The following is a 288,358-nucleotide window of genomic DNA, read 5'->3' on the forward strand; positions in this document are numbered from 1 at the left end:
ACATGAAGCACTAATCATCCTCAGTACCACTACCCCCCCCCCAAAAAAAAAACTGATGGGAAAAACTTGAAACTTAACAAAGTAAAATTTTACTGGAACTATGTTAAAAGAGTTTCATGCACAATATTTAGACATTTTAAACTTAAATATCAATGAATTTTGGGGCTGGGGATGTGGCTCAAGCGGTAACTCGCTTGCCTGGCATGCGCGGGGCGCTGGGTTCCATACTCAGCACTACATAAAAATAAAATAAAGATGTTGTGTCCACCGAAAACTAAAAAATATTTTAAAAAAACAATGAATTTTTTAGTAAGTTCATTCATTTACGATCAATTTTCATAGGACAGTACATAAGGAAAGTTTGTTCTGATAGAAAACAAATCCCAGTTTCCTTGATTACAGTTTTATATTGGAAACCAATTAGGTCTTAAGAAAACCCACTTAATCCAAAATCCTTTCATGGATTTTACAAATTAGACCTATTAAACATTTTGAGAGCATTTAAATTTTATGCTGAATAAAACAATTGTATATAAATAATTTAGTAGGATTCACTAAAGTCTTAATTTATCCAACAAAGTGAAGTACATTCAGTTCTATCCTCTAGGTTTCATAAAGCACTATGTATAGTGGAAAAAAACTAGACACTCAAGAGGCCCAGGTTCCAGTGCATGACTGTTGCATAACCTTTAAGTTGTCATTTAGGCATTGGTTTCACTTGCAAAATGAAAAATCTTTCCATCTCAAAAGAACTCCCTCAAAGGAGGGGGAAAGTGCTTTGAAAATGATAAAGCAGCAATTTCTTGGCATGATATTTGTTACCATTTATTACTCAACTGCTTTCCTAGCAATGGAAAGAACATTAACCAGATCTCTCCACCACAAAATGAGGTGATCACATCCCAACACTCCCAAGGATGTCATCATCAGGCCAGACCAGTAATCTCCTCAGTATTAGGTTGTGCCAAAGTATCCAAATGTTCTGCACCTTCATTGGTTTGGGAGCCACAGCTCTGCAGCTCTTACTTGACCTGTAGTGTAGCTGTAGTACAACTCTTCTAATTTTATGCATTTCTAGCATCTCTAGTCAGCCATGTGGTTCAGGGTTTCTTTTTAAACTGATTAAATGACTATAATAAATTTATCCTAAATTATCCTCCACTTCCCCTTTTGGATATATTAGAGTTTTTGATTGGATGGTCCTTATTTTTACTTCACCTTAGGTTTTCAGCTAAACTGTCTTCACATATTTAATCATCTCTATTAAAATCTGGTGCAAATATTACCACCTGTTTTTCTCTCCTGCTTGCCACGTTTTCTTTTTCTTCTTCTTTTTTAAGTATATTTAGCTGATCATATTTCTAAAACTTAACCCCTTCTGCTAAAACTTATTAGTCACTTGGCAGTTTCACCATATTTATCAACTCTATTTTTCTCTCAATAAATATATTTATCTTCCAGTGTCCACTGGAAAACATTAGGTACTTGGGATATGAAACCTGACCTCTACCTTTCCACTTGATCATTTAATATTTGTACCTCTAAACATATGTACTTACGCATCTACTATTCTTGAAACAAATCTTTTGACGTTGAGAGTAACCTTCTCTACATTATATTTCTCTCAACTTCTTATGCATTTCCATGCTGCTATTAAAAATAATTTCCTAGAAACTTGGTTATATGATTAAGGATTAGTATGTGGGATAGAGACATTTGCTTCTAAAAATGAAATTGTACCATTTGAGGTAAGTACCAAAATATTTGTGGATATAATCTCTGTTACATATAATCTTTGTTTTGAAACAGTATGAGGGTGGGGACAGATTGACCATGGTGTTAGGCCTTATTGATAAGTATATTGATAGTTCATTATACTTGTTTAATATTCTCCATGACAGAAATGCAAAAAGCTTGTTTTTTCATTTGCTATAGTCTGGGTTATGTTCATAAGATCTAATATAACATTTAATTTTGCCATTTAAGTGGTGTAATAACAAAAAAATAAATAAATGGTGCAACAAAATTTGATACCAAAATTCAAAATTATGTTGAGCTTGTTGTTGCACCCCTGTAATCCCAGTGGCTCAGGAAACTAAGGTGGGAGGATTACAAATTCAAAGCCAGCCTCAGCAACTTATCAAGGCCACAAGACCCTGTTTCAAAATAAAAACTAAAAAGAGCTAGAGACTGAGTGTCCCTAGGTTCAATTCCTGGTACTGAACCCCGAAAAAATTAAAAATTATGTTACTATATTATATATATTAATTATAGCTACAATTTATTATTTACTTCATACTTGGCTACTAGGCACTGTTCAGGTGAGTTACATAAATTATCTGGTTTATTCTTCACAACAAGTATATCAGGTAGTAATCACTAAACACTCAGGTTAAGAAACTTGCCCAAACATCATCAGGATGAAAATAAACATTTTCAATAATGATTATTGGTTCCTAATGTGAAGAAAATAAATATAAAAATTCAAAACAATGCTCACATCCATATTGATGTACTTCATTTTCAAATTAAAGCTATTAAATAGACTTGGCCAAAAACAAATTTGAAATCGGTTTACATTTACCTAGTTAAGTCAATACTTGATGGACTTACAAATTTTATTTGCACTCACAATAAAATCAAGTATAATACTAGCTGACTGTGCAGTCACAATTTACAGCACAATTTGGAGGAAGGCAGATATCCAGTTTAAAGGCAGCAGGTTTTTAAGGCAGTGGGTTCAGCCCCCTTAAAATGATAAATAGTCATGTGCAATCATGGGAAATCTGGCCCTACAGATGATAATGATCAATCTCCTACATATATTAGGAAATTGAATAGTAAATATAAATAAACCAATTTAGCAATTATAACTTTTAAGAAGTTTCATACTTCTGTGCATTTTAATGCAGCAGTTCCTTAAAAACATCAATTTTTTTTAAAAGTGGAATTAGATTTCTAAAATTAAAAAAATACATGCATTCTTATAAGTGATTACTACTGGCTTTAACTCTAAAATATTTAAACTCCAGAAAATAAAACTTAAGAATGCCTATTTAAGGGCAAAACATGTTTTTCAGTTCATTAAACCTGCTGGCTTTTAAAAAGGGTTTCTTTGGCATGAAAGGAAAACAGGAGACATACAAACTTTGCAGTTGTAAACGAACAAATGAGGGTACACACTTTCTGAAATACAAATCTCACTAAATAAGAGTGTTTACTAAAAAACCCTACATGTCAAGGGAACTAGAAAAGTTTATAAATGTTTCTAAGAAATTTCAAATCAATTCACTATGTAACAAATCCAGTAACAAATATCTTTATACAATCTTTAAAAGCCAGGTCTGAATCCATATGGTTAAGTTATTTACCAAATTGTACCTAATCTCAGCAAACTGTTAAGAAAATTGATAAATATTCATACAGCAATTAGGTGTTCATGAAATAATAACTAAAGCTTATTTTTCAGTTTTATAAAAACCTCACAATTATAATTAGACTGAAAACTCATTATAACCCCTGCATTGTATAAATTATTAAGTTTTGGCACATCCATGGTCTTTATTTCTAGTCTTTCTCTCATGAAGATTATAACACTGAGTTGCTACCAACAGGGGTTTTGATCTCCTAATAAGATGTGCTAAACCAGGCCTTCTTTGGCCAGGTATTTACCACCCCCACTCCTCCTGCCTTTTGACTAATTACAAATTACCAGATGACCAGCTAGGGTTAGGGTAATACTTTGCTTAACCTGGTTTGCTCAGAAACAAAAACACAGCCTTTGGCCTCATGACCATGAGTGATTTTTCACAATTTAAAAGTGTAAATGTTACAAACCTCCATGTTCCAAGTAGACCACTGGTGAAATATAAAGATCAATTTCATTTAGAAATGAAATGATTTTTAAATTCATCTAAAATGAGAAACTGTTAGGCCTAACTACAAATCATGCTTTAAGGCTAAAAGGATAGGAGAGTCTCATCAGAAACCAATTTTTGACACTTGAATCTGTGCATCTCTGCACCTTAAAGTTCTAAGAACAAAACTGAAAGAGCTGCATTTCTCAGAAAACCACATCATCCGTGGGCAGTGTGTTCTTTTGCCCAGAGGCAATTTGTGATCTTTTTATTTCATATTTTAATAAATTAGAAAGTGTAAAATATGCTTTTCTGTTATTACTTACATATTATCTAAAGCTATGCTGACCAATACAGTTGCCACTGACCACATGTGACTAATTTCAATTAATAAAATTAAAAATTCAGTACTTCATTCACAGTAGTCACAACTAAGGGCTCAGTAGCTATTTGTGACTAGTGGCTACCATACTGAAGAGTGCAAGGAGCATTTCCATCTTCAGAGAACTGATCTGAAAAAAGTGCAGCTGCTCTATATGCTCATGAGATTCTTTTTTAACCCCTATTTTTAAGTTTATTGAACATCACTATACCTCTGGCTACAGGTTAAACCTAATCTGAGTCAAGGTATAAACCAACTGCATCAATTGGTGTTTAAGAGTGAATATTTATAAAGTATTTTGAGTTCACATAAGACCCAAGTAAATCATGAATTAGATATTTTCACATTACCATAAAGAATAAATGAATATTTGTCATGCACAATAAAAATGTAGGAGTCATATGACGAAAACAGATCATCTAATCCTACTGACATCCAAAAATCTTGAAATTATGAAAGCATGCATAACTACTAATTTAAAGTTTCCGCAAGAATAGGGCAAAAAGCCCTTTTCTACCTCAGTGCTCTATTAAAATAGTGCTCTATTTTACCTTTGTGTCTTAGCAAAAGGGAAAAATATTACTAACACAAGGAGGCACTATACAAAAAATAGTAAACTAAAATAAAAATTCTCAGAAATAAACTGCTATGGAATAAATAACTTTCAGTTTAATGCACGCAAAAAACTCTCATGTGTACTGATATCTGACATATGAACTGAGTACTTTTAGAAAAATCAAGTTCATGTTACTTTCAAATTTACTTTGTAGGAAAACAAAGTAGAACAAACACAACTGTTTATTACTGCTTCCAAATAACTCTTGGATGGGAGGCAGGAAGTGGGAACATTATAGATTGCTTCTTGTTTCTCTGAGTAAAAGCAAAAAACAAACCAAAAAAAAAAAAAATCACAAATGCACACAGCTGTATCTTAAAGAAAAATGCAAACACAACTTAACCATACTTTATTTGACTGCATCTTATTTAGACAGCTTGCACATTTCAAATCCCATTAAATCTCTCTCTCCAAAAGAATATGGGACAATAAGAGAAAATTATGCAGCAATATCCAGTCATCAAACAGCAGTCCAATATTTTGAGATACACGTGATATTTTATAGATACTCAACTCATATCTGACGTCAATATAATTTATGGTTATGTTTTTACAAACCTGAAAGCCCTGTAACATTATAGCACTCATTTTAATGATGTCATGGTGCACTGAAAAATAACTCTGATGCGCTACTAATTTGATTTTATCTACGCTCCTCCAAAGTGATGAACTTCATGATTTTTTAGACACCATAATAAATATACACATCCAGTCTTATACATGTCAGCCAACATCATAACACAGGGCAAGGTAAAGTTGAAACGTGACAAACAAACTCCTTTACATAGATTTGTCGAGCAAGGGGGGAGGGTAATTTGGAGAAGAGAGAGGCAGAAAATATCAAAACCAATTTTTTAATAGTACTTTTTTCTTATTTTGCTGGCTTCAACTTCAAAAACTACTGTCTGGTTTCTGATCTGTGGACTTCTCTAGAGTAAGTAGCTTCATCCCAAGGTAAGGGAAATAATAGCCCACATACCAAAAATGATAGTATACCCGTTAGCTTCTTTAACACTAACATATATAGCTTCATGGTAGCATGTATAAAAATGTTCAGCAGTACCAACTGCTAAACCAGTGTCAGTGGATAAAGTACAGTCAGTCTTAAAGAGGCAGCACCCCATTAAAAGAAAGTTGCACCAATTTTGCTCAGTTTTAGCCAAGTGAACCCACTCTATCAATTATAAATGGAACTGTTTCAAGCTGATATGAGAAAAATGTAAGTCTGTTATCAAAGTAAGTGAATGTTTGATGCTATTTCAACTGGAAGAGAGACTTTTAATTTTGGTGCTGGATTATCATGCTAGAGATTAAAATTTTAGGTGAACAATTTTTGCACACCTAATTAAAGACATAAGGTACACTGATATTAAACATACACCAGCTGAACAATATGGCATCCATTTCACTTTTTAGTCACATGGTTAAGGTCATGTTTACAAATGCCCAAGCAATCAATTTAGTTAATTCAGCAATTCTGGGGTTAAAGGTCAGTAGTTAGGGTTTCCTTAACATTCTGGCAAAAACATTAAAAAATGGTTGAACTGATAATTAGCATGTATCTACTTTACAACTGTCCCCATTATTTGAGTCAATCAAATGTACGTTCAACAACAATCATTACCTAAGAACCAAATATAAGGCTATGAAATATAACTTGATGACACATGTAACACTGTTTCAGCTAGTTTCCTTCTTATTAACAAATAATAACAGATGCATCGATATGACTGGCATTCTCCTAAATGCTAGAGCCCAAATGAAGTTTGATCAAAAACAGATTCAAACTGGTCAGCTGAAAAGCTGAATACTATGGTGGTGATATTTGTTGATAGAACCAATATTCTGCCCATTAACATTAAGCTTTTAAATAAAATGTAAAATGGAAATGTTTTCTTTAAAATAAGGAATTATAAATGATCCCACCAGGAGGAACTTTAGTTTTCATCAAATATAAATTGTTTATTTTAAAAGTCCTTGTAAATCATGTTCACTTTGAAAACACTATACTGAGCAAAGAGCAGCTTTCCTTAAAAAAAAAAAAAAAAAGCAACAAACTTTCCTGAAAAGGGGCCTTTACCAACTGTTAATGGAGGTAGGGTTTTAAAAATACAGTAATTATACTCATAAAATATTCAAACCAAATCCTAGAGCAGAAGTATATCCAAATGAAAATGACAACATAGATTCCTACAAAAGAGTTTTCACAGAGAATGAATCTTTTTTTTCTTATGGGTACCTAGGTTTTCCAGTTAAATAAATTATCCATCACAGACTTACCGACTCAACTGAAAGCAATTAACTTGAAAATTCGTTACATTGCACTGATTAGCCAAAACACAATATAATTAATAAACATGGTAGCTGTTCAGAAAACCCAAAGAACTCATTAAAAAAAGATTTTCATTTCTCCCTTTTGTGTGTTTCTGGAGGAACAAAGCAAAGCTCCCCCGACAATCTGCTCAGACAAGTGAAAAGAAAATAAAAGCAGCTTAAAATGGATACAATGCACCTTGAAATTTATTTCCAAGATGAAGAATCAAAAGTGAAGCATTTTAAGAAACAAAAGCAACGTGAATCCAAGTTAAGTGGGAAAAAAATTCCAGCTACTTTATAAAAGCTGTTCTTCACAGCTTAGCAATAATTTTGATTAAATAAAATCACACCAATTTACATTAATTTTCTGTTCTTTTCCAAAAATTCCCTCTCCAAAAAAACAAAGCAAAACAAAACAAAAAAGTGCATCCAAAACCCAGCAATTCCCTGCTCTCTCAACTTTTCTCATCCCTTTTGAGCCATTCCTCTAAGGTTTTCCAAATAGATTTCAACCTTTTACTGTAAAGAAAGAAGGGACTTCTAAAGTAAACCACTCTGTCACTCACCTGGAAAAAGTATCCAAATTATAAAAATCTGAAATAATTTATTATCAAATTTAGAATTTAAATAAAAACAAAGTTTTCTTGTAAAAGCCTTAAAGAAAAGGAAAAGACAGCATGCATTCAAAACCTAGAGATGAAGACAAATATACTTATCTACACAGGCACTGGCAGACAAAATTTAATTGTTATCTTTACTTATTGTAAAACAATACCCCATCCTACATTTTTTTTCATTCACTAATCACTGAGGTACCAATATTCAAGAATGGAAAATTTAATATTGAAAAAATAAAACCTAAAATTGAAGATTTTCCCTCACCCCTTTCAGAAAACTATGGCAGGTTTTGTGTGAAATGTTAGTATACTTAGAGACTTTTACAATCTACATTGGCTTTTTTAAGGAACAAAAATCATGTTCCATTTACTGGTTCTGTGATAAAATGATCACTATGCAAATAACATTGTCAGCAGACTCTGAAAATGAACAAATCTTGGCTATCAACTGGCACATCTTGTTGGTACCAAAAGAACTCTTGAAGTTTAAAACAATCTCTTTTAATTCAGAACAAATGCGCCATGCCAAAGTGCAACAAATATTGTGCGACACTCAATGAGACACTGACAGGTAAGAGCTGCATGGAAATTACTAAATCCACCTGCAAAGCAATTCTGTACAAATTGCATTGCATGCAAATGTCGATTCTGTGTTGTTGGAAGTTGTTCCTTGATGTCAATTTCTCAACGCAGCCACAGTTTAAGTCGCAGTGCATCAACTCCATTTAAATAGTATCTGAACAGCCTCTTATCTCGAACAAAACCAAGATTTTCATAAAGTTTCAAAGCAGACTTATTTGTTATTTCTGTTTCCAAAACAACCTTTAAAGAAATGAGAGAATTAAGTTAAAATCTCATAATTTGGAAAACTTAAAAGATATAATCAGATTAAATATTTAAAAAATATATACTTTTAAATTGATTTAAAAACCAATGGTGAAAACAATATTAATGATACACAGAAAAAAGTCATCAAAATGTTAACAGTAATTATCTTTGAGTCAAGGAGGGGATGAATCCCTGGGGCTTATTTTCTGTTCCACTGATTTTTGTGACATTTGAAATCTTTTAAAATGAGAATACATCTCTTAAACTAAAACAAGGATGAACTATTTCCCTATAGAGAAAAATTTAGGTGACAAAAGATGAAGGGGAAAAGAAAGAAAAATCATCAAAGGTTTAAAAAGTAAACCAGTACTTAAAACTATTCAGCTTGACCTCTTGTTCCTCTATTTTCATTACATGTCATCATTCATCCTGGTAACAACTACCACATTTATCTAGAGTCTAGACCAGAGTCTGCAAACTACAGACTTTGAGCCAAATGTGCCTGCTGCTGGGTTCTGTAAATAAAGTTTTACTGGAATATAGCCATACCCAGTTGTTTACATGCCTATGACTGCTTTCTTGGCACAGGGCAGAGCTGAGCAGTTGCCACACAAAGCTATGGTCCACAAAGCCTATAAATATTTAGTACCTGGCCTTTTGCAGAGAAAGTCTGATAATTCAGATCAGTGATACTCAAACTTTAGGGTAGGTTAAAATAGATATCATTACATAAATAAACATAATTCTATTTGCCTTTTCTATTGATTCTCACCTACCTCACTGAAGAATTATCAATACAGTGAGCTATAGTTACTATTATGGTGTCATAACACTTAGGTATTTATAGAGTGGAAAGAAAAAATGGCAAAGTACAATAAAACAAAGGTCCAAGTAAAGCATATGAAGCTATTCCTGTGCTATCTCAAACTATCAGGGCAAGAATTAAAATAACAGATGTAAATAGAGAAAAGGCAGTACCCTTTGACTTATCATATCCAAAACTGAATTCATGGCCTGATCTTTCTCTATAATTCTATATCTCTGTAAATAGGATTTCCATAACACTATACCAAAGCTTCAGATCTGAAACTCAGGATCATCTTTGAAACTTTACTCTCCACCCACCTACAAACATCCAGTGAATACTGTCAATTCCCTCAAAAACTATTGTCTCAAATTGGTTCTCTTTCCATTCCCACTCATACCACTCTAGTCCAAGCTCCCATCAAATCTTATTGTAATTTTAAGAGTTCCCTAACTCAAGAGGTCTCCCACCATCTACAAGTAGTGATGTTCTTAACACCCTACTTATAATAATTTACTGACTCTTTTATCCTCAAGATGAAGTCCACAATCTAAAAATAATCTAGAATCCTAAAATTTACATTAAAATATGGCCTCAATGTTTCCAACTTTGCTTTAAGTTTCTCTCTTACTGTTTTTATGTTCAACACTGAATTTTCAGTCTCTGGAACCTACCATGAAAAGACTATTCCTTCTATCCCCATTGTTTTGGGCCTTGGCCTTCCCTTTCAGATTAGAGGGAATATTCATTTCCTTTTATACTAATCCTACAACCACTGGACTGCTCCAATGAAACATTCAATACATGTGTCATCTTTCCTAGATGGTGAGCCTAATGGGCAGGGACAATGCAAACCATCTTCACACCTGTTTCCTCTGCACCATACTGTCTACCACACTGAAATCTCTTAAATATTTGTTAATAAAATATTTCCTTAGCATCTTTCATTGTATGATATACATTACATGAATATTACAAAAAAGGTATTGCCATGCTTTTAAATGATCAGAGAATATAAAGCAAAAGCATCTTCTGAAAGCAATTACCAATGCAATTAACCCATAAAAGCAAATAGCATGCTAAATCCAAACCTTTGAAAGATTTTTAAAAAGCAAGTAATTGACAGTTCAGGATCAAGTGAAAATATTCCTAGGAAGACTTTTATACAGCAAATAAATTAAAGAATTAAAATTCAATTTCTCTCTGCTCTTAAACACACACACAACACACACACAATTCAATTTCTAGTCTAGTAATGTATGTCATGCTACAATTTGAAACATTCCTGTCTGATTAATGCAAGTTTTCGGTTTTGAACAATTCTGTTGGGTAATTCCTGGAATTCTGTTATTAGGTCAGCACCTAATTACAGCTAACATGTTAAATCAAGGCCATGTATATGAGAACCACTAAAGCTGTAACAATGTAAAATTTGTAATTGACTTCATAAAAATAAAAAGAATTATGTCATTTTATTTTTACAGCAAACCTATGAAGAACATATGGCTACCTCTATTTTACAGATGAATGAAACTTAAGACAAGCAGTAGAGTAAGGACAAACCAGAGTCCAAATATGAACCAGAGCTTAGTAGTAACCAATCTTCTGTACTTTCCCCAATTGTTTCCCAGAATAAAATAAAGCAGCAAAAAGGAGATCAAACCTACATAGGACAGGATAAAGGGGATCTAAGTCCACCTTCGTTAATATTCAGCCATCTAAAAATATTCAGAACACATCAAAGGCTCACTATAGCTACACAAACACAATTGAGGTGTGGTTAGGAATTTAATTCTGGTTTATCATCATCTTGACAGATTAATAAAATAAAGCCCAATTACACAGAAAAAAATTACATAAACGGCTACTCTAATTAAAATGTAAAGATTCCCTTAGCACACTCACATTTTCTAAATAAAGATACCATATATTATTTGACACAACTGAAAATGCTAGGAAAAGATAACTACTTTTAAATACTTAACTACTTAAATTTTTATGTTAAAAGAAAATTTGGGTTTACACTGGAAATTTACTTAAAGCTTCTCTTACTCTTCAACATGGAAGTATTACATAAGAAACCAAAGGATAATTGAGGATTTTTTTGATCATAAAGAAACATGACAAAGTTGAATCCTATTTAACAGAGAAAAGGAGTTACTATGATATTCCACTGATTCTCTCAGCAACAACCATTATCAGGGCAAGCCAAATCTCTATGATTTAGATCAGTATTTTTCAATATTCTAAGCTGGAAGATTCTAGAGAGCAGGCATGTCCACTGGCATACTGTATGTCAACTAGCAGACCTTCCACTGGTATTTGTTGAACAACTAATTATTGCTCATAACAACATCCTACTATGATCAGAATTACCATCATATTGCAAAGTGATGGTAGAAAAAGTTAAATGATTTTCTTATAATCACACAGATGCTAAGTGGCCAGTTCTTTAATTAGGCCAAACTATTTATGCCAAATCCTTTTTGTGTATGTGTGTGGGGTGGGGGGAGGGGGGTAGCAGAGATTGAACTCAGGGGCACTCAGCCACTGAGCCATATCCCCAGATCTATTTTGTATTTTATTTAGAGACAGGGTCTGAGTTGCTTAGCACCTTGCTTTGAACTCGAAATCCTCCTGCCTTCCAAGCAGCTGGGATTACAGGTGTGTGCCACTGTGCCCAGCCAAATCCTTACATTTTAATAACTCCATTTTATTCTATTATTTACCCAGCAGACTATATAACCAAGCCAAAAATACATTTCTAATGAAATAAAAATGTTAAACATTATAAACATATAATTATTAAACACATTTAAAAATGTAATGATAAATATATAATTAAAGTGCTAAGAAGTCAGTTACAATATCAGGGTGAAAAAAAAAAGAATGATTGGATCTTCCTACCTTTACATGTATTTATTCTAACCAAAAAATAACTTAATCTAGTTTAGTCATTATTGCTAATATACTTTATTCTTTTAATAGTATAAAATACAGTAGACCATTACACATCTAGAATTTACCGAAATAAGCATTAGGAAAAAAGCAAATTAAGCTGTAGGGGAAGTCTTGGGTTTAAAAGCAAATTGTAAACAATATACAATAAGTTACAGAGATATTATTTACACAAAAGAGAAACTACCTATTAAAACTAAACATGTGCATTTTAAGAAATGGCAATACCAAAATGTATATGCTAGAAAGGTAGGCAGTAGATTTTTTATATTTTCCAAGTTTTCTGTACTAAACATTACAGAAAAGGGAGAAATGCACAAGGCCTCAGGTTCAATCCTAAGTACAGGGCAGGGAAAGGACATGATTTTCAACCAAAAACATTTTAAGGTTATATACTACACATTTAAGTTCCATTAAGAAATTCTAGGGGCTGGAGTTTCGGCTCAGAGGTAGAGCACTTGCCTAGCATTTGTGACGCACTGGGTTCAATTCTCAGCACCACATATAAATAAATAAAGGTCCATCAACAAATATTAAAATATTTTTTAAAAAGAAATTCTGATTCTATTGTACTATGATCATATTTCCTTCTGGATATTAATATAATAATCATATCTTGAATCTTAAAAAAAATTTTTTTTCCAAGGATAGCTATAGTTTAAAACAGTAAAAGTCCTGTTAACTAGACTGATCAATTACATGTACATATACTAATTTATTTCAGAAAAAATACAAAAAATAGTTACCATGAAGATATACTATAATTAGGTTTACAGATTTTACTTATAAAATCATATTTTAGGAACTCACTCAAGTAATCTGTATTTATCTTACCCTTTAATGTGAAACACAAACCTGATACTTGACTTAGCTGCTATACATATGGCAGCCAGAGCATAGGGGTGTAATCAAATTCAAGCTAAAGGAGATCAGCATATGGATACTGCACTTTTTAGTCATGAAACAACAAATCCACTTTTTTTTTAATTTTTTTTTTTTTAGTTATAGATAGACACAATATTTTTATTTTGTTTATTTATTTTTATATGGCACTGAGGATCAAACCCAGTGCCTCACATCTGCAAGGAAAGTGCTCTGCCACTGAGCCACAACCTTAGCCCTATTTATTTCTTTTTTATGATGCTATAATTTTTTTGGTTGGTATGCCAAATGTAAAGAAGTGAAAAATAGCTCTGCTGTTTTAACATGTTTAATTTTGATATAAAATGTTGGCATAATCACAGTAAGGCAAAGTGAAGATATCTACTGAGCCAAAATAAAGTAGAATTATTATTTGGGCAACCACATGATCTATATTTCAACTCTATTTACTAACTTTTGCTTTTTAAATTCTGAAATTAAAATGGCTAGTAGACAATATAAAGTCACATATTCAGTAAAGAGAAAATATAAATTGATAGGATGTGCATTTATCTGTTAATAGGTCCACAGAGTTAAAAATATCTTTGTTAAGAATATTAGAAACAGCAGCACAATCTAAGTTACAGAAAATGTAATTTAAGGGCTAGGGATGCAGCTCAGTGGTAGAACTACATGCATGCAGCCCTGGGTTTAAGAAAGAGAGAAAGAGAAGGGGGTGGGAAGAGGTGGGGGGGGGGGGAAGGAAAGAGGGAAATGAGAGAAAAGGAAGTAATTTAAAATTCTTAGGGCTGGAAGTGTAGTTCAATAGTGGAGAGCCTGCTTTGCATACTCAAGGCCCTGGGTTGAATCCCAGGCATCATAATAACAAAAACAAAGATAGGTTTTCAGATAAGCTATTATTTCTTGACCCTTTAAAAGAAAGGAAGCTTGGCCTAATTTAATGAAAGTAAAATCACATGTTTAATGTTTGATAACTGGTCACTATATTCTTAGAGAATTAAAATTTCAAATTTTTCCTCAAAACAATAAAGAGCAATTTCTTTTCTTTTCTTTTTTTTTTTTTTTTTTGGCACTAGGGATTGAACCCAGGAACATTTTACCACTAAGTCACATTCCCAGCCCCTTTTATTTTTTATTCTGAGACAAGGGTCTCACTAAATTGCTGAGGGTCTAAGTTGCTAAGGCTGGCCTCAAATTTGCAATCCTCCTTACCTCAGCCTCCTGAGTCACTCTGATTAAAGGCATGAGCCACTGCACCTAGCACATTTTATTTATTTATTTTTTAACCAAAACATATTTTAACAACTTGGCTAATTCTGCAGAAGCCTTTTGCTTTTTAAATGTTAGGCATTGTATACAAAAAAAAAATAAGGCAATTGCTGTTCTTAGAAAGCTTCCATAAAGTTAAAAAAAAAAAAAAAAGACAAGTTAACAACTCATATAAGCCAAAATTCAAATGTGCTCCTTAAAATAGAGGTATAAACACTATGCTAGCAACACAGAACTAATGACTCAACAAATATTTATGAACCGTTTACTCTATCACAAATGCAACCTAAGTACTTAGAATATAGCAATAACATGATAAGGCATCTCTGTCCCTCAATGGTTAAGGCACAGACACTCAAAGTGAATGTAGGTGCAGAAAGTATTTAAAAAAAAAAAAAAAGTCAAGAAAAACACAGAAGGTGCAACTGATCTGTTCAAAAAATTAAGAAAAACTAGGTACTACTGTTGGTATTAAATTGGGTCTTAAAAGACTGAGAAATATTTTAATAAGCAGGAAAAAAAACCAAGAAGCTACTGGATCTAGAAGATACATCAATGAAAAAGCAGTTTTACAATAGTGGAAGGGCAGAAAACAAACCAAATGGATAAAATGATAAGGAAACAAAAGCAACATACACTATACTATCAAAAATTAAAAGTGAAAAAGTGTTGCTGTTCTGGTTTAAAACTAAAGGAAAGGGGAGTGAAAGCATAAACAAGAGCTCTGTCCCTTCATACAGTAAATTATCTGAGCAATGTGGGACACAGATAAGCAATTAAAAAAAAATCAAGGAAAAGTTCTCTAATCTTGAAGCAAAGATACTCAATTGCAAGAATAAATCATGTAAGATGAAAAAGTTCATGGAGAGACCATTGCCATGAACATTAAACCTAACATTAAGCAATATTCATTGCTTTAAAAGGAAGAAAAATGAACCAGCATTAGATTTTCAGGCCCACAATGAAAAGACTGTTCTTTCCTAAAGCATATCACTAACTTAGGATTTAACCTTGAGACTAAACATTAGCATCAAATTCTCTGTATCATACCTTAGAACTTTCAAAGAAAAGCCAATACTATATTAATATAAATGTGATCAATTAAGGTAAAGTACACAGCCTCAGGGTAATTCATAAAAGGCTTAACCATAGAAACAGAATACTCCCTGCCTCTAACCTTCCCACCAGAAATGACTCAAATATATTTAACAGAAGATCAAAACAGTCTATCAAACCCAAAGAATTCTCCAAACTGCTAAGTAACGTTTTATAAAGCCTGACTTTTCTTCTTGATGAGCTAAGCTAGCATGGCAGTGGTCCACACATAGAGACCTACATTCATGAACTCATCCAGTTCAATTACCTCCTGCAAATTTAGTTACCAGCCATGTAAATGGCTTGGATTTCTGATATTTTACTTTTGGATACTGAAAGCTATCATAAATGATGTGAGTTCCTTCACCAATCAAGAGTTATCCATTAAGAGTAAAATGAAATATCTTTAAATCCTAAAATGACTTCACTGTGCTACCCAATGTCTATAGGCCATATATCATATAACCATTATTTAGTGTGATTAGAAGTATAGACTAAGGTGAACCAGGAGCTTGAAAATACTCTGCAGTAAATCTCTGTTTTAACATGAAAACACATTGAGATGGTGTTAAATAAAAACAATTATTACTGCACAAGAATAATTTCATTTGTACAAAAAAGTTACACACTTACATAAAGGTATACCTAGAAAATGGAAGGATGCTTATTAGCTATAGGTGGAAAGAAGGATAAAGAATTAAAGAGGGGCTGGGTTTGCGGTTCAGTGGTAGAGCACTTGCCTCACACTTGTGAGGCACTGGGTTCAATCCTCAGCACCACATAAAAAGTAAATAAATCAAATAAAGGTATTTCTACAAATAAAAAAACTTAAAAAAAAAAAAAAAAGAATTAAAAGAGTGTTGCTAGGCATGGTAGCGCATGTCTGTAATCCCAGTGATTGGGAGGCTGAGATAGGAGTATGACTGGCTCAAAACCAGCCTCAGCAACCTCTCAAGGCTCTAAGTAACCTAGCAAGGCCCAGTCTCAAAATAAAAAGAAAAGGCTGGCTCAGTAGTTAAACACCCCTGGGTTTTTTTTTTTTGGTACAAAAAAAAAAAAAAAGAGAGAAAAGTGTGAAGATGGTGGATGGTGATTTTGTAAACAAAATACATAATTAATATCTATATAAATTTTAGACCTAAAAAAAAACCTTGCTTTTTTAAAAAAAAGTCACGAAAACGAATTATTTATAATCTGTTGAAAAAATTATCTAATTTCATGTACTTTGAGAACTTTCTAAGGCACATTTGCGGCCCCGCCCCGGACAACTGTCTTGAGAAGTACAATACAACTTTTCTCCTCTTTGATTACCACTGTCATAGTAAAGACATCTGTACTTCTCTAGTTTGAGTTTGTTCCCTTCCACACTGTACAACAGTAAATGTTAACATCCCAATCATCACTGATGTTTACTGAGTACACACGTAAAGCACAATGTTGTAAGATATTAACAAATTATATCTGCCATTAGGCCTTAAAAATAAGTTGAAAAGAGAAGATTCCCTTAAATTAATATACAGAAGGTTTTACACTTAAAAAGTCATTCCCTGACACCCTTATCATTTATGCTTAATGCTTAGAGATTTTTTTCAAGTGTGAAATATCCTTAACATGGACTGATACTTTTCCCATAGTTTAAAAAGAAAAAGATATTAGACACTAATACTAAGGTGAATTCTTAAACAAATTAAAATTGGGTTTGTAGTAAGACCTACCTTAAATGACTTAACTGATAAAAAAAGTTATAAAAACCAGTTATTTACCAAAAATGTCTAAGATTTCACCTTTACATTTTGAAGATTTTTTAGCTCCATTATCTTAAAATTTATTCTATGTCACAATTTATGTTTTTAAATAGAATGTAATTCTCGCTGCATTTGTGTAATAAGCTTCCAAGTGAAATGTTACTTTTATTATAGAATATTTATAAAATACTCAGTATAATACTGCCTAGGATAAAGGCATTAAACATTAAGAAAAACTTACCTCATCACAGTCTCCTTCAACCATGGCATATATAGCTTTCTTAACCAAGTTAGTACCTAGAATATAGATCTGAGCATTAATGAAGGAAAAATATTATTAATTTATTAAAGAACCTAACTTGTCATATTCATAATAAGCACAGATATGTAAAATGTTAGGCTCTATCATGAATGCAGATATGCTGACCGCCTCAAATTAAATGCGAAAAAATAATTTAGATATAAGCTGAGAGGAACCAAAGGGAATTTAGACACAAACAATTTAAGGTTCCTCTTGAAAGAATTATCTCCTGATACATTCTTTTTTCTAAGATGTAATTATTTGCCCCAAGCAGGAGTTTGTTTTATTGTTTGAAGGTAGGAAGAAAGGAAAAAGAGATGGCCAGAGCAACCATGATGTGATATGGCCAGAGCAATCCATGACTACCATGTGCTAGCCAGAACTTACTGTGCGACCTGAGCAAGGCACAAGGCAGCTTCACAGGAACTGCTGTGCCCACACCAGGCCAAGACACTCAGTCCCTACAAATCTTACAGTGACCCTAGGTGCAACTAAGTTTGGCATTCTTAATGATGTCAGTGGTGTTGTCTATAAATGTCTAGCAAATGTATCCTACTTTGGATCAGAAATACCTAACACACTGAAAGAAAACACTTCCAAATGATTTAAAGACAAATTTCAGTTTAAAAACCTCTTAGTTTTCAAATCATGCATACTAGTATGTATTCATTTCATGGGACACACAAATCGTATCTGAAGGCCAGAATGTAACCCTAAAGTTTCTGCCCTATGAACTAGCCAAACAACTCCCTATCATTTTTCACAAGTCCTATCAGCTCTTTTCAATCCACTGAAAATTAAACTTGGTCTACAAAACAAGTCTAATTAAAAAATTTTAATGGAAACTACAATATTATTAAAAAAAAAAAAAAAGTCAGTTAAACCTAATATATTGGCAGGCACAGTGGCACATGCCTATAGTCACGGCTATTTGGGAAGCTGAAGCAGGATCTTTTGAGCCCAGGAATTCAAGGCCAGCTAGGCAACATAGTGAGACTCTGTCTCAAAAAAAGAACAAACAAACAAAAACACCTTAACATTAAGTAAACCTATTTATGATAATTTCTCATGACATCAAATACTATATGAAATAGTCTCATGTTAAGACAATAATGTTCATTTACTATTTCAAAAAGCTGCAAGTAACAAAATTGCTAATAATTAAATATTGGTACAGATATCAAGTATTATTTCATGAATACTTGCTTAAGTACATCCCACAATTTGGCAAGATTTAGACAAATGTTTGCTTACCTAAGCTTCCAATCTTCCATCATGGGGGAAAAAAAAAAAAGCCAGTAGACACTAGAACTAGAACAGTGTTTTTTTTTCTCCTCTCTTTTGTACTGTCTTTTGTACTGTAGATTGAACCCAGGGACCCAATGTGCTGTACCTCCAGACTTATTTATTTACTTATTTATTTTTGAGACAGGTTCTAAGTTTTTGAGGCTGGCCTTGAAACTGCCTCAGCCTCTAGAGACATGGAGATTATAGGAGTGAGCCACTAGCCCAGCATGGTTCTTAAGTAGGCTTACTTCAGTCACTGGGGGAAGCTTTACTCCTACCTGACAGGATAAACAGGATTCCAGGGAAAAAGGCCAAAACACTTGCTTTTAAATCACCCAGGTGGTTTTAACCACCATTATAAACCATGAGCATAAGATTAATTAAACATGCTGGGAAAGGTAGACCCCAAAGAGGTGAATTTGGAACTAGTAAGAAATAATCAATTCTCCTTTCCTGGGCCTCCCTTAAGTTGAAATGTTTGACAACTAGCACAAAGTAACAATAACAATTATTTCATACTTTTGGCTTGATTCAGATCCACGTAACCCCCCAAGGATGAACAGTTTCTTCAGGGATAGGATAATGCTATTAAAAACTGCAGCATCTCTTGTACTTAATATAATCTTGTACTTAATATAATTTTTTTGTTAAAAAAAAAAAAATCTCTAGCCAGGTCTAATTGTGCATACTTGTAATCCCAGAGGCTTGGGAGGCTGAGATAGGAGGATGGTGAGTTCAAAGCCCGCCTCGGAAAAAGTGAGGCATAAGCAACTCAGTGAGACCCTGTCTCTAAATAAAAAACAAAATGGAGCTGGGGATGTAGCTCATTGGTTGAGTGCTCCTTAGTTCAATCCCCAGTACCCCCCAAATAATAATAATTCTCTAGCAGGGAAGAGTGGTGCACATCTTTAATCCGAGCTATTTGGAATTCCTGAGGCAGGAAGATTGATTGCAAGTTCAAGGTTGGCCTGAACAACTTAGTAAGAACCTGTCTCAAAATAAAATTAAATAAATAAAAGAGGCTGGAGATACAGATCAGTGATAGAGCACCACTGGGTTCAATCCCCATTACTACCCCCAAAAGAAATCTCTAAAATCATTAACAAGAAAAGAAATTCATTTTAAGGGCTTTCTGAATATATTACTTTAAAATAAAAACAACTTTTAATTTTCTTCCTTTACCTTCATTTCTATATTTTTACATTTAAATCTTTTGTTTTAAAACACAAAAAAATGAAAATAACTTAAGTCACCCTTTTATTGAAATAATATTTATCTTACCAATGCCATTTCTCCTGTATTTGGAATCCACAGCTAACATGGCTATATAACCTCTGCGGAACATCTTTTTGTGCATATCCAACTTGCAAACGATGGCACCTACACACTCCTCCCCTACCATGGCCTTAAAAATAAACAAACAGTTATGAAGAATACATTGCTAAAAGGTACTGCACAATTACCCAGGGAAAACAGCAACCAACCATTGGTCAGCATTTTTGAAAGAGGAAGAGATAATGACAGCAACCACAAAAGTTTCAGAAATCTGAATCCCAAAACTCCTTCAAATGTTCCAGTTTTTAAAAGTCTCTCAATATTTTTAGAACATGAATTTCTCATGCTTATTAAAGCCTGGAGGAAAAAGATTTTTCACAAAGTAAACAATCAAGTACTTTATAAGATTATATGTGAGGAACTTAAAATTACAATTACATGCAATAAAGACCTACTTAAGTTTTGGGAAGGGGGAACAGGTGAGCAAAGTTTTTTAAAGAAAAAATGTATTCATAAGTATAAGATGAAACATTATACAATTTTCCCATCAGCAGAATATTATAAGTTTTTATAATAAAGTTTTAATGAACAATATTACATAACATTTATACCTGAATGATAAGATTTTGATCAAGAAAAAAGTATATAAATTTTCAGGAAAAGGATTATTATTTGTAAAATATTGCTTAGATTCGAGATTTTGTTATTGAAGTATTCCAAAGACTAAGTAAATGATGGTCTTAATTTTAGAAAACTCCTGATTACGGGTCATTGTCATAAAGCTCTCTATAGCTCAAAATCAGAGATTTACATTAATGAATATGATTAATTATTTTGTCAGTTTCTATTTTGTCAGCTTCTCAAAGTGTTAGAGGCTACATGTTAAATAAATGCTAATAATCCCCCATTTTCATTAACATTTCCAGTGTCATCACTGCAAACATATTTTAAAAATCCCAAAACTGATTAAAAAAAAAGTTCTAATATTATATTCTGATGAATATAAAACAGGGTAATATCTCTGTTTAATAATGTGTCAGCAAGCAGTACTTCTTTTCGGTAAATTACCTTGGCAGAAGAAACAAATTCAACAACAAAAATAGGTTGGGTTAAAAGTTAATAACAAAGCTCAATTTATACCTAAGACATATTTTAACTTTATTTGTCGTAACATTTTTTTAGCCTGTCATTCTATAAATTTAATAATTTATTCTATAAATTGATTAAAGGCTCACTCTTTTTTTTTTTTAATAAACTGTGGAGAAATCTTTTTTAGGCAAGATAATTCTAATCCATTTCACACAAACCTAAAATAGGTCAGAAAAATCCCTTTGAAGGGATATTAAATTCAACAACCCACACTAGTTCATTTCTGTTTTATCACACACTCCAAAATTATATTGGGTCAATAAACCTCTAAAATTATTTCCATTTTTTTTTTTCATTTACAATAAATCAATGTGCTTTAATTCTTTTGAAAATTAAATGTTCTTTTGGCATTAAGGCCTGAAATACACACAAAAGTTATTTGATCAAACAAGTCTCTGACTTTTCTTTTTGGTGCTAGGGATTGAACTCAGGGCCCCTATATGCCATCTACTACTGAGCTACATGCTCAGCCACTGACAGCATTTTTTTTTCCCCCTTTTCTTTTTGGTGCTAGAGATTGAACCCAGCATGCTACCACTGAGCTATACCCCCACAGTCCTCATGACAGCATTTTCTGAATAACTCACTTCAAACACAAATATTCACATGTAAACTCATCAGATCAAATGGTACTTTAAAAGGGCTAGAAAAAAATTGTGACCTGACCTCATAAACTAAGCTCATGTGATATGAAAAAAGTCTATATTAATCTCTGACACAAAAATAAAGGACAGCTATACCTTAAAGACATTAAAGCCATTCAATCAAGAAAAAATTAAAATCACTGACTACAACTAAACAATACTTTCAAATTAAACAGGAATTTCGAACATATCTTTGTTCTTTGCTCAAGAAAGTAAAAAGCAAACAATACTATATTATTTCATTCTTAGACAAGATTGAATATTTTCCTATTTAAGAATCTAGAGAAGCAAAAACCAAGTTGTACATTTCATCTAAAAATAAAAGCCCAATGTATGATACACTATTAATAAAAAAGTTGCTAGTAAAGATAGATACTGCATTCTTCCATGATAAATTGTTGATAAATATACATTTACAACAATCACTAAACTGCTTTATGATATTTTCAAATAAAAAGCTTCTGCACATACTTTTAAGACTCATGCTATTAAAATGTGTTTTTTCAAGTACTGGAATTCAAAAATCACTGGCAAGATTTAACTCTATAAGGACAAAGGTTTGTCAGTCGATAAAATTATGAAAAACATAAATTGTGTGAAACAGAGATTACAAAATTCCAGAACACTACAAATAGAAAACTGAAGGAAGCCAGAAAGTTAAATTTAGAACAAATAAACGGAAGTACTATATTACACTGTTAGTAGTAAATTTAAGAACTTCTAAAAGGTATCAACAACCAAAATACCATGAACACTAACAGGTAAAATACAGAGTAACTGACAGTGCCTCACATTTGTACTCTTGTATTTTTACATCTGTTACGTTATTTGAAAAAAAATTATAAGAAACTTGTCATTCTTGTTAGCCAATCAAGTATTAGCAATTCTGTATGGTTCAACCCCATATATTCCATTTGACCCATTTACAGGTTACCCATGGAAATCATGAACATTTGGAGGTTTCTAATCTTTTGAGAACAATATTTTTAAGGACAACTATCCCTTAATGAAGACAACTTTGTGACATAATGAATTGTACAAAATGAGTCAAGGGTATGCCATTTTTCCAGGTTCTTGTTACCATAATGAGAGGCCAGACACCTAGGTTCTACCTTTACCTTTCTGATACTAAATATCTGGATAATTAAACATTAAGTCACTCAGATCTTTATTTTTTCATGAAAAGTGGAAAAAATTAAAAGTTGGGCCATAATTCTCTCTCTAGGATCCTTACAGAAATAACTTAAAATAAACACTTGCATTTTTTAAAAAAGCAGTTCTTATGGGAAATTCAAATTTAAAACATGCCAACATAAATTCCAGTCTTAAGTGGGCCTCTGTTATTTAACTACTGTTTTATTATTCAATACATCCAGATTTGTGCTTGCACTAGTGAATCTTATAGGACAACCACTTGTGCATCTCAATTTCCAGGTATTCAGAATTTAATATAAACTTTGGCTATTAAAGGCTAAAGTACAAATTAGCTGGTGAATTAAGAGGGGTCTATATAAAATCAAGACTAAAGTTTACTAATATCACATTTACCAGAGTCTAAAATGGCAGCCAAGTTGGGAGGCCTACATACTATCAGGACTCAAAGTTGACTAAATATCTTAAATGCACAACCAGTTTCTGGAACTGACAAGAAAAACATCTATTTCAATTTAATATGTGACTCAAATATATACTACTGTGGGTTAACTTACAATTAAGTCAATTTAAATATTTAGCAAATATAATAGCATCTGATATGACATTTGTAATAGTGTTGTAAATCATCTTCCCATGTTCACCAACACAGACATGTCTTAGACCTTTGATACAATGCTAACAAACCTAAAAGAGAAATTTTCTACATCATAAAATAGTACCTACAGCTTAAACAAATGTATTAAATTGAAGTTTAAGCAAAATTAATGCAGAAAATAACAAAACAACCATTATCTACAATACCCAGATTATATTTTCAGATTACCACCAAACTATAGAATCAAAAAGACTTTCAAAGTATTGTCAAAACATAATGCATGAACTATTAAGTATAACCAAGCAAATGTTAGAACAATAAATAGTAATGGTAGCATTTAGCTTCACATGTAATAAAATGTTCCTTAAAAGCATGTCACCATTCACATAATTCAATGGAAATAATATGTTATGTACAGCGATACAAAACATCCTGATCTGCAGTCAACATTTGTGTTAAAAGTTTCACACAGACTGAAATTGGGTCAATATTACTATAAAGAAATTACTGGTACTGCCAATAGTATGTAAGTTGAAAAAAATTATTCAGCTTATTCAATAGTCTTTTGGACTTACATGTAAATAAAAAACTTTTGTCAACACACCCTACACAAGACATATCTCTGACCAATTTCTTTTTTTTTAAAAAAAGACTAGTAACAAATTCATAGGTAAGTTTCCACAAAAGAATATTTTGCTCAAGTTTCAGGAGTCTTTCAGTCACCAGAGTGTTAGTGGCACCCTCTAGAAAAAGCAGACTGGCTACAACTCTTAATTGTCCTGTTGGAGTAAAAGGAAACAATCTCCATAATTACTGAACACACTTGTAAGATTTAATTCTCCAATGTAGCCACAGAAAGTTTACTGACAATCATGTTCACCAAAACATGTTTATGAATACACTCTTCCCTGATTATGCTGTAATCGAGATTAATAAGGCCTGTATCCGAACAGAACCAAGTTCAAATTAAATGACTGAAAAGTGCTCTGAGGATGAGGGAAAGTAATTAAAGATGGTTAAACATGACTCTAAGCTAATGTAAAGAGGACACAAGACTCCCCCACCCCCACCCCAGTGAAACATGCATCATAAGGCTTGCTGCACTTTCATCAGTATCAAGTTAACCCAAATCATTGAGTCTTACCTTCAGAACAGTTTCATTAAATAACTAGGAATGTGTACACACATTTTACATCATGTAACATACATCTGAAAAGCACAAGGATACCTCCACGGCCACATTCTCAGCCCTCAAGCTCCCTGTCCTGCGTGGCCTGGATCTCAGTTGGGCTCACCCTCTTTTCATTCCATCCACTTACCAAGAAGCACAGCTGTGGCCAGTTGTGGATAAAATATCTATACGTATAAATGGAGTAGGGTTCAGACAGATCTTTGGTGATCAGTCTCATGATATCGGGCATTTGTAGCTCGGATTCATATCGGACATATCGTATCGTCCGATCCTCGCCAGGCTCGACCTCCCGGCCCGAGGGACTTCTTAAACTGCAACCAGCGGTCAGGGACGAAGACAGCAGCCGCACCTGCTCGTCTTCCTCCTCCTCCGTGCCCTCGGCCAGTCCATTGCGGGCCGCCGCGGGGTCGCTCGCAGCCGCTGCCTCTGCCAGGCTGGGGAGCGCAGTTCTTGCATTATTGGGGAGGGAGTGAAGGGGTCTCTCGCCCGAGTGTACCCCGGCTCCCTTTGTTGCAGTCGCTTTGGGGCCCCCGTCGGGGTTGGCCGTGCTCGTGGCGGCCTCGGTTGCACTCAGGACCTTGCTCTTGAGGGAAGCGGCCGCCCGGAGGTGTCGCAGTTCGGGGCTGATCAATCCGTTGAGCTGCTGCTGCTCCTGCGGCGGCTCCGGGCAGCGGAGGCACGGATGCCTCTTGGCCGCCGCCGTCGCCTCACCGCCCGCCCGGCTCCTGCCAACGCCTTCATGCTCCTCGTCGTCCTCCTCGTCCTCGCTGCAGCAGGCGAGGGCAGCCCCCGCCGGGAAGGGGCAACGGGGCTCCGCCGCCGCCGGGGCCGGAGGTGCTGGTGGTGGGAGGAGGCTGCTAGGCCCAGGCGGTACCTCCGCCATCCTAGGAGCGACAGAGACCGAGAGAGGAGGCCATGAGACACGACCGACGAGCGCCGAACAGAGGGGGCAGCGGGCGGGGAGCGGCGGACGAGGGGGGAACAAAGGCAGAAATCGTCCCTCACGGAGCTGCCCCCCAATTCCGTGCCGACCCCCCCAGCTCGTCAGCGCCGCCCAGCTGCTCAGCCGGCCACCGTCCCGGTCCACCCGGGCCCATCCGCCGGCCCTGTCACCCGCGGCACCTCCCCTCCCTCTCCCTGCCGCTCACCCGGCACTGGTCCCCGCCGCCGGTGCCGCCACTCCTCTTCCTCAGCCACCGCCGCCGCCTCCTTCCCCGCCGCGGCCGCCTCCACCGCCGCCAAGGATCTCACCCAGCCGCCGTCGCCGTAAAGCGCCTCGGCTGTTACCCCGGGTAAAGTTTCCTGGGCCTGGCTTTACGACACTTCCCTGCCTGCCGGCTGCCGGAGCCAAGGGAAAGGGGCGTGGAGGGAGGTGACCTGTGGAGGGGCGGGGCCGAAGGTGTCTCCCGCGGGGTTTGCGGGAGGCCGAGTGCTGATGGATGGGACTGTGGGCGGGGAAGTTATCCAGGGCTTTGGAGTCACCGGCTCCCAACCCCCTCTCCTGTTTTGGGACTCCTCGGCGGTGCGAGCTGCTGCTCCGCGGCGGGGAGGAAAGGGGAGGGGCGGGCCCGGGAGGCATTGCCCGCTCTAGTCGGTTGCACCCACCGAGCTACTGTGAATCCTCCCAGCTCGGGGCCTGTGGACCTGGCCCCTCCCAAGTCACCTAAAAGTGCTTTTCGCAGCTGCACAACGTGTAACTTTTGCCCTGATCAGGGGCATGAGGAAGTGAGAAGCGGTTAAAAATGGAGCGAATCAGGGAATCAACTTGAAAAAGAGGGGAAATTTAAAGCTTTGAGTTGTGAAAATATGAGGATGGCTGTAGAAACCTGAGCATTTACAATGTGAATGAGCTTCTTTATCCCTTTGAGACGAGAAAACAGGTAGTCCTCTTCCTTTCCCACTTCCTTCGCTCCCTTCTCCCCACCCCCACCCCGCCCCGCCCCCGCCTCCGCTGAAGAAAACTGGAGGTAAAGGGGACTAACTGGTATTGGGCTATTGCAAACACGCCTGGGGAAGGAGTGACAGATAGTGAGCGAAAGAGAGTGAAAACGGCCTAGAAGCACGTTCCTGGTTTTTGACAAGAACTCTGATAGGTTATGAAGCACCGGTAGAGAGGTGTCTTGATCCTTCCAAGGGGTGCAGAAGGCATAGAACAGCAGCACACACTTGAGTGTGTGGATTGGCTCTTTCTGTTCTTGTCCACAATTGATGATTTTCTGCAAGTCTAAGCTGAAAGGCTAGCACACTATGTAACTTGCCTACACACTGTGCAAATACATTTTTTTAAAAAACTATATTGTAGAACTGGTCAGGGGTGCTCAAGGTGGACGTTTCAGGCATATAATTCAATGACTGAACGTATTTTTTACTTTCTGCCATAATCTAAACTCTGTAAAAAGCAGGATACACTGTAGCATGTATGTTAGATACAAGTATTACAGTTCTTGTCACGATGTTAAAGAAAAATATCACCTTTCACTGAGAGATTCAAGGTATAAGTATAATAATAATAGTAAATTTTGTTACAATGTGCTAGGCACTGTACTGTCTGGTAGGTATTTATTAACTCATTTAACAGATTTGTGTCCTGAAGAAATATTGACAGTTGTGTACAAATAGTGTTATAGAAGTTTGTTGATTTCAACCTCATCTTTAAAGGAAAAAATAATTCCAAACTAAGAAAGTGTCTGTATATACAAGAATGACTGAACTTACAATGCATAAATACTGTAGGATGTTACTGTTAGTTATGCTCTTGTTTAAAAAGATTGAAATATGTGTAGGTACTCTTTCCATTACTATGACTGCTTTGTAAATTACTGCCATAATTTAGCAGTATAAAATAACTACTTATTATGCTTACATATTCTATGACTCGGGAAATAGCTTTTCTCTGCTTCATTATGATATGACCTCAGTGGAAGAGTCAAAGGTCAAGAAACTAGAATCATCTGTGATTTTTCACTCTAAGGCTGATGATGATTGAGGCTGAAGGTCTCCAGTTTTATCCTTGTAGTCCTCTCCATGTGGTCTTTTAGCATGAATTGGTTTGGGCTTCTTTAAAGCCTCTTGATTGGGTTCCTGGAACAAGTATCCCAAGAGAGAAAACCAGGCAGAAGCATTTCACCTTTTCTTGCCTACCCTTAGAAGTCCTGGAATGTCATTTCTGTTGCATTGTATTTATACAGGCAGTAACAAAGTTGCATCCAAATTCAAGGGAAAGGGAAATAAACCCTATCTCTTGATGGGAAGAGACAAGTTTCCCAAAGGCAAGGTAGGAACAGAAACATTGCTGTGGTCATTTGTTTGTTTGGGTGGGTGGGTTTTGTTGTTGTTGTTGTTGTTGTTTTGTTTTTGGAAAATACAACTTCCCACAAGCACTTACATTCAAAGACCTCCTAAATACTTAAGGGGGGGGGGATATACAAGATGTATAATAAATATGTGTGATTCCATTTGTTTCTTGTTTTATAGAAAACTATATCCCCAAATCTGCATACATTGTTTAAAGATATATTTTTCAAAAATACATAGATTTTAAGTTTGTTCAGCCAAACAATGATTTGTTCAAATCATGGCTGAAAAACTGACCCCAATGTCCTCATTCTCAAGAAAAAATGTTTAAGGGTAATTTACTTTGAATAATGTCTCTCAGTTATTCACTTTGGATTATAAACCCCTCCTAAAATACATGTGATTCCACTGGAATGAAAGAGTGGCAGCTAGTTTCCTTTCCATATTGGAACTTGACCACTGAGCTTGCCCACTTGGCCACTGACTGGATATTGTCTCAGTTAATTTCAGAAGGCTGAGAATTGTAAATATTTCTTTTAGGTCAGCGACTTAAGTGTCACTCAGTTTGTGTTCCCATAACAAACACATAAAGGGGGACTTTTCTTAAGCCTTTTGGCACTCTTATTTAGTAATTCAGGATGCCTAGAATGATGAAATAAATTCTGGTCCCCTTGATAATCAATAAGCTAGTGAATTTTTTGGAATCTTAAGTTCTAGTGGCTTATTTTTATATCCTGGTATCAAAATCCTAATGATGGCCTTATTAATCAGATGACCTCTCTAAGAAATCTCTTTATACTATGAAATTCTTCCTACTCATGTTTACTTGATATGATGATAAAATTAGTTTAGTCATAGAAATAGAATTAGTTCACTCTGATGCATGAGGTTTATTTGCCTAGTATAAGACTAAAAAGTCAGCTACCTCCATGAACAGTGACATCATATGAAAAGAAATGTTCTCAGAACAGGGCAAGTATAATCAGTGATCCTCTTCTCTCTGGGTAATTGAAATTTTCATGCTTTATAATAATACAAAGGTCACTTGTTTTTACTATTGTTTTTGTTCTCTTTTGAACAACAAAAGGATACATCTTTATTTTTTAAAGAAGAAATTTATGACTAAAGCCCCATAGCAGTTTCAAAACAAAGTCCTAAAGTAACTTCCTGAAATTAACTTGGAAATAGAAAAATTCCTAATTCTTTCTAACAAAAAGACATTTGTGCCAGATGTGGTGGCACATGCCTGTAATCCCAGCAGCTCAGGAGGCTGAGACAGGAGGATGCAGAGTTCAAAGCCAGCCTCACAATTTAACAAGGCCCTAAGTCTCTAAAAAAAGGGGGGGGGGGGAAGGGCGGTGCACAATGGCTGGGGATGTGGCTCAGTGGTTAAGTACCCCTGGGCTCAATGCTTGGTACAAAAAAAAAAAAAAAAAAAAGACATTTTTCTTTTATTGGCTAGATTTAGAGAGGAAACCTAGCTACATATGTATCTATAAGGTAACTGGAAAAGAAGACATTAATAATGAAAAGATATTTTAATTCTCAGCAGGATGATATTAAATGCCATTATATGACATTCAAAAATGTCATATAATGGCATTTAAACTACATATAATTTATGAATAAATATTTGTCATTTTATTTTACATGTCATTTGGTTCTTAATCCTACTAATCCTATCTATTTTACATAAATCCCTGAATGTGTGTGTCCTTAACTTTGTTTCATTTTAGATAAAAGGCATACATCAAATTTGAGGGCTATAGAATTTAATCAAAGGAGGAGTATTAGTATATTGTTTTACTACCTGTAATCCTGAAACACTCTACGATTCCTAGGTATTTTAATTAACAATTTGGTTCTTCCTTAGGATTTGAAGGATGACAGTTTGTTATTAATCCTGTCTCCCTTTTAGAACGGTGGTTGGCAGTTCCAATTGTAGGCACAGATTTTGTTTGTAGAACTGAGGTCTTACCGGAGAATGAAGAACCAGAGAGGGTTATGGTTAAATGGTTCCCATTTCCATTACTTTCAACCCCGTACTAACTTTTCATATGAACTTTTCATACTAATTGCCTGAAGACATGGAAAGGTTGTTCTCATACACTTGGGGGCTGCTGAGAAGTGTTGTCGAGAATCATCTGTTCCTTCAATATTAAAGCTATTGCGAATTCTTGGTCTCCACTTTAGCTTTGCCCTCAGCTATCAGTACTCTAGAATTGCTTTACCTGTCTCCTAGGCCAGCTTCATCAAACAGCACCTATCCTCTACCACAACTTGCTTCTTACTTCCTTAGCATTAACTCTGCTGGCATTTCACTGAGAGAAGAGAACTGTTCCATCAGTGCACACCCCCACTTTCCTCTCCAGGCCTATAAATTAATTCATATCTGAATTTATCCTTGCCTCCTTCCCCCTAGTCTTAGAGGGTTATAGATGGCCCACCCAGTTCCTCCCAACTAATGCCTCTCTCTAGCTGTGAGCTTCATGCCATCTCTTTCAGCATTTTGGATGGTCTGTCTCATCATTTCTTTCTCCTGAATTTCCCGTGTTACTCTTGCTAGCTACTGCTTTGGAGTTTGAAAAATGTTCCCCATTGGAGACTTTTCCTATTACCATCCTGTCCCTATACTTTCTATCATGAATTGCTGGTCTGTGATAACAAGCCACTGTCTCCACCATGTGCAGATTAATTCTTCATCCAGTGGATTAGCTTCTTGCTTAACCCTTTCTCTAATACCACTATGTCAAGAGACACCTGTTAAGACCCAAAGGGTTGGGCTGGGGATGTGGCTCAAGCGGTAGTGCACTCACCTGGCTTGCATGCAGCCTGGGTTCTATCCTCAGCACCACATACAAACAAAGATGTTGTGTCCGCCGAAAACTAAAATATAAATATTAAACAATTCTCCAAAAAAAAAAAAAAAAAGACCCAAAGGGTAGACATTAGACTCTTTAGTTCTCTAGTTACTTTATTACTCTGTGGCATTTATTCTTGCCTTTCTATCTATAAACTCTTCCCTTGGTGTGTTAATCAGCTTTCTATATTTCCTGCTATTTACAACTTTCAGTTAATGATTATTGTATATATGAATGAACAAACTTGGAACTGAACTGCTTGCTGTTCCCAAAATATAGCCAAAATGATTTCTAGCCTCTGTGTCTATACTCAAAAAATTAATCTCTCCCCACCCTGAGTGTTTTGGACTTCTGTGACTGAACTTATTCACAGCATTTCTTTGCTTGTCTGTGGCTTCTACAACAGAATTCTTAAGGATAGGAATTATGTAATATTCTTCTTTCTACTGCTATATGCATAATATAATGGCATGAATAAAGGATTGACCTGGCTCTACACCCTTTCAGAATATAAATCTCTCTCTTAGTGTAAATACCTTTAACCAGGTTTAATTATATAGGACTCCTCTTATCACTTCTCTTATTGAATGCTTGGGGCATAAGATAATGTTGCTTAACATAATCACTTATAGATGCATTTTTATTATTAAAATGAATGCTTGGGGGCAAAATGCTTAATGACAGCACAACAGTTTATGTTTATATGGTTGACTGAATTATTTTGGCTTTAGGTTACCCTAACATGCATGAAATGTTTCAGTGAAGGTATATTTTTTTATCATAGTGGGGACTTGAGTCTGTGAAACCAATCCAGAAAAGATAAGTGATTCTGTCAACTGTTCAAATGTTGTGTTAAAACACAAATTATTTGAAATAAAATACTTCCTTCATCACTTTTTTTTTCTGCATGAGAAAATATAGAAACAAGACATTAAAGCTAGGTTTAGAAAGGACAAAAAGCCTAAGGCTAATAATAGTACAGTGTGCTCATTGGGGGTGGGGAGGACTGGATTCCTAAAATATTTTGATTTGTTACTCATTTTGATACATATAAGAAACTGTCAAACCTAAAATGCAACCATAGTGAGGAAACAGAGGGATATGATAACCAAGATATTTGTAAAGTTATATTTATACACAGTAATAGAGATCTCTATGTAATGTATAAACATGCAGCTGCTTCTCAGAATTCCCATAGGAGCAACCTTTGAAGTTCAGGGAGTGGCTGAGGGCTCCTTTGATCTTCTCAGTCTTTTTTGCACTTTAGGGAGTTTTGAAGGAGGGTAATTTTGCTTATCAGTGAGACCTATTGTTAAGCAAAAGAAAAAGCAACTTCCTAGCTTTATTGAGATAGGTAGTGCAGGTGAAGGGCTTTTCTGGGACTGAACTGCCACTTTCCAGAAGTAATTAGATGGTGCAGCCCCTTTGCATCTTGCCTAATCCACTTCCAGTAGCTTTCCCATTGGCTAATTGCTGCTGGTCTGTCCTTCAGTTTTAAAACATTCTTTGAAACAATTGCTTACATAAAAAGAAATTCATCTTATAAAGATCTTTAAAACTTTGGGGGGTATTTTAATGAAAATAATACGTGCTTATTCAGATAAATACTGAAAACTGTAAGGAGGAAAAGTTTTTTATACATGATGATGATCCTCAGATGATCCTCACAGTATACATTTTGATACATTTCCTTTCAATCTTTGTATTATGTAAGCATCTGAGAGAGACCAGCTTATTTTACATTTGCAATTTGTATACTTCAAGAACAATGTCATGTGAATATTTTTCTCATGTCTTTAAAAATTATTTATAAACATTTTATGAATAATTTATTTACTCCCCCTATGGTTGGATAGAGATATTTTATTTTTTAGAAACAGCCAGGGTCTTAGAATGGAGTTTTTCCCCCACAGAGGGCTTGAAAAATTAATTTGAAAACCTCTTAAAAATTATATATATATATATATCTATATATATATCTCTCTCTATATATATATATCTATATACACACACACACACACACACACACACACACACATACATACATACTAAGGAAAGGATTTAATTTAGGACTTTATGCTAGGTTAATGCTCACAGTATCCCCAGGACCACCACCATAGCTACATGTTTATCATCTTTATTTTAGTATTCACTAACATCAATGGGGGTACCTCTTTAGAGCTTTAGGGAGGTCAGACATTATCAAGTTATCTCAATTATTCATCCACTTATTTGTTCATTCCATGAGCATCTGTTACTCTCCGCTAGGCATTAGAACCAAGGCAAACAGGACCACTTCACCCTTGTTGTCATAGAGCCTACAATGTAGACAGGGAGAAGAGTAATTAAGCCAGCAGTTTCTATAACATCCAGAAAAAGACTACAGTAGGGAAAGTGGTGACTAGTAGGAGTGCACACAGCAAGGGCACCTAAGGTTTGCCAACACAGCAACATTTAGTCAGAGATTTGGAGGGTAATGCAGGAATTTGTTAGACAAAAGAGAATGGGTGGGTCTGTTTTAACAAGAGAACACCTGAGGTGAAGCCTGGTGAAAAGTAGAATGCCTAGTAGGCAAGTGAGGCAACAGTAGAGAAACCTAGAGAAGTGGAGAAGCGGAAACCAATCACCACTGGCCTTCTCAGCTACCAGAAGGTTTTAGAATTTAGTATGAGGTGCACTAGGAATCTGTTGAAGATTTCTCTTTGAAAAATCTCACTCATACTGCACTCTGGAAAACAGACTGGGATTGACAGTGTGTGTGTGGTGGGGGGAGATAAGAGAGACAGAGGTTATTGCAAAACTTTAAGCAGTAAAACCAGCTCTTCAGCTGCAACCTTGCTGAGGAAATCCTACAGGAGATGCCGGAGGTGAATTCTGTAACCATTCTTCATTCCAGTCAGTCATTTATTATATTTAGCTTCTGGTCCTATTCAACCAACCTAGCATGTATTAAGAACATTAATAAATGGTTTTTGCTTTGTTTGCTCTTTTCTATGTCTGGAGAAGGAATCCATCATCTGACACTATTTTCCTGTTTCTCCAAAGAATAAAGTATGAGCAGGAAAAGTATCCATCCTAAGAAACTTCCTCACTCTTTTTTAATGGTACAGAGGTCCCCAGCTTTCCTAAATTCATTCAATGAGATGCCTAATACTGAGCTAGTTGCCAACATCTTAGTTTTCTTTAGAAAAGTTTTCTAAGCTTGCACAGCCCACAAAATTCCTGATGTGTATAAAAAGTGGAAATATCTCAATTCTAGCAGTATAAGGAACATGGGGGTCTCCCCCATTAAAACACTAATGCATCTTGGACCTAAAAACATGGAAATATAGACGAATGAAAAAAAACGACTGTAGAGCCACCAATAAATAACTGTTAATATTTTGAAGCATTCCATTTTAACCCTTTTTTTTTTTAAGAGAGAGTGAGAGAGGGGGGAGAGAGAGAATTTTTTTAATATTTATTTTTTAGTTCTCGGAGGACACAACATCTTTGTTTGTATGTGGTGCTGAGGATCGAACCTGGGCCACACGCATGCCAGGCGAGCGCGCTACCACTTGAGCCACATCCCCAGCCCTTAACCTTTCTTTTTACTTTTGCAGTGTTGGGTATCAACCCAGGGCTTCACACATGCTAGGAAAGCACTCTGTCACTGACCTGCATCCCCAGTCCTCTATTTTAGTCTGTGTACAGTTCCAGGAGGATTGCTCTCAGGTTCCTGTGATACACCTTCCCACACATACAAATATAAATTTATATACTTGATTTTTCTAAACTCAACATCATAAATTCATCATAGAAAAAGTGCATGCTCGGGCTGGGGATGTGGCTCAAGCGGTAGCGCGCTCGCCTGGCATGCGTGCGGCCCGGGTTCGATCCTCAGCACCACATACCAACAAAGATGTTGTGTCTGCCGAGAACTAAAAAATAAATATTAAAAAAAATCTCTCTCTCTCTCTCTCCTCTCTCACTCTCTCTTTAAAAAAAAAGTGCATGCTCTTTTAAATATTACAATAAAAATGTTAAGCAATGCAACAGATTTCAATCTAATGCAATACAGGACAATGCTTATGGTGGCACGAATGTTTGCACTATAAACTGCTGTGATAAGCAGTTTGAGCATAAAATTTTGGGGGTGCTTAGGATTGTGCCCTTAGAATAATTCTTAGAAGCAAACCTAATGATTCTTTTTTAAGGCTCTTAATACATATTGCTCGATTTGATTTACAAAAAGTGATGTGCCCAGTTTATATTTTCACTAGCAATATAAGAGTACCTGTTTTAATTAGGCAACATTAAAAACTCAGTTAATTTGATACTCAAGGGAAAAAATAAAATATTAAAGAACGTCAGTGTTGTTTTTATATGCCCATAGTAACTAAGTAAGCAAAAAGGAGAAACTAACTATAGGGACATCAAGGCAGACCTACACTCATAGACTAATTGACTGCATCTTCTATAATTTGGTAATATAGGAAGTTAGTGTAAGGGTTTTAGAATTCCTTTAAATTATTTGAAAATTGTCTTTGTGTTTCTATTTCTGCTCGACTGCTTTTTCTTAACTTTAGGCCACAGTATTTCATAAATGAGGTTAGAGATTTGAAAGGATACAGTATATTACAAACCATAGCAGTATTAACATTAGTTTATGATCTGTGTAATTTGGGTATATGCCTTTGAAGTTCATTTTGTAGCAAATTAATTTTAGATGGGAAAAGTTAAAGGCTGAATATTAAATCAATAAAAATTATAATGACTTAACTAGAGAAAACACAAGAGGGCAATCTTGCACAGCAATAAAATATCTTTGCATAGGATAAGAAATAAGTTCACATTTTTAGTCAACTATGATTTTTTTTCAATAGAAGACATTTAAGGTCTTGTGATATATATTGTCTTTTTTTTTTTTTAGAAACTCTGTCTTTATTTTTTTTTTTTCAAAGAGGGAGTGAGAGAGGAGAGAGAGAGAGAATTTTTTTAATATTTATTTTTTAGTTCTCGGCAGACACAACATCTTTGTTGGTATGTGGTGCTGAGTATCGAACCCGGGCCGCACGCATGCCAGGCGAGCGCGCTACCGCTTGAGCCACATCCCCAGCCCTATATTGTCTTTTTATTAACTGTTTTATAAAAGTTAATTTTATAAAGTAATTTTTGCAAGGAAATTTAGAGTTGACATCCATACAACAAATTTTGCACGCATTTGAGTTGTACTTTTTTTTTTTTGAAAGAAGTAAATCTATTTTTCATTAGCTACTATATATATTTTCTGGTTTCAATTTGTAGAAAAGCAAGGAAATATAAGATCTGATATATGATACACCTAAAAATATTTTTTCCAAATATTTTTTCCTAGTAGACTTACTATATTTTTCAAAATAAAAACAGCTTCATTCTTTTTCTAATTAAGAACATATGATCCCTTAAACCTCAGTGAATGAGACTATTTTTTTAAAAAAATTAGTGAATTGCTAAAGGAAGAGCACTGTCTACTGATTAGATCATGGTAGACAAATGATATTTTAGTTATTTTATTTCCTTACACTTATATAGAACTGTAATTGTACTTAGTTCACTAGAAAACCAATGGCATAAAGAAAAAGGAGGTTTAAGACAATTGCACACACTTTGCATGTACAAATTCTCCCAGACCTTGATTTCATCCATAAAACAAATGCAGAGCTAGTTTTCATACAATCGCATCCCCGCTGTCCTCCCCCAACTCAAATTATTTCTGTGCCAAACTGCATAGAAGGAAAAAAAAATGAAGTAGAGTAGGTGTTTTTCTTAGCACACTAATGAATGGAAAGAAGCCCTAAGAGTTCTGTGACGAAGTACCTGATACTAAGAAAAGCAATATAGCATAGTAGTTAGTTGTTTGGAATTTGAATTCTCAGTCTCTACCATATACTAACTAACTGTGGGACTTTTGGCAAGTTTCTTCTCTGTGCCTTATTTTCCTGATGTGTGTAATGCAGTAATAATGGAATCCACCTCGTAAAGATTGTCATGAGACTTCAATAAATATATAAGGGCTTAGGGCAGTGTCTGGTACAAAATAAGCATTACTGGTATTTGCTCTTATGCAAGGGAACCTAAGAAAATCACTAAAGGAAATAGAATGCATATATCATAATACCAAATATAGACAAATATCCTTTTGGACATGCAGAAGAGGCTAAATAGAAGGTTCTAAAAGAATATAGATTCAGATTATAACCATTTTTTAAGCAATACACTCAATTAATGGTTTCCCCAAGTTCCCAGGGAGAAAAAATGGGAAATTAGCAACAGCAAATTAATAAATTTTAACAGAGTTTTGCTCATGTTCACTGTGTAGAAAACCATACCTGTTTCTCCTTTTATGAGGAATCTTCAGTTATTCCAAAGAACTTTTGTTTAATCCTCTAAAAACTCTTTTTTAAAGAGTCCTCAAAGTTCAGTACTGTTACTGACAGGATGCAAACTGGCGGGTATTATTTGAACAGTGGAGTTAGAATATGACTTTTCCAAAAGGGCAAATGATAGAGGAAGTTTCTTTAACAAGACATATAACTTATTTCTTTCTTTCTTTTTTTTTTTTTTTTAGAGAATTTTTAACATTTATTTTTTTTTAGTTCTCGGCGGACACAACATCTTTGTTGGTATGTGGTGCTGAGGATCGAACCCGGGCCGCATGCATGCCAGGCAAGCGCGCTACTGCTTGAGCCACATCCCCAGCCCCTATAACTTATTTCTGACATATGCAATATGACTTGCAGGGGAGGATAGTCATTCATGTCATGTTCATAGTCACAAAATAGTCTCTTTTTGGGAAAGAAAATCCCTGATATTGGAAACCCAGGGCACACAAGCTTTATTCCTACCACTGTCATTGCAAAGGGTTCTCCATCATTCTGTTTGTTCTTTGGATGAGTTTCTCATTCCCATTATCATGGATTCTAAATTGCTTAAAAAAATCTGAGAGAAAAGATGAATGAGTTATTAAGAAACTATTAACTACATTGTGGGCTGGGGGTATAGCTTGGTAGTAGAATACTTGCTGAGTATGTACAAGGCTCCAGGTTTAATTTCTGGCACTGGAAAAAAATAATAGAAAGGTTAAAAACTATTAACTGTATTGTACATTTTCTTTGCATTAGTCCATGAATATTGTATTTTCCACTTAGGAATGATAATAGCAAGTTAAGCGCTTGTGAACATTTCTACTGAGATCATTTTAGAATATCAATAAAAATGTCTTATTGTTGTGGCACTTGAACAATCCTAAGTTCTGTTGGGGGCCTGAGAACAGCCCAAGGTGTTGGAAGACTTTTGCTAGAGCAGTCTGTCTGGTTGACTTTATTATAATGTAATTTTATCTTTGTGTCAGTTGTTTTACTGCTGTGATTAAAAAACTTGACAAGAACAATTTCAGGGGAGGAAAAGTTTATTTGGGGGCGCACAGTTTCAGAGGTCTCAGTCCATAGATGGCGGGACTCCATTCCTTGGGGCTTGAGGCGAGGCTGAATATCAGGGAAGAAGAGTGTGGTGGAGGAAAGCAGCTCAAGACATCACACCAGGAAGCAGAGAGGACTTCACTCACCAGACACAAAATATGTACCCAAATGCATATCCCCAGTGCTCACCTCCAACATCCACACCCCATCTGCCTTCAGTTACCACTCAGTTAATCCCTCTGAGGTGATCAATTCACTGTTAGGGCTCTCATAATCTAATCATTTTACTTCTGAATATTCTTGCATTGTCTCACACATGAGCTTTTGGGAGAAAAGTTTAAACCATAACACTTGGTGAATTACCTAAAATCTACAGTTTCAACTTTCCTCATTTTGGCATTTAATTTCCAGGCCTGATCTAAGTGGATCACACTAACCAAATTTACAAAAGACTCATATCTATCTATCTATCTATCTATCTATCTATCTATCTATCCATCCATCCCATGATCTCTTCAAAAGACAAACAATCCCTATTCTCACTGAGCTTGAGGGAGAGAAGCAATTACTTGTGCTACTATTACTAACTCAAGTAAAAAAGAGTTCTGGGAGGTATAGAGCAAGTGATTGGGCATGACCATTTGTAGATTATGAAAAACTATTTTTTAAAAGTTTATAATTTGGCCTTTTGTTTAGTTAAACATGTGTTTTCATACTGTAATAATTCTCTGTTTCTATCTCTATAATGGATTTGTCCATTCTACAATCTTTTATAATTCGATTATCAGGTTTTTAATTATTGGGTATAATCTACTTATCAGGTTCTCCAACTTCAAATTACATCTTTAACTTTCACTTTTTTCTACACTTATACAAAACCACTTCCAATTGTTGACATTTTTTCTTAAATAAACTTATCTACATATCACGGTATATATAAGGAGCTCTTTCAGCCTAGAATAGTTCTGTCTTTTCACTATGTGTTAATACTGATAGTCAAGGTTTTTGAATTTGTGGGTTCCTAGTACCCTCTACAAACTCATGGCAAAAACAAAATAGACCATTAGGAAGTTAACGTATGCTCTCTTCAAAGGTCTGTGCCTTTAGAATAAATAGCTCCCCATCAGCGGTATACAAGTTTATAGCAACATTATTCATAATAGCCAAGAAGTAGAAACACCCCAAATGTCCACGAACAGATAAATGGATAAACAAAATGTGATATGTACATGCAATGGAATATTATTCAAGTTCTGATACAAGCTACAACATGAATGAACCTTGAAGATAAAGGTTAAGTGAAAATAAGCCAGAGACAAAAAGGCAAACATATGATTTTACTTACATGAGGTACTAAAGCATAAGAAACAAAATTAAGAATCAATAAATGGGATGGTATCAAACTAAAAAGCTTCTTCATAGCCAAGGAAACAATCAAGAATGTGAAGAAAGATCCTACAGAATTGGAGAAAATCTTTGCTACTGAACTTCAGGTACAGCATTAATCTCCAGGATATATAAAGAACTAAAAGTACTTAACACCAAAAACAAACAAACAAAAACAAAACCCTACAAATAACTGAATAAATAAATGGGCAAAGGAACTGAACAGACACTTCACAGAAGAAGAAATATAATCAATCAACAAACATATGAAAAATGTTCAACATCACTAGCAATTAAGAGAAATGCAAATTAAAACTATACTGAGATTTTGTCTCACTCCAGTCAGAATGGCAAGAATTCAAATAACAATAAATGTTGGCAAGTATGTGCAGGGAACAAGCACATTCATACATCGCTGGTGGGACTGCAAATTGGTGCAACCACTCTGGAAAGCAGTACAGAGATTCCTCAGAAAACTTGAAATAGAACCACCATTTAACCCATTTATCCCACTCTTTGGTATATACCCAAATGACTTAAAATCTTTATTCTACAGTGATGCAGCCACATCGATGTTTATAGCAGCTGAATTTATAATAGCTAAGCTACAGAACCAGTCTAGGTGCCCTTCAGCAGATGAATGAATAAAGAAACTGTGGTACATATATACAATGGAATAGTATTCACCCATAAAGAAGAATGAAATTATGGCATTTGTTAGTAAATGGATGGAACTGGAGACTATCGTGCTAAATGAAATAAGCCAATCTCAAAAAAATCAAAGGATGAATGTTCTCTCTGATATGTATTTGCTGACTCACAATAAGCACTGGGAAAGAAGCAATGGAAGTTCACCAGATTGAACAGGGGGGAGTGGAGGCAAAAGAGGGGGTATCAGAATGGGAAAGACAGTAGAATGATCAGACATAAGATTCCTATGTTCATATATGAATACATGACCAGTGTAACTCCACATCATGTCCCACCACAAAAATGGGAAGCTATACTCCATGTATGATATGTCAAAATATGTTCTACAGTCACCTATAACTAAAATGAATAAAAAAATTTTTAAAGAAAGCTATTTCAAGTCATACCTACAAGGTGATATTTATTGTCCTTAATATGGAAGAGGCTCTTAAAATTCAACATTTGCCTAACTGGCCATCCTGACTCCAGAGTTCAGAGATCTATGGCAGGATAATTCCCAAGACATCTGATGGACATTGTGGACTGAAAGTTTCTACCTCGGTTCCATTGGTAATTGTGTGATTTTAATCTAGAAATATTTGACTCCACATTATTGGTTACTATTAGTAAAAAATAATCAGTTCCAACTTCCATGACATTATTCTTTTGGTTGAAGGGTTGTGTAGTTCTGTGTTGAGGAGAATTGCAAGGCTCCATGTGAGCTCTATAACTAAGTCACTTAGCCCTATCTGTCAAGGACATGTATACGAAGGGGCGCCATATTTTGGTTATCCTGTCCTAAAGCATTTTTATAGTTTCTTCTAGCTCTAAAAATCTAATTCTGTACATAAACATAACAATATGTTAGTGATATATTATTAATTAAAATGATAATTATATGTAAGTTTTAGTACTTAGATATTTTAACATAGAAAAGGTCTTGGAAAGATGTTCATTGAATTTTTACATGATAATTTGTGACATATGATCAAACTTGGATTTTTATTTAGTAGTTGAAAAGTGGTGGGCTAGGGATGTGGCTCAAGCGGTAGCCCGGGTTCGATCCTCAGCCCCACATACAAACAAAGATGTTGTGTCTGCCAGTAACTAAAAAATAAATATTAAAAATTCTCTCTCTCTCTCTAAAACAAAAAAAAATTGTATATAAAAAAAGAAAAGGGTAACTTGTTATTTTTGTCTTTGTTTTCTAATTTTTCTTCAGTGGTCATGTAGTGCTTTTGTGATAAAATTGTGAAAGTTCTTTTGAATGTTTGATCCTAAAACAGGTATTTAAATACACTTGCATATTACAAAGTTCAACAGGTATGAAGTGTTCCCTTCTAATCTGTAGTTTTCTTTCCACTGTTTCAGTTACCAAGTCAATGCACAGTCTGAAAATATTAAATAGAAAATTCCAGAAATAACTTACAAATTTTAAACTACTCACCATGCTGAATAGCATGATAAAGTCTCTCATACTCCCTCTCTGTCTGGTCTAGGACTTGGATCATCCCTGTGTCCAGTGTATCCACACTATATATGCTACTTGTTCCTTAATCATTTAGTAGCCATCTCAGTTACCAGAACGACTGTCCTTGTATCACAGTGCTTGTGTTCAAGTGACCCTAATTTTACTTAATAGTAGCTCCGAAGCACTAGAGCAATAATGCTGGCAATATGCCAAAGAGAAAACACAAATACTTTCTTTAAGTTAAAGGTGAAAGTTCTTGACTTAATGAGGGAAAGAAAACAGGTATGATGAGATTGCTAAAATCTGCTGCAAGAATGAATTGTCTATCCATGAAATTGTAAAGAAACAGAAGAAATTCATGCTAGTTTCATGTTACACCTCAAACTGCAAAAGAAATGGCCACAGTATGTCTTAAGTACCTAGTTAAGATGGAAAAAGTATTAAATTTGCTGGGGGGAAGATGAACAGAAATGTGTTCCAATTGTTCTATTTTAAAATGAGTCGTTAATCTCTTAATCTCTTACTGTGCTAATTTATAAATTAAACTTTATCTTAGGTATATATACTTAGAAAAATCAGTATCCCTCTGCAGATAGGGGGGGACTACTGTAAAAATTAACTTCAAGTTAATTAAGTCATGTTAGATGGATCATTTAATGTCATTAGCAGAATGAATCTAATTAATATCACAACTAATATTTTATTACCTTCTTTTCAAAAAATTTTATTAAATTTTAAAATAAAAAATATTTATGAATGTATATCTGGTAAAACTTCCAAAAGCATAAATTATTAAATAATTAAAAGTTTTCTTTCTCTAATCTAAGATTATCAGTCTTCCTCTAAAAGTTAAATGCAATTATTAGTTTTCACATATCATTACAAACAATTATATGATATATAAGCATGTGTATAATGTAAATTATGTTATACATTCTTCACCATAGAAGAGGTGAAATCCATGTTTTGTTACATAATGATGTTTTTTTTTGTTTGTTTGTTTGTTTTTTTATATTTATTTTTTAGTTCTCGGCGGCGGACACAACATCTTTGTTGGTATGTGGTGCTGAGGCTCGAACCCGGGCCGCACGCATGCCAGGCGAGCGCGCTACCGCTTGAGCCACATCCCCAGCCCAATAATGATGTTCTTGAGGTAGGTTAATTTGTAAAGGTAAGAGGTTCATTAGGACAGCTTAGTTTTGAGGATTCATGGGCAAGATGCTTGTACTGGCTCTGCTCTGGTGAGAACCTCCTGGGCAATTTTGTCACAACAGCAGTTGTGTGTGGGGGAGGGAGAGGTCGCAGGGTTCCAAGCAAGAATGACTGGGGTTGTATAGTCCCTTCCCAGGACACTTCCCCAATTATCTAAATATCTCCCACTAGGCTGTACCTCTTAAAGTTTGACCACCTCTACCACTACTCTGAGGAACAAACCTCTAACACATGAACCATTGGGAGATACAAATAACACCCAAATCATAAGAGTGCCTGTGTCTAACGACTCCCTTTGTATAAGGATACAGTCATATTAGATTTGAACCAACTCTAATGACCTTATCGTAACTTGATCATCTGCAAAGACCCTATTTTCAAATAAATACATGTTGTGGGTTAAGACTTGAACATTATCTTTTGAAGGGATACAATTCAACCCATAACAATGGTGCAGATTATTTCAGAAGAGCATCGGTAGGCATCATAAAAGAGAAGAAGACAGTAAAAGACTTGTCAGTAGAATGTACATGGCATATTGAGAAAGCATCAAGCGCTTTGTCCAATTCTGCAAGAGTGTGTTGCAAATGAGAAGTGATGGGAGTCTTGTGCCCACCCAGCTGCTCTCCAAGGAATAAGCAGCCACTGAAGTATTCAATCAAGGAGGACTTAGTACTATCATTGATGTCTTGAGGAGACTACTCTGCAGCCATTTGGAGGATGGACTGGATAGGGAAACCAGTGGAGGCAGAAAGACCAGAGAGAACTATTGTGACTGTTCTAAAGAGGTCAGACAGAAAACCTTGAACTTCTAGATACCATGGATTAAGGGCATCTGCACTCATCCTCAGGCCGTCTACAACCTGTGTAGGAAAAGGCTGCTTGCTTATGATTTCCAAATTCCCACATTCCAGATGGATCTTTCCTCCCCATCAGAGAAGTTGCTTGAAATAGACCCTTATATTTCTCCATCTGACTGGGTTGCTTTATGAGTCTCAGTGTTGCATATTGCCAAAGGTTATGTGTGTTGCTCACTCTAAAGAAGATGTGGGGGTTGTTTATCACTCTTGGGAAAGTCTTTCTGCTTTTTTTCCTTAGTATTTTCAGGCTGACTCGCCAAAACATCTTGAACTAGAAAATTAAATTTGAAAAACATCTTCTCCTTTAAGTTCTTAAGAGCTTTTCTGCACCTTTTGCTTAAAAGAGCATATAAAAGTGGGTTAATGGCTGAATTAAGCAGTGCCAGCCAGGCAGATATTGTCTGCATCTGCGGAGGAAGCGTCCACCTGCAGTTTACCATTGTGCTTGCCTGCGATGTGCTTACAATTATGTAGGAGATCCAGCAACAAAAGAAAATAAAAGTCACCAGAAATAGATGAAAGGTACCATTGTATTTAGGATCAGGGGTGGTGCACATTTCAAAATGTCCTGTTTTCTGCTCTGTAGAGAAGAGGAGCTAGGTACATATTCTGTATCGGCCATATTCTTAAGACTGAGCAGTGTTCCTCTCTGGGATTATTTCTCTTGAGATCCTGGAATAAACACGGAATCTCCTTGGCTCTTCTTTACAGAGAAAACTAGTTGGCTTCATCTTTCTCAGCAATATTTGTAGCTTGGATATAAGGTGTCTCCTAAAAGCTCATGCGTGAGAAAATGCAAGAATATTCAGAGGTCAAATTATGAGATTATGAGAGCCTTAACCTAATCATCGGATTAATCCACTGATAGGGATTAACAGGGTGGGAACTGTAAACAGGTAGGGTGTGGCTGGAGTAGGTAAGTCACTGGGGGTGTACCTTTGGAGTATATATTTTGTCTCTGGAGAGGAGAGTGTCTGCTTCCTGATTAACATGTCCTGAGCTGCTTTCCTCTGTGTACTCTTCCGCCATAATGTTCTGCATCATCTTGGGCCCAGGCTCTGGAGTTGGCCAAGCATAGACTGAACCTCTGAAACTGAGCCCCAAATTAACTTTTCCACCTTTAAGTTTTTCTGTTTTCATTTTTTATTGGTGCACTATAGCTGTACATAAGGGCAGGATTTGTTATTACATATTCATACATGCATACAATAGGACAATATAATTTGGCCAATATCACTCTCTAGCACTTCCCTCTTTCCCTCTTTATTCCACATTGTCGGCACCTTTCATTGGCAGGAGCTAAAGTATCCCTCCTCTTGCCATTCCCTGGTGCCTTTCCTCTACTGATCTCCCTTTGATTTTCATGAGATCCTGACCCACATACTGTTGAGAGCCACAGCCGAGTCGGAATGGCCCCTGGCATTTTGCCAGAAGTAATGGTTGAGAGGCGAGCCATTAAGATGATGCTGGATTGATTCAATTGTATATAGACCCCTGCTGTTCGTCTGGGCGCCCACTACTCCCGGGGATTTCCTGGGGAGTTCGAGTTGGTCGGTGAAGTTCTGGTGGAGGGAGTTCCGGTTGGTGTGGTGTGCCAGAGAGGGGCCGCGTGGGTGGCGTTGGGGAGAGTTCCGAGGAGTGTGTGTGGAGTGCTGTTGGAATTCAGGCAATAAAGTTTCCTGTTTGAACATACAAGTGCTTTATGGCGGCTCAGTGATTTGTGCCCAGCCAGACTGCAGCAACATACAACTTTATTTTCCCTTTTCTTCTCTAGCTTCCACATATGAGAGAAAACATAAGACCCTTGACCCAATGAGTTTGGTTTATTTCACTTAACATAGTGGTCTCTAGTTCCATTCATTTTCCTGCAATGACATAATTTCATTTTTATGGCTGAATAAATCTCCATTGTGTATATATTTCTTTATCAATTCATTCAATGATGGACACCTAGGCTAGTTTCATAGTTAGGCTATTGCAAATTGTGCTGTGATAAATAAACATGGGTACACAGGAATCATCTTTAAGTTGTTCTTGTTGGGTCTTTTGTTCACAGAAAAGCTGACTAAAACTGCAATTGACTTTCAATACTGTGTAGCCAGCTACTTCTGCTGCATGCACATAACACAATGTACCAAGATACTGATAGGAAACAAGAAGCAAAGCATTGTAAATGGGTGGGTTAGCCTGAATGTCTAGTTATGCAGGTAGCTAGCTGATACTCAAAACACCACCTTCCTATAAAGAAAAAACCTTGAGAAGGCAACTAATGTTCAAATCCAAATCCCAGTGCTAATAGTTGCTTTGAAAGTACTGCATGTGCTGTGTCAAACACGGTACTTGTTACACATTATAGCAGAAGTTTGTGCTCAAGGTACACAGCAGACCACAAAGAGCTGAAGGGAAAGCAGCAGGCTGAGCGCTAACTGATAAAAGAGCATTGAGAGTTACCAGCTGGTCCTGGAAGCATAATTGAGTTCAAAAGGTAAAAACTAAACTAAAAATGTTTTAAATCACGATAAAGACTCCAAATGATCTTACATTTTCTTAATGTGATGTTATACATTCTAGCATTTACTCTTTGGAAGAGAGTTTTCAGAGAGCGATTTGACTCCAAGATCGAAATGGCTGCCATAGACATGACTCTACAGTTAATTCATTTATTCCACATTGTCGGCACCTTTCATTGGCAGGAGCTAAAATATCCCATAGGCATTGAATTATCTTTTAGAATAAATGAACATATGAACACTTTAGCAGCAAACATCAGGGTGGAAAAGCTACACAAGTAATGCTTTTTCTAACCATAAATAATAACCATGCTGTATTATTCTTGCACACAAGAACATTGAGAAGTGAAGATCACTTTTAAAAGCCTCTTTTCCTTAAAATAGAGTAACAGGAAAGAAAGGCATTTGAGACTACCTTTTCTTTGTATTATGTGTACGCAGGGAATAAAGGCGTTTATTTAAAGAAGTGGAGATATATAGAGATCAACAACTGTAGTAGGATTTGTAGAAAATAATCACTTCATGTTTGACCTCTTTTTTTCCTTTTTGCCTCCCTTTTTTTCTTTGATCTACTTCCTTTCCTGTTCTATTTTAAATTCTAGTTGATTTTCCTTTTGCTTCCGTTTTCTTTTCTTTCTTTTTTTTTTAAAGAGAGAGTGAGAGAGGACAGAGGGAGAGAGAGAGAATTTTTAATATTTATTTTTTAGTTCTCGGCGGACACAACATCTTTGTTGGTATGTGGTGCTGAGGATCGAACCCGGGCCGCACGCATGCCAGGCGAGCGCGCTACCGCTTGAGCCACATCCCCAGCCCCCTTTGCTTCCATTTTCTGTTAATTTTTTCCCCTTTTCTTCCTTCTTTTCTTTTCCCCTCATCTCTTTTCTCTTTTCCCATCATATTTTATAATTATAACTTCAAATGTAACATGATTCATAAATATTTCATTAAGTATTAAATATATGTTAAATATATTTAATATAGTTATTAGATATTTTATAGAAAACTTCTTAAAACCCCTGTCTGTAACAATTAAAAAAATAAAACTCATCAAGGAATTAATTTGACTTTTTTCTGTCTCTTTCTCACTTTGCAGACAAATGACTTCATCCTTTTTTGACAAATACCATCATGCTAACTTTAAAGGAAAAATATAAAGTTACTACTTAATCAAAATAAATCATAATGTGAATGTAAAAGAAATCATGATATTGTTTCTATTACCTCTGTTTCATCAAAGCCAACACAACTGGCAAAGTATTTGCCCTTACACGTCAACCTTGGTTCATAAGAAATGTGGGCATTATAGAATAAAAATGGTCAGTGACAGGAAATACAACAAGCACAAGAAAATTTCCTAGAAAAAAAAATGGTACCTGCAGATCAAAGCAAAACATTTGCGAGACTAGCAAAGCATGGTAACTTCAAAGGTTGTTCTCTGCACAGCTGTGAATCTGCTTTAGGAATAAAGCTTGCAAGAACTTGAGCATCCTGAAAATGTTCCAGATTAACTTCCCAGTTTGACAGAAAGCAATTAAAGGCCTTGAAAGGGATGATAGTTTGAAACTTAAAGCTCAGAGATTCATTTCCAAAGTATTTCTTTCTCAGGGAATCTTTTCTCAGAATAAAGCATGACTGGGCACTCTTTAATTTTTTTTTTCAGGAATGGATTTTAATAAACTAAAAATATTCAAGTGGATGAAGAATGGCCGACATAGAGGGCTTATAATTTGTGAATTCATTAAATACCAAAGGTACCAGTAATAACTGTTACTCTGTCCTGAAGGCTTTCATGCACAAAGAACAACCCTGTTTCCTTACTTTTGATCAAGTTTTATCAAGACTGATTCATTCTCATCTTCCCCCTAACTGCTAACTTTCTGAGATTTCTTAAATATGCTTCAAGGAGGACATCTTTATTACAAATAGACGGGGATGCAGAGAAAGTATTGTTTGGAATTGATATTTCAATACAAACACAATATACTTTTTTATTGAAGTGGAACGAAGCTAATCCCCCTTTGTGCATTCACATCAATTTCTCTCTTTTCTTCCTTTGTCTCAGTGATGCCATTTTTTCTTCTACAAACCTCAAAAGTTATCGCCCATGCTGTGCCCAGCACGTACCTGCTAAGATTTGCAGGCTTCCTTTTCTACATAGATCCCTTCCCTGCCAAAAGTAATTTTGATTTTACTGTACATTGGGGCTTTCTTCTCCCTCACTCTCACATTACAATGCAACTCATCAATCGTTCAACAGTAGTTCATCAGCAAGGTAAATTGCCCTCGTGATGGTTTATCCTTGAGCACCAAAGAGCTATTCCTACTGTTTATTTAGGGCTGGCATGAGACCCTCTCCTGTGTTGAAAAAACTTTTGAAAAGCAGAGCATATTCTGCCCACCTAGGTATTAGCTAGGAGGTGAAGCAAGGCCACGCTATGGGTGGGATTCCAGCTTCTGAGGTTGGGTCAGAGTCCTGCTCAACCCAGCTGAATGGATCCACCACCAAGTTTAGAATTCTCCTTTATATTCTCAAGTAAATTCATAATAGATCACGTTATTTGTGTGCAAATGTTTAATCCTCACAATACCCAAGGCAGGAAGGGTAAAGGTATAATCAATCAATATCCCCTTCCCAGAGAGAAATGAGTCAGAGGAAGATGAGCTTGAAGGCACTTTTCAGCATCGTCAATCACTTGTCTGAAGCATCTATATTGGTAACTAAAGTGTTTCACCAGGGAAAAATACTCTATGTTGGATGAAATGAAGATAATAATAGTACTGATCTCACAATAAATAATGAAGATCACATGAGATAATGCTTATAAAGCATGTAAAATAGTGCCTGTGTTAGTATTTACAAATGATAGTAGTTATTAGTACTAGTTATTAATTCGTCTCTTATCCACTAAGATGCACTGGCTCACTGTTTAGTACAAAAATTACATAAAGCTAGACTGTGTTTAACAAGAAGCAATTTTTATTTTTTTAAAGTTATTTTTATTTTTTGGTTTTTGTAGTGTTAGGGACTAAATCCAGGACCTCACACATGCCAGGAAAGTCCTTTAGGACTGACCTATGTTCCCAACCCAAGAGTACTTTTAAAAGGCACATCCAAATTTGTTACTGAATCAGTTTTCCCAGACACTAATATTTGATGGAAAAAATAGACTGTCACTTGTAAAAATATCATTTTCTATATTACATTATTCTTGCTGTCCTGATCTTGAGAGGAAAATGTTGGAACTGAAGATGAAGCAAGTTATAATTATAGGATTAACAATACATTTTAACTCTGTCCTTTTATGGCTCCTCTAATGTGAAGCCATAGAGTATTCTAATTTTCTATTCTAATAATACTGAGGAATATTAGAAATAAATAAAACATACAAGAAGATATATATGTGATATTTGTTGCTAGTTGTGATGTCCTAACAACCAGCAGCTGTAATTTTACTCCCCTTGGATACATAATTTTTTTTCCTGCCTATTATATACTGGGGCCTAAGACTATATAAGCATAATCTTCAAAAATTTCTCATTGTTTTGTGTTCCTTTAAAAAAACAAACCAGGAATATGAAGTCTAATATATTAATGGCAAGAGTAAAAATTGATGATATATTTGGAGGCCAATTTTATTAAAACATTTTTTTCTTATTTTGTAGAGCTGGGGATCAAGTTCAGGAAAGGCCTTGCACATGCAAGGCAAGTGCCCTACCACTAAGCTACACCTCCAGCCCTCAATTTTTATTAATATTTTAAATGTGCATGCCTCTAATTTTAACATTTCACTTCTTAGGATGTCACAAACCTATATGTTAGGATGTTACTGCATCACTGCTTATAACGGAATAGTACTGTCCCCACTTAAAATTCCATCAGTAAGAGACTGGTTAAATTAAATAAAATGTGATGCATTTGGCTAAAAGAATATTATACAATTGTTTAAAAGACTAAACTAAGTACGCATGAAAAAAACATGAAGGAAGAGACACAGACCACTGAGTAGTCATTTCTCTAGCAGAGGTATGATAGGAGGTAATTAGTTATCATCTCTATTGTGTATTTTACTAATAGGAGGACTTTCAAAATAAGAACAAATTGCTTTTGTTGGCAGAAATATAAACATGTACACAGACATATATTTTAAAATATATAATGAATACATGTTTGAAAACGCAAAACAAAGTGCCAAAGGTGGTTGATTGAGGTAAAGAAGAAATAGCATCCAGTTTCCTGAATTAAACTCTATTGTATTTTTAAATCATATTAATACTTACATTCATGTGTGTGTGTGCGCGCGCTCACATGCTGGGGATTGAGCCCAGGGCCTTGTGCCCTTCCAGACCCCACTCTTACCACTGGGCTCTACAACTGAGCTACACTCTCAAACTCCACACTTGCAGTCTTGAGCAAGCCATATATGGTGTTGGGTGTGTACCTATGAAAGGAGGGAGGCCACTGGATTTGATAAACTCTTTGTTCTTCTTATATTTAGCATCCTTTGTCACTGTAGGACTCCTCCTGCCTCAGCCTTAGCCCTCTTCTTAAAGAGTCATTCTATCCCACTCCCCCACTTTTCTCTCCCTTGAACAGACCATATTCAATGGACTTTGTCTCTTGGGGAAAATCCAGCTGAAAATGAGTGGCTGCCCAAATATTATGATGAAAGGATTCTGAAGACAAATCTAGGACACAGTGTTAGTATCAGTTAGGCCATGAGCATCATGATGACTGACATCCCAGAAGTACCAATAGTTCCTTGGCTTTCCTCCTGAGTGAAGGTCTCAGAACTTTAAGAAGTTTTTGAGGGGCTGGAGATGTGGCTCAGCGGTATCGCGCTCGCCTGGCATGCGTGCGGCCCGGGGTTCGATCCTCAGCACCACATACCAACAAAGATGTTGTGTCCGCTGAGAACTAAAAAAAAAATAAATATTAAAAATTCTCGGGCTGGGGATGTGGCTCAAGCGGTAGTGCGCTCGCCTGGCATGCGTGCGGCCCGGGTTCGATCCTCAGCACCACATACCAACAAAAGATGTTGTGTCCACCGAGAACTAAAAAATAAATATTAAAAAAAAAAAAATTCTCTCTCTCTCTCCTCTCTCACTCTCTCTTTAAAAAAAAAAAAAAAAAGCAAAACCCCAACATGCTAAGCCACTCTCTTCTAGGAATAGCAATTTGCATCCCCACTCTGTTTAGTCTTTGAGTGGCTTCCAACTGGATGCGAAGGAAGGAACCAGGGATTGTACCACTGATCAAGGAGTCTGGGTTCTTCTTGTATGCATACTTAGTTCTTCTTGTCTTAAGGATTTCTCTGAGTATACAGCCATTGAGCTTCATAGAGGAAGCAGGTTTACAAAAAGGAGAGTAGAACTCAATAGTAATTCAAGCCTTCCTTTCCTTTCTTTTTGTTTTGAATATATGAGAAGGAAAGGATGGTGTTAGGTCGCTGGTGGCGACTTAGGACAAATCAGCCTGTGAGGGAAAGGAACATGAATAGGGTGCGGGGGTGGGGGGAGGGGGGTGGGAATGCCTGTCAATCAACAGGACCCCCTGGCCAATCCTGGAGTTCAGCCAACTCCCCTGACCAACTCACACCGGACAAGGGACCCTAAGAACACCTTTTCCTATCTCAAGCCCTTCCCTTCCTGCTGTAAGCCCCATAAAAGTCCAGTTCCGACAAGCTTCCACCCGGTTTCTCCTCAGACCCTTCTCCTGTCCCCTCTGTTGGTCTGATGGAGTTCCACCTGGGAGTGATATCTCAATAAAGCCTCGCTGGGCTGATCTGACAGATGGAGTGTCTCACTTTGAGTTCAGAACTACAAAGAATTATCTTAACAGTTTGCTTCAAACCACACGAATTTCCTGAGAGAACTAGGCTTCATTTTTCTTTTCATTTTATGTATTAGTTTATTTTTCTTGGGACTGGATGTCATTATGTTGCCCACCCAGGCTAGTCTTGAACTTCCGGGCTCAAGTGATCCTCTCACCTCAGCATCCTGAGTAACTGAAACCATGGGCATCTGCCATCCCTTCCAGCTTCAAATTTCTTAATAGGATACAAGTCCAAGGACTATTTTCAGTTGAGCTGGATCAATAAAAGGCATGACTTGCGCATAAGATTTCTGAACTTTCACCTGAATTGGTGTCAGACATAAGTAGACAGCTGGGAATGATAAAGAATTCTAGGGCACAGAAGCAGGGATGTTTGTGGATGACACAGGTGCTGCAAGTTTCAAGAAGTGGTTCATCTCTTGGATCTCTACACTAATTCCTAACCCATTTCTTTACTCCTGGAGACTTGAAAGCCTTTTGTAAGTCAAAGATGATATGATAACTTCTAATGAAGAAATGTCAAAAAAAATTATCCCCTTTGAAATTCACTTCACACAGGACTAGATTCTGTAAAATGCCAAAAAGACTAGAGATTGGCTTGGGATATTCACGTAAAATTTTACTTAAAATTCACTGGAAGACTAATGAAGCCTTAAGAAATTCCAAGTCTCTCTATTATGCAAGTGTGTACACTCACATATCCACAGTTTTTGAATAAAACTGAAATTGCAAGACATTTCTCATTTGACTTGCGTAAAACTATCTTGAGCAATATTTTTACTCATCTGCAAAAGGGTAGTCATTTTCAAACAGCTAACTTAATTTGTGTCTGTAAGAACTGGCATACAAAATATAAAGTATCACTGTCATAAGTCATACGAGCTGTTGTTTCCAAGGAATCCATAAGTTCAAACCACAAGGTGGTTGCACAATCCAATTCCTACATTTCTCTGCCTTTGTTCAAAATTCCAAACTCAGAACTTCACCCTGAAATGGTTTCTCAAACAAGCTGAGTCATTGCGAAGCTACACATGGCTGTCACCCTCCCTTATTCCTCTGAGGCCAATGGTGTGTTTGGGATCAAGAGAAACAGGAACCATATTATCTCTCTTTAAGGTTTTATTCAGACAACTATTCTATACTCCATTTTTTTCTTTTAAAAATTGACATGTAATTCACACATAATTCACGATTTTACTGTATACGATTCAATGGATTTTAGAATATTGTGTTGTGTTACCATCACCACTAATTCTAAAACATTTTTATCATCCAAATAATAAATGGGTGATAAATCCATTAGCAGTCACTTTCCCCCTCTCCCCTGCCCCTTGCAGCAACCAATCTGCTTTCTCCATATATATATATATATATAATTGCCTGTTCTGGACATTTCATGTAAGTAGAATCGTACAACATGGGCCTTTGATGACTGGCTTCTTTTACTAAAAATATTTTCAAGGCTTATCCATATTGGGGCAAGTATCAGTACTTTTTTTCTTCCACAGCCAAATCATACTTTATTGCATAGGTCTATCACATCTTTTTTATCCATTCATACATTGATAGATATGTTTTCACCTCTTGACTATTATGAAAGTGCTGCTATGAATATTCCTGTGCAAGTATTTATTTGAGTACCTGTTTTCGGTTCTGTGGGATATAAACCTACAAGTGAAATTGCTGGATTATATGGCAATTCTATGTTTAACTTTTTGAGGAATTGCTAAACTGCCTTCCACAAGGGCTGCATCTCTTATATCAACACCAGCAATATATGAAGTTTTCACATTCTCTGCATCCTCACAGACACTTAATATTATCTACCTTTTTTATAACAGAAATCCTGGTGGATGTCAAAAAATATCTCATTGTGGTTTTGACTTGGATTTCCCTGATTCTAGGGAGTTGATATTGAGGATTTTTCATGTCATTTGCATATGTTCTTTGGAGAAATGTCAATCCAAATTCTTTGCCAATTTTTTACTAATGGTATTGTCTTTTGACTGGTTCCTTTGTGTAAGTTTATCAAAATCCAGATCCATAGATTATCAATATTTAAAAATAAAAGCTAATTACTATCAGATTTTTAATAAGGAAAAAGTCCAAATCTTATTTTTTCTATCATAAAAAAGATATACTTGCTAGAACTTCTGTTTTCTAAGAACATTAAATTTTTAATATTTTTAATACAAGTTTTAAAAGACTTGGATAGCACCACTTTGTCATGTGTGAATTAATAGTATCTACATTGTAGCATTGTTGTAAGAATTAAATGAATATTTAGTTCACTGCTCTATTCCTAGAGCTTAACACAATGCCTGGTATGTAGTAGGCACTCAAAACATATGTACTGATAGCCTTCATAAAGTACCCAGTGATGTCCCTCAAGCACATCAAAAAGTCTTGAGTTTTCTTTCCCTCCTCATTAGGAAATTTAAAAGAAGGAAAAGTAACAGTACTTAGCAGACACTCCTGAGATATCTGGATTATGGTATATTATTAATTGAGTTACTTGCTTCCAGGTAAATTGTGTCTCACTCCTCCTCCTTCTCACAAAACTAGTGTTACTCTCCATAAATATTAAGAGACTATTACATAAATCAGGAAATGTTATTGCTCACTCTCTAATGTTAATTATGTCAATGTATAATCCAACATGACTGAAAAAGTCCTGCTTACACATCTTTATAAGGAGGATTTGACTCTGGGCTTGAGAAAAGAAGCTACTTATGGCAAATTGGAAATTTCATTTTCTGTGACATAAAAATAGCCTGTTAGGGGCATGACAGTTTATAATACCTGGAAAATAGAAATGACTTACTAATGCAACAGGAAGAGCTAAAGGCACATGTTAAAAATCTTTAGTTTTTTATATTTACAATACAGAAAAAGAAGAAATATTTTAATTTTAAAAGGACACTGATAATTAACAATTTTCATATTGCCCTTTAAAAAAGAAGACCTGATTTTTCAAAAAGAAATATTTAACTTTGCTGAACATTCAAAATAAAAATGTTTAGAACTAAAGGAAATTTGTCTTAGACACAGGAAAAGTGTTGTGAATGAACAAATTTCTTTTAGTTTCAAACTGTAACTTAAATGAATCCCTTTTCCTAGGGATGCACCAGTCAGAATGGAAAGACCAAGATATACTGGCCAACGTAATGAGCTCACCAGGTCACTGATTAGGAATCCATCCTCCAGCAAAACACACAAGCTTACCATCTGCTAATTCTATGCTGTTTTAATATACTTCCTACTTATTGGTTCTGAAAAGCAGAATTTCCCTTTAACCTCTGGTATTTCTCAGCAATTGCTGCCTGTGGTATGATCACATGATGGTGTACTTTAGCCAGCTGTGTGTCTTCGCAGGGATTCATCTGTTTTAAAGAAAATTCGAAGAAAAGGAATGGCTAGTTATATATTTGAGATCTTGTTAGCTGAGATTTAAGGCAGACTTAAGATAAACGCTAATGGGAATAGCATAGGCATCGTGGAGGAAGAGGTGGCAGCTGTAAGAATATGAAAAGCCATTAAAAATGATAAAATGGAAAATCTGAAAACAGTTAGGTACATGGCTGTTTTAGTTAGTGGTCAAATCCTTGGAAATCGGAGCTACAAAAGATAATTGTGTGACTCTGTAAGCACTCTATTAGTCAGAACCAGCAGAGGGTTTTTGTCTAACATGCTGCAAGAATAGAGAAGTGGCAGATGATAGCCATGGAAACACTGTCCCCAGGTCAACTGGATGCCGTGAGGGGCTGTTCGGATGGCCTCAACGTGCAGGTGGAAGCTGGCTGGAGTTTTAACATGACCGGTCACGTCCATGGCTGTCCTCAGAAGTCAGTTCTAAATTGAATTTTGCTTCTTTAGTATGTTTTCCACACAGGAAAAAAAAAAAAATTAACATCAGCAAAAGCATCTATGACATTGATATATTTTGGATGCTATGAGGAATGAATGAAAAGAGTTCTCAAGATTCAGGCATTTAAACTCATTCACCTGCTTTATTCTTTTGGCTCATGATTATTTTTAAAAGCCAGTTCTGGGTTTTATTTCATAAAGTACTGTGTTACTCTACAGTTGTATGTGAATACACATGCTACCCAGATAGGAATAAATAAGGACATGGTTTCAAGTATATATAATAAAAAACCTCTTTGAAATAGTATCTTTCCTCTCATATTAGATACCTAAAAATCTTGAAAGTTTTTCTGAAAACATGTTCTTCAAAATCATAGCATCCAGCAAGGATGATTATGCTTATTATACTTACAAGAGGCAGAAATGGAAATTGTTGAAACAATTTGTCCAAATGATCTAACAAATTCATGATTGAGCTGTAATTTAACCTGAATTGCTAGGGTCCTATCTTAATGATTTTTGCTGCTGCTTGTTCAAATAAAAGGATATTGATTTTAAGGCAATCACAACTGAGATGTGGTTCATATTTCTAATAATTTTCTCAGCAATACTGTTTCATTTCTCACCTGGAAATAAAAGCATGTGTAAATGTGTTGAAATAGTATATTTTGGTAGTATGGTCTCTGTATTTTCATAATTTTTAAAAAAATGATAAGATGGGGGTTTAGTGTGGAGTCAAAATAAGAAACTTAAGATATATTCATATACAGAATCCTTCTTATATTTTTATTGTTTAGAGAAATAGCATGGCGAAGAAATAATGAATTCTCAAACAGGTGACACGCATAATGATATTGACTGGCTTCAAAAATTAAAAACAACAAACAAAAACAAAACAAAAGTCTGTGTCTTTCTCAGGTAAACCTGGTTAGCTGAATTTTTAAATACTGAATTTAAATACTAAATTATATCATTTATATTGACTTCAATACAAGTGGTAAACATTTTTTTTCTTTTTTGGGGGGGGGGCGTAATAGGGGTTGAACGCAGGGGCACAGGAACTTTGAGCCACATCCTCAGCCCTATTTTGTATTTTATTTAGAGACAGGGTCTTGCTGAGTTGCTTAGCACCTTGCTGCTGCTGAGGTTGGCTTTGAACCCGCAATCCTCCTGCCTCAGCCTCCTGAGCCACTGGGATTACAGGTATGCACCACGGCACCCTACCATAAACATATATTTAGATATGCCTTATTATTTCAATAACCCACATCATCACGTGATTATGGACAATATAATTAATAAGACAAATATCTTAATGCAAACTATGGTAATATACCTTGCATATTTTGTTTTTCTTGCATCTTTTTGTTTTTCAAAGTGTTTCATATTTATTATATCATTCTATTGGTTTTTTTTTTTGGGGGGGGATGGTACTGGGGTCTGAACCCAGGGATGCTTTACTACTGAGTTACAACCCCAGCCCTTTTCTATTTTTATTTTAATTTTGAGACAGGTCTCCAGTGAAGAAAAAACAAAATTTTTTTTCAACCTTTGTTTTTCAAATTTGCTGGTTTTAGGAAATCTTTGACTTCATGATCAAGATTCTTTTTTTTTTTTTTTCCCTTTTCCCATTAAATAGGGTCACATAACATCTTCCTAGGTGACAAAGGCTCTCCTTCCTTAGGGGTCAAATTCTTGGTTACCAGACTCCAAATATCTTTTCTAAAATTTTTTATACTCTTCTTTCTTGAAATGGTGCTTTCTCTCTAAACCTGGAAAAATTTATGCTGGTTTCAGTCAAGGTTTTTTTTTTTCTTTTTAGGTTTGGTATTATACACATTTTCTAACTTCCGTCTTTTGTTTTGTCTCAATTTTTCTTAAATTTGTAAGGTCCTTTTCAATTTGAAATCCTTTATATTCTATTTTACAAGATTAAACTTCTTCTGGACATTTCTTTCAAATATCCTATTTCTTTGAGCTTTATTTTCATTCACTTCAAAGTTTCTCTTTCTTTGACTATATATGTCCTTTCTTCACTTCACCATGGACAAGTGCAATGTGAAGCATATCTCTCTCTCATGTTCTGTTATGCTCGAATTCGGGACCCCCAAAGACCACCAGAGATCCAAGATCGATGTAAGCAGCAAAGAGGTGTTTATTGCGAGCTAGCTGGGTCCTCCGCGCACACACACAGCAACTGGTGACGCTGAGAGGCCCCAAGCCCAGGGTTTGCAGCATTTTTATACATTCTTTGGAGAGGGCAGGGACTTCACATACATCATAGCCTCTTTTAGCAAATCATCACACACCGCGGGAAAATCAAATAACAACTCTAAAACATGATTAGCACATTCACTGGCGGGAACAAGTTGGGTAGGGGTGATTGGTCAGTACAAAAGGGGTATTCATTTGAACCGATTGGTTTAAGCCAAGAGGGGTGTACGTGCTGAACTACATGATTTCCCAACTTGTTATCAACCACCATAAACTACTGGGAGGGTTATCTGGTATCCCAGGTATTTCCCTGTCTCATGCTGATTGGTGGCTGCTAGGGGGTTACTATGGATCTCCACCTAGCCTGACTGAGTCAGGGACAACTGGTGCAGCAGATCTCTCCTGTTATTTGTAGATAAACAACTCAGCAGGGTGGGAGTGTGCTTAAGAGTGCTCTGTGGGTTTTTCCAAGGACAAAGGCCATGTCCCTTCCTTGGACAGGCTTTGCTCTGAGATAGAGGCTGGTTTTTCAGTTCTGGGATCTAACTACTATTTATGTTTGTGTGTGTGTGTGTGTGTGTGTGTGTGTGTGCACGCACACACATGTGTTGATTAATTAAACTTGTATTTTCTTCTTTCAGAAGTAGACATGGGGACTTCTAAATTTTACATTTATTCCAGAGAATGGTAGAGAGATCATCATCTAGGGGCAATGCCCCCTGCAGAAAGGAGGCATTCATGATAAATGCTGGTACAAAGGATTTACACCCATTGATCCTGGTGAGTCTCACCTTTGCATAATCCCCTCTTGAGTGTATGCAGGAACCTGGGAGTTGCTCCTAAGCAAGAGCACATGAATGTTACTAAGTGAGGAGATGCAACACTAATTTCATTATTTAAGTCCCAGCAGGCCAGTGACAGAGATTCTCCCACTGGCCTTGAGAAAGTTAGCTGCCATTTTGTGAGTGGGCATATGAGAGGCTGTAGTGAATCTCTGTATGTGGCCTCTAGGATTCAGAGTGGCCTCCACTTAAAAGCAGATAAGAAGCTGGGGCTTTCAGTCCCTCAGATGAAACAAAAATGAATTCTTCCAACAATCTGAGGACGTTTGGAAGTGTGAGCCTCAGAAGAGAATACAGCCCAGCTGATACATATATTGCAGCCTTGAGAAACCCTGATCTGAGGACATACAAAAGCTGTGCCCAGCTGGGCACAGTGGTGTATGCCTGTAACCCCAGCAGTTTGGGAGGCTCAGACAGGAGGATCTCATGTTTAAAGCCAGCCTCAGCAATGGCAAGGCGCTAAACAACTGGGTGAGACCCTGTCTCTAAATAAAATACAAAATAGGGCTGGGTATGTGGCTCAGTGGTTGAGTGCCCCTGAGTTCAAATCCTGGTACCCCTCCTGACCCCCCCCAAAAAAGCTATGGACATATTCCTGACCATAGAAAATGTGAGGAAAATACATGTCTTCTTTTACCTCATTGAATGCATGGTAATTTTTTTTTACCACAATGGAGTATTAATGTAAGAATTGTAATTTTTTTCCCCATGACAATTTACAAAATATTAATGTGTTTTCTTTCTTTCCTCTTTATGTCTATATTTTTATATAGTTGAATTTCTTTTTTAGGTTATGTTCAACTATTTTTTGGTTGAATAGCTATAAATGCATAAGCACATAAGCTTATCTATAACTCTTTGCATCTATCATAGAAACATCCTGAAAACACTATCTTCTGCAATGTCATTAAAATGAATTATTTTCATTAGTTTACATGAAACCAGAGACTTTCCAAGATGATAGTGTCTTATTTTAGTGATTCTTTATTTAACTTTTTCCTTTGCCCCTCTGCCAAAGCTAATTTATTTTTGTGATGTTTTTATGGAAACAACAGTGTCAGTTACTTCAAAATTACTGGTTTACTAAAACCTTAAGACATCTTTTGGCCTGTCTGACTATACAAATCCTAAAAAATTTATAATCCCATCAGTACTGACTTCTGTTGTTCTAGATTTGTGCGTTCTCTATTTATATGATTAGTTGATTAGTCATACTAAAAAATCAGATTATCTACTATTGTATTCTTGAAATCATCTTCTGTAGTAATCATCCAGTTGTGGATTTCCATAGAAATTACTTGCAGCAAGTGATTGATTTGTATCTTCCAGAGATTTTTGTTTCCCTTGTGGATGGCCCATCCTGGGGGATTATGTGATTTTATGAGTTAAATGATCACAGTGTTATTTTTACCTGCTTAATTTTTAAAAATTGGACTCTGTAATGAATTACTAAAACATGTGGATTACTAAATCTACTGTGAAATAGCTATGTTGTTGACCCTGTCACACTGTATTTTCTTAAGTTGTAGGGAAAGGCTACAGGGATGGATTTTAAGAGATAGTAATAGTTGTATGAGTAGTCGTCACAGTATTATAAACTTCTTTAATGTCTTTATATGCTACAGTCACAGACGATATTTGAACTTAATCCAGTGCCATTTCCATCTTGTTCAACCGAGAAAATGGTTCTTGTGGGAACTCTTTTTACTGTTTCCACCTGCCACAGGGTATTAGCAGATTAGAGCCAACACGTGGGAGGTGCCCTGTGTCATCTAGGGGAACAATGGCACATTTGTTTGCCTTTCTACCTTCAAGGATATTTGAAGGTCAACCTTTGAAGAGACTGTTTTGTGAACACAAAAATAGGCATGTCCTTGTGTGAAAGGAGATAGATATTTGGCTAAAATAAGGATCTTTCAACCACATAACTCTAAATAGGAAAGAAAGCCCAGAACAAGACACCAGTTATCTTCAGATCTGTCTTTTCTTCAGTGTGCCCAGGCCTTTAGCCACCCCTAGACATCTCCTGCTCAGGGAAACCCTATCTTAGAGATGCACAGGATCCCACTGAAGCTGCAAACACTGGTCAGCAACCCTACCCTACTGTTGTGTTGAAAGAAGTATTTTTCTTTCCCCCACTTTGCATCCCATAAAGAACTGAAATATGCAGATTTCTTGATGTTGTTTCTAAACTGATGAATGACAACGTAATTGTGGTTAAAAATTTTTATTTGGTGGTATTCCTAAAATTTCCTTTTTTATACAATGGAATGAACAATAGGTTGCATAATAGGATGTTTTGTACATATTTAAGAAATATTCATTGAAGACATGAACCCTAGAGCAGACAGATCCTTTTGTTGTTGTTGTTGTTGTTACTGGGGATTGAACTCAGGGGCACTCAACCACTGAGCCACATCCCCAGGCTTTTTTTGTATTTTATTTAGAGACAGGGTCTCACTGCTTAGTGCCTTGCTACATTGCTGAGGCTAGCTTTGAACTTGTGATCTTCCTACTTCAGCCTCCAGAGCCGCTGGGATTACAGGCATGCACCACCACCCCGGCAGGCAGTTCTTAAATGCCATAGAGATATTATTATTTTTGACACCCATCATTTCAAATGAAAGAAAACACTTTTTAGTTTTATTTTCTTCTTGAAGAAAAAAGTAACTATTTTGAAAATGCTGATAGACCATAACAACTGGCAGAAGACACTCCAGAAAGTCATCTGTGAGAATTAGTATTAAACAGAAAATGGATAATTGAAAAGAGTGATTAGTGTGAGGTTTCCAAGGATTGGGTTAGGGACATAGGAGCTAATATTAGAGACATGTGGCTAATTCCATAATCTCTCAGAAAAGAGAAATTGCACTTGGCTGAGTCATTGAAGGAGAAGTTATTTTTGACAGTTGTATCATGCTTCATTTCATGGTTCATTTTTAAAAATTTTCAAGATTAAAATCATTGAAGACCAAGGGATACAGATCTTCATATGAATAAGTACCAAACATGTACAGAAACAGGGGCCTTAGACGGGCAGAGCCCTGTCATCCTGCCCTGGAGACATGGCCAAGCTTCAACTGGCCGCAGGTGCAGCTGCTCTTCCACAGGGCGAGAACAATGTCCGGAGTGAGTCGGCATTGGTTTGGCGTCCCCCGTGGTGACTGCCAGTTGCGTGCAGGCTTTTGTCTATTCTTTGTGTACTGTTCAACTCAGCTTGAGCCAAAAGAATCAGCAGCTAAAGCCGGAGCCTACCTTTCTGCAGAGAGCCTAGCGTTTGATGTTTCTGGACATTTTTGCAACACGCAACCCCTGCCCTGAGCTCCTGCTGCCTTACAAGCACTTCTCACATGAAAGTACAAGTCTCTAAAACGGTACCTTCTACACACTACACTGCCATCGAGGAGGCGAGCTGACAACGTTTTCTGACAGCTGGCTGTCCATCTGTTGTTTGATGTGCGGCAGAAAAGCACCGTGGGGTAATAAGGGAGATGGATGCTTCTCGGAGGTGACAACTCAGTGTTCCTGAGTGCACCCTCCCTTGGGCTTCCTGCCCTTCTGCCCTGCACGCCGCCTCTTTGCACAGGATCCAAAGCTTCCTCTTCCTATTGTAGTGCAGCTAAGCCATCTCCATTTACCTTCCTGGCTTTTCATGTACACGCAATTTCTTGATCACAACAAACATTTCAAGTACTTTGTTAGAGTTTGTCAGCGTGAACACAAAAGTAAAGGTTTTAAACAGAGTCTATTCTTTTTCAGTTTTTATTCTTGCCTGGGATTCTTTATTTTTATTTATTTGTGAACGATTTCTGCCTATTCTAGTAAATTAGGAGAGACATTTCTGCTAGACACAAGGCTATAACTTTTTAAACTGTATCAGGTTGAAAATAATCTTTTCAAAAACTTGGATAATCTTCAGTTTGCTATATTTGATATTTATAAATAGTTCAAATATCTGCAGTACATGCCTATATCATGGGTATGCAGTTTAATACTTGTTTGGACAGGTATCATTTGAGATGACTACACTTCTAAAAATTATACTTAGTGTTTTCAGAAAATGTTTTGTACTTTTTAATAGAATAATGCCTTACAAATAATGAATTATAAAGGAGCATGAATTATTTAAACATCAGAATTTTCTGAATTGCCATATTATAGATAAAATGATTATTATTTTTTTATAAAGAGAGAATTTTTTTAATATTCATTTTTTAGTTTTCGGTGGACACAACATCTTTATTTTTATGTGGTGCTGAGGATCGAACCCAGTTCCCCCACGCATGCCAGGCGAGCGAAATACGCTTGAGCCACATCCCCAGCCCCTAAAATGATTATTTTTAAAGCCACATAAACAACAAAGGTACAAAACCCAAAATACAAATCCACTCATGAACACCATCCCTCTGTGTAGACACAGGTACTCAGCTATTGAAATCCCTTTCCCATGTGGCCTCTCTAGTCATCTTTACCTTTTGGTTTTCAACAATCTGATTATGTCTGGACATGATTTCTTTGAATTCATTCTGTTTAGTATTCACTGAACTTCTTGGGTCTGTAAATGTATGTCTTTCTCCAAATCTGGGAACTTTTCAAATAATTTTTCCTCACCCATTATTTCCTCCTCTTTTTTAGAGACTCCAATAACATGAGTGTATGTGTTTGGATATTGCCTCTCAGATCCCTGAAGCTCTGTTCTGCTTTGTTTCTTCTCTTTCTTTCCACAGGACAATTAAAAAAAAATGTTTTTTATTTTTTGTCTTTAGATATAATATTACAGCAGAGTGCATATTGGATCAGACAAGTTTGGGCACATTCAGGGTGGTATGACTGTAGGTGAGTGGAGTGTATTTTGACATATTATACATACATGGAGTACAACCCATTCCAATTAGGATCCCATCCTTGTACATATTGTGGAGTTACACAGGTCATGTGTTCATAAATAATCAAAGGAAAGTTATGTCCTATTCATTCTACTTTCCCCACTCCGTTCCCTTCACTCCCCTTTGTCTAATCCAATGAACTTCTATTTTTTTCCCCTCCATACTCTCCCTTATTGTGGGTTAGCATCCACATATCAGAGAGAACATTTGGCCTTTGACTTTTGGGGGGATTGGCTTATTTCATTTAGTGTGATAGTCTCCAGTTCCATGCACTTACTGGCAAATGCCATAATTTCATTCTTCTTTATGACTGAGTAATATTCCATTACATATATGTGTGTGTATATGTACACACACACACACACACACACACACACATATATATATATATATATATATATACACATATTTTCTTTATCCATTCATTCCCACAGGATAATTTATATTTATATTGATTTATCTTCAAGTTTATTGACTCTTTCCTCTGTCCTGTCTATTCTGCTACTGAGTTCATCCAGGGAATTTTTTATTTCAGATAATATGTTTTTCAGTTTTAAAATTTCCATTTTTAAATGGGTTTTTAAAAATATATTCTATTTCTCTGTGTAAAACTTCAATTACCCAATCTGTTTCAAGAGTCTTCAAATCTACCTCATGGAGACCTGTTATACAAAGTTGCTTTTAATTTTATAATTCCAACATCGGGTTCATCTCAGGGTTGGCATTAGTTGCTTACTTCTGGGAGAAGTTGATTTTTTGTTGTGGTTGTTGTTTGTTTTAGCAGGCAAAAGCCTGTGAAGGTTTAATCCATACATTCTGTCTTCCCTCTTTGAGCAGAATATCCAGTGTTGGTTCAGTTTTCTGTCTTCATTACACATTTTTGTTTGTTTGTTTATTCTTTCTTGTACAACTTGGAGGTAATCCTGGGACTTGGATCAGTTTACTTTTAGATTTGAGTACGTTCATTCTCAAAATCTCTCCTCTCGCAGATTCCAATCTTCCCACACTCCCACTCCCAAATGCCTCTATTACTGGTTTTTCTGGTCAGAAATATGGGGTTCTTTTAAAGTTTTAGTCTTGTGTGCTAAAGAAGCCCCCTATACCAAATATCTGGACCCACGCTCAGGGTGAATCGATGATAGAAAAATTAGAAAGAGAGTTGGGGGTGATGCTCAGTGGTAGAGCATACACTTAGCATGTAGGAGGCCTGAGTTCCACCCCCACCCAACACTGGAAAACAAGTGAAGGAGAACTATACTCCGGATCCCTCCACCCCTTTCCTACTGGAACCTCTTTTACTGCCATGCCAATGCCAAGCTATGATCGGCCTCATGTCAGAGAGAGAAAGAGAAGAAAAAGGGAAAATAGGACTACTCCCACACTTTTCAATGGTAGTGGCTTCTCATTCTGCTCCTCTGGCCAGAAAGCTCTCCTTGTTCACATTTGCTGAACAGTTCCCTGATTTGGCCCACCCTGCAGTAAAACCACAAAGATAAAGATGCAAAAGTGCCCAAAATAAAAAATTGATCAAAAATCACTGCCACCAATGTGCTTGCTCTTTGAGTTTTAAATTTCTGTTTCAAACTTATTTTTAAATTTATTTTCTTAAATTACCAGGTAGTTGTTTTTTTCTTTTTTCTTTTTTTCTTTTTTTTTTTACAGCATTTTTATTTATATTCAGTGGGACAGAAAAAGTGTGATTGATTATCTATATGGAAAAAATATATGTAGTTATGTATGATATTTAAAAAAATACCATAAGGCCAAAGTGATCATCATGGCTATTGTGGACTTGTGGGTTTATGTTTTTCCCCTTTGTCTTCTAATTTCTAAATGGTTTGTAACACACCCTTTATGTTTAATGCTGCATCTTCTAAATCTTTGATTAGCTCCATTTCTTTTGAAGGTGCATGAGGTTTACAACGATTAGAAACCATTAAATCCTGTAAGAGCTACTTTCAGCTACAAGATACAGAAATCACCAATTCAGTGGCTTTAGCAATAACATAGTATATTTTATCACATAATAAAAAATACACAGAAAAACAGTTGCAGTTGGTTGACTTCACACCCTCACCTGCCATCCTTAGGCTTGGCCTTGGTCCTCATGGTTGCACAAAGGCTGCAGTAGTTCCAGACTGACTCCTTGATGCAGCAACATCTAGAGACTGAAAATATGTCCTCTTTCTCTTTGTATTACTTAGTATTAGGTTTAATTATAAATGACAGAAAACCTAAAATAGTAGTGACTTAAGTGTGGCTTCTTTTCTGTTCTGCCATGCATGGTCTCAATTCCTGAGGTTATCTGTGGTCCAAAGAGTTGTTTGTTCTACCTCCAGCTATCATACCCATATGCCACAGGCAGAATAAAAAAAGGAGTAGACAAAGAGCCCTTGTCAGAACATACACAGAGGAACATTCCCAGGAGATGCCACTCTCTGTGTCTGCTTTTATTCCATTGGCCAGAACAATGGGCTACAAAGGATGCTGAGAAATGTGTTATTTATTCTGGATTCTATGTGCCTGGCTAAACTTTATACTGCCGTGTAATAAGTAAGTGGAGCATGCCTAGTTGGGGGGCCCCATTTTTGTACTCTTCAACAACCTTTCCCCGAAGCCAACAGCAGACTTCTTCTTATTTCTTATTGGCCAGAAGAGTATTACCAGCCATGCCCAGACCAACCCTAGTAAATAAAGGGTGTTGCCATAGTAACTTCCATCCATCCAGACTCACCTTCTGGAGTTGGACTATCTTCTCCTGAAAGTCTTGGCTTCCCAGTAAGGCAGATGCCTAAGTGAAATCAGAATTCTTAGGAAGAAAGAAAGGGTATAGCAAAAGGAGGGTTCCAGAGCAGATTTGCTGGGAAAGCTCACTTGTACTCCTTTGAATGGAGTATAGCAGTGTCCAGGTCCTTGATTTCATCAAGTGAATTTGAAATGTTGATCTGTGCTGCTCTTATTATAATCCCACATCTCCACAACTGCTGAAATCAATAATGGACATATTCTGTACACATTGAGAAGATGAGGAAAGGGGAGTGAGACAAAGCCTCCTCCTCTCTCAAAAACCCAGTAACTGCTAGTGGCTCCCCTAGGATGAATTCTCTCCTACCTCATTTGGATTAATGAAATTAATTAAATCTGGAACATTGAAATTTTTTGGAGTCAAAAGTGTTGAATTGATGAGTTTACCAGGAAAACTATAACTGTTCCTTACCTATGATCAACTAGGAAGAATCCTAAAGAGTATAAAACAGAAAAAAAATAAATTGATATATAGAATTTAGGGTGTTTTGGTTATTCACATATGTAGCTTTGTTTTGCTACATATGAAATTTTGGGGGGAAGAGGAAAGCAGCTTTCGGGAGAAGAGGAAAACATCCTTTCTAAAGGATGAAAAAAAATGGATGCAGGAAGATGGCGATGAATGACAAGTAAAACGGTAGCAGGCATGTGTGGGAGAAGGAGGGAAGGAGCTGTGTGCCTTTGTCACTATTATGTTGCTATGGTAATGAAGCAAAATTGGGCTGATAGTGCTTTATGAGTCTGTTTTGAATGAAGGACCAAATATGTGCACATAGAATGGCAAATTAAGTCTTTGGTAAATCAAAAGGACAGTCTAATTGTACTTCATCTAAATTCTCTATCATCTCCATAAAAATTCCCACATTTTATTGAAATAAAATCTTAAAGAAAATTCCAAAGATTTAGCAATAAATTTTGAGCTTGTTTTTGTGCATTTAAAAATGAATAAAAACTTTACAATTACAAAGCACATTTTCACTGTAGAAAAAAATTTAAATGCATAAAAGAACAAAGCAGATGCTAAAAAAAGATTCATGATCCTGTAAACATACTTTGTGTTGCACCTCTTAAAATACCTAGCCATCCCTGATATATTGTAGTTACCCAATAAATAGGAATTATCTTGATCATTAACAACCACACATAAGTGTGGCATTGTCGATAATTATTTGCTCACTTATCCATTGGGGTAGCTGTTCAAATATTACAGAAGTTACCCAGCAGGGGTCACATTGAGGTATATCACTGAAAGGGATGGCAAGCCTGCCAAAGGGGTTCAGAAGGAGGCACTTACTTTTCTGTGACTTTCATAGGAAAAATATTAGAGTATAAGGAACATACATCTAACTACTTAGTCAAGATTTAGAAATGCCAACTCATATAACTAAACCCCACAGAGATGGCTGAATTTATACACATTTATTAATTGTGGCATTAAGAAATTTAACTGCCAGGAAGATGGTGCATTTCTATCTATTATACAAATATATCTTCTTTTTGTTGTTCAACAACAACTACCAAAAAGAAAATGAGGTTATCAACAAACAGAATCAGGATTTAAATGTATATGTCAACCAGATAGGCTGCTGTCTTTCCTAGACAGTTCATATAATCTATCTAGTCTTGGTACCATGTAATTAACTACATATGTTTTCCCTTTCTAAACACAATTGTGGGAGGTCCTGATTGTAGAGATTTAAGTCACATATGTATAGGCAAATTCTTGACTTATTTCCTCAGATGTCTGTTGTGGTTCATCATTTGTTGATGTCACTACTTTAACTCTTGGGGTAACGAGGCCAGCTTGTTTCTTTTTAACACTATGTAGTACTTCAATGGTCTCTGTTGGATTGAACATTTCCACAGATAGCTTTAAAAGGTTTCAGTCTGTTTTGTTAAAAGTTTATAGAATAAAATGTTAAAGGTTTCAGGCATAACTTGAAAATATCATTTCCTTAACAAATATTTCTCAAGTACTTACTGAAAAAATAAATGGAGTAACTCATCAAGCCCCAGGACTGAGATTTCTCTAAACCATTAGAACTGCAATTTTAAAGCTATAGTGAGCTTCTTGGCATCTTCTGGATTTCCTAAGGGGAGAGGACTTGGCTCAGAAACTCAACTTGGAGCCACTTAAAAACACATTTGGTTTGGGACTATGCAGAAGTAATTATGTGGAAGTCAGCTGAGAATCATGTGATCAAGGGTCTCCTGGGAAGATAAGTCAGGGAGCACGTGAATGTTTGAGTCTGAGTCTAAGACCAGTCAGGATGGTCATGGCCCCACCCTCAGGCTGGTCAGTTTCTTCTGTGAATTTCTTGTGATCCTAGGTGGTCCCAAAACTAGACCAGGTAATGTTACTTATTTGGTCCAGATTGGACAGAGAAGAAAGAAAAGCTGGGAGGAGGCTGGTATACTGAAACAATGGGTAGATTGTAGACTGGAGTCCTGGGTGAAGCAAAAGATTAGGTTAAGTGTAAGTATGAGAGTGGGAGTGGTAGAGTCGGTTGTAAGAGGAGAGATGGCCATGACTAGAGAGCTAAATTTTTTAAAGAACGGTAAAAGAGTTCTAGCATTAGAAATTTTTAGGATCTGGTCATGTGTATGAGTTCTTATTCATAAGCGGTCTTTTAACTTTTGGGAAATAATCCTTCAAAGTAAATGGTTCTAGAAGAGTCTATATATCCTCTTGGCCACAGGGGTTGATGTCATCCAAGCCAATCAGAATTCCTCCACAGGATTTTTCAATACTTGGGGAAACAGGTGGTAGAGAAAAGAAGGATAGCCTCACTGAGGACTGAAGTGTGAGAATCTGACTCTCTTGAGGGCAAGCTTTCCTTCTAAAGGCTCAGTGACTGAGTCTGCCAGCACAAACTGACAGACAGTAGACACACTAACAGAAAAGGCATACACATTTATTAACATGCCTTAGTTACCTTTTATACTGCAATCGCCAAAAGACCCGACAAGAACAACTTTAGAGGAGGAAAAGTTCATTTGAAGCTCACAGCTTTGGAGGTCTCAGTTAATAGATAACTGACTTCATTGCTCTGGGCCCTGGGCAGGGCAGAACACTTAGAAGGGCATGACAGAGGAAAGCAGCTCAGGACATGACAACAAGGAAGCAGACAGAGAACTCCCCTCACCACTCACAAAATATCAACCCCAATGGCACATCCTCAATGACCCACCTCCTCCAGCCACATCCATCCTACCTGCTGTTACCACCCAAGTGGTCCCTATCAGGGTTGTACTGATTGGGTTAAGGCTCTCATAACCCAATCATTTCACCTGGCAACTTTCTTGCAATGTTTTACACATGAGTTTTTTGGGGGGACACCTCATGTGTAAACCATAATAATGCCTAAGTGCATGGGAGCCACACAAATATGAAATTCAGAGAAGGGCCAGAAGATTGAGGCTTAACCACCATCTTCTTGGGGCAGAGGAAAATGGGGGATGAAGACAGTTTGGGCAGGGGAATAAATGAATTTTAGTAGGCAGTAAGTGCATCCCCCAAACAGATAGTGGCCTGGGGTAAAATTCCTTTGGGCTCTAGATGTAGTGTTTGATTTTTAGTCTCTTCCTCTGTGATGAGTTTCATCTTCCTTGGACAATGACATTTCAGTAAGACAACTGGAAGAAACTATGTTCCTCTTTGGTAGATGCAGAGGATGCCTCCTGCTTCACTTGCTTCTCCTCAGGTACTCTAAGTTTTAAGACAGATGTTGAAGTATCGTTTTCTGTACCCCAATACTCCCAAATTCGTATTCCCGATGCTACATTCTCCTTTGTCCTTCAGAAACCCTGCAGACATCTCCATCTGAATACCTCATTAATCTCTGGCCCAGATGGAGTTCTCCATCTGCCCCCACCCAACCTGATCTCCATTGCTGTCAGTGCACTGGCCACCTAAATTAGAGTGTGGAAGTAAGTGGTCCTCCGCATCCCCCCCTGCCTCAGCCTAAACACAATCACTGAATCCTGTTATACTTTATCAACATTTGCAAATTTCTTCCCTCCTCTCAATTTCCAATGTTTTTTGGCCTTGGTACAGATTTTTACCATAGGCTCTTCACTTGTCTTCTTGTCTCTTGTCTTAAAAAGCTCCAGTCTATTCTGTCCAATCTCCACCTCCCCACACAGCCCCCTGGATAGAAGAAACTTTTCCCTTTAACTTTAAGGTTCCATTCCTGCTCTCCCTGGCACCACTTCCTTGGATGCACCCCTGTCCTCCAGTTGCTGCTGCCAGAATCCTTCCATTCTTTCATGTTCCAGACTTGAGCTCGAAGGCTGCTCCTTTTGCCTAAAATTCCTCTTTATTTTTTCTTCCTGTTTATGCCTGAAAATGGGACTTGAGTAGAGCCTTCTCCAGGTATCCTTTGATGACAGCTTTCACATTAATCTCCCTGGACATGTGCACTCCCACAGCACCGAGAACTATGCTAGCAGAGGTCTTGCCACCCTGTCTTGTGATTACAGATCATTTGTCTCACTTCCTCACTAAGCTGCAAGTTCTTTGAGGGAAGAGATTTGAGTCTTACTCAAATTTGAATTCCATTGCCTGTTTTGACTCCAACATACACTAGGTCCTAATCAACACCAACTGAAGGATAAATAAATGAATGAGTGCATTCAGGGAAGATACATCACTCACTATAGTTCTTGATTTTTGGAACCCATTTCCTTCATGTGTAATGATTATTCTTTGAAGCACTGTTAGATCATGTCTTTCTAAATATTAAATCCTCATCAAAATTTCTTTGCCATCAAAGGTTAATCTGGGAAAAAAACCAAAAACCAACTAAACTAACAAACGAAACACACAACAGTCAAATGACTTCATTTTTACAGATGAAGAAACTCAGGCACGAACAAGTTAAATGATACCCAGGAGCACACTATTGGGCCAGCTGGGATGCATCTTTGGGTTCCTATGTTCTGATTTGGTGCTTTATCCACTCTCTCAAGCACCTGAAAATGTAAATACTTTTGATCTTGTTTTTAAGGAAAGCATTTTTGTGTGCTTCTAGCCTTAGGAAGGGAACACTCCCATCTGCAGATAGCTCCAAGTGTATATTTAACCCCTGTCTGAATTGTCTTCCCTGGGTATTTCAGGGCTGGGGAATTAAGCAGGGTGCCTCCAATTTGGCTTCCCTTCGCCTCCACATACTTCAGAAATGCCAAGGAAGGAGAAGCTGAACTTCTCCCCTCCCCAGGCTGTGAGGGGAACTTGGCTTCTGAAATGGGATCCACTTGCTCAGGCAATGTTCCTTCCTTGTGGGTTTGAAAAAACAAAAAAACCCCAAAATATTCACATGTAAGTCATAAAACTAAAGCATTTGGTGCTGGAGGTGATGGGGTGGGTGTTCATGAAGTAAGATGCAAAGGTGAGAGCCATTTTCATCTTTTTTTTTTTTCATAGAAACCTGGACTTAATTTTAAGACTTATCTGATTTTCATGCTTACTTCTATTCTCCCCCCCAAATTCTCTATGTATCTGCCATATCTATTAAAATCATCCCTCCTGATTTTTCCTTTAGTTTTTGTGATCACTGTACTTATTGCTTATGGCATTTACCTATATTTAGCAAGTTAGTTTGACTGGGGTTTCCTATTAGATCAGACAAAGACAAGTTTATTAGACATTTGATTTATTTGAATTGCATTAATGTTTATAAGAGAATATTTTATAGATGGCTGTTAGTCAAATATTGCCTTTCATCACCCTTTGAGATTTTCATGTTTCTTCCTGTCTGTGATTGCTAAGGATGTTTACTTACCCAAAGAATAACAGAAAAAAAAAAGAAAAAAAAACCCCCAAAACATGAACAAGGGGACATCTTACTTCTAGGCTACTGGGTTTTGCTTTGAATCATAGATCGAATGACATTGTTGTGTGTACATGTGGTGTGTGTGTTTATATGTATGTCTCTGTGTTTGAGTATAATATTTGCACATAAATGTGTAAGTACAGCCATAATGTATGCCTGTTGGGTGTCAGATCAAAACACCCTCAGAAACATATTCTCTGTTATGGTCAGAAACAATTTTTGGGCACTGGGCAATTCCAAGGCAGTGTAATTAAGGTGATTAAATAACCAGCTATCTCTTTTTTTCACATCACATAGTATCACAAAATTTTTGCTTTCTTAAATAAAAAAGACACTGCAATTATTTATTGAAAACATCTGAATCAATTTCTTGTTTGCTTATCGATGAAGAATAATAAATATTCTAGAACCTTAAGTTTGTAATTACACAATAGGAAAAAAAATTTCTGGAACTGATGATGCCCTTGAATCCCATGGTGGGTGTCTCCCCATCATCACAGATTCCCTGCCCTCTACCCTACATCCTTCTCTGACGCCTCCAAGAATGCCAGTCCAAGCAGCCTCAAGCTTCCAGTAGGGGGTGCTGTTGTCTAATACAACAGCCTATTGTTCTCAGAATTTGGTTATCGCTTCAGATCATTTCTAAACTTTGCCCTTTCCCAAGATTTAATCTGTTTAAATTGATATTGGTTATTTGCTCTTAAGTTTACTGTGAATTTAATCTGTTACTGTTTAATACATGAAAGTGCGATTTTGGTTGCTGCTGCTGCTTCACTGCATGAATTTTCCCCAGAATGTGTTCTGAATATCAGTAAGCTTGTTCAGGAAAATAATTGATGATTTTATTGTTTTAAAAACAATTAAATATTTGATTACTTCAAAAAAATGCATGATGTGAATTGTTTGTATTCTGGAATCAAACTTGTATACTTAAGAATATACAAGTCTTGCCTAGAAAATTTTATTTTTCAGCTGGTGGAGATGCATTATATTTGCATTTTTGAGCCTGAATAATTTTAATTCCATTTTTATTGTACAAACCCAAGAGGAACATTTGCTTTGTTTTCACTGATTACTTATACAATTATTCTTTTCAGATACTACATGAACCATGAACCATAATATTATATTCCTTGCTAATACATTTTGGCAAAAGTATTTACATGAAAACACAATACATAAATGTAATGACTTTCTCAAATGAGTACATTGTTGCCGTGAAGCAATTACCCTTATTTTAATACAAGTAAAATTCATTAAATTTTTCTCAATTAGCAAAGCGACTTTTCCAAATGAACTAGTGAAGAAAAAACATTGCTTGTTTTATCCTAACCCAGCTCATTTGCCTTTTATTACCAGGTGCCTATTTGAGGATGAGAGAAAAAAAAAGAGAAGTGTTTAATTTTAATAAACTTGATGCAATGCTGACTCCTAGGGGATTAGGTATGGTTCTGACACACTTAGTTTCTTTTCAGTTAGTTTCAAAGTAAAAGTTAGATTTGAAAGCAAAAGGCTTTGAAGCAAAGATATTATGTTCAAGACTCTCTCATGTTGAAAAGTAGAACTTTGAGGCCCAAAGGAACAAATCCTTTGGATTGTAAACTTAATTTAAACAAAAGAATATTTTATTGTTTCCTCTCTCACTAAAATGTTGAAGTCTCAGTAAGTCTAATAACCATCTGGTACCATTTGACACAGAACAGTTGAGTTGAGCCCTCTGCCTTTAAGTGCAAATGTAGCCTTTTGGAAGCAAACATAATTAACTTTGAATTCACATTTATATAGCATAGATTTCAGATTAATTTATCTCAACCATTCTTTTCTTAATTAATTTTTAAGATCTGGTATTGGTTATTCATTTTATGTGTAGAGCAAAACATTTTTTTAAGATTAAAAAAAGATAATTATGCTAAATGCTCAAGGTATAGGATCTGTAAAATCTGTAGATATTCCTAATAAAACTGCAAGGACTAATAATATTAATTATCCTATATGTTGGGGTGGCTCCTACTTTTAAGATATTTAGTATCATGTATTCTAATTCTTGTAATACCTGTTTAGCATTCTTCAAATGGATGGTAAAACATCAATTAATATTTCTAAGGGTTCCAATTGCTAGTAATGTTTTTCTAGGATATGGGACAACTAATATGGTGTCTATCTTGCAGAAAGCTAGAGTGCCTTTTGGGGTGTCAGATCAAAACACCCTCAGAAACATATTCTCTGTTATGGTTAGAAACAATTTTGGGCACTGGGCAACTTCAAGGAAGTGTAATTAAGGTAATTACATAACCAGCTATCTCTTTTTTTCATGTCAATAAGTATCACAAAATTTTAGCTTTCTTAAATAAAAAGACACTCCAAATATTTAATGAAAACTTCTGAATCAATTAGCTATATACAAAACATGAACTTCTGAATGCTAATTATGAGGCAAATTATCAATGTATTTTCTTGATATTCCAAATAGGTCTTAACTTGATGGGGTAGTGGTGGGATGGGGTGGGTAGAGTCTTAAAAATTAAAAAAAAAAGGAGAAAGAGAAGAATATTCATGCCAGTAAAGAAAGGGCACATGGTATTCCCCATAAAAGGAAAGAGGCTCCTCAGAAAGATGGCAGATTGCAAGTGTAAGGCTGGGAATACACAGCTGTGTCTAGAGCTTCTGGTAGTGCTGAGAGTGAGGAAGTGCTAAACACACACACACACATACACACACACACACACACACACACACACTTACAAACAGGCAAATGAGGCATGAAAAGGGGTCATAGGAACTAACCTAAAAGCTCCCAGTGAACAAACCTGGAAATTTGAGTAACAAAATAAATAAGGCGGTATTAAATTATATCCCAAAGTATAAAATTAACATTCATAAGTTCATGATTGAATAAATAAATTAATAGGGAGAAGAATTAAATCTTCCATATGGAAGAATTCCAAATAATTTATGAAGATACTCACCACCACTCTTAAAGGTGGTAGAGCTTTGCTCTCCATCCCTCAAGGGTGAGCTGTGCTTAACCACTGACTTCTGATGAGCAGAGTGTGGAAAGGGGAAGTAAATAACTATGGTGGAGAAACGTGGCCAATACGATCTATGGGCAGCATTAATAAAATCGGTAAAATGTCATGTTGATGGTATGTCTTACTCCCAAATACCCTATCCCTAGCTGAACCATGGTGAGAAGCATCAGACAAACCCACAACTGAAGAACATTTTATGAAATACCTGACCAGCACTCCCTAGAACAATACAGTTCATGGAAAATAAGGAGAACTTGAGAAATTGTCATGAGTGGAGGAGGTTAAGGATACTTCATGAATAAATGCAATGTGATATTCTGGAATACAGTCCTGGTACTGGGAAAAACTGTGAAACAGAATAAACCGAGGAATTTAGATAACAGTCATGTACCCATATTGGCTTCCTAATTGTGACAAATGAACCAAGAGAAGTGGTGATGGGCATAAGGGACTTAACTTTACAGCTTTTCATTAAGTTTAAAACTATTCTAATATTAAAAGTTATTTTTTTAAGAAAGGGTACTTAAGATTCATTTCTGTTCCACTGGTCTTAATAGTTTGGGGAAGAAGTTGTGGGTGGGGAAAGAGGAGAAGCATGAATGATGTGTGGGAACCGCTCCCCTCCTCCACCCACACATTCAAACTTTCTGGATATTAGTAATCATGATGTCAATTGGGTTGGAAGAAGTTCATGTTTTGTATGTAGCTAATGGTTAATGTGACAGACGTGCCTGATCATATGAATTGGCACTGTGGTTTTAACATAACTTGGAGTGGTATCTTTTAAGAACCACTGTTCTGGGACTCCCTTTGCCTCTCCACTGTGTAGAATCCCTGGTCCACTGGATTCTGTTTTTCCTAATTGGCTTCCCCTCCCTTTCTGGGGGTTGGGGGAAAACAATGAAGAATCTTCTCCATTAGTTTAATGAAAAACTATACATAAATAAGGTTTGGGAAACTTGAATCTCTAAATGTCTCACTTAAATGATATTTTGGGTCTAGAATTCCAAAATGCAAATGACCTTCCCTCAGAAGTTGGTAGGCATCACTCCACTTTCTTCCAGCTTCTTCTTCTCTTTTTTAAGAAGTCTGATGAAACCCAGGGGTGTTTTACTACAGAGCTGCATGGCCAGCCCATTTTTAATTCTGTTTTTCCATATGGTCTCCATAAGTTGCTGATGTAGGCCTTGAACTTGCAACCCTCCTGCCTCAGCCTCCCAAGTTGCTGGGGTTAAGATGTGGGCCACTGTGACCAGCCAGTCTAATTCAGTTCTGAATCTTAATTGTTTATATCAAATCTGTTTTCTCCCTTTGAAAGCTTTATAGATCTTCGCATTGTTTTCTGTGTTCTGAAATGTCATAATTATGAAACTTGTAAAAGTCTATTTTTATTTATTGTACTGGACACAGCCTAGGCCCTTTAAATTCTTCATTTTTTTGTGGGAAATTCTCATAAATGGTTTTGTTGTTGACTTCCACTCCTCCACTTTCCCTGACATAGTATTTGGTTCTTCTGTGTTTCTCCTCTAATTTTTAAATTACTACGCTTATCTTTCTATTTATCCTTTGATATAATTTAAGATAGTTTGTCAATTTATCTGCTAATCTACTTATTGAATTTCTCTTTTCCAATCCTCATGCTTTTAATTTCCAATAATTCTTTATTTTTACATTTTTCTGAGAGGTTCATTTTTAATAGAATCTCCCATTTCAGGAAACTTATTTCTTGAAACATTTTGATAATAACCTTTTTCTTTTCTATATTTTTATCTCCCTCTAGTCTTTTGTCTCCTCTAAGCTCCAACTTATTTGTTCTTTCTGTAGTTTTGTTTTGTTGTCATGTGTACGTTGGAGCTTCTCCTTTAGATATCTAGGGATTCTTACCTGGTTTGTAATAATTAAGAGTGGATTGCTGGATACAGTGGCCCACATCTGTGATCCCAGCAGCCCAGGGGTTGAAGCACATTTATGGCAAGCCTGGACAACTTAGTGAGATCCTGTCTCAAAAGAAAAAAAAAAAGTGCTGAGGATGTAGCTCAGTGGTAGAGCACCCCTGGGTTCAATCCCCATTAACACACAAGAAAAAACAAAAACAAAAACAAAAACAAAAACAAAAAAACGAGTGTATCACAAAAAATTCAGGGAAAATTCTGTGCTTTGAATGGGAGGCTTGATGACTATGGGGGTAGAATGATTGAGCTGGTCTGTTTATGGAAATTCCCATCCCTTATTAGTGTTTCTAGATCTTTCCTCTTGGCTGGCCTGATTTTCAAAGATGAAACTATCACTTTGGTAGGGGATGTAGATCTCATCATCTACTTTAGGGGAGCAAAGTGGAGGAAGAGATGTTGGCAGTGGCTTCAATATTTAATAAGTGAGCATATTTAGCTTAATCTTCATTTCAAGATAATGTACACATCATTAACTGTTTCTAGAACCCCCCCCTCAATCTACCCCTACTCCAGTCCAGATGTCCTCTTATTACCTCTCTACAAGAATCAGGTACCAGTTTGCCACCAAGTAGGAGAAGTGATGGAAGTCCTATTACACCTTCAACAAGCTTTCTACCATTTTTCCTGTTTTTAACATTGTCTTCATATCATAAATACTAGGACCATCAATCCCCAAGCCTTTAGGATTCAATCCCTAGAATCATTCTATCCCCTCCCCCTCACCTCAGGACTTTTGACCTCTTTACCAGGTGAGGTGCCGGCTGTCCTGCTTCCACCTGTCAACAGGTTGTTGCTATCACCTCCCTTCTCATTTTCTTTGTCTTAATATTTTTTGCCTCTTTTTTTTGAAAAACCCTTTCTTATTGTTTGTGTGTATATGTCTATGAAGAAAGTTATGTGTTTTACTTGCCATTGTTAGATGGAAATTCAGTAGAAAAACCGAGACACGATGTTCTCTTGAGTCATGCAATAGAATCATTGTGAAGTCTCAGCTTTAATCTGAAATCTAGAGTTGGCCCTAGCAAGAACTGAGTAATCAAGATGCTCAATCATTCCTATGATTGAGAGATGAAAGGATGCTGATTGCTGGAACCATTGTGCCAGTTGGAATGAATAAGGCAAACTTCTGATAAGTGGTCTAAGTATATATGCAGTAAGATTTTTCTTCTTTTCTTTCACTATTAGATCAAAGAAATTAATTAAGTAGATAGAAAAAAAGAGAAACTATTTCTTTTTGCTGAGCACCTTTCATATAGTCTTGGGAAAATAACTCTTCTTTGAAGAGGCCTTAAAGTCCTGAAGGATTCAATAGCAATCATCTGAAGGTTACACAAGCAAATGTGTACCCATAGGAACCACATAGGTATAAATGAGATATATGGCAAATAGAGCATGAGATATAACATATGGCAAAATAGAACATGAAATATAATATATGGCAAAAGGCCTTTGACCTTAGGGTTGGGGATACCACAGAAAACATGAGGGAACTATGGGTAACTTGAAGGTGAATGCTCTATTTACAGTGGTTTCTTACTAATGAACTTTAACCTATTAGTAACTTGTGGAAATGAGCAATGTACATTATCAAGAGAAACTAGAAATACGCTTTTAAGATGAAATTATTCAATGATATTAAAATGAAATATTACAATATTAACATGAAGCCATTTAAATAATTTTAAACATTGACAAGTAGTTCAAAAATGATAAATACTATTCAGGCCAAGGAAAACATATTTGTGAACCAAATTGAGTTTCAATGTCCATTTTATAACCCATGACATAGTGTCCTATGTATCCTGGTTCCTATTTCAAGATTGCACAGGGTCATTCATAATTGTTATGGCAAAAGTAGTTTTTGAGGTTGACATTTATCTCTGGGAAATATTAAGCTTATTAAGATTGAAGAAAGGAGATTTAAAAATTCTATGTGCTCTTGGCCATGGAGCAACACTATTTTGATGCCATTTCTCAGCTTTAAAAAGGAAGGGTGGCTGAGGTTGTGGCTCAGTGGTAGAGCGCTTGCCCAGCATGTGTGAGGCACTGGGTTTTATTCTCAGCACCTCATATAAATAAATGAATAAAATAAAGCTTATCAACAACTAAAAATACATACACTTTTTTTTTTAATAAGAGGAAGGAAGAAAACTGCTAAAGATACATTATTGTTAAAAAAAAACTAAGTGAAGGGCTGGAGATGTGGCTCAAGCGGTAGCGCGCTCGCCTGGCATGTGTGAGGCCCGGGTTCGATCCTCAGCACCACATACAAACAGAGATGTTGTGTCCGCCGAAAAAATAAATATTAAAAAAATTCTAAAAAAAAAATAAGTGAAGAACAATATGTTTAATATGTTAACTTTTATGTTAAAATAGAAGCATATTTTTATATTTGCTTGTCTATGCATGAAGAAAAAATTTAAAATTTCATAAAAAGATTTAATAATGACCTCTGGGGTAGGAACTGTGTAGGGGAGGACAATCCGGAGAGGTCTTTGCTATATATGTTTTTCTTGAGTTATGATACCGCCTTTTCAAATAATTAAATTAAAATCTTATTCCATTTTAATCACAAATCCATATCAAACTAACCTAAGTTTGAAAAGGATATTTTAGCTTATGTGCTGAAAGTGTTCAGGGGCAGCAGCATAAGCATAAGACTTGGCTGAGTAAATTAGGACTTCCTTGCTTTCTACTTCTCTGTTCCTTTATAACTCCTCACACTCAACTCTTACCTGCAATTCTTCTTGCAGCATGTGATTGCCCCTCAATGTTCTGGAAAAATGGTCACAAGCTACATGAACCACAGGCTTACTTTGTTCCTATAGCTTGCCAAAGAGAAATAAAACATATTTTCTTCTCTGGCAGGGAAGTCCCAAGAAGGAGTCTTCGACTGTCTTGGGTCACATACCCATCCCTGATCCCGAAGCAATCACTGTGGTCAAGGGTAGAGTACTCTGATTGGCTAAGTATAGGTCATATGGAGATGTTGAGGTTGTCCTCACTTGCACTGTACAGAAAGGGGAGGAGTAATCCCTCAAGCTAGGGTTGATGGTAATCAACACATTATCTACTATAAAATAAAACGCTTTAAAAACTCCAACAATCCTTTCAAATCCCGTGAGTCAGACATTTTTATCTAGACCTACTACAGAATTCAGTGTACTTCACGGTGCTAGGGACATGGAAAATGACCATCAACTACCCAAAATTCTGCTCTCCATTTATGTGGGTTTGAAAGCTGACACTAGAATATGACATCTTCTTCTAGAACCCTTTGAAGTTGTTATTTTATAAAACTAGAAACACATCAAGCCCCTCTCTATTACAGACTGCTAGTTTCCTCTTGGTATAAATAATTTCAAAGTCTAGATTAACATGATGAGACAAAAGAAAATGTGTACAAAAAGAAGGAGCAAGGCAAAAAGCTTCAGTTTCAGAAATACTGAACTAAACTTTACAAACCTGTCAAATTTTTAGAAGATAAAAAACTCAATGAAGTTCAATATAAAGTCATCTAACCCAATGATGAAGACAAAAAGTGGGTTTCTGACTAGCCAGTTAGCTAACTTGTGCATTTTGAAGCTTTTTCAGTTTTTGAGGAGAACCCAGTATGCTTCAGGAGAGAATGCAGGTATACTCAAAAACAACTCTACCTTATTAAACATTGTGAAAAGAAGCAGGGTGAAATAAACCCCTGCAATTCTTCCAAATATCAGTTTCCCCATCTGTAAATGGAGATGAGACCTTGTTTTACAAAATTATTGGGAGTTGCATAGTATCCACTAGAGACAGAATGGTTATGCTCTTCCCCTCCCAAATTCATACAATGAAATTTTAACCCTTAATGTGATAGTGTTGAGAGATGGGGTCATTAGGATGTGTTTAGATAATGATAGCAGAGTCCTCATGAATGGAATTAATTTCCTTGTAAAAGGAACCCCAGGGAGCTCCCTTCCCTTTCTGCCATGTGAAGGGATAGTTCAAAGACTGTTAAGTTCTAAAATCTGGGAAGTGAGCTCTCATCAAACAGCAGCACTGGCACCTTGATCTTGGGCTTCACAGCCTCCAGAACTTCCAGAAAGAAATCTGGGCTGTTTATAAGCCACCCAGTCTATGGTATTTTATCATAGCAGTTCAAATGGACCAAGACAGTATACAACTGCTGCTGTATCAAATTACTACAAACTTAATGATATAAAACAACACGAATTTATTATCTACAGTTATGCAGGTCAGAAGTCCAAAATGGGTGGATAGAACTTCATTAGTTCCAGAATCTCTAGAGGAGAATTTAATTTTCTTGCTCTTTCTAGTTATTAGCTCATGGCCTTATCACACTGATGCCACAGTCCGGCTGGACAAAATAACTGGGAGGTTGAAGCGGGAACTACTTTATTGCGGGGCGGGGCGGGCTGGGGGGGGGGCGCTCAGGGGGAACTGAGCAGGAACTCAGGAACTCAAGGTAGCGGAACCCAAGGTAGCAGGAACCGCTTTATTGCGGAACAGCAGAGGTATATATTCCTAACTGATTACACACAGCTTGACTCAATTAGCATCATCTAGATACAGCAGTCAGCTAATAAGGAATCCCCACCATCTTAATGGCTCGGTGGCGTGGCCTCATAAACCACTCCTCCTGGCAAACTGCCAGGCGCCATCTTGACTTGATTTGTGGTCCCTAACACACTGACTTCTGCTTCCATGGTTATGTCTTCTTTTCCAACTCTGATCTTTTTACCTCCCTCTAATAATGATTTGGATAAATGGAAGATAATCCAGAATAATCTTTCAATGTCAAGATTATTAACTTAATAATATCTGCAAAGTTCCTTCCCATCTAAGTAGCATATCCATAAGTTTTGGCAATTAGAACATGGACAACTTTGGGAGGCCATTATTTTGCCTACTCTAGGACTATAAAATGAAATATCTATGAAAGTTCTTAGCACTGTGCTTGTCACATAATAGATGCTAGATCAATGCCAATTTGCAGCTTGTAAGTTTTAACAGTTCAGATATTTGATCATGCACTCTAGTATTAAAATATTGAATGTCCTGTAAGTCAGAGTATACAATGGTACATTCTTGTAAATGTCACCTTATATTTTTACATTTATGAATCTGGCCTTAGAAAAGATTTTTTCTATCCAAAAATAAGGCAGTATTTGGAGCTATTTTAAGCAGCAAAACATCCAACATACAAATTTTCTTCCATTACTGTTTAATGAAGACCAAAAGCAACCCATGAACTGTGGGAAAATTTCAAAGAACACTCAATGCCCTAAATAATGTTACATCTTGTAGATGGTGCCAAAGGATTAGCTTATCAAGAATGATAGGAGGTTGCAGGAGGTCAAGGTGTGAGTACCTGTGTTTGGGTTAACAGCTTCCAAGGGCATCTCAGGGTCTTTTCTGAGGGGAGGATCTTGCTGGTCCAAACCACATTCAACACAGTCCAGTGGCTCTAAACCAGTAGATGAAGGCTGGCTTTTAATGTTTTTCTCCTGCCCTATTGCACTCCAACAACTTCAGTGGCTAAATAGGATGCTCCATTGCTTTGAAGAAGATGAGTGGTAGTCTTTGAGAACTTTCCCAAATGGTTCATGAAGCACAGACCTCATGTCTAAACAAAGGTACATATTAAGACAATAAATTCTAGTGCAAAAAATAAAACACCCATGGTATCCAGAGGGGTCAATCTTTGCAGTAATGAAGTTTATATTTGGTATGACGGGCCATCCTTAGTAGGTGTTCTTTCTGGTTAATAATAGTCTTTGTTTAGTAGTTGCTCTCCTAGGAGGCAATGCTAATGTAATACTCACTGAGTTTTCTGCTGCTGGCTGGGAATTATCAATAGGTCATAAATAAACTACCACCACATAGAAAAGACAATAAGATTATATATACTCCTACTACCTCCAATTACAGTAAGAGCAACAATTATAAGGTTGTACTCCTACAGCCTCCCTAGGGAGAAAATGAGAGGAAAATGTTCCATTAGCTTAATGAAGAGAGCATGGCAGAGTCACAGTCAAATTTTCTCACTATTAGCACCTATGGTGTGCCCCTGCACACGAGGGAAGCTTGAGTTGCGGGTAACAATTAAACTTTTCTGACAATTAGCCCCTACAATGTACGGTCCCTGTACTCAAAGGAGACATTTCAAAGAATCACATTTACATTTTTCTCACCTCTTGCTTATAAAATTTGAATAAGTCATTTGCTTGTGGAAATGGAGGAAGTAAGAGTGAAAAGTTTATTTTACGGATGAGTGCAAAGCATCATGTTGGCAGTTTTGCCGAGAGCACAGGTCATCTGAATGCCCCTGTCTATAAAAGGAAAGGTTAAGAAAGAGGAAAGATCTGCAGAGAAATATTCACACAACCTAATTAGGGAAAAAGATGGACTTGGATAAATGTCAGTTATTTAGCTTCTGTGTTAGGAAGAAGACCACTGAAAGAAAAAAAGAGAGAAGTAGGCTTCACTTTGCAAAGGGCAAAGAGAATCGGGTTTGCCTCCTGGAAGGTGTTGTATTGGAAAGGGAAGAAAGAAGTCTTCTGAGACAGGCTGCCCTCGGCTCAGATTCTAGCTCTACCATTTAATCTCTCCAGGTCTCAATTTTTCTCCTTTGCAACATGGAGGTGCTAATAAAGCAAACTCTCATGGATTATTGGGAGGATTAAAAGAGAAAATGTATAAGGATCAACCAATAGTGCTTAACAAATGTTAGTTATTATTTTTGTTCATACTCAGCCTAGAATGTTGCACATTTGTATAGCATAAGTAAATTTTTGTGTGAAATTGAGTACTATCAAAATTTCCTCCTGGATATCATAATTCAAACTTTACTTTAGGTGATAGTGCATAGATAGTTTACTTGGTTTCCTCTCAATTTAAAAGGAAGGATATTTATGCAATTTGGAGATATACATTTGAATGCTCTACAAATTGTCCATACATAAATGGATAAATATGGACAACTAGTGGATCCCCCTCCCCACCCACACATATTACATTGTCAAAAGCACAAGAGACTTTTGTTTGGTCCAACTTTTCTACTCTATCAAGTGGAATCCTGAGGTCCATCATGCCTGTGCACTTCTGCTGTTGCTTCTGATTACCGCATGGAGTCACTGTTGAAAAGTGGATGTTCTCCTGTCCCCTTCTCTGGGAAGAACAAAACAGTTTTTAGAAGCTCTCTACCCCTCTTCCTTGGAGATGAATTTGACCAAAGGTGAACCTCTCATGTATATCCTTTTCTGTATTGTACCCCATATCCTCCAGCTCACTAGTTCACCAGAATTAGGACTGGTTCAAATCTCAGCTCCCTCAAAAACCCAGATCGCTCTCCCATCCTTCCCTTAAAACACCCTCAAAGGGGCTTCCTGGACTGCATTTCTAACTTCCAACTTCTAGTTAGAGTTACTGGAAATAAATAAATAGAAATATGAAAATAAGTAAATAAAAGCAAGTCAAATAGCAGACTTTGTCTTATGAAGAAATAGTATTACCTAAGATATAATAGTTTAACAAATATTAATCTTCCTGGGCTGGGGATGTGGCTCAAGCAGTAGCGTGCTGGCCTGGCATGTGAGGGGCGCTGGGTTTGATCCTCAGCACCACATAAAAATAAAATAAAGGTGTTGTATCCACTGAAAACTAAAAAAAAAAAAAAGATTAAAAAATTCTCTCTTTAAAAAAAAATTATTCTTCCTGTCTGTGGATTTTATTGGTGCTTCAGAAGGGGGTTTGCAATGGCAATTAGACTTTTAGTGTTTGTGAAAGTACAGCAGTTAAGATCTTTTAATTGTATCAAGATATTGGTTTGAGAAATGGAAGTACTTCATGTTCACCTGTCCTGCGATGGCTGCTGTCCTGCATCAATCAAGTATTGGGTCACCTCTCCTGCATGAAGTGTGTTGATACCTTTTACAGCGCTTGCTGCTCCTTTCCTATTTACAAAGGGTTCATTATGCCTTCTGCCCTCCAATTTCTGTGACCATTATGCATACGTTGTAAAAACTGCACCCCATTTCCAGAGCTCATTATTCCTTTTCCCTTCATTACTTCCAAAGAATTTATCATCATCTCACATACTACATATTTTACTTATTCATGTTTCTATTTTCTGCCCTCTCTTAACTATAGCTAAGAGCTGCATGAGAACAGGGGATTTTTGTTTATTCTTTACCTAATCTCCTCAGAACAATGCTTGGCACTTAGTTTCTCAATAGTTATCTCTTGGTAGAATTTATTTTAAACATTTAAATCATGACCCAACTTCATATTTATTAAAGGATAAATTATCAAGATTATAGATGGGAAAGATTTTTATAACTCTACAAACTTTCTTTCCTAACAATAAGCTCTATCATCGGGTTTACCAATATTTTTTTTATTAATTTGACTCTTCTCCCAAAATTAGGTGGCTACAAATGATAAAATTTGATATCTATATCTTATAAAAGAGGACTTTTTTTAAAAAAGAGACTAAGAGATGATCTAGTTATTTTGCCCTGCTCCCATATTTTTTGAGATGTGGAAAGTGACAGCAGATCATTTAGTTCTGAGGGGATTAGGTAAAGAATAAACAAAAATCCTCTGTTCTCATGCAGCTCTTAGCTTCATTGTCTGAATCTGAAGGGTTTTGTTTTAAGATAGAAAAAACCTGTGACTTTATAAAAAGATTTGATAACCTGTCCTCATCAGCATAGAAGCTCCCCAAAGCTTATGAGCCCTATGTTCGTGTCTGAAATCATAGGCAATGATTTTGGCTATGTCACAGTATCAGGGTGGACCATGCAAGTAGGATGGTGATGTACTTACTGTGTTTTGAGAGGTAGTATGGAGACCCTATAACCCACAATACAGTATACTCCCAATATCAAAAACCACACCATTGGCTTTTGTGCTAAGCTTTACGCACTCTGCAATCCTATTTGAAAAGCAAATCCTCTGAATGTTGGAACACAAAAGGTTCCTAATACTTTAGTGGGGGACACAGAGACTTTGAAGGGATCCCAGAAATCCAGGAGCACAGAAGCACTGAGCATCTGGGACTGGGGAAATAGCAAAGGGGATTCTAGGAGTGTACTTAAGAGGAGGCAAAAATGCTGTGGGTCAACTGAACTCTTAAGGCCAGCTCTGAGTTTCTTCCACAGTTAAATGAGCTAAAAAAAAAAAAAGCGCCTTTATAGTGTTAATGGTGGGATACGATGATGCAGAACTAATCATGTATGAAGGTACTGGGAAGCATATGACTGACATGAAGTTATTCAACAATTATTAATTTACTAATAGTACTCTTGATCTCCTTCTGTGATTATTTATGAACACATAGGTTTCAGAGTGGTGCAGCACTTCTCTGAATATTTTCTGCAGTTGGATATCTAGTATGTGTTGTAAATGACACGGTACAAAGCATGTTTTATGGGTTAGAAGAAATAAGTGTATTCAGTAATGTGTTGAGGGATAGAGAATCCCCTGCTGATGTAGGGGACACACTATACAGTAGTTAAACACAACAACAATACTAACCAGATTTGGCTGTTTTTTATTACCACCATGTGCCAACAATTCTAAATAATGCTAGTGATAAAATAATCCCCCCCGAAACTATCTTTGGTTGATCTAAATTCTAAACAATTCCTCTGATTATTATTGTTGAGTTGAAATAAAACACATCAAAGTTTTAGTTAGCACAATTTGATAATTTATCCTTTAAGAAACATTAATTTGGAGAATTCCCAATTGTACAGTTAAGCTTTCACATATAAACTCTGCTGTACCCACTCCTTTCAGGAAACACACTGAGAAACAATGAAACCTGCTTTGAAAGCAATTTTTATCTCCAAACTTTGTATTACATAATTCTGTTTTTAAACAGTATATTTGAAATTAACAACAGTGATTTTGAAGAGGAAAAACAACCCAAGTTATTCTATGAAGTTTTTGTAATAAAGACAAGATAGCGTGCCAACTCTATGGAGTATTGTTTTTGAGAAGTGCAGATTTTTAAAAAAAATTTTTAGTTGCAGATGAACACAATATCTTTATTTTTATTTATTTACTTTTATGTGGTGCTGAGGATTGAACCCAGGGTGAGGCAAGCGCTCTACCACTGAGCTACAATCCCAGCTCATGAGAAGTACAGATTTTATTTCAAACATCAAGTCTTACCAAATATGAATAATACTTCTTTTTATTGTTAACCATTTGCTTTAAACTAAATATAATTCAAGAAAACAACGGTGCATTGGTGGTATAATTTATTTGTTTAAATTGTATCTACATTCTGCAAGATATTTTGGTTTATTAAAATACACAGCTGGAGGGGTTGTGGCTCAGTTGTAGAGCGCTTGCCTAGCATGTGTGAGACACTGGGATTGATTCTCAGCACCATATATAAATAAATAAAATAAAGGTCCATTGACAATTAAAAAATATTAAAAAAAAATACATACCTGGGCATGGTGGTGCACATCTGTAATCCCAGCTATTTGAGAGGTTGAGGCAAGGAGGATTCCAAGCTTGAGAGCAGCCTGGACAACTTAGTGAGACCCTGTCACAAAATTAAAATTAAAAAAGAAAAAAAAAAAAACAGAGTCTAGGGATGCAGCTCAATGGTAGTGCACTTGCCTAGCATGTGCTAGATCCTGGATTTGATCCCCAGTACTGGGGGAAAAACAACCTCAATTACTGGTTAATGTAATGTTGTTATGCATTATTACAACAGACCAATATTTAGGTATAAACCCTCACTGAAGATACATTTATATAATTTAAAATGGTCAGTTTTTAAAATTCTGTAATACATTCCTTTTTATTTTTTTTAACCTGCATTATTATTATGAATACACACATATATATTCAGTAAAAAGCAATTTTCACTATCTACACATCTTTTTCTGGCCATCACACTTGTTCTTTTCATTACTACTGAAAATAATTTTGTCACGTGGAGGTTGACAGGTGTCAAATATTCTAGGTGTGCCACTAATACCCTGATAGTACACTGAGATCTGCTAGGATCTCTATTAACTACTTGCAGCCTTGCAAATGTTTTGCACCTTGACTGGTTGATTTTTCTAGTGATTACTAAGCCAATGAGCTACATAAGACCAATTTGAGTTCCATTTTTAACTCCATTAAAAGATAAGAATTTTTATTATTATAATTACTTTGTCTTCACTGGTTAAATTAACATTCAGTTATTGGGGTTGCTGTGCAATATACAATATTATTTTACCTAGTGTGTGTTCAAAGTAGTCTTGTCACAGAAACAGCATGCTAGCACGAGAAGCATTATAACAAATAGGTAAATAAATGTCTTTTGTGAATTAAAAGGGGGGTAATTATGTCAGCTGTACTGCATTTGTGGGTGAATAGCTAAAAATAATTGAAGTAAAAATGTCAGGAAATATTTAACATTAAGTACAAATAATCACAAGATTGTCATAAGAATGACAATGACCTCTAAAATAATTTTTAGTTTCCTTTGGTAGAGTAGTCAAATTAGAATAAGAAAACACATGTAAAAACACTTTTATTTTCTCTTCACTTTAAGCAGTCTCAGTCCTAGCCTATGCACTACAGGTACAATTGCTGTAATTTTCCTGTCAAAATAGATATTTGCTTTAAAAGACCCTCAAATTATTATTTTTATTTTTATAATTTATCTTTATGCTTTGTACAAATAGAAACCAAATAAATCCTAATATTGAAAATATTTTGGCTTTCTAGAAACATGTAAAATTTTGCTGTATGGGGTATGCCTATTATTGAGATTCTTTTAAAAATAAACATACCAGAATCTGCAACTGATCTTTAAAGTAATCTCTCTGGTTAACTACATAGTTTGCCATTCATTCTGACATTGTGCCAGATCTTTTCTGGGCATTCCTTTCTTTGTTAATGGCCTTCAAGCCTTGTGGCATATTCTTTTATTTTTTGCAATGCTAGGGCTTGAACCTAGGGTCTCACACTGAGTTACACCCTCAGCCCCAAACATTGGTGATTTCTTTAGCCTCATGAATATAAGGTGATTAAGGTAAATAAAAGAGTTTTATTTAAAAAGAGGAAATCATAAAGTTCATTTTTCTTCTGCAGCTTCAAAATCAACTTTGCTGGCTTCTGCATAGAGAAGTCCCTTAGATACTCTTCTAGCTAAGAGCTTCATTGGAATCATCTCTAGAGAAGACACATTTGAAAGACAACATGTATTTGAAGACATGAAATGGTAGGACTGTTAATTATGTCCCCAACCCTTAATAGTCAAACAGATTCTAATGGCTTCTGATGTAAAGCAATGATTGGTGGCAGAACATGGCTGTTTTGGGGCAAGAATGAAACCCATAATGTTAGAATTTACAAGGGAACTGGCTGACATAGACAGTTTTAGGATCATGTTACATTTTCTGCAACCTTTCTTTCTTAAATTTTGTTTGGAACATTATTCAGCAATGCAATGATATTATTTTGCAAAAATAATCCTTATATTTATTCCAAAAATATAAGGATACTAAAAATAAAGGATATAGTGTTACAACATTAATAAACAGTATAATAGAATGCAGTAGGATAAAATAACTGAAGCAAGAGAAAAATAAGAAAAGTGAAAGCAATGCAAACTTATTAAACAAACAAGTATATAAAAAAGTTCTGCACACCTTTAATAAAAGAATTTCAGCTTTCAGTTTCCCAGTTACTAAAGCAGAGAGGAAAATGATGTTATAAGGATATGTATGTATGCGAATTCAAAGTGCTGGTTAGCTTACCTAGATGAAATACTAAACCTGACTTTGCTATTGACACAAACTTTTAATTTATTTGTGCAGCAGTAAAAAATGGGTATTTAATCCTTGGCTTTCCTCTAGTTTTACTATAACAATACAAAAAAATATGGATATACAAAGCTATAACCTATGTTCAGCTCATAAGGCATTAAAGGAAGTCCAACAATGAACTAGTGCTAACTTTGTACCATTCTCTTGATATGCTAGCTCATTTAATTCAGGAACCAATCTTACTTTTTACAAATGAGGACTTTGGGTACAAGGTCTCCCTAAAGACAAATGACATTTGGACTGTACTATGCGTAACCATAGAACCACAGTATATTCTCCACTGATAACACTACTTACTAACTCCTCCTAGGATTTCCTGAAAACTATCTTAAGTAGAATATAAGAGTTACCTCTTTTAAATTCTCTAAACATCAAACTTTGATTTTCATTAAGGCCCAAGACTACTTTTATGCACTGAGTTTCATCCTTTGTATTTAGCCATTTACCACCTGAATTATTATTTACTCAATATTTTTTCTTTATATGAAATCAACTCAAAATTTAAGGATTTCATATTATTATTAAAAATATAAAGCCATTGTGCCTGCCAGAGAGAAAAATAAACTATGAAGAGAAATAATTATAAAAAAAATGTGAGTACACACAGCTCCTACAAAGCTCTCAGGCACCAACTGTATGTTCCAGCGCAGCAGGGGAAAGGACAAGGGGGACCCTTCTATGTCAGACCTAAAGTCAGGAAGCTCCTTGGGTGGAAGAGAATGGTTTTCAGTGGCAGTTCTTGAGGGTCACAGTTAAGCCACAATATCACATGATGCCCTTTCTCACATTCAGACAACAGAGAAACTTGGCACTGTGGCAGAGAGACAGCCCTAGAGAACATGAAGAAATATGTTTACTGCCTTAAGAAATCTGTAGCTGCTGCCAGAAGTAACTTATTCAATAGTACTAATTTGGGCAAAAGTGCTCATAGAATAAAATAAAATGTTCCTTTACTCTGAGAATAATTTTCTACTCTTTTTGGCATTAGTAAGATATAAATGCCCTTGTTATGAAAATTCAGATTTTCAGAAGCTAAATTTGTCAACTCAAATAATGTTACATCAAATCAATAAATCAAGCAATATGATATTTTGAAAAATTGTCAAACAATTTAAAAATTATTTTTTATAAAAAAAAGCAAGAAACCCCAAAAGTAATAGCTGGTACCTTGAAGCATTTCTATATCTTTCAGATTGTAAATTCTGGGGAAAGCATGCACAGCCTATCTAATTTTACATCTTTTTTCCCCAGATGTCCAACTCAGGTTTAATTGGTGATTCATCTTAAGAACAGATGATTTCCACACTAACAATAAACACACAATAAACAAACAAATAAAATTTGTTCAATGTTCCTGTGGACAAATTTTATTTTCACTCAACCCTACTTTTGGTAGAATATGACTGTTTTTCTAATGTGTGAATTTTGAGTGTCTCCCCATGAATAATGAAATGTTAAACTTAAGCAAACTTTACAACATCTACACCCACTCTATTCTACAGTCATTTTATTTACTCCAAGGACCCATGGAAGCAACTGAGTAGGTAGGTGTTTCTGTAATATAACAGCTGAACATTCAAAATCAGAGGCAAATAGGCAATTAATGTAATTTTGAAATCTAAAGGCATAGCCACCTAATTATAGTCAGTTCTACGAAAAGGCCATTATAAATCTTCAATATAGAAAGGAATGAACACCGAATATCTTTGCACTTAGAACTTGGTATCTTTCAATACTCATAGAAACCCCAAGGAACTGGGAGGAAACCAAAGACCACAAAGGTTAAGTACGTCTCTGAGACCACCCAGCTTGTAAACATCGAGCTGGGATTTGAAACCAGGCTTTTGTGAACTTCAAAGACTATTATTTTCTCTTTACCACTCTGCTTGTATGGTTAATGGAAATGTTAAAAATAATCACTTCGAGGTTGGGAATATAGTCAATGGTAGAGTGCCTGTCCAGCATGTGTGAGGCCCTAGGTTCTATCCCTACCCCCGCAACAAACAAACAAAACAAAGTAATCACTTGATTTCTTAGATACTGGCAAATCCAATTCATTTCATCAGTATATAGGGATCAAGGAAAGCTGTGCTTTATTGGATGAAGGGAATCATGGCCTATCAGGTTGATACCAACCCCAAACAAGTTTTACTCTGGTAAATAATGGGGAGCTTACAAAGCTGTAGTACATCGAGTCCCAGAAAAGAATTTTTAAGATGGGAGTGCCAAATGTTTTAAGGTTCACTGAAGCATGATTGGAAGCAATGTGTCCTGGGATGGGCAGCCCCAGCAGCTGCAGTTTAACAGGTTGGGCCAAGGCTGTCTAGTGTGTCTAAAGAGCAGTCACAATGGCAAGAAATTTTCTGAATAGTGCTAGAGATGGCAATTGCAGGGCAGATTTCATTGGTGCAGAATGCGAATTGAACCACTATTTGAGCAATCAAATTTTTATACACACATGCAAAAACCAAAATCACTTACTTAAACATCACTGATTTGTTTTAGGTGGGAGGACAATCTGCTTTGTTATGTACCTAACATTTTGCTACTTCACTGAATCAACACTAAGTTTCCTTTGTGTTTCTGGTGGCACTGGGAATACAAAAAAAATGTGAAGATGACTGTGATAGCCAAGTTTAAAATTTTGGGTGGGAGTTAAAGATTTGAATACTAATATGAATCCATCTGAGGCTGTTACTCTATAGAGTTTATATTTTTCTTGTTTTCTTACACACACATGGATATCTCTAAGTGTGTCTATCTATACTCGAAGGAAACAGGCAAAGAATATGTTCTAAGGGAGATGTTATAGTGGATGTGAACACCCTAATAAAATTTAGCATGTCAATTAATACAATATACATTATCATATCAATGGGTTATATTAATATTTTCTCGTGAATATTTTCCTTATAGTTCTATATATACACCATTATATCTTCTTCATTGCCAGTGAAGAGGTAAATATACAAGCACATGTGAACACACAAAATTCACTCAGAATTAGCAAGGGAGGTAAATGGTGGAGATAGTAGGGGAATGCATATTCACTATGTAGGAATATTTTTGTATTTGTCACTAAGTTAAATATACTTGCTTTCCTTAGAAATATTCTTCTTATATATCCAAACCCCGAATATTTGGAGGCAAAAAGGTTTTGCATAAACATAACCTCTTTTGTTGTTCTGTTACACCAGATGTTCAGCTTTCTGTGATTCTGTTTGTCAGTGGTATCTATAGATATGTTGCCCTGAGATGTCCTTCATCTACTTGGTGTAAAGCTTCAATCATCACCTCTTTGGACAGTTTGTGTATTAATGAAGAGAAGTAGTTTTCCATTATTACAATGCCAATACACTGCAGAAGTTATAATATATTGTTCAAAATCTGGGACTATTTTTTGTCTTTGTGTCTAATTCTGGAGTGGTATATAATAATAGCACAACAAAAGTATAACATTATGAATTTTTAATGACTAAATTAAGACCTCCATTTCAACTAGATCAGCAGTTTTAATTCTAAGCCATAACTTGTTTGTGTTTGGGCCTTCTATATTAAATACTATAAGTGGCATGTGCTCTTTAAATATGCATAAGGGAATTAATTTATTTTTGATTAATTTATCACTAGCAATATGCCCTTAATACCTTAATTCTCTGGGCTGGGAGTAGCTCAGTGGTAGAGCACATGCTTAGCAGGTGCAAGGCCCTGGGTTTGATTCTCAGCACTCCCCTACCCCCACTAAAACAAACAAACAAACGGAACAACAACAACAAAATCCAAACTGATTAATATCAGTTAAGAAGGTATAAACATTGTTGACCACTTCAACTGGTTATTGCCTTAGCAAAAGCAGAGGATTGGCATGTACTTTTAGATTCGAAAAAAGATTTTCCTTAGATGATTATGGATAAAGAAATATTTTTTATTAATTCTGGACATCAAAATAATAAATATACGATGCTCTGAAACTACATTATAGAAATGGCATATAATTAAATATCTGATTAGGAAGTTCTTAAGAATTTATAGTGTGGGATAATCTTTGGTAACTGTGATAAGCAGTTGAAATAAAGAAGAATGACAACTTGTCCCATGGTGAATATAAGAAAATAGTTTCTCAAAAATTAGCTCATAAGGGAATTCAGAACACTTAACTTATATTCAATAATACCTGAGATTAATTTTTTTGTACTGGGGGCTGCTGGTCAATAAAAATAAAGTATTTTAATCCCTGTTAAGTACCATGCTTCTATTATTTCTAAAATATAAAAATGATTTCAATGGATCTCTTTAGAAAGATAAAAACTAAAATTCTTTCTAGGTTTTTAATTACTTTCCTATTTTCCCAGTATAAATAATAAAGATCTATTAAACTTTTAAGGGCTGGGGATGTGCCTCAAGTGGTAGCACGCTTGCCTGGCATGCGTGTGGCCCGGGTTCGATCCTCAGCATCACATAAAAATAAAATAAAGATGTTGTGTCCACCGAAAACTAAAATATATATATATATATATATATATATATATATATATATATATATATAAAAACTTTTAAATGTCAGATGGGCAGGCTTGTTAGTAACTATCTTTTCCATTCTCAATTTAATCTTTTTGAGGTAGATTAAGGTAATTGTAGCTCTCAAAAGTTATGACCCTAATCAGATATCTTTTTTAATGCACATATTATATACTCAATTGGACACTAGTCAGTAATTTCACAATTGCTTTTAGTTTTTGTGATTCTTAGCATATTAAGGAATAGGATTATTTCTTATGCATTGTAGATCCTGGGAGAAAAGTTACACAAAGGATGTAGAAGTAACTGGAAGGTATATTCAAGAAAAATTCAAAGAAATGAATGTTTTTAAAAAATTGGCTCAATTTCTAGAGAAAAAAAGTCTTTAGAGGGGCTGGGGATATGGCTCAAGTGGTAGCACGCTTGCCTGGCATGCGTGTGGCCCAGGTTCGATCCTTTGCACCACATACAAACAAAGATGTTGTGTCCGCCGAAAACTAAAAAAAAAAAATTTTAAAAATTAAAAAAAAAATCTTTAGAAGAGAAAGCACTATTTAGTTTGAAACTTAAAAGTTTAAGGCACTTATTTAAAGTGTACAAGTGACCCATTTTTATTATTACTCATGCACTATAATAGTCTGGAGAGCAGCAGGTTGCTTGAAGATGCCACAAATATTCTTTGAACACTTCAATAAACACAATGTAAACACTCACTTTAATAATGTTTCCTTTGTCAACCAAAACTGAGTGCATTTTTTTCCCTGCCCCAGGCTGAGCCATGACTAGCTGTGTAGCAACAGCAGAGTGCTAAAAGAATTTTTCAACAGTAATTTGCTTGTTCTAATTTACTTTTCAAGGTTGATGATCAGAATCATTACGCTGCTTGCAAAAAGATCTATTTCTATTAATTTGATCCAGTCATTCCTCTTGTTCTCATCATATTTAGTTTCCCTGGCAGCTTCACCAAGTAAGTTAATTGAATCAGAAGTGCCACCAGCACTCCAGTTCTAGTTTTGTATACAAATGAATTTCTATGTCCTTTAGAAACAAATCTGCTACTCCCATTGAGAAAGTATGGGTTTCACAGACATGAATGACTCATGTACTTCCACACTATGGCGATGAAAATGTTGCTTTTTGCTCTTCAAATATAAATATTCTTTCTAGTTGGTGGACAATAATACCAACAATAATATTGAAGTGCTATCTGTTCCATCCTTTTAAAAAAATAAGATGTTTTTTTCAGCCTGAACACAATCATCACTCATAAACCCAATCAAGAAACTGAAGTCTCACATAATTTTACATGATGCATGTGGACAAAGCAAGACTTATTCCAATGTACACTATTCCAAATGCAACAAGAAATAAACTAGCCTCAAAATCTTTAAAACATTTCAAAGTACCTAAATATTTTCCCAATCTTCTTTCTGTGAGAGAATATGTGTTATCATCAAATATTTATAGGACCCTAGTTAAGTGACATGGAAAGCTCACAAGAATCACATTTACACTAAACACAACAAAACATGTACAGAAAAGAAACTCCTCCTTCAATCCCTGGCAAATTAAGGGTTAACAATATAAATTGGATCATGCTTGCTTTGAGATTAGACATAATGGGCTCTGCAATTTTGAAAGGGAAAAAAATCACAGGCTCAAAAATAGATATAGTCATTAATTATCTCTTTATAACCTGCAGAGGGCACTCAAGTCCCTTGAAGGAAAAGGTAAACATTTTAAGAGGGATAATAATAATTTGAACATTTTCATCATTATGTATTTACTAAATAATTTTTTAGAGAAACCATCATTTAAAAGAAGGTCATATAAAGGAAGCATACAGTTTGACTTTAAAAATTTTTTAAAAAATTTTTTCTAGTTGTAGATGGACAGAATGGCTTTGTTTTATTTTTACATGGTTCTGAGGCTTGAACCCAGTGCTTCATGAATGCTAGGCAAGCGCTCTATCACTGATGAGCCACAGCCCCAGCATTTAAATGTTTAATGCATTATTCAACATGCAGATTTTCACTTCCTACTGGAAAAATGGCAGCAGGTAGTTTCCATTCGTGCACATTCATCAATCTGTAAATGCTTGTGCATGTGTTCTGCCACTACACTGACGTCAATTACAGATTAGACAGGTCCTTAGAGAAATCAACCTGGATTCCAAAGTAACCTGCTTACAAGGCAGGACACCAGTGAGATACTCATGCCAATTTTTTTGCTCCAAGCAATATGTGGACAATAATATTAACTCTATAAAACAGTTGATGAGGAAAATTAGAACCTAGTTGAAAAGCTTTTAGCTCTTAAGAGTTTTAACCAATTTGTAAGACTAATCTCATGAGATCCTTGACAATTTTCATTTTAATGAAATTTTAGTTAATTAATGAAATCCCTTCATTAATTAACTAAAATTGTGTTTGGGAAGATATTTAGATATCTTACTTTAAAATATGTTTCTTCTTCTGACATAACATTGAAATGTTTCACAGGGAAACCTGCCAACTCAGACACACTAGCATTGAATGCATTATATAAATACATACACTCATACATATATGTGTACATAAATATATTCTATGAAGGCATATTTTAAAATACACTGCAACATTTTATTAACTAGATACTTAGAGCATGAAATAGTTAATTATTAAAAAACACTTGTTTCTCAGAAACAAAGCCATGGGATCCTGTATTCCTAATGCCATCTTATTATTTTTTTCTGATCCCCAATTTTGTTGTGATTCAATAACTTGCTACCAAAAGGTATTTAGAAACTGGTTATTAAGTTGAAACTAGAGAAGGTTGGTTTGGCGTAAACTTAGATATAGATTTTTTTCTTGCATCATTTCAATTTATAAATTAGAAAACAAAAAGTTTTAAACCAAAAAAAAAAAAAAGTGTTAAGAAGAGGTCTGAATACAACTTGTATTGCAAATTGCTATTAGGATGATGAGCAATTATAAAACATTTCTAAAACTGCTTTATTTATAAAAACAAAATTTATCATTAGTAAAAGTTTAATGCTTAAAAATAAATTTGTTACAAAATACATAAATACATTTAAAGGTCTTGTAATATACTTCGGTAAATCCTCTAATTTAACATCTTGCAAAAAAATACTAATGTTAATAATAATTTTAAAAAGTGAATTGAGAAACATAGCATGGAAAATCTGACACTTTTTTGTCAAATTTCAGAGAATATTTCAAGTTTACATTTGTGAGAGAAGAGGTGTCCAGAAAAATGAGAAAAAGGCAGAAAACATTTAAAATAATTAATATATAGTATTTTGGCAATATTATTTACCTTTCTTTTTGAAAAAATCATTCTGAAAATGAATGCAATTTTTTAAATGGGAATATAACAAACTCTCCTAAAGGAAGGAAAATTTAATAAGGATAGCTTTCAAATCAACAGTCTTAAGATGGATCTGTATTACAACATGTTTTCCCCAACTGGATTTCTTCACCACATACCATGACATTTTCTAGTGGTGGTGGAGGTGATGGGAGGGGTGAGAAACTATGCAGTTTAAGGAAAAAGAAGCATTTTCCCAACTGCAGTTGTTGCCACTCCTTTGATTTTTAAGTTATCTCAGGGCCAGTAAGTATACACTCTTAATACATGAAACAAAATAAAAAACTATACTTGGAATGTATTCTTTGTTTCTTCTTTCTTCAAAGCCTATGCTTCCTAATATCATTGTTAGGTAAAGCAAAAAGAAATGTTTGTTCTATTACGTAAGAAATAAACTTCATTTGGTATTCAATTGACTTTCTAACTTAGCAGACAGGACTTTACATCTTCAAATACTGAAAATAAATTGCATTCTTGGCCCTTGCTTTAAAAGGTTATAGAGAATAAACGCACACCCTGGTAGTGTTCTAGTGATCTCCCTAATCTCAGTTGCACTTTGTCAGAACGAGGTAACTGGTAGTTAAGTGAAATACCCTAGATCAAAGGGGGATTAATCACCAACTGAATCCTTGCTGAATAAACCTGTCATTCAAGAAAATTATTTCCACTGAACTTAGCAGAGGATTGAAGGTATTTGCATAACAGGGACCAACGTACTTCAGCCAGGTTAAAAGGTTCAGAATTCATCCCATGTTTAGCTTTTTGCCTCCTTTTCCTTTCAGCAGCCTGGTACAATGGTTTCTAATCTGATAATACAGCTAACTATCTAAATGATGTCAGAACAGGAAAGTATTGCAAAGTTTGGATGAGGGATGGATCAATTTCACTTTCAGTAACTCCTAAATCTGATTTGTTGGAATTTAAGATGTAATCCTAAAAAAGTCCCTTAAACCTGAGGACTGTTTATTAACATCCCTTTTTTGACCTTTGTCTTAGGAACAACTATTCTGCTGTGGCAGCAGTCCCTGAAGGTTTTGGATAATTCCACTTACCTACTTCCCAGTGGTAGCAGAGAAATCTATGAATGTATATGAAGTATTAAAAATACTAAAACCAAAATGAGAAGACAAATATTAACACTTTTTTACTATGCACAATGTCTGCTGTTAAAAATCTTAAATCACACAATGTGTAAGACTATAATAATTTAAATATAGTGGAAGTATTGAGTTGTCATGAAAAATTTTAAATATTTTATTAGGCAGAAAGTTTAATAAAAATAAAAAAACATTCTCATAAGAATTCCTGATGAGCCTATTTACTTCAAACTTGAGTTGATTATTTTAAACGTATAAAATACCACCAGGATATTGCCTAACTTCAATATTGCTGACTTTAAAAAGTTTTAAAATATTGTTTAGTAAGAAAAGTTTTTACCAAAATCACGAACCATCTTTTCTGGAGTTCATTTTCAGAAATTTAGCTATTTTTCCTTTTGCCTTTGGGATTTGGGGAAGAATAATTACCCATATGATAGACATCAGATTTCATAATCATATTTTGGCACTAAAAGGGAATTTAGAAATTTTCCACCTAGAGCAGGACTGACACCATCCAAATCTTTCACTAGAAGTAGTTGCTCATATTCACTGCAAATGCAAAGCATCTTTCCAGTTAAAAAATGCAAAGAATAGTTATCAAAGAAAATGAATAAAATCCGTAGTGAGATAATTTTTTAGAAAATGATTGAAGTTTTAACCCAAGAAAGGACTCTTAGAGTGTCTTATAGCTTAGAATAAGAACATGTCAATCACGATTAAGCTTCTGGAATCGGAATCCCTTTGAAATGCAGCTGTTTCTTCTTTAATTGTGGCAGCGGACTCTGAAGAAAAGAAAGGTCCAGCCTTAAAGATGAGTAAGGAATACAAAATAGCTCAGGATTAGTTGCGGAGTTCAAAGGTCGCTAATTACACTAAGGAGTTCCCAGACACAGGGAAAACATTAAACAGGTCACCTACCAAACGGGAAACAGACTTTGTCTTCAGAAATTATCCTGAAGTGACAGGTTCCTAGACAAAATCAAAAGCATCATAGTGTGCCCAGCTGATCTTGAAGGGATGAAAACATGAGTTGGTTTAGTTCTGTAGTCTTGCTGGAATGGAATGGCAACAGATGGCATGGGGTTCTCCATCATCTCTATACTTTTCCAGTACTCCTCAGATTTTCCTTAGTTTTCTATAAATGTCAAATCAAAGTCTATTGGTTTTTCTAATTTGTTCACGAAGAAAGTTTTGCTTAAGGAATTATTATGTTGAATCTCTGCCTACTCACTAGATAAATGCCTCTTGCCTACCTTAGTGTACTTTGCTAATAAGCATTTGAATAATCGAAATTTCCAAATGGCTCTATTAGCACAGGTACAACATTAAGCCTTGAGTTGAAGAGATATAAATAACTTATGGGGAAATGTTCTTTCAAAAGGAAAGTTTTTACTACTGATTATCTATGATTAAGCTACAATAATAAGTTAAAGTCCTGGTCAGACAGTTATTCTTCTTTGTTACTTGGGATAATTTTGAACATAGAACTTTATGTATGATAATGCTTTGCAGAAAATGAAGGTTTATAATGAGCAGGATTGACCTTAATTAAAAAATCAAACTTCAAATCCTAAGTTCATATGCACTATCCCTTCAAATTATTATAGCTCTCTTTTGAGGAGTTAGCAGCTTTTTCTAAGCCTTTTCTGAGAAGATTCATTAAAAAACAGTACCCAGAAAATAGTTGAATTGAATATTAATCTGTAATGCATATTTTTTATAATGCTTTTAAATTCTATTCTGTAAAAGAACTTTGACATGAACTAAGTTCTTAGGATCTTAAGATTACTTTTTTCTTGGTCACTTGGAGTCCAACTTGACAATGAACTGCTCTGAAAACAGAATGTGACATCTAATTATAGAAACAGGTAGAGAATAAAGAATATGGCTAATGGTTTCTGAAAAAATAAAAAAAAATTATAATAAGAAAATTAGAAAGACAAATTTAAAGAAAATACACTATTATGTAAGAATAAGAGTAAATAATACTCTACCCACAGAAAGGTTTTTGAGTTTTTACATGAATTTATTCATTAATGGATTTTAATTTAGTAAAATAAGGAAAAAGCAATATTATATCTACCTTTATCTTCAGAAATTGGCTGAAGACATTATATAATTGCAAAACATTACATTATTCTGCAGGTATCCCACCAATCTTTATTTTTTAAAATATGCCTATAGACATCCTAAGCAAAATGTTATTATAGCAGATTAACAAGCTTACTTAAAAATAAACTCTAGAACAGGGATAAATATAATTATGCAGATTCTTTATTAGTCAATGGGATAGTTCTGATTAAGAATAGGTTACTATTTAAGCAAGTCTCCTTTGTCTACATTGGCTGATTTTTCAAGAGATTTATAGTTGTTTCTAATTTGGTTGCTGATATTCTATACCAGCATAATGTACTGGGAGATATATATATATATATTTTTGTATTGGGGATTGAACCCAGGGACACTCTACTACTGAGCTACATCCCCATTCTGTTTTATTTTAAGACAGAGTTGCTCTAGATTGCTAAGACTGGACTCAAACTCATGATCCTCTTGCCTCAGTCTCTCAGGTCTTTGGGATTACAGGTGAGTACCACCATGCCTGGCTTAGTACTTAGGTTTGAAAGAACAAATAGTTATCTTGCATGTCAGGTACAAACCATTGGAATGGCTGCCTGAAGCTCTACACTGAGAAGCCTGAGCTCTTACCCAGGAAGGCTCACAGTAGGAAGAGGGTTGTGATTGATTAGCAGTTATCTGCTATAGGGGTGGGAAGGAACATGTACGGCATGTTGACCTAGGATGAGTCTTCAATAAGTCAGAGTGAATCACGAATTCTTTGTATTCTGAATCACAGTGACAGAAAATCAAAGGGTAACGAACACAGGAGATATTAGCCTTTACAACAATAATATTATATAACAATAATGATATACTATAATATAATATATAATTATATATTAATGCTATGATATATAACATAATATGCAATATATTATAATAATGTTATATGACAAAAATATCATAATATATTATGACATTCTTTCAAACTATATCAGATTAAAAAATGTCAAATATGAATATTTTATAATTAAAATCCTTCAGATTTTTTCACTTACAGGTTATATGAATACACAATAGATATAAAAACTATGATTTCATTTATGCTGTGTTACTATTGTATAAATCCCATTTAAATATTTAAAAAATCACAGTAATAATGATCCATAGGTTACTGGAGCAGGGGCTTTAGAATTCCAGATGTAATAATCAGAAGACACTAGTTTCCGGTCTAAAAAAGGAAAATAAATAAATAAATAAATAAATAATTTCATCTTAGCAAAAAAAACAGGAGAGCAAAGTCATGATTTTTTGTTGAGTGCAATCATTTCATGGCAATCCTTTGAAATATTCATTTTAATTTTATTTTATCAAGGCTTTATTATTAATTTTTACCACTTAAAAAATGTAAGCTCTTTAAATCTTTGAACAATCCATCTTTGAGCTTACATAAAATATCTCTTATTGATGCCAAGTCTGTAAATTTTTTCCTCACATTTCTCCTAAATACTATTTCTTATAAATCATTAATTGTAAAATATTTAATTTTTTTGTTGGTTTCCCTTCTCTAACTTCTTCACCACTGTCCTGATTCTGTTCATCTTATTCTTTATTCATTCAAAGTGTCAAAGATGTAAACCAACAATCAACTTTCTAGCAACATGATAAAAAAAAGTGGCTTTGCTGGGTTTTCATTATAGTTCTGATCAAATGTAAATAGCTTTGCAACTTTAGTCAAATGGCAATCTCTTTTAACTAAACTTTGCTGATATGTGGAATTGAGATAGTAATGCTTCTTTGGATTTAGTCTCAGGCAAATTATTATTATTGTGTATATGTATATCACTAATTATTTAATTCAGCCTTTTCTACCTTTCTTCTTAATAATGCAAAGACTAGTTTGATCCTCAGTTCTGCCATCATGTGACCCTCTGTTTCATCAGTGTCCTTATCTGTAAAATGGAGATAACTCTATATAGGATGCTGTGAGGAGTAATGAGTTAGTACACATAAAATAGAAACTATGCTGAGCACCTAGTAAATAAAAAATATTAGCTATTAATGAAATTAGCATTATTACTATACTATTTTCAGAACAAAGCTGTTAATTGTGAATATAGACTTTATTGCCAAGATGATGGCAAAATAAAGGTTTCACATGGCTGCACAAATTGGCTGTCACTGTCTGAAATAACCAGAGTTAGGAAATAAAGACTAGTTGTAATGATCCATTTAAAAATGAGCTCTTTCAATATTTTGCATTAATAAGCAGGTGTATTAGTGAAACTTATTCTGTATTATGCTCTCTGAAAGTTACATGTTTAGTTAATACTGACAAAATACTTAAAATGTTCTAATTATTAAAAGACAATATATTTCTCATAAATATTTTAAAACATCGCTCTGTTTGTACTTAGACAAAGATACTGGTTGTCCAATATTATGCTTTCATAAAACATAAATGCACTATGAATACTCTTCTATGAATTCATTTAAAAAATACAAACAACAACAAAACTGATGAAAAAATGAGGGAAACCCCAGGGAGGTGAGAAATGAGCTTTTTCTGGTTTTACTAGATAGAATATGTTTCTGAAATTCACAAGAAATTGCTTAGATTCCATAGTTCCAAGTTCTTTAATTCTTTTGAAATATTCAAATACAAAGTCTTGTCCTATTCTTTTTATTTTAGGGACCTTAATTCTTAGTTTAAAAAATATTTATTTAAATACAGAAATAATTTTTATAAATTAGCATCATTGTTATCTAAATATATACATATGATAGCTTTATTCTCCTCAATCTATAAGGCAAAAGGTTCTCCTTAACTTTTCTAATTATACCTCATTCTAGCTACTTTTCTATATCAGCCATGTGTATTTGATCTGAATGAAATAATTTTGAATTCATTTATAAATTTCTTTTTGTCTAGCTATGTTTTCATATAAAGTATACATATATATATGTATAAGATATATATACATACATATATTTCACAACCAGTAAATCCATTGAAGACAGGAAATCATCTTTACAACTTGCCTAGTGGTAGACTAGAGAAGGTGGGAAATAGTGTTTATTGATTATAATATTTGCTAAAAATTACTTAAGTTTTTAAGTAATAATCATACTTACCATCTATTGAATCTATATTATATGCTAAGTGCTTGATCAGTATAATCTTACTTAAACCTCATAACAATTCTAAGGTAATTTATTTCCACTTTAAAGATAAGGAAACGAAAACTTCAGGAAGTTCACTGAAGCAACACAGTCAATAAAATGTTGGAGCCATAGCTTGAATCCTTGTTTGTCCAATACCAAAGTATGTAACCTTGTGAACCACCTTTAAATAAGAGTTTATTATAACCAGAACAAAGCAAATCTGATTTTATAATAAAGCCCATCCCATCTTAATCCTTGCTATTCCAGATCCTATTTTAAACTGGAAAAGACTGAGGGCCATACAAAGTTCAGAAAGTGTTATGCTGGGGTGGATAAAGTCAAAATTTTTACAAATTGGGATTATTCTCCAATTTCTAAATTCTGTTATATTTTAATTTTACCTTAGGTAATAACAACACACCACCATTTAAATCTCATTAAGTTAGTTTGAATCTGTACAACTTACATGAACTTATTTTTGGTTTTCCTGATGCGAAAACTTGAACTGAATGTTGATCCGCATAACATCCGGTAAGTGTGTAATCTAAGATGCTAAAATGAAGCTAGGAAGAGAAATGTACTAAACTGAAGTGATTAGTTGGTAAAAATGATGATCACATTTTTTTCTCTTGATATAACTTTAAAAAATTCATCTCACACAGTTCATAAAATAAAAATCATAAAATATTGAACTTCAATTATGAGTATACATATGTTTAAATATGTATACACATACTCTCTTTCCTTTGCTCTGAAGCCATTTTTTTGTAAGGCTTCCATTATAAAGTGCTTAATACAAACCAGGCACTTCACCAATATGGACTCTAATCCATACAGTATCATTTTACAAATAAGGGAACTGAGGTTCTGAGATGAAGGCAATTAATATCCCAATATGTAAGCAGCAGAACTGGCATCTGACCTCAGACATGGCTGACTACAAAAGCAGATGTTCCTTCTGCTAGGTTGTCTAGTAAACTACATACTCTCTTCTATTCCAAGGGCTATGTGATTGTGATATATTTTACATCATAATTCTTTTATAGGTGGAAATATATATACCTTTTAGTGAAATAAGAATGTAATTACTAAAACAGAAACATTAGCTTATCTGGTCTTTGGAGAGAATGGGCTGCACTACTTAATTTTCTAAGAAACTGAAATTTAACTCTTACAGAATCGAGCTTAGAAATTTTCCCTTCCCTCACATAAAAAAAACTTACAAAATGTAATCAATAGTTCCTAATTTCATTGATAATGTGAGGTTATCACTGTAAATGCCAATTATTATACTGTACTATAATAGAGTGAGGCAGTAGCTTCTTTAAAGATAGGATGCCTGAATCAAAATCACATTCACAGGAAAAGGTTTATATCTTACATAGTTCTAGTCTCCTTTTGCTGTGGTTCTCTTCATCTCTGCTGTTAAATGATCCTGATTTTGCAATACCATGTTATCTTTTCTATGCTTTTATTTTTGGCAGTGCTGGGGATCAAACCCAGGATCTCATGTGTGATAGGCAAACGCTCTACCTTATATTGATTTTTTTTCCTTTCTTCCTGTAAATTTCTCCCATTTTTTAAGTTTCTTCTTTAATTGCTGAACTTATTGATCACATGCATAGGATGTTATTTTTAAATCTTAACATATTATTCCTGCTGCAACTCAAATAATTTTTTATATGTATTTTTTAGTTGTAATTGAACACAATATCTCTATTTTAATAATTTATTTATGTGGTGCTGAGGATCGATCCCAGGGCCTCTCACATGCGAGGTGAGTGCTCTACCACTGAGCCACAACCCCAGCCCCTCAAATAACTTTTGATAGTATGGGGTTTATGCTTGCTTGTTCAGTGTAATTCTGAATGCTGGAAGTTATGTATGACAAGGTTGACTTCCACATGACTAAGATAACATAAAACACATTCAGTTCATTCACTGAAAATAAATATTAATTGGAAAGTCGTTAAGTGATGGAAATTAACAGAAAAATGATAATATCTACCTTTGAAGAACATGCAATGTGGTAATACCCCACATATTTTTTTTCTGAAAAATTAGGACCTTTTATAATAATCTTTGAAACAATGCTAATAGATGTAGTTGAAGACAACATGGGGAAAAAAACCCAAATTATTGCCAATATATTTCTGATTTCTTTTTTTTTTTTTTAAAGAGAGAGTGAGAGAGAGAGAGGGAGAGAATTTTTTTTTTTAATATTTATTTTTTAGTTCTCGGCGGACACAACATCTTTGTTGGTATGTGGTGCTGAGGATCGAACCCGGGCCGCACGCATGCCAGGTGAGCGCGCTACCGCTTGAGCCACATCCCCAGCCCATATTTCTGATTTCATCACCAATTCCTCTAATTGCCTTTATGGTCAGATTTCAATCTCCTTTGATAGCATTTTACTTTCTTGTTACCTTTTTAATCACTCCATTAATTTTCCTCAATGGTTTTTCTGAATCTTTACTATTTTTCTTATTTTTTTCTAATCTTAATCATTTCCACTACTTCAACTATTTCTTCTCTGTAGGTAACTCCTAAATCCTTATATGCAGCTGAGCTTTTCCTTGAGAAATCAAGTTTTAAGTTTTTAGCTATCCACTGGACACTTGAATTAAGATATGTTGCTATTATCCAGTATCATATATATAAAGCTCACTCTTTCCCAATGTTTTCAATATCAATACTTTAATTCATGTATATTCACCCATTCAGAAATATTTATTGGTAGATAATGGGGATTAGGTCTTAGGGATAAAACAATGGATAAATGAAATTCATACAGTCACTGCCCTCTTGAAGGTTCAAGTCTGGTTTAAATGACATACTTTTTTGAATAACACCATCTTTTTTAAAAAATTTTTTTCTTAAGTCCCAGCCCATAACACCATCTTTTGACTTGTTATTTTTTCTTGTCTCTATATTAGTGACTGAGATTTTATAATCAGTATGGCTTAGAGTAGCCCATTTTTTTTCTTTCTACTGATACAACACTAGTTCAACATCAACTTAGTACCTTTCATGTGCCACATTAATGTAGCTATAAAATATTTTTGATGTCCTTATTTTTTCTCACTTATTTCCTTCACATTCATTGAAGATTAATATTCACAAAGTATCACTTTGTACAAACCACTCCTCTATTAAAAAAATATCCAAAGTTTTTATAAAAGAGTCACACCTTCTACATTTCAAACCTAAATTATACAGTCAGTCTTATACAGTATGACACTTTTTAGCACTTCAACCTAAGTGTGTCTTGCTTATTCTTCACCCCTTTAAGTCTTTTTAAATTAAATAAATACAGTCAATCTTCAAGTCTCCTTATTCATGCTTAACTAGGCCTCAGAGTTTGCTTTAACTCTACTTTCCCTTGACCTCCTTGGCCAGAAAGGCTCACTTCTTCCTTCAAACACCAAAAGCAGTTAATTGATGTGCATTATTGAAAAATCCATAGAGAGTAAAGACTACATTTGACATTTTTCATAAATAAATTTGTAATTTGATGATTAAATGCTGGGTAGTTTAAGTTGGGTTATTTAGATGTATTTAATGATCTTAGTTAAGTTGGGGTATTTAAGTATATTTAATGTTCTTCCTTAAAATTTATATTAATCAAAATAGAAAAATGATTAGTACTAACCAAAAAGAATAAAACAGAATCTAAAAAAGCACAGAATTAAAAACAATTTGCTGTAAAACATTAAAAATCAACTAGGTAAATGCAATTTAGAAACAAAGGAAGAAGTTCTGATGTAGTGAACCATGCAAATATGTTTACCTTTACATATGCTGTATCTCCAATACAAATCTGGTCAAATGGTTGTTTGTCATGGCTCTTGGCTCCAAAGGTTATAGTTCCAGAAAGACTAATTTCCATTGATTTGGGGAACTTCTGGCCTAAAAACACAAATCAACTATTTTTTTAAAAAAGTAGAGCCTATATAGCAAATGAAAGGGAAAAAAGATCAACAAACAAAATCTTGCTCACCAATAATCCAGATCAGTAAGCTTTTCTCTCGAAATACTTCAAGCTGGCCAAAACTAACTTTGTATTCTAATTGTGTAATTGGACCTCTTTACAGAGAAAATAGAAAAAAAAAAAGATCACAAATATAACAGCTTTAAATCAAATCTTGTTACTGTTACTTAATACAAAGACAGCAAAAAGGCAGATATGAATTCAAATTTGTAGAATAAAACAGAATAATAAGTACCTCAGAAAATACTAGAAACTGCATAGACACTTATGATATATATACATTTCATTGCTATTGACTTGTATGCAAAGTTCAGTGAAATTGCTAGAAATGAAGCCAGTAGTAAATAATCTTCACGGGGGTTAACTGGTTTCTTTATAATTTACTAACAAGTTTAACTACAAAAGTAAAGACACATTTAAAGGTGCATGATTATTATTTTTATGATTATGTTTTGGTTCAGAATCAGCATTCATTTGAGTAACAAAATTATTTAGTTCTTGAAAAAATAAGGTAAAAAGCAAATACAATTTGCTAAACACAATTAGGGGACAGTGGGAATCTACTACAGAAGGCAGACATCACAACATCATGTTATTTATCCCTACCTATTGTAAAAAGGTATATGAGCTTCACAGAATTCAAAATTATTTTTCACACTTTCATGAAGTTTTAAATTAACTTTTATTTTTAGTTGTATTTCTTCTTCTTTCATTTGATAGAAACCCAAAATTGGTGGTACAGGGACCTGAAAACAAACATAAATTTTTATGAAATTCTCAGGTTAATGGGTCTAAAATACTAATGGTAATGGGGGAGGGAGTTCTTGTGTATATTATACACATTACATTACGTGAATGTGCATATACACACACACATATACAAACCTAATCATTATATACAGATCTGTCTATGATACAGAGTGAGTTACTCCAACTGTTTTGACAATAGCAATAATGGGTCTATAAAAGGACAGAGATTCTTCTACCCCTTTCTGTTCCCAGACGAGAAAAGATGCCTTATAAAGGGGTACAATATATTCTCCTCTCCAAATTATTTGACCTAGAGCACAGAACATGTACTAGACATACTGATAACTGCTGCCCTGCCCATAGTTTCTAATGTTCCATCTGTATTCTGTAACTGCATTCTTCCCACGTTCCTCAACTCAGGAGTAACTCAGAAGTAGCTTGACTGGTCATCAATAACTGACTAAAGGGGAAAAAATTTGTAGCCTGGGGTAAGCCAATCATTCCTATTAGTAGATCAGAAATTAGACATAGAGACTCTGCTTAAATAATGTAGATCTTAGAGCTTTAAAATCTTATGCAAGCATAGAAAGTTGAAAGAGAAGACAGAAACAGAGATAAGACAATGTGGACTTTTGGTATGAAGTGATTTTAATTTTTCATATCCAATGTGGTCTGGGTCTACCTCTTTTCTTGAATGACAATGAAGACTGCCTATTGTCTTCTCAAAATAATTTTTCCTAACTAAGGTCTACTATTATACTGATTGATAACTAGGGCAGAAACAAATGGCACATTATAGTAAAAACAGGTTGGACTTTGGGATTCTGAAAAATCTGGGTTTAAATTAAAGTTCTGCCATTTATCAGTTACATGTAAAACATGACTAAATCATATCAAAATCTATTCTGTGAGTGTGGACTTCCTCTTAGGAATAATAATAAAAAAATTTCCCCGTCAACAGAAGAATGGATAAAGAAAATGTGGCTTCTTACAAGAAGAATGTAATTGTGGCATTTGCAGGTAAATGGAGAATATCATGTTAAGCAAAGTTAAGCCAATCCCCCCAAACCAAAGGCTGAATGTATTGAGATGTGAATGCTAATTCACAATAAAGGTGAGGTAGCTAGGGATTAAGCAGAGGGGAGTAAGTGGGGGCGGGGGGAATGGAGGTAAGAAGAACAGTAGAATGAATTGGGTATTACCCTATGTGCATATATGACTACATGACCAGTGTAATTCCACATTATGTACTACCAGAAGAATGAGAAGTTATATTCTATTTATATATGTTGTGTCAAAATGCATTCTACTGTCACATATAACTAATTAGAACTTACTAAAAAAGTAAAAAATTGTTGACTTTGAAAGCTTTTTAATGTTGTTACAGACACCAGAGATTAACAGGTAGTCTATTTGAAGAAATGAATCTTCATCTTCATCTCTCAATTATTGTCTGGTAAATAACTTCTGAAAAATTCTTGTTTGGACCAAGTGTACAAATGATTGCTTATCAATAATATTTAAAAAGATCAGGAAAGTCTCAAACTTTTCCAAGATTATTTACCTGGGAAGTATAGTAGCATAAATTGAATGACTCTAAAGGTGGAGTGAATGGAAATTTATAAGGCCCACTAAATGCAGAATCATCCACTGCATCAATGCTGCTAGAGGTCAGAATGGCAGAATCAAGAGAAGTCACACAAGGATGAACTAGAATATCTTGAAGTGGAGATCCATTGGTGGGGAGGTTCAAGCTGATGGTGACATTTGGCATGATTCCTTCTAAATCACACTGTAATACAAGCAGAAATAGATATTACCAAGATATTGGAAACATACACCTTCTATTTGAGGCTTTTCTGAATTTATCAAAGTAATTTCCCCCAACTGAACTAACTTTTTTTTCTGCAGGAACTAATCTATTTGCTTTCTGTTTTCTGATACTTGCAAGGTGCTATAGTCAGGTACCAAGAGAGCCTTCATATACCCCTCTGCTTATCACTATATCTCTGAGAAAGAAATGTTAAAAGGATGGGGATGTAGAATACTTGCTTAACATCATGCACAAAGCCCTGGATGCCTTTCCTGGTATGGGGAAAAAATGTTGAATCTATTCACTACTCTACATTCCTTTTGTAATCATATTTGTTCAGGGCTTCAATTTGTTATACCTCTAAAAATGTATCCATTTGTTTTCCTGTCATCAATCCATCTTTCATTAATGTCAGAACTATCTTAATGAACCACAATTTTTATTATATAGTATCCATGCTCAAAATGTTTCATTGTTTGGTCCCTGTCTAAGTCTTTAATCATTTTCCACCCTATGAACTCTGTTGTAGACATAGAGGATTCTTGCATTTCCCTGAATAATTCATATTGTCATACCTTCATATGTACCATTGCATGTGCTGTTTCCTTCAGTTAAAATGTTTTTTTTCTTACTATAAACTTTAACTCTTCATGTCTAGCTCATTTCATATTTTGTATGATGCCTTACATTCTGAATCATCACGTCTACAGCCCACCTCTGCCATGTAGATGCCTAGAACCTTCTTCCATACATGACTTGGGTTAGACTATCAGTGGAAGTTAGTAATGAGACACACAGAAGAAAGAAGGGAAAGGAAAGCCATTATTCTTAGGAGGTCGTGGAAACCAGATATGACAGTTTCACAGACCTCTCCCTGAACACCAGCTGTAGCACATTCACAGATCTTTTCATGAACTCCACTTTCTCCAGAATGAAACTGTTACTCTTTCTGGAAGGTTGCAACCAGAGGAAGACTTGTATTTCCCAAGCTCCTCTCATACTTGAATAAGCACTAATATCTGGATTTCTAGATATCTTATAGTACACACTGGCTAATTAAACCATATTGAGCCAGGCACAGTGGCACAGCACATACCTATTATCCCAGAGCCTCTGGACACTGACGCAAGAGGATCACAAGTTCAAAGCCAGCCTCAGCAACTTAGGGAGGCCCTAAGCAACTTGGGGCTTGAATCCAGGGCCTCATGCATGCTAGGCAAGTGCTCTACCACTGAGCTACAACTCAGTCTCTCCAGTGTTTCCACTTTGAAATTATCTGCTTCTTTATTCTCTATATGTAAGCTAATAAGAATTAAAAGTAGTTGTGGTTTTTGATGGATATTTATGAAGATAATAAAAAACATTTGATAAAAAGTACTATTAAAATTATGTTCAGTTTTTGATTATTAAATTATCCTGTAGCAGTCTAACACCTTAAAGAGGTCAGAGAACCAGCATCTTATAAAAACCTCCAACGAATTATCCACTCTTCAAGCACTTAAAAGACCAGATTATCAGTCATTTACTATAGGATGAGGATGTCCATTCTAACTGAACATCTTTTTTTTTTTTTTTTGGTGGTGGTACTGGGGATTGAACCCAGGGCCTTGTGCATGTGAGGCAAGCACTTTACCAACTGAGCTATATCCCCAGCAGAATGTCCATTCTAAAAGGGATGTGTGTACTACCCTTTAAATCAGTCAGGCTTATATAAATGTGAATTTTAAAAATACATGTTTTAAAAACAGAAGGCATCTAAGTGCTTGTCTTATTTTAAAAATGACAAATGATTCGCAAAACTGTGTGACATTTCTGAAGATACATAGAAAAATAGTGGCAGAGTAAGAATTAGAACTTCAGAATTAGAACTTAATTAGTTCTAATTAAGAATTAGAACTACAGGCTTTCAGTGCATCAGGTTTTCTATTAGACTTAAGATAAAACGAGGATAGTTATTTCCATTTATAATGGACTTCATAATAAAAATCTTCCTTTAAATATTTCTTTAAACTTCCCCATAAGCAATCTACTAGGGTCAGCTTATCAATCAGTGGAGACATTTAAATATTATTATATTAATTAGCATTTCATTATATACAATTTATTCCTTGTTTATTGAAACAGGATGAAAAAAACAGAAATGGTGAATTATCTTATTTTCATTATACCAAACTAACCAAAAAAAAAAAAGAAAAAAAAAAGATTTTTGACTACTTTAAGATTTATGAATGACATAGTCCATGTTTTAGGACTATTTACAATAGTTCTTTCTAAAAGAATGAATATATTTTGACCTTGATAGAAGTACATTTAACATAGACAAAAGTTTTCAGTCACTTTTTTTTTTTTTTTTTTTTTTATGGTCCTGGGGATTTAACCCAGGGACACTTTTACTACTGAGCTACATCTCCAGTCTTTTTATTTTTCACTCTGAGACAGGGTCTTGCTCACTAAGTTGCTCAGGGCCTCACTAAGTTGCTGAGGATGATCTGGAACTTGCAATCCCTCTGTTTTACTCTCCTGAGCTACTTTCATTATGATTAAAAGGGAACTGAAAAGAAATACCCAATTTCCCTGTCAGGACTATTCTGATTCTCTGTTCTCGAAATCTACTTTTATCCACAGGATCTACCTAGCCACTTAACATTAAAGGATGATGGAAAAATAAAGACATCTGAGAAAACTATTAATACATACTGATAAGAGTTTACTTGGAGGATTTTTATTTTTGGTCATTATTCAACATGGCATTAACCACTTGCTAACTCTATTAACATTTCCATTCTTTCCCCATCTTCTAACTTTAAACCACAGAATCCGATACTGATCTGTTACTTGTTTAAATAAAAAAAGAGCACTTCAAAATGATTTTAGCTATCATATCAGAGAATTAGTCAATTTCATGTGTTAGAGAAAATGGAAAATAGGGTAATTTTAAAATATGTTCACAAATTCTCTCTTTGTTCCAAAAAGTGGAACAAATCCCATACCTCTTATGAACAGACTTAGTGACTTGCTTTTAAATAATTATCTTCTGATTCAATCTTTTTCTCTCATATCATTTGATTCAAGGGGAGCCAGTCCCCAAATTGTGAGGACACTTAAGCAGCCTGTTTAAAGGTTCACATGTAAAGGAAATGAAGCCTCCCTCCAATTACCAGCACTAATTTGCCAGCCATATGAGTGAGTCATCTTGCATGTTCCAGCTTTCAAATGACTATAGACCCAACCAAAATCTCGACCCTTATCTCTTGACTTCTTCTACATTAGAAGTTCCCAGCTAATCCCCAACACCACAAAACAAAACAAAACAAAACAAAACAAAACAAAACAGAAGTTCCCAGCTAAACTACTCCTGAAGTTATGACCCACGGGAACTATGAGGATAATAATGGAGCAATTCATCACATAGTTATAAGTAACTAAAATAACTGGTAAAAATGCAAATAGATGACATCAAATTTCATATGTCTATCATCTAATTATACCCTAAAGATTAAAAAAAAAACAAAGATACCACTTAACAATGTAAAATACAAGTAATAGAATTTTACTTTCTCCATATATGTTAAATGGTATGATAAAGCAAATACCCAAGAAAATCTCACCTTGCAAATGACTGCTCCAACAACTTGCCATGTATCTGCTATATCCTGTTTATCATATTGCATGGATTTTACCTTTTCAGTAATAGAAACAGAAACCTGTGGTTTTCCTTTGTATGTTCCAGCTTTCCAAGCTGGCTGTTTCTGTGGCTGAGACACAGAAGCAAAATTAATATTATCCAATGAATTCTGTAAGTTGGCATCTAATAAAGTACCAAATGGACAAGCCTGAAGAAGCAATTTAGGCAACTGGCTCAATTTTGTATTTAGTTCAGTATCATTTTTTTGACTAGAATAAAGAAAATCTTGTATACCAAAAAGAAGTTCCAAGCCTTGTGAAATTCCACTGATGCTAATTAATGGTGGATGAGGGGAGAGAGTTTGTTCAACAAGTGGAACACTAGCATATATCATGCCATTCTTCAGAAAAGCAACCACTGGCCAGAGTTCTTCACCTCCTACTGAAAGTCTATATATGGTTGTTTTATTGATGTGTGTACAACTATCACGACGCTCTACGAAGTCCTTATCATCATCCAATAATCTAAGTTCAAAAAGGAGTGCTTTAAGAAAGGGACCATCTTCAGGAATAGGCACATAACTTGCTCCATTGAATACTTTGGCTCTCTTTTCAACGGTTGGATAACGTCTGCATTAGGAAAACAAGAAACATTATAAATGATTCTTTCAAATAAAATAAAAATGGAGGAATTAAGAAAAAACCCTAAAATACAAGGCAAACAGGAATAACAATAAAACATAAAATTACAAATATACATACCCATAAAAGCCAAAATCCCCAAAACATATGTTAAATTCCTATCAGAATAACTGTTTTACATTTGAGGTTGTTCCAAATGATAAAGTGTCATCTATTACTGAAAATGCTTAGTTATTTTTTAAATAGGTAAAGTACACCAATTCTAATTCAAAAATTTGTCAGGCACTCAGATTCCTTCTTGGTAGACAGAGTATATATACCTAGACCATTTTAGGCATTCATAGGATTTTTTTTTTTTTTATTCCATCCTAGAGGAGTAGGACTAAAGAAGTGATTCAATTTACCCTCTGAAATTTTGGATCCACTAGTTAAGATGATATGATTAAAGAAATGTTCTATTCTACTTAGTCTATAGTGAATAACACCCTGAGTCTACTTGCTAAACTTTTTAAAAATACGGAACATTGTTTTATTAGTAATAGTTTAACTCTATGGCTCTGGAAAACACTATTAAAAAAAGAAGTCTGAATATTCCTTTATGGTTTGCATGTCTGGGTTAAATGGTAAGTTATTAATTTATTTTCTTTTTCCTTCTTTCAGGAAACAGAACAAAAGATGTTTTTGCTCATTTATAGAAATCTGTTAGTCATATTTTCTTAGTTTAAAAAAAATGTATTTTCCCCCCGTTCTTTCCTGCTCCACTTCAAAGTCTAGGATGAAGCTGTCTGTTAGCTACTGACTTTTGAGTAAATCATCTAACTTTCCTATGCCTATTTTCTTATTTATAAAGTAAATGGGAGGCTTGGGGGTGTAGCTCAGTGGAAGATCACATGCTAGTGTGAGGCCCTGGGTTCAATCCAGCAAGAAAAATAAAAGGATGACAAAAATCAGCAGTTTTTAATCAAGAGTCAAAAACATACTTACATAAAAGTTTTTTCCACTAATAAAATTCTGATGTTGCTAATAATGTTTAAAAGAAAAATAAGGTTACATTCAAAGTTAACCATTTATGAACAAACCTCACTTTTTAAAATTATAATGTATTTTCTTGACTGAGGAAGGGGAAGATTCAGCCAGCATATCATTTGTGATGCATCTTATTCTCTGTTTACCTAGAGGACAAAGTTTTTAAGTGTAAAAATTTCATGACTGAATGTAAAGATGATTAATATGGGATCTTACACATGTCTCTCTATGTGTTCAATAAATATTTTGTTGGGTTATTTGACCTGTCATTTCAAATTTATTCTGAGCTATTTGTAAAACATGACTCAAACCTTAATTGGCCCTAAAATTAGGGATACAATAACAACTTAAGCCAGACTTAAGCTGATACAATTATTATCTGGACAGCAAACCTTTCCAGAATCAAAACTAATTTTTGCTGTGGGAAATAAATGGTTAGATAGAGGAAAAATCACTTTTCTTATTAAATCTTAAACAATAGTTATTATCCTTTGTTGTACTAATTAATAATATGCCAAAGCATATCTCTTTAGTCCTAACAGTAATCCCAACAGATCAGGAATCTGAATAATAAAACATTACCAATTCATTCAAATAATAGAGAACTAAAGTCACAGATGTATTATTTGGTCACTTTGCTGCTTCCATGGAGTTGTTGAGAAGCTCAATCAAATATATCTGAGGTTTCTTCTAAAATAGAATTCTGAGCACACTGAGAAAACATTTTTTGCATGACTTCTTCAAGGAACATATTTTCTTAAGCAGTAAAAACTTTCACTTCTATATTAAAATACACTACAAAGCCACAGACATAAAAACAGTATGGTACTGGTACAAGAAAGACAAAAAGAACTGAGATAGACCAATGTTTTTATGGGGGAACATAATAACTATTATTAGTAATTTCATCACTCAACAAATAAAAGATATACTGCTTTGAAGATGTTAGGAAGGGCTGGGGATGTGGCTCAAGCGGTAGCGCGCTCGCCTGGCATGCGTGCGGCCCGGGTTCGATCCTCAGCACCACATACCAACAAAGATGTTGTGTCCGCTGAGAACTAAAAAAATAAATAAATATTAAAAAATTCTCTCTCTCTCTCTCTCTCTCCTCTCTCACTCTCTCTTTAAAAAAAAAAAAAAAGATGTTAGGAAAACTGGTCCATGATAAGAAAGAAATAAAATGGGATTCCTGCCATCTCTAAAGATGCTCTACAGATGGATTAAACTTCTAACTATAAGAGATAAAATTGCAAAATTCAGAGGAGATAATGTGGAATGATATCTTTGGGAAATAAGGGTAGAGAAATAGTTCAAAAAATTCCTGAGGAGCTTACTACTCCAATTGCATTAAAATTAGTGATCTGTTTAACCAAGAACAACATTAAATTGACAAAAGATAAATTTAAAAATCTATACTAACAATGACGTGAATTAGTATTAAGAATACATAGCAAACTCCTACAAATCAACAGAAAAAAAAAACAGTAACTTTCAAAGGAAAAAAGGACAGGGGATATATATGAGGCTATTCACAGAAGAGGAAACCCAAAGGACTAACCATTATTGCTACACAGAGAAATGTCAATCAATTAGAATACGTGTCAGGAAAGAACAGATATAGGAACCCTCACTAATCACTGGTGAGTCTGGATGGGTGCAATTAGCATTTTGAGAAGCAAATTAATTATTTGGAAATATTTATTCAAAATCAGCATATGTATGCACTATGGACCTGTTTGATGATGTCTACTTGAGAATTGTTCAGATGGCTATGAATTGGAAGCCACTTTGCAGATTATCACTAGGGAAAGGAGATAGGTAAAACGTGGAGGTAAACGAGTACTACAGAGCAAGTAGAAGCAACAGCCTAAATCTAGAGTACAATAGAGACACTAAACACATGAAGTTATTTAAACTTATATTAAAACTAAGCAAAATTAACAAGTGAGTTTCTCAGATCAGCCACAGTTCAAAAGCTCAATACCTACACATGCATGTGGCTATATTAGCCAACACAGGTTTAGAACATTTCCCCTTTCCATCAATAGTAGAAAAATTCTATAGGATAGTGCAGCTCTAAATGAACACAAAATAATATGATGTTTCTAAGAGCACTGGGAAGTCTGACAAATGCAACAAAAGGAAAGCTAAAGCACAATTAATTATATAATTTGACAAATACATATAAACAAAAGGATAATAAGAACATGTAAGAGTTACCCGCTGGAACAGGAGAATGGCAGTTAGAAACAGGTAAGCAAAGAGAATATATTAGTAAAATGAAGATATTTTGGATGAATAATGAGGCTGATGAACCATGGACCAAAGAATAATACTAATTTCTTGTGTTTGAGGTCCAACAACAATAAATGTAAGCCAAGTGTTCTGAAAGAAAATGGTAAACTCCAACTCTGATGCCCTCAGTAACAAAAATTGTTTAGGCTGCAAAAGCAATGTCTCATATCTACATTGCCAATTACTTTAAAATTACATCCTTCTTTATCTGGCTTAATCTCATTTCCATCAGGCTATGTCACTATAGACGGAAGAATGAATAAATAGCAAAAAAGAACTCTAAGTGGTCACCTAAGTGGTCACCAAGAATAAAAGGTGAAACAGATTACTTTCCCTAACATTTTACAACGAATTATTGTATACAGTTCTCTTCATAAAACTATCTTGATAAAATATGGAGAGCTGTAAAAGTGGGACTAGATCGCTTACACGATCTAAGAAAAAAGTGAATGCAATTCTTCATACTTCCTTTTCTTCATCAACCGGGAACTAGCAATGTGTTTAGCAATGACACAAAATAAGATGAAAATAAGTCATACTGCTTAGCAAGGATTTTTTCTAATGAGTTAAAATGTCCTTGATTTTATCAATGAGTCGAAACTTTTAAAACGTGTTTATACTGTTTTTTCCTTTTTCCTTTATCATCTCTGTATCAATCCTAAGCAGATGCAGTTAATTTTAAGATGCAATAATACTTACACTAGAAAACGCATGTAATAATCTGTCAGGCAACAATTCGTTTTATTTTTACAACAGTATAAAATATTCACTAAATAGGCAAAACAGAGGTTAAGTAACTTGACCAAGATCATTGGTGGCAGACCTGGGATACAATGCATCACAAAACAATGCCACATCAATGAATCTTCGATTGATCATTCCTGGGGATTCAGATTTGCATTTACCTGGAGAATCTCACGGTGCCACAAAGTGGAGTTCCTGGTTCGTGGCGTATAAGCCACACTGCCCGCTGGGCCATAGTAAGCCACTAAAGCATAAGCTCAGCTCCTTACCAAAGTCGCCACCAAGTAACAGCGCAGACCGGCTTTCTCCGCGGGATTCTTAACTGAAGTCCCGAGATTCGCCCTGCGCCACACACGAACTCACTAGAGATGCTGGCTCTTTCAAGGGAGGTGAAAAAAACCTCTGATTCTATCCTGGTCAAAACATACCACAAAAAGTTCTAAAAATCCGCACCTAGAATCTTGAGAAACGTATCCCCAGCAAACCCAGTATTTTCTTCCTCTAATTTCCACTTCCGGGATGGTGGCCCGCAAGGATCAAGGTTCCTCACTTGCCCAAGCACCCAGCCTCTCTTCGGTTCGCCAGCCGCTAGCTTCCCTCGCCTGCCCCTCCCGATTCCTTTCGGGCGCGCGCAGCTCCACTTCCGGCGTATGAGGCGGTGACAATGGGAGCGGCGCGGGCGGCGCCGGGAGGCAGCTGACAGGCGTCTGCGGCTCCGCTTCATGGCCGTTCTCTCGCTCAGCCTGGGTTCTGTAAGGACTGGGGAAGCCCGCGGCGGCTCGGAGTTGGAGCTGACCAGCCAAGCAGGGACCTGTGCGCGGCGCCGCTGAGGCGCAGCATGTGAAGAGGAGACGGCATCCAGCGCGGGGCGAGCCTCTCAGCCGGCCGGGATGGCCACGACGGCCGAGCTGTTCGAGGTGGGTCCCGCGTCTCTTCGGGAGTGGCAGGCCCGGGGGGTGCGGGCCGGGAGGTGGGCGGGCGGAGAAGCGGGCGTTCTCCCGCGGCCCGGAAGAAGCCCTGGGAAGGAAGGTGCGAAAGCCAGGGTGGGGTGGCGGCTTCGGCGGCGGACGGGCGGAGCGTGCGGTGGGGGAGGGGAGGTTTGGGGCCGCGGGGGGCCGGTCGGTCGCTAGCGCTAGCCGGTTGTCCCAGGAGAGGGTTGGCTTGGTCTGCGGGGTCTGAGGGGCTTCTCGGAGATCCCTCCTAGTGAGGGACGATGTCCATTCGGAATGAGTCTTGGGAAGGGCTGACTCCGGAGGCGATTAGAGGAGCCGGCAGCTCCAGGTGGGGCGAGCCTTGTCTTGTCGCGTGGCTCTTCGTGACAGTATTCCAAGGGGACCACCTGAGACTGCGACTCTTGAGGGCTTCTCATTGCGCCATTAGTAATACCAGAAGTGGCACTCATGTGCTTACTCTTAACATTTGGTAAAGCTGTGAGTCTTTTTTTTTTTTTTTAGGACAGTAAAGGCCTGTTTAGCCAACAATTGAAGGGAATCAAAACTGAAATGATCATGTGTTGGAATCTTAGGAAATTTAAGGGTGTTATAAAAACCACCTAACTACGAGCTGGAGCATCGTGAACGTGCGCTTGACAGTGTGCATTCTAATGTATTTCCTTGAATATATTCAGACTCCTAAGCCTGAAAATTTAACTTTTTGAAGTCCAGTGTAAAAGTGTGTCTTGTTTGAAAGGATAGGAAAGCCGCAACTGAACCACGAAACAATGAAACGTATAAACTATTTCCTTGTGTGAAAGAAAGCGGAGATATGAGTGAAAAGAAAGGAAAGACCCTTATTTGGTGTGGCTATTCTTTATTGAGTTACAGAAGTATAAGCAGTAGAGCACACTGCCATTCACAATTGAGAATTTCTCATCAGGGAAAATTGTATCCTTTTTCTGCCTGAGATTCAGCAGTTTGTGTGGCTTAAAATTTAGATGACACAGTTTTTGTTACAATTGGAACTTTTCATTATTACTTTTGTGAGTATTATGTCTTGGCCTTCAGTCGTCCCTTGCATAGATAACGCTTTTTTTGAGGGGGATGACATAATATTATAATGAATTTAAATAAAACAGCAAATTTTGAGTGAAGCACTTTAATTAGATGAGATTTAAGAAGTATTAATTGTGCCTTCTCAAATTTAATTGTTAGAGGATACATTACATCAGTTTGTCCAATTATAAAATTGTGCCATCTGCCTTTTGACACCAGAGCAAGGAAACATTCTTGCTGAGAACTTTTACTGTGTACCTGGGCAGAATACTAGGTAGTTCTGTAGTTCCTTGTTTTCTTTTTCACATCTTACAAAATTTTGTGAAGGTGCTTGAGATTTTTAATTAATGTATTTTGTGACAAACCAGCTGTTAACAAAAATCTGTTATATTGTCGTACAGTTCATAAGACACTTTTGAATTAATGGATCCTCCTTGACATTCTCAGTTGTGTCTTGGATCATATTTTAAATATCTTTTCTTTAGATGAGTGACCACATGAGTTCCGTAACTTACTTGAAAATATATTTGAGTACTACCTTCTTCCCCAGGGGGAAAAAAGGGGGTTGTGGTGAAATATATATTTTGTTCTCTAGGGTCTTGCCATTTAGTAAAGTAGTTAAGCCAAATTAGGGTTTACCTTATCTTATTGTCTCCAGTTACATGGTAGCTGGTGAGATTTAGTGGTGGTGACAGAGACAGAACCTCTGACCAGAGGGTTCTTAAACCAAACTTAAACATATTTATAGGTCTTAACTCAAGTGACTTTTCCCTGGATATATGTAGCTGTTGCATCATCAAAATCAAAGGCATGTTGTAATAATAGTTATAATTATTAGTTAAATGTAATTAAGAAGTATATTTATCTTTTCCTGGATGCCTATGAGTCTAGCTCTACAGTGGACTCTGCTGTTGAGGAAGTTTTCATTCTCAAGTGAAAAGTTGACCTCTTAAGATTTTAGAGGGAGAAGAAAGAAAAAACCCTCAGTCACTTCTGCTATTTCCTGCTGTCACTAACATTAATCTAGGTTGCAGAATAAATCAGGGAGTGTCTTTTTCTCCTGCTTCCCTTTCCTAGTCACAACTGGGGAACTGTGGAAAACAGGGCAGGATGTAGTCAAGGATATTTTGTTTTTATGCATCCTTGTTTTCATGTACTGTTAAATAGAATTGTGCTTTCATTTTCCACATTGAAGAGATTATAAAAGGAAACAACATTAAACTGTTAACTGTGCTTTAAAAAAAAAAAAATCTCTGACTTTTCCCTTTTAAACAAAGAAAACGTTATGCAACAAAATCAAACTGCAGGATATTTCCTCAGTTGGCAGAAATGATTTATTAATAGATGATTCATTTATTGTTATAATGTATATCATAGAAATCTCCCAGTTTCAACCCTTGTTGACAGATCTTTCTGAAGGTATCATCTGTAGGTGTTTTTAAATGATCACCTCAGGATGAACTTTCTGAACAAGATTCCTCTGTGGTTTGGATTCATTATGTATTCTACACATAAATAATGACTGGAGTGGTAAATTCTTTTTCTGTTGCAGATGTTCCTCTTTTATTGCACTACTAAGTATATTTTCTCTCATTTGCTAATTTTCTCTCATATCATTCTTCTAGAGTCTTGTCTCTGGGCAGGCTACCTTTATGGGAGGATTTTTTGTTAGAACTATGGTCAATTACTCATTCATTCAACAAAATCCTTTTTTTAGTACCTATTAAGTTCAATTCACAGTATCAAGATTAATGAGGGGGGCTGGGGATGTGGCTAAGCGGTAGCGCGCTCTCCTGGCATGCGTGCAGCCCGGGTTCGATCCTCAGCACCACATACAAACAAAGATGTTGTGTCCGCTGAAAACTAAAAACTAAATATTAAAAAAAAAGATTAATGAGGCTATATGTCTCAAAGGGCATGCCCTAGAAATATTAATTCATTCATTTATTCATTTTGCAAATATTTATTGAGCATTTTACTTTAACTCACCATCTCCAGGGATTGGAGGTAAAAGATGATCCCAGAAACTTGGGAGGCTGAGACAGGAGGATTGCAAGTTCTAGAACAGCCTCAGCAATTTATCAAGGCCCTGAACAACTTAGTGGGATCCTGTCTCAACATAACAAATTAAAAAAAAAAAAAAAGGCTGAGATGTAGCTCAGTGGTAAAGTGCCTCTGGGTTCAATCCCTAGTACAACTCCCACCCCCACCCCCCACCCCAACAAAAAAGAAAAGAGTAGAAAAGAAAAAAGACGGTGAGTTAAAATTATAGTTGGGGTAGAAAAATGTGTTAATATGGAGTCCAGGATCTTTTCCTGGGATGATTAGGAATGCTTTCATATAGTAATGACATTTCAGGGCAGACACAGATGGTAACTCCAATTTGTAAGGGGGTGTGTGTTTAGGGAATATTGAGATGAGACAAGGTGTGTCTGTGCATGGTTTAGAAATAGGGAGTGTTGTGGCTGGTGATTCATAGTAAGATATTGAAATTGAGACCATGGGGATTTGAGGAAGATTTGAGAAAGCTTTTTGTAGACCATATTTAAGGTCCCCTCCCCTCACCTATCTCCTCTTCTTCAGTACTAGGGATTGAACCCAGGGGCAGTTTACCACTGACCTACATCCCTAACCCTTCCAGCACTTTTTATTTTGAAATAGGATCACCCTAAATTGCTGATGCAGGCCTGAATTTGTAATCTTCCTGTCTCAACCTCCCAGAGTGCTGGGATTATAGGTGTGTGCCACTGTGCCTGGCCTGATATGCTTTTTTAAAAAGGGGATGTCAGGGGAGGCAGGGAATTTTAATGTTCATATGAAGAATGGCCTTCAATGGATAAGAGATTTTTAGCTAGGAAAACAGGGGTCATGGGCAATTTGCCTTAGTTCTTGTCATTTGGTAATTATTTCACAATTGTCTGTTGATTGATTAATCAAGGCAGGGAAAATTTTAGCATAATTTAATGGAAACACAGAAGCCAAGAAATCTGGAAAGATGTGTTGGAGGAAGAATCAAGAGTTCAGTTAATGAGGAGTTAATTCCAAGTTTATGAACTTTGGAAAATAGGTGGTTGATGATGTACTAACTGTGACACAGAAATTGGAAGAACCCTTCAGGGGAAGGAATAATGTATTCATTAAAAAAATATGTATATGTATATGTGTGTGTGTGTGTGTGTATATATATATATATTTAATTTTGAGTTTTTATTAAAGTATTTTGGTGAAGAAGTCCAGAACGCAATTGTAAATATGAATTGGTTACTCGAAAAGAGGGCATAGCTAGTTAGGAGTTTAGGAATTACTATTTTAATTGGATGGTTATTTAGACCTGGGAATGAATGACATCTCTTAGTTCTACTTTTTAGTAGTTATGTGGTCTTGGGCAAGTTACCTAACATTTTTATGCCTCAGTTTTTGTGTTTGTAAAGTAGGGAAAAATAGTTTCTACCTAGAGAGTTATTTTACTTAGATGAATCTCAGTTAAAACATTCTCAATTTTTAAAATTAAGTAGTAGTCACTTTCAATTTAGGTGGATTAAGAAAATGACATATATCAGAGAGGAAAAGTCTTTCAGTGCACACTGAGAAGAAAACGATACAAAAGATAGGAGATTATGCTAGGAGAGAATTACGAAACGAGACTGGATGCCCACAACAAGATCTGCCATCCTACAGTGTGACTGACACTCATCTCCTAGAGAAGAAGGGTATTTATTTCTTGAACTTGGCCAGTAGAAGTGATACTACATAGTGATTTCCAAGGTAGTATCCTGGTTCTCTTTTAATACTCTTTTGAAATATAGCAGCTGTTCCAAGTAAAAGCCAAAGCAGCCCTTTCAAAGAACCAAGGCCCTTGGCCCTCAACTCTGGCTGAACTTCCAGCTGACAGTAAATACCAATTTTGCCATCCTAAGTTGAGCAGCCTCAGCTGATGTCACATGGAGTAGAGACTATGTTTCCTTACTGAGCCCTGCCCAAATTGCAGATTTGTGAACAAAATATTATTGTTTTTTTGTCACTAAGTATGGGGATGGTTGTAACATAGCAATAAATAATTGGAACAGAGGCTACATCATTAATAGGCTTCAACCACTTTTAATATTAAGAATGGTAGAAGCAGAGGTAGATGATTAAGAGTAATGGGTTTACGTTAAGTTTTTATTGTTAAAAATTTATGTAAGCCAAGTGGTAGGCTTATAATCCTAGCAGGGAAGCTGAGACAGGAGAATCATGAGTTCAGAGCCATCCTCAGCAACAGTGAGGTGCTAAGCAACTCAGTGAGACCCTGTCTAAATAAAATACTAAGTAGGGCTGGGAATGTGGTTAGGTACTCCTGCATTCAATCCCTGGTACCAAAAAAAAAAAAAAAAAAAAAGTTTAGGTAAAAAGTATTTGGAAAACCTGACCTAACTTTTCAGATGCTGTTTTCTTTTCTTGGAATTGCAATATGAAAAGAGAGAATAGTTTTATATATATGCATGTAGGTACATACACATATGTACATTCATACATACATGACACACATACACACTTGCTTACTCTGGATACAATAAAATGTATTGTACAGGAACATCCAAAGAAATTAATGTTCCTTGAATTCACTTGTTTAATTTCATCCCAGAGGCATTATTAAGTGCATGTAAATACATTTAATGTCTTAATTTGTAAATACATTTGATTTTTGAAATACTAATGGTAGATTTTATTAGACATTTTCAGTAACCACTTCTAAGCACTTTATCAACTTAAGGTAATCTTCAAATTAACCTTCTGAGCTAAAAAACTTAATTTTCCCCACTTTACAAATAAGAAAACTGGAACATAAAGATGTTAATTTGCCCAGAACCACACAACTACTGTGAGATAGAACTGAGAAATGTCATTCATTCCCAGATCTAAATAATCATTCATAGGTTTTATTTTAAAACACATCATAGTAGAGTGAGAAAAACTTTGTGTTAGAATGCTGGTTTAGTACTTTGACAAATTGCATTCTTTATTTTCTTCAAATGTTGAAAATAAGATGATAACTAAAGGCCATTCTTGCTTTAAACATTTTGAAATTTGGGCTGGGATTGTGGCTCAGTGGTAGAGCACAGGCAGACCTGGGTTCGATTCTCAGCACCATATAAAAATAAAGGCATTGTGTTGTGTCTATCTACAAAAAAAAAAAAAAAAAAAATTCATTTTCTCTCTCTCTCTAAAAAAATTTTTGAAATTTAATTCTGTTATTTACTGAATCTTATGCAAGGTACTATAACATACCATTATCTCTTTGAGGCATAGAAATCAGATATTTATTGGCAGAAATTAGATATTTTCTCTGGGAAAAAATATTTTACTTCAGAGAATGAAAGAATATTCTAAAGTACGTATTGAGATCATCTTCAAAATAGTTCTAATAATATGAAGACTTATTGGCTAATTATCTCAGTTTAAAGAATCAACATTTCCTTCAGGATCACATTTTAAAATAGCCTTTATTTTATTTATTGTTTTGGGGCGGGGACACGGGGATTGAACTCAGGTGCACTCAACCCCTGAGCCACATCTCCATCCCTATTTTGTGTTTTTAGAGACAGGGTCTCACTGAGTTGCTTAGAACCTTGCTTTTGCTGAAGCTGGCTTTGAACTTGAGATCTTCCTATCTGAGTCTTCAGAGCTGCTGGGATTACTTTCAGACTTGTGCCACCAGACTTGTGCTCAGCCTTTAATTTTAAAAAGAGTAAGATTATTCATCTTGTACTGTTGCAGGTAGTTTTCCCAGATACTTTTCCAAGTTTGTTTTAGTTTCAATATGCTTTATCTTTCTATTTCCATGGAAAATTTAATATCAATTTTGCTGTCTTGAGACAAAAGATTTAGTAGTGTTTTATAAAAAAAATCAAGTTAATAATTATAATTTATTTATTGACTTATAGGAAACACAAAAGAATCTCATTATCAAATCAAATATGGCTAAAAGGAGAGGACAAATTTATTTATTTTCAGTACTATATGGTTTCTGTTAGAATCTCAGCTTAATAGCACTATGTAATGCCTATTTTTTATTTTTGGGTTATGGGTGGTGGTCTTGGCTTTTTGGTTTTAGATATGTGAATCAAGGCATGATGTTTCAAGAATTTTTTCAAGGGATTCAGCCATATCCCCAGCTGGTTAGTATTTTGTTTTGCCCAGCATTGGTCTCTTCATCATAGTTGGAAAGCAAGAGCAACCTAGGACAGCTTGCCCTGATTTTCAATTAAAGTGTGGAGAAAAGTGTGAAACTTACAGAAATTATTATAAAACAATAAGTGACAATTAGGGATATATTGCTTTGCATAGGGATATGAACTTTGAAAGTTCATAGTGGGGAGAAATCAGTAGAGATGATATAGAGAAGGAACTCTTTAAGGAAGAACTGAACCAGGCTTGGAGTAATGGTACAGTGGTATCCTTGTCTCTTTTGTATTATTGTCCAGAACACCACAGAATGGGTTATTTATAAGGAAAATAAATTTATTTCACATAGTTTGGGGGCGGGGGTTGAGGAATTCAATATCAAGGTGCTAGAATCATTTGGGTTCTAGGGGGTCTTTTAGCTACACCATCCCATGGTAGAAAGCAAGAGGTGGAGGGGGACATCCTTCCTTGATGCAAGGAACTCAGTCTCAGCCCCTTTTAATTGGCATTAATCTAGTTATGAAATTTTTGTGACCTAAACATCTCCCATTGAGCTGGAACCCCCCAACACTTACATTGTGGAATTAATTTATTTTATTTTTTTAGTTATACATGATCATATAATGTATTTTGATATACACACAGGTAGTATAACTTCCCATTCTTGTGGTTGTACATGATGTGGAGTTACACTGGTTGTGTATTCATGTTCACATAGAAAAGTTATGTCTGATTCATTCCAATGTCTTTTCTATTCCCATCTTTCCTTACTTCTCCATTCCCCTGCTGTCCAATCTTGTGATCCTCCACCCACTACCCTGGAGTTGTTATGAGTCACAACACATTAATTTTTAATACATGCTTTTGGGTGAATATACTCAAGCCAGTAGCAAGTGGTGTTTGGATTTGTTGGAGGAGAAAAGGTATTCTGTAGGGTGAGTTTTGTGATCATAGACTACGAAGCAGGAATAGCATGTATTTGAAGAGTATACTGGAATAGGCTGATGGAAGTGTGGCTGTTTATATTAGGGTACAGAAAAATTGAGGTAGGTAGAGCAAGATAAGAACCTTATGACATATATATATATTATATATATATATAATAGAATGAACTTGGTAATGCAGGAATTGCATAGGGAAGTTTCTTTTTTTTTTTGATTAAGAGGTTAAGTTTTCTTTTTTTTTAATTGGTTGTTCACAACATTACAAAGCTCTTGACATATCATATTTCATACATTAGATTGAAGTGGATTATGAACTCCCAATTTTTACCCCAAATGCAGATTGCAGAATCACGTCGGTTACACATCCACAATTTTACATAATGCCCTATTAGTAACTGTTGTATTCTGCTACCTTTCCTATCCCCTACTATCCCCCCTCCCCTTCCCTCACATCTTCTTTCTATACCCCATCTATTGTAATTCATTTCTCTCCTTGTTTATTTTCCCATTCCCCACAACCTCTTATATGTAATTTTGTATAGCAATGAGGGTCTCCCTTCATTTCCATGCAATTTCCCTTTTCTCTCCCCTTTCCCTCCCATCTCATGTCTCTGTTTAATGTTAATCTTTTCTTCCTGCTCTTCCTCCCTGCGCTGTTCATAGTTGCTCTCATTATATCAAAGAAGACATTTGGTATTTGTTTTTTAGGGATTGGTTAGCTTCACTAAGCATAATCTGCTCTAGTGCCATCTATTTCCCTGCAAATTCCATGATTTTGTCATTTTTTAGTGCTGCGTAATGCTCCATGGGTATAAATGCAACATTTTTTTTATCCATTCATCTATTGAAGGGCATCTGGGTTGGTTCCACAGTCTAGCTATTGTGAATTGTGCTGCTATGAACATCGATGTGGCAGTATCCCTGTAGTATGCTCTTTTAAGGTCTTCAGGGAATAGTCCGAGAAGGGCAATAGCTGGGTCAAATGGTGGTTCCATTCCCAGCTTTCCCAGGAATCTCCATACTGCTTTCCAAATTGGCCGCACCAATTTGCAGTCCCACCAGCAATGTACAAGTGTACCCTTTTCTCCACATCCTCGCCAGCACTTGTTGTTGTTTGACTTCATAATGGCTGCCAATCTTACTGGAGTGAGATGGTATCTTAGAGTGGTTTTGATTTGTATTTCTCTGACTGCTAGAGATGGTGAGCATTTTTTCATGTACTTATTGATTGATTGTATATCATCCTCTGAGAAGTGTCTGTTCAGGTCCTTGGCTCATTTGTTGATTGGGTTATTTGTTATCTTATTGTCTAATTTTTTGAGTTCTTTGTATACTCTAGATATTAGGGCTCTATCTGAAGTGTGAGGAGTAAAAATTTGTTCCCATGATGTAGGCTCCCTATTTACCTCTCTTATTGTTTCTCTTGCTGAGGAAAAACTTTTTAGTTTAAGTAAGTCCCATTTGTTGATTCTTGTTATTAACTCTTGTGCTATGGGTGTCCTATTAAGGAATTTGGAGCCTGACCCCACAATATGTAGATCAGAGCCAACTTTTTCTTCTATCAGATGCAGAGTCTCTGATTTGATATCAAGCTCCTTGATCCATTTTGAGTTAACTTTTGTGCATAGCGAGAGAAAGGGATTCAGTTTCATTTTGTTGCATATGGATTTCCAGTTTTCCCAACACCATTTGTTGAAGATGCTATCCTTCCTTCATTGCATGCTTTTAGCCCCTTTATCAAATATAAGATAGTTGTAACTTTGTGGATTAGTCTCTGTGTCCTCTATTCTATACCATTGGTCCACCCGCCTGTTTTGGTACCAGTACCATGCTGTTTTTGTCACTATTGCTCTGTAATATAGTTTGAAATCTGGTATCGCTATACCGCCTGATTCACACTTCCTGCTTAGAATTGCTTTTGCTATTCTGGGTCTTTTATCTTTCCATATGAATTTCATGATTGCTTTATCTATTTCTACAAGAAATGCCATTGGGATTTTGATTGGCATTGCATTAAACCTATAGAGAACTTTTGGTAATATCGCCATTTTGATAATGTTAGTTCTGCCTATCCATGAACGGGGTATATTTTTCCATCTTCTAAGATCTTCTTCTACTTCTCTCTTTAGGGTTCTGTAGTTTTCATTATATAAATCTTTCACCTCTTTTGTTAGGTTGATTCCCAAGTATTTTATTTTTTTTTAGGATATTGTGAATGGAGTGTTTTTCCTCATTTCTGTTTCAGAAGTTTTGTCGCTGATATACAGAAATGCCTTTGATTTATGCGTGTTGATTTTATATCTTGCCACTTTGCTGAATTCATTTATTAGTTCTAGTAGTTTCTTTGTAGACCCTTTTGGGTCTTCTAGGTATAGAATCATGTCATCTGCAAATAGTGATAATTTAAGTTCTTCTTTTCCTATTTTTATGCCTTTAATTTCTTTTGTCTGTCTAATTGCTCTAGCCAGTGTTTCGAGAACTATATTGAATAGAAGTGGTGATAGAGGGCATCCCTGTCTTGTTCCAGATTTTAGAGGGAATGCCTTCAATTTTTCTCCATTCAGAATGATGCTAGCCTGAGGCTTAGCATAGATAGCTTTTACAATGTCTAGGTAAGTTCCTGTTATCCCTAGTTTTTCTAATGTTTTGAACATAAAGGGATGCTGTCCTTTGTCGAATGCTTTTTCTGCGTCTATCGAGATGATCATATGGTTCTTATCTTTAAGTCTATTGATGTGGTGAATAACATTTATTGATTTCCGTATATTGAACCATCCTTGCATCCCAGGGATGAATCCTACTTGATCATGGTGCACAATTTTTTTGATGTGTTTTTGTATTCGATTTGCCAGAATTTTTTTGAGGATTTTTGCATCTAGGTTCATTAGAGATATAGGTCTGTAGTTTTCTTTCTTTGAGGTGTCTTTGTCTGATTTCGGAATCAGGGTGATGTTGGCCTCATAGAATGAATTTGGAAGAGCTCCCTCTTTTTCTATTTCCTGAAATAACTTGAAAAGTGTTGGTATTAATTCTTCTTTAAAGGTTTTGTAAAACTCTGCTGTATACCCATCCGGTCCTGGGCTTTTCTTGGTTGGTAGTCTTTTGATTGCTTCTTCAATTTCATCCATTGATATTGTTCTGTTCAAATTGTGTGTATCCTCCTGACTCAGTCTGTGCAAATCATATGACTTAAGAAATTTATCGATGTCTTCACTATCTTCTATTTTATTGGAATATAGGTTTTCAGAATAATTTCTAATTGTCTTCTGTATTTCTGTAGCATCTGTTGTGATATTGCCTTTTTCATCCCGTATGTTAGTAATTTGAGTTCTCTCTCTTCTTCTCTTCGTTAGCATGGCTAAAGGTCTGTCGATCTTATTTATTTTTTCGAAGAACCAACTTTTAGTTTTGTTAATTTTTTCAATAGTTTCTTTTGTTTCAATTTCATTGATTTCCGCTCTGATTTTAATTATTTCTTGCCTTCTGCTACATTTGCTGTTGTTTTGCTCTTCCTTTTCTAGGGCTTTGAGATGAAGTGTGAGTTCATTTATTTGTTGGTTTTTTCTTTTTTTGAGGAATGACCTCCAGGTGATGAATTTCCCTCTTAAGACTGCTTTCATTGTGTCCCATAGATTCAGATATGTTGTGTCTGTATTTTCATTTTTCTCTAAGAATTTTTTAATTTCCTCCTTTATGTCTTCTGTAACCTATTGATCATTCAGTAACATATTGTTCATTTTCCATGTGATGTAGGATTTTTCTTCCTTCTTTTATCATTGATTTCCAGTTTCATTCCATTATGATCAGATAAAATGCATGGTATTATCTCCACCCCTTTATATTTACTGAGGGTTGCCCTATGGCATAATATATGGTCTATTTTTGAGAAGGATCCATGTGCTGCTGAGAAAAAATTATATCCATTTGATGATGGTTGATATATTCTATATATGTCAGTTAAGTCTAGGTTATTGATTGTGGTATTGAGTTCTATAGTTTCTTTATTCAACTTTTGTTTGGAGGATCTGTCCAATGGTGAGAGAGGTGTGTTGAAGTCACCCATAATTATTGTGTTGTGGTCTATTTGATTCTTGAACTTGAGGAGAATTTGTTTTATGAATGTCGCAGCACCATTATTTGGTGCATAAATATTGATAATTGTTATGTCTTGTTGGTGAATGTTTCCTTTTAACAGTATATAATGTCCTTCCTTATCCTTTTTGATTAACTTAGTCTTGAAGTCAATTTTATTCGATATGAGGATGGCCAGCCCTGCTTGCTTACGAGGACCATGTGCGTGGTATATTTTTTCCCATCCTTTCACCTTCAGCCTGTGTATGTCCATTCAGATGTGTCTGCTGGAGGCAGCATATTATTGGATTTGTTTTTTTAATCCATGATCCCAGCCTATGTCGCTTTTTTGGAGAGTTTAAGCCATTAACATTTAGAGTTACTGTTGATATATGGTTTGTACTTCCAGCCATGTTTGATTATTTATCCTTTTTTTTTAATTTAGTTTATTTCTCCATGATTATCTTTCCCCCCCGCCCCCTGTCTTTACCGAGGCACTTCCCACTGATGGTTTTGGTTATTGTTTTTCATTTCTTCCTCGTGTAGTGTTTTGCTCAAGATGCTTTGCAATGCTGATTTTCTGGCTGCAAATTCTTTTAACTTTTGTTTATCATGAAAGATTTTTATTTCGTTGTCATACCTGAAGCTTAATTTTGCTGGATACAGAATTCTTAGTTGGCATCCATTGTCTTTCAGTGTTTGAAATACATTGTTCCATGACCTTCTTGCTTTCAGCGTCTGTGATGAAAAATCCGTTGTTAACCTTATTGGTTTACTCCTGAATGTAATCTGTCTCCTTTCTCTTGTAGCTTTTAATATTTTCTCTTTGTTCTGTATATTGGATATCTTCATAACAATGTGTCTTGGTGTTGGTCTGCTGTGATTTTGTATGCTCGGTGTCCTGTAGGCATCTACAATTTGTATATCCGTTTCCTTTTTTTTATTTCTGGAAAGTTTTCTGTAATTATTTCATTCAGCAGGTTACTCATTCCCTTGGTTTGAATCTCTGTGCCTTCCTCTATCCCGATGACTCTTAAATTTGTTTTTTTTAATGTTATCCCATATCTCTTGGATGTTTTTCTCATGATTTTTAACTAGCCTTTCTGAGTTGGCTAGACTCTTTTCAAGATGATATATTTTGTCTTCATTATCTGAAGTTCTGGCTTCTACTTGCTCCACTGTGTTAGTGATACTCTCATTTGAGTTTTTAATTTGGTTTATAGTTTCCTTCATTTCTAGAATTATTGTTTGATTTTTTTATAATCTCTATCTCCTGATAAAGATGCTTAACTTCTTCTTTTATCTGTTTATGTAATTCGTTTTCAATGTGTTCTTTCACTGTTTGAATTTGCTGTCTCATATCCTCTTTAAGATTCCATTCCATCTGTCTAAGGTTTTTCTTGAGTTCTTTATATGACCATTTTTCTGATGACTCTAGGTCCTCCTGAATATTTAGGCTGTCCTGCATTGTTTGTACTCCTTTTCTTCCTTGCTTTTTCATGCTGCTCATGTTACTTCTTGTTCTGTTTGACTGCTGAGTTACTGTTTACTCCTATAAATTTATCTGATGCCGTAGCTGCAGGTTTCAATGAAGTTATCTCCTCCGCCGCAGTCTGGTGACGTCAGTTCTGTGCCATGGTGGTATCTCTTGCAAATGGCGACAGTTCGTTTCCCTTTGCAGCGTGACCAATGCAACTGTCTCTCCCAAGCCCCGTTTCAAACCTGTGGCCACTACCTATGAAGGCTCGGTTGGCATTTACCTCCGTAGGATCAGAAGGGCTGACCAGTTGTTTCAGCCGGATGGATTAGTGCTGAGTCACAGCTGTTTTTCTGCGGGAAGCAGGCGAACGGGAGCTTGAATTCGGCCGATCCAGGCTCAGTGTGTGTTCTGAGAGGCCCAGACTGTTCGCCCCAGATCCACGTCAGCTCAGCATTGCCTAGTGATCCTGAGCAAACAGCATTTAGACTGTTTACGACTCCCTATGCCCGCACAGCTGAAGAGGTCAGAGACTTGATCTCTCCGTGCCCGCCCCCTGTTGGATCTCCCATAGGGAAGTTTCTAACTGAAGAGTTTTTGACAATATTCCTAATAAAGGGAAATACCTTATAGATAGTGCTAGAACCCATGGTTCATTTGGTTTAATGGGATACAGAACACCTCTCTGAAATTCTCTAAGTTTTATTCTTTTTCCTTGACTGGTGAAAATTTTGTAGGTTCTTTGAGTTTGTGGGTGGTTCTAACACATTGTTTTGGATGTATTTTGGGGAATAACTATAGGAAAATATAAAAAGTTAGTTGAAATTTTCTCAGAAACTATATTAAATTAGGAATTTATGTTCTTGTCCAAAAAATTGATGTCCAAGAGATTTTCAGTGGGAATGACCACAAACACCATGTTTTATTGTACAGTTGGTAACATTTACAAAGAAGTGAAAACAGCTTGACACATCAACGCAGTAACGTAGTATGTAAAGGCCAATTTAATGTGATAGTATCTTAGTGCATAGTTTGTATCAGTTTTGGCAATTTTTGTTTTTACTTAACTATAGTAAGTTGGGTTTTATCTTAGAGGAAAATTAGAAAATTAGTGGAATGAATTATGGCTCCCAGTCCTATAACTGCCCTCAGGGTTGAAGTTGATACTGTCTCCCTCCTGTACTATCCATTCTAATTGTACCTTATCTTCAGTTAGTTGCAGTGTTTATCTGTGTATTTTCAAGAGTTGATTGTGGTGTTGATCTCCCAAGATCTCTTGTGTGCCAGCATTGCCTCATGATTTTCAAGGTCAGTTGTCCTTACCAAAGATAGTCATTCTTTTTACCTTTTATTCCGTGGATATAAGTGGCCACTGTGACCAGGAAGTATTGGTAGTTTTAGGTTAAAGGGACTTTTATATGTGCCTACACAAAAATGTTCCCCTTCGGTTGACCAACATCTCTTTCACTACAGACTTCAAAAGTTGCAGGGAGAGTATGCACAAGTTAGGCATCATGATAAGTAAGGCCATTCTGCTTTTACTCCTTGTTTCTGACTCATGTGTTTTTCCTGTAGGGGACACAACATCATATAAAGGTTTTTAAGGTGAGAATTTACACTGTATCTTGGAAGATAGTGCTTCAACTTTATAGAGTACCGCCTCTGAACTGCTGCTTCAGCTATATCTTCAACATAGATCTAGTTATTTTACTATGTTAAGTCTTCTATTTTCTTATTTATTGTCTGTCTCTTGTTCTATCCATTCTTGAGAGTTAGGTTTTGAAGTCTCTGTTGGTCTAGGACTGTATGTCCATTTAGTTTTGATAGTTGGCCATATATTTGGATGGTTTCTTATTGGGTGTATTGCATCCCATGGGAGAAGGGCTTGCAGAAGTGTGCAGAGGTGTAACAAAAATGATGGCCACCAAGCTCTGTGTACCTCTTTGATCAGAAGCTATAGTCAGAGATTGGATGGTGTTTTTTGTGTCCACTCTGGCTTCTGCAACTGAGTGTGGGTTGTTTAGCAGTAAATGCACAGCTGTCTCCCAAGGGCTTGGAGATGGAGCTTGGGCAGTTGCTGTGCCAAGAAGCGAAATGTTTATACTTTATTGCTTGCATTACTTTGTTCTTTTGTGTTTAGTTCTTTCTTTATTTTCTTTTATTTATTTTTGTAGTGAACATTTAAATTCCTTTCTTATTTCCTTTTGTTGTTACCATGGGGATTGTATTATAACACTCTAATACCATAACTTAATTTATAACACTCTAACTTGAATTTATAACAGCTTAACTTTAATAACTTATAAAACTGCTCTTCTACTCCATTCTAATTCTTTTGCTTGTTGATAGCACTAAGTTTAATCTTCATACATTGTATGCTCCATAGCACAAACTGATAGTTTTAAAAAATACATTATCATTTTAAATCATGTACAAAATCTGGAGTTAGAAAACAAAGTTACAGTACTACTAGCTTTTAGACTAATAATTTTTAAGAGTTATTCTCTTAAATAATGTAGGGGGGAAAGTATAGTTAAAAACCATTGTTACAATATTAGCTTTTATAATTGCCTGTTTATTTCCCTTTATTAAAATCTTTATTTCATGATATGGCTTTGAGTTACTATATTGTGTACATTCATTTTACCCTGTACTACTTCCTTGAACATGTCTTGTAAGGTAGGTCTAATGATAATGAATTTTCTCAGCTTTTTTTTTCTGCGAATACCTTAGTTTCTCCTTGCTTTTGAAATATGATTTTTGTGAATATAGGATTCATGGTTCACTTTCTTTTTTTCTTTTAGCACTTTGAATTTATTAACCCTCTAGCCTTGAATGTTTCTGAAGAGAAACCTGCTGATAATCTTATAGAGGATCCCTATTATATGACAAGTCACTTATTTTATGCTGCTTTCCTGAGTGGTGGTGGTATTGTTTTTTGTTTTTTTTTTTGTTTTGTTTTGTTTTTTGGTATTAGGGATTGAACTAAGAGGCACTTTACCACTGAGCTACATCCTAGCCCTTTTTAAAATTTTTTTCTTTTGAGACAGGCTCTTGCCAAGTTGCTTAGGCACTCACTAAATTGCTGAGGCTGGCCTTATTATCCTACTGTCTCAGCCTCCTAAGTTGCTGGAATTACAGGTGTGTGCCACCTTTTTTCTTTTGAAAGATTGATTGTAATCTGTCTTGATGTGGATCTCTATGATTTCATCTTACATAGTTCATTAAACTTCTTGTGTGTTTATATTAATGTTTTTTAGTTGAGAAATCTTCAGCCATTATTGCTTCAAATATTTTCTTGACCCCGTTCTTCATCTCTTCTCCTGAAACTTCCACAATGTGTATATAGGTCCACTTGATGGGGTCTGTTCACTCTTCTTCAGTCTTTTTTTCTCTTTGTTTCTCAGACTCAGTAATTTCCATTGTACTATCTTCAGGTTCCCTGATTCTTTCCTTTGCTTGTTGAAATCTGGCTTTGGGTCCCTCTACTTAATTTTTCATTTCAGTTATACTCTTTAGTCTCAGAATTTCTTTTTAGTTTTTGTTTTTGTTAATCTATTGGGATTTTGTTTATGTATCATTTTTTGACTTTCTCCACATTTGTCCTCATTTCCTTGAATATCTTTAAGACAATTGTTTCAGAGTTTTTGACTAGCAGATTTGTCATTGGGTCTTTCTCAAGGACAGTATTTGTTGATATCTTTTTTCTTTGAAAAGGCCTTGTTTTTCTATTACTTTGTATGCCTTGTGATTATTTTGTTTAAAACTGGACATTTGAATCTAATAGTCTAATAACTCTGGAAATAACAGTCCTCACCTTTCCCAGTTTTGCTGGTCCTTGTTACATAGTTGTTTTTGTTTGTTTTAATTATTGTGGCTTGTGAAGGTCAGCCTGAGATAAAAACTTAAGGTCTTCCTAGATTTTCTCTTCATGTACTTTTCCCTGGGAACATTTTCTAATTTCCCCTGTAAGTGTAGTTGTTTTTGAATGTCTTGCTCCTTAATGTCTTGCTGCAACATGACTAAATCATTCAGGGTCACTCCAGGTCAGTTTGGGTTGGCACAAAATAATTACACACAGACACAGAGAGTACCTTTTTCTTAGGGTCCAGTGACAGCTCTCGACCTTAGGGGTCTGTTGGAAAGAGAGAGCTTGCATGGGGATTCTTTATTTTTATAGGGGGCATACAAAGGGAGGGTTTGATGGAATGTTCTTTCCAAATAAGGCAAAGGGTCAGGTTTCAGGGGATTGAGTTTAGCTTTGTGGTCAGTAGAATGATTGACATCTTGGCAAGTCACACCTATCTCAGGTGCTGTGTGGGATCAAAAGGCAGAGTGAGCCAAAAGGACACATACGTGCACAGCCCAAACAGAGCAGCAAAGTCAGCCCAGTCAGCTCATGTGCTCAAAATGCCCACAGCTTACACACACAGCCCATGGCTGCCTTGTGACTATGTCTGACTCCACAAAGGAGAGAAAGAGAAAAATAAAGAAAGAAATTTTAAAAAGAGTGTCAGCCATTTAAATCCTCTGGAAGTCACTCTATCCCGTGGGAGAAGGGCTTGCAGAAGTGTGCAGAGGTGTAACAAAAATAATGGCCACAAGCTCTTGTGTACCTCTTTGATCAGAAGCTATAGTCAGAGATTGGATGGCTTTTTGTGTCCACTCTGGCTTCTGCAACTGAGTGTGGGTTGTTTAGCAGTAAATGCACAGCTATCTCCTAAGGGCCTGGAGGTGGAGCTACTGTGCCAAGAAGCCAAACTTACAGAAATTAACCATATTTTGCTGTCTGAACTTTCTCTTGGGAAGTTATAAGCCTTCAATAGTCTCCTTCAGAGTTCTAAAATAGCACCAGACAGATTCTGACAGTATATTTCTTGTCTATGTATGAAAACATATTTCTCTTATTTCCTATTCCACTATCTTCCCAGGAACCTCTTTCCTTGTAAAGTGGTAATGGGACATATTCATGCGTGTTTGTTTATGTATTGACTATGATTGCATTTATACCACCATGGCAGAGATTAATGATTGTAACAGACAGTGTGGTCCACAATCTTAAAAGTATTTACTCTCTGGTCCTTTAAGAAAAATGTGTTAATTTGTGCATTAGATCCTTAAAGGTAGCATTAATTTCTGCAGTACAATTTAATTAACTACTTTTGCTGGAGAGAGACAGTGTATGGACTTTGACTTCGGCTTCCTCACTATAATAACTCTTACTGTATAGACCAAGTACACACTGTTAGAGTTGCATCAGCCATCCAATATATCTATTCCTGTTATACATTTGGAGATTGGGAAAATGGTCTGTAGGTGGGTCATGGGCCTGTTGGACCAATGGACTGTTCAACCTTGGTCAGGAATCTGCTTATTACATAGTATCCATGTGTCCTCACTCAAACAAGATCCATGATGCTTTAGGTCAATCAATCCAGCATACCTCAAAATGTTCATTTTCCCATTCCCTGGTGTACTAGAGTAAATGATTGTAACTCCTTTTGGGAGAAAGAATAGAAAAATCATTACTGTGTATATTTGCCAACATATTTCAGGATTCTTTCTCTTCATAATCTGGACTTTTCTTCATTTAACAACAGAGAATATATCATAGGATATCCTAAGATCTTAGTACAAACTCTGGACCCTAGCTCTTGATGTCATTCACACCTCTTCTCCCCTTCAATCACTCAGTTTTAATCACACAGGCTGTTTGTCATTTCTTGCATACTCCTGTGTATGGTGTATTCTTCCCTTGATGGCTTCTTTCTTAGCTGCATACAAGCTTTTGTTCAAAATTTATTTTCCTATAAATTTTTTCCTTGATACTTCTAGCAAAAATAATCCCATGCTTATCCATCATTCTGTGTCCCTTTTAGTTTTCTTCATGGTTCTTATTGCCTTATCATTTTTTCTGTTCGATTGTGGCTATCTTCTACTAGGAGCAGAAATTTTCTGTCCTTCTCTACCATTTTCCAGTTATCTAGAATAGTCTCTGACATATAATAGGCTCTTAACATTTATTGAATGAAGAACTACTTTATTCAAGAGACTTCAAAGTATTTATGATAAAAATATTATTTTTTGCTGTCAGTAACATTTGTTGATTTCTAAGTTTTGGGGTGTATATCATTTAATAAAACTGACACAAAATTGATGAACAGTATAAATTTGTTTAATTGAACTGTAACTACTCAATAATATAAAATTAATAATACATAAGAACTTAGATTAGCTAGACTCAATGGCACAGGCCTATAATACCAGCAACTTGGGAAGCTGAGGTAGGAGGATTACAAGTTCGAAGCCAGCCTCAGCAACTTAATGAGAACTTAATTTAGCAAGATCCTGTTTCAAAATAAAATATAAGGGCTGCAGTGGTAGCTCAGGGTGGAGTGCTTGCCTAGCACGTAGGAGGTTTCTATCCTCAGCACTGCATAAAAATAAATACATACATACATACATACATAAAGTAAAGGTATTGTGTCCATGTACAACGAAAAACAAAATTAAAAAAGAAATAACACATAAAAAGGTTTGGGGATATAGCTCAGTGGTAAAGTGCCCCTGGGTAAAATTATTAAGTATTGATACAAAAAATTATAACCAGGAAAAGATAGGGCAAAAGAGCATGATTTTTTTTGAGAGAGAAAATTTTTTAATATTTATTTTTTATTTTTCGGTGGAACAACATCTTTATTTTTCTGTGGTGCTGAGGATCGAACCCAGTGCCCTGCGCATGCCAGGGCATGCCCCGTGCATGCTTGAGCCACATCCCCAGCCCCAAGAGCATGATTATTATATGAAGTTTTTTAATGGAAGTATTGTGGACTTTTGGAAGAACTGACTGCTTCCTAAAGTAGTTTAGCTTCTTTTAAAGAAAAAGCTCTTCATTTTGCCTATAGTTAAGATTTGGGCCTTGGAATCTGGTAAGTCACAGTGGTTTTGTATTAAATTACTTTTTTGTATCACAGTTATAAAATAATCAGTATTAGTAGGACTTACTACTTATCATGGTATTGAATGCTATATAGTGTGTAAGTACTAAGCACATGCCCAGCACATAGTAAGCACTTAGAAATTTGAGCTTTCATTATCATTTTATCATCACTGTGTTTTATGTGCCGTTAAGGTTTTCTAAAATTATTTTTTGTGTGTGTGTACTGGGGATTTATCTTCGGAGTACTCTACCACTGAGCTATATCCCCAGTTCTTTTTATTTTTAAATTTGAGACAGAATCTCAAATTAGCTATGGCAGGCCTCAAACTTGTAATCCTCCTGCCTCAGCCTCCAGAGTTGCTGACATTACAGGTGTGTGCCCAGACAGGTTTTTCTGAAATTTTTTGATTAGCTTACTTTCTAAAGTTCTGAGTAGCTTTAAACATAAATTCCTTTATCCTGAGTTAATACTTCTCAATTTATATATGCAAAATAAAGATTGTTATACACACATCAAATTTTTGACTTCAGGAGAAGTAAGGTAAGCAAGAAGTGTGATTATCTAAATGATTATATGTTTCCTAAATAAGGTCATTTTAATTTAAGATATCAAAAATTTTATTTTGGATGGATATCTAATTCATTCTCATTAATTAATCTTATTAATTCATTCTTATCATTTTTAAGCATGTCAATACTTACAGATAAACTGAATTTTTATTTTTGAAGTAGCTAGTAATTTTGTTTACAGGTTATGTCTTGATTATATCAGATAGTGTTTTGGTTAGCTTTTTCACTGCTGTGACTACAACAACCAACAAGAACAATATTAGAGGAGGAAAAGTTTATATAAAGGCTCACTGTTTCAGAGGTCTTAGTTCATAGAAGGCCAGCTGCATTCCCCAGGGGCTGCAGGTGAGGCTGAATCTCATGATGGAAGAGTGTGGCTTGAGGGAAGCAGCTCACATGGCGATCTGGAAGCCGAGAGAGATCTTACTCTCCAGATCCAAAATATTTACCCCATAGCTACACCCCTAATGGATCACCTTCTCCATCGCCACCCCCTCCAGCCACAACTCAGTTAATCCCATCAGGAATTGATTCACTGATTAGGTTCAGGATGTTCCCCGATCATTTCTCCTCCAAACCTTCTTGCACCTCTCAAAATCTCAGTTTCCTCATCATAAAGTGGGGATAAAATAAGACATTTCTTAAAAGTCCTATTGAAAATAGTAAATGAGATAATGCTGGGTTACACCTCCAATACCATCATAGTGGGGGGAAAAGACAATGGATGTGAATGGTTATTCTTATATCATTCCTATCTTATTCTGATGGTTATTCTTATTCTAACTGAAGTTCATCCTCTTATTCCTTCTTATCACATCAAACTGGTGAACCATTCTCTCAAGTTCCAGTGTGATGATGGTAAGAACATGATTGTAATCTATTCATCTTAATTGTCATCCCCCTCAAGATTTTACCAGTGATCTAGTCTGTGTTTACTTCTTAGTTCCTCTAATGAGTTGAACTGTCTTACTTTTTCCTTTTTCTCAGTGCTCTAGAAAACTATTTGTTCCAAGTTTGTCTGGCTGATTTTTCTTTTTATTTCATGTCTCAGTTTAAACATGACTTCCTCAGAGTTTGCCTGTCGTAACACCTTTTCTGGCCAATCTTCTTTGGTCCTTCCCCATAGTCTCATTACCTCTGTTCCTCTTTTATATTCTGTTACAGCATTCAGCACTTTTCTAGCCACGATTTTTATCCTAGTTTCTTCTGTGTTACTTCTGTGATTGCTTGTTTAGTTGGCATTCCTGCTTAGATCATTTCCATAGGGCTTTGTAGGGTATCCTGGCTATTGAATTCATATCTGTATTCTCAGTGCCCAGCATCTTGTAAGTGTTTAGTATATGTTTGTGAAATTAATGAACAACTTGCTTCTACCCCCAATCTCCCTATTGAGCTAATAATTCACTTAGGGGTATTAATAGTAAAATTTATAAACATTTTATTTATCATTCATTATTTCATTCTTTATATTCCTTTCTCCAATTAGGCCATGAGTTAGTTTCCTCAGGGTACATTCTGTGTTTTATATATCTTTTTATTCTAAAGCCTGACAGAATGCTTGGCATAGGAAATTTTTTTTTTTTGTTTAATGAATGCTTATCAGTAAAAATGTTTTTATTTAAAACATTTTATTTAAAACAATGAAATTTAAAGTACAATTTAAAAATGAGATATTTAGGGGTTAGAGTTGTGACTCAGTAGTAGAGCACTTGCATAGCATGTGTGAGGCACTAGGTTTGATCCTCAGCACCATATAAAAAGAAATAAATAAAAATAAAGCTATTGTGTCCATGTACAATCAAAAAAATATTTTAAAAATGAAAAATTTTACAGATACTATCTACTGCTACAAGTTTAAGTTATATGCTAAAGGGGAAGCAATATATGATATTTTCATGAAAAAGGTAGTGTGAAAGTGTATAAGTTAATGTGGAATAGTCTAAAAATTGTTGTCTGCTAATAATAAATATTAGAGTGTTTACTTTTTGACTGTGCCTTCTGCTCTAATATTTTTTGCTAAAAATAATACATGTTTATTAAAATATTGAGTATTCTGCTTTTTTCATCAGATATTGTGTTAGGATGTTTTTCTTATTTCATTAAATGTTATTTTACATGATTTTAATAGGAGCATAGTTTTTCTTCCAAGAGGTTTGCCAGTAATGGCTTTGTTGAATATTTATGTAAACAGTTTTTTAGTATTACATATAATAATGTACAATCAACAACTTACCAAAGATTTTTTTTCATATATGCTTTTCCCTTAGAATTTTAAAAGCAAACTTGCTTGTCATTCTTAGCACTGATAATATTACCAAATACTAATAGTCCTCTAAAAAGATTATACCTGTTGACATTTCTAATAATAATGAGAGTACTGATTTCAGTTCACCTTTTCCTGCATTGTATAATGTTAAAAGTGAGGTTTAAAAAAAGTGATGTTTGACCTTATTGATCATTAGTAAAGTTGCATATTTCATTTTTTGGCCTATAAAATTGCCTGTTTATGTCCTTTGCTTATCTTCTGTTGGGTTGTTCCAATTGATTGTTAATATTGCTCTAATATTTTAATATTTTAATTTTCATTAAGCAGTTTATTCTAATTGTTGAAGATTTTTTTTAATTAAAAGAACTTAGTGCATTTTTATAATATGGACAAATACTAATGCAATTCCATTTTAAGTTCTAACATAGTGGAGTCTTTTTTAGTATGTGTAAATAATATTGTCATTTTCTATGAAACTTTATTAAAACATATTTATTTTATAAACCAGGAGCCTTTCGTGGCAGATGAGTATATTGAACGTCTTGTATGGAGAACCCCAGGCGGAGGTTCTAGAGGTGGACCTGAAGCTTTTGATCCTAAGAGGTGAAATAAAAAAGTGTTTTTCTTTTTTGCATAGCCCCAATCTAGTACTACAAATTTGTATTTAGATAGAGATGACTCTTGGAATCCAGCACTTATATAAAAAGATATTAGTTAAAAGATGCCCCTACCATTCTTTGCTAAAAATAATACATTTTGACAAAGAATTTGTTGTGCTGGTGGTGCATGTCTGAAATCCTAGCTCCTTGTGAGGCTGAGTCAAGAGGAATGCAAGTTCCAGGCCAGCCTGGGCAACTTAGTGAGATCCTGTTTCAAAATAAAGATTAGAAAGAGCAGAGGGATATAACTCATTGGTAGAGTGTCTCTAGATTCAATCTGTAGTATCACCACCACCACCACAACAAAAAAATTGGTCTCCAAAAGATACATCAGAAGTTGAAATTGTGTTTTTCAAATTTTTATGTTCCTTTTATTTTAGGGAAGTACTTTAACTCTCATAAGGGAAGGAATTTTATTGAGAATACAAATTTAATATTTTCTTTAATTAGTAATAAATTAGAAAGGATTGTTTTATTTTTATTTATAAATAAAAACATGATCAACATGTTCTTTTAAGTAAATTGGAGAAACAAAGTAACTGAACGCTGGAATGAATAATAGTATTGTGCAATTACCTTCTTGGATGTTGTAAATAAGCTATAAAATTTGTTTCTATTCTGAAAGCTTAATGGGGATCTGAGTAAGGTTTGCATTCACCTCATTGAAAAGTTAATAAAAACTGGCTATATTTTCAAATGTCTTGTTTTTTGGAAAGTTATGTGACTAGATAAAGCAAAGAAGAAATTATGACATTGCAGGAAGACTCCATCTATAGATTGAAGAAATTCCTACCAAGATATGTTAAGAGAAAATTAACATGATCATTCCTGTCAAAAAACTCTAAAATTTTCCTTAAAATTATAAATGAATCAGTCATTTCTTCTTGATTGATAATAGTAGATTGATTCATGTTCTAATTTTCTCTATTAGATTATTAGAAGAATTTGTAAATCATATTCAAGAACTCCAGATAATGGATGAAAGGATTCAAAGGAAAGTAGAGAAATTAGAGCAGCAGTGTCAGAAGGAAGCAAAGGAGTTTGCCAAGAAGGTACAAGAACTCCAGAAAAGCAATCAGGTAAACATTTAGCTACACAATGAATCATTTATATAGCCCAAAAATCTTTATTTCCTTTCAGTTCTAAGCTCTTAAACAAGTCAAGTTGAATTATAACAACCGTTGATGTTTCTCTCTACCTGTGTGGTCCCACTGGGTAAAATATTCATGAATTGTTATCATATACTCTTGACATTGGCTTGCTACTGAATGTTGGTTTGGGATCATGGTACTCCCTTTTCAAGATGGAGTGGTGTACAGTTTAGTGTACTCCCTTGCTCTACCTTTGATAATGTAATCAAGAATTACTTCTTGGTAGACCTGTACTTTTGGAGACTCTTAGAATGGATATTTAGGTAGTCATTTCTGTTCTCTTTAATTGCAAACCAAAGTAATACCACCAAACAAATATCAGGCCTGGATCAGGTTTTTCCTAGTAGAAACCCGGTCTAGGAAGTATCACAAAAATAATGAAGTGTATGCCTCAGTGAGAATTCATTGGAGTAATTATGGGAGAAGGGGGTGGGTGGAAAACTTTTCCTCTATCCATTTTGGAATAAAACCAAAGCACTAGACTGGCCTTAGGGTTAAGGAAACCAAGCTGCATCTTTTTGGGGGAGTACCAGGAATTAAACCCAGGGGCACTTAACCACTGTTCCACATACCCAGCCCTTTTAATTTTTTATTTGGAGATAGGGTCTCCCTAAGTTGCTCCGAGCTTCACTAAGTTGCTGAGGCTAGCTTTGAACTTGTAATCCTCCTGCCTCAGCCTCCTGAGCTGCTGAGGCATCACTGCGCCCAGTCAAGCATCTTAATCACTCTTAGGCCTTTGAATTAATAATATGAAATCTCTGAATCCCTTTATAAGCTGGGCCTAATTTGGAATTCGATTTTCTTTTCCAAGTGCATTTTGAGGAACATTGTTGAACTTTGCTGCCTCCCAGGGGTCGTTTGGGCGTTGGGATTAGCAAACTGATTTCTGGTAAAATTTCATTTATTTAGATTCTATCACTTTTGTATATATGGCTGTGAGAAAATAATTAATAAAGTCAGTAACTTAAATAAGATAGGAAATGTGTTTTTAAGTAGTTTTGGTGGCAATTTCCAAATATTCTTAATGTAGTTTTCCTTTGGTAATTGAAATAGTTTTAATAAAGCACACAATTTTGTAACCAGTCTCAGTTGCAGCCTTGATACTTAGCTGTGTAATCTCAAGAAAGCAGTTTAGTTTCTGTGTCCCTCCATTTTCTATTTGTAAACTGGGTTTTGAGGATTAAATAAATAAATACATGTAGTATACTTAGAATAGTATCTAATACAGAGAAAGTCCTCAGTAAATGTTTAAAGCTTTTTTCCCCTTGAATGTTAGCCTACAAATGAAAGTACCACATTGAGTTATCAACAATTCTACTTTTGGCAGTTTAAAGACATTCATTGCACATAGTTTTCATCTGCCACAGGACAATCAGTGTATCCTGGGGAGAAGGGAATCAACATTCTGGGAAGTAATTTACCTTTGCCTTAAAGTAATTGCTATTGTCTTTCATGTTTTCAGAACTGAAAAGGACAATTTTACTATAGATATTAGTATCACTTTTTTAAATATTTAAAGTTAGGTGTTAAATATTTAATTATTTATTTATTTTTGGTGGTGCGGGAGATTGATCCCAGGGCCTTATGCATGCGAGGCAAGTGATCTACCAGCTGAACTATTCATTCATAGGCTAAAATTCAAGGGAAAAAAGCTTTAAACATTTACTGAGGACTTTCTGTATTAGATATTATTCTAAGTATACTTCATGTATTTATTTATTTAATCCTCAAAACCCAGTCCCTAAATATTTTATTTTTAACCAATATCTTTTACCCCTGACATATTTTTTAATCTTTTCAAGAGGGTTTTTTTCAAACATCTGTTCCCTTTTGTACTTGGTTCTTTTTTCTCAAAATCATTACTTGATAGCTTTATATGATATCAGGTGCTCTGTTAAACAGGATGAATAAGTGGATTTGCTTTTGTTAATTAACTAGTATATTTATAATAAATATGGTTATTATAATAGTAAAAGGGTAAAAGTTTGCAACATGTTTTAAAAAAACAAGGTTTTCAAATCATGTCATCATAATGAGTATGAATTAGTTTTGTAGACTTCATAATTTCTATGTTATCTTTAGTTCATAAGTTAGAGAGTAGTGGTGAGATCAATAATTTAGTTTTTGTTGGCTTTATTTTTATAAATAAGTTCATAAATTGTAAATTATATTTATATAATCAATACATGATTTATATTATTTATTGTTAATTTAATTTTTCTTGGTTTTATTTTTATAAATAAAAATTTATTTACCGTGGTGGGGATCAAACCCAGGACTTTGCACTATCCAGGCAAATACTCTTACCATTATGCCATTAGCTGGTAGTTTACTTTTGATATGTCTTAACTTATAAAGTGAGTTCTCTGATTGTATTTTATGCTTATGCACATTTTTCCTAGGTTGCCTTCCAACATTTCCAAGAACTAGATGAGCACATTAGCTATGTAGCAACCAAAGTGTGTCACCTTGGAGACCAGTTGGAGGGGGTAAACACGCCTAGACAACGGGCAGTGGAAGCTCAGAAATTGATGAAATATTTTAATGAGTTTCTAGATGGAGAATTGAAATCTGATGTTTTTACAAATTCTGAAAAGGTAAGCACTATCAGAGGATAAAAGCACATCACCACATAGTTACAATGCTCTAATTATGAGCTAGAGTTAGTACTTCTTAGATTCATACTTCAAATTATTTAGTAGTTTGTTTTTATTATTCTGAAATATATATGTGTGTGTGTGTGTGTGTGTGTGTGTGTGTGTGTGTATTTTTTTTTTGTGGTGCTTGGGATTGAACCCAGAGCCTTGTGCATGTGAGGCAAGCACTTTACCAACTGAGCTGTTTTCCCACGTCGATATTTATATTCTTAATTGGTTTGCTTGGTGTTTTGTTTGTGAAAGTTTATGTGGTTTAGAAAAGCTGAGGTAATTATGTTCATTAGTGTTTCCTTATCATATTTGACTTTACATAGTTATATGCCATTGGGTGGTGGTAGAGTGATCTGACCTAAATTGTTGATAAACTGAAATATCTTTTGTAAAAGAATTCAGAACTTCTAATTTTTATTGCTGGAATAAAGATCTCTTATAAAGAATTAAAGCAGTTTGGATCGAGGAGAATTGAAAAATCTGAATCGTATATATTATTCCCTTTTATAGCAATAATCATTTAATCCTAGTCTTAGAGTATCTGGTATTGGCTATTGTATAATTTTAAAAGAAGGTAATTTAGCTTGCTTTCTTTTCTTGAGGGGAAAAATTTGAAATGCATGAAAAATGGACATTTTTATAGATCATATATGCTCATTCATATTGAATACAATCTTTCTGACTTGTTCTACATTTACTCTATGAAGTATCAGATAACAGAATATTAAAAGCTAAGTATTATTGAAGCTAAGTATTATCACTTTGAATTAAGCAACACATTTTTTGTATGTATAAGTTAGATTCTGTATGGTTATAGAACTTATAATTTTTAGAGATTTTTGAAAAATGGTTATATGAAGGTAGAAAAAATTTCTCAAAGAAAGATATTGTTTTAAAGAATGACTTTTAAGAATTGTATTTGTGGTAGAATTTAACACTAATAAAATTAATGTCCAGAAAAATGTGATACTTAAGAATTTGAAAAATACTCGCAGAATCTTTTGTATTTATATATGGTTTTATTTATAAGAACACATGTAGAAATGGAACACCGGTGTAAGTTTTGGATAGTTTATGGAATATTTTACTTTTTGTTTTCCAATTATAAATATACATTTATCATATATTATGAAAGTGCTTGCTTGTAGAATATATTATCCAAATTCTGTTTACAAGCCAGGCATGGTGGCTCATTCTTGTAATCCCAGCAACTCTGGAGGCTGAGACAGGAAGATTGTGAGTTCAGAGCCAGCATCAGCAACAGCGAGGTGCTAAGCAATTCAGTGAGACCCTGTCTCTAAATAAAATACAGAATAGGGCTGGGGATGTGGCTCAGTGGTTGAGTGCCCCTGAGTTCAATCCCTGGTACCCCCACCAAAAAACAATTCTGTTTACATATTAAAAATTGGATATTATTAAGCCCTGGGTACTTTAGATTACTTTGCATTAAATCTGATGGATGGTGTAGTGTAGTTATGCCCTGTTATATACAAAATGCAGATAATCGTACCTACTGTGAGTTAGTGTATTTATTTGAATGTAGCTGAAGGTGGTCATTTAAAATCTAGAGAAAAGCACATGTTTTTAGATTGATTTTATTTATTTTTATCATGATTTATATTATTTCTATGTTTATACTTTAAACTTTTTTACTTTAAAATTTTTAATTACCCTCAGGTAATTAGGTAATTCTTGATGTTACTGCTGTCTCTCAATTTTTCACATCCTAATTGAAAGAAAAATGTCTTTATATACTTACTAGTTCATTCACTTAGTTACATAGACATCTGCAATATTGGAGGGGCAAACAGACTCACAGAATTTTTAAGTTTTTTTCTCATCTTTTATTTATTTCAATTCATAGTTCACATATAGAGCACAATTTTTCTTGTCTCTGGTTGTAGAGTTACACCATTCGTGTCTTCATACATATACTTGGGGTAATGATGTCTATTGCATTCCACCATCTTTCTTACCTCCCTGTCTACTCCCTTTCACTCCCTCCCCTTTACCCTATCTAAAGTTCCTTTATTTTTCCCATGCTACCCCTGCCCATCCCTATTATGGATCAGCATCCTCATATCAGAGAAAACATTTGGCATTTTTTTGGGGGGGGGGATTGGCTTACTTCACTTAGCATAATATTCTCCAACTTCATCTATTTACCTGCAAATGCTGTGATTTTATTTTTTAATGCTGAGTAATATTCCATTGTGTATATATACCACAGTTTCTTTATCCATTCATCTATTGAAGGGTATCTAGGTTGGTTCCACAATTTAGCTATTGTGAATTGTGCTGCTGTAAACGTTGATGTGGCTGTTACACTTTAGTTTGCTGTTTTTAAGTCCTTTGGGTATAAACTGAGGAGTGGGATAGCTGGGTCAAATGGTGGTTCCATTCCAAGTTTTCTAAGGAATCTCCATACTGCTATTCATATTTGTTGGATAATTTGCAGTCCCACCAGCAGCGTATGAGTGTGCCTTTCTACCCATATCATCACGTACACTCTTTGTTGTTTGTCTTCTTAATAGCTGCCATTCTGACTGGAGTGAAATGAAATCATAGAGTAGTTTTGATTTGCATTTCTCTAATTACAAGAGATGTTGAACATTTTTTCATATTTGTTGATTGATTGTATGTCATCTTCTGAGAAGTGTCTGTTCAGGTTGGCCCATTTATTGATTGGGTTATCTATTTATTTTATTGATTGGATTATTTGTTTTTGGGGTGTTGAGATTTTTTTGTTCTGATGTTCATGTAATAAAATTTTTCTCCCATTCTGTAGGCTATTTACCTCACTGATTGTTTCTTTTGCTGAGAAGAAGCTTTTTAATTTGACTCTATCCCATTTATTGATTCTTGATTTTATTTCTTGCACTATAGGAGTCTTATTAAGGAAGTCGGGACCTAATTCGACATGATGAAGATTTCTTATCTTAGGCGCATTGTCTCTGGTTTAATTCCTAGGTCCTTGATTGACTTTGAATTGAGTTTTGTGCATGGTGAGAGATCAGGGCTTAATTTCATTTTGTTGCATATGGATTTCCAGTTTTCTCAGCACCATATTTTGAATAGGCTATCCAATATGTTTTTGGTGTCTTGTCTAATATGAGATAAGTGTATTTTTTTAAAGCTTTTTTTAGTTGTAGTTGGACACAATATCTTTATTTTTATGTGGTGCTGAGGATCGAACCCAGTGCCTCACAAATGCAAGGAAGGCACTCTACCAATGAGGTACAGCCTTAGCCCAAGATAAGTGTAGGTTTGTCTCTGTGTCCTCTATTCTGTACCATTGGTCTACAAGTTGATTTTGGTGCTAATAGCATGCCATTTTTGTTATAGTTGCTCTGTAGTACAGTTTAATGTCTGGTATCATGATGTCACCTGCTTCATGCTTCTTGCTAAGGATTGCTTTAGCTATTTTGGATCTCTTACTTTTCCAGATGAATTTCATGATTGCTTTTTCTATTTCTGTGAGGAATGTCGATGGGCTTTTGGAATTGCATTCAATCTGTATAGTGCTTTTAGTAGTATGATCATTTTGACAATATTAATACTGCCTATCCAAGAACAAGGTAGATATTTTCATCTTCTAAAGTCTTCTTTAATTTCTTTCTTTAGCATTCTGTAGTTTTTGTTGAAGAGGTCTTTCACCTTTTTTGTTGATTCACATTTCATTTTTTTTTTTGAGGCTATTGTAAATGGAGTAGTTTTCCTAATTTCTCTTTCAAAGGACTTGTCACTGATGTACAGAAATGCCTTTGATTTATGGGTGTTGATTTTATATCCTACTTTGCTGCATTCACTTATTAATTCTAAAAGTGTTCTGGTGGAATATTTTGGATCTTCTAGGTATAGAATAAACATTTGCAAATAGTGCTAATTTGAGTTCTTCTTTTCCTATCCATATCCCTTTAATGTCTTTCACCAGTGTAATTGCTCTGACTAGAGTTTCAAGAACTATGTTAAATAGAGTGGTGAAAGAGGGTAACCCTATCTTATTCCAGTTTTTAGAGGGAATGCTTTGAATTTTTCTCCTTTTGGAAAGATGTTGGCCTGAGGCTTATTAGCATAGATAGCCTTTATGATGTTGAGATATGTTCCTATTATCCCTAGTTTTTCTAGTATTTTGAACACCAAGGGATGCTGTGTTTTGTCAAGTGTTTTTTTTTTCTGCATTTATTGAGATGATCATGATTCTTTTAAGTCTAATGATGTCATGAATTACATTTATTGATTTCTGTATGTTGAATCAACCTTGCATCCCTGCGATGAACCTCACTTGATTATGGTGCACTATCTATTTGATATGTTTTTGTATTCTATTTGCCAGGATTTTATTAAGAATTTTTGTATCTATGTTCATTAGAGATATTGGTATGAAGTTTTCTTTCTTTGATATGCCTTTGCCTGGTTTTGTTATCAGGGTGATATTGGCCTCATAGAATGAGTTTGTAAGTGTTCTTTTTTCTATTTCATGGAATAATTTGAGGAGTATTGGTATTAGTTCTTCTTTGAAGGTCTTGTAAAAAACTCAGCTGTGTATCCATCTGGTCCTGGGCTTTTGTTGGTTGGTAGGCTTCTGATGGCAACTTCTATTTTATTGCTTGAAATTGGTCTATTTAACTTGTAGTATATCATCCTGATTCAGTTTGGGCAAATCATGAGACTCTAGAAATTTGTCAATACCTTCGATATTTTCTATTTTATTAGAGTATAAATTTTCAAAATAATTTCTAATTATCTTTTCTATTTCTGCAGTGTCTGTCATGATGTTTCCTTTTCCATCATGGATGTTAGTAATTTGAGTTTTCTCTCTCCTTCTATTTGTTATCATGTCTAAAGGTTTGTTACTTTTATTTATTTTTTCAAAGAACCAACTTTTTGTTAATTTTTTCAATTGAATCTTTTGTTTCAGTTTTATTGATTTCAGCCCTGATTTTAATTATTTCCTGTGTTCTGCTTTTGCTGTTGATTTATTCTTCTTTTTCTAGGGTTTTGAGATGCAATGTTAAGTTGTTTATTTGTTGACTTTTTCTTTTAAGGAGTAAACTCCATGTAATGAACAGCCTTCATAGTGTTCCAGAGTTTTCAATATGTTGTATAAGTGTTCTCAATTACCTCTAAGAAATTTTTAATCTCCTCTTAGATGTCTTTTGCAACCCATTGTTTACTCAATAACATATTATTTAGTCTCCAGGTGTTGGAGTTGCTTCTATTTTTTATTTTGTAATTGACTTCTGATTTTATTCGATTATGATCTGATAGAATTCAGGGTAGTAGCTTTGTTTTTTTGTATTTGCTAAGAGTTGCTTTGTGCCATAACATATGGTCTATTTTAGAGAAGTATCCAAGTGCTGCTGAGAAGAAAAGTGTATTTTGATGGATGAAATATTGTATATGTGTCTGTTAAGTCTAAGTCATTGATTGTATTATTGAGTTCTGTAGTTTCTTTGTTTAGTTTGGAAGATCTATCCAGGGGTGAAGAGGTGTGTTAAAGTCACCCAGAATTATTGTGTTGAGTTCTATTTGACTCTTGAACATAAAAAGAGTTTCTTTGATGAATGTAGATGCTCCGTTGTTTGGGGTACATATATTTATAATTGTTATGCCTTGTTGATGTATGGTTCCCTTAAGCAGTATGAAAAGTCCATCTTTATTCCTTTTGATTAACTGAGAATGGAATAATTGCTTGTTTCTGCAGTCCATGTGAGTGGTATGTTTTTTCCCAGTCTTTCACCTTCAGCCTGTGGATGTCTTTTTCTATGAGATGAGTGTCTTAGAGGTAGCATATTGTTGAGTCTTTTTTAAAAATCCAATCTATGTCTTTTAATTGGTGAGTTTGACATTTAGGTTTATATGTGGTGCCGAGAATCGAACCCAGTGCCTTACACATGCTAGGCAAGAGCTCTGCCACTGAGCACAACCCCCGCACATATTTGTTTATTTTTGGTATTTAACTTCATTTGGTTTCTTCTTTGATTTATTTCCTTTAGTGTAATACCTCCCCTTGCTGATTTTCATTGTTGTTTTCATTTCCTCCTCATAGAATATTTTGCTAAGGATGTTCTATAGTGAAGGCTTTCTAGTTGTAATTCTTTTAACTTTTGTTCATCATGGAAGGTTTTTATTTTGTCATTAAATCTAAAGATCAATTTTGCTGGATGTAAGATTTTTGGTTCGCATCCATTTTTCTTCAAAGCTTAGTATATGTTGTTCCAGAATCTTCTACTTTCAGGGTCTGAGTTGAAAAATTTTATTTGGTTTCTACCTATATGTAATCTGATTATTTTCTCTTGTGGCTTTTAAAATTCTGTCCTTTTCTGTATGCTAGGCATGTTCATTATAATGTGCCTTGGTGTGGATCTGTTGTGATTTTGTATATTTGGTTTCCTGTAAGCCTCTTATTTGATTTTTCCAATTCATTCTTTGTATTTGGAAAATTTTCTGATATTATTTCATTGAATAGATTGTTCATTCATTTGGTTTGGAATTCTATGCCTTCCTCTAGCCCAATAATTCTGAAATTTGGTCTTTTTATGTTATCTCGTAATTCTTTAATGTTCTACTCATGGTTTCTTACCATCTCCACTGTGTGTTCAACATTCTTTTCAAGATTATATGTTTTGTCTTCATTGTCTGAGATCCTGTCTTCCAAGTGATCTAATCTGTTGGTGATGCTTTCTGTTGAGTTTTTAATTTGGTTTATTGTTCCTTTCATTTCAAGGATTTCTGTTTGTTGTTTTTTTTTCCAGAATCTCTGTTTCCTTACTGAAGTAATTTTTGCTTCCTATGTTTGCTTCTGTAGCTCTTTATCAAAATGATCTTTTACTGCCTGTATTTGCTCTCTTGTATCATCCTTTAATTCACAGAACATTTTAATTATGTGCATCCTGAACTGCATTTCTCTGTCATTTCTTCTGTTTTGCTGGCCATGGATTCTAATAATATAATATCTTGGTTTGGTGGGGGCACTTTCTTCCCTTGTTTTTTCATGTTGTTCGTGTGTATTCTCTTCTAGGACTGGGGATCCAAAGCATTACAGTTTTTATCTTATAGGCTTACAGTGTCCCTGCAGGTTTCTAGGACCTCTCCTTTAATGGGGAGAATAATGTAAACAGATCCCAATACAAACAATATACAGCCTTAAGTCAAATAGCTGCTATTAATATGTTTATGATTTTGTCACAATATACAGAAATAGTAAGTTGAATTATCATCTATATTATAAACAGTAGGTTTGTAAAAAGGGCCTACCGTTTCTGATGTTGGACAAAGAACTGGGGGTGAGGTGTAGGATGAGATGCTGGGGGTAGGAGGTGAGGATATGGTTATTAAATCTTAGAAAGTGTGCAAGAGGAATCTAAAGAGGTTGGTTATTAGCAAGAGAAGAGACAGAATGTGATGTTTTTGGGGAGACAAGTAAGTGGGAAGACAGTAGAGTGCAAAAAACAAAGAAACTTGAATATTAAGAAAAATAAAAATGTAAAAATAGGAGGTAAAAGAATATACAATATCACTGTAATGTACTATTCAGATATCCCAGTCCTCAGTAGCCTAACTCATGAAAAGTATTTGATTTCACAAATGTTGGGGATGTGAAAAGAGAGGAAAAAAGTTTCGAAGATAGATACAAAGATTGTTTTTGTTGGAGATCAGTATCTTTCCAACTTCTCTTCTCATCTAATAGGGTCGTCTGTGTTTGCTGGTATCTCTACCCTCAGGATGGTGAAGGTTACTAGGGTGGGAGTGTTGGTGTCAGGAGCGTAGCTCCTGGAGGTAGGGTATACCACTTATTGGACCCAGGATCTCCTTTGGAGAGCTGTTTTATATTGGGCAGTTCAGGACCTGGTTTTGCCACCCAGTTTTGCGAGCTACCGAATGGCCACTAGCTGCAGGAACTGTGCTGGGTTAGGGGTACAATTTTGGGTTACCTTGATATTGTTTCTAAGCTCCAGCCCGTGTTCCAAGCTGGGCGTTGCCCCAATTAAAGATGGCAAGAATGGTGTCCCAAGATGTAGGCGGCTGCTTTTAGCAATGGGGTGTTGGGTTGGGTGGGGTGGGGCCAGGTGGTGGCATTGAGAGGCGTGTTCAGAGACACAGCTTTGTGGCATGCAGTCTTGTGGCTGTCACCAGACCCAGTGTAGTGTCCCCAGGTACAGGCTACTTCATGTAGGGGACTGTGGCAGTGGTTGCAGTGCCCCAAGATGAAGGCCACTGGGGAAGCCCCACATTGGTAGATGGGGGGTCCACACGGGAATGGCAGCTGGATCCTGTAGGTGGGCTGCAGCCAGGTGTCCTGCATGGGTGCTAATGCTGATGGTCCTACTCGGGCACTTGGAGGACCTGCTTGGACCAGTAGCCAGGAGTCCTACACTGACACTCCCCCTTTTTCTTTTAACTTCTTTGTTTCTTATTTTTTTATACTTTATTCCTCCATTTTCAGTTGACTTCTTTTCCTCTCATCTCTTCTATAAGTTCTGGGTTATTGCTTGCCTAATAAGCATCCTTTTGGGAAAAGCCATGATAGAAAGGAATCAGATTGCATATAGGGGAAAACCAATTAGGATAACAGCAGACTTTTCAACATAGTCCCTAAAAGCTAGAAGATCCTGGAACAACATGTATCAAGCTCTGAAAGAAAATGGGTACCAACCAAGAATCTTGTATCCAGCAAAATTAAGCTTTAGATTTGAAGATGAAATAAAAACTTTCCATAATAAGCAAAAGTTAAAAGAATTTAAAGAAGAATATCAAGTTAAATAATAAAAATAAACAATATGGCTGGGAATACAAATCATGTCTCAATAATAACCCAGAATGTTAAGGACTTAAACTCACCAATCAAAAGACATAGGCTAGGAGATTGGATTAAAAAAAAAAGACCCAACAATATGTTGCCTCCAGGAGACTCATCTGATAACAAAAACAGAGACTGAAGGTGAAAGGTTGGGAAAAGTTATACCACTCACATGAACTGCAGCAGCAAGCAGGGGTTTCCATCCTAGTATCAAACAGAGTAGACATCAAGCCAAAGGTAATCAAAAGGGATAAAGATGGACATTACATACTACTCAAGGGAACCATACACCAGCAGGACATAACAATCATAAATATATATACCCCAAACAGTGGTGCAGCTATGCTCATCAGACAAATTCTTCTCAAGTTCAAGAGTGAAACTGATCACAACACAATAATCTTGGTTAACTTTAACACACCTCTGTCACCACTGGATACATCTTCCAAACAAACGTTGAATATAGATCTCAATAATACAATCAATAACTTAGACTTAACTGACATATAGAGAATATTTGAACCTGCATCATGCAGATACAGTTTCTTAGCAGCACATGGATCCTTCTGTAAAATAGACCATATAATATGCTACAAAGAAACTCTTAGCATATACAAAAAAGTAGAGATACTACCATGCATTTTATCAGATCACGATGGAATGAAATTGGAAATCAATGACAAAATTAAAAACAAAAATTACTCCAACACCTGGAGACTAAACAATATGCTACTGAATGAACAGTGGGTTGCAGAAGACATCAAGGAGGAGATTAAAAAATTCTTAGAGAACATAAACACAACATATTAAAATCTCTGGGACACTATGAAAGCAGTACTAAGAGAAAAGTTTATTGCATGGAGTTCATTCTTTAAAAGGAGAGAAAGTCAACAAATAAATGACCTCACATTACATCTCAAAGCCCTAGAAAAAGAACAAGTCAACAGCAAAAGTAGTAGAAGACAGGAAATAATTATGAGATGAAATCGAAACCAAAAAATTTGAAAAAATAGACAAAACAAAAAGTTGGTTCTTTGAAAAAAATAAATAAAATTGATAGACCCTTAGCCACGCTAATGAAGAGGAGGAGAGAGAACTCAAATTACCAGCAATAAAAGAATAAAATCATGGCGTTTGCAGGTAAATGGATGGAGTTGGAGAAGATAATGCTAAGTGAATTTAGCCAATCCCCAAAAAGCAAATTCCAAACCTTTTCTCTGATATAAGGTGACTGACTCATTGTGGGTTAGGGAGGGAGAACATGGGAGGAATAGATGAACTCTCGATAGGGCAGAAGGGTGGGAGGGGAAGAGAGGGGCCAGGGGGTTAGCAATGATGGTGTACTGTGATGGACATCATTATCCAAAGTACATGTATGAAGACATGAATTGATGTGAACATACTTTATATACAAACAGAGATGAAAAAATGTGCCCTATATGTGTAATAAGAATTATAATGCATTCCACTGTCATGTATTTAAAAAATAAAATCAATTAAAAAAAAAGAATCCTTTTAGGCCTGGTACTACTGCAGTTAAGTACACTTAAGTACTCATATGTCATATTTGATTGCCTATTATAAGATAAGCTTCTAGTTATCTCAATTTATGGATTCTGTGGCAGCTCCTTTCTCAAAGAAAAGGAAAATCAGCCATGAATCTAGAGAGATGTAATTGTGAGAGGAAATAAAATGGGATAAGATGCCAACACAGGTTCTTTTTTCTTGCTCCCTAGTTATTTTTGTTTTTTTTAATCCTTGTTTTTCACAATCTTCTCTTATTATTTTCTTTAAAAAGAAAAAACCCCAAAACAACAATAAAATGTAAAAGTTAAAAAGCACTTTTTTATATTTACCCTTGTCCTTACATGCATGTCCCTCATTTATCTTAGAATTGTAGCTTATTGTTGTTCAGTAGACAATGCTTGATGACTCTGATTATCTTTAAAACTGAGTAGTCTCTCAGTTCACTCTATAATCAATAACAGACGTTAAGTATATTATTAGATAGTGGTTTTGACACCTTTTGCATATTTAAACTATAATACGTTACAACTTTAAGGATTACTTGTGCTCTAATTTTAATAAAACAATTAGCTTTGAGAATTCAGTAAAACCAAGCACTCTTTCTATTACATACTACATTAAGCGAAGTTTGCAAACAGCATACTTATGTCTCTTAAAAGAACAAATACTAAGTCTTGATGGAAACTGAGCTTGCTGTTTGCCAGCTATTTTGTTTCTGAAGGGATAATGGAAAGGAGAAAATAATAGACTGCTACTGCAACTAAATGGCATGGTGAGGCGTGGTACTGTAGTAATACCTGTACCTATGTTCAGCAGGGTAGAGTGAGTGAGTTGTGGCTGAAAATGACAGTGACCTGCTGAATAGTAGAGGAGAGATATTGAAGCAGAAATGCTATATTCACTATCATTTGGAGTAACAAGTAGAAACAAGCCCTGTTGTTACCCACAGTTGTTTGCTAGTCTTCACATAAATACTCAGAAAAATTTATACTAATGTTTTTAGCTCTTCCTTCATGTTTTTTTTGTCTCTCTCTTTTAATGTATGGGAAAGTGAGTTATCACAACGCAGTTATTAAAGTTATGCCAGGTTAAAAATCAGTAGTATTTTGAAATTTAAAGAAAAAGTGAACATGATATAACTCCCCTTTAAAATGTTGTATAAATAAACACAGAATCTGCATTTGAGGCCCTTGCCTAAGTGCCTTCATTTTACAACTTGACAAACTATACATGTTTCTATGTTTTATTCAGGTAACTTTATGTTAAACTTTTATCTTTGCTTTTAGAACAAGTGTTATAAATTTATATGCTTACTAAATGACAGGAATTTTTGTTGCTGTTTTATTCATTTAGAGTAAAGTATGTATATGAAGCAATATGTTCTGAATCATTTTAAAATCTTTATCCTTTTTGGGTTTATAAACTTAGAGGATTTTACACTTTGCTTTCAGCAAGCAATGATTTTAACTTCTTTATAGTAAACTTGGACAACAGATTTCATTAGGAAGGTGTTATGGCATCAAGAAAAAAAATACATACAATATATATAAAAATTTTAGTACCAGAAAGACAAATCTTTGGGTTTTGGCTCATTGTGGTGATACCCCAAATGTATTCTTGTTGGTCACAAAATTTTATTTGTTGTGTGTTTTTAAAGAAAATTATTTGAGGGAGGGGATTTGAACATATATAGGAAGATAATACTATTTCCAAATATATTGATGTGTTTATATCATGAATTATTTACTTATTTTTTTCCATATTTTTATTGGTATATTTTAGTTGTAACTAATGGTGAGATTTGTTGTTACATGTTTGTACAATCACACAATATAACAATATTGCTTGGGTTTTAAAATTATTGCTTCTATTTATTTTTAATAGATAAAGGAGGCAGCAGACATCATTCAGAAGTTGCACCTAATCGCCCAGGAGTTACCTTTTGATAGGCAAGTTTATTTCTCAAGAACTAATTTGGAAATGTGTAATTTATAGAAAAAAATTGGAAGTTTTGTCCCTGGATGATTTTCTTTGCCCACTAAGTCAACAAGAATATTTTGCATGTTTCCTTCATACAAGATATGGTAGAATAGTTCATTGAAAAAATAGTGTACTTCAATATCTAAATTTAATTGTATACTTTCAATCCCTTGTCTTTTAAAAAAATATTGATAGAGATTTTTGAAGTTGACCGAAGTAAAATTTTGAGTTTTCCTATCTTGGATTTTGAGAACCAGGGTGATAAGAGACAAGAGTTCAACCATAAGGCTACTCAGTTGCTTTTTTCTAATTCTAGATGAAAGATCCTAAGTTTTTTGGGGTCTTGGGCACCTTTGAAATGCTAGTAAAAGATATAGAGTTTCTTCAAAAAATTAAGATATACAGATTATCATATATAATTTTAGGGTATTTAAACTCTTTACCCATAAAAATCTTCCAAGAGACTTTGGGTTCTGAACCTTGTTTTATTTATTTATTTATTTTAAACATCAGAAATTTATTCGTTGCTCAAAACATTACATTAATCTTGACATATCATATATCATACATTTGATTCAAATGGGGTATGAATTCTTATTTTAAATACAAATCCCAGGGTCGTCACTAACTTAAATTTCATCCTAAAATAAAATGCCCTCTGAGAAGGAATTTTTTTTTCATGATTTTCATTAGTCCATGGAATATCAAACTTTTTAATAAAATGTGGTAATAATAGTTCCTCCATGTGACCAAAAGAAATACAATTTTGTTTAACAGATACTATATCTGTTATTCTTTTGTTGATACTTGAAGGTTTTCAGGTACAGATAGAATATAGGTATATTGCTGTGCTTAAAATATGACCATTATGTTCCAGCCATAGTGAATCCCACTCACGCATTCATTTTATTCTCAACTTTGTATCATCATAAAAGATAAGCAGTAATAATTTTTTAAATCATCTACCAAAACTTCTATAACTTTATCCCATTTCAGAGTTGGACCATTTACTTAAATGGGTAACATGTTTAGCTCAAAACAGGTACAATATAATAGTTAGCTATAGCCCTCATTCCTCTCCCTTTATTGTATTTTTTCCTTCCAGAACACATTTGCATTGTCATTGTCTACAACTCTCAAGTTTATACTCCTCTTATAGTTTGTTTTGTTTTGTTTCAGTGCTAGGGATCCAATCCAGGACCTCACACATGCTAAGCAAGCCCTCCATTACTGAGCTATATGCCAACTTTCTCTTACAGTTTTCTTTTAACCTCTCTAAGAAGCCTTAGAGGCTTAATCAGACTTATTTTTTCCCACACACATCAATACAGCCTTATATGTGTTTTGTCATCTACCATGACTTGGTTTTATCTTTTTTTTTTTTTTAATAACTATCTAAACTTTTCTTTCTTTCTCCGTCTGTCTTTGGCATCTCTTTTGCCAATCATTCTTTTTTTTCTTCAAATAATTGCATAGAGTCTCAACGTCAGTTTTCTGTGCTAGATATTCTCTCTTGATATTAAGAGATTTGGAGATTCTAGTGAATGGTATTTTAGTTTTTAAATTTGTAAAGATGGAATGGTTGTTCTCCTAGACACATTGCTGGATTCTTCATAAAGCTCTTTTTATTTTTTTTTTAGTTTTAAAATAATTATGTGTGTGTGTGTGTGTGTGTGTGTCAGAGAGAGAGAGAGAGAGAGAGAGAGAGAGAGAGAGAGAGAGTGTGTGTGTGTGTGTGTGTGTGTGTGTGTGTGTGATGCTGGGGATTGAACCCAGGGCCTTGTGCATGCCAGGCAAGCACTCTACCAATTGAGCTGTATCTGCAGTCTTATATTAGTCATCTTTGGTGTGTATTGATTATTATATCATTTATCGTTAATATATCATCATTGTGTTTTCTTTTACATAAGAATTTAAAACTTGGGGCTGGGGATGTGGCTCAAGAGGTAGCGCGCTCGCCTGGCATGCGTGCGGCCCGGGTTCGATCCTCAGCACCACAAACAAACAAAGATGTTGTGTCCGCCGAGAACTAAAAATAAATAAATATTAAAAAAAAAAAAAAAGAATTTAAAACTTTATTTTAAAAATCCCAGTAGGGAGCAGATTATTGTAATTATTATTACAATCAATATTATAATCCAGTGACTTTAAAATGCCATTGAATGTGAATAGGAACAATAACTTGTTTTGCGACTGGCTGGGTTAGTGCCTCTTGGTTTTCAGTATGAGTTTCCTAAATGATAATTACATACCCCATCTGAATTTCCTACATTCAGTTTTGTTACCAGGAGTGCTTTCTGTCATTATTCTCTCTACCCTCTGGCTTTATCTTTTTATTTTTTATAATAACCTTTATTTTATAATTGTTTTAGATTTTCAGAAACTTGAAAAGATTTTACAGAAGGTTCCCATGTACCCCTGCATTCATTTCCCCCTTTTTTAACATATTGGCGTGATATGTTTGTCACAACTAATGAATCATCATTGTTTTTTATCTTTCAGATTTTCAGAAGTAAAATCAAAAATTGCAAGTAAGTGGAGTCTATTAAATTAACTTTTTTTGGAGTAAAGACAATAACTATTGTATAAAAGAAAATAGCAAAAGGGGAGAGGTGAAACATACCATTCTCCTACCCCATCCCTGGGTATTCTTCAAGAGTACTGTGTGGATATATGAGCAGCATAAGACTTCCCCCTTCCCAATTATTTTATATATAATTTTATATAATGTATGTATAGATTTTATATATAATTTATATATACACACACACATACATACATACACTTACATGCACACACATTTTTTTTAAATGGTTGGTAGCTTTTAGACCTTGTGTTTTTAATTTAACAGTATATTTTGGAGATATATGTGAATATAGCTCTTTTTTCTTTTTAACACTGATACGATGAGTATTGCAATAACTGTTCATCTCCTTACCTTAATAGTTTGATTTTTGCCAATAGTTTAGGTCATTCTAGGTTTCTGGAAAAAAATCAGTTTAGTTTCAGGTTCCATTTATAATAACCTGGCTACCTGTTTGTTATGCCAGTTCATTGAAAGTTCAGAGACCTACCTATATTTTCAAACGTCATGTTGTTTTTGTAATTCTTCCAAAAAGAAGGCAGATCCATAGACATTATATTTGTAAATAATTTAGATGCTTGACATAATTTTGATACTTTGAGAGCCTCAGGATAGCCGGATGACTTTATTTTTATTTTTAGGTAAATATCATGATTTAGAATGCCAACTAATTCAGGAGTTTACCAGTGCTCAAAGAAGAGGTGAAATCTCCAGAATGAGGGAAGTAGCAGCAGTTTTACTTCATTTTAAGGTAAATATTAAAAATTTAAAATGTAGATCAGTCTTAAAGGTTTTGAAGAGTTTACAAAATCAATGTTATTATTTCTGACGTTCCCCTATTAGTTGTATAACTAAATTACATCAAAATGTAAAAAAGTAATAATTTTCATTAATTTGTATGTTTTATATATTTCTCTATAAAATGTTAAACATTAGAATTTAATATTTCAATAAGGATTTTATATTTAGTAATATTAATACATCAAGTTTTTATATAGTTTGATAAAGAATATCTTATAGTTTACCTTCTTGTTTTTTATTTTTTATTTATTTATTTTTTGGGGTTTTTTTTGTTTTTTTTATTGGTTGTTCAAAACATTACAAAGCTCATGATATATCATCTTTCATACATTTGATTCAATTAGGTTATGAACTCCCATTTTTACCCCAAATACAAATTGCAGTATCACATCGGTTACACACTCACGTTTTTACATAATGGCATATTAGTGACTGTTGTATTCTGCTACCTTTCCTATCCCCTACTATCCCCCCTCCCTTTCCTATCCCCTACTATCCCCCCTCCCCTCCCCTCCCCTCCCATCTTCCCTCTCTACCTCATCTGCTGTTGTTCAATTCTCTCCCTTGTTTCCCCCCCTCCTTTCCCCTCACAACCTCTTATATGTAATTTTGTGTAACATTGAGGGTCTCCTACCATTTCCATATGCTTTCCCTTCTCTCTCCCTTTCTCTCCCCCCACTCGTCTGTGTTTAGTATTAATCTTTTCCTCATGCTCTTCCTCCCTGTTCTGTTGTTAGTTGCTCTCTTTATATCAAAGAAGACATTTGGCATTTGTTTTTTAAGGATTGGCTAGCTTTGCTTAGCATAAACTGTTCTAATGCCATCCATTTCCCTGCAAATTCTATGATTTTGTCATTTTTTAGTGCTGCATAATACTCCATTGTGTATAGATGCCAATATCTTATAGTTTACCTTCTTGTTTTTTAATAAATCCTTTTCAATCAAACATGTTAAGAAATTAATTCAAAAGCAAGAAAACATGACCGTGAATATGTAATGGAATGTAGGAAACAAAGAGTAGATGACATATTACATAGAAAAAGAAATCCACCTACCGGGGTTTTAGTGTTAATATAAAGAAATGTTTTATGTAGTTGTCTTTCTGGAATTTGAATTGGAGAGAGAGCATGGGACTGTATCTCTGCAAAAAGGTGCTTAAACAATAGTTCTTCCTTCATTTTGTTTCTTCATTGCATCAGATGTTAAAAATATAACCTATCTGTTGGGCTTTTCATTTTTGTAATATCTAAATGAGTACTGAGAGTGGCTTTTTTGTTGTTATTGTTCTTTTGTGGGGAAGGGTCTTGTGGAGAGTAAACTCAAGGGCACTTTACCACTGAGGTACATCTCAGTTCTTTTTATTTTGAGACAAATTCTTGCTAAATTGCTGAATCTGGCTTTGAATTTGCAATCTTCCTACTTCAGCCTCCCAAGTCACTGGGATTATAGACATGCATTACTGTGCCTGACTCGAGAATGGCTTTTAAGACAATAGAATACTTTATATTGATTACCTTACTTTTTCTACCATATGATTTATTACCTTACTTGTTTTAATGTGTAATTTATTAATAGGCAAAAATTTCATTGTGTTGATTTGTTTTAAACACATTTTATTGTAGTAGGTTACGTTTTAAAAATACACTTTTATTTAATATGGAAGCATACCCATATTAAATTACTTTGATTTCCAGACCGATGGCTTATGGCCATATCTGACGCTTGCAAGGGAAAGGAAAAGATTTGAATCCAAGACAGGAAAGAAGATATCTTTTAATATTAGATTTTGTACTAGAATTATGCAAGCAGCATTCTTAGTACTTAAACTTGGGGAACTGGATATTATGCTTTATTCTAATGTACTAAGATAGAAGAGTATACACATATATGTATACACACACATACTTTCTTTCAAGTACTTGAGTCTGTGTGTGTGTGTGCACGTGCATGTGTGTGCATACGTGTGCATGCATGTGTATTGGAGTTGAAAGAGATGGCTAGATGGTCATAAGGCAAAAATTACCAGGCTGGGAATGTGGCTCAGTGGTAGAGTGCTTGCCTAGCATGTGTGAGGCCTTGGTTTCAATCCCTAGTACTGCCAAAATGTGTGTATGTGTGTGTGATCATTGAAAAGAACTTAGCTTACCTCAGCTTTCTTCTTTCATCTAAAGTCCAAAAAAGTTATATAATAGCTGTTCAGCTTCATCATAGTAAGGGGGGAAGCATACCCATATTAAGTTACTTTGATTGAAACACACCAATTTACAGTTACTTTGATTGAATTCTAACAACTGTTAGCCATTTGCTAGGACATAAAACATAACTTTATTCCTATAACACTTCTTTTATTGAAATTATTGTAATGGAACCCAAACAATGTTAACAATGTATTTCTTCTTTGTAGGGCTATTCCCACTGTGTTGATGTTTATATAAAGCAGTGCCAGGAGGTAACATAACAATATACTTTATTGAATTTTATTTTATGCTGATTTGTATTTTAAAACCATTAAAAATATTATGTTAAATGCTTCTATTTAGGGTGCCTACTTGAGAAATGATATATTTGAAGATGCAGCGATACTTTGTCAACGAGTAAACAAGCAAGTTGGAGATATTTTTAGTAATCCAGAAACAGTACTGGCTAAACTTATTCAAAATGTATTTGAAATCAAACTACAGGTAATTTTAAATAGTAACAAATAAAATAATTCTTAAGAAAATATGTGATTTTTTTTATATTTTAGAAATTTCATTTTTAATTTAGTTTACTTATATGATGACTTTAGAAATAGTAATCTATTTACTTAAGGGGAAAGGAATGTCAGTATTATGCTTTTTAAAAAATGGTTTGTTATTCATGAAGGAAAAGATGTTGATCACTTAGTATTATCACAGCATGTTCTTCAAATTTGTTACAGCAATAGTAGTAGTAATATAATGCATTAAGGTAGCTTAATGTTTTGTTTTGATTTGGGTTTTGGTGTTCACCACAACTAATAATAACAAGTATTTAATACTGTATAGCAGTATACAGTATTAAATACTTGTGGTAATATCATAAAAAGGAAAAACGGAAACTTAATTTATAATCTTACTCTTCATAACATTATACTTTCAGATATTTTCTAAACTATGTTTACCTCTGCATTAAGCATTGTTCAGTAGTGTTTGTTTTTTTAAATACACCTTTGTAGCCTTTAAAGTTGCTAATATGTGTTGTGGTTCTCTAGAAGAAGTAAGAGTATAAAGTGCAACATTTCCCACATTTACTGACCAAAGAACCTGATTTTAGACAAATACTTATTAATTTCTCAAAGGACATTGTTGTTTGTTAGACCAGTTTGAGAAGCTGTTCTAAAGAATTGATTCTAATGGTGTTTCAAAAGAAAAGGTATTCTAAATTCTTAATACTTATTCCCAAGATTTATATAGATTGTTTATAGGCAAATATATGAAACAGTAAAATTTAGAAACCTGTTTTAAATTTTTTTTTTATGATTTGGTCTATTTCTATGCACTGCCTTGTTGATTAGACTTAAGTCAGAACTTAAAACTAACTTTAGAGGAAAAATATTTTGAGAATTTATGATTTAATGTTTGTTTAATAGAATGTTAACTTTCTTTTTTAGAGTTTTGTGAAAGATCAGTTAGAAGAATGTAGAAAATCAGATGCAGAGCAATATCTCAAAAGTCTCTATGATCTGTATACAAGGTACATTTTTAATTATTAAAAAATAATATTCAACTTTATTTTTTTAATGGAAAAAGGGGAAATATTCAGTATTTTTTGAGTAATAGCCTACCAGATAGCAGTATACAGTATTAAATACTTGGCTGTGTGGACTAGACTTATGCAAGAGCAGCATTCTTATTACTTTGAGGAATTAGATGTTCTGCTTTATCCTGATGTACTAAGAACCATAAAACCTTCTGTTTTTAAACTAATCCTAAAGGATTTCGCTTCTGATTTTAATTGTAAACTATTTCACTTCTTAACTTTTTTCTCTAAGAATGAGTATAATTACATTTATCTCAGTTAAACTTTACAATAGGAAGTGACATATTCTTAACAAATGATAATTTCAGCCTTAAGTCTGATGTGAGAGTTTGTCTTGTGCTTTTGTGATGGTAGTATTGCTCTTAAAGACATTATTTCAGAAGCTTTATTTTCCTTGACTTTTCCCAACTCTGTTGCCATACTTTAGTCTCTTTATTTAAGGAGGTTTTTAAAAGTTACCATAACAACAAATTTCATCTCAAAAATACTATCTTCAACAATAGGAAATGAAAAATGAGAGGAAAGTTAAATGGACATAGACAAAACAGGGTAAACAGAGAGAGTAGACGTCCCAGTATTTTGTTTTGGGTACCTTGTGATGAATGGCATTAAAGCATTCCTGAATCCATTCTGTCACCATTGCCATTTCTGGACTGGTTATTTGTCTCATAGTTTTTTCTAGAGTTTCTGACAGTTCTGAAAACCATAATGTTACTTTGCAATATTCCATTTTACCTAACTCTGCATTCTAAGTACTCTTTCAAGGTTTAAGAAACGGTGGTTTAATATAAGTTTAAAAAAAAATCACATTGTAAAATATTTATTCCTTAACATTGTTGTTATACCTAAAATATACATTAATCTTTTTCTCCCCCTTTTCCATTGAAAAGAACCACCAATCTTTCCAGCAAGTTGATGGAGTTTAACTTAGGTACTGATAAACAGACTTTCTTGTCTAAGCTTATCAAATCCATTTTCATTTCCTATTTGGAGAATTATATTGAGGTGGAGACTGGATATTTGAAAAGCAGAAGTGCTATGATCCTACAGCGCTATTATGATTCAAAAAACCATCAAAAGAGATCCATTGGTACAGGAGGGTGAGTTTTTAAAGTTAAATATTATATTGAAACTGAAGACTTTTTTTTTTCATTTCAGATGCCAATAAACATTTCTTTTTATTGCTAAATAATATTGCATTATATGGATATATGATACATGTTGAGTAGACATTTAGGTTGTTTAGAGTTTGGATTATTTGGCTTTTTGAGTTTTTTATGCATTCTAGATATTAATCCTGTGTCAGAAGAGAGGCTAGCAAAGATTTTCTCCCATTCTATAGGTTTTCTCTTCACATTCCTAATTGTTTACTTTCCTGTGAAGAAGCTTTTTACATTTGATGCTATTCCATTTATTAACTCTTGGCATTATTTCCTGAGGTTTATGCGTCTTATTGAGAAAGTCATTGCCTGTGCCTATAACTAGGGCATTAACCTACGTTTTCTTCTAAGAGTTGCATGGTTTCTGGCCTAATTCATAGATCTTTGATCCATTTTGAGTTGATTTTTGTGCAGGGTGAATGATAAGGGTCTAGCTTTATTCTTCTACATATGGATAACAAGTTTTCCCAGTACCATTTATTAAAAAGGCTGTCTTTTGGGGCTGGAGTTGTAGCTCAGTGGTAGAGCGCTTGCTTAGCATGTATGACGCACCGGGTTCCATCCTCAGCACCACATAAAGATAAGTCAAGTAAAGACATTGTGTCCATATACAACTAAAATATATATATATATATATATATATATATTTTAAAAAAGGTCTGTCTTTTCTCCAATATATGTTTTTAGTACCTTTGTCAAGGATCAGATGACTGTGGATATGTGGGTTTCTCTTTGTGACTTCTATTCTGTACCATTGATCTATGTGTCTGTTTTTATGCCAACACCATTGCAGTTTTTGTTATTATAGCTCTGTAGTATAGTTTGAAGTCAGGTATCTTGATGCCACTAGTATTGCTCTTTTAGCTTAAAATTGTTTGGGCTACTCTGAGTATTTTATTCTTCCAAATGAATTTTAGGACTGGTTTTTCTAGTTCTGTGAAGAATGTCCTTGGTATTTTGATGGGGATTGCATTGAATCTGTATATTGCTTTGGGTAGTATGGCCATATTTAACAATATTAATTCTGCCTCTCCATGAACATGGGAGGTCTTCTCTAATTTCTTACTTCAGTATTCTATACTTTCATTGTAAAGGTCTTTCATCTCCTAAAACTGAAGGTATTTAAGAACATTATTACATTTGGGCAAACTTAACAAATATTGACTGTCACAAATATTTTCTCCAAAGAACTCTTTTAACCCACATTGTTTGTACTACTGACCAAATCCTGCTCTTGAACCATGTTTTGGGGGGGAAAAAAAACTAACGTGATTAAAATATGTAAAACAGACACTTGACAATTAAAAAAATGTGTATCAAAGACCTAGGAATTAGACCAGAATCCCTGCATCTACTAGAAGAAAAGGTAGGCCCAATACTTCCACATATTGGTTAAGCTATGGAATTAACTTAGATGCCCATCAACAGATTAGAAAGAAATTGTATATATATACACAATGGAACATAATTTGGCCATTAAAAAGAATGATTTTATGACATTTGCTAGTAAATGGGTGGATCTGAAGACTATCATGCTAAGAGAAATAAGCCAGTCCCAAAAAACCAAAGGTCAAATGTTTTTGCTGATATGTAGACGCTAAACCACAGTAAAGGGGGGAGTGGAAGAAGAGAAGTTCTGTAGATTAAACAAAGGGGAACAAAAGGAAGTGGGTGGTAGGAATAGGAAAGACAGTAAATCTAAAATAATTCTATGAACATATATGCAAATACCGTGAGCACCACCATTGTGCCTACCCACAAGATGAGGTCATAAGTAGAATAAGGTATATCCTATGCTTGTATAATTTTATCAGAATGGCTTCTATTGTCATGTATAACTAAGAAGAACCAATAAAATAACATTTGAAAATATTTTAATATAAAACAATATCAGTGATATCAAGAGTTCTGGTTTTATTTTTGCCCCCAGTGGTGAGGATTGGGTGCTTCTACCACTGAGCTACATCTCCAGTCTTTTTTATTTTGAGACAGTGTCTTGCTTAGTTCCCTGGGCTGACCTAAAACTTGATATAGTCTTGCCTCAGCCTTCCAAAATACTGAGATTACAGCAGGTGCCACTATACCTGACTTTTCTTTTTTTCTCTTTTTCCCAGAGTAAATTATTTTAGGTCATTGACTAAGAATCACATCATTTTTGTTATTGTTATTGTTGCAGGTGGAGAACAAAAAACAAATAGTTTACAATTTAGTTGGTCCTGAATTGATAAGTTTGGGGGATCACTTGAGTATAAAACTATTAAATTAATATTTTAGAGCCTGCAGCTCTTCACATACTAGAAGAAAATGACTGAGTAGGTGGCATCTCAGTTGTCCATACCTTAACTACCTCAAACCTAGTTGATTCTAGGAGGTAGAATGACTTCTGGGTTGCCATACAATCAGAGTTGAGAGTCCACACTCTATACACCTATATTATTTTCATGTTTCTCAGTTTGTGTATTAAATAATGACCAGAGAGAAGTATAACTAGGAAGAAGAGGCATAATCTGAAAGGCAGTACAGAACAACTGATGAACAGTCATAAGATATTTTTTAAAAAAATAAGTTCACAGGAGCTATATATAGTCTAGGATGAAAAAAAAAAGAGATACCCCATATAATAAATGTTCCAGGTAATCCTTGATCACTAAGAGAAGCTAAATTGTGTTTAACGGATCTGTTTAATGTAGTGAAGAAATGTGTCAAATCTTTAAATGGTTGAATATATTAAAAGTCATTAAAATTTTGGAAGTTTTATTTTTAAACAGGACTATTTATCTTTTACGTTTACTTATTTGGAATAGCTTGCTTCCTGGTTGATTTAGAATTGTAAAGCGGAATAGGATTTTAGAGATCCTAATTTCAAGTTTCATTTTCAGATGAAGTTTTTCACAGAACTAGTTTTTGGAATTAGAATTTAGATTTTTCGGTTATTGCTTTTGTTTTTGTTGATGATGTATACTAAGTTTGAGAATACTTGAAGTTAAAATCCACATGTTCTTTTTTCATTTGTCCATACTAGTATTCAAGATTTGAAAGAAAGAATTAGACAACGTACCAACTTACCACTGGGGCCAAGTATTGATACTCATGGGGAAACTTTCCTATCCCAAGAAGTGGTGGTTAATCTTTTACAAGAAACCAAACAAGCCTTTGAAAGATGTCATAGGGTAAGATTGATTGTAAATTTGTTTTACTCATGATTGGTGTATCTATTTTAAGTTTTACCTTGTTGATACAAAGATAAAATCTATTCTCTGATTAGAAGCAACTATTTTTTTCTTTGCTTTTTAAAATTTTTTAATTGACATGTAAAAATTATACATACTTATGGGGTACCATGTGATATTTTCATACATGTCTACTTTGAGGAATGTTCAAATCAGGGTAAGCATATATATCCCCCTCAAACATTTCTTTCCTTCTTTTTTTTTTTTGGTAATGAAAACATTCAAAAGCCATTCTTTTAGTTTTTTTGAAGTAGAAAGATTATTTTTATTACCTGTAGTCACCCTAATAATTGCAATGGATGCAACAGAACACCAGAAATGGGTTATCTTTTATCTACCTATAACATAGTACCTGTTGACCAACCTTTTCCCGTGCCTTTCTCCTCACCACCCCCTCAGCTTGTGGTAACCACTGTTCTACTCTTAATTTCTTTGAGATCTCCTTTTTAGAGTGAGATCATTCCTGGCTTATTTCATTTAACATAATGTCTTTCAGTTCTATCCCATGGTTGCAAATGACAGGATTTCATCCTTTTATGGCTGAATATTATTTCCCTGTTTATATATACTACCTTTTCTTTATCTGTTCATCAGTTGATGTACACTTAGATTGATTTCATTTCTTGGCCATTATGGATAATGCTGCAAGAAATATGGGAGTGCAGATGTCTCCTCAATGTGCTGATTTCATTTCCTTTGTATGTATACTTGGTAATGGATCATATGGCAATTCTAATTTTAATTTTTTAAGGAACCTCCCTACTGTTTTCCATAATGGCTATACTGATTTCTATTACCACTAATAATGTGCATGGTGGGTTCCTTTTTCTCCACATTATTGACAACACTTATAATTTTTTTTATAATAACTATTCTAATTTGAGAAAGGTGATCTCATTGTGGTTTTTATTTGCATTTCTCTGATAATTAGTGATGGTCAGCATTTTTCATATATCTGTTAGCCATTTATATAAGTCTGGCCTATTGTCCATTTTTAATTTTATTTATTTTATTTTAATTTTATTTATTTATTTATTTTGTTGTTTTGGATCCTTATATGTTCTAGACATTAACCTCTTATCAGATATATAATTTGCAAATATTTTCTCCTGTAGGTTGTCTCTTCACTCTTGATTATTTCTTTTGCTGTGTAGAAGCTGTTTAGTTTGATTAATCCTGTTTTGTCCCTTTTTTTAATCCCTATGCTTTCAGGGTCTAATCCAAAAAAATCTTTGCCCACTCAAATGTCATGAAGTATTTCCCCTGTATTTTCTGTTAGAATTGTTATAGTGTCAGGCTTACACTTAAGTCTTTAATTAATTTTGAATTGATTTGTGTATGTTCTTTTTTAAATGTGAGTAACCATTTTTTCCAGCACCATTTATTGAATGATTTGTCCTTTCCCCAACATGTGCTCATAATACCGATGTCAAAGATAGTTGGCTATTCGTGGGTTTACTTCTAGGTTCCATTGGTCTTTGTGTCTGCTCTTATGCCAACACCAGGCTGTTTTAATAAAACTTGGTAGTATATTTTGAAATCAGGTATTGTTAAGTGTCCTAATTTTTCGTTTTATTCAAGCTTGCTTTTGTCCTTTGGAGTTTTAGTGGTTCCATAAGAATTTTAACATTGTTTTTTTCTAGCGCTGTGAAGAATGTCATTGGTAGTCTGATGGGGATCATATTGAATCTGTAGTTTAGTTGGGTACTATGGACGTTTTAACAATATTGATTCTTCCAGTCTATGAACATGGGCTATTTTTCCATTTTTGTATGTCCTCTTTAGTTTCTTTCATCAGTGTTTTATAGTTTTCATTAAAGATATCCTTCATCTTTTTGGTTACATTTATTCCTAGATATTTATTATTTTGTAGCTATTGTAAGTGGGATTGCTTTGTTGTTTTCTTTTTGGGGAATTTACTGTTGGTCATATAGAAATGCTATTGATCTTTTTCTTTTCTTTCTTTCTTTTTTTTTTTTTTAAATCTTCTGACTGCTGAATTTGCTTATTTGTTCTAATAATATTTTGGTGGATTCTTTGGGTTTACTAAGTTTAAGACCATGTTGTTGGCGAACTGTGAGGATTTGTATTTTTCAATTTTTCAAACTTAACTACTGTGTTGAATAAAAGTGGTGAAAGTCTGAATCCATGCTTTGTTCCAGATCTTAGAATGTTTTCAACTTTTCCCTGTTCATTATGAAATTAACTGTGGACTTCTTACATATGGCTTTTATGATGTTGAATTATGTTCTGACCTTGTCTATTTGTTCAGAGTTTTTAATCTTGAAGAGAGATTGGATTTTATCAAATGCTTTTTCTGCATCTACGAGATGATCATATAGTTTTTATCCTTCATTCACTTGACGTGTTGTGTCACATTTACTGATTTATGTGTGTCAAAGCATCTCTTAGATGAATTCCCTTGGTTAGATGGATAATCTGTTGGATATGCTGTTGGATTCAGATGGTAGTACTTTGTTGAGGATTTGCATCTGTGTTCAACAGGGATATTGGCCTATAGCTTTCTTTTTGTTGTTGTTGTAACCCTTGTTTGGCCTTGGTATCAGAATAATGCTGGCCTCAAATAATGTGTTTGGAAGAATTCTAGTATTTGGAATTATTTGGGCAATGTTCGTATTCATTTTTTTTTTTTTTAAAGAGAGAAGAGAGAGAGAGAGAATTTCTTTTAACATTTATTTTTCAGTTCTCGGCGGACACAACATCCTTGTTTGTATGTGGTGCTGAGAATCGAACCCGGGCCGCACGCATGCCAGGCGAGCGCGCTACCGCTTGAGCCACATCCCCAGCCCCTCGTATTCATTTTTTTACATATTTGGTAGAATTCAGAATTGAAACCATCTGGCTCTGGACTTTCCTTTTATGGGAGGCATTTTATTACTGATTTAATCTCATTATTCATTACTGATCTGTTAAGATTTTTCTATTTCTTCATGATTCTATCTTTGTGAGATGTATGTGTTCAGGAATTTACCTATTTCTTACAAAATATCGACTCTTAGTATACAGTTGTTTGTGATAATCTCTAAGATCCTTTGTATGTCTGTGATGTCAGTTACAGTGTCTCCATTTTTATCTCTGATTTACATACAGACATTTTCTTAGTGTAGCTAAGGTTTTTTTTAACTCATCATTTTGCTGATTCTTTATTGATTTTTGTGTGTGTGTGCACTTTATTTATTTTTGCTCATCCTTCTAAATCTTCTACTAATTTTGAGTATGGTTTGTTCTGTTTTTCTATTTCCTTGAGACTCAAGAATAAATTGTTTTGAGATTTTCCTACTTTTTTGACATTGGCATTGACTGTTATAAACTTCCCTGTTTTGCTTTTGCTGTCCCATAAATATTGGCGTTTCCATTGTCATTTGTCTCAAGACGTTTTTTAAATTTTTTTTCTATATTTCTTTATGGATCAATTGGTGATTCAGAAGTCATTTATTTAATATTCATGTATTTGAGTAGTTACCAAACTCTTTCTTGTTGTTATTTTCTAGTTTTATTACACTGTAGTTATTAAAAAAATACTCAATGTGTTTTTTAGTTTTTCAAAATTTGTTGAGACTTGTTCTTTGGCCTACCATATGATCTGTCATGGAGAATGTTCCATGTACTTTTAAAAAGAATATGTATTCTGTAGCTTTTGCGTGGAATGTTCTGTAAATGTCTATTAGGTTCAATGGTCTAGAGTACAGTTTACTATTTGTTACTGTGTTAATTTTCTGTCTGGATGATCTGTTCTTTGCTGAAAATGGGGTGTTAAAGTCTATACTATTATTGTTTTGGGTTCTAGCTCTCTTTTTCTATTTGCTTTATATATCTGGGTACTCTGATATTGGGTGCATATATATTTGTAATTGTTATTTTCTTTTGCTGAATTGAATCCATCATATAATGACTTTGTTTTAATTGCTTTTGATTTAAAGTCTACTTTATCTAAGTATGACCTTACTTTCTTTTGGATTCCATTTGTATGGGATATCTTTTTCCATCCCTCCACTATTGACTATGTTCATTCCTAGAAATGAATGAATTTTTTTGTAAACACTATATATAGTTAAGTCTTATTTTTTAATTCATTCACTCTTTTAATTGGATAATTTAATCTATTTATATTTAAGATGATCATCAATAGGTAAAGTCCTATTACTGCCATTTTATTACTTGTTTTCTAGTTTTTCAATAGTCTTTTTCTTTCTCCCCCTTTTATAGCCTTCCTTTGTTGTGAAATGTTTTCATTCTTTGCATATTATTTTTGCTGTATCTGATTACAGGTTTTTCTTTTGTGGTTACAGTGAGACTTATGAAAATCTCTTTTGATTATTAGAAGCTATTTTGAACTGAGAACTTAATTTTGATTGTAAGGATAGGAAAAGAAAGAAAAATAGTAATTTAAAAACTCTATACTTCCTATATTTTGAATTTTTGACCTATTTTGCATTTTGTATTTCATTTTTTTTTCTTTTGGTCTAAGGATTGAACCCCAGGGACACTCAACCCTAAGTCCTTTTATTTTATTTATTTATTTTTTATTTTGAGACAGGGTATCACTAAGTCCCTGAGGGTGGCTTCAATCTTGGAGTCCTCCTGCCTCAGTCTCACCTACCGCTGGGATTACAGGCATGTACCACTGTACCCAGCTTATCTTTTAACATATTAATGTGTTTTTTTTTTTTTTTTTTTTTTGGTGCTGGGGATTGAATCCAGGGCTTTGTAAATGTAAGGCAAGCACTCTACCAACTGGGCTGTATTCCCAGCCCCTTAATGTGTCTTTTATCATTTTTGTTTTGTTTTTTAGGTTTCATACTAATGATATAAATGGTTTATGCACCAATTGACAATATTAGAACATTCTGAATTTCTTTGTGTATTTACTCTTACTAATGAGTTTTAAACATTAGAGCATTTTCTTCTTACTTATTGGCATTGCTTTCCTTCAATTTGAAGAATTCCCTTCAGCATTTTTTGTAATAGAGATGTCATGGTGATAAATTCTCTCAACTCTTTTTGTCTAGAAATGGTTTTTCTCTGTCTTCACTGCTAAAGCACCGTTTTGCTGAGTGCAGTAATCCTGGCTGACAATCCCCCCTGCCCTTTAACTGTGAATATCTCATCCTATTTCCATCTTAAATGTTAGGTTTCTGCAGAGAAGTCGGAAATCAGGCAGACTGGAAGACTTATATGTGTTATTTTGTTTTTCTTGCTGCTTTTAGAATCCTTTGTTTTTAATCTTTGGAAGCTTGGTTATAATGTAACTTGATTGGGTTGAATGTGATGGTTGACCTTTGACCTTCCTACACCTGGACATTTGTATATTTCCCTGAGTTTGGGGAATTTTCTGATAGTTCTCTTTGAATAGGTTTTCTATTCTTGGCATTCTTTTTTTTTTTTTTTTTTTTTTTTTTAGAATTTTTTAAATATTTATTTTTTTTAGTTTCGGCAGACACAACATCTTTGTATGTGGTGCTGAGGATCGAACCCGGGCCGCACACATGCCAGGCGAGCAGGCTACCACTTGAGCCATGTCCCCAGCCCCATATTCTTGGCATTCTTGAGTCCTCTTGAACCCCAGTAACATGAATATTGTTTTCATTTAATGCTATCCTATAAGCTTTGTTCATTCTTCTTTTTCTCTCTTGATTGATTATATTCAAATAGCCTGTTTCAAGTTCACTGACTCTTTGCTTTAATTGATTTGCTAGTGATTTTATCATTGATCCCTTCTATCACATTTTTCATTCTATTTATTGTAGTTTTCAGCTCCAGGATATTTATTTTTTTAAATATTTTTTCTTTAGTTGTAGATGGACACAATGACTTTATTTTATTTATTTATTTTTATGTGGTACCAAGGATTGAACCCAGTGCCTCAGATGTGCTAGGCAAGCTAGGCAAGCGCTCTACCACAAAGCCACAACCCCAGCTCTTTTTTTTTTTAATATTTCAACATATTTATTAAGTTTCTCTGATAAATTACTGAATTGTTTCTTTGTATTTTCTTGAAGTTGGCTGAGTTTTCTTACAATATCTATTTTAGTTTTATCTAAGAGATCATACATAGTCACTGGGGTGGTTTCTGGTGCCTTATTTTGTTCATTGTATGTGTTTGTGGGGGGTCAAGGTTCCTTGAAAGTTTTTGATGTATACAGCACTATCTCTGTATTGAAAGTTCAGATATTTAGTCTAATCTTTGTAATTGGTCTGTGTTTGTATACCTCCTTCTAGACTATCTAAGCAGGCTCTATGTTATTTTTTACTGAGATTGTGGTTACTACCATTGTTTTAGCACTAGAGGGCATATGAAGCACAAGTTTGTTCCAGATTCACAATGGGTGTGTTGTTTAAGGGTGAACTAGGGGAGTACTTTTTAAAAAGGTAGTCCATCCCTGCTGGTCCTGAAAGTCTCCATTTGGGATCAGGGTGGTCTCAGATGTACACCAAATTGTTGGACCATGGTTGGGCACAGGGCCTCACCATGTCTGTCCTTTAACCCTGAAGCCACAACTTAACCCACTTTCCTCTTCTTCGGTCCAAACAGTGACTGTGTTGTGCTGCCTGGGGATAGGTCAAGGACAGGGAGGCAATCTTGTAGTTATCGTGGCTACTGTGAGGTTGGATCTCATCCAGAGTTCATAGCTCATTAAGACAGGTGCATCCTATATGCAGGACGAAGTCCCACAGTGCTGTGGCCTGCTAGGTGCTGTGGTCTGTGGTCCAATACCACCATAGTGGATTGGATGTTTTATGGTCCAGAATTAGGCTGTGCCACTCAGTCTACAGTTCTACCTGGAAATGGAGTAGATTTAGAGTTTCTATTTGTGGACTTTGCCTGGAAATAGAGGCTATTGAATTCTTTCTAGTGTTGAGTTTCACCATGCAGACCCACTACTGAGTTCTAAGACATAGTCCTATACTTATTTCCCTGTCCTACCCTTTAGCAGATGAAGTCTGTCTCTATCCTCTATTGCTTGAGGTTGAGGTATGTGCCTGAACACAACTCTGTTTGCAGGTTTCTTCCTGACTCCAAGGCAGTCCAGAAGCTCCATCCACAGGCACTGGTCTAGGACTAGGGGCAATGGGGCACTGCTTACCCCTGGATTTCAGATCATGGTCCAGACACTAGTCTAAGCACTTCAGAGAGAGAGAGAGAGAGAGAGAGAGAGAGAATTTTTAATTAATCATCATAATTATCATCATAATAATCCTATTTATAGATGAAGAAACAGACATGATTCTTAAGTAGAATTAAGAATTGAGGCAATGTGAACTTTATTTATATTGATGTGTATAACGTATGAATTTATTTTGAGGGTCATAAATTATGCACTTATGAATACAAATCAATAGAAATCAAGTCAAAGAATATACATGAGCAATTTACAGAAAAGGAAATGTAAAATATTAATATAATATTCAGTCTCTTTAATTGGGAAATGAAACTTAGGAGAAATGCCATCTCGTTTTCATTAAGTTGACATAAATTAATAAGTCTGATGCCAAGTATTGGTGACAAAGTAAGGCAACAGGAATTGTCACACATTGCTAATGTGAGTAAAAATTTCTATAGTTACTTTGAAGAGTAATTTGGGAATTCCTTAGAAAAGCTCATATGTGCAAGTGATATATCCAATATAACAGTATTGTTTGCATTATAAAAAATTAGAAGCAATTCAGTGAAAAAGAGAAATTGGAAAACTGGCACTGTTCATACCCTAGAAAAACAACAACAATTTAAATGAGTCAACTGGAATTACCTGTATCATCATGAATAGATCTCAAAAATATTTGATAGTGATATGACAGAATCATAGAATATTTTTAAAGAAACTATCAAATAGTGTGTATAGTGATATCTTATGGTTTTCGTTTTAATTTTCCTAATGAAATGATCAATGCAGAACATCTTTTCATGTATATATTTGCCTTCCGTATTTACTCCTAGATGAAGTGTTCATTCTTATCTTTCATACAATTTGGGTTTTTTTGGGGGGGAGTAGAGTTCTATATTCTCGTTACACTTTATTAGCTATGTGATTGGAGATTTTTTTCTTTTCAGTTTGTAGCCTGTACATTTAATTTCTCAACAATATTTCAAAGGATAGAAATTTTTAACTTTGATAAAATCTAATTTTTCTGTTATGGGTGGTATTTTTTATATCATACATATTTATCTAAAGGTCATACAGATTACTTCTTAAGTTTTCTTTTAGTACTCTTAATTTGAGATTTTACATTTAGGTCAATAATCAGTTCATAGTTAACTTTTATACAAAATATACAATGTAGATTGCAGCTCAGTTTTATATATAGACTATCATGTTTCTGCACATAAGGACGATTTTACACTTTTCTGTTATAGATACTTTTATTTTGTTCTTTTGCCTTATTCCCTGGCCCAACTTGTATGATTTTGAATAGAGATGGGGAAAACAAATACTTTCCATTTTTCCTGTTCTTAAGAGTAAAGCATTTCGTCTTTCACTGTTATGTATGAAGTTAAGCATGGAGGTAGAAATACAAATGAGGAGTAAAAGTTGGGGTAGTTATTAAGAAGACCTTATATGAGGGTTCAGCATCCCTAATCTAAAAATACAAAAATCTGAAAGACTCCAGATCTGCAATTTTTGTGTACCAATGTGACACCACAGTGAAAAATTCCATACTTGTTTCGAGAGGACAGGTAGGTCTCAGTCAAAATGAAGGCACACTCATGAAAAAGAATGACTTCATGGGCTAGGGTTGTAGCTCAGTGGTAGAGTTCTTGCCTGGCACATGTGAGGCACTTGGTTCAATTCTCAGCACCATATTAATAAAGGTATTGTGTCCATCTACAACTAAAAAATATAAAAAAAAATGACTTCATGACTTTTGTTGGTAAAGGATCTGGAGATTGTCATGCTAAGTGAAATAAGCCAATCCCCAAAACTAAAGGCTGAATTTTCTCTCTGATAAGTGGATGCTAACACACAATAAGGGGTGTGGGGAGAAGAATAGAAGTTTATTAGATTAGATAAAGGGGAATGTAGGGAAGGGAGGGAGGATGGAAATAGGAAAGACAGTAGAATGAATAGGATATAACTTGGCTATGTTCATAAATGAATATGCAACCAGTATAATTTCACATCATGTACAACCATAAGAATGGGTTCCTAATTAGAATAAGTTACACTCCATATATGTATAATATGTCAAAACACAGTCTGTTGTCATATATATGACAACATATACACACATATACACACACACACATATATATAAAGAACAAATAAGAAATTTTTTTTAAAATGCAGGCACACTAAAAATATTCATGTTTAATCTTCTAGTTCTATTCCCAAGATGTGTATATCTGTGTCTTTCTCTCATGTATGTATGTGCCTGTCTGTGTGTCTCTTATACACACACACACACACACACACTCACTCACTCTCACTTTTTTCCCTAAAATCCAAAAAATTCCCAAATCCCAAATAGTTCTAGTTCAAGCATTTCAGAGAAGGGCTGCTTAGCTTGCAATAAGCATTACCCTGAGAGGTCACATGAAACAGCTTGACAAAGGTAGAAATGAATTTATAAATAATTTGAGAAAGCAGTTAAAAGAAGTTAAGAGTACTTTTCTATTTTTTAAAGGTTAGATTTCATTTTGTCAGAGTAACTACTAATTTTTTTTACTAGTTTATGAGCAGCATGAAAATGAAAAATTTCAGCTTACTGTATGTTAGCTGTGTTAAAAACACAATACTTTTCATGTTTTATTCTAACCTTAAAACTAGAAAGTGAGTACTATTAATATTATTCCCATCTTACAAATGAAAAAACTTAGAGTTGGTGAAGTTAAATTTTAAATTGAGGGTTAGTGAGGTTAAATTTTAAAGGTTCACTAAACCAGGAAATTATGGAATTATTTTATGCATATTTTATACTGCATATATTAATTTATTTTTCATAAATAAAAAATCCTTTTTGTTCTGAATGTTACTAAGTAGTCCTTGTTCAGTCAATGACTCTCAAACCTCTTTGACCTTGACCCATTATAACAAGAAATGCAGTTTACATGTTATCCCACTATATGTTTTTTTTATTTGTGTGCACACACACACACACATAAATGGTATAAGGTGTATATGCATGTATTTCTTAAAAGTACAATTGGATTTCACTAATACATTGCAATCCAAGTTCAAAAAACATTTCTCTGAGGCAGGAGAATTATAGATCAAGGGTACATTGCTATTGTGTGTGGACATTGGGAGGTGGAATATGAATCATACTGTGTCTTTGATAGTTAAGAAAAAATCACTAAAAAAAAGAGTTGGCTTTTTTAAAAGATAGACCTGAGGAGTAATTTTTGTTTTGTTTTGTTTAAAAGCTCTCTGACCCTTCTGATTTACCGAGGAATGCCTTTAGAATTTTTACCATTCTGGTGGAATTTTTATGTATCGAGCATATTGATTATGCTTTGGAAACAGGACTTGCTGGTGAGTATATTTGTATTAAACTTTCTGCTAAATTCCTTTAATCCTGCTTAAACTGTATATATAATGTTGTTTCATGTATAATCATCTCTGTACATTGAATTTGGTTAAGTGCAGTGAATTTTCAGCTTCTACAGTGCAAGGATTTGCCAAGTGCTGCAAACCATGCAAAGACATGGTTCTCTCATATTGTTTACATACAGTGAGGTAGGGTAATAGGCCACATAAGTCACTACAATGTATGGCAGAGTAGATTGCTTTGCTATATATTGTAAAATTTCAAGGAACAGAAACAAAAGAGAACCATTCTGACTGGGAAACTGGTGTAAGGTTTAGAAGGGAAAAATTTTAAAAAATAAGTCTGTAAGAGGATAGATTGACATTAACTTTTTTCTTTTACTTGTTAGTATAAATAGTGTAATAATGACTTCTTCCCTGGATTACAGCCACATTAATCTAGTTGCCCTCCTGACCTCACCATATTTTCAATGGTCATCTCAAATTTAGCATATCCACAACAAAACTCTTTATCTTTCTCCTAAACTTGTTCCTCTCACATGTCCTTAAAAGCATTGCTATTCACCTGTGGCTCAAGTCCCAAACCAAGGAGTTGCCCTAATTCTTCCTTTTTATCAACCCTGATAGTCAACCTATCAGCAAATCCTGTCAGTATCTTTCCAAAAAATAGTAAAAGTTCATTTACTTTTTTCTATCTCCACTGTTGCCACCCTAGTTCAACTTGTCATCACTGGTTTTCTGTGTTCACTCTTTCCTTTCCAAGTTACTGACTTTATATTATAGCCAGTTTAATTATCATTTCCTTGTTTAAGAAGCCTGACTTTTGATCTGCCTCTTATGTATTCATCCTTTCCACATACTGCATTTCCCCACACTATTCCAGACACTCTGGTCTTCATTCTTTTTCCTAAGTTAGGCTCTTTGCCTAAGTTAACATTTAAGGGATGGGAATGGGAAACTTGGTGTTTCCCATCGCAAAAAACTTTTTTCCTCAGCTCATCTCATGGCTGGCTCTTCAGCCATTTGATCTCAACTAAGATGTCACCTTCTCAGGTCTTTACTGATCACCCTAACTGAAGTAGTACTACTGTCTCGCTTATTGAATTGTCTCATGATTGAATTAACTGTATTTTAAACTGGGGATTGAACTCGGGGGCCATTGAGCTATACATTCCTATCCATTATTTTATTTTTTAAATTTTGAAACAGGGTCTCACTCAGTTGCCCAGGCTGTCCTCACACTTTGCAATTTTCCTGCCTCAGCCTCCCAAGTCATGGGATTGCAGGCAGGTACCACTACAACCAGATAGAATTAGCTTTTTAAAGTAACATTTATCACATTGAAATTTTTAAATGTTAGTGTTTGCCTCTACTTCAGAATTTATTCACTTAACACTTATATGACTACTGCCAGACCCATGGAGTTTATATTTTTGTGGAAAGATAGAAAAATGATTAGGAAGTACAATGAAGGAAAATGAAACTGAGTAAGAGAGATAGTAATGGAAAGGTAGAGTGAACAGTGTAATTTGAAGTTTTTTTTTTTTTCTGAAAGGGTGATTTAAAAAGGTATCTCTGAGAAGATGAGAGCTTAATGAAGTGATAGAGTATACTAATAAGATAGAACATTCTAGGTAGAGATAACATTAGGAACCTTTTATCTAGTGTTGTACCTTAGCATCCAGAAACTACATAGATGCTCAGAAAATCTGTATAGGCTGTATAAAATGAGATTCTGTAAAGTTTTAACTATGAACCAAATTAGCCATAATTCAGTCACTTTGGGTTCACTCTGCTTTATCATTTTCCATTTTTTTCATGTTGTTACTCTTATGATGTAAAAAAAGCATTTTTTATATTACAGCTTTATAGTTATACATAGTAGCTGTGTTCATCCTGACAAACTCATAAGTGCATGGAGTTTGATTTCAGTTCATGATCCCCCCTTATCCACCCCCCTTTTTCCTTCCCATCCTTTCTCCCTTGTCCCATATTCCTTCCTCTACTAGACTTCCTTTCACTTGTCTATTTATTTATCTTTGATTGGTTTTACCTATGTATAAAGGTGAAGTTCCCTGTAGTACATTTATATATGCACATAACATGATTTTTTTAAGAATTCATTCTGCATCACCTTCCTTTACCCACCCCTTCACTCTTCCTCTCAGTCACCTACTACATTACTGACCTTGCCTTTATCTTTGTTATCCTATCCTTTCTTATATATAAAAGCATTTTTTAACTTAATTATGATAGGCCTTTGGCATCAAATATTTAACCCTTGACACTTGCAAATGACTCAATAATTTTTGTTGGGATAATAATACCTCAAAGATGAAGAATAAAGAAAATAATGAAAAAAGTAACATGAATTTGAATCTGTCTTATATGAAGGATTTGTTATTCAGCAAGTATGGAAACCTGGCATCTTCATTTTAATGGCAATATTCTTTTTTTGGAATGGAAATTTTCTTGTAAAATGGGAAGATTCCTCATATGCATAAGTGTTTCTCATGCATCTAGTTAATACTCAACTGCTATTATTTCTAACGATTGCATAAAATTCTGTGGAGCACATATAAGGTTACTATATCTTATTTTGCATTGTTTCCATTTTGTAGTATAATAATGCTGAAATTAACCTTCCAGAGTTCATTTTCCTAATATTGAACTATTTTCTTTCATAAAACACAAACATGAAATTACTGGATCAAAACATGTTTTATTTATTCATTTTTCTAAATTTTGATACAAAATTTTTTACCTTTTAATTTTGATATAAACTGTTTTCCTGAAGATTTTTTTTCTTAACCAGTATATACTGCTACCAACCTATATGCATGTACCAGTTTTTCCATTCATTATTCAATATTTCTTAAAAGCTTCAATAATTTAGGGATTGGAAACATACATCAATATTGCCTTAATTTTCTTGTCTTATGATAAAGGATATTTCCTACTTCTGTTGTTGGTTTTTTTTTTTTTTTTTTTTTTTTTGGCTCTTAAAAGTTTGTGTCGAAGCCTGTAGCTTTCTTAACAATTGATTTTTTTTTTTTTTTTTTTGGTCAGGGAGAAAAACACTTTTATTTTTCATTATTAAAACTGAAAAGATCATTGTCCTATAAAGACTTCTATATATTAAGCTTCATATTGTCAGCTATGGATATTTTTCTTAGTCTCTATTTTCTTTTTAAGTTTACTAGAAGAACAAACAATAGGGACCTTGAAATTCATCAGTTATTCTTTAAAGAAAGGAGGAAACTGAAATCCATAGAGGACAAGCTGACTTTTTTGTCTGCTGCTTTATCAGTGGACTGGCTTGATTATCATTCTGAATATTAGGAATTTGCTGAGATTGGAGGTTTTGAGTATTTTTGAGGAAATAGTAGAGAAAACGAGTCAAATGTTAATTTTAGGCACATTACTGACAGCATTATATAGGATAGACAATTAAAAAAAGAGGCTTGAACAAGAAAGATCAATAAAAAATGTATTTTAACTATTATCAGAGATAAAGAAACTTGGTTTTTTTTTTGTTTTTTGTTTTTTTTAATTATGGAAAGCTGGGTGCAGTGGTGCACATCTGTAATCCTAGCTGCTAAGGAAACTGATGCAAGTTCCAGGCAAACCTGGGCAACTTAGTAAGAGCCTGTCTCAAAATTAAAGGAAAAGAAAAAAGACTAGGGATGTGATAGCGTACTTGTCTAGCATGTACAAGGCTCTGGTTTCCATGCCCAGTATCACCAAAGAACAAAAAGAAAAGAAAATAGTGGGAATATATTCATATCACATGTGAATCATGGGGCACCAGAGAGCTAGGAAAAGAAAGGAGAAGGTAGAACTCAAGAAGAATTGGTAATTGATTTATTTTTAGGTTTATCTAAGCAAATCATGAATATGATAGTCATTTGGGCATAAAATTTAACTTTGGGTGAATTTTAAGCTATTAACAAGCTTAGTTTTCCTTTGTCTGTAAAAGTCATTGCCAGTTTATTAAAATAACAGTTACTTTTATTCATATTGTATATATAAAACCACATCTTTTTTCTGTTGCTAAGATGAATTTTTTTAAAGATAATTTTCATTTATCTGTGTTTTTCAATTTTAGGAATTCCATCCTCAGATTCTAGGAATGCAAATCTCTATTTTTTGGATGTTGTGCAACAGGCCAATACTATTTTCCATCTTTTTGACAAGCAGTTTAATGATCACCTTATGCCACTAATAAGGTAAGTTATGTTGTCATATTTTTATTGGTATTTCAAAGGATATTTAGAATAGTTTTATTAAATTTTAAAAATACATATTCATGAAAGCATCAAATAGGATGGAGGTGTGAAATGAAAAGATCTTTTCCTTCTTCCTTGCATTCTTGTTTTCTGTTTCTACTGTGCTATTAAGTTTTGTTGCATTTGAAAAGACTTAATGTGTCCTAAATCTAAAATTGAAATCTAATGTTAAAGAAGCCCTACAGCTTAATGCAACTCAGCATATTTACTCCTTCCAAGGGTCTAATAGACACAATCCACCTGTAGCTGCTTGTTATTAAAGATGCACAAAAAAATTTATGAGATTAATAGGAAAAATTTTGATGAGACACTAATATCTGGTTTATATCTTTATATCAATTTTATGAACTTTTAAAGAATATGAGAAATAAGAAATATGTATTATGTGAATATGTTTTACCGATTTTTATGTAGTACCATTATTGACAAGAGAAACTATTCTTATAAAAGAAAAATTTTAGATATGTTGTTGTAAACATTGATATACCAAGACTGCCTCAGAAACAATTTCAAGAGTGAAGTCACTTGTGATCCATGAATCATACTTTGAAGGGAATTTGCTTTTTAAAGAGCTGTTGCCACATAGCAAAAAACTCACATGGTGTTTGGGTTGCTTATTCTTTAATATTTCAGGTGTTTTTAATATTTTGGCAGCATTCAGAAGGCAAATATAATTATTGTTGCTTATTTTACTTTAGGGACAATAAGTACAACGGTTCCTCTCCAAATTATTGTTAATGATTTACTATATTCTTAAGAGTCTGGTGATACCTTGTGAATTTTCTGAGTGTTTTACCAACTATTTACTTATAAATTAAACCATATAGTTCCAAAATTAAACATGTTTGTATTCTTAAGGGCTGTTTCCTCAGAGATGAGAATAGCAAATTTAACTCTTCTTCCTTTCCTTTTAGTGGATAATTGTTTTCTTGTGTGACTACTGTAATAAACTGGGCATATGAACGTAAATAATTATTTTGTACTTCTTGGATTTATGATCATGTCTGTTGGTATCGTATACATATGAATATGAAAAACTTAGAAATTAGGCTATTGATGCATTTTTTTCCTCCTTTAAATCTACAATAGCTCTTCTCCTAAGTTATCTGAATGCCTTCAGAAGAAAAAAGAAATAATTGAGCAAATGGAGATGAAATTGGATACTGGCATTGATAGGCAAGTTGCTGTTTTTCTTTGAAATTTTTAAAAATTATATAAATATTATGGCAGCAAAAAAAAATTTTAGAGAAACTTATTTGAATTCCACCGTCTTGCTGTAACATTTGATGTTATTTTTGTGAACAACTTTTAACCTTATTAGAATGTTAATTGAATCCCCAAGTTATTTTATTTCTGAAAGTAAGTATAATTAGATATACTTTTAAACTAGATTCCATTAAAAACCATTTTTTGTAAGCACCCCATCTCCACTCTAGATATTCACAAACTACAAAATCCATTAAAAATGGTGTGTAATATATAGTATTATATTTATTTAGAACTTCCAGGCTTATGTATGAAATCTTTTAAATAAATACAGTAATTTTCTAAAAGTACTTCTAATATTTGTTGAAGATAATTACCTGCTCATAGTACAGAGCCCAAGGGGTCTGTCTGGGTTTTTTTCTTTTCAATTCCCTATATTTTTTATTGGTACATTAGTCTATCTGTTTTGGGGATGATGATGTTCATATATTTATTGATGATGATAGTATCTACCGATTATCAAGCATTTGCTATATACCAAGCACAATATAAGGGCCTTTACCTATATTATTTCATGTATTGGGTAGGAACTACTATTTCCATTTTACAGATGAGGAAATGGAGACTTTAATAAATTTGCTCAAAACCACACAGATAATGATGGTAGAGCTGGAACTCTTTAAAACCCATGGTACTAAGATTTGGGTATAGATTTGTATTTCTGTAATTCTACTTTCTCTTGTTCAGTAAAGCATATTTGAATGTAGATTTTTAATAGCCTTATTTAAAAGATAACTGAGAATCTAACTTATGCAAATATTGAACATTTTTACTTTATGTGTAATAAGAAGTTACTTGCAACTCACCTTGCAATTCACTTGCAATTGACCTTGACACTAAGACTGAGAACTGTTGACTATATGGTATGTGCTAATAAAGGTGAAGAAAAAATAGAATAAAAAGTTGGAAAAAGAAAGGGTGTTATAAAATCATTCAGAGTAGTTTACTGAAGAATAGGTTTAAAAGAATCTTGAAAATTTGTCTTACTGTTTTCCCCAGCTTTACTGAAGTTTAATTGACAGATAAAATTTGTTTACATGTAAAGTGTATAATAAGTTTTGACATATTTGTACTTTGTAAAATGATTACCACAGGGGTTGGGGTTGTGGCTTAGTGATAGAGCTGAGGCACTGGATTCAATCCTCGGCACCACATAAAAATACATAAAATAAAGGTATTGTGTCCACTACAACTAAAAAAAACCATTTTTTTAAAAAAATGATTATCACAAGAAAGCTAATTAAACATTTCCATCAGTACATGGTTACCATTTTTTTTCTTGTGATGAAAAGGCATATGATCTACTCTTTCAGCAAAGTATGAAAATAGTATTATTAGTTATAGTCACCATACTGTACTTTAGATCTCCAGAACGTATTAAATTCTGCCCAACTGAAACTTTGTACTCTGACTCCTTATTTCCTCTACCACTCTCTCCCTCACAGTTCTTGGCATCTACCATTCTACTCTGTACTTCTATGGGTTTGATTTTTTTTTTAATTCCACATATGAGATCATGTAGTATTTGTCATTGTGTATTTGACTTATTTTATTTAGTTTAATGTCCTCCAGGTTCATCCATGTTGTCACAAATGGCAGGATTTCTTTATTTTTTATGGCTCATTAGTACTCTGTGTATAAGTATACACATTTTCTTTGTTCATTCATTTTTCACTGGAAATTTAGGTCGTTTCCGTATTTTACCTATTGGGAATAATGCTACAGTTAACCTGGGAGAGCACATATGTCTTCAAGATATTAATTTCATTTCTGTTGAATATATACCCAGTAGTGAGTTTGCTGGATAATAAAGTAGTTCTACTTTTAATTTTTTGAGGAATTGCCATACTATTTTTCCATGATGGCTGTATCAGTTTACATTCCCACTTTAGCATGCAGAAGTTTCATTTTCTCCACATCCTAGCCAACACTTAGCATCTCTTGTCTAAGCCATCCTGGCATGTATAAAGTGATATCTCATTGTGTTTTTTATTTTAATTTTTCTGATGACTAGTAATGTTGAGACATTTTGTATATCTCTTGGCCATTTGTATGTCTTCTTTTGAAAAATATTTATTCAGGTTCTTTGCCCTTTTAAAATTTGTGTTATTTGATTTTTTTCTCCTATTGAGTTGTTTGAATTCTTTATATAATATATTCTGGATACCTTTACGAGATATATGTCTTTGAATATATTTTCCCCTATCTGTAGGTTGTGTCTTCACTATGTTAGTTATTTTCTTTGCTAAAAAGAAGCTCTTTAGTTTGATGCACTCTTACTTATATAGTTTTGCTTTATTGTCTGTGTTTCTGGTGGCCTATCAAAAAACCATTGCTAGAACCAATGTCAAGGAGTTTTTGCCTATGTTTTTTTCTGGTAGTTTTACATCTTAAGGTCTTATGTTAAAGTCTCCATTTTGAATTGATTTTGTGTATATGGGAAGATAAAGTTCCAGTTTTATTCTTCTGTATGTGGACAACCAATTTTTACAGCACCATAAAACAAAGAGGCTGTTCTTTCCCTGTTGTACATCTTTGGCACCCTTATCTCAAAGATGAGTTGAATTCAGGAAGTGTGATGTCTCTAGTTTTCTTCTTCTTGCTCAAGATGGCTTTGGCTATTCAGGATTTTTGTGATTCCATATGAATTTTTGAGTTGTTTTTTTTTTTGTTGTTGTTGTTGTTGTTTCTGAAAAGTGTCACTGGAATTTTGATAGGAAATATATTGAACCTATATATCAGTTTGGACAGTATAGACATTTTAATGATATTAATTCTTACAAGCCATGAACATGAGATGTGTTTTCATTTATTTATCTATTTTTCTTTCAGGAAAGTTTTCCTAGTACAAGTCTTTTACTTCTGTAGTTAACTTAATTCCTGAGTATTTTATTCTTTTTAATACTATTATAAATGGGATTGTTTCCTTAATTTCCTTTTTGGATAATTCATTAATACTGTATAGAAACACAACTGATTTTTGTATATTGACTTTGCATCTTGTAACTTTACTGAATTCAGGTTCTGGCAGTTTTTTGATGGAGTCTTTAGGGTTTTCTCTGTATAGTAACATGTCACTGAAGAGGCAATTTCACTTCTCCCTTTCCAGTTTAGGTGTCTTTTATTTCTTTTTCTAGCCTAAATTGCTTAGGCTAGGACTTCCACTACTACAGTGAATAGAAATGGTAAAAGTGGATATCCTTGTCTTTTTTTCTGATCTCAGGGGAAAAGCTGGATTTTCACTGCTAACAATTATATTGTCTATGGGTTCATCTATCATATATGTCTTATATTATGTTGAGGTATATTCATTCTATACTTAAGTTTGTTAAGAATTTTTGTCATGAAATGATGTTGAATTTTGCCAACTGCTTTTCTTATCTTTTCAAAATATGATAATGTCATTCTTCATTCTGTTTATTTGGTATATCATGGCTATTGATTTGCTTATATATATTGACTCATTCTTGCATCCCAGGGATAAATCCTGCTTGATCATGGTGTATGGTTCTTTCAGCATGGTATATGATTCTTTCAGTGTGCTTTTGAATTCAGTTTGCTAGGCTTTTTTTTTTTTAAGCAAAGTTCATCAAGGATATTGGCCTGTAATTTTCCTCTAGTGTCTTTGTCTAGCTTCAGTATCAGAGTTTGCTGGCCTTGTAAAATGAGCTTGGAAGTGTTTACTGCTCCCATTTTTTTTGGAAGAGTTTGAGAAGGATTGGTGTTAATTCTTTAAACGGTTGGTAACATTCACCAGTGAAGCCATCTGGTCATGGGCTTATCTTTGTTGAGAGGTCTTTGACTGCCAGTTTAATCTCCTTTTTCATTACTGTCTGTTCAGATTTTCTAATTTCTTCATCATTTGTTTTTAGTAGGTTACATGTTTCTACAAATTTACCTATTTCTTTAATTTGTTAGTATATAATAATCTTTTGTTTCTAGTCAAGATCACATCAGATTATACATAAATAGAACTTCATTCACTATCATTATAATATGTATACATATATATTATAGATGTTACAAACATTACTTTTGACAAGTATGTATTTTCCTAACCTAAACCCTTTATGTTAATTTGTTTCTGCTTGCTTTGCCTCAGAATACCTAAAAAGAAAAAAAAAATCACTTTTGGAAAGTGGGGAGGTTAGATATATGCTAAGTTTTGTTTCTGCTTGCTTTTTCTCAGAATACCTAAAAAGAAAAAAAAAATCACTTTTGGAAAGTGGGGAGGTTAGATATATGCTAAGTTTTCAAAAGTGTATGAAATATATATTTCCTGTCTTATCAATACATGAAATATTCTCTTTTGTCTTTCCATATAAGTCATAATCTTGGTGTTTTTATTACTTAATACATTAAAGGCATAGTGGTCTGTGAAGGTCTCTCAAGTGTGACCCTAAATATAGGCTTAGCGTTCCCTTGAATTCCTAATGATAATTTTAAAGCAGTATCTATCCATTAGGCCTAAATGAACGTATCTTGCCTTTGAAGCTCATATCTTTCCTTTCTTGTTGCTTCATTTTTCAGTCTTTTATTTCAATGCTGTACATTTACTGAGAATTTGGGGCATCTGTCTCATAATTTTTCTTTTTACCTTAAATCAGGTTCTTTTTATGTCTCTGTGTGTAAACCATTCATCTTATCAATCATCTTCACTTAAACATCTACTCATATACCTCACAGGATTGTTATCATTAGTAATAAAAACCTTAAACCCAAATGCCCTACTCTACACCTACTTTTTTTTTTTTTTTAATACCAACTTCAAACCTCCCATTTTACCAACATCTTAATTCTCCTCATGCCTGTTTTCTGACCTCAGCAGGACCTCTGTCCTTTAATCTTTTCATTTTGGGTCATTCTGTTATCCTTTTCCTAACTTTACTTCATTCATTATTGTGCCCAAATCATATGGTCCATCTCTTAAATTACTGCCTTATATTTACTCTAAATCTACTTCCTTCAACCATGACTGTCACACAGACCCTAAATTCTGGATCATTCTGGTCTCTTTTATTCCTATAATTGGATGGCTATTTGCTGTTGGAGAATATCACATAATTAATATGTCACTAGTACTGTTAGAAATTCATGCCCTCGTTTCTCAGTTGGACCTTTAGTAGAATTTCTTCATCTTCCTGATTATCCCTAGATTATGAGACTCATGTTCTCCACTTGCTCTCCAAAACCTTAGTCATTCCTAAACTGATCTTTCCACTTTATTAAACATTCTCTCTGTCTCATTTTGCCTTTGAAGATCTCTAGTAGTGAGGAAATAAGTCAGCGACAGATTTCTAAGGTCTTAAAGACTTCCTTAAATAAAGCATTCGACAAAGAATTTTTTTCTCTGTTTGGGGCAGGGAGTCAGTAAAATAATGAGCTTTTTGATATCAAGACCTAGATTGACTTTTTTAAAAATCTAAACTTTACCAATTACAAAATAGTTTTATGGTGATATGAAAAAATTTAGTACAGATAACATAAATAAAAGTCAATATTGAATAAATTAAATGGATCAAATATGTTGTGTTTTCAATTCTCTAGGACATTAAATTGTATGATTGGACAAATGAAGCATATCTTGGCTGCAGAACAAAAGAAAACAGATTTTAAACCAGAAGATGAAAACAATGTTTTGATACAGTATACTAATGTGAGTAGAACTGTTCAATTTGTTAATAAAAAGTATCTGTTTTGTTAATTATTTAACATTTTTATCAGTGTGTCTTACTACACCTAAAGTTTTTTTTCTTTTATACTTAGAAATTAATGAAAAACAATGTGTATTTTCTCCTTAATTAAACTGATGCACATAAACTACATAATAAGTTTAGTAAAACTTTTACAGGCCTGTGTAAAAGTCTGTACGTATGTAAGAAAACAAGTGGAGAAGATTAAAAATTCCATGGATGGGAAAAATGTGGATACAGTTTTAATGGAACTCGGTGTACGTTTTCATCGACTTATTTATGAGCATCTTCAACAATATTCCTACAGTTGTATGGGTGGCATGTTAGCAATTTGTGATGTAGCTGAATATAGAAAGTGTGCCAAAGACTTCAAGGTATGTATACACAAATACCAAACTTGTAAATGAGGTTAGGAACATAAGTCAGGCCATTTAAATCTTATTGTGGGCTGGGGATGTGGCTCAAGCAGTAGCGCGCTCGCCTGGCATGCGTGTGGCCTGGGTTCGATCCTCAGCACCACATACCAACAAAGATGTTGTGTCCGCCGAAAACTAAAAAAAATAAATATTAAAAAAAATTCTCCCCCAAAAAAAAAATAAATAAATAAATCTTATTGTAATGATTATTAAGAAATTTATAATATTTGTTGAATTGTAATGAGATGAGATCCATCACTTTCTGCCTGAAAATAGTTCCAATCGTATTTGCAATGTTAATATTTTTTTGTGTGTTTTATTTTAGACAATGTCATATTTCAGTTGCATAGTTCAAATGGTCTTATTGACAGCCATGACTACTGCTGTGTCTGGTACATATCAAGAAAATAATATATTTTATTTTCATGTATGTCTCTCTCAGATCATTTTTCCCTAAATTTTAAAAATTTAAATTATTTTTAAAAGTGCTATATTATTGATAACTAGTTGTAGTCTATCAAATTACATAATATGAGAAAACTGATATAAATCCTTTCACAAGTTTGTAGAGCTTTTGTAACTTCTGAAATATTTTTACTCTTTAGGAGGCTTAAAAAATCTAATATTTTGAACTTCCATAATCCTAAGTCCTGACAAAACTGTATATAAGAAGAATTTGCAAAACTCATTATAAAATGGGAAATTGTTTTGTCACTGTTATTTTTTTCCTTCTCTCAATTCAGATTCCAATGGTATTACATCTTTTTGATACTCTGCATGCACTTTGCAATCTTCTGGTAGTTGCCCCAGATAATTTAAAGCAAGTCTGCTCAGGAGAACAACTTGCTAATCTGGACAAGAACATACTTCACTCCTTCGTACAACTTCGTGCTGACTATAGATCTGCCCGCCTTGCTCGACACTTCAGCTGAGGTTAAATTCACAAACAAAGTGTGTTGTACTTCATCAGGCCTCGGTTGATAGAAAGCACAGGAGATTCCTTATGACACAGCCAACATTTTATGGAAAAAATGACTGGAAGAAAACAGCAGCCATACTGACCTTTGAAGTTTTATTTGAAATTTGGACACCCCTAGCTGTATTTTGCTTTTTTTCTTGTTAAGTTGAATTTTAATTCCATTCTTTATTTTATAACTTTCAAATTCTGTAAAACTATGTCACTATTTTCATCCTAGAAAATGTTGGTGTCAGAAGGCAAACAAAATTTACCAGTGTTCCTGTTCGGGTTCTTTAACATATTCCATCTTGAAAATTTACCATCCCATTTTTCATTAAGAATGGGTGAAATACAACAAAATCACATTTATTTATTCACCAATTTTTATTGGCCTTTTCAGCACTGGCAATTGTTAATCAAATTATTTTAGGTTTTCCTAAAGAATCTTTTGCCTTTTTTGAAAGTTTAATAATTAAGCATAATTTCTGTAGTTGGTTGATTGGAGTGTTTTCTAAGATACAGCATCAGTACTATTCCAAGAAAAATGTTATAAACTAAACTAAAATGATGAAATGTTTTATGTAGACCTAGTGGATCAGAATACATCTGCTTTCTGGGTAAAAGTAAAGTTTACTATTTCTTATTTGGTAAATAAATCTTAAGCCAATTCTAGCAAGAAATTAATAAAACTACCTTATTTTATATTTCACTTAAGGTTGAAGACCTTAACTAAAGGACCATATTTATTCATTATTTTAATATTATAATGGAAGTAAAAAAGTGAGATGTAGTGAAAATGGTGCATATGAGAAATATTGACAATGTTTAGCGAACACTGCAATCCTTTAAGATTTCTCTCTAATGCTAAACTTGAATAAGATGGGATAAACATGCAAGTAGTCTACTTTAAGAGGAATTGGGAGTTGATAGATAACATTATATACTGTAAGTCTGGAGACAACCTTTACAAATACTGTTTACTTTTCAGGTCTCTAGGTTTTTTCATTGTCCTTTTTCAAGGCATTTCTGAAGTTATTCCTACTTAGATATGATTACTCAAATTGGCTTAATATGGTGACATAATAAATCACAAAATTTTAAAGATCAAGCATAAATTTAGACCATTACTTTATAAGCCTTAAAACTTGCTCTGTGAGAATGCATTCTAATTATATGTAGTGTTTCAGCTTCCATTCTGTTGTTTATACTCTTCTAGAAATCATATAAATTTTAATGTTCAATTCGTTCTTAACATTTTTTTTTCTTTCATATAGGCTTTTTGGCCTAATTTTGTAAAACTGCTTTTCTTCTAAGAACCTAATTTTGAATGGTCAACTTTACCAAACCTCCCAGGCCCAGAGCTAACTACTATTTAAGTTACTATTGACTGAATTTTCTTCATTTTCTGTTTAGCCCAGTGTTATCAAGGTAAGCAAGGAAAATGCGGTATGCCAACTTTCATTAAAGCATTTTAGGACATTGTGGTAACTTTAAAAGGCTTTCCAGATTTCTATTCCTTAGCCAAGGGAGAGCCAAAAGAGGTTTTGGATACCAGAAAAAGTCATATGCTTGTACTATTGCCATTTTAGAAAGCTCTGATGTGAGTTCCAATTATACCTCTGTTACTTAAAGCCAACTTTTAAGGCAGTAGTTTTACTGGCCATTTGAACTCTTTGTACAGTGTCAATTTGTAAAAAAAGAAAAAAGAAAAGAAAAAAAATCTCAAATAAAACACGAGATAAACTTTAAGACTTCCGAGTCAGAAGCACTTCAGATTATTTTGTTTGAATTAATTTTTAAAATGTAAAGCATATACTTGTTGCTTAGATATTTTGTTAATTATCATTTCCTTGCTTGAGTTCTGTGCAATATTTTCCATTATGTCCATTGAGAGGACAGTGACAAAACTCATGAGTGAATACTTAATTTAGAAGTGTTAACATTAATGCTCAATAAACAAATTCCCTGTGATTGTTTATTTCATTTCACTATATATTTTAAGGACATCCATACTGAATTTGATAAATTATTTTTTAATTTAAAATTTTAAGGTATACCTTATTTTTCATAGCTTAGGTCTTCTCATCCCCCCTCTTTTTTTTTTTCTTAAAGCAGAAAAGTACTTGATTATATAACCAAGATTAGAAATTTAGCCTAAACATAAGGTCTTTCTCTAAGAAGAAGAAGAAGAAAAAAAGATTTTGTGTGAAGCAGTGTGTGTTCCTTGTGTTCTGATCTTTAAAGTATTTTCATGTATAATGTTCACCAAAATAATCATAGTCCAAAATTTATGACTCAGAAGAAATGATTAATAAATAAAATGTTTTTATATACACACAGTAAAATTTTAGGTAGAGATAATTAAACTTAATAACTTTTACCAACACTTGAATGAGGGGAATCCTGCAGTATTCCAGTTTCCACAAAATTAAGGAAGAAGTAGGAAGTCTAGCCTCTGTAAAATTATGATATTGCAAATGACAGTCAACTAGAGTAGATAGAGAGTCCTTATGAAGAATTACAACAGCTAGATGAATTTTTTTTTCTATTTTTTTGTGGGAGGAGGGTACTGGAGATTGAACTCGGGGGCACTCAACCACTGAGCCACATCCTCAGCCCTTTTTTGTATTTTATTTAGAGACAGGGTTTCACCGAGTTGCTTAGTGCCTCACTGTTGATGAGCTGCTTTGAACTCTTGGTCCTCCTGCTTCAGCCTTCCAAGCTGGCAACTAGATGGATCTTTAGTGACCGTTTGGCCATTCCAAGACAATTATTGGTCTCATTTTGAGAATCATCATGATTACAATTCCTTATGATCTTCTTTGTTGTAAAAAAAAAAAAAAAAAAGCTGCTAAAGTAGGTTAATTTAAAGATTGAGTAAAATTTTAATTTAAAGCAGATTAATTTATATTTTGAATCATTTTTCTTCTTTCACTTCTAAATATTTTACTTTTTGATTACTAGCCTTTTGGCTCACAGTGAAACAATTTTAATTAACAACCAGTAGATTGATTCCAATTGGAGAATTTACTGATTCCTTATGATGCATTTCTCTCACCTGTGAGAGTGAATATTTTTATCCAGATAAAGTGATATTGCTTCCTGTAATGTCACAAAATCCTTAAAACAAATAAGGCATGCCTAGTGGAACTGTATATTGGACACAGCAAGGTTCACTCAGGGCATATTTTTTTTGGTGACTATATAGAAGCTCACATCTGGAGATTAACATGTTTTTAAGGCAAAAGTATTCTGTCATTGCCCACAGTATATTTATTTTCCAGAAGCATACTGAATTCTGATTTCTAATGGAGAATTTGACATACACAAAGAAAGCAGTTGATGCTTTCATACAATTAGATTAACTATTTTCAGTTCCTGTACTATTTCTCTCTCTTTGAGAAGGCTTATCTGTGATACATTGTCTATTTTGGAAGAAAAGACCAGTCCATATTGTTAGACTAAATAATTCTACATGAAGTGAATGTAGCAATTTAAAAATTTTTAATGCATAATGAAGATATTTATTGCTACGTTTATTGGACTTAAGTCCTATGCACAATGCTATATCTTTTGTATATATTTGATTCCAAAATAACCCTAGGATTTGGGTACTGTTTCCATTTGGTAGGTGAAAAACTTGAGGCATAAAAACTATCAAGGTCTAAGACTGTTAAAAGGCTCAGATTTAAATCTTAAGTCTTTTTTACTGTTAGGTTCTATGTATTATTTTTCTTATGGAATATTAAATAAGTGCTTTAATATGGGATTTATTAATGATGATTTTTGCTTAATCTGATTTTCTCTTCATCCAGTATTTGACTCTCATTCTGAAGTATAGATTATGAAATTGAATCCAAGATCAGTATCTAAATTACTACTGAGTTTTGTTTTTTAAAGAATTTAACCTTTATTTTATTTATTTGTATGTGGTGTTGAGGTTCAAACTCAGTGCCTCAGACATGCTAGGCAAGTGCTCTACCATGAGCTACAACCCCAGCCCACTACTGGTTTTTTTTTTTTTATATGTTCAACATGTGGTCATACTTTTTCAATGAGTTTTTTAAAGTAGTCATGAAATTAATATAATCTTAAGTTTTTACCTAACAGAAATCTGTCTATCCCAACGTTTTCCTTAGTATTATTTTTTATAACCATGACAGTGTTTTTGCTTAGTAATTTCTATAATATATAGAGTCCAAGTATTTTGTACCATTTTTTGAAACATGAGAGAAAATAACAGCTTTTCTTGAAAGATAAGAGGAAGTCAGTATTCTATGTTTAAAAGCAGGCTATTTTGAATGTCATAAGCTTGCTATTTCTCTTAGCTGTTTAGTGCACTGGTAGTTTTTTAATGGTTAATGTAGGTCAAAAAATATTTAGTGTTTTAGCAATCAGAAGTCATTTTTAGGTAATCAAGATTATTATATGTTAAGTTTTTTAAAAATTGCTTTAACTCTACCCTTTGTTGCTACTATAATTTCTCTTTCTAAATTTAGAGAGGAAATAACTTTTCAAGTATGTATAAGACAGAAACTTGACACATTAGAGGTTAAGAATTTTAATTGGTGAATTGGAGTAGTTAGGCTGATAACCCTGGGCTTAACAAAACTAATTTTTAAACTAGGCTCTGTATATTTTATCATTATTATTTGGTGGGTACCAGGAAACTTAAGTTCTTATGATTAGATATCTTTTGGGGGGGTAGGAAGGAGACAAGTAATTAAATACCACCTTATTTGTTTTCTAAGTGGTTTTAGAGGGTTGCACTCTGCATCACCATTCAAAGCCAATTTAAATAGGAATATATCACATCATACTCCAAATAGCAAACAACCTCAGGAAAGTCATTTATTCAGATGGCATAGATTTGCGCTAGACAGCAGTGATGCATTACAAATATATAATTATTTGCACTAATATTTGAGCAGGTGGAATGGATTAGAACATGGTCAACATTATGCTGCTGATAACATGTATTTTTCTATATTAATATGTACTGTGCAACATGTATTAAAATCGTCAATAATTCATTTTAGCCAAGATACTAATATTTATATTACTGTGTTTAAGAGACAGTATCCAACTGAGCCACTTTTAATTTAAAAGTCTGAAAATGGAATTAAGTTTACTTTCAAAAACCACTTACATTATTTTATACTCACTGAAAGGTCAGTGAAACATGGAATTATCATTGCCTGGTGACTTAATAGGAAGAAATATGGAAGGTTAAGAATGGGAATAGGAACCTGGAATGAGGAAGCTACGTTGAATTCATAACTCAGATGAGTGACTTCCTTTGTTTTCACCACTGGAAATCTCAAATGAAAAAAATGTTCTTCCCAGTATATCTTTATATTAATAAGCTAAGTGAAAATTGGATAGAACCAGCTCAAAGAAATTAATTTCTGAAGGTGGACTTTCAGATTTTTAAAATAAACTTTAAGAGGTAGGGAACCTTAATTATGTCCCTATAATCTCATATAGGTAGATGTCTTTAAATGAGGACATCTCTTCTTGTCTACATGTCATGTTAATCTTTATACTGTGGGTTACATTGATTCCTTTGAACTCTGGTCTTTTGTTGTGACAATTCTATCAGAGCTTTTTGCTGTAGAGGATATTATCCAAATTGAATCTGGACAATGCTGACCTAAAAAAAAAAAAAACCTGAAACTACCTCCTAGTATATTGTTTGCAAATATAGTATATTATTTAGAGGGTAGCATAAGAGACTCACATGAAATAATGTGAAAATAATTTATAAGAAAAAATACGAAGTGCCTATTAGTGTTTTCCAGTAGAATGTATTTTCAATTTTTACCACAAGGGGGAGACATTATTTTTATAGTAATATATATATTTTGTTTAATTTTAAAAATAGAATTCATATAACTATTCTCTATTGAACAGCACTCTACGAACTTGTGTCTCATAATTGTAGGGATGTGTGTGAATTTAAATAAGATTATGAAAGTCATCAATGAGAATTCTGGGAGAATTAAAGACACAAAACTAAAACATGGAATCAAAGTTCATAATTAAAATTGTGTTTTTTATAGTTGCATGTCACATTGAATTACTTTATCAACTCTTTAAGAATAATAAGAATCTATTGATTAGTTTTCTGTATTTTACTTATTAAAGAAAAGCTTTTGAAACAAACTACAGAAGGATTGTCAATACTATACATACAAAAAAAATTTCCCTTTGAGAGTAAGTTGCTGCTGTGATGTGCATCACCCAGCAATACTTTTATATTTACAAGAAGAAGTGGTTTCCCTCTGTAACCAAAATACAACCATCAAATTAGGAAGTTAATGTTGACATATTACTACTGTCTAATCCTCAGACTTCACTCAAGTTTTACAAGTTATTCCAATAATGTATTATTAGCATCCAGCTGAGAAGTCATATTGCTTTAGGTTGTAGTGTCTTTATTCTCTTTTACTCCAGAACCAGTTCCTCAGTCTTTCCTAGAATTCTGTAACCCTTGGCACTCTTGTTGATTTTACGCAAGTTATTTTGTCCCCACATTTGGGTTTCTATTTGACCATGATTAGAGTCCACTAGTGCTTTGGCAGGAGTATTGCAGATGCTAGTCTGTGTTCTCATTGCATCCTATCAGGTAGTGCATGATTTCAGTTTGCCCCATTTCTGATGGTATTCATTTTGATGTCTTGTTTAAGTTATTACTTGTTTACAGCCTTCTCCATCGTAAAACTGCTATTTTTTTTCCCTTTGTAAATTTTTTGTGGGGAGGTACTTTGAAGCTATTCTATATATCCTCCTAATTGAAATTTCAATTTATTGATATCAGTATGGATTCATGGTTTTCTATTCAGTGGTTTATAATTTATTTTTCTGGATATCATGTTGTCCCAACTTTGGTCAGTGGGAGCCTCTTTGGGTTGCTCCAGTTTTCTTTTGACATGTTCCCATCATTTTTAAAGCACTGTCTTACTTTCAGCACAACAAGATTTTCCAAGTTTATTTGGTCTTGCCACAGCTCTAGAATCATCCCTTCACATTTCGTGGAAATTGATAATTAGAAGCCAAGATTTTTGTATGTAAGCGCTTATTTTGATTGAGATAGTATTGCTCCCATTTATTGTTGGATGGAGCTAGAGTGCTTTATGTGTGTAACTCATACACATGCATATTTTTTAAATATTTTTTTAGTTGTGGATGGACACAATATCTTTATTTGTTTGTTTATTTTTATGTGGTGCTGAGCATTGACCCCAGGGCCTCACACCTGCGAGGCAAGCACTCTACCACTGAGCAGCAGCCCCAGCCCACATGCATATTTTAAATGTATAAAGATACTCCCATCCCTGTGTGATACCTTTCTCACTGTACTTGAGCTTCAGTATCCATACTGGGTTTTCCTCTTCATCCTGCTCAGCTACTGAAGTTCGCTTTAGGACCAAATTGGGGGAATGATAATGGCTATTGCAGAAATCATGTAAAGATTCAAAGTTCTAAATTTTAAAATTACTCAATTTTGTCACTGTGAAACTACTATATTTTGCTTTTTTTTTTTTTTAACAGTAGCAAGCAAATTAGTAAAGCTGAGTTGAGGAATACAAAGTATTATGCCAAAGACATTGAAGTTAAATTTTGAAGGAATTAAATTAAAACACAATTTTTTAATATCTCCTTGCTACTGTTACTTGCTATAACAGAAACTATGTGAATGAAAATCTGACCATTAAGTACTGAATACCAGTAAGATATTTTTGCTAATAAATTGAAAGGAAAAAATAACTGTAGATTTTTTTTTTTTTTGTAGGCTTTGTTAAAAAATACATGTTAGGGCCAGGGACGTAGCTCAGTGGTAAAGTGCTTGCCTAGCAAGACTGTGGGTTTGATATCCCCAGTTCTACCAAAAAAATAAAAAATAAGTAAGATAAAATTCACGTGACAAAGGCATATATGAGGGCTAAATATCATATTAAGATAAACTTCATATGAAATATGAGTAAAATTGAGACAGACAAGTTAAATAACTTAACCAAAATTATAGATTTGAAGGGTGATAGAATCAGAATTCAAACTCATATCCTCAGGCTTCCAGGGCCAATGTTTTAATCATTTTGTACCTCTTGAGTTCACAAAAGAAGTTAGATATCGTCTGCCTTTAAAAAGGCAGGTGTGGGTGGGCAGGCTGAGGAAGTAACTCAGTGGTAGAGTGCTTGCCTAACATGCATAAGGCCATGAGTTCAATCCCCTGCACCACCACCAAAAAAAGAAAGAAAGAAAGAAAAAAGACATGTAGCATTTCACAAAGTAGGACAGCGGAAGTGGGCAGAAGCACCCTTTTATATATTAGTCACTGTTTTATCCCTCGAATGAGAAGACTGCTGTTGAAAGTGGAACTCAGGGTTTGTGGCCCGTCAAAAAAGGCAAGTAAAACTTGAATAATAGTTGGTTTGAGGTAATTTATTAAAAGTCTTCAGAGGTATGTCAGTTAATTTGTGCCTTATTAAAAAGACAATAGGAAGCCTCTGAAGACTTAAGTAGGCTAATGATACAAAAATTCTGTGTTTTAGAAAAAGACAAGTGGTAGGAATGTATGCAGTGGATTAGAGGAGAGCAGAAACCAAGCTACTACTTTGGTGTCGATGGTGAAGGACTAACCTGGGGGATAGTGCAAGACTGAAAATGAGGTCATGGATTCAGGGAACATTTAAAAGATTAAACCAGTAGGACTTATCTCTTTTTGCTTTATTCACGGTGGAGGATGAGCAAAAGAAGAAATTGAAGATGATTCCAAGATTCCTAACCAACTTATCTTGAAGAATAGCTAACATTTTTGTCTTATATCCAGTAGGAAAAATAGGTTTAGGAGGAATCTCTATCAGTGCTGAAAGAATATCTATCCTTACACCAGTACTTGGTTTAGGTTATGCAAAAAAAAAAAAAAAAAAAAAAAACTTTTTTTTTTTTTTAAACAGAAATACTAAAAACTTGTGGCAGGAGAAAAATCATTTCTTCTACAGTTTAAAACATAGGGGACTAATCTTGAGATTTTAGTAACATCATTTCATAAATGTGTAATTGTTGTAACTTTTTTTACTTAAAAAAAGCTTCCTAGCATTTCTGTGCCTGGATGTAATGGGTAGCCAAAATGTAGTAATACCAGTTGTCCTTGAAGTCAATCTTTTAGAAAGTGTCAACTGGGAATTCTAAACAACACACCTTCTAGCTGAACAATGTTCATATATTCTAGAAATACTTTACATTCCCAGATTCTAATCCAGAATCTTTCACTTTAACATCCAGGATATGGAGCTTTACCTTCTGGAAAAATACTGCACATCTATAACACAATTTCTGCCATTATATTTTAACTATAATCTCAAAGTTACATGTTTATCTTAATAAAGTCAACAGAGGTATTCCTTGGCAGAAATATGTGGAATGTGTAATTACAAATTATAGCTAGATATACCACAAACTAGTTTTCTTTGATTTAATGGATTTCAGACAGTATTTTGAAAGCATCTTTTTTTTTTTTTTTTGATCATTTGGAAATTCAACATAACAAAGTGTTTAAGGTAGCCTACTAGCTAACCAAAGGATTAGAAAATTTGAAGGTAATTTTATTTCTGAATATAGTGGGGAAAATACATTGTCATCTTTATATTATAAGTGTTTTCTAATTCTATAAGAATTTTATTAACAAAAAAAAGTGATTTTCATTCGATTACTAATGGCTTTGATCAAAATAGCATGTACAGAATACTGAATGTTTTAATAGCCCTGAAAATTATAGATACAAATTTTAATAAAATTCTGAAATTGAATTTAATAAAATTTTAATGCATATTTAAGTTTCAATAATAAAGAGAAATATGACTTCCAAGATATTTTAATTCTTTATTTTTTGATGAGATTATATAAGACTTAATGAAAGTCACATGTAACAACCACAGAATAATTCATTTCAAGTGCACATGAAAATTTTACAAAATTGACATGTGCTAAACCATAATGTTTTAATAATTTTCAAAAACTGAACTTAACTCACTGTGTGCTATGACTAGAGTTGAATTAACAAAAGTTTACTAAAAATGTTTTATGCATCTGAAAATTAAATAATGAAATTCTAAATAACCCAGGAGTCAAAAAATTACAATGAAAATTAGAAAATATTTGAAGAGAATCTTAAAAACACGATTTCTCAAAATGTGGGACGCAGCTAAAGTAATGCATACAAACATTTAAAGCCTTAAGCATGTATATTAGAAAACAAGGAAAGTTGAAAACAATTACTTAAATATTTATTTCCAAAAGGTAGAAGAAAGCTTTAAATTAAATATCAATGAAGAAAATTATAAAAATTAGATCAAAGGATAGTAAAACAGATTTTAAAAAACTGATAAACCTCTGGCAAGACTTAAGCAAAAGAGAAAAAATACAATAAAAATTTCTCCAGACATTATAGGGAGAAATGATACTAATTTCATTGAAACTCTTCCAAAGAACAGTAGAGAGAATTCCCTAACACACTTATGCAACCAACATAACCTTAATGCCAAAAACTAACAAAGACACTGCAAGAAAGGAAAATTACAAAACTTTTCTCATAAACTTGGATGCAAAAATCCTAAACCAAATATTAGCGATCCAAACCCAATGATACATAAGAAGGAAAATATATCAGATTTATTTCAAGAAAAGGTTAATCATTTAAAAATTAATGGAATTTACCATATTTACTGAATTAAGGGGAAATTATTTCAATAGGATAAAACTGTTAAAGAAATTCAATACCCATTGATGATTTTCTTTAAAACTTAGCAAATTAGGAATCAAAAGGAATTCCTTAAGAGTATCTTTTTTAAAAAGTATGTGACACATAATAATAGTGAAATAAATGTTCAGTATCTCTAGCAATTAGAGAAATGCAAATCAAAACTACTCTTAAGATTTCATCTCACTCCAGTCAGAATGGCAGCTATTAAGAATACAAACAAAAATAAGTGTTGGCAAGAATGTGGGGGAAAGGGCACACTCTTACGTTGCCAGTGGGACTGCAAATTGGTGCAACCAATCTGAAAAGCAATATGGAGAATCCATGGAAAAGTGGGAGTGGAACCACCATTTAACCCAGCTATCTAACTCCTGGGTCTAAACCCAAAGGATTTAAAAACAGCATACTACAGGGACACAGCCACATCAATGTTTATAGCAGCACAATTCACAGAAGCTAAATGTGGGTCTAACCTAGAATACCCTTCAGTAGATGGTAAAGAAACTTGTATATATACACAATGGAATATTACTCAGCATTAAAAGAGAATGAAATCATGGCATTTGAAGATAAATGGATAGAGTTGGAGAATATTTTGCTAAGTAAAGAAACCAATCCCAAAAAAACAAATGCCGAATGTCTTCTCTGATATAAGGATGCTGATTCATAATGGAAATGGTGAGGAGCATGAGAAGAATAGACGAACTTTAGATAGTGCAAAGAGGAGGGAGGAGATGTGGGGGCACCGGGGTAGAAAAGAGTGGAATGAGTTGGACATCATTACCCTAAGTACACGTATGAAGACACAAATTGTGTGACTCTACTTTGTATACAACCAGAGACATGAAAATTTGTGCTGTATTTGTGTAATATGAATTGAATTGCATTCTTCTGTCATATATAACTAACCAGAATAAATTTTAAAAGTTATCACAAAGTATAATAATACCCTAAATAAAGATTTATAGAGAAAATAATAGTGAAATATTTAAAGCTTTCTCCCTAAAATCTAACAAGGCTAGGAAACTTGTTATCACTTCTCTTTAAACATTATATTTAAGATCTTCACCAATGCAATAGGGCATAAAGCAAAAATAAAATTGCATTATTTGTAGATATGTGTACATAGAAAGTTCACAGAATACTGTAGTAATAAATGAATTTAGCAAGGTTGCAATATAAAAAGCAATGTATGAAAGGTTAGCCATGAGGCTAGGGTTGTGGCTCAGTGGTAGAGTGCTTGCCTAGCATGTGTGAGACTCTGGTTCAATTCTCAGCACCACATATAAATAAATGAATAAAATAAAGGTCCGTCAACATATTTTAAGTATATTTTAAAAAGAGATTAGCCATATGTCCTTACACCAGCAACAAGCAACTTAAAAGTAAAATTTTAAAACATAAAAGCAGTTATAAAAACATCAAATGTCTAAGAAAGATAACAAAATACATGCAAGACATCTATGCCTAAGACTTTAAAACATTACTAAGTGGAATTAAATGAAAGGCTATGTTCATGAATCAAAGGACTGAATATTGTAAGTCAGTTCTCCACAAGTGATATCTACATGTAATAAAACTCTGACCAAAATCATCAAGTTTGTTGTAGAAATTGACAAGGTGATTCTAAAATTTATATGGAAATGCAATAGACCAATAATAGGATATTCTTGAGGAAGAAAAGATAGTGTGACATTGATAAAAGGATAGGAAAATAGACTCACAAATATACAGACACTTGCTTTTTGATAAAAAATGACACACAATGCAGTGGGGAAAAGGGCATAAATGGTCAACTGTCATATATATCAAATGAATTTTGACCCTCTCCTGAATGTCATACATAAAAATAAATTCTAGGTGAATCATGCACCCAATTGTGAAAGATGATAAATCTTCTAGAAGGTAAAATAAACAAATGACTCCATTATGGTGTTTTCAAAAATATCTTTGCAGGTTATGAAAAGACCCTTAAATAGGGTTACACTGAAATGTAATTGTCTAAGTTACACTTAAACATTAGTCATTTTGTTGACTCACCTGAGCTTTGAGGAATCCATTCTTTTGGACTGTGGGAATCAGCTCATCCAATGGGTTGGATAGAAGCTTTCATCTGGAAGGAGGAAAAAAGGAAGTTCCTATTCTCATTGATGATAAGGCAGAAAATACATGGACTGTGGAATTAGGAATGAGAAGGTGAGGAAGAAAGAGCCTGAATCTCTGGGGTCAAGAGATTGGGGAACTGGATTTAGAGGTATGAAAGTTCTTGGAAAGTTTTGTTAAAGATATTGAAAAAATATCTTTAATTAAAAAAATAGTGGGAAAAAAGTATAATATCAATAATTGACAAATGATTTGCATCCGAAGTATATGAAGAACCTCTACATATTATTAAGAGAAAAACAATTCAATAAAATGGGCAAAATAAAGAAAATTTTAAGCTAAAACATGATCCACAATGGGGATATTCAATACCCAATAGACATGAAAAGGTGATCAACCTCATAGCTCATCAGAGTTAAAACCCACAATGAGTACCATTACACATCCCACATAAATCCTGGGGCTAGGGGTAGCTCAGTGGCAGAGTACTGAGGCCCTGGGTTCTATTCCTGCAACTACTATATGACCCAGCTATCTCCTTGGTATTTATCCAGAAGAACTGAAATCAGCATATTATAGTGATATAGCCACTTCAGTGTTTACAGTAGCACCATTCACAATAGCAAAAATTATTGAATCATCCCAGATGCCCATCGATAGACAAATGGATCAAGATCATGTGGTATACATACACAATGGAGTTTTACTCAGTCATGGGGAAAAAGGAAATAATGGCATTTGCCAATATATGGATGGAAATGGAGAACACCAAGCCAGACCCAGGAAATCAAAGGTTGAATGTTTTCTCTCATGTGGAAGCTAAAGCAAAATAAGGGAAAGAAAATGGGAGGGGATGAGGAACAGATATCATAAATATATAGAAAATATCAGTGGAATAGAGGAAAATGAAGGAGGACAGAAGGGAAAGGGGATGAAACATGGAATGAATTTAACAAAATCATGTTATATGCATATATAAATGTGCCAAAGGGGATTTCACCTTTATGTATATGTAGAAGCTACCAATCAAAAATCAATAATTGAAGGAGTGAAAGGAAGATCAGTAGAATAGAAGGGAGAGAAGAGAGAGAGGGAGGAGGGAAGGAAAACAGAAGAATGGGGACTGAAATCAAGTTTCTTGTATGTATGATTTTGTCAAATGAACCCAACTACCATGTATAACTATAATGCTCTAGTAATAAATAAATAAATAAATTCATACATTAAAATTTAAAAAAAAGGAGGAGGAAAAGAAATCCTGACAGTTCCATCTGTTGGCAATTGTGAAGCAAGTGGAACTCATATATTTCTGGTGGAATAGTTAATACTACTATCTGGATAATTTTTCTTTTTACTACTGCATACCCAGAAATTCTATTCTTACCTTTGAGAAGGAAAGGTAGCATCTGAGGAGGGCAAGAGAGTAGCTTCTAATATGTTGTTTTATTTTTTGACCTGAGAACAACTATGTGGGTGTATTCACTTTAATAATTCATTGAGAGTACATTTGCAATTTGTACATTTCAAAATTTAAGTTATATATTCTGATAAAACATTATATTAAAGTAATTGAGTAAAATGTAACTACTTCCATTTTTTTTTATTCATTGCCATTAATGATGCTATTTTTAAAATGATAGAATCCAGAACCACATTTTCTAGAATTTTCTGGATATAATACAACTTCCAGCTTGTGTTTGTTAAATAATTAACATCATTTGACCTCAAAGGATAAGACTCTTATAGTAATTTTTGTTAGAAGGATGAATACACGTTTATAATCCATCCTTTTCTCATCTCTAAACTAACATATACATGTTATAAATACTCCAAACATAGAAAAACACAATGTAGTTTAAGAAGAAATATTAGTGCTGTATACTTTTGCTTTTATCTGCTTGGGCTAAAAATGGTTGTTATTTTAGAAATATTACAATTATAACTCCAATCCAACATATTGAATCCAACACCAAACCTAAGATCATAGCAATTAATAATGCTATGTTTATGGATGCTTGAGCTAGAAACAAAGAACAGCTCCAAAAATACTTTACTGTGCCATTAGCAGTGATTTTTCTCAGGTGCATGAGCCCCAGATTCAGTATCAGGGACCCAGTGGAGTTTCTCTCAGGCTCCAGATATTGAGGCCAATTTAATATCCATTAATAAAACTCTCCAAGAATTTCTGTACTCCAAATCCAGTCTAAAAGAGGCACTCTCTGCCCTACTCTCAATCCTGATTTCAAGGTCCATTTTGCTGCCTTAAAATGATTAAAGGTGAGACCAGAAGGAGAGTAGATTCTTAAATCTCAAGTTATTGCATTTTAACAACACCATATAAAAGCACTGAGATCCCTAACTAAATCTATACCTAGGAAAACAGTTCTTAGATGCTTCAGTGGCCCAACACAGCCAATCACAACATTTTGTTATGATATAGAACTCCTAATAATACTAGCTGACACTCATTGAGCACTTGCTCTGTGCCAGATACTATTTTAATGATTTCATATTCAATCTACACAAGAACTATGGGGTAGCTACTATTGTTATAATTACTATTTTTTGGATAAAATAATTAAAGCAGGGAGAAATCCTAAATCCATCCTGGGAAGGAAAGGGAAAGTCAGGATTGAACATGGGCACTTGTACTATTAAACACTAATGGTATATTCCTTGCAAAATTAGTTGGTCAAATGATAATATTTGGCTTTGTATTTTTGATGATTTACAAGTTCCTCCAAGATTAACAGATAAACTCTTGCGTTCATTTTGTGTTACAAAAGAGCCTCTCTTGATAATTTTCCCCATAGGGAATTTCTCAAAACTATACAATACCCTCTGCCACAAAGTGGTTATTTCATTTAAATTTTTTTAATTGAAAAGGCCCAATAATCTACTTCTTGCAGCAGAAGCCTGTTGATCATGCCATGGAATTTGATTGGCCTAGTTTCTGACTCTTGTTCTTAATCTTGAAAAATCAATACTTTTCATGTTTAAATTATGCTGTATGTTCAATAGTGATGTGGCTTTTCATAGCATGAAAAGAGGTTGCAAATACCTGAACCAACATGTAGAGCCTGGTGAGTGAGATTTTTCTTTGTCATGCTGAACCTGTAGGGTCAGTTGAAATTCTGGGGCTACACTAGCCCCAGAGCCTGGTCCAAAGCTGGCTTTATTGACTTGCCAGATTTCAAAGCATTATCCAGCTTCAAAGATGACCAATGAAGACAATTCAGACCCATTTTAAATTTACTGTTTCCCCTAAAAACTAACAAACTAGCTAATGGTAGCAATATTAGTGCATAGAGAGCCCTTTGATGTCTGTCTTCTTTGGTCTCCACAGAAGAGTGCCCAAAATTCAGGAGTCAATGCAGCATGTTTCCAGGGAAGAGTCATTCCAAAACTTCTCATGGGATTTTACTAATCTAGGGTAGATTAGTAAAAGGTTTACTAATTTAAGGTTTAGTAAATTAGTAAAAAGTTTACTAATTTAAGGTTTTATTTTCTCATGCATTTAAGAAATATTAAGCACCTACTATGTGCTAGGCACTACTCCACGCACATGGATAAAGTCACAGACATCATTGAATTTGCATTCTAGTAGCTGAAAGCCAATCAATATAATCACTAAATAAATTTATAATGTATTAAGAAATGATTAAATGCTATATCAATATGTTTCTCACAATTTAATATTCAAGTGACTATAAAATATCAGAACCAGTTTAAAAAATTATTTCTCCCTTTTATTCATTCACATAGATTTTTCTGGCAAACAACACTACTTTCTATTATGTTCAAGAATTGTGACAATAATAAGAATAGTAAATATAACATGTTAGCCCTCTATTATGTGTCTCAGACTTTCTTAGAACAATTGTTTATTAAAACTCTGGGCAGATTAGAAGAAATGATAAATGCTTTAGGGTGAACTAAAAATCAGGGTATAGTGGACATAGTTTGGAACATAATAAATGTCGAATCCCAATAAGGGTTCAGAGAGTACCATGGGGATACAGTATAGGAACAGACTAAAAGTTCAATTCTGAAAGAGATTCACAAGGTACACTGAAAATTTTATCATGTTGTTTGTTTCTTTTCAGAAAAACAAGAAAATCTTTGAAGTATGCGAATTACAAGGTTATGTCTGTCCCTGGGAACTCATCCCTAGGTACATAATAAACAACTGGGATTTTTTTAAGACAGGATTTTTTTTTTTAAAGAGAGAGAGAATTTTTTTAATATTTATTTCTTTTTTAGTTCTCGGCGGACACAACATCTTTGTTTGTATGTGGTGCTGAGGATCAAACCCGGGCCGAACGCATGCCAGGCAAGCGTGCTATCACTTGAGTCACATCCTCAGCCCCTTAAGACAGGATTTAAAGAAAAAGAAATAGTCGTCCCACCCACCCATCCACCTAACCCCACCCCCTATAACATGGCTTGGCCCCAGTATAATTTAGAGAGTTAAAAGGTGTGACATAAAATAGGACTCTGAATTTTGACACAGTATTTCAGCTTGACTTGTTCAGGAAATAAGAAGAAAAAGTAGAGTTCTGACTTTTTCTTTTCCTCCCTGCTATCCTTTGAAGAAAACTATATCTCAATCACTTATTTAAGGGCTAACTCTCAAATTCACTTGGGAGTAAAAGAGAAAAGAGTAGGGGATTTTCCCCTTTTGAAGGCCCTAAGGCAGGGGTGAACAGCAGTGAAGATCCATGAAGTTCTTTCTCATGGATGACAAATAGCCTCCCGAACAGTTGCTTCAGTGCCAACCATGATTGGTAGACTCTTCCCCAAATATTCCCAACTGTACAGGCCTCCCATGTCTGTGTCCTTTATTCTGTAATCTTTCTTTCATCCCTATTGCTTACTATGTCCCATGATAGACATCTGTGACAGGCTTTGTTTTGATTTCAGAAACTCTATTTTGGATTATGAACTGATTAAACTACTACAGTGATCTTTGTTATGGTATCTAAAATCCTGTGGGCTTTGTTTCTGTTTCTGAAACTCTAAATATGGTATGTGCTTTGTTTATTACTCATCTGTAATTCTCTTGTTCCAAACTCTAAGGATCCAATACCTATTCTAAACAAACTTAAAAAAAAAAAATTAAAAACCTGTCTTTGACTATCTCTTTTCCTTTTCTTCTCCCACAAGATACTTTCTTTTCTGCTTCTTGATGAAAAGGAATATCTGGCCCATTGGAAACTCTCTGTAAACAAATCCCTAAAAGCCCTAGCATTGACTTTTGCTCCAGCCAACAGAAAATCCTCTAACAACAGCACTGAACATAGATTTTAAAAGGTTTGGAAAGCTCAAAGAAAATTTCCAGGTTAGGTGGGCATAGAAACTACTTTTTGCCCTATTCACTGAGGGGCTCCATCTGATTAGAAAATGAGTTAGGTCCGAAGAACTTATCAACTAGAGAATTTTTCAAAATATGATCTTCCTAAGTCTTTGTAAAATAAATTTCCATTTGTAAGGGGCTCTTCCTCTGTTGATTAGCTCTTAAAATACTTGCCTAAACTCCCCTGGATGTAACCACAATTAGGACCTTTGTTTACATACTTCTTAGCAAATTTGTATCTTCCAGATTATAACAGTTTCATGGTTAATATGATGTCAATACAGAATTCCAACCCATGTCAACTCCCTCATCCTAAGTTGAAGTCCCCCTTTCCAGCATTCCTCATACCTCCTCAGTGGCAATGTAATGTGTGGTCCAGGCCTGATTTATATAACACAGAGGTAATGGTTTTCATGCCAGTTCAATAAGGTTTTCAACTTTATCAAAAACTATAACAGACATAGTCAGCAGAATGGAATGGGCCAGTACTCAGAGATGGAGAAGCTAGAAGAAAAGTACGAGCAACAGCTTCATGGAAAAAAAGGCATGGACATTCTAGACTAAAATGAAGTGGATACAGAGGTGTTTGGTATGCTGCCACTTCCTACCAGCATTTTGCAGGAAACGTGGTGACTTATGGAAGGGTTTCAGACTATCAAGGCTAAGCACAGACACAGGAGTAGGTGTGGCAGAAGTGGGACAAGACTGAATCTAGGACTGTGATTCTATGCACCCTGGACTAGAAGAAAATACCTTGCCTTTGAGAAACTAGACTATAGTGAATTAGTTGTATCTCAATCCAATCACTTTAGTGGGCCCACATGTCATTTTTTTTTTCAAATAGAATGTGTAAGCTTTTCACTGCTGTGACAAATACATGAGAAAAACAACTAAGAGGAGGAAACGTTTCTTTTGGCTGATGGTTTTAGAGGTTTCAGTTCATAGTTGGCTGCCTCGGAGAAGAAACATCATGGTGGAAGGGTGTGGCAGAGGAAAGCTGTTCAGTTCATGGCAGTCAGGAATTGGGGGCAGGGAGGGGCCAAGGGCCCCAAGGAGACATCCCCCAAGAACCCAGCCCCTTCAACCAGGTCCTACCTCTCAGCCTCCATCATCTCCCAGTAGTTCATTCAGTGATCACTGGATTAATCCACAGATGAGGTCAGAATCCTCAGGATCCAATCACTTCCCCAAGACCCTACCTCTGAATGTTTCTGCACTGGGAACCAAGCCTTCAGTACATGAGACTCTGGGATCCAAACCATAACACTGAGGTTGTTTCTTATTTATTTGTTGCTTACAGTGACCTAGAAGATCTTCATATGTGTGTTAAAATTGAACAGAAATGAGAATCTCTGCATTTAACTAAAACTTACAAGCCATTGGTTCCTACCAGGACAATTTATTATTTTTTATTTTTTAAAATTTTTAGGACACTTAATTTTGTGTAGACCCTTGTAGTTTTGAGGTTATGTGAAGGTAAATAGAAGGCTTTTGTTTGAATCCAGGAATGATAATACTATACTTGAATATTCATTTTCAGCTGAGCATTAAGTGAACTACAAGCGGAAAAAGGGTTAAATATGTCAAACTGCATGCTCAAATAAAAAAAACAGGGGAAAAGAAATGTTATCAGCATATTTTTAAACAAAAGACATGAAAATGGCGGCTCTTTTGGGTATGGAAAAAAAATTCCCTTTTCATATGTATTGACAGCCAGAGGGGGTTATTATTGAGAATATGGGTAAAGTTACTGCCAGTTTCTGCTGGTACTCATGTTTAAAAAGAAACTATGGAAACCAAAAGAAGGAATATTAATTAAGTTCAAATTTGGAATGTCTGTGCCAGGAGTGGATGAATGAATTTAATGGAGCAACCTGTTGGGTTGTAATTCAGTGTTTTGTTAGCATTTTAATAGAATGCTGAACTTTTCATAAATTAACACTTTGTTTTAATAATCTTATTAAAAGGTTATTTTTTTATAAGATTAGTTCTGGAATGTGATTTTTTTTAATGTAAGGAACCAGTAGTTTCTTTTTCACAATTTAAAATAAACACATTATTGGTTATAGCTGAAAAATGTTTAATATATTTAGAAATGTGAATACATTCACGTTTAAAAAAGCACAAAATAATACAGACCTAAGTAAATGTCTTTCCCCCTCAGACTTTCAGTCTCTTATTCCAAACTGAAGAAACCTGTTATCAGTTTCTTATGGACACTTTAGCAATATTATTTGCACATACGAACTTCTCTTTCATACAAATTCACACAATCTATGAATTTGTGAGGCCTATCACACTCATATAAAATATTTCAAGGCCCTTTGATGATTACATCTTTTAGGTTTAATTTGCAACATGTGCCCTTAAAGAGAATATTTTGTAATAGTGAACTTAACGTACATGCCTCAAGTGGGTAATGCTAATGAGAAAATGCAAAATGGGGAAATTATTCACCTGAATAAACCTAGAGAGTCTGCAAGTAAAGCTTCGCTGGTCACTGCAGGGTTTAAAGGAACTTTCCACTTTACAATGTGAATGTGTTGTGGCCGTCTTAGTTCTTAGACTAATTTGCTTCTTTCTGCTGGGGAGGACAGCAATGTTGAGAAAACACTGACTAAACTGAAAATCAGCTCCATTTAAATGGGAAGCTGCGTTCTAAACACAGCACAGGCTGCTGAAGGGCTCTGAACATTAAGCCGCATGCCTTGCTGAGTTTTATTCCAAATAGGCGACAGCAGATGGTAACAATGCACTTCTCATAGATGGTAGGAGGGAGGCAGTCTTGTTTCAAGTAATACTATTTCTGGGCGATAATCCAAAATGCGCAGTAGGCAGAAGTTAAAAGGAAGCGCTTGCTTTTAGGTTTTTAAAATATATCCCTTAATCCTGGGTGATGATTGACAATCATGATTTAGAGTATGAGGGGCCTCTCTTTAATCCGGCAAGTTTGATGTTATTTGCGTATCTAGTAGGGCTTTTATTCAACTAAAACTAAGTGGAAGCCTGTGCAATTGATGCCACATTTCAGAATTGATTCTTGGCCTGGTACTCTATTTACAGATTAGTAAGTACACAGGATCCATCCTTCTCATCTTTTTGAAATTTAAAGGTTCTGAAAGGCACATTTACAATTAAAATGTTTTTTTGCTGTGTAAGAGTATGACCAGGAGATGACGTTTTCCCCCTATAATTTAATTTCTTGAGAAAAGTAGCAGTCTGTAAGATTATATTAATACTAATTTAATTATCAAAATATAATATTAGCTGTTGGTATTTGTAAATGATTAAATTATTGTCATTACTGGCTTTGTACAGTTTGTTATAAGTGCTTTGGAAAAAATTTGAGTGAATTATTTTCAAGCCTCTGAGGTTTCTGGTGAAGCTTTTCTAATGACTAGATCAATGTTCAGAATTGTATGCCTATTATTTTTATCAACTGGCACAATAATTTGACTTAAAAGCACACATTATTAAAATATAATTAGTTGACTCATGAACTCCAAAACAAGATATAGCCAAGAAAAGAAAATGCACAGGAATGAAACTTAACGGGTGAAATTTTACTATAGTGACAAAAGAGGGATATCCTTTGAGGCACTTGAGCATCGGGGGTACTGTTTCTGCCACAGTTGCACCAAATAAAGGGAAATGGGTTTATGAGAAGTGAGACGGGGATTATGTCAAGCCCAAGTGATATAGAGCTTGCTCTGTGCTTGCCTGGCATTTTAAACTATGTAGTTTTTTGAAAAATTCTAAGAAGTAAAAGTATTAGAAAAAATTTGGAAAACACAGGAAAGTATTATAAGAAAATAAATGCCACTCTCGATCTCTTTATTATTTTTTTCCTTATTGTGCTGCAAGGATCCATATTTAAGGGCTCAAATATGCTTCCCAGGAGACATTCTGCTAAGAGTGTACAGAAGTGATCAAAAATGTGCCTTGCAGCCTCTGAGTGAGGAGGTGAGTGTCACCAGGAGCTCCAATTTGGGCCTGTGTTTTATAGCCATGTGAGCAGAGCTTTCTGCCTATAGAAACCCCAGCAATGGGATCCTTTTGTATTTGGAATATATTCTAACCTAATGGTTAATGTTAATAATATCTCTTTCTGTTAACATTTCCAAAGCCCATTTTTGCTGCAGAGTCATGCATTTGATATTAAAAGGCTAATAAAACAAATCCAAGTGATAGAAAGATAGTAGGAAAATCCCATCTGCATATCCATTGCAAAACAGTGATTAAACTCAAATTTCCTTTTTGCCTTTGGGCTTACAGGTTTTGGTCATAGATGATTGACTGATTGCTGCAGTGAAAACACTACTTGCCTACAGCTCTGTTGAATTGATTCGTAAGAACTGCTTGGTAACACATCAAATCTTAACAAGGATTTTCTGAGACGTATAGTAAGTGGATCTAAGTCTACAGGCTCAAGAATTAAATCCCAGCTCCTTAGACTGTCAAATCCAGGGAAAAGTCAAGACACTCCCTCTCCAGTTAGCAATGGCCATCATCCTAGAAACCTATGCTGTCACAGGTTTGTCACATGATTTTTTTCCCTCTGTGTAGAAGGTTCTTTCTCTCCTCATCTTCCACTCTGACATTGGCTGTGGCTCAACACTACAGTGTTTGCCTAGCATACAGGAGGCCCTGGGTTCCATCCCTAGCACCCAAGGAAAAAATGAAAATAAAAAGATGTGACTCAAAGGTCTCCTGTGCTGTAGAACCTTTGCCTGCATACTCGGGTACACACACACACACACACACACACACACACACACAGACACCCTCTGCACTGGAGCTCTCACTACCTCTAGTTTCCATTAATTGTTTACTCTGTCTCCCTTTTACCTGTAAGCTCTCACAGACTAGCACAGCATTAAAAAATGGTTTATTGACTGATAGACTTTCTAAATAGATGAATAAACAAATGGATGGATGAATTTGCTCATGAGAGCACCTAGCACATAGTACATATTAGAGCAATACACTCTTTGACACTTGTTCCTCTTACTGAATAGTTATCAGAGGTTGCATCCAATGCTTCAGTGAATTATTTGTATATGATGATCTTATTATTATCCATATTTTATAGAGGATACAACTCTGAAGTTAAGGACTAAATCACTTATCCAAAAGCATATGATCAATAGCTCACAGGGCATTCAAATTCATGCCATCTCATTCCAAACTGTGTACTTACCAATATCAAATAATGCCCTTTTCTTTCTTTCTTTCTTTCTTTCTTTCTTTCTTTCTTTCTTTCTTTCTTTCTTTCTTTCTTTCTTTCTTTCTTTCTTTCTTTCGCAGCAGGCAGTCAATACTTATTGAAATAATGAATGAATGTTCTTCCTATATGAGAGAAGCTATAATAAAAAATTACAGCGAACGTCACCAGATACATAGTAAGTGCTCAATAAATGGTACTTTATTAGATATTGAATATTGGCTTTATTTTATTTTAGTCTGCCAGAAAACAAGCAACACAAATAGTATCAATTAAAATTCAATCACATATTAGAACAGAGTTAAAACAGGTGATCACTGGGAGTATTGAAAGTAGTGGTTTTAACATTTGTTTAATGGGAAGGCGTCATACTGGCAAGGATGCTGTCTTTTCTTTCCCCTTTTTTCAACTTTATTTTGAAAGATCATCTACTTTGGTGGAAATGGGACCATGTTACATTTTGTCCTTTATTGTAAAGTGCCAGTATCAAGACCGAGTTCACTGGCATCACATTTCCATGTATTTTTTAACATTTCAAATGTATTAGTGCCATAGGCATTTGTCTGATTGGTCCACTCTGAAATCTGACATGTATAAAGTGCAATATTATTATGACAAGTGCCAAAAGATGTCACAAGTGCCAGATGGTTTATGTGACTCAGTGGTTCTCAGCCCCAGTTTTGAATCACCTCATTTGAGGAGTTTTAAAAATCTCCGTATTCTCAGCACTTGATCTCTGAATTTCTAATTAAGGACATCTGGTTGTGGTTGACACATATTAAGAAGCTCAGCCCTGTGGATGGGGATGGGGTAGCCCATGTTCAGAACCAAGGAGACAAAATATATAAAAGGCCTCTTCAGTGTCTGACATATAAATATAAACTTTCCTCTTCTTGAAACCTCCTAGTAATGGAATGACACACGGTGGGGGGGGGGGGAGAGGAGGGATTTCTTTTAGACCATGTAGGAAGAAGGAAATCTGTGGATATTCTAATAATTTTCACAGACATGTTTCCATGGTTCATAAAAATCTCCTGGGAGAGTTTAAAAAATAATCTGAGGTCACTGATGACACATTTCTGTGAAGTCACTGGTGACACGTTTCTATGAGGTCACTGGTGACATATTTCTGTGGTATTTTAGCACCCCTGATATATTGATGCCATGGGCTTCTACCCCTAGGAATTCTGATATAATTGGTCTGGGCTGTGGCTTAGGTGTTAGGCTTTTTTTTTTTTTTTTTTTTTGGTGCAGGGTGTTCTGGGGATTGAACCCAGGGGCGCTTAACAACTGAGCCACATCCACAACCTCATTTTATTTTTTATTTTGAGACAGGGTTTTGCCAAGTTTCTTGGGACCTTGCTAAATTGCTGAGGCTGACTTTGAGCTTGTGATCCTCCTGCCTCAGCCTCCCGATTTGCTGGGATTACAGGTGTGTGCCACCAAGCCAAGTGGTGTCAGGCTTTTTGAAAGCCCCCAGGAGGTTCGAACCTGTAGAAGATTTTGAGGACCACTGTTCTGGTTGAGGAGACTACACAAGACTCTCTTTGACAAAATCCCTTCAACGAAGATGTCCTCTTGGCCTGATCTTCTGCCACTCCCAAAGTCTAAATCTCAGAAGCAGGCCTCTGTTTCGAAGCCAAGGAGGAAAGGCTGTGGGAAGAATGACTAACATATAGGAGCCTCTGGTTTTCTAGAAGCTCTAGATGGGATCTCTGAAAGCATTTTATAGAAGAAGCACTTCTTGGATATGTACCTTTTCTCTAACTTTATTCTTGCTCAGAAAGCTCCTGATCTTAATTTAATTTCCTGAACTAAGATATAGGCTGGTCAACAAGAATAGTCCATTTAGCAAAGATCTCAATAAACCTGAGTACATTGGTTATGATTAGTCTGAGCCATTGCATGAGGGCCTGTTCACTCTCAGAGCCCATAAAGCTGAGAACCAGGCCCTGCATACTTGGTGATCCTACCAAGCTGCCACTCCATGATCCTTGTCCACAAAGAAACAGCCATCTTTCATCCATCTCTTCTACAGGATGACCTGGGAATCACTCCCAGACACTTGCCCTATTAAAAAAATCAGGGCACCTTAATACCTTAAATGAATGCTGAAAATCATGGAATCAGGTGTAAGAAGGAAAATAATCTGTCAGCATGGTATCTGAGAAGCAAATAATTAGTTGGAATGATTTTAAGTCAAATGCAGGTGTCTGAAGGACCCTCTGATTGCTGGACCCACGAAGGTAGGAAGATGAAGAGCCTAGGATACCCACTTCTCCAAGGAGAAGTCTCTACGCAGGGGTTTTTTCTTCTCCCCCAACACTTCCTCTATGCTGCATCAATCTTATGGCCTGCCTAAAAATCCCAGGCTTTGTTTTATGATATAAAATATAGATGTTTTCAGAAAGGGTAACATAAACCTTTCCATTAATGTAGGCACAGTGATTTTTCAACCCTGGCTGCACATTAGAATCACGAGAAGTGTTTTGTTTTTAAATAATTGATATTGAGCTCCACTATTAGAGATTCTGATTCAATTGGCCTAGGATGGAGCCCAGGCATTCGCATATTTTTAAAAAACTGAAAGCCAACTTTAATGTGCAGCCCAAGTTGGGATCCATTGGTCTAGAGTGTGAAAAATTTGATCATATCCTTTCTGGAGGGCAGATTTTGATTGGAAGGGACAGAAATCTGAGTCCTCGGCGGAAGGGAGGTGGGAAGAAATACCTGGGGTTGTTATAGGAACATGGCAGGGAGGGGGGAGTGCAGATTAGGAACGAGGGTGGGGGACGGTTTTGAAAATAAACTTCTCTGTTTGCCTAAGGCTGGCCCTGACCCAGGACACAAGAGAGATAAGAAGCAAGGAGGAGAATGAGCTTATGCGAAAAGTGCATCTTCATGAATACATATTTAAAGCTGTCTCAATAAGCATTCTCAATATCACTGGGTTTCAAAACTTGACCACCTTTCCCAAAGCTATTGAGGGTCCAGGAGTCATGGTTCTTCCAGGATAACCCTAAAATAAAAACCTTAGTAAAATTGAGTCTTAAAATATGCCTATGGGACAGTGGCAAGGGAGGGGTCTGCTTTAGGATCCTGCAGGATAATTTATGTAAGATCTTTCAAGAATACTCTCAAAGAAATGTTTTAATCTGATATTGTGAAATCACTGTGTAAATGTGTTTTTTAAATCCAATTTTATCTTGTTTCTGTTTGCTTCTTCACCATCTGCTGGCCAAACAGCTTGCCCCTTGCCCTGCTCTTTTGCTGCTTTGCTTGGCATGAAGAATCTTAATTAGTTTTCTTAGTGGTTCTGACTCCTGCTCAGAACCGTTTTTTTCCAGGTTGCTGCTGCTGTGCCTCTGCTCCATGGCCTCTGAGAGGCGCTGTGGCATCGTGCATTGAGTTTGTGTGACCTGGGTTTTCTTTGACCTTGGGGAAATCTCATTTCCTCATCTGTAAAATGGGAACCATACTAATGCTATGGAATGTGAGTACATGTAAAAGTTATTGCTCTGTCAACTATCATGTGCTGTGCAAGGGGTTCTCCTCCTTCATCGTCGATCCAGTCCACAGGAAAGGTCTGTAAAGCTCTTTGGTGTAGCATGAAAAAGGGTTGGCCTATTTGGTTTGCTCATCACTTCAGCAGGATGTGCTAAAATCATCCTCTGGCCTGCCTGAGGCCATAGCTCAAAGGTCATCTTCACCAGCCTCTGGGAACCTCATTTATTGGATGCTGTGCCTCAGAATCTGACATTAGACAGATTTTTTTTTTTTTAATTGTTGGGTTGGGGCCTTTGTCCTTGGGGGTAGGAGGCTTTAGAGTAAGTCATTTCTGCCTCTGATAATCAGAGAAAGCCGAGTGGCTTTTGAGAATATAGGACCAGAGTTTCCTCTCAAGATCATCATCTTACTGGTACATCCACCAACATCTCTGCCCTTCAAGTACCCTTACTTGATCCAAAACTCCCTGGGGACGTGTGAGTCTCCTAAAGCATCAATCCAAGGCAACTCCGAGCCAGAGCTGTATTGGCTCAGTATTCTGTAATGGAATCTCATGTATAAAAACTGTTCAAGAGGAAATATAGAGGTTGTTTGTCCTTTTCTGTTCTGAGACTTCCCTAGTCTGGACCTAGACGGCCATTCTCAAAGTGTGATTCCCCAGATTATCAGCATCAAAATCTTCTAGGGATCTTGTTAAAAATGCAAATAAATAAATAGACTCACTTCTAGAACTCCCAAGATATAAATTCTGGGAGAAGGGTCCAGCCATCTGTATTCCTCAATTCCCCCAGGGGATTCTGATGCTCACTGATCTCCCAAGTCAGCTACCTTGCAAGCTGTGGCCACCTGTGTTCTCTCTTAGGTTCCTGAGAAGTACAGATGATCTCCAGGTGTTCTCTTAAGTAACTTCACTGTCGTCATCGATTGGAGAATTTAGCTTTATTTGGAAGACAAGAGTAGGACAAAAAGTGAGGCATTCTCTGGAATTCTGCAGTTCAGGAATAGAATCTACTCCCAAGAGGATGGCTGGGATGCCAGAGAAGCAGTGACAAGTTGTGGGTCCTGTTTACCTGGATCCTTGGATGTTACAGATGGATTTGATGAATCATGTTTATAAAATTAGTTAATTTAATTTATCTTTGTTATAAATTGGTAAGTATAATTGTACATATTCATGAGGTACAAAGTGATGTTATGATTTATGATTGCATTATGGAATTAAATCATACTAATTAACACATCCATCACTTCAAATACTTATTTTTGTGGCTGCAAAATTCAGAATTTACCCTCATCAATTTATGTACATTATTATTAACTATATTTACAATGCTATAAAATAGGTCTCTCTCTCTCTCTCACACACACACACACACACACACACACACACACACAAAACAACCTATTTTTGCTGCCAGAGACCCTATACCCTCCAACTGTCATCTCCCCATTCCTTCCAGCCCCAGCCTTTGTCATCACCATTCAACTCTGTGCTTCTAGAAGTTCATTTTAGCTTCCTAATATAAGTGAGGATATTTGGTATTTCTCTTTCTGTGCCTGACTTACTAGCAAAATTTTCTCCAATTCCATCCATATTTTCACAAGTGACAGAAATTATCTTTTTTAAGGCTGATTGTATTCAACTGGGTGTGTATAACATATTTTCTTTAACCGTTCATCTGTTGATGGGCTATGATTCCATAACTTGGTTATTCTGAAGTGTGCTGCAAGGAACTTGGGAATGGGCAGGTATCTTGTGAACATACTCATTTAAAACCTTTTGGGTAAATTCCCAGAAGTGGGACTGCTGGATAGTATGGTAATTTTCTTTTTAATTTTTTGAGAAACTTCCAGCTTTTCATTATGGCTATACTAATTTATATTCCCATCAATAGATTCGTAATTTGGATTCCATTCAGAGGTTAGACATGAGGGAACCATATAAAGGGCAGAGATCAGAAATGGTCCACCTAATTAAATTTTGTTTCTAATTGGAATATTATTTATGTGGAAAGCCTTTCCCTTCTTTCCTTCCTGAACTCGGGACAATGCAATTTAGTAGAAAGGGGACTGACCTATGGGCAAAGCCACATGTTTGAGTCCTGCCTTGCCACCAATTTGCTTTGTGTCCTGGGCAAGTCAACCCTCTGGATCTTTGTTCCCACAACTGTAAAAAATGGTTTGACTACATATTCCCTCAGGTCTCTCTCTCAGCTCTGAAATGGATTAATTCCTCTGCATCTCAACAGCACCCATGATGATTTCAGTTGTTTACTTCCTTCTTGATGTCATAAACCACCTCACCCCACTTTTCCTCCTTTTCCCTTTTCCTGCAAGGAATGATGTTTAAAATGTGGGGAAGGGAATGCAGAGGGTCCCCAGTGCTGCGTGCTGTCCTGAGGGCTGGCCTCATCTCAGCAGCCTTTACTGGTCCAGCAGCTGCAGGCCACAGTCTTGGAGCCACACACAGGATGGCTGCAGGAGCCCTAATGGCCAATGAAGTTGCTAGTTGCTGTAGTTTCTGGCTCTGTGCTCTGAAAGCATCCTGACTGGCTGCAGAGGCTCCTGGGCAGCTGTCCTCTCTGAGCTTTGCTTCATCAACTTCCTGGATTCAGCTGCTTTTACTTTCAGGACTCATAACTTTGGGAAGAAAAGCCTATGATTTCTCTTCCTGGGTAAATGTGCATTTTGTTATCTGACCTCAAGAAATAGCATGAAATTAACTTATTTCCCCTACCCTTGGTTAAAAGAAATGTAATTTTGTTCTGTGGCTCTTCACACGTTTGGTAATATCTGACCATAAATAGTTTTAGGACTAGAGAGGGTCAAGCAAATAAAACAGCCTTGCCCATAGGCTGAAGGGAAAAAAAATTCTGCCCAACAAATTTAAATTGCCTTTCCTTTGATCATAACGCATATTGGTGGCCTGAAGGAGGATAGTACCAGTGTGCTGACGGCTAAAATTTCCATTTCTATCGCTTTTTCTTTACCCAGTGGAGTGGCTATCTGAAGGACTGTTGGCCATATTCACTAAGTAGGGTTCTGTGTCACTTTTTGCTTTCAAAATGTGCTGGGGAGCTGGGTGACATGGCACTGTTTAACCAAGAGCTGGTAACGGATATTCTCTTTATTTTGCTTGTGATCACCACTCTGATATTAATATCTGAGAAGTTACATTAGGGAGGCATGAGAAAAATATTTTCCTTTTTTTAAGTCCAAAAAGATTATTTGTCAGGCTCTAATTGATATGGCTAGAGACATTCAGGAATTGTAATTTCAGAGGTGGTTTCTAAATGTAATTCATCTCTAAGATTCTGTAATTCCAAGACTAAGATCCCTTTTTAGTTAATTGTGAATTCAAGATTCTACTGTGTGGCAATCAGCCCTTTCCAAAGCTTGAATGCTAAAATAAACATGCTTAACGCAAGGAGACAGTGATCTGTGGCTTTTGCTTCATTTTAGCCTTTCTTCTGTCACCATTGCCCACGAAATTTGATAAGTGAGGGCTGAAAATATTGACTGAAATATGGTCAAGGGGTCTCAAGCAAAGGACCAGAGCAGGCTTGATCACCTCGCTGCTGCGTACTGGGTAAACATGAACCAGCAAACTCATCCTTTTGGCCAGCTTCTGTTGGCACCACTTTGGTGACTTTTTCACTCTGTCTCACATATCAAAAGAGATGATTCTGGGTCTGGGGACTGTCTGGAATTTACAGGACAGTGACAATCATTCTGAAATTCACCCAGATAATTGCCTCTTTTTTCTTTGGCCCCATGGGGGAGACTGGATTGGAGGCTACTGTGATGTGGCCTCCCTTCTTCCCAACCTCCACTGTTTTTCCCTGAAGCCTCAGTGTTCCTACTACAGAATATAAGAACTTGAAGCAGCCCCATCTGAGCATCAGGGCTGGGAAGGGACAGGAGCCAAATGCCAATCTCCGTATGTCCCAACCAATCAGGGTCTTCTCTAGTGAAACTGCTGCACAAAATAGGAAGACACTCAATTTATGTCTGGTGAATTGAAAACAGGTGACACTCTCCTGGGAGAAAATGTTAAATTAAACCTTTAACTTCATCCTCTACCTAATTTGTTGCTGCAGCTTTACATCATGGTAGGTGTTGGGTTTCTTTCATGATCTACTTTTTTTTTTTTCTTTTTTCCAGAGAAGAAAGCTAAGGTGCAGAGTAGGCAAATGGCTGGTCCCAGATCACACAGCAAAACAGTAGTGGAGATGAGACCTGAATAGCTGCTTGTGATTTCTAGCCCAATTTCTTCCCCACCTGTACCTTGAAGCAAGGAATCAGATAGCACATAGTTCCTTAATAGAGGAACTGCTCTCTCACTCCTATGACAAAAGAGTAGGTCAAACAATGCTCTAGCATTAATAAATAACACCTGTTAAAAAAAGAGTAAAATGAACAAATGAGAATTGGACGCAAAAGAGGATAGATTTGTACATGCTCCAGCCTTCAGAGCTGGTTTTATTCATAGTCTTGAGCCAAGCACCTCCTTTATTAACTTCTTCAACACTGGCACAGTATGGACTTGAAAGCTTCCCCTTTTTATCCTCCTCGAATTTACAGGCAAACGTGTGCTTTATTTTGTTCATTATGTTTGTTTCAAAATTAATTTCCAGATGTAGAAGAAACTTTGAAGAAGCAGAAACCACTAACTTATAGACCTGTCTCATTATTAGCCAGAAAAAAGCTATTTATATGAGCAATTATTGAAATTAGTTGGAAGCAATATTTTTTTCTCTAAAGAAAAATAAATTATTATCATTGTTTTCCCCCCAACTCCTCTTTCTTCACCCTCAAAAACATGCAGATATTCAATTCACCTTAGGAGCTGTTTTCAGTTCTTTTTCATTATTAAAATCCACCAGGCCTTGCTAGTCTTAGACAATGACAAAAGAATGACTTTATTTAACACTTTGAGTATTTGCTGGAGAGAGTTAACCGGTAAAATGTCATATTTGAATTTGAGATTGAGTTCTCAATGATTTCACTGTAGCATACGTATACAAAGTTAGGAAGAGTCTGTCCTGAATTCTACATATCAGGCACAGTGTTTCTGCCAGCCTTGAAATAGACCTATCAAGAAACTTCTTTTGGGCGGTTAAAATCTGTTGCAAGCTGTGCCATATTATTTATCTACAGTGGGATTGTCAATTTTTTTTTTTTTGATAAAGGGTCAGAAAGTAAATACATTAGTTTTTTGGTGGTGTTAGTGGGGTACCAAGAGTTCTTGGTCACAACTGCTCAGCTCAGCTGTTGTACTGCAAAAGTAGCTGTAGATGATATGTAAACAAATCTCCATGGCTGTATGCCAATAAAACTTTATTTACAAAGACAGGCAGTGGGCCACATTTTGGCTCTTGGGTCATGGATTGCTGACTCCTAATCTAAGAGCTTCTTGTTGTTTTTCTGGACTGTGAAAAAATATATATTTGAAAAAAATAATAAAAAGGCTAATTAGCTATAGATAAGAAATGATCACTCCACAATTTCAACTCCTATGATCCAATCTTCAGAACTATACCTTTAGAAGGGGATTCTCTGCCCTCAAATTGGGAATTAGAATGAGTGATTAAGAGAAATTTTAAGTGTTCCTTTTAAAATACAACTTCTAAATGGGGAATGTTCCTCAAAACAAAAAATACATTTACCTATGTACACATTTACATATATATCTCCATTTTATATTTTATCCATAAATCTAAAGAGTATCGATATCTGTGTGATGATGCCTCAGTATCTGTGGGGGATTGGTTCCAAAACCCCATGGTTACCAAAATTCAAATTGGCATAGTATTTGCATATAACCCACGTACATCCTCCTGAATACTTCAAATTATCTCTAGATTACTTGTAATACCTAATATAATGTAAATAAATTCTATATAAATCAGTTTCTATATGTACTAATAGGGGAAAAATGACAAGAAAAAAAAACCTCTACATATTCAGTACAGATGCAATATTTTTTTTTTCCAAATGTTTTTTGTCCATAACTGGTTGAATCCAAACATGCTGAACCCACAGATAATCTGCCACGAAACCCTACAGTGACTTTTTCAAACTTTGTTTTCAGTGGCTACTTTCATCAATAATGTGACCGATTCCCCTTTTGTCCTTTGATAGACTCCAACTAGAACAAACATCCCAGATCCACCATGTGTCTGTCTGTGACTCGGGGTTGGTCTGCTCCAAGTGAGGGCAGGTTCACAGGAGCAGGATGTGGGCACCCTTGGCTTTCAGAATGTCCCTGCCAAAGTGGTTGTTCACTACGTTGCTCCATCCACATGAAGAGATGTAATCAGAGCCCAGGTCACTAAGGCAAGGGCTGGAATTTGATAAGCTCTGTCAAACTGACAGGCCAGGTGAATGGACAGCAGAGGTTTTGTAAACTGAAAGAGCGATGGAACACGGTATAAACACAGATGAGATGGCAGCTCAGAGGCAAATTCTGTGAACCCTGAATTTCACATCTTCTGGGCATCTTTCACATCTTCTCAAAGGCAGCCCAGCCCCATATCCTGGCTGGAGGCAGACTTTTACAATGACTAAATCCTATGTGTTATGCAGTGACCCAGTTTAGGGATCTGTAGGATCCTGAGGGGTCAATTCATGTTGGATCCCAGAGCATAAGTCAACTGGCTAGAAGGAAGGCCAGTGGAACTGCCATCAAACCTGTATTAAGCACAGAATCTTTTCTGTAGTGACATTTTCCACCTGAGTTAGGGGTTGTGGGATCCCTTGGAGACAATCAAGGTTGAAAGTGACAAAGTGCTCTGAGATTCAGCCATCAGGGTTCAGTGCCAGTTCCAGTACCTTCGAGCTGTGAGATGGTGCTGTGTAAAATAACCAAAGTTTTCTACAATTGTCTCCTCTGTTCCTACAATCTGTTCTTCTTTCTAGAATGCTACATGTGCCTACGAGCTCACACCACGGCCCCAGCCCCCACCCTACATATTTTTCTCTGGCTGCCACAAATTGCTGGATGGAATCATACGAATGCTAAATCACTTTTAGAAATTGACATTACTTTGCTGCAAGCCAACTACTTCATAAGCTGTGTCAGCGAAAGGTCTCCCCACCACTTAGTCTGAAGAAGTTTTTGCTGTCATATCTGTCCTGTTAATTTAAGCAGAAACTGTAATTAGATGTAAGTGGTCCTGTTCCCACAGAAATGAATGGCAGCATCTGTAGAGAGACAACCGTTCCAAACCCTTTTGGCTACCGGCGCTCTACAAGTGATCAGTATGGAGCGAGGCCCAGGTCCAGACTTCTGTCGGCCTAATTTTATATCTGTGGACGCACAACACTAAATCCAATATTCCTAATGCCTTGCTGTGATGGGTGCAGAGCCAAGCACATTCCAGACTTTTAGGCTGGTGACTCCTCCTGGGAAGGACACACTACTAGGGTGTGTGTGTGTTTGTGTGTGTGTGTGTGTGTGTGTGTGTGTATGCATGGTTTCTATTTCCTTAATCACTTAGCATCAGGAGGAAAAATAGAGGGTTAATGATTAGTTATGTGGAAAACTAGAAAACCAGAAAAAGTAGAAAGTTGTGTTTATAACCAAGCAATGGAATCATAAAGATGTTTTTAACAAAGATTTTTTTTGTTCCTTTTTTTTGGGGGCCGGGGGTAAAGGAATATACTTTTTGTATCTTGAAAGTCTGGCTAATGATAGAGCCAAATGCAGGAGCCTCCTGTGTGTGAGGAGCTGACTTGGCCAGACAGGTTTGTTTCCAGGCAGTTGAGAAATCAATGTTGAGACATTCATTCTGTATTAAAGCTTCAACAATGCCACGAAACCAGGAGTTGCTGACTGTCCACCCTTTGTCCATAACACACTGGATTCTGTGGGTACACAAGCCACAGACAACATGATTGCTCTTCTCAGGGATTTGCAATTTGCTGGGCTCTGAGATAAGCAAACTCAAAAATAATACTGAATGGAGTTGAGAACAATGAGAGGCAGAACAAAACATTTTCATCATAGGAAAAGCATGGCCAAAAAAATCCACTTCCTTAAAATCTGATGTCACAGTACAAGATTAATAAAGCGACCACAGTGAGTTTGCCCAACTCGCCACCCATCTGGGAGTTCCAGGGGTCTGAGCCATCTAAATCCATCCAGGTCCTGGCTACAGTGTGGTGCCACCTGGTGACAGCTGTCTACTCCAGCTTAAATGTACAGGGGAGGATTCTGGGACCTGCAGCGGGTGGGAATCCAGGAAAGCTGAGGTGATTCCAGGAATCTCCCAGATGGTTGGCCCACATTTCATTAGCTTGACCCAGGGCAACTGGGATGTGGGGACGGCCCTTGGCTTCCCAACTTTCTGATGGAACCACCTCACAGGTTCCCCTTTCCCTTCCAAGCATCCCTCCTTCCCACCCACTGATGTTTAGCAATGGCATTTGCAGACTACGTAGCCAATCATTCATTTTGTCATGTCCAAGTTTGCTTTTTACCACTTTGTTTTAAAACTTTTCAAAATTGGAGTGAGTTGTCCAGTGTAGGGTGTAGCAGCAAACGTGTTTTTGAAAAATGTTAGGCTTAGGCCTTGTGGAAATGTGACATTTCATTGTCTCAAAGGGATAGAAAAGGTATTTTAGGAAAGACAACTTTATAATACAGTAAAGAACATTGTCCTACCTGATTTTGTAGTTTTCCAGAAAACATGTATTGATTTAACAAGTATTTGACCTAAATAGGATACGCTTTGGGGAACTTTGGGATCTTTTTGGGTGGCAGCAAAGGACAAAAGTCTAGAATGGCACCTGATAGGTTTTCCATTTGTGTGTATGTGTGTGTGTGTATTGGGGGGGGGGTTACTGGGGATTAAACCCAGGAGTGCTTAATTCCCAGCCCTTTTATTTTATTTTATTTTTGAGACAGCATCTCACTAAGTTGCTGTGGCTAGCCTCAGACTTGTGCTCCTCCTGTCTCAGTCTCCCATGTTACTGGGATTATAGTCGTGTGCCACCATGCCTGGCTAGTACTTTCTGTTTTTAAACTACTTATTGGCTCGGGAGCATTTTGGATGATTAAGAAAAAGCGCTTTCCACAGGTAGGCATTTATCTGTATTCATGCATGACTCAGGACATTGTCAACTATAACATATTTAAATGTGAAAATCAAAAACTGAGAGATGGAAGACAGAGAGACAGCCCAATGTTCACCTAAGAACTTACCTTTGATTTTTTAACTTTTAAAATGGGCTGGCCCTTTCACATAAACATAACAGCTTTGCCTGGAATTTTAATTTTAGTTAAGTCTCAATCAGGCAAACTACAGATACTCCAGGGATCAAATCAGAAAATCTAAGTTCCAGCTCATTTTTAGTAAATGCTTACCTTCTGGTTGATTCACCTGTTATTACCTCTTCTCTTGGTGATTTTCCTATTCCTCCCTATGGCTAATGCTTTGCTTTTTCATGTAGTGCAATTTAATCTTTAAAGTGCCATGCAGGCAAGAATTAATCTCTGGTGGAATTTTTCCATTTTGTCGATGGAAGAGATAGTAGAGGAGATGTAGGTAGATTGTCTGGGACTCTAAAGTGAGAAGTTTTCAAACCTGGAATTTAGTGAGCAGTCCCAGCCTCAGAATCCTGAGACAGCATTGATATTTCTGCTTTTTTCTTTATTATAGGTCCTCGTAAACCAAGTTTGTATCTGTGTTTACATGGTAATGGTGAAGGGAACAAAAAATAACCAATGAATAGAGTTAAAATGATGTGTTTCAATTGATCTGATTTTAAAACCCAACAACACCCAAGTTAAAAAAAAAAACAAAAAACAGCTGACAGTATCAAATATGATAAAAAGGGCTCTGGGAAATTATTTAACCACTTTGGGGGAGCAGTGGTCCTTACAAACAGAAACAAAAAAAAAAATGCATACCAAGCTACTGTGCATTACCATATGCCTGAAACTGAGATAGTACCTTCATAATGGGCATAATGGGATTTCTCAAAAACCCAGTAACTTAGAAAAAGGAGATTAGGAGATATGTCATGACTGGCCATAGTTCATCTAACAAGCAGGAGACTGTACTCCTTGGACTTAGATCCGGTGCTCTTTGTGTCACATCTTGGCCTTCTAGGAGGATATGACGAGCTGATCTTGCCAGCCCTGTTTGGCTCTAAAGTCATATGATCCTAAGACATCTGAGAGGGGACGATTCAGTGAGCCTGAGGGGAAGATAGGGAATGATTAAAGAGTGGACACCAATCACACTGGTTCACTGAGTCAAGACAGTGGTTCTCCATCTTGATTCCACAACAGCATCACCTCAGGAAAATTAAAAACCTTTTGATGCTTCAGTTAATCCCTAGACGTATTTAAACGTGGGAGAGGAGCCCAGATCGGTCTTTATACATCTCCCCTGGTGATATCAATGCAGCCGTGGTAGAGGACAACAGCTTTGGACTTAGAATTCATGCCAATGATCTTCTCATTCAGAGGTGGTTTGTAACAGCTTTCTCCCCTTCTCCAGCTCCTCACTGCCCTTTGGTCTTGCGAGCACATGGGAAGGACAGCTCCCTTACTCTTTCTCCTTCCCATTTACGACACTGCCTGATTGCTATAGGGGTGGGGGAGAAAGAAAATTAATAACAACAGGCATGAACAACAAACATTGGCAACAGGTTTATTCCTGACAAAGACTTAGCGGTGCATAATCATGACATGCCAAAACATTAGCAAGAAGACTACTCACGCGTGACTTGCTCCGGTGGCTTTGCCAGCAGATATCAACTGGCTCTTGGGAGCAGCTTCCACCAAAAGCTGCTCCCCAAACAGGCAATGTTGTGGGTTTCCTTTGGGGGGCAGGGGGGAGAAATAAAAGTGATGTGCAGTGTCAAAGCATTCCCATGTCCAAAATGACCCCACACCATATGGGATTCTATGAGCTAGAAAAGAGTTGATTAAAATTTCAACCGTCTCCACTGACCAAAAAGGAGTTTATCCCTAAATCTGGCATATTTAAACCAGGGCTACTTCTAGGGAGGGATTACATCCTCATGAAAACTGATGAGTTCTTGTTCAGAGTCAGGACCCTTGTTTTGGAATCAGATCTCAAGCTCTCTGATGTATAGAAATACATACTTCTTAAAATAATAAATATGGCACAACTATAAGCAAATATGTAGGCCATGTTATTTTAAAATATGAAATGTATCTTCTCCTGTAATCCCAGCAGCTCAGGAGGCTGAGGCAGGAGGATCACAGTTCAAAGCCAACCTCAGTAATTTAGCAAGGCCCTGAGCAACGTACTGAGACCCTGTTTCAAAATAATTTTTTTAAAAAGGGGCTAGGGATGTATGTGTGTGTATGTGTGTGTGTGTGTGTGTGTGTGTGTATAAATGCATCTCAATAGTAAAATCAGAAAAATGAAACTGGATAGTATTTGATAAATTATTTCCAGAGTTTTCTTAAATTAAATGTATGAAGAGTAGTTTAAATTTGAACCAGTCTTTTTCTAAATGTTCCTTACTGAGTGAGAAAGGGGTAGTGAATGTGAAAACCTAGATGTCTCCCAATTTAGAAGCCATTCCCCAATTCTGAGATGATCAAGAAAAGATTGCTTTCACTTTTTCCACCATTTTAAAAAATTTTTTGGTGGGGTGTATTGAACTCAGGGGCACTCAGGCACTCAGCCACATCCCCAGCCCTATTTTGTATTTTTTTTAGAGACAGGGTTTCACTGAGTTGCTTTTGCTGAGGCTGACTTTGAACTTGCCATCCTCTTGCCTCAGCTTCCCAAACCGCTGGGGTTACAGGTGTGTGCCACTGTGCCCAGTTCTTTTCCCACCACTTTGAATATCAGTTATTTGTGAACACACCAGAAATAAATGCTTTCAATTTTTAACTCTTTAATTATGAAATATCCCTATACATTGGAAAAATGCAATTTTTTTAAAAAAAATCAGCACATTGGTTAGTCAAAAAGAACACATGTAGATCCACCACTGGGGCATGAAATAGAATGCTGCAAGCTCTCTTAGAGAACATTCAGATAGGAAAGGAGGATCTTTCTAAAATTCTGTCTTTCCTTTTGGATAAGTAAGAAATGAACATTTAAAGTGAGCTCTGAAAGATCCCTAACAGGAAAAAGAAGTGAGCTTGTCAGTGGGGCTGACAACACATCTCGAGGCCAAAGCAGATGCTCACTGTTGCCAGACCCACTTCTGTGCCCTTGTCCCTGACCTTCCCTCTGTTTGGAGAGCTTTCCCCTGTGGAATGTCAGATGTCTCTTGATGATACCTTCCCACCAAAGGCCTACCTCATCATTCAAATTAAATACAAACTGAGGCCCGAGAGGCCCAGTCTCTCTGTCAAATTCCATTTTCAGAAGTCCAGCCATCACAAGAAATGAAGGGAAGTTCAATTTTTTCCTGTGTCACTTAAAGGACATTTCTGGGGTATGTTTCACATGTGACAAAAATCCTCTTTTCCTCTCACCTCCTCCCTACTTTGCATCTGTTTCTAGGTTACCAACCCTTCTCCAAAATAATCTTCTTCTTATTTAGCACTGTTTTTTTTTCTCTCTCTCTCTCCTTTCCTCCCCTTTAGCGCTGTTCTTTATTGTATAGACCAGTAAAATAGCTCAGCCTTCTTTTTTAAAAATTTCTTTTTAGTCTTACTCAGCACCTAAATTTTTAACAGCAAAGGAAGGTGACGGAAGCAAGATTCCCGTTAGCAAGGTTCTTGTCCATTTTCCTCTTTCTCTCAGGTCCATTTCTGATCTTCTCATTTCTTGAATTCTGTTTCACAGAGATCCCAGACAGGTTAGGAAAAGGCCAAAATATGCTTAGAGAATGAGAAGGTGGGGAGTAATGAACAATGTGCTTTTAGCTAGGGGAGGGAGTGTGACTGGAGGTGGAGATTGGGAATATTTACATTAATAAGCCTCAGCCCAGACGTGATTATTTAATTTAAACTGAATTTTTAAAACAACAAATTGAATGTGGTAAGGGGTAGGAATGCTATACCTTAGCCTCATATCATGAGAAGAACCATCTATCTATTCATGGGTTAAAAACATTGGGAGAAGGTCCTATGAGAGTCAGAGTTACAGAAAGCATTGCTTCAACCCCAGAAGATTCCTAAAGACTGAGATGCAGGCAGTAGCTGGGGGTGGGGTGGGGAGGAATTGGGAAGGAAGGAAAAGGCTAAATTATATGTTGGGGTGGGGGTGGTCTTCCTCATAGTTCTTTGCTAAGATCTTCTCCATTTTTTTTTTCACTCAAATCTGCAGGTACCATATATAATATAATTTGGATCTAAGGTGTACCCCCAAGTCCCATGTGTCCCCTGAAGTAGCATGGGCAAAAGGTTTAGTCCCCAGTCCATGACGCTATTAGGAGGTGCTAGAAACTTTAGGAGGAAACTCCAAATGAAAGAAAGTTGGTCTTCAAGGGCCTGGCCTTGAAGGGGAAATGGGAACTTGTGCTTCTTGGCTGCCATGAGATGAACAGGCCTCCTCTGCCACATACTCCCATAATGATGTACTACTGTGCTGCCCCAAAACAAAAGGGCTCAGTGATGATGGGCTGGAATCTCTGATTCCAAATGGGCCAAAATAAACTTTTATTTCTCATAAATTGAGCATCTCAAGTATTTTGTCTCAGTGACAGAAAGCAGAACCCAATATCCAGACTGGGCTCATGTAGGCCAGAGCCGAAAGAGACGGAGACCAGGAAGACCAGTAGAACTGAGGCCATTGGGAAGTCAGTGAACTGCCATGATAGCCATTGGCTATGACACCCGGTGACTATGATGAGGGAGGAAAAATGACTAGTTGAGTCATAGATATGAGGCCAAATAGAGTAGTTGGTCCCTTTGTCTTAAGTATTGAATAACCTAAGAGAAAAATGTAGCATAGACACAAAACATAAGGAAATGAAGATGAAGTCAACTCAGGTCCACATAGCATAGGACAATGTCTAGGTATGTAGGCTAGCCAAGAGAAAAGGGAGTGGTTTTCAGAGAACAGATCCAGAGATTCTCCTTAATAATATTTGCTTCTAACAACCCATGGTGTGAATTGGTTATTCTGAAATAATGACTATATTTCTGAAATCTCGGTTCAAGAATCCCTCTGGGATTGTCCATGGTAGTAATACCTAAACCTGATTCCACCCAACAGAGCAGCTGTTCACTCCACCGCTGCTCTTCAGGGACTGTCCACACGTGGTGCCCCCACTAGGAGGGCCCAGAGGCAATGCTCGGAGAGGCCAAGTTCATCCTCCCATCATTCCTGACTCATGGTATGAATTCTGAATTCCTTTAGGTTTATGATTGATTACAGTCACTTATACTCATCAGCGTAATGGACAAGCTGCCCTCTCCAGCTTCCCTCCGCTACTCAGCAGGATCACCTGATTTATAATCACGTTTACCTTTAACATCTCCATTCCCTTTGCTCCCCATGTCCTAAGTAGATTTTCTATTTAATGCATATTGAAACCAAGATTGTCCATATCATTTGAGAGCCCAAGTCAGACTAAAATAGTGACCCATAGATGTTATAATCTAAAGGTTTAAAGTTATAAAAAACCAGGGCTGGGCATGTAGTCTGTAGCGCAGTGGTCAAATACTTACTTTGCACGGGCAAAGTCCTGAGTCCAATCCCCAGTCCTGAAAACACACACACACACACACACACACACACACACACGCACACACACGCACGCACACACACATGAACACACCATCCTAGTCAGTAAATTAGAGGTATATATGATAGGACTTTTTGCAATGTAGCATTTAGTGGCAACAGATTGAATAAAATCACTACAAAATAATTTGGAAGATAGAAATTCACATCTAAGTGTACACAGGATAATGACTCATAATTTTGTTGTCCTGACTAAGGAGGAGGTCTACTTTGTAGACCCAACTAATTTTAATATTTCCCTCAGCTCTGAAGGAGACTGCTAACACAGATTTATTCTAGAGCTAGCTTAGAATAAGGTAGGCAGTGAGACGCAGGTGAAAGAAGAGAAGGGGCCAGTTGGTAATGACTGAAGGAGCTTGAAGCATAGCCTACCTATCAGGTAAGTTGATAGGTTTGGTCAAGAATTCACATACAAGGAAGTCAGGTACAAAATATCACAATTTCTTTAGCCACAGGCGGGAGTTTGTGTCAATTTCTTTTTTTTTCCTGCTTTCATCCATATGCAAGCAAGTGATAACATGTACTAAGTTAAATAATGCATGGTACTTCAACTATTCTTACTTTCTATCCTTTGGTTATTGTAATTACATGTAATTTTGTGACGGATTTTCTATTTTTTAAGAAATCGCACTTTTGTACTTGATCCAGCTAACAGGATTTTCTTACATTACTTCATAAAGAGACCATCTTTTAAACTTCTAATGTTATTTCTTATTCATTAGTACATTTGCCTGTGGGGTATGTTCATAAATGGGTTAAAGTTACAAAGTTATGCTTATAAAAGCTCATGGTAATTTGGAGTATCAGGAGGATTTATTAATTTTGAAATCTTAAAAGAGCAAAAGCTAAAATGAGATTGGATTAAGTATATTCTTGCATGCAGTTATTCTAAACACCCTTAAGGACCAAAGACTAACTTACAGAGGACATTATGCAAATGTGAATATATCTCTAAGTGCCTTGTAGGCTTGCTGATGTAATATTTTACATGGTTAGTTAAGTACATCAAGTAAAAGGTTTGACCTTGATAGAGTATAAAGGTGCTTATTTCAAAACAACTCCGTTATTTTCCAGGCCACTGCAGAACAATCAACATAAGATGAATGAAATCAAGAATCCCATCATCAGAGTTTTAGTCAGCCAGGCATCTGCTCCACAGGAAACCACATATATTCTTTAGAACACATCCATATCTCCTGCATTCATGTTTGGAATCTAAATATCACATGTGCTTGAATGCGGCTTAGAGACCACACAGTTGCAGTGTGAAGAAATAGTTGCCAAGGTGTGACAGATTCCAAAAATCACTTGGGGAAGGGTCTTAATAACATCGATTCCCAGGACTCATCAAGACTCACTTTGGATATTTTTAAGGGTGAGCCATGAACTTTTTTTTAGTGTTCCCCATGTGAATCTTATGATCTGTTTTAGGAACTGCCATTATACTGTCCTTTTTATGTTGGTGTCCTTCCTTTTGGCCACATTATCATCTCAACAGGATGAGGAGTAGACATGCTTTTCTGGGCTTCACAGCAAAACAAAGTGGTAATGGAGATATTATGACTTTGATTTGGATCACTCAGAACGAAGGGGCGATTCTGGTGCTCTTTGGCTAGCCCGCTGTTAATCGGCAGCATCTGTGGTACCAATTTTTGGGGTTGGCTCAAAGGAGGGAAAAATTAGGAAGAAGGAGACAAGAGAATGTAATGAAGAAACCTAAATATTCATTCTCTTATGTCTGCCGCCAATGGGATTTTCCCCAAAAGAACTTCAACAAATCTTTTAATGAATGGTTCATTAGTCACCAACTGATCACGAATGCATGCAATAATTTATTTTTAAAAAACTCACTCAACAGATATTCAGAGAGCCTTTACCGGGAACAGAGCTCTGTGCTCACCAAGGGGTCAGTGGGTCTAGGAACTTGCTCTTCCTTATTCATTAGCGAGGAGGGTAGAAAGTGGATCATGAATCTGACAGGCAAACCTGTTTGAGAAGAAATTGTCCTGAATGTGTGGGGGCTGGGAGGGATGCAAACTCCTTATTCTGAGCCAGTTGCATTCTTCCCCCATCTTAATAAAAAATGTCGGTATTTCTTTCTGATCATTTTAAGTATCACTAATGCCCCAGCAAACTGAAGTGGGAACAACTGGCAGGTGAAGAAGACCGATGATGGTAGAAGGAAAATGTAATTTCTTCCACTATAATTCTCCACAAGCTGTGTAAACTCTCTGCAGTTAAATAAACACTTTTAAAGACAAAGATTTTACATTTTCATCCAAACACTGCTGGTAACAACTGCTCACTTACATTCTTTTGGAGCCTTCCCAAATAGCCAGGAGATTTGCATTTTCTCTAATAATCTCAGCAGTATGCTTCCTTCCGAAAAGGAGAGAAAATGAGAACCTTGCATTTCCCTGAATGCTGAGTAAAATCACAAGACTATATTCCAGGTAGCCCGGTGGATAAATATGCAATTACTATTATTATTTATTGATGTATACAGTAAACTTTCCCAAACGCTCGAACTTTACCCGCTTCCAAGAAAATGACATCATTGCCTGCATACCAATAGAAGAGACCTTAAGCTGGTGGATGGTTGAGCATCTCTTTAAATCAGAGTCACTGGGGAAAATCCTAGACTTGGAGCCAGTGAAAATTCAAAAGGAATGCACATTCATGGAATGTAGTCTTTTATTTATTTCTGAGGAAGGCAATGGGTTTCTAATTTCACACTTGTGTGAGGGAAAAGAGAGTAGTGTAGCTGGGCGCAGTAGCACACACTTGTAATGCCAGTGACTCAGGAGGCTGAGGCAGGAAGATTGTGAGTGCAAAGCCAGCCACAGTAACTTAGGGAGGCCCTAAGCAATTCAGCAAGAACCTGTCTCTAAATAAAATATTTAAAAGGGCTGCCTCAGTGGGTTCAATCTTCAATCCCTGGTACCAAAAATAATAAATAATAATAATATAGATAGTATTTTTCCTTAGAAAACATCAATCATATTCCTAAAATGAAGACCTAAAGTGAGCAAAATGTGAAGGAGAGGAATGGATTATGGGTAGCTATGTATAATTACATCATCCCATCATGTCAGGGAGCAACAGTGTGGTTCAGTATGGGTTTCAAATCTGTTTCATTACTGTGAGGTCTTTGAACAAGTCACTAAACGTCTCTGTACCTCACTTTTCCCATTTTTGGGGGGTGTGGAGTGCCAGGGATTGAACTCAGGGGCACTTGACCACTGAGCCACATCCCTAGCTCTATTTTTGTATTTTATTTGGAGACAGGATCTCACTGAGTTGCTTAGTGCCTCACTTTTGCTGAGACTGGCTTTGAACTTGCGATTTTTCTTCAGCCTCCTGAGTAGCTGAGATTACAGGTGTGCACCACCTCGCCTAGCTTATTTTCCCCATTTTTTTAGGTGGGGAAATTAGCACATACCTCACAGAGCTTCTGTGAGGAGAAATAAATTAATGTGTGTATAATATTTCAAACAATGCAGAGTACATGGTTAATGAACAGTAAATTTTAGCTATCACTTGGCGCCATTTAACCTCGATTTAGATCAAATAATCAAGAATCCATTAAAAAGTAAGAATTCTAATGGCCTGTAGAATTACATTGTTCCAACCTTACTGTACTTTATTCTGTCCTGCCCCTTGAACCCGCCATTCTCTCTTCCCACAGGTATTCTCCACACAGCCACCCAAAGACCCAGGGTCAGAAGATCCATAGCCCTGAGCTTGCTGGATGTTGGTCTTCACATTTAAAAAGAATTACTGGTGCATTATAGTTATACATAAGAATGGGATTCATTATGGCCTATTTGTGCATGCATATTATAGACCTAAAGTGAGCAAATTTGATCAATCTCATCCCCCTGTACCTTCTCCTTCCCTCTTTCTTGATCCCCTTTCTCTACTCTATTGGTTTCCCTTCTGTTTTCATGTGATCACCTGTATTTTCATACCAAGGATTTAACCCAGGGGCATTTAACTACTGAGCATATCCCCAGTCCATTTTTTAAATTTAATTTATTTTTTATTTTGGGACAGTTTCTTATTAACTTGCCTAGGGCCTCCTAAGTTTCTGAGACTGGCTTTGAACTTATGATCCATTTGCTTCAGCCTCTGGAGCTGCTGGGATTATTAGCAATGTGCCATTGCTCCCAGCTGTGGGATCACCTTTCTAAATTCCTCTTTCCTCTTTCCCCCTCCCTCCCACCTTTTTCTCTCTTTTGTTAGTCAACTCTTAACTTTCTGGGTCTGGCTTATTTCATTTAGCACAATGTTCTCTAGCACTATTCATTTACTGGCAAATGACATCATTTCATTCTTCTTAATGGCTGGGTAAAACTTCATTGGATATATATTACCAAATTTTCTTTAATTCATCATCCGTTGAATGGCACCTGAGCTGGTTCTATAACTTGGCTATTGTGAAATGAGGTGCTATAAACATCTGTATTCACGTATCACTATAGTATGCTGATTTTAGTTCTTTTGGATAAATACCAAGAAAACAATAGCTGCGTCAATGGTGGTTCCGTTCCTAGTGATTTCCCAACCCACTAACAATGTGTAAGTGTACATTCCTCCACATCCTCACCAGCAGTTACTGTTATTTGTATTCTAGATAACAGTCGTTTTCTTTAAAGAGAGATGAAATCTCAGTGTAGTTTTGATTTGTACTTACCTGATTGCTAAGCACGTTGAACATTTTTTTCATGTATTCGTTGGCCATCTGTATTTCCTCTTTTGAGAAATGTCTGTTTAGTTCACTTGCCCATTTATTGATTGGCTATTTGGTTTTTGGTATTACATTTTTTGGTTCTTTATATATTCTCAATATTAATCCATTGTCAAAAAGAGTTGCTAGCAAAGAATTTTTTTTCCCATCTGTAGGCTCTCTTTTCACATTCCTAATTGTTTCCTTTGCTGTGCAGATTTTAAATTCGATGCCCTCCCACTTACTGATTCTTGGTTTTATTTCTTGTACATGTAGGAATCTTTTTAGGAAGCTGGTGAAACTCTGCCAACATGTTGGAGTTTTGACTGTCAGCATGTTGGAGTGTTTTCTTCTTGCACTTTCAGTGTTTCTGGTCTAATTCCTAGGTCTTCGATGAGTTGACTTTTGTGCAGGGTGAGAGGGCGGGGATCTGGTTTTGTTCGTCTCCAACACCATCTTCCTCAAGTTTTAGGACATGGGTTCTTTTCTTCCCTGAGTAACTCACCCTCCTGGGGTGCTGGGCAAACTGCCAGCCTGTGGGGGTTCATTTCTGCACTGCTACCCTTCCTGCCGGCCCTTTCTTACTTAGATAATTCCTTTTCCCCTCACCTTTGGATCTGCCAGCACCTGGTATTGGGAATACAGGAGCATCACCATGCAAAATGACCGAGTGACCTGACTGGATATGATTAAGAAATTAAAACAAAGCCACAAAGGGTGAAATCTTGAAAGTAACACTAAAGCTGAAGAGACATGAGGAGGAAGTAGAAGGATAGGTGCCTCTCAAATCACTTGTAATTAGTATCAGGTGGTGCTTCTGTGTGTACTGTACATGTCCACAGCATCAGGATTCAAAGTAAATCTTGAAGCTACCCTATAAAGATCCCATTAAAAGGAGCTCCTTGCTTAGTTGCCAGCACACTCCAAGTTAAACACTTTATTCTTTGGCTTACATTTTTATTTTTCCTGCAAGTTTTATGTCCAGTGGACACCGAATAAGGATGAAATCTTTGATTCCATTCCCTTGGATCCAGCCTGGACTTATTGGAGCATCCAATGGCTCACTGTATTGTGAGGGAAATTAAGAGTTTAAAAGTCAGATTAGGAAAATTAGGGGAGCAGGAACCACACAATGGAGGGTAATTTGTTCAAGAACACAAGGACATCCATGTCAGACTCTAGACACTGGGTCCCACAAGACCTCCACCACAGCAGGCGTAACTATCAGAAAACAGTCGGCACCCTTGTTCTTAAAGGTGATTCTCTAAGAAGCAAGTAACTCAACTAACTAGGTATTCAGATTAGCTGGGAAAGGGCTGCTGTTGGGTGTCCAGCAGATGTGACTCTTCTAGACATGAAAAAAAGGCTATCGTGTGTGTGTGTGTGTGTGTGTGTGTGTGTGTGTGTGTGTGTGTGTAATGCTGGAAAGTCACAAGTCTTGTGTAAACTGAATTGGCAATTTTTTATTTTTCTGAAAATATAAAAAGGAACAACCCAATGGTGATTTGCAAAGAGCTCAGTCAAGCAAAGGAGAGATCAATGCAAACAAATGACAGCCCCGAGTACAGAGGGGTAAGCCACTTCAGTGGCCCTAACTATTGTCTTTCTTAAACCCAGAATGACTCATTCTGTTGATTGCTTCTCCTCCTCCTCCTTTTTTTTTTTTTTTTTTTTGGTACCAGAGATTGAACTCAAGGGCATTCGATCACTGAGCCACATCCCCAGTCCTATTTTGGATTTTATTTAGAGACAGGGTCTCATGAGTTGTTTAGCACCTCACTTTTGCTAATGCTGGCTTTGAATTTGCAATCCTCCTGCTTCAGCCTCCTGAGCCGCTGGGGTTGCAGGCGTGCTCCACCGCACCCAGCTGTTGATTGCTTCTTATTGCTTCATACCTACTCCCCACAGTCTAAGAATGAATATGTGAGTGGGGCCAGTTACATCCTTCCCCCACCCTATCCCCTGAGCCTACTGATGAATGGGGGTGATTGGGGTAAACCCTAATGAGGGGAGCACAGAGAAGATTTTTGTCCCTGGGGCATGTGTGGGAATGCCACTTCCTGGACCCATTGCAGATTCTGTCCCTTGGAATAGAAGGTGTTCTGGCCTGTGACAATCTGCAAAGGGAGCAATCCTCCCAGTTGTGCATAGGTTGGTCTGACCCAGAATGCCCTTCATTTACACAGTAATTGTTTCTTGAGTTTCTACCTTGAGGCACACAGTATGCCTTGTTACTACAGTGGTAAGGACAATAGACATTGCTCCTCATGGAGCTTACAGTTGATTGTAGAGAATTTTAATCAAAGACTTTTGCAAATATCTTTCTCAACTTTGTTATCATTTCCACTTTCACTCCCCTTGCCTACTTATTCACCTTTGGAACCAATCTGATCTTTTAAAAATGTATCAAATCATACCTTTCCCTTGCTTAAACCCTTCAATGATTTTTTTTTGTTTTTCTGGAAATAAAATTTTAGCATTTACTATGGCCCTCGAGGCCTTCCAGGCTCCAGGTCCAGTTAAACTCACTCCTGCTCTATGCCCACTCCAGCCCCTTCCCAGACCTGGCACTTGCTATTCCCTTAGCTTTGTATGTACATGACCAGCTCCTTGTTTTCCTTCTGGTCTCAGCTCAAATGTCACCTCCTCAGAGAAGCATTCCCTGACCAGCCACATAAAGGATCCTCCTACCCCCTTTCATCTCCAGTATTTACCCCTACACAGTACTGATCACCATCTGCAAGCTTTTTCTTTATTCATGTTTGCTTCCTCCCTAAAGCATGAATGCAGGGATGATGTTGGTCTTATCCAGGGTGTTGTATCTGGTCTGAGCAATTGGTGAGCTCTCAGGACTGTGGGGTGAACGCTTTAAGGCCCACCTCCTCCTCCTTGAGGCCAATTCTGCTTTAGGCAAAATTGACTTCCTCCTCCACTATGCCTCGTCTATAACTCACCTCACATACACGTCAGTTACAGCACTTGCTATGCTAGACTGCTTCTATTGCTTCTCTCCATGCCTGGCCTCTGCTAGCACACAGCACTGTGAGACTTGGAACTGCAACTTATCTCTGTCTACCCAAAGCCGAGCAGTGGTGCCCAAGACATAGCAGGGGCTCTGATGTATATTGACAGAATGAAAGCAACCCCCACTAATCAACAACCCATATCCACATGCTTGTGTATTCACCAGGGAGGGGAGGGGCTGAGAACCACAGAAAGGACCTCAATTCCTTCAACTCTATTTGTCATACTGATGGGGGATGATTGGGGTGAAGGAAAAGATTTAGGTGCAGAAGACGAGAAGCAAGCAAACTTTCAAAGATAAAGCAAACTTATTTTTGAGCATTTCAGATTCAATTAATAGCCTCTGGTGTAGGTTAAGAAAGAGAAAACTGCTGGGGGAGAAGCCAAAGACAGGTACTTGAAGCATTCCTTTAATGCTTTCCCTGTCCCTTGATGCATTGTCTTCTTGGGGAAGTATCAATATTGTGTGTGTACAGGGCGAAAAGCATCATCTTCAAATTGTAATGAATCTAAAATGAAAACAAGCCCACAGTTGGCCAACACTGCTTTAAAATTGCACATCAAGAACACTCCCGGTGACAAACACTTTCAAGGCAAACAAACCAAACAGAAATTAAAAAATCTCGGTGGGGTATAAATATGTAATTACACTCACACAGGGAGCATTTTATCAGGTAAACCATCCCACTTTGTTAATTGAAATGCTCCAGCACTGGGCTTTTTTGACAAAGCGTCTGAATATGTATGTGTACGGTGTAGACACGCTGTCTCGCCGTGGCCCTTCCTAGCTGGGGTTAACTGCCTCAAAGCCATTTTTCCGTGCAGCTGGGAGGTCGGTTTTCTAAGCCTTTCTTTTGTTTGTTTGCTTCTGTTTCCATCAATCTGAATTCACCAGGATGCAAACAGTTTTGGAATTCTAAACATGTGTCCAAAACACAGCATTTTTTAAAATAATTAGAGCTAATACTTGACTTTCATATGTCTCATTTGAAATATATAGATAAGCGATTCTCTTTGGTACTTTATAAATATTAAGACAACTGAAAAGAGACATGGTCCAAGAAAGCACATTGGTTTGGCTTGATGGGAGAATGTCCCAAGTTCAGGCTCTGCTACCACCATGATGTTTGACCTGAGGCCATCCATAAATGGCTGCCTATTTTCTCATCTGAATGAATGTTGATCTGTGATTGCTAAAAAGAAGTCTTTTCTACTGCAACACATCCTGTGATTCATTATCTAACAGTACTGAATTTTCTAGAGGGTTTTTGAGCATTTTTATTATTCATTCAAGGAAATCTTTACTAAGTGTTGGGAAAATTGCTCCTCTGGTCTGGTCTGTCTGGGGTTCTGGTCTTTCTTTAGACTCTGGTGCAGCCAGTGCTGTGTCAGTGGCTACAGAGTCACTATTGCAAATTTCCTGGGTGACCTTGATGCCTCAACGTGTGCAGAGGTCATCTCCAATGGAAGAGACACATGGTGGTCTGGGATTGTTGGAGTAGAAATCCAAGTCCCAACCTATGGATTGGCAGGACCCACTCTGTGGATTTTCCAGTTTCTCAGACCTACAATCTAAGTTTCCTAGAGCTACTGGTAAATTTCCACAAACTGGGAGACATAAAACAACAGAAATTTTTCTTATAGTTGCAGAGGCCAAAAATCTAAAATCAAGGTGACAATAGTGCATTGTTTTCTTTAAAGGCTCCAGGAGAGATTCCCGTCCTTGTCTCTCCCAGGTTTTGGTGGCTCAAGGCATTCCTTTGCTCACAGTTAGATCACTCCAACCTCTGTCTCCGTGGTCACATAGCCGCTTCCTCTTCTGTCTCTTTGTATTTTTTCCTTTTCTTTCTCTTATAAGAACACATATCACTGGATTTAGGGCCCATCCTGGTAATCAAGGATAATCTCATTTGAGATTTTTACCTTAATTGCACCTGCAAAGATCCATTTTGCAAAAAAAAAGTCAATTTTCAGGTTCCAGGGATTTGGACATGGATAGGTGTAGGGCCACCTTTCCATTCACCATGTCTAATCTCTGTCCCACGAGTTCTGTGTTTAGTTAATAAAATCATATGTAAATGATTGTTGTATAATTCAAATCACCTTAGCTTGTAGTTTACTCATGAGGAGCTTTTGGAAAGAGGTGGGAATCAGACCTGAATGCATTTAAGGTTTAGTGAAGGTGAGAGGACATGATAGGTGCTAAGTCTGGTATTGGACCCTCATGATCTCTGCTAGGCCCCATAGGTGCCTCAGAGATGAGTAAGAGATGGCTCTGCTCTTCAGCAATGCACAGTACAATAGAATAAAAAGGCACAAGAACCAGAGGTATGTTAAGAAAAAAAATAATAAAAGCAAGGTATATTTTTATTAGGGTAAGCTAGCAATTAGATTTCTCCCCACTTTCCAAATATTTCTTCTGAAACACATTTAGAGATGTGCTACTTTTTCCAGGGTGTGGGAGTGAAAAGACAACTAAACGTGGCTCCACTTCTCAAGATGATGTGATTAGATCCCATCATAAGCCGAGTTCCCTGGGGAGCAGACTCTGAAATGGAGGTGAGCACGTAGGATGTTTATTCAGTGTGCTCCTGGAAACAACTGTGGAAGAGAAGGGTCAGATTGGGCGGAGGGAGATGTTGGGTGGTGGTACACTTTTAATGTAAGTCCCATTTGATCTACAAGGAGCTTTGGAGCATGGATGGTCTTTCAGTGTTGTCCTTAATTGGGACAGAGCCTTTGGCCTGCACATCAGTCAGTCACTGGATATGATGTTGCCCTATATGAAGAACTTCACTGCAGCCAGGATAATTCCCAGAGCAGCTAACAGCAAAGAGCAGCATGCCAACAACACTCCAAGCTGCTGGGGCCAGCGATTCTTTGGTCCTGAAGCAGGATGCGGGCCAGCACATCACAGCGTCTAGTTCAGATCATTGCTTAGACATAACCAAACTCCCTATCGCTGTTCTACAAGTTGGACAGTTTTTGAAGGTGACGCCCATGTTAAAGGTTGACACCATCTAGATAGGTTCTTCTGTCTGTTTACATTCCAAATTCATTAAGTGAGAAAAGAGAAGAACCTTGTTCATTAGAACTAGCTGTGACTAGCTGAAGAGTATCAAGGAGAAAAAGAGCTTGGTTCTTCATTGTACACGTCTGAAGCACAGCTTGTTCTGATGGGTGAGGAGATATGTCAGTGCCTCCAAGTGCCTCCACAGGTATCATTTTCTTTGTTTTGTTTTCTTTCTCTAGATAAATAGGCATATAATTGGCAAGTTTCCTCCACCTGGAAAGAAGATAGAGAATTCCAGTCAGTAGTTCTGTCTCTGTGTCAGAGGTTAGTAGAAGGAACATGGAATTTGAGGTCAGTGGGACATTCAATAAACGTCCACCCTTTTCACCTACTACCTCTTACCCTTATTTTGTGGTAACAACTTTTCCTGCTTCTCCCAGTCTTCCAATATAAACCCCCTGACCTTGAAGTTTCAGTTTTATATTTTGTAATGTATCTGGCTTCGGAGTCTGCACTCTCCATATCCTGGCTCTGCCACTTATGCACCAGTGGCTATGAGGGAATTAATTGCCTCACTCCTCTGTGACATGGCTCCATCTTATAAAATGGTCATTACACAAATACACATTAACACATATCTGTGTGTGTGTGTGTGTGTGTGTGTGTATACATATATATACCTCATACATATGCACATAGTTAATGGTTATTATATATATTAGTGGAAGTTCAAGGCCAGCATGGGACAAACATAGTGAGAGGTTGTCTCAAAAATAAATAAATATGTAAGAGTTAAAAAGACGATTGCAATGTGGTTTGACAGGTGCCTTGATAAGGAAGTTTGGGAAGCCATGGGAGCACACAGCTGGGACTACTGCAGCTCCCCCCCCCCCGCCCCCGCCCCCAGGTGAGGGAGAATTTCTCAGGAGCAATATTTGACCTATATAATGAAAATAAGCTGGGAGAAAAACTGGACCATAGATAAGATAAAACTCCTCTGAGATCTTCTATAAACTCTGGTTTCGTGTTCTTGACCTTTCTTTCATAGCTTCAAATTACGTGACTTTGGCTCATTTGACAAATGTCCAAACAGTGACAGTTGTATGCCAGGTGCTCTGCTCCACTGGGAGCAGGAACAGAGAGACAGACGCAGTTCTCTGCCCTCAAGTAACTATTCCAGGCTTTGGGATCAGGCCCAGATTTGGTGATGTATAGCATAGTGTGTGTGTGTTTTAAGCATTTCACATGTAGTAAGTCATTTAATCTTTGGAATAGTTCTATGTGATAAGTATTACCTCTTGCTCAAGTAATAAGTAATTTATAGATAAGAAAACTGAGACACAGAGAGGCCAAGTAACTTGTTCAAGGTACAGAGCTAGTTTGAATCTGGACCGGGCACTCATTAGCTATGTGACTTTGGTTAAGTTCCTCAATCTTTACAATTACCTTATAAGGTAGGAGCTATTATTATTCATCCAAATTTTATAGCTAAGAACCTTGAGGCACAAAGAGATTAAGTTAATTAGTTCATCTAGAACACTTATCAGGGCAACTAGTGATGGCTACTATTCCTATCATTATTGAGAAAACAAAAGGAGAGGCAGGGAGTGGTTCCAGATGCATGGAGATGAGCAAATTTAATTCCAAGTTTTATAATCATATGATTCTACCAACTGTATTCTGATGAGCTGACATAGATACTAGGCAAAATTCTAGTATGGTTGCTTCAAAGAATTATTTGTGAGTCATTAAAAAGTCAGCGTCGAGCACTTGCATTCACAAAGAGCAAGTCTCCTCTCTTTTTCTCACATAACATTAGGTATGTTATGTAGACGTGTCTTAGCAGCATAGAAAGAGGAAAGAAGTAGGTATTTTGATTGACACCAGGCACAATGATTAGTCTGCTTGGGACTGCTGTTAAAAGAAAAAAAATCTCAGACTGGATGGCTTAAACAAGACATTTATTTTCTTATACTTCTAGAAGTCCATGACCCAGGTGTTGGCATGGGAGTTGGCAGTATTTCTGCTAATATAATCCTATCTCAATTTCTGGCTTCTGCTGAGACGACTGATTAAATCTGTAGTTCACACCCATGCTAATCTTTTTATCAAACTGTTGTTAGCCACATCCTTAATATTTTCTTCGGAACACACTGCTTCTTTTTTTGTTTTGTTTTGTTTTGTAGTAAGGCTAGGCCAAGAATTTTCCAAATCTTCACATTGTATTTCCTTTTTCTTAATAATTCCTTCATTTTATATCTCTTATCTTACATTTTACCCTAAGCAGTAGGAGAAACCAAGCTGTTCTTTCAACACTCTGCATGAACATCTCCTTAGTTAAATATCTACAAGTTCTACCTTTCACGAAACACTAGAACACAATGCAGTCACGTTCTTTTCTAATTTATAACAAAAGTCACTTTTCCTCCAGGTCCTAATAACCTACTGTTTATTTATGTCTGAGACCACAATGGTCGTTAACATCCATATTTCTGCTGCCATTTGGTTCCTGATAATATGTGTATTCTTCAAGAAAACAGAGGCATTTCCTTTAGTTCTCCTTTCCTCTCCCTCACCAGAATCTCCTTGAACATCTGTATTTCTATGAACAGTCCCTTCAAGGCATCTACCCTGTTCTTTTCTTTTTTTTAAAAAAATCTCTTATTGATTTTATTTTTTTTAAATACAAGGCAGCAGTAGAATGCATTGCAATTCTTATTACACACATAGAACACAATTTTTCATATCTCTGTATATAAAGTATGTTCGCACCAATTTATGCCTTTATACATGTATTTTGGTTTATATTTTTCTTTACAATTCTTAATACACATATATATCACAATTTTTCATATCTCTGTTTGTACATAAAGTAGGTTGACACCCATTCAAGTCTTCATACATGTACTTTGTATAATGATGTTCATCACATTCCACTATCCTTGCTAATCCCCTGCCCCCTCCCTTTCCCTCCCACCCCTCTTCCCTATCTAGAATTCATCTAATCCTCCCATGCTCTCCCTCCCTACCTATGAGTCAACCTCCTTATAACAGAAAAAAACATTCGGCATTTGTGTTTTGGGGATTGGCTAACTTCATTTAGTATTATCTTCTTCAACGCCATCCATTTACCTGCAAATGCCATGATTTTGTTCTTTTTTAATGCTGAGTAAAATTCCATTGTGTATAAATGCCACATTGTTTTCATCCATTCATCTACTGAAGGACATCCAGGTTGGCTCCACAACTTAGCTATTATGAATTATGCTGCTATAAACATTGATGAGGCTGTGTCCCTGCAGTATGCTGTTTGTAAGTTCTTTGGGTATAGTCCAAGGAGAGGAATAGCTGGGTAAAATGGTGGTTCCATTCCCATATTTCCAAGGAATCTCCACACTGCTTTCCAAAACATGCACTGGAGAAAAGATAGCATTTTCAACAAATGGTGCTGGGAAAACTGGAAATCCATATGCAACAAAATGAAATTAAACCCCTATCTCTCACCATGCACAAAACTTAACACAAAATGGATCAAGGACCTAGGAATTAAACCAGAGACTCTGCATCTAATAGAAGAAAAAGTAGGCCCTAATTTTCATCTTGTGGGATTAGGCTCCAATTTTCTTAATAAGACTCCTATAGCACAAGAATTAAAACCAAGAATCAATAAATGGAATGGAATCAAACTAAAAAGTTTCTTCTCAGCAAAAGAAACAATCTGTGAGGTGAATAGAGAACCTACCTCTTGGGAGCAAATTTTTACCCCTCACACATCAGATAGAGCACTAATCTCTAGGGTATATGAAGAACTCAAAAAGCTAAACACCAAAAAAACCCAAATAACCCAATCAACAAATGGGCCAAGGACCTGAACAGACACTTCTCAGAAGAGGATATACAATCAATCAACAAATATATGAAAAAAATACTCATCATCTCTAGTAATCAGAGAAATGCGAATCAAAACTACTCTAAGATATCATCTCACTCCAGTCAGAATGGCAGCTATTATGAAGCCAAACAACAATAAGGTGTTGGGGAGGCTGTGGGGAAAAAGGTACACTCATACATTGCTGGTGGGACTGCAAATTGGTCTACCCTTTTCTTATTCCTCTGGTCCAGTTAGTTCCAAAGTCACTTCCATGTTGTTAATTATTTGTTACAGTAGTTCCTCCACTTTGCATCTTAGCCTGTTAGGGGCTAGAAGTCCAAGATTAAAGTGCCAGAAGATTTTGTTTCTGCAGATATCTCCCTTCCTGACTTGAAGATGACCACCTTCTTGCTGAGTCCTCTAAGTACATGTGGAGAAAGAGAAAGTTCTCATCTCTTTTTCTCCCTTTATAAGAAACCAATCTATTGATTAGGGTTCTGACCTTATGACCTAATTTAGCTTCAATTAGCTCTGTTAGGCCCTATCTCCAAATCAGTCACACTGGGTGTTAGGCCTTCATTTTATGGAGATGGATACAATGCAGCTTATAACACACAACATTTTCTGTTAGGGTGACATTGATGCAAAAACACCGATCCACATTTAAGACATTGATACAATACACTAGTAAATACATTAGTATAAGGATGATGGTCCAAACACTAAACTTTGCCCCCTTTAGTTGTGGGTGCTTCACTGTAAAGGAAAATAAACATTTATTGAGAACATACATATTTGAGGAGGAAAGCTAGGGTTTGAACCCAAAGAGAATGATGGGAATAGGGGGTCTTGAAAAGAGAAACTATGAGGATAAGGTGAAGGTGTTACGGATGATTGTCCTAGGAAATGGGGATTTCAATACGCCCATTCACTGTGATCCCAGAAGATAGTGCAATTTTGGTAGAAATTACATATATGTGTGTGTATATATATGTGTATTATATAATACACATATATATTGTATATAACTATTATACATATGTAGTTATAAATATAACTGTAGTATGTATATTTCATATATATTATATATAATATATATGTAATATATATATGTAAAACTGTGTGTGTTTGTGTGTGTATGTGTGTGTGAGTATGTGTGCGTGTGTATGTGTGTGTATTCTCTAAAAGTTATAACTCTCCAAAACAGAATACATAATTTTAGAGGCTGTGTTATGCTGCCCACTGTTGGAGGCCTTGGAAAGCAGAAACTCTTGTTGGGGAGACAATAAAGTAGAACCAAGCACTGACTGGGTTGGAATGTAGAGTGGAATCAATCATTTTCTGTTCTTCCAAGTTTTGTGAAATTTTCTGTAATCATAGAATAAAAAAAAAACAAGTTTGGGTTCATGAAATTCTTTTTTATTGGTGCATATTATACAGAATAATAGGTTCCATTGTATCATTTTCATATATATAAATGTTACTTGATCAATTTCACTCCCCAATACTTCCTCCACCCGCTCCTCCCTGGATCCATTTCTTCTACCTTAATGGTCTTCCTTCCAGTTCACGCTGTCCTGTCTTCCCTTTTTTCCCTCTAGTTTCTCACATCATATGTGAGAAAACACATGATGCTTTTCTCTGAGTCTGACTTATTTTGCTGAAAGTTATGTTCTCATATTCTATTTATTTTCCTGCAAATGACAAGGTTTCATTCTTCTTTTATGGCTAAAAGACAAACCAACAACAACCACAAAAAGAACCCCCCCGCCAAACTCCATTGTGTAAATATGCCACATTTTCTTTATTCATTTATCTGTTGACAAACACCTGGCTTATAAAATTCTGACTACTTTAACTTTGGGGCAACAGGGTAGTTGATGAAATTTATCTGACACATAATTGTTGCTAATCAGCTTCTAAATATTCTCGTATTTGAAAATGCAGTCAATTCAGTAAGAATCTATTTGAATTAAGCTATTAGAATTTAAAAACCCATGAGAGCCATTTCTATTTATGACAGCTGGAAACTATCTCCCAAGTATGCCCTTGTAATTACATTTAGAGTTGCTTATCTAGGGCACATCAAAGAATTAGGTGCAAGTGGTCATTGCATTAATGAAATGCTTATCTTCCTCTGTTCGCCATGCTGAAGAGCTTTTAGAAATGTCTAATATTTTGACTCTTCTTCTGCTATTAATTAATTGAATGGATATCAAGGCTCCCAAGCTCTGGTAAATGAAAAAGAGAAACCTAGATTAATTCTGTTTCTATATTTTAAGTGTGTTTGAAAGCAAAACCAAAAAAATCAAAAGACTAATTTTTAATATAGTCACAATAGTCATAAATAGATAGATAGCTAGATTGGGATATATTTTTTTTTTTAAAAAAGTGGCATTCCTTTCTCCAAATGTGCCTATGTTGCTTCAACTATCCCACCCACCCAAATGTTTCTGGCAAATAAACTCAATTGGCAAAAACTAAAATCCTCCAAGAGCTTCTGGGCTGGGAAAATTTGCCAAAGCTTTCTTTATTCTTAGTACCAAAACAAACATTGACTTTAGTAAGAAGACCACAGCAAGCTTTTCCAATTGAAGAACACTGGCAAATGAAACAAAATTCTCAATGGAAATGGAAGAGGATTGGACCACTAATAGATACTCAGACGGACAGAAAAATATTAACTACTCAGAGGAAGTTGGGACTTTGCATGGCTTTTCGGTGTCCCTGAATCTTGAGGCTAACTTTTGCTTTTCTTAGCCCTGTGTTATTATAAGTCTGAAAATTCCAGCTTTCTTCCTTAACCTGTACTTCAAATCTCCCCTCCCTGCCCATCAGCCTATTTCTTTATCTAAAAGAAAGCTTCACACTACTCATCTAGGAAAACACTCTGCATGAATTGCTCTGCATGGGTGCTAATTATTTTAAGTCAATTTTTTTGTTGTTGTTATTTTTTACCTGCTGAGTGAGCTTCGCTTCCCATGCAAGCTGCCACAGGCTAGCTTTTGCTCAAAACCCAAACACGTGTTGATTCCCCCATGACATGCAGACTTAGTGGAAGGGCACATTTGTACGTTTAGTGTTACAACTGCATTGCAAACCAAACATGATGTCAGGTTTTGACAGCTTCCTTTGAAGAAGTTAACCTTTGCCTGAACTTAGAGGGAAAAATTTACACTCAACTGAGTAACTTGACGCTGACAAGAGTGGGGAGAATATCAATGACATGTGAATAATTTGAATGATGCTGGAGGGCTCTGCTTTCAGAAACTCTCAGGCTGGGTCAAGTGTACAAGATGATTACTACCCAGTCAGGAGGCCATGAAACCTGACATCTGGATACTCCTGCAATTTGATAGGGAGACTCCGGGCATAATCTTTACAAATTGTTCTTCAAAACTGTTGTATGAAATTGCTGTTATCTCCTTTCCTTTTGGGATGATGAACTGAGTGGTAAGTCAATAATCGTGGTGTTCTGTTCGGATGACCTGTGGACAAGTCTATGGAGTAAGCAGCTGCATTGTGAGTTCTTTTTTTGCTCCCAGTTTCTTCAGAACATCTCCCTTGCTAACCTTGTGAGAGTCTGAAATAACTTCAACTTGCAACACTTGGGTTTGGAAGAAACCTCCAAGGTCATTTGTTTCTGTTTTCTTCTCAGTAAAGGGGTCTCCTTACCGCTTACCCAAATTTCTCATGCTATAATTATTATCTGAAAAAGGAGTGACATCCAGGAATGTCAAATATTCTAAGCAATTAGTGCCACTGCCCCTAATTTGCTGATGGTAGACATTATGGATGCATCTTGCTCTTCTTACCAGCAGAGACCAGACCCAAGACAGTGGTCTATGGAGCTCCTATCCATCTTTTCCTGCTGAGGCAAGAGAACAGACCAATTTTCTACTCTAATTTTAACCCATTAAGTTCTTCATCTGCATCTGTTTAGTTACATATCTAGTCACACAGCTACAAAGAAGCTTCACAGGATGTGTACATTTTTCATTCAGTGTTTATTCTGACTAAAGTTTTTGTTTCCTCTTATCATAGTTGTGGGAATAATATATGCACAAATTTTAATTTCACATAAAAACTATACTTTATGATTTGAAGGGTGATACATGTAATGTTAAATGCATGCATAATACTTCATATAATTGATATTATTATTTGTTTAACTATTTCTTTATTCTGAACATTTGTTTTTCTTTTGATTATTCATTATTATAAATAATGTGTTATGATTATGATGTAATTGATTTAAATGTATAGGGGTTTTACCATATTTGGGATTATTTTATGCGGTTGGATTCTCAGAAGTAAGTCTGTTGAGTCATGAGCATTTTAAGACTCTTAATAGATTACCCAACTGATTTGCAGTGGATAATATCAATTTACACTTCTATGATGTATTACGAATTTTATTCACCTCTTACAAATTTTAATATTTATAGGCAGCAGGTGTCATAGAATTGAAGTTGCTTTACTGGGATTCCTGACATCTGGTACATGGTGTGCTGTGCTGATCACTCGAGTGCCATACTATCTTCTTGCTAGGGAATTGTCAGGGTCTTCAATGTCTCTGGAACATTTATGGCTCTTCCCAAGTTCCCTAGGCATTGGCCTGTAAATCCCTTTTTTTCAGCCATAAAATACAGTTATCTTGGCAGTATTTATAATTAACAGTTTGGTTCTCTTCTCCCAACTCTTCTGTCCTTACCACTGATAGTTAGAACCAAAACTATTGCTGCTGCTGCTGCTTACTACTTATTGAGCTATTGTTCTGGGCTGGGAGTGAGTCTCCCTACTCCATATTTAACACCTCATTTAAACCTCCCTGCAACCCACTAAGATAGGTGTTATCATCCCCAATTCACAAATGACTATGGTTAATTAAACTTAGAGAAGCTGAGTAGCTTCCCAAAGGATGCTCAACTACTAAGTAGAGGAGCTGAGAACTGAACCGAGGCCTTATCTTACTTCTCATCCCAGGTTTCTAACCATCCTTTATCACACCTCTAAGTCCCTACATTTCCCACTGCTGGGTTCAGTCAATCCTTTGGCCTTGGAGTCAACCCAGTTCTGAGTTGGAGAAGATTAAGAAGCTCTGGTTCATCATCCAAAGTCACTCTTGTTGCTGAACCAGCTCTGTGCTTATGCTTGAGTCACACTAAATGGATTTCTGCCCAGTGATGTAACTGAGAAGCCATCAGGGGGACCTGGACTGATGAGAACATGTGTTAAATAGGAGTCTTTGTGCTTGCAAAGAAGGTTTCCACAGTGGTAACATATGTAGGTGTTTCCTACCTCACTGGTAAAATATAGCTACACTTCAGCTTCTGTTTCTTCCTTTTTCTTATGACCAAATCCCCACCTGGTCCTCAATTCTAAGGACTGCAGCATTCTCTAAGTTTTCCGTGAGTGATTCCTAGTCTCAATAACTTCACAATAGCTTAGTTCCTCTAATATCTTTAAAGGAATAATAAAATAAATAAGTACATAGTAAAATAAAATTAATTAATTAAATAAAATAAGAAGGACACAAGCAGAAAAGATCTGTAGGTCTATAGAACAGTGGGTGGGATATAAGGCTCCCCCACTCACATGGGGATACTCAGCTCGGACCCTGGACTCCATATTATGTCAAATACTTGTGGGGCTAATCTAAAAATTTGCTGGGGTGGTTCTTTAACACCTGGGGTTGAATATAGCCTCTGAAATATGTTAGAAATGTCAAAATTTCCTTGGCACAGAAAACACATTCAAGGGTGTGAGAATGTTAGAACAGATTTATGATGTATAAACTTACAACCCACCACCTGACTGTATTCCCCTAGAAGAGCTCAGATGAGGATGCTCTTTTCATTTCAGCAAGAAGAAATGCACTAGCAAGGGGTGTACTCATTTTTGTTTTAAAATAAAGTTGATATTAGCTGTCTTATATAAGCCAAGGTTCAGAGTGAGGAATACTGCCTTGGAACTGGGTTCCCCACTACGAAATAGGGTTAATAGCAGAGAATGCATGGAAACTGAACTGTACATGAGGGATACCATGGTACTCTGTCCAGGTCCCTTGTCAGGGCCAAGGCACCCTACTGCTGGGAATTTGTCTTAGTCAGCTTTTTCAGTGCTGTGACTAAAGGATCTGATCAAAACAACTGTAGAGGAGGAAAAGTTTATTTGAGGGCTCATAGTTTCAGGCACCTTAGTCCATAGAAGGCCGGCTCCATTTCTCAGGGATTGAGGTGAGGCAGAACATCATGGCAGAGTGTGTGGCAGAGTGAAGCAGCTCACATCATGATGATCAAAAAGCAGAGAGAAAGTGTCCACTTTCCAGATACAAATATATACACCATAGCCACCCCCTACCACTTCTTTACCACTCAGTTAATCCCAATCAGGGGATTAATTCGCTGATTGGGTTAAGACTCTTACAACCCAATCATTTCTCCTCTGAACCTTCTTGCATTGTCTCACATAGGAACTTCTGGAGGACACCTCACATCCAAACCATAACAGAATATATCTGTTAACAATTCATAGATTGGGGCCATCCAAGATTAGGCCCATTCCCAGAAAACCTTTCATTAACAACTGGAAGCTGTGGACATACAAAGAACTGGACACATTGCCTTAATTCTGAACAATTATGGGGGCTCTCCTGGTCTTCAAGTTTTCTGCTGCATCAATTAAGGCCTCTGAGACAACCGCACTGTGAATTGGTTTTGTCTTCTGTCCAGCTTTTCCCTCTTCACTTCCCTTAGATGGAGCTTCTGAAAGTACTCCCCATTAAGCCCTCTGCATGCAGCTTTTCATCTCAGAGTTTACTTCCAAGGAACTAAATCAAAGATAGTTGGAACAACAAGTGTCCAGAGAACCAGAATCTAAAATGGAATTTTGGATCTGGATCACTTGCCAATTCACTGGCAATGAGCACACCATCACAGACCACAGACCGTAGGTGGACTATTGGCTTCTATCTAGCACGTTGTCACCATGCAGTTGTCAAAATTTCACCAGAAGTGCACAGGCATGGGAGGCTGGCGGGAGGAGGTGAACTGTCTGGTGCAATAGCTCTATTGCTTAATGGGTGTGAGGGAAAGGATTCTCTGAGGACATCGGAATTGTGTGCCTATTGTTAAGTGCCATTGCTTATCTGAAGAAAGCTTCAGACTCTTGTGATTAATATCAATTCAAGGCAAAGAGTCCAAGTTGGAGGACTGCAACATTAAAGGAACCTTAATGACTTGTAGCCAAAGCATAAGCAGAATGGGAGACCTGAAAGCAAGACTTAATCATAAAAGTAGGGGAGTCTCATGAGGAGTTCAGTGTGGGACCTTGCCTTTTGGGATGGGACTCAATGGATATATTTGAAAACTTTGAACTCTTAAATTCTCTGAGGACACTGGACCTGCAGAAGGGGGCCATCCTCTTGGTCAGGATATAGTGGAACACCTTTATTGAAGAATATGCCAAAAACTGAAATTGTGCAGTTGCCTTAAAAGACCATGCTCATCTCCCTCTTATCTCCCTGCTCACCTCCCATGTCCCCTCCCAGAACCAGACCAGCAACAAAGATTAACTGGGAATATGCTAGGCTGGCTAAGGAGGAGATACTAAATATAGAATGAGTTACAGCCATGGAGTATGCTTTGGACTGGTTTCTAAGGGTGATAAATCAAGGAGGTAGAACACAAAATTCAATAAGGCAGAGTTTATTGAAATGGCAGTAATCTTTTGTGGTACGGGATTTAATAGCCTGTCAAAGACCCCAAAGACAGTGATAGAACTCTTAGAAGTGTGGAAAATGAGATGACCACACTGAGTGAAGAAGTACCAGAGCATCAATGGCAGGTGGGAGAGGTGAAATCAAAGATAGAAATAAGTGAGCATGCGAAAATGAATATGACTCTAAAACCTCCCACTAACCAGGTATGTTCCACCTACTGCAGGAAGATCAGGGACATCAACATCATGGAGATATTCAGTTATGGCTAGCCTCTTCCCTAGCTTAGGTCAGGAATGATGGTGGAGATGCTATCACAGAACTGGGCTAAGAGCAATGAGATGATAGTTGACAATTCTTTTTTTTTTTTTTTTTAATATTTTTATTTTTTAGTTCTCGGCGGACACAACATCTTTGTCTGTATGTGGTGCTGAGGATCGAACCCGGGCCGCACGCATGCCAGGCGAGCGCGCTACCGCTTGAGCCACCTCCCCAGCCCCAAGTTGACAATTCTTAAACATCAGAAGCAAGGTAGGTAAAATTGCTTCAATTAGAAACAAGGTCAGAGTAGCACCAGGGGAGGTCCAGCCTGCAGGGAGCTCTGAGATAGTTAATTAGCAGGAGCTAGTGGCTCTGCTGTTACACAATGGGGCCAGGAAGAATATGATTGGTGCTCAGTATACCCATTATTGTGTCTTTTGGTAGTGCTTCCATGCCCAATTTTAGCAATAAAGGGACAAGTATAATAGCCATGGCCTTAGAAATGGGAGTCTGGATCAATCCACTGGATAAGCCACCTAAACTTGCTAATTGAAGAGTTGCTAACTGAAAGTATGGAGAACTGAAAGTAGGTGGGATAGGAGGGGAATGATGAGTATTACTCGTGGTCTTCTAATTATGTTTGAATGTTCACTCCATGTGGAGAGAAAAGCGGCCTGACATATATACGGTAAGAGCATAGGCTTCCAGGCAATGTCAAATTGGTTGGTTAGTGAGGGGTTAGAAGGAACAGAGCTGGAAGACCATTGTTAAAGCAGTCTGGGGACAAAATATATGAAATCTCTGTGGGAGTGACTCAAGCATGTGCACATTTGAGTACATGGGAATGACATCCCGAGGGCACTGTGAGAGAGGAGGCTCATCTTGTGGATAACTGCTTGTCTTCCCGCTTAGCTGTCATATTGTTTAATGGGCCCATTGATATAGGGGCCTTTGTAAGAGACATCAGGGCTATTCCTGGCCCAGTACTATAGGTCCCTCTCATTACGTCTAATCTACCTCCTGCTTCTAGGAAGTCCAACCTACCAGCAACAGAAATGGGACACTGAGGCCTCACGCTGCCACCAGTCCCCCAGGGAAACCTGCCAGCCACAGTGGTGAACAGCTACCACCGACCCTTTCTGCCTAGAAGGGGTAGAATTTATCCATGTTGAAATCAGCAGTGGATATGGGTTGGTCTTACCTACAGTTCCACCATCTGACCCACCAATGTTATTTCTCCCACAACTTGCCTCAGGCCGAGAGATAACGTTTTATGACAAGAGAGATGCTGGATGGACTCATGACCAAGGGATTTCCATCACCTAGAAATATAGAGGTAGCCTATGGGATTAAATGGCAGAACAGTCTGTTGAAAATTCAGCTAAGAGGTTCACTGCTGGAGGTAACATTTTGCATTGGTTGTGACAGTGTCTTCCGAGAAGTGGTGTATGCAGCGGACCAGTGGCTCATACATGGAACTTGATCTCTAAAGTAAGGGCAAAGGTTCAGACACCTCCTTTAATACACTCAAAAACCCACTTGTGGAATTCATGCTTCTTGTTACCGTAATCTATCACATACAGGTATATAAATTCTATTCATATATATGTATATTTATAATTGACAAAATAGTCATGGTGGAAAGCATACATGCAAGACCCTGGAGACTGCAAATATGCCTTTCATTTAAAGCAATATGTTATATTTATGCCAATTTAATCATTAACATTAGTAAGAGGCCAATTATACTGTTCGAGAGTAAGATGTTTTATGAGAAAATGACAAAATGATACATGTAATCATTGCAATGCCAGTTTACCATCAGATAGGATGTGCAATAATCCCTTTAGCAAGCTTAAGCTTTTACATATTAATGGCAACATTGGAGAGTGGGAAGATGCCTTTTACAGCATCACTGAGGTCCTTACAATACAGAAATGCCTCTGCTGCCTGGTCCAATTACTGGTGTGTGCTGGGGAGAATAACACTGTTTTGTGGGCTCTTCCCTTCCTAGTACTGGAGCCTGGGGTGTTTTTTTATTTTTTACTTTTTTAAAGCAATGCTGCATAGAGATTAATAATGAAGAGCAGAAATTTTTATTTAGATGTTTGGCAACATCTTTGTGACATTCGTGTGGATCTCCTGTAGAGTAGATTCGCCCTGCAGAGAAACACTGCCAATGCTTTATTCTTGAACACACGATTAACCAGCTGCCAGAGACAATGAAACATTTCAAACTCCTAGTCCAGTGACCAAGTTACCATCTACAGGTCTCAGGGCTACAACACTGTATTTTTAAAATGACAGTTTTGAAATTGTTCAAGACACAATAAATGTTTCCTCATTTGTAAGACCAAGCGTGTGGACTGGATGGGGACCTCAATGATCCCTTACTGGCTCATGACCCTTCACGATGGAAAGGCAAATGAAGCAGCAAAGAAAAGCAACCTGGGGACTAAGGGAGATTAAAGAAAGTAAATCAAAGTCCAAAGGGAAACATCTTTCATAGTTAAAAATTAAGGCTGTTCACGTCTTTTTTTGAAGGATGAGCTAGGGAGGCACGTGAAGATATTTGTTCTGCTGAACAAAACGTCTGCCTTTTATTTTACCTGTGAAAATTTTAGAGAAGACAACACAAATGTCAATCATTAGTGAAAAAGACAACTAAGTGTGGAAAGTTATTCTGTATTGAAAGCGAGCAAGGAACAACACAGATGAGTCACAAATACAATGTTGAGCAAAGAAAGACATAAAAGAACACACACCAGATGATTCAGAAGCTAGGACAATGAACAACTCTATTGCTTAGTATATAGACATAAGTAGTAAAAATCTGGGGAGAAATAAGGCAGCAGGTGTCACAGGACTCAAGGTGGAGCTTACCTCTAGGAAGGAGGCAGAAAACCATTAGGATTGAGGAAGTCCCACAATATAGCAAAATTTGCACACTTGTTCTCTTTGCTAACCTGGATGGTGATTACATGGCATTTACTTTATGATTGTGAAATAGCACAAATATATTTTATGCCCTTTTCTACATGTGCATTGTTTTACAATTTAAAAATACAAAAAAGTACAGAGAAAAGTATACTTTAAAATAGCATATGCATTTTCCAGAACAATCTAATTTTAATATGTTGTTCTTTTAAATATAAATCAATTGAGATCCTACTGATGACATGAATTCTCCTCTGTGTATGCTCAGTCCCACCCTCCTTTCTACTCATTTGAAGCAATGATAACATGAACTTGTGTTCTCTTTCTACCTTTATTTTTTATAATTTTACTACACATGTGTTCCCATGAAAAATATTTCCTTATGTATTTTTGAACTTTATGTATACTACTCTGCCATATACTCCATATATTACTCAATTGTGAAAGCTTTGTTGAACAAGTAAAAGGAGCTCTGCTTCTCCATGCCTCAGTTTCCTTATCAGTAAATATGAGAACAATGTTGTCTACCACATTGGGCTATTAAGAGGTTGGAATGAGTAAATATTTATATATAAAGAATCAGGCAAATAGTAAGGCTAAATGTGCTTACATAACCTAGTTTGCTAATTTTACATACTACATAGAATACCATCGAATAAGTATTTCTTCATCTATTTCTCCATCGATGTACATTTAGGAGTTTCCAATATTTGAAATTATAAGCAAGGTTGAAATAAATAACTGTAGATCCTTATCTTTTAAAAATATCTATTGGACCTCTCCTCCAGATCTGCAGGGGCCACCATGTTTTCTGGTTCTGACTTTGATGAATGGCAGGAAGCCCCAGGGCAGAACCATCCCAAGTGCACCGCAAAGGCTGAAGGTGAGCAGGGCCTCACTTCTTTAGGAGTTCCAGGGCAGTAGTATAAGCTTCCAGCTTTTAGGAATGAAGCTTGAAGGGAGTGGTGGGGGAAGGGGAATCATTAATGCACACTAGACACTTAGTGTTAAATATTTCATCTACTTTATTGCATATGGATGGCAAATTTTATTATCTTCAGTTTTCAGATGAGGAAACTGAGACTTGAAAAAATTAAAGAACACTTAGACTCTGAGAGGAGGAGAGAGAACTGCAGATATTACCAAGGAAGCCCTCACTACCATAATGCATAGAAGCCAACGTATGGCACCAGTTTTTGCAAAAAGAAAACTCTATTGCAGGTCAGCTAAAAAAGAGATGGGATTGTACTCATATCTGTCTCCTGATAGGCCTGTAGTGAAGGAATGTATGGGCCCCAGGTAAGGAAAGCTACAGGGCTGAGTTGTAGCCAGGAACCCTGAAATGGTCTGGTCCAATGGTAGGCAGGACCAGGTGGAACTTGTAATTAGGGAGTTTCTGGTATCACAGTTATTGTGGCCCATCCTGCAAGTACTGATAGCCACCCTCACTTCTAATCCAGATCCATGAGTAGACTTGAGAAACCAGGTCCTCAGATCCCACTCCTTGGAGACTTCAGGTTCTACTCAGTTCTCAAGGTCACTTTCTGTGCCTGTGTCTTAAAAAACAGTTTTCGTGGTTGTTAGAAACAGGAAAGTTGCTATTTTGTAGTTCTATTTCAAAAATACTAAAAAAAAAAAAAAAAAAAATCAAAAGAGAAAAGGTCAAGAAAAATGGGTTAGCAGTTTACCTCAGAGGTAAAACTTATGTCAATTAGCTTGATTTAGTCATTGTATAACATATGCGTATTTCAAAACATCATGTTGCACTCCAAAAACTATATATATATATATATATATATATATATATATATATATATATATATATATATAATTTTTACTCATCAGTTAAATATAAAAATGATAATAATGATAATTTAACATTATTCCCTCTTCCCAAAAAAGAACACAAATGTGGATATCCTGGGGCCGGGCCAGGCCATAGACAGAGGTGAGGATGATAACGATGGTTAATGCAATTTTCACTCTGTGAAAGAAAACCTGTTATCTCCGTGCACCGTGTTTGGCTGCACATAAAATAAACTTCTAGGAATATTGACTTAAGCCAATCCCCTGTACCCCCCAAAATCATGTAAAAACAGTTGAACTCAGAAGGGAGAATTAAAAAAAAAAAAGTTGGATCAACTCTGAAGGCTTGTAACTTGTAGAAATCCTAGTCATGCTTAGGCTGAGGCCCTGCAGAATGAGTCCCTCCAGATGACCATAAGATGCCTTCATCAGCATCTTAACCTAACTCTGCCCTTTGCAAAGGCCCAAATGATGGTGGGGTTTTGGAAGGGGGTGGGGAGGAGGCAGAGCTGGGGTGGGAGAATAGAAAGGGATATGCAACAGAGATGATTATTGAAAGTTGACAGCTGCCAAACACACTGTGTCCCTGGCAACACCTGTTGAGTGTGCGGCGGTGGCAGAGAGAGTCAGATGAAGAAAGACAGCTGTATACATGCCAACAGCAGCAGGATGCTGTGCTGGGCTCGTGCTTTGCCAGCAGAAGATGTGCCAAACTGGCTGGCCCAGATTCAGATGGCTGGGTGTCCACTCGGTTTGCCAGCGAATAAACCCAGGGAATACATTTGCATTAACACCGCTCAGCCACCTCCCCCTGCTCCTGCCTCCCCGTCCCTCCCATGCTGCACAGAACATCGGTCCTCATCCCAGAATGTCATCTTCAGGCTGCTTTTCAGAACCTGTATTTCAGTGAAACATGAGGTAAGCCAGATGCTGTCCTGAATTGCCTTGAAGGAAGCCAGCACCAGCAGTTGAGAGCAAGACAAAAAACTCCATCTAAGGTTTTGGCAGTGGCTTAGAAAAATATGCTAGGTAATTTTAATTTTGTATGCCTGTGTGTGTGTGTGTGTGTGTGTGTGTGTGTGTGTGTGTGTGTAAAGAAAGAATAGATGGGGTTTTACATTTTATCTCACGCAAACATTATTCTCACCCAGACCCTTCTTTTATTTGAGTAACTTGAAATTTAGGGGATTCTCAGCTAAGCCGGGAGAGTTTCATAATGGCAGTGGATATTAGAGGGGAAGTTGGTTCTGCCTGCAAATTGCTTCCTAAGATGGAGAAGTGGCAGATATGTCTAATTTCTTCTTATCTTTTCTCTAGGCTCCAGGGAGGCCCTTGAGGAATAAGAAGTCTCAGATCTGGATGAGGGAGTTTTTCTCTGCACAGACCAATATTTGTGATTTAGAAAAGAAAGATATATATATATATATATATTTATAGCATATATCATTTCAGCCAGCATGAAGTAGAGGTGGTAAGAGACAAAAAGCCTTAAGGAAGAGAGATGCTTTCTGGATTACTATTTTGATAGCCCTTCTCCCAGAGATCTTCATGAGTGACTAGGCCTCAATGACAGAGATTGTCCCACTCTTCTTTCTGACACTCCAACATTGCACACCCCAAAATCCAAAAAACAAAAAGCGGTATGTCTCGGAAAAGGCTTTTATTTCATTTCCGTGTGGTATTTGTAAAGGAAGATAACTCTTGATTCGTTTTTCTCTGAATAATTGTAAATATTTTTTTAAAAAAATGACTTTAAGTTGAAATATATAATACAGTAATTCCATTAAAGAACATGTTTTGAGCAAAAAAAATTTATTTTAGAAATTTATCTTACAAATTTCACTACAGTATGTTTTTCCAAGGCACTACTGCAAAATACTGAAAAAAACCTAGAGACTCATTCAGTTAGATTCAGAGCATATGCACTGACAATACATCCATAAAAATAGTATGCAACTGCCAGGCACTGTGGCACAGGCCCTGTAATCCTAGCAACTCTAGAGACGGAGGCAGGAGGATCACAAGTTCAAGGCTAGCCTGGGCAACTTAGCAAGACCCTGTCTCAAAACAAACAAACAAAACCCCTAAACAAACAAACAAATAAATAGACCTAAAAAGGGCTGGGGATTTAACTCAGTGGTACAGCATCCCTGGGTTAAATCCCCAGAACCAAAAAGAAGAGGAAGAAGGGGGCGGGGTGAGGGGAGGAAGGAGGGAGGAGAAGAAGAAGAAGAATGCTATGCAATTATTAAGTTGGCATCATGCACATGGTCATGGACTAACCTCCAAGACATATTAAAGGAAAAAAGTTAGGTGTAGAATAATGTGTACAGTATGCTATTATATGTATAAAAAATAATATATACACATATGCATAGTTATCATATTTATGCTTATCTTTTAAAAATCTTACGTATGTGTATATCTTTAAGTGATACACAAAACAAAAATTGTACCTAATGGAGGTCTATGTAGGTTATATGCTTATATTTACATAGACTATCTTTGGAAGGATGAACAAGAGACATCTACCAGTCATCAACTCTGGGAACAGAAGGTAGTTGATTGGAAGTGGGAGATCAAGATTTTTATTGTGACTCTTTTTGCCTGTTTTTTTTTTTTAATCTTATTTATTTATTTTTACGTGGTGCTGGGGATTGAACCCAGTGACACACATGGTAGGCAAGCGCTCTACCACTGAGCCACAACCCCAGATCCTGAATTTTTTATTACCACATACATGTGTCACATTTTCAAAAGGACAAAAAAAGATCAGGTAATAAAAATAAATTTATTTCTAAACTCTCAACCAAATACTAGTAATCTCATTTCTAAGTTCTTTTTGTTTTAAATCATGGATATGATGTCATGTGCAACTACTTTGACCATTATTACAGATTAGTAACTTGGTTAATTGATTTTGACTGGCTAGTGACTAATTAGAAAACATGAGTCGATGTAGTGAAAAGATCCCTTTTGAGTATAAATAAGATGTACTCCATGTTTGTATAAATATGTCAAATATACTCTACTGTCGTGTATAACTACCAAGAAAAAAATTTAAAAAATGAAATTCTTTTCCTTACTCAGCAGTATAAATCAACTCAGATAAATTGTTGCTCATGGTGAATTAAGTAAGATTGCTTTTAAGGACTTAATGGCCACAATTCTATAACAGCATTTGAATCCTCAAGCCCTTTTTCTAAATTTTGAAAGTATGTATTGAGGTTGCAGTGGTGTATACACACACACACACACACACACACACACACACACACACATTCATGTAGTTCTGTTTATTATAAATAATGGGAGGAATTGTGAGATTTATCATGGACTCAAGAACATGCTTGAAATTTTCATACACTGCTTCCTATCAAACCACTTTCTCTTCTCTCCCCTCACCCTATTCCTCTTCCATAGAGAGCAAGCAAATACATTGAGAAAGGAGGAATTTTTGCCTATAGAATTAACAAGATATCAATATTCTGATACTGACCTTGAATCAAAGAAGGTGGAATTTTAAACCATAGATTAGCCATTCCTTATGGGTGACTTGGAAGTAGAAAATCTGAGTTTCTGTCAAACCAGCTTCCTGTTAGTCTCAGCTCTCATACAATTGAATGTAACTATGGCACAGAGGAGCTTACCAAGTGAATGGTGGCTCCTGAAAGAGCACTTGAAGCTATAATGCTCTATGAGTTATTTTATTGACCATCACATGCATTTTGTGTAAAAAATAAAATGGATTTTGTTTTGGAGTTTTGCTGCTGAATCTGATTTCTCTACAATGTTTAGAATGAAAGACTTCAGATTTTCAGGTTAACTAATGTGTTTGCAATTGACCATGATCTTCCACAAAGAGGCCTGATGCTATGGCCACATCTAATTAGAGTGAGCTGGAAAATGAAACACAACGCACATGTGTAAAAGAGACAACACTTTGACACAGGACTGAGTTCATTTTGGTAGATTTCTCTGTGCACAAGAGCAGGATCCTGGAAAGCACAAATGAGATGATGATTTTTATACTTACAGCATCTTAAATTCATGCAAAGAATTTTGATACAGACAAATTGACTCAGATGTAAGTAGAGACCCTGGATCATATTTCTTATTTCTCAGAAATAAAACATTAAGATTTATGGATCATATTTCTTATTTCTCAGAAATAAAACATTAAGATTTATGGATCATATTTCTTATTTCTCAGAAATAAAACATTAAGATTTATGACCCATTAAATTCCATCCTTTTATTTCATTTGTTTTGCATCTTATTTGCTAAATCACCCCTGATATCTATTCCCCCCCCTCTTCCTCTCTCTCTCTCGATATACATAATTTTTTTCCTGAGATTTTGACCTTAAATGCAGTGGTTTTAAGTTACGATGCTTCTAAGACCCCATCTTTCAGGATAATGGTCTTAAAAATATGTTTTTCAAGTGACAAAATACTTTGTTCAAAGAAATAGTATGTGTTTAAAAGTCAGCAGTAGAGCTGAAGTGAGGGGGCATGCGTGTGTGTGTGTGTGTGTGTGTGTGTGTTTAATGGGTATGGATTCCAGCTTACTGGGCTCAACTTTCCCCACAGCTCACTTGTGAAACTTTCTATTAATGCCCAGTGAAATCAGCTTAGTATTCTCATGACGTGTGATTCCTATGCTAAGGTTGAACTATAGTGAAAAGTTAGATCCACCTTTGTGTCTTGCATGGTTATGTGAACCAGGAGACAGAAACAGGTCCTGTGGAATTTCCTTTACTTCTATCTGGTCATTATGAGTTATACCAGGATTACAAAGTTTGGGATTTGAAGACATTTACCGTAGGAAATATAATAAGAGAACTAGTGATGGCTAGGCTGAGAGACATGTTTACAGAAAAACAAAAACAAAACAACAACAACAACAAAAAAAAAAACCCTCACATTGTAAAAGTAGTTAATTCCTGAACTTCTGTGTAAAAAGGTGACATGAAAGCCACTCTATATTGAAAAGAACATTAATATCTTGTTTCTTCTTAGCTAAAACAATCTATTTTATCTAGTATTTTCATGTGTTAGTTTTCCATCACTGAAAAAAATACCTGAGCAAATCAACTTATAAAGAGGAAAGATTTACTTTGGCTCACAGTTTCTGAAGTTTTGGTTCCTGGTCACTTGGATCCATTGTGTTTGGGCAGTGATGAGGCAGTTTGTCATGGTGGAAACATGTGGAAGAGAAGATCTAATCACCTCATGACTTCCAGGAGGCACAGAAAGAGAAAGAAAGGGGTAGGTCCCAATACCCCCTCCAAGGACACGCCCCCAGAGACCTAACTTTCTTCCACTAGGCCCCACCTCCTAAAGATTCTGCCACTCCCCAACAGCACTGTCAGCTGGGGACCAAGCCTTCAATACACACTCCTTTGTGAGGGGTAGAAGAGGGGGATTTAATATCTAAACCATAACATTTTAATTTTATGCGTGTCTTTTATTATATAGTGACATTTTCCTTATTGGTCATGAGTCATCCAACTTCTTATTTTGGTACAATAGAATTAATAGCCATTTATCCTAAAATGTATATTAAATAAAGATTTTTAATGTCCATGTTCCTCTGCTCAAAAAAATTAAAATGTACACAGAGTGAAAGGCAATTTACATCTGGCATTATTAATGTTCAATATCTAAGAAAAACAATGACATATTATTTCACAAAGAGAAACCAAGAACTTAAGTCTTTCCTGCTTATTAAAGGAAAAGAAGAGTTCACTTCGGAACTCTGCTGATAAAAAACCTAGTATGTCTCTTGCATATTTAACATGAAAAAAGATCAAGTACCACCCTTGACTTAACTTAGACTAGATGTTAAGGATTATCTTTCAGAAGCTTTCCATCCTGGGAGGGCTTCATATAAAGCTTGCTCAAAAATCTTCACTTATTAGTTATATCTTTATTTGAATTATTCCATTCTTTGCATATTCTTTTAAAATTGCATTATAATTACATTATACATCTTATCAGTTTTTCTTTAAATAATGTGTTGCTTCAAAAATGTGAGGTGTCTAATATATGCATATGGTATCTGTATAGATAAGACAACAAATTCCATGATGGTAAGGGATCTCTTCAGCATCCTCCAAGAGTTCCAAGTCCAGTTTTCTGCACCAAATCATTCATGCAGGCAATGTGTGTTTATTGCCACTTGGGACATTCTTACTTCTTTTCAACATTTAAACACTCTACAACTTACTTAGTTGGTTTATACTTAAGAAAAACAAACTGATTTGCTAGTCTGAGTAAGCAACATAGTCTAGGATGGTAAATTTGCTGCTCAAAAATAGCAAACTATACACTGAAACAGAACAAAAGTGGTTTTTGCATTAGCCACTATCTGCTGTCCTTAAATAGAAATCATTACCATCTGCTTAAAATTGCATTCATTATGAAGAAGTAATATTTCTAAATAGATCCCAAATACCCATGACTTGATAAATAGCCTTGTCTCATAGAGAAATTGACTGGCCTGGTATATTTTATGCATTTATAAAATGCATTCTTTTCATTGAATTTGGGTAAATCCAGAGGTTTTAAAGTGGCTATATGTGGATTTATAATAGGCCTTATCTTTATTGTTATTTTCAATTTAGTTTCACATTTGATATTATTACATTTGACTATAATATATAAAGGAAGTTGTCCTGGGGTTTAAAACCAAAAGACATTCTGCCTTCCATTATTGAAGTTTGCCAGATCTATGGCTCCCACTAGTTTTACTTAGCCTCCCTCCCTCCCTGTGCATCAATAAGGATGCACAGGACAGTCATGACTGGGTTTAGATCCCTTGCTTTCCAGCTATGTGACCACGTGACCTTGGGCAAGTTTTTTGACTTCTCTAATCCTCAATTTCCTCATCTATAAAATGAAGATAATAGAGATCATGAGGATTAAGTAAGATAATGAATGTTAAATATTTAGTACAGTTCCAGGTCCACATTAAGTACTCAATAAATGTTAGCTGTTCTGATTAGCAGATGCTCCTGTAAGCCATAATTTGATTCCCAGAAAGGACAGCTCTGCTCTCTGACTCTGGCCCTCTTTGCACATGGATACAGGTCATACAAGGTGTACCTCCTAGTGACGTTGGCTATATTTGGCCAAGCCCCTGATTCTTTCCACTTTTAACTAGTAGAACCTAGAGAAATCTGCAAATGAGTGTGAGCTAATGTAAAGGTAGCATTTTGGGAAGTACTTTCAAACAGCAAATCTTACAGTGGATTGTGTTTGAATAGCAACAGCTTTGAACTCATAGTAATGTAATGTTTAAGTTTCAAACCATAGGAATTTCTTAGAAATCAGAGCATTGTACACCAAGGGGCTGTGATGTCTACTTCTCTTAGGTGGTATCTGTAGTACAACTTCTCATTCTGAATCATATCCTCTAATCATATTTCTCTACTAAGATGTCATGATAATTTCAACTTGTTCCACACCCTCTTGTTTTTTTTTTTTTTTTTTGCTTATTTCCCAGTCTTGGAGAGGCAGGCATTTCCTTGAATGGGAGACCTGTCTAGTGTTTTCCCAGAACGTCCAATGATGCTCTATGCAACAATTTGGATTTGGAATATCCTGTTGTTAAAGGCTTGGTTCTCAACTTGACACTTTGGGGAGGTAATCAAACCCTTGGGAGGTGGGGCCTAGTGGGAATTCTTGGGACATGGTGGATGTACCCGTAAAGGGAACTATTGGATGTGTTTCTTGCTCTCTTTTCACACTGATCATGAGGTAAATAGGCCTCCTCTGCCACTTGCTCCCACCATGAGGAACCATGCCACCAGAGGACCAAAAGCTATGGTGCCAAGCAAACATGGGCTATATCTTTGCAACTGTGATCCAAAATAAACCTTGTTTTCTTATAACTTGAGTGTCTCAGGTGTTTCATGTCAGTGGCAGGAAGCTGATTATCACACCATGTGACCTGACACACTTACAGATATCCATTCAACTGGGTTGAGAAACTCTTAACATCATTTGTTGAAAATCCAGATCATTGAGAAGGTGATCGTGTGGCAATCTGTCAGCATGCAGATGGACTATTAAGAAATGAAAGTGTTATGGGACTTGGAGTGGTGAATAGAAGCAACCTTAAAATGAATCCTAGTGCTTCTTGATCTTTTGGTCCTCCTGAGCTGTTGTTCCTTATCTAGTCCTAAATTCAATACTAAATATCAAATATTAGAAGTCTTCCCTTACTTCCTAGTTTGGCTCTCACATTTATTTTTTATTTATTTTAATTTGTTATATATGATAGCAGAATCCATTATTATTCATAATATACATATACAGCACAATTTTTCACATCTTTGAGTCACACCATTCGTATCTTCATACATGAACTTAGGGTAATGATGTCCATCTCATTCCACCATCTTTCCTACTCCCATCCCCCCCCATCTCCTTCCTCTCCCTATTGCCCTATCTAGAGTTCATCTAATCCTCCCATTCCTGCCCTGGCTCTTATGTCTTATGTTTTTTAAGATTAAAATCATATGCATCTTAAAGTACAATGAACAAAAAAAGAAAGAAAGAAAACTTCACCACTTAGAAAAAACAACTATGGACTTAGTAGACTATTTGCTATACATATTTTTAAATAGAAAAAGGTCATTCTTTTTATAAGAAATCAAATGTGTACTTGGGAAAGAACCAGGCTTTGAAGAATAATGCTGAATATTTGAAAATAGCTCCAAATTCCATCACTGTAGATATAGGTTTAAAATCACTGTCCCAGTGACTCACAAAAATTATATTAGATGAACATTTTTTGATATCTTTCTGTGTGCACACACACACACATGCATATTTTAGCTCACAATTTCCTTTTTTGCAGAACAGAGGCAGGTGTCGAGTTTTAAATTCCTTACAGAACACTATATGAAATCTTCCACAGTAGCAAGATAAAGAATGAAAGTAAGAATAAAGTTCTGACAAGAGATTTGGAAAGCCTTCTCAGAGGAGTTGGTATTTGGGTAGAGTCTCAAAGGGAAATATTTTTTTTTTTTTTTTTAGCCGAGAAGGTGGAAAGGACAGTAAATCACCATCATTTCCAGTGAAAGTTGATACATCTATCCACATGTTAAAAGACAAAGGGAAAAATATGTGATAGAGTCCTGCTAAATTGCCTAGGCTAACCTTGAACTTGTGATCCTCCTGCCTTAGCCTCCTGAGTAGTTGTGACTATAGGCATGCGTCACCACACCTGGCTATAAACCTTTTTCCTGAGATAATCTCCACTTTCTTCTGTACCTGGACATATATAACACATACTTTATAAAATGAAGAACACAAAAATAGTGCTCTATTATATGCTTTTCACCTGATATTTTGAAAATGCACTCATATTTGCAGTTTATCCCTTATTTTGAATGTTTGGCTTGTTCTAATTTTCAGCAGTTATAAAAAAGCCAAAAGGAACTGTTCCCCCACACACACATATTTGGGTTTTTATTTATTTACTTACTTAGCATAACAAAGTAGAAATTTCTAAGTCTACTTTTGATATGTGTTGCCAGATTGCTCTCTACAAAGATTTTACCTGTTTCCAAGGTCACCAGCAGCTATGCCAATGCCATTATTTGCAACAACACCAGATGTAATCTCATCCTGAAAATCAGAATTTCACTTGCTTTGCTCTTTTTTTCCCTCTCTTCCTCTTTTCCAATATAAGTAAAGAAAACTATTTCTTTACTTATATTCTCCCTAAAGGTGACCATTATCATTTTTTGGTTTCTTTAGTTTAGGACTGTTACCCACATTAGTTCTTTATTATGATATTCAATGTAGATATAGGTTTAAAATCACTGTCCCAGTGACTCAGGAGATTGAGGTAAGAGGATTGCAAACACCAGGCCAGCCAGGGCAACTTAGCAAGACCCTGCCTCAAAGTAAAAAATAAAAAGAGCTGGGGATGTGGCTCAGCAGCAGAGTACCCAGGGTTCAATCCCCAATACCAGCTAGTGGGGGGTGTTTTAGTCAGCTTTTTCATCGCTGTGACTAAAAGATCTGACAAGAACAATTTTAAAGGAGGAAAAGCTTATTTGGGGACTCATGGTTTCAGAGGTCTCAGTCCACAGATGGATGGCCGACTCTATTCCTTGGGGCTTGAGGTGAAACAGAACATCATGGCAAGAAAAGGAGGTTCAGACATGGCCACCAAGAAGTAGAGTGAGCTAAACTCAACTCACAAAATATATACCCCAAAGGCACGCCCCCAGGGACCCACTTCCTCCTGCCACACCCTACCTACCTGCCTTCAGCGACCACTCAGTTAATCCCATCGGGGATTAATACATTGGCTAGGTTAAGGCTCTCATAACTGATCATTTATTCACCAAACCTTCTTGTATTGTCTCACTCATGAGCTTTACTTTATGGGGATCCTTCAGATCTAAACCATAACAGGAGGAGAGCTGCAGTTATTATTCAAGTGTTTTGAAATGTTATTTCTGAAGCTGAAGCTGAGTCCGACAGCTCATCTCATGTGCATTTGTATTATCTATATCATTTGTAATGGGAAGCAGAAGGCAGTGTCACAGCCTTGAACTCCCAGGTCATGGAGGACAGCCCCTGGCAATCTGTATGTGGTTCTGTGCTACCAGTTATCAGAGCTTTTTGATTGCTACCTTTGGATACATGGAGTCTCTCTTCAAACAACTGTAGAGCTCATTGCTTTTATTAATCTGTCTCTGTTGCCAGATTCATAGCTTCAGAGTAAGAAAATATTATCTGAGCAAATATTTAAGCAGAATTCTTTACACCGTTCTGCTTCATTTAAACCACTGCTTTCTGGGCTGGGGGTATAACTCAGCAGTAGAGCATTTGCCTAGTATGTGGGAGGCCCTGGGTTCCATCCCCAGCACCCCCAGCACTGGAAAAAATTTTAAAAGAACAGTTTTCATTCCATTTGTTCTGGAGTAAAGTGGCATGCCCCAAATAAACACTCTTTGGTTTTCCCAGCATTTTTATCCACAGTAGAAAGACAAGGGCTTCTTAAGAAGAAGGGCTCCATGAGGAGTCCAGCCTATTATCCATGCTGCTCTCCCAGAATTTTGTCTGTGGCAGGAAAGCACTGTGGTTCAAATGCAATGGAACACAGTGATGTGTGTCCACATCTGTGCCAAGAAGCTAAATAGGAGTGACATGATTTCAGCTACTGCCAAAGCATGTTTGGACTGGCCATTCGAAGTTCAACTTCCACCTTGTGCACTTTACTGCAGATGTATTTGGGCATTTGACTGGATTAGAAAGTATAAAAGCACAGTCCATCTTACAGTATTCCATGGCAATAGGGAGCCAGGACTCCTGTCCTCACACATCCTAGGGTCTTTCTTTCCTTCTTCTGCTTCAGTTGCCTCCTACTTACTTCTTGGTTGAGTATGCATGACATAAAGAACATCAGGTGTAAAGAGTCTGTAACAACAACAAAAAGTTGGATATTGAACTTACTGATATATAGAAGTTGTGTTGGTACCAAAAACTGGTGTCAATGGTCAGACATACACCAAAACAAACAAACAAACAAAAAACCTGTAAAGAAGTGTTCCTGAAGTATTTAATCACAATACTTTTGAGAGTATTGGAGAACCTTTCTTCCTGATGTTTCACATGGACACAGTTTATTTTAAAAATTTTTCATCTTTTTCTTCTTAAAAACAGCTGTGGGATGAACAATGTCTTTTAATTGGTTTTGTTCCTGTCAATAACCACCTGTTGATGTTATTGTTAATAATGTCCTTAAAGAAGAGGAAGTGTCAATCAACTTACGTAAAGGTCCTTTCAACCTCCTATTTGGTCCATCTTAGATAAAGGAAATTTGGAGCCAATAATCAGATTTTTTTTTAATCTTAAGAATGTTCTCCATTATGTTTTTAGATCAATATTCACTAATAAAAATGTCTGTTGCTAGCTCCTACTCCCATACTTTATTGTAAACCTTTGTAGAATGAAGTCCGATTCTCAGTTTCCAGAAAGCCTACACTACCAGGATCTTTAGGCAGATGTATCAGTTCTATTACTTAATAACTCCAATGAAAGTTGTGGAATATTTGTGTAGATTGCCTGAGAAACTGTTGTAGCTGAGTTATATGGATTTTTTTTTCAACACACATATTAAAGGAAAGCTACAATTTATTATTTTGAATTACAAAATTGTGTTTGGAATTAAAGATAAAAATATCACACTTTTATCTTATATTTAAAAATAGACACTTTATTATATTAAGAAAAAACATCTAGCTCTATCTTGTTATTTCTTTATCACAAAGAAGAAAGAAGTGAAATCCGTATTTAAAAGGCTGTGGAACATTGTGCATTTAAAGTACTCAGCAAGTTATTCCCTAAAGCACTCCATATGATATGTAAATCTTTTGATCTTTCACAAAATGCATGAATACTATAAAGAATAATGAGTACAAGCTTGGAAAATACAATATTGACTGTCAATGCAGCGCACTTAGCCACAATTATTATTTGCATGGCTTTTGCAACATAACTGGAGGGGAGACGTCTGTGAATTCGTTAAGAATATGCCAGTCTCTGCTAAAGAAGATTTAATTTTATATGAAAGACTTCTTTTGCCCTTTCCCCTTTCACTTGTCATTCTTTTTTCCAAAAACCATTTTTTCAAGATAGGAAAAAATCTTTGGGAAAGGGTAGAATTGACTCGAGTTTCAAAAGAGATGTACCGCTACCCCGTTGTTATTAATTACCATATGATGGATAAAATAACTCCGCTTTGGGAAGTATTACCCTATGATACCCTGCAGAAAGAATATTTAAAACATGATAAGCTGTTCTTTCTAGAAATCTTTATTTAAAACTTAGTGTGGCAATCTGAATGAAATGCTTTCTTTAAGTTTAGTTTGAGAATAATTTAATTGACGTTCCTGAATGTTTCAGAAATTGCAAATTCTGTTTGAACTTGCTCAATAGCATTTATTTGAAATAAACAAGTGACAATCTTTTTAATGCATCAGATAAAATTTTGACAGTGGAGTTCACTTTGTCTTAGTCAAAATAAGCAATAAGACATTTTTTATGACTGCTTGTGTTTATGGTATGATATAGCATTTGGTTAGTTATGCAGTCCTATGAGTTCAGAGCTACCAGGTAAGGTCAAATAGCTCATGGTAGAGACAATGTACCACAGGATTTGGGAGTAGTTGTACAAATGTGAAAAAAAAAATGACTCCCATGATGAGATAAATGATCCCAAGATGTTAGTACCTCATCATAATGTCCCTTATGCATAGGAACATTAATGCATAAGACACTGGTTGGACGCTTGGAATTCTTCTCACATACACAACTATATAGAAACACTTGGGAGCATACTAATAGATTTTGACTCTAAAATTTGTATGACAAAGCACCTAGAATATCTACCAGGATCTTGAAAAGTAAGCACAAAATTTGAAGGACTTTGCTATTTGATTTTATGACTTACAATAAAGCTACAGTAATCAAGACAATATGGTACTGTTTACAGAAAGCTAAATAGATTATGGATCAGAATAGAGAGTCCCCTATTTGTGGCCATTTGGTTTTTGATAGAGGCACCAAAGCAGTACCAAAGGGGAAGAAAATATTTTCAACTAGTGGTGCTGAAGCAATGGGATACCTGAATGGGGGAAAAATAAAACTCAATTCCACATTACCCACAAAAATCAATTCAAGATGGATCATAGAGTAAATGGAAGAGTTGGAATATTAAAATATTTTAATAAGTACAAGGTAATATTTTTGCAACCTGAGGGTAGGCAAAAGTTTCTTAGTGAGAACATAGAAATCATAAAAATAAAAGAGGAAAGTGTGACAAATTAGATTTTATCAAAATTTAAAACTCTTGCTCATGAAAAGATATTAAGAAAAGGAATAGGTAAGCTATAAATAAGGAGAAAATATGTATCTGACATTTTCAGATAAATAAATAAAATATTATCTGATAAATATGTTAGAGTATTATAGAACATATGCAACTCAAAGTATAAAAATTAACATCCCTATTTAAAATTGGAAAATGATTTGAACAGTAGCTTCACAAAGAAAAATATACAAATGGCCAAATACACACATATACAAAAGTGCTCAAATCATTATTCATAAAGGAAATGTCAATATAAATCATATTGAAATACCATTACACACACATTAGTTATTCTTTTTAGTTATACATGACAGTAGAATGTATTTTGACATATCATATATACATGGAATATAACTTCCCATTTTTGTGGTTATACATGATGTGAAGTTACACTGGTTGTGTATCACACATGAACATAGGAAAATTATGTCCGATGCATTCTACTGTCTTTCCCATTCCAGTCCCCACTTCCTTCTCCCCACTCTGCCCTGTGCAATTGGTAAACCTCCCTTTCTCCCTCCCCCATTACCCCCACCTCTTGTGAGTCAGCATTTGCATATCAGAGAGAACATTTGACCTTTGATTTTGTCGGATTGGCTTATTTCACTTAGCATGATGGTCTCTATTTCCATCTATTTACTAGCAAATGCCATAATTTCATTCTTCTTTATGGTTGAGTAATATTCCATTGTGTATATATACCACATTTTCTTTATCTATTCATCTATTGAAGGACACCTGGATTGGTTCCATAGCTTAGCTATTGTGAATTGAGCTGCTATAAACATTGATATGGCTGTGACACTACAGAATGCTGATTTAGGGTCTTTTGATTATATGCCAACGAGTGGGATAATTAGGTCAAATGGTGGTTCTATTCCAAGTTTTCTGAGGAATCTCCATACTGCTTTCCATAGAGGTTGCACAATTTGCAATGTATGAGTGTACCTTTTCCCCTCACATCCTCACCAGCATTTAGTGTTACTTATAGTCTTGAAAATTCCCATTCTGACTGGAGTGAGATGGAATCCCAGTGTAGTTTTAATTTGCATTTCTCTAATTGCTAGTGGTGTTGAACATTTTTTATACATTTGTTGAGGGATTGTATTTTTTCTGTGAAGTGTCTGTTCAGTTCTTTTGCACTCCCTCCCCCCCACACACTTTTTTGGGTGTTTTTGGAGTCTTTATATATCCTGGAGATTAATGCTCTATCTATCTGAGGTGCAGGTGGCTAAGATTTTCTCCATTCTTTAGGTGCTCTCTTCACATTCTTGTTTGTTTCCTTTGCTGTGAAGAAGCTTTTTAGTTTGATTCCATTCTATTTATTGATTCGTTATTTTACTTCTTGCATTTTAGGAGTCTTGTTGAGGAATTTGGTTCCTAAGCCAACATGAAGAGTTGGGTCTACTTTTTCTTCTAGAAGGGTAGGGTCTCTGGTCTAATATCTAGGTTCTTAGTCCACTTTGAGTTGAATTTTTGTGCAGGGTGAGAGATAGGGGTCTAGTTTCATTTTGTTACATATGGATTTCCAGTTTTCCCAGCACATTTGTTGAAGAGGCTATCTTTTCTCCAATGTATGTTTATGGCACCCTTGTCTAGTATGAGATAAGTGTATTTATGTGGGTTTGTCTCTGTGTCTTTTATTCTATACCATTGGTCTTCATGTCTCTTTTGGTGCCAATACCATGCTGATTTTGTTACTATAGCTCTGTAGTATAATTTAAAGCCTGGTATTGTGATGCCTCCTCAGAATGGCTAAAATTTAAAGACTGACATCAAATAATGGTGAGAAAATGGAGCTACTGGGACTCTTACACATTGTCAATGGGGATATAAAATTATACAATCACTTTGAAAAGCAGCCTGTCAATTTCTTATAAATGAATATACTAAAGTCTATTTTATGACCCAACAATTTCACTTCTTGGTATTTAACTAAGAAAAATTAAAATATTTTTAACAGTTTGTGGTAAGACATTTGTAGCAGTATTGTTTGTAACAACCCCAAAGCAGAAACAACCCTAGTGTCCATCAACAGAAAAAGCTGTGATAAATATATCCAATGTCATGCTACTCAGCAATTAAAAAAAAAAAAGACTACTGAAATAGGCAACATGGGTAAATTTCAAAAGCATTATGCTGAATGAAAGAAGACAGACACTAAAGAATGCATATTATATGATTCCATACATACGAAGTTCTAGAACAGGCAAAACTAACCTTTAGTATTTTCGGGGTGCCACAGATAATGTATATTTAGATGGGGTTTAGGCTACCCGAATATACTTAAGATCACTTAAAATCATTTAAGAGTGTGAAAATTTTTTACCACAAATGAAGACATCATTAACAAATGCTTACCCCTGTTGTGTAATATGCATGCTGAATTGTTGAGTGCCGAAGTCTGGCTGGGCACAAATCACCTAGCCACCACAAAGCACTTGTATCTTCAAACAGGAAACTTTATTGCCCGAACTCCACCAGCACTCCATGCACACTCCTCGAGAATTCTCCCAAACGCCACCCATGGCCTCCAGGAACACCACACACCAACCAGAACTCCCTCCACTCGGCTGGCTGCGCGTGCATTCACTCTCAGAACCCAGAGCGAGAACTCAACGGGAATTCCAAAGTAGCAGGCGCTGGAGGCAGCAAGAGCCGCCCTATTACTGGTGTAAAGGTCTAATATACAATTGAATCAATCCAGCATCATCTTAATGGCTCACCTCTCAACCCTTCTGGCAAAATGCCAGGGGCCATTCTGACTGGGCTGTGGCTCTCAGTAGTTGAGAAGTATAATAATGTCTGCAACTTACTTGAAAAACATTCCCGAATTAAGATGAATGGATGGATGGATGGATAAATAGTTACATGATAAAGGAAATGTAGTAGTAACATGTTAATCATGGAATCTTGGTAGAGATAAATATATATATATGACTGCATACAGCTATATAACTGTATATAACTATAGATAACTACATTTAAGTTCATATCTATGTATATATGTGTATATATCAATTTATAATCCTTTTAACTTTTCTGTTTGAAAATTTTAAGACAAATTTTTGAAAAAATGTGAGTAGCTTTCACTACAGTAGACTATGCTTTATTTTCTACTCATCATATATTTATGATAAAGGTCACACATATTGAGTTATTCTTGCATTTAACTCACTTAGCTGTTGAATAGAACATTTGAAATGCAGTGATGGATAAAACTGCCCATAATAAAAATGTTAATCTAGTCATCTTAAACACATAAGAAGGAGAAGTTAGTTTTCTTGACCCATGGTTTTAAACATAGAATTATCCAGGATCATATGAAGAAACTTATTAAAAATATTGATTCTGTGATCACACTTAAATCATTGAATATCTGAGAGTGAGACCTGAAGTTCATTGTTCTTATGCAGTAGGGATTAACAATACAAATCAGGTGTTTGGGAATCTTGGTTATGGACAGTGACTCAAATAATGTACATGTTTTCCCACCATATTTCCCACGCAATTTCTGGAGCAAGCAGTCCCCAGGAGTCTGGAAGTTTCAGGAAGAGCATGTCAGCTCCTTGGTCTGACATCCTGGATGGATCTGTTGGTCACTATGAAAATCAAACTGGGAGGCCAGTATGGCAAGCCATTTGAAGAGGAAACATTGTAGAGCTTGTCCCTCATTTAACAGTGAAGAATTGCTGGATGAAGCAGAGGGGTCCTGTGGCTTGCCTTGCATCACGTGGAAGTTCATGGAGGAGTTAACCCAGAACTCAAGGCTACTTCTGTAGACCCTGAGTTCTCTGCTTTATTTTCCGTTCTCTATAGTATAAAGTTACCAAGGCCTTTTTTTTTTTCTTTTCACCCTTCAGAACTTTTTAAAAAAGGAACTTTTAAAATTTGTATGTTTTTAAATTCATCAAATGAATTTTTTAAAAATATGGTTAAGTTGGGAGGCCAACCTTACGGGTGACTGAGATACACTCCCCAGCTGGGTGCTGAGGCGCTCAGTCACAGAAATGGGTGTGTCTTGTTACAGCCCCATGGGTGGAGCTATGCTCACCTGTTCTTTGTAATATAACCCCTTGCCCTGTTTAGGATAGAATCTTCCATGGAAGTGCCTTGTGTGTGTCCCCTCCTCTTACTGTGCCCTTGGGTGTGGCCTACCCAGATGCCAGTCAACCTGCTGACAGGGGACATCATGAAGATAGACTCAGCCCCTGAAACCTGACCCCTTGCCCCATTTGAATAGCTTCCCTCAATAAAAGTCAGAACGTGCTCTTGCTCTCTCTCTTCCTGCAGACCCTTAAGGTCAGAGAAGCCATCACAGTGACCCCAAAGATAAAGGTATTTGTGTCTCTTGTGTGGTTATTTCGTGCAGCCCAGTTAGCCCAGTTTAACTAGAGTGACCCCTGAGCCTTTTAGTCGAGAGAACAGAAAGCCGGCAGTTAAGTGTAAATAGCTGTGTATAAATTAATGTTACATCCTAAATTTTTAACATTAAAGAAAATGACCAGTCTCCTATTGTTGTATGTGATCCAATTATAAAGTAATATTGATTTTTTTTTAAAGAGAGAGTGAGAGAGGGAGAGAGAGAATTTTAATATTTATTTTTTAGTTCTCGGCGGATACAACATCTTTGTTGGTATGTGGTGCTGAGGATGGAACCCGGGCCGCACGCATGCCAGGCGAGCTCGCTACAGCTTGAGCCACATCCCCAGCCCAAGTAATACTGATTATTCAAATAAGAATCCATTTTATGAGCACTTACTTTAAAACCTCCTCTCTTCATGTTTTAAAAAATTCAAACATTTTCTATTGATAATTAGTTGCCTGTAAGTGATTCATTCAGAAAAATATACATAGGGCTGGGGATGTGGCTCAAGCGGTAAGGCGCTCTGGGTTCCATCCTCAGCACCACATAAAAAAATAAAACTAAGATGTTGTGTCTGCCAAAAACTGAAAAATAAATATTAAAAAATTCTCTCTCTCTCTCTTAAGAAAAAAAAAAAAGAAGATCAAATTGTACAGATAAGTGCCTTTAAAAAAAAAAAAGTCTTTTGGGGCTAGGGTTGTGGCTCAGTGGTAAAGCACTTGCCTGGCATATGTGAGGAAATGGGTTCAATTCTTAGCACCAAATAAAAATAAATGAATAAAATAAAGGTGCTGTGTCCATCTACAACTAAAAATTTTTAAAAATGTTTTTCTATATTGCAATTTTCAGAGCTAGAAGATGTAGACAGAAGACAAGCCCATATATGTTTTCTCATACACAAATGTCAATAATTTTTCTTTCATTTGGTGACAGATAAGAGTGTGTGTAAGGAAAACATAATATACTACACTTCTAAAATGACATTCAATTTACCTTTTAAACTAACCTCAAAGATATATTTTTTTAAATATCAAGATTATCAAAATGCCTGATTTATTCTGTTAAAGTCTGGACTCCTATTGATTTTATCAATACTTTATCTATAATGCCTTCAGAACTTCTTTCAGCATAATTTTCTTGGGCAAATTTTTGTAGAGTCACTGAAAACATAGAAGCCTAAAGAAAATGAAAATCTACATAAACTTTCAGTTAGGTTTCTATTATTCAAAACATTCAGGTGCTGTAGCTGATCTAAGGTCTCAATATTAACTAATGACATGATTACATCCAGGAAAGAAATGAAAACATGCAGAGAAAATTTGTGCAAAAATGTTGACTTTAACTTCTCTTCCTCAATTTAACTGTGGTCCTCGTCTGAGAAAGAAAGCAGTCCATTTGTAAAATGTGACCTTTATTTAATCTAGTAAACACATACTGGTTTTTCTCAGAGTAGTATTTTAAAATTTTGTCTTCTATATAAAAATTAGAAAGAAAGATTCAGTCATGAAACTATCTGTTATGGAATAGATATTAGTTGTCCCCCAAAAGCTCATATTTGAAACAATGCATGAAGGAGGAGAAATGACTGGGTTATAATTCTTAACCCAATTAATAAAATAACCCCCTACTGGGATCAACTGGGTGGTAACTGAAGGCAGGGAGGGTGTGGCTGGAGGAGGTGAGCATTTGGGGTATACATTTTGTATCTGGTGAGTGGAGTCAGTCTCTCTCTCTCTCTGTCTCTCTCCTTTCTGATCATCATGTGAGCTGCCTCCCTCTGCCACACTCTTCTGCCATGATGTTCAGCCTCACCTCAAGCCCCAAATGGAGCCAACTGCTTGCTGTCTGTGGACTGACACCTCTGAAACTGTGAGCCCTCAAATAAACTTTTCCTTCTCTATAAATGTTCTGGTTAGATCTTGTAGTCACAGCAGTGAAAAAGCTGACTAAAAGATTGTCTTTGAGGAACTTCTTGGACCATGTATTTGACATAGAGAAAAAGTCCTAGTCTCAGTGGCCACTGGAAGCAAGCATGTCTGCTCATTCTTTCTTTCATTCACTCATTAAACGTTCATTGAGCCTGCTATGTGCCAGTTTCTGGAATAGATCTGAGCTCGAAGATGATTCAGAAATAATCCCAATCTTTAAGGAATTCGGTCAGGAGAAACAGAAAGCCATATGCAGAAATAATTGTTTTATAGTGATGTAAGCACTGTAAAGACATGTGCAAAGGACAGCAGTGATTAGAGGGAGAGTGTGACTAGCTCTGTCTGGAAAGACTCAGGCAGGGCAGCCAAGAAGCAGGAGAGCTTGAGCCAGTTCATGCACAAAGCCCATGGACACTCCTGGCGATGGGTGTGCAAAGCCACCAGTACTCGAGACACCAAGTCTGCCGCTCACTATCTGGACTATCTGAGGGAGCCTGGGTGAACTGTTTCCAGCAATGACAAGCTGAGCCCCTGGAAGGCGCATGCGCCTTGCTGAGAGTATTAGGCTTTGCTCTAGGGAGAAGAAATGAAGGCTTCTTCCTGGGTTTCTGGCACAGGTGAATAAGGGAATTATTCACTAAAATGGGAAATAGAGAGAAGGAGCATTTTCAAAGGCAGTTTTTGAAACTATGTTTTCATCAACTCTACTTAAAGATTTCTGTGGGATGTCCAGCCGCAAATAACCAAGTGACAGGTTTATATGTAGGTTATGGTCATGAATGAAATCCCCCAGAGGCAGATGGATGTGCAGCAGAACGTTCCCAGTCCTTAAAAACACTGGCATTTATGACTGGAGCACAGGGGAGGAGGTGTAGAAAATGGTTAAGAGGTAGAAGAACTAGCAAAAGGGCCCGAGGAGGAGGAGGGTCCGATGCTGGAGAAGCCGATTAGGGAGAGCAGAGCGGCAGAGCGAGGGACGCCTGCGCCGGCTGGGTCTGTGCTGATGGCTGCGCTCTTGGCCAACCGCCAAACTCGTTCAGTGGCTGCACCCTCGAACCTAGGAGCCGTAGAAAACTTAAATATTAAGCTTCAAGGCTGAGGTCACATGTTTGGGATTTAGTTTCTTGCCTTGGTTGTCACAATGATGGAATTTCTGCTTTTTAAAATGTCCGGTACAAGACCCTGAAGCCGGATCTCGTGATGGGCACGCAGGGCCAGCCGCGCAGCCCAGTCCTGAGTGTCCGGTGGGTTCCTGCTGTAGGGATCCTCGTGTGCCCACCTACCCACGGCCTTGACCACAACGTCTGAAAGGCAGGGGACAGTTTAAAGGAATATTCACATCAAATCACGTGAATATTTAGAAAGATTAAAAATGCATCTATTGCTGCCACAACCTTAGGGCCAGAAAAACCTTTCATGCTGATAAAGTTCTGTTACTTAGAAAAAATGCCTCATTATCACAGCAAATGACACATCATAAGCGCTGTCTAGTATCAGCAAGATGCAGAACACTTCATGTAAAAACATACAAGGAAATCTTATGCATTTCTATATATCATAATGTTTTTAGAAGTCAACTTTCTTTGGAGAAGACTTTTTTGTTTTGTTTTGAATGACAACTCGTAATTACACCAACAAACACTCCTGATCACTGTAGCAACCAAACAGATGGATACTCAGATACACCCACAGGAAAATCAAAAAGGAGTAAGATCTGCATTTCTCTCTGTCTGTCGGTCTCTCTTTTGGATTGGATAGGTTTATTTCATTTTATTATTTAAAAATTTTATTTTGTTCTGCTGATGTGTCTAATGCCATTGGAACCTGAATTTGAAAGCATCAATGAAGAAAGCATTTTTAAAAATAAAGTATTGTTTCTTGTAATTGATCCTATTTTAATTTACTCAATAATACATGTTATTTAGAAATAATTACTTTATTCAGATTCCAGTTTGAATAAACAATCTTTGAAAAAAGACCAGATGTTGGCACGTTGAGAGTAAGAGTTATAAATTAGACTTCATCTTCCTGGTTAGGGAGGAGGACATTCTGGATAAGTCCATAAAAAGTGATATTATAGCTTAAAAAGTTTTACAATTATAGAACCTCATCTTTTCTGATGAGTTTGAAAAGTTCAGCCCATTTTGACAACTAGTAATTAGCATGAAAGTTAAGTTAATGAAGAAACTTTAAATACAGTGGCTTAAAGAAGATAGTATTTGGCAGAGTATTTGGGTTTGGGATAGTTCTAGTCCCAAAGTAGTCATACAGGAATACATCTTGTTCTACCATCACCTGGAGCAACGTTCTTATCTCCATGATCAAAGCTGGATTGTGGTTGCTTCCACGCTCCAGCTAGGGGCCTGGGAAAGAGAGGTGTACTGGAGAAAGTGGATTATCTTCCATGTTGGAAGTCCCAGAAGTTGTACACGTCCCCTCCGTCTGCATTTGCTCACATAGCCACATTCAGATTAAAGGGAAGTGGACAATACAGTCTCTGGCTGGATGTCCACATGCCCAGTTTAAACCCTAGAACTAAGGCTGAAAGGGAGAACAGATATCAATGGTCAACCAGAAGTCTTCTGATCTTTGCAGGATACTCAGATAGAAACACTGTAATGCTGACCTTGGACTCCATGGCTCAAACAATGCTTAAAATGTACAAAAGATCATACTGCAGAAAGAGGGGAATAGAATGCAATCTATTCCAAATGAATATTTTTAAAAGACACAGTAATGTAGAAAGATAGTAAAAAGGCTCAGAGCTTAAGTAAACACATTTGAATAGGAATTGATGTGTTGTAAGACAAATGAAAGTCGGTTGATTTACCATGCCTCCATCCAAATGAAAATAAGGTCACCCCTGATTCTGAGAAGTTCATATAGGAAAGGGAAAGAATTCTAATTAGGATTAAGAACATTATCTCTCTCCAAATGTCTGAAAGCATACAATACTGGTTCTGTCTATGGCTATACCTATAATTTTGCAATATGACTTTTTAAAAAAGGAGGAGACAATTTGGTAAACTGATAACTAATTTAGATAATGCTAATTGTATTGGGTGAAAGATGATTAGGAAAGTTATAAAAGAAACCTCCAGTGTGTTCTGCATGGGATATTATTGAAAACATGAATATTGTATAAAGCTGTTATCCCTTCCACAAAAGGGAGATGGTTCCTGGATGCACTTGTATTATACAAAATCAGAAGAGGAGGAGCTGGGGGCAGGGGTGGGGGGCAGAGTGGTTGTGCTGACTTTGGTACACTCTTGAATCCCTCTTTAATTCCCTTCTGTGAATGGTATTTGTGCACTCGCACGCACACACACGTGACCTAATTGTATAACATTCTTTGACTTTATAATCACAAACTATACTTT

General features: G+C 35.8%; 4 protein-coding genes and 1 non-coding gene across 6 annotated transcripts; 2 read left to right on the forward strand and 3 right to left on the reverse strand.

Moving 5' to 3' along the window:
- Window positions 1–2,349: 2,349 nt before the first annotated feature.
- Window positions 2,350–26,313, reverse strand: Naa30 (N-alpha-acetyltransferase 30, NatC catalytic subunit). Its single transcript, XM_026384088.2, has 5 exons — window positions 26,117–26,313; window positions 25,096–25,852; window positions 20,240–20,363; window positions 17,612–17,667; window positions 2,350–8,610 (listed from the first exon to the last, which is right to left on the reverse strand). The coding sequence occupies exons 2-5, from the start codon at window positions 25,849–25,851 to the stop codon at window positions 8,473–8,475; spliced, it is 1,074 nt and encodes a 357-aa protein (XP_026239873.1). The 5' UTR covers window position 25,852; window positions 26,117–26,313; the 3' UTR covers window positions 2,350–8,472.
- Window positions 26,314–83,289: 56,976 nt separating this feature from the next.
- On the reverse strand, window positions 83,290–120,481 carry Ap5m1 (adaptor related protein complex 5 subunit mu 1). 2 transcript variants are annotated; one of them, XM_026384091.2, is made up of 8 exons: window positions 120,061–120,481; window positions 115,177–115,822; window positions 111,320–111,547; window positions 109,612–109,751; window positions 109,015–109,100; window positions 108,805–108,923; window positions 88,420–88,517; window positions 83,290–83,579 (listed from the first exon to the last, which is right to left on the reverse strand). In XM_026384091.2, exons 1-7 carry the CDS (start codon window positions 120,132–120,134, stop codon window positions 88,452–88,454), a joined length of 1,359 nt encoding a protein of 452 aa, XP_026239876.2. In that variant the 5' UTR covers window positions 120,135–120,481; the 3' UTR covers window positions 83,290–83,579; window positions 88,420–88,451. The 2 variants fall into 2 exon arrangements, with proteins under 2 accessions (XP_026239876.2, XP_026239875.1); XM_026384090.2 differs by lacking the exons at window positions 83,290–83,579; window positions 88,420–88,517 and adding exons at window positions 102,893–103,080; window positions 105,481–105,577.
- On the reverse strand, window positions 113,147–113,219 carry Trnav-cac (transfer RNA valine (anticodon CAC)). Its single transcript has one exon. It is a non-coding gene; the product is annotated as a tRNA-Val (tRNA).
- Window positions 120,482–120,561: 80 nt separating the features above from the next.
- Window positions 120,562–147,024, forward strand: LOC144255324 (exocyst complex component 5-like). Its single transcript, XM_077799705.1, has 4 exons — window positions 120,562–120,816; window positions 144,832–144,926; window positions 145,914–146,061; window positions 146,945–147,024. The coding sequence occupies exons 1-4, from the start codon at window positions 120,790–120,792 to the stop codon at window positions 147,014–147,016; spliced, it is 342 nt and encodes a 113-aa protein (XP_077655831.1). The 5' UTR covers window positions 120,562–120,789; the 3' UTR covers window positions 147,017–147,024.
- Window positions 147,025–169,294: 22,270 nt separating this feature from the next.
- On the forward strand, window positions 169,295–196,155 carry LOC113179484 (exocyst complex component 5). Its single transcript, XM_026384117.2, has 8 exons — window positions 169,295–169,356; window positions 172,439–172,586; window positions 183,028–183,136; window positions 187,260–187,380; window positions 188,530–188,616; window positions 194,254–194,362; window positions 194,558–194,773; window positions 195,559–196,155. Exons 1-8 carry the CDS (start codon window positions 169,295–169,297, stop codon window positions 195,745–195,747), a joined length of 1,041 nt encoding a protein of 346 aa, XP_026239902.2. The 3' UTR covers window positions 195,748–196,155.
- Window positions 196,156–288,358: the final 92,203 nt, after the last annotated feature.

Source organism: Urocitellus parryii, chromosome 6, assembly GCF_045843805.1.
Source record: "Urocitellus parryii isolate mUroPar1 chromosome 6, mUroPar1.hap1, whole genome shotgun sequence".
NCBI classification, from domain to species: Eukaryota; Metazoa; Chordata; class Mammalia; order Rodentia; family Sciuridae; genus Urocitellus; species Urocitellus parryii.

Bases quoted from the DNA above. Each gene is read 5' to 3' on its own strand.
- Naa30 (XM_026384088.2), bottom strand. From the start codon at position 25,851: ATGGCGGAGGTACCGCCTGGGCCTAGCAGCCTCCTCCCACCACCAGCA. The intron at 20,364-25,095 runs GTAAGTGGATGG...TTTATTTTTAAG, and splicing joins GGCCACAGCTGTGCTTCTTG to GCCATGGTAGGGGAGGAGTG. The intron at 8,611-17,611 runs GTAAGTTTTTCT...ATTTCTTTAAAG, and splicing joins TTGAAGGAGACTGTGATGAG to GTTGTTTTGGAAACAGAAAT.
- Ap5m1 (XM_026384090.2), bottom strand. From the start codon at position 120,134: ATGGCCCAGCGGGCAGTGTGGCTTATACGCCACGAACCAGGAACTCCA. The intron at 108,924-109,014 runs GTGAGCAAGATT...TTGTGTTTTTAG, and splicing joins CTTACTGATCTGGATTATTG to GCCAGAAGTTCCCCAAATCA. The intron at 103,081-105,480 runs GTAAGTTGTACA...TTCCTTTTTTAG, and splicing joins AAAACCAAAAATAAGTTCAT to ACCGGAAACTAGTGTCTTCT.
- LOC144255324 (XM_077799705.1), top strand. From the start codon at position 120,790: ATGGCCACGACGGCCGAGCTGTTCGAG. The intron at 120,817-144,831 runs GTGGGTCCCGCG...TTTATAAACCAG, and splicing joins CGACGGCCGAGCTGTTCGAG to GAGCCTTTCGTGGCAGATGA. The intron at 144,927-145,913 runs GTGAAATAAAAA...TTTCTCTATTAG, and splicing joins GAAGCTTTTGATCCTAAGAG to ATTATTAGAAGAATTTGTAA.
- LOC113179484 (XM_026384117.2), top strand. From the start codon at position 169,295: ATGATCCTACAGCGCTATTATGATTCAAAAAACCATCAAAAGAGATCC. The intron at 169,357-172,438 runs GTGAGTTTTTAA...TGTCCATACTAG, and splicing joins AGATCCATTGGTACAGGAGG to TATTCAAGATTTGAAAGAAA. The intron at 172,587-183,027 runs GTAAGATTGATT...TTTGTTTAAAAG, and splicing joins CCTTTGAAAGATGTCATAGG to CTCTCTGACCCTTCTGATTT.